General features: G+C 39.4%; 2 protein-coding genes, 2 long non-coding RNA genes and 1 pseudogene across 10 annotated transcripts; 3 read left to right on the top strand and 2 right to left on the bottom strand.

Moving 5' to 3' along the window:
- Positions 1–2,496: 2,496 nt before the first annotated feature.
- idh1 (isocitrate dehydrogenase (NADP(+)) 1) lies at positions 2,497–34,029 on the bottom strand. 4 transcript variants are annotated; one of them, XM_069934462.1, is made up of 9 exons: positions 33,739–34,029; positions 31,132–31,270; positions 25,328–25,619; positions 20,562–20,664; positions 18,975–19,152; positions 18,545–18,696; positions 18,121–18,261; positions 4,381–4,543; positions 2,497–3,474 (listed from the first exon to the last, which is right to left on the bottom strand). In XM_069934462.1, exons 2-9 carry the CDS (start codon positions 31,254–31,256, stop codon positions 3,393–3,395), a joined length of 1,236 nt encoding a protein of 411 aa, XP_069790563.1. In that variant the 5' UTR covers positions 31,257–31,270; positions 33,739–34,029; the 3' UTR covers positions 2,497–3,392. The 4 variants fall into 4 exon arrangements, with proteins under 4 accessions (XP_069790563.1, XP_069790564.1, XP_069790566.1 ...); XM_069934463.1 differs by lacking the exon at positions 33,739–34,029 and adding an exon at positions 33,590–33,732; XM_069934465.1 differs by lacking the exon at positions 33,739–34,029 and adding an exon at positions 33,646–33,718.
- A 31,142-nt stretch (positions 34,030–65,171) lies between these two features.
- pikfyve (phosphoinositide kinase, FYVE finger containing) lies at positions 65,172–198,676 on the top strand. The gene is given in 44 exon segments (XM_069934451.1): positions 65,172–65,369; positions 81,133–81,313; positions 83,655–83,843; positions 90,477–90,551; positions 92,488–92,606; positions 94,263–94,434; positions 97,903–98,110; positions 102,178–102,267; positions 104,189–104,327; positions 105,316–105,473; positions 129,928–130,039; positions 134,733–134,880; positions 137,907–138,074; positions 139,043–139,105; positions 143,266–143,395; positions 148,475–148,655; positions 149,112–149,186; positions 149,333–149,440; positions 149,915–150,055; positions 150,617–150,743; positions 151,445–152,649; positions 154,282–154,382; positions 155,621–155,692; positions 159,881–160,052; positions 160,210–160,388; positions 162,869–162,982; positions 163,074–163,182; positions 163,298–163,452; positions 164,145–164,235; positions 165,909–165,969; positions 173,004–173,159; positions 174,201–174,321; positions 174,910–175,005; positions 175,095–175,178; positions 175,523–175,614; positions 175,828–175,928; positions 175,930–175,993; positions 179,991–180,047; positions 184,555–184,731; positions 191,598–191,701; positions 192,785–192,913; positions 194,972–195,233; positions 195,911–195,985; positions 196,670–198,676. Coding segments are annotated over 43 exon segments (6,468 nt in total). The 5' UTR covers positions 65,172–65,369; positions 81,133–81,141; the 3' UTR covers positions 196,786–198,676.
- LOC138761759 (uncharacterized) lies at positions 86,477–93,202 on the bottom strand. Of its 2 annotated transcripts, XR_011356496.1 has the most exons (3): positions 93,070–93,202; positions 88,921–89,006; positions 86,477–86,584 (listed from the first exon to the last, which is right to left on the bottom strand). It is a non-coding gene; the product is annotated as an uncharacterized lncRNA (long non-coding RNA). The 2 variants fall into 2 exon arrangements; XR_011356495.1 differs by lacking the exon at positions 86,477–86,584 and having other exon boundaries at positions 88,841–89,006.
- Positions 139,384–140,530, top strand: LOC138760248 (large ribosomal subunit protein uL6-like; annotated as a pseudogene).
- A 3,668-nt stretch (positions 198,677–202,344) lies between the features above and the next one.
- On the top strand, positions 202,345–207,175 carry LOC138761757 (uncharacterized). 3 transcript variants are annotated; one of them, XR_011356494.1, is made up of 4 exons: positions 202,345–202,359; positions 202,507–202,530; positions 206,280–206,302; positions 206,927–207,175. It is a non-coding gene; the product is annotated as an uncharacterized lncRNA (long non-coding RNA). The 3 variants fall into 3 exon arrangements; XR_011356493.1 differs by lacking the exon at positions 202,345–202,359 and adding an exon at positions 202,385–202,402; XR_011356492.1 differs by lacking the exon at positions 202,345–202,359 and having other exon boundaries at positions 202,403–202,530.
- The last annotated feature ends 30,433 nt before the right edge of the window (positions 207,176–237,608 follow it).

Below are 237,608 nucleotides of genomic sequence, written 5' to 3'. Positions count from 1 at the left end.
TTACAAAAGATAAATGCAGCACCAAACATACAAAAGATAAATGCAGCACCAAACATGAAAAATTCTCTTCGATGGCTTTATTCACTCTTTCCTCCAGTGTCATCTGCCTCATTAACAATGCCGGGGCCACAGAGGTGACTTCTTCAATGTGGATGGCACCACACTGAATGTTGAGAATGGAGTCGCCAACTCTACCTGCAGACTTGGACTGCTTGGCACCTTCTCAGCCAGAAGCAAAGATTTTGTTTTGTACTACAGCTGTTATTACCAAACTGGTGCCTACAGTGTCAGAGCCCCACATGGGCAAATCAGCTGGTGAATTTTTTCAACTTGTGATGTCATGTTAACATGAAAAAAAAATCAGTTTTTGAATCCTTTTAGTTTTCAGATCTTCAAATGCAGGGTACTCTACCTGTATTAAGATTGTGAACACCAGGGTGCATACCCTTGAATCAACCTACCAGTTCAGAATGACTGAACAGCTTGCAACTTACAAGAAGTTGTAGTACAAGTGTTGTTTTGTAATATAAAAGGAATGTTGCATACTTTCAGTTCTGCTTTTTTTCTGTAGCTCATGCAATTTGTTTTTATTGGGATCATTTCAATTTCTTAGACGTAGTTTGGTCAGTGTACATTTCATTAAAAATTTAATTCGTTTAACCATGCATTGCCCTGGATTTCCATTTTTATTTACCGATACATATTATTACTTTTCTCTGGGGTCCTGATATCTAAGTCAATGTGACCTACACATTTATGCTGACTGATATGAGCCAATCCACATTTGGATTTAATTACCTTCATACATTATTAATGTTGTAGTTGAACAGTTGACCTCACATGCTTGCATTCCATTTTGGCGATGCAGAAATGGTTTTCTAACAAACTACAGAATTAATGTCACAAATTAGATATAGACATACTAATGTTGACTGATTATATACTTGTATTTATAGAGTTTTTGGGACCACTTTTTCAGGTCAAATTTGGGGAGGTGGTTGACTTTTACATGCATCTCATACTTTGACCAAGTTACGTACCTGCGTTAGGAGTGGTGGGTGGTCAGGATGTCAGGATCTCGGATGGGTGGTTAGTTGGAGCCAAAATAGAGGGATATACTTTTACACAGATCATACAGAAAAGTAATTTTTGGACCAAAGTACGAAGGGTCGACTTTTACACGAGCATATACAGTAATCTTGAATTTTTTGTCTCACCTTTAACCACAATTAGCTTGGAATTGCTGTCCTACTTTGTCCTGAATAGTTCCTTACTTTCCAAGGTGCTCTGGAAGGCTTGACAACAGTTCTCATAAATACCCAGATGCTGGGGTATAATTGCTGAAGAAACTCAGCAGGTTATGCAGCATCCAACTGAAGTAAAAGGCATTTGAAATTTTGGGCCTGAGCCCTTCATCAAGTGTCAAAATCAGGCAGGCACCTGAATTTTTTTTAAAAATGGGGAAAAGAGAGGTGGAAGACAGAATTTAATCCAGACAAATGAGAATGCATTTTTGATCATTACTTGTTGGACTAGTACATTAAATGGGGAGCTTAAGTTTATCACTCAGTGAAAAAGGTGGCACAGATGAATTGGGTGGTGAAGGGATTTGCTCATCTTATGAGTATGAAAGTTGGAATATGTCAGAGCTGCACAACATTGCTTAGGCTACATTAGGAATATTGGATGACACTGGGTGTCATTCCAACCACACAATTGAAAAGGTGAGTGCAAGGAATGTGGAAAAGATTACCAGGATGTCTGGAATGAAGGCCTTTAGTTACAAAGAGGGTTGGGATGGTTCTCAGTGGAGCAGGAGGTGGAGTGTGCAGGTTTACAAAACTACTAGGAGTAACAGATAGAGTCATGGTTTGTTTTCAAGGGCAGGGGTGTGTAAAACAAGGTGAAAGTTTAAGTTCTGAAGGACAAATGTTTCCACATGGAAGGTGGTGGGTATATGTAATGTTCCTAAAGGAACTGATAGGTATAGTCAACATTAGAAAAAGATTTGAACAGGAACAACGATAGGAAAGGAAAACGGATATGGACAATGCAAATAGGATTAGCCTGCATAGACACCTGATATAATAGATGAGTCTGGCTGAAGGGTGTATTTCCATGCTGTTCAACGTTCAGTAGTGGTGGGGGTGTTTGTACAACGGTCTGTAGAATAAGTGAATGCAGGTCTTGCTGAATAGCCCAAGTACAGTGCTGTGGCTCCAGTTTGACAAGGTGGAACTGGGGATGCAAAGGCAGAAAACGTGACAGAAATGGTCTCAGTTGTAAAACTGGCTTTTCTTACAGAATACTTTGAAGCAGCATGTGTTTAATTACAAATTTCTTGATTCAATGTTTGATGTAAAGGTGATATTTACTGAATATATAAATGTTTTCTATAAATTGAAGTATTCCAATTCTTCACTGAAATCCCCAAATTGGCAATAGATTCGCTTTGTGAAAGTTCATACCTGTAACAAGATATTCAAGAGGCAAAACTTGCTCAGGAAGAAAATTTATTTTTTAAGTTGAATAGTAAATGATCCAATGTGTTGTACATTAATTCTTTACAACAGATTCAATTGTAACTAAAATTACCCCTGGTCATCGATACAAAAACAAAGCTGACTTTAAACACTCTCACTTTACGATATTAGCCTCTATCTTTACATTGTAATTCGATAAACATTTTAGTTATCAGAGACAAAAGTATTGTCACTTTAGCACTGACACATGAAGTATTCTGTAGCTAAAATTGAAATCTTTGGATTTAAACCATCCTAGAAATATTTTAAAATGTCCCAAGCATTTAAGATCCTGCACCCACCACACACATTCCCTAACAAGTTGCCAAATCACAATTACTTAAGAGCTGCCTCTAAAGTTATGTAGTGACGATGGTTCACACAATTGGTAAAAAATTTTTGTTCAAATTTCCATGGTTAATATTATAAAATGAGAGCCTTGAACAAAGAATGCACTTCACATGTCTTTCCCTTTGTATAGACTCTGGTAGAGTGAACACAAACTGAAAATTTTTACAAGTATTAATTCTCTCCTGGATATGATAAACAATAATTAATGTGCTCGCCACCCATTAGTAATATAGTGGAAATCAATTGGTGTAAACAATATATACTATTTAGTCTGTGAAAACTTGCCTTGATCAAATCCAGAAACTTGTACAATAGCTCAATACTTGTATGCATTATGTTCCAAGTTTTGTTATCTGCCAAATAGATCAGTTCCTAAATGCCATTTTAACATTCAGCTCATTCCTCAAAAGATCTGACCTGAGTCAAGACAAATCAGTGTGTATTAAAGTGACCATGATTAACAATGTAGTATATTTTAATTTTAAAACAGTTCATATGTAGCTTGCTTTAAAGCTTATGTTAACATCCCTGCTTCAGCTTGAGATTTTCTGCCAGTTTGTCCATGAATTCGAAAGTATTCAGATAATCGGAGCGTTGCACACTTGAAAACAAAACAGTGAATTAGATATATCCAAGCTTAGTAAAAGGACAAAAAAGCTAGGCATTTGAATTTAGTGTGTCATGTTTATGCTTTTTTTTTTAATTCGCATGACAAACAACCAAGGTCTTGCAATTTACAAAATTATTTGGGGAGAATGTGAATAAATTACATTTTAGGTTAATGTACCCTCAGTGACTTTCTGGATTGTTGAGTGTCACAGTCGATAACTTGTCCACTCAAGTCAGAATGGTTTGAATGTATCCAATTATCTTAGTTTATGTGTAGCTGCTGGCAGAAATTTTTTAAAAGTTCAATATTATAGTTTGAAAATTTGATTGGAAAGAAATTTAGATTCATTCAGCCAATAAATCACTAGCTCAAATTATAAAAATCTGAAAACAACAAACTAGTGTATCCGTAAGCCTAACAAAATATTATGACTCATTGCAAACTTTAGGAATCAAGGCACCTTGGGAATCCATGCCAAAGTCCTTTGTTTATGTTCAGATCTCAACAGTTTCAGGACAACTAGTCCATTGAACACAATGTTAAGCCATGAATTTCCAAGGCTATCACAGTTGTACAAGGATTAAACACAAAATTCTGGCCAGAGATCCTTCATGGATAAAGCATTTTTACTTTAAAAGTTTTCCAGATATCAATTATACGGAATATCAGAATTAATGATTGCAGCCAATTGATACTTAAATGTCCTTGCTGTTTAGTGCAACCATCTAATCAATCATGGACTATCACAAATTTTAAAACTTAACTAAAAATGAGATAGAACCATAAAACATATGACTTGGCACATAGTACATTTTAAAACTGAATAGACTTTTTAAAATAGATTTCTCAAAGTGAAGATTTCTTACATGAACGAACCCAAGAAATGTTGACACTTACTTTGGCAAACCTTTGATGCATGCAGCCAAATCCTTAGTCATGAACCCAGACTCGATGGTTTCAACGCATACATTTTCTAATATAGTACAGAAGTTCTGCAGTGCAGAGTTGTTATCCAGCTTTGCTCTATAGGATAATCCACGTGTCCAAGCAAAGACTGATGCTTTAACAGAATAGTTGGAGAAGGAAAGGTTTAAGTATAAAGGGCAAGAGAAATTAATTAATATTATAATTAATATAATTTAATACGCTAATTACTGATAAATAATGTATTTCATAGCTTGAATAGGAAAGTTGTAATAGATATGCTTCAAGGGGAAAGGAGAGCTGAGTTTGCTTCTCCATGAATGGGAGATAAGTATAGTGATGACTTGATGGGGAAAAAATGCTCAATGATGAAGCTAGCAGAAACTCAATGGCTATGCTGAAGAGAATATGGGAAGGGACAGGTTTGTAAGAAATTACAATGATAGGGATGCAAATTTAAAGTTAAATCCATAGATATACTGTATCTTGAGTAAATGAACATGGTCAAGCAAGCAAACTGCATGCTTAACTTCAGTGACCAGGAGCTTGAATTCAAGTTTGCACAGATACAAACTGAAAAAGTGTTCTCCAGTCCTTGGTGCCTAAGACACCAACACAACCAAGCACAACACACATACAGACAAACAATACACATGCAGGATAAGTAATACTGTTTTGTAAATATGCGAGTCTTGGATGGTTAGTGTGAACAGTTCCTTTGGCCGTTCAGCATTCTCGATGCCCGTGGGAAGAAGCTGTTATTCAGCAAGGTGGTGCTGGCTCTGATCCTCCTGTATCTCTTTCCTGACAAGCAGCTAAAAGATGCTGTGTGTAGGGTGGAAGGGGTCCTCAATGATTTTGTGCACCCTCTTCAGACAACGATTCCAGTGATCCTCTCTGCCACACTTGGGGTTCTGTGGATTGAGCTCCGATCCATTTCTCTTCAGCCAGCCAAGACGCTCTTGAAGGAGCTCCTGTAGAAGGATGACATAATGGTGACCTGTAGCCTTCCCTGCTTCAGCCTTCTCAGTAAGTGCAGTTGCTGTTGAGCCTTCCTGACAAGTGAGATGTTGTATGTCTATGATAGGTCTATAGTTAAGTGGACTTGGTGCTCTCTACTCTCTATTACAGAGTTATTGATGGGTGGTGGAGTGTGGTTGTTCTTGGTCCTCCTGAAATCCACAATCTGATGCAAAACAAGTTACTCCCTTTTACAATAGATAACCTTTCCTTTAGAGAATGGGAGAAAAAAGGGATCAAAAGAATAGAAAATTGTTTTTCAGGAAATAGATTATTATCCTTTGAACAAATGAAAGATAAATACAATATAACTCAAGATACAGTGCTGGCATATTACCAATTGAGATCCTACTTGAAGGACAAATTAGGAAGCAGTCTGAGGTTACCAGAGGGAAGTAACTTTGAATATGTGATTACAGATACAATGATAATCAAAAGATTTATAACAAATATGTATATTAAACTGCAAGAAAAGGAGAATGAGGAAACAAATGGTAAAACTAAACAAAAATGGGAACAAGATTTAAATATAAAGATAAAAAAGGAAACATGGGAGAAGTTATGTTCTGGAACGATGAGAAATACAATAAATACGAGGTTACGTATGATACAATATAACTGGATACACAGGCTATACATTACACCTCAAAAGTTAAATAAATGGGATCCAACAGTATCTGATAGATGTTTTTGATGTAAAAAAGAAATGGGAACAACAATTCATGCAATCTGGACATGTGAGAAAGTAGAAAAATTTTGGGAAGATCTAAACCAAATATTAAATAAAATTACAGAAAACAATATACCAAAGAATCCAGAGATCTTCCTCCTAAGTAACATAAAAAAACAAAGAATTTGGAATTGATTTGGAGGATGCACAAAAAAAGATTTAAGATAGCCCTAGCCGTAGCAAAAAAATGTATTATGTCAACCTGGAAATCGGAAGATAATTTGAAAATACAACAATGGTATATAGAAATGAATAAATGTATTCCATTAGAAAAAATAACATATAGTTTAAGAAATAATATTGAAATATTTGAACAAATATGGGAGCCTTACATGAAACACAATAGCGAAAACCTACCGGGGACATTCACTACCTAAATTAACGAAAGGAGAAGGAAATGAAAAGAATTGACTCAGTGGAATTTCTTGTTTATTTTTATTGAATGACAACATTGTTTGACTGGTTTAATGTATCCTAGATTTTGTACTTTAAATGGACGGGAGGGGGGAGGTAGGGAGGGTGGGATGGGAGGAGGGGGGGGGGTGGAGAAAATGGCACTGTATATATTTGAAAAGGAAAAAGTATGTATCATGGTTAATGTGGTTTATGGTGTGAAAAATAAAAATTTTTTTTAAAAAAATCCACAATCATCATCTTCTTATCCACTTTGAGACTCAGGTTGTCACTCTCACGCCATATGAAAAGATTTTTCTTTTTTTTTTTCAATATTTTTATTAACATTTCATAATATGTACAGCATAAGGAAAATAGAAATAACACAATTAAAATGGTATGTCCAAGTCTACATGTATAAAACCAAAGATTGAAAATGTGACATATTAGAAATCTCCTAACAACCAAAACAGAGATAAAGAAATAATTATAATTTTATATTTAAAAAAAAACAAATCTACTAAAAAAAAACTGAGCGACCGGTCCCAAGGATCTGTTGCATAGTTTAAAATGTAGCTCCGGTCCATAACTCCAGATAACAAAAATGGCAATAATTATATTACATCTGGAAAGGAAGAGTTAATTCATAAAATAATGCCAGTTATAACTCATGAAAGTAATCAATAAATCATTTCCATGTTTCTTCAAATTTAATAGTTGTATCTGAAGTATGACCTGCTTATTTCTAGATTTAAGAAAGATGTGAGAAAGCCATTGAAATAATGGAGAATCAGAGTCTTCCCATTTAAGTAAAATGGCTCTTCCAGCTAATAGTGTAGAAAAAGCTATAACTCAATACTCTCATTGTAGGTGAACAACCTACATGTGTAATTCCAAAAAGAGCAGTTCAGGGGTTAGGATGTAAATGAATAATCAGTATCATTGAAAAGGTTTTAAAAATATCTTTCCAAAATTTTTCTAACACGGGTCATGACCAAAACATTTGAGTCAATAAAGCCACATCAGTACTGCATCTGTCACAAGTCGCACTCTTATTAGGAAAGATGCGAGCTATTTTATCTTTAGACATACAAGCTCTATTAACTATTTTAAACTATTAAAGAATGATGTGCACAAAGTATTAACTAGTCTAGTGATTCTTCCCCATATTTCAGGAGATAATGTTAGTTGAAGTTCAGATTCCCATGTTTGTCAAATGGGGCCTGATCCAATTAAACCTTTCTGAAAGGGGTTTAACCGGAACAAAGTGTTGAGTAAATCTGGTTGTTGTAATGTTAGATAATTAGACATTACCATATTCAGGAAATTTCTAATCTGTAGATATCTAAAAATAATACAGGGTATTTGGTAGAAAGTTGATCAATAGACATCAAACCACATCAGCTAATAAATCTTCTCTGTAGTGCTACTTATTGTTGTGGCTAATGAGGCCAACTACAGTTATGTTATCTGCAAATTTCCTGACATTGTTGGAGCTAAATCTGGTGATGCATTCATGGGTCAGTAACATGAACAGAAGCAGACTGAGCACGCGGTGCGCCAGTGCTCAGCGTGACGGTGCTCAATGTTCTGCTGCTGACCAGGACAGACAGTGGTCTTTCCATTAGGAAGTCCATATTCCATTTACAGAGAGGGTTGTTGAGTCCCAACGAGGACAACTCCATCTGCCTCTGGGGAATGATCAAATTAAACGCCGAGCTGAAGTTGATGAACAGAAGCCTGCATATGTGGCATTGCTCTCCAGGTGGGTCAGGATGGAGTGAAGGGACAAGGCTATAGCATAGTCAGTGGAATGGTTTCTTCTATCAGTGAATCGAAGCTTGCTTCAGCATCATCTTGTTCTTCTCAACAAACCATGCATAGAAGATGTTCAGTCTGTCAGGAAGGGAGGTGTCTTTAAATTGCAAGGTTGACTTGTGATCTGATATAGTCTTAATCCCCTGCCCATGCACCTTGTGTCACACAGCTGTCTTTGGATCCTCTGTATACCCAAGCTTTGCCTTCCGGATTGCACAGACATGTTCAGACCTGGTTGATCTTGCTGCCTTCCTGTCCCCTGTCCTGAAGGGAGCATCACAAACGATGAGAAGCACCTGGACCTTTGCATCGAACCATGGTTTCTGGTTAGACTTGGTTGTGAAGCGTTTGGTCTCAGTGACATCCACAATGCACTTGTTCATGTCACTAGTCACTGAGCTTGTGCATTCCTCCATGTTTACATGACCATTGTAGGTGGCCGTCTCCCTGAAACAGCTCTATAACAATGTCTCAAAGCAGTCTTGTTATGCTGCTGTCTCTCACCTCCCCCCACCCCCTACCCTGACAGAAACCTGTGAACTGGCTTAGTTTGTTTTGCCAGAGGTCTGTTCTCCAGGGTTAGCAAGACAGATATGTGATCAAAGTAACCAAGGAGGGGGCAGGGGGCAACTTTGTTACATTGGTGCACACCCAATCCAGGGTATTTTTTTCTCTACGAAGTTGACATGCTGTTGAAACAGAGGTAAGACCATTTTAACGCTGGTGTGATTGAAGTCGGCAGCAACAATCATGGCACCATTTCAGTGGGACATTTTGGCTTCACAGATGGCAAAGCTTCTTCATGGCTTCATCCTTATTAGCCGTAGGTGGAATGTAGCCTGCAGTAATCATCGAGGTCGTGAATTCCCTGGGCAGGTATAAAGGTCTGCATTTCACTATGAAGTACTCTGTCTCTGCTGAGCATAAGGTTTTTTTCAACAGAGAAATTTGTGCACTATTTCCTGCTGATGCAAATGCAGTTCTCCTTGAGTCTTACCAGAAGCTGCAGCAGAGATAAGGCCATCAAGCTGGATCGTTGAGTCTGAATGGAGTCCTGGAGCCATATTTCTGTAATCACCAGAGCACAGCAGTCCTACAGTTCTCTCTGGTTCAGATTCAGCCTCAGGTAATCAGCTTTCTCCAGCTATATATTTGAGAGCAAGATCATTGTAAGCACAGGTCTGAAGGTGTTAACTCAGTCGAACCTTGATGCCAACACACTTTCCACAATTCTGTCTTCTCCAGCAGCACTCCAACATCTCCTGTGATCTGCTCCACAGTTTGCAGCTTCTATGTTTCCAGCTTCATTAAGTTAAAATCTCAACAATCTAATCCACTAATTTGAAAGTCCACTTGGTATTTCTTATTTTGTGGGTGTTTCCTAATCATGGATGGTATGTGATGGATTGGGGATTTTACCATTGTGAGGAGCTGAAGTGGTCGCTACAACATTGTGTACTGCCATTTTTATTAATTGAAAGGATGAGGAAACCAAGGAGATAAAAGTTCATGGTGTGTTTGGATAAGCCCACTGGCAGTAATAGTGAATTACAGGTACAAATCAGATAACTGAAAATCCAAGAAAATGAATAACATTGGAAACTCATCTCAAGAAGTAAGGAATTTAAGACATTAATGAAAAACTGTAGAAAACATGTAGGGAGTAACCCTCCAAAAATTCCCAAACCAACCCCCCCTTCCCAAAACCCCCCCACCACAATCCCTCCCCAGCTATTCCCAACTGAAGACCCCAAAACTCAAACCCTGTCATCACCCTATCTACACAACCCCAAACACCTGGGGCACACCCTAACCTTAGCCAAGAGACACCAACTCCAAATACATCACGATATCCAACACAACTCCCAACCCTGAGGCAACCCAGGACCAAGCCACCCCACTACCCAGAAACCAAGGGAGCCTAACCTTATTTTCCCCACCAAGCCTGAATCCCACCACACCCACCAAACTAGCACTCCTTACCATTACCCCCCAACTAACCCAGACCCCTGCTCCCAAAACAAAACCCTCCCACCAACCAACAGCAGAACTCCCAGACCAGGGAACAGGAGGGAGCACAAGCCCACCCTAACCCAAGACCAGCCACACCTGAACCTCCCATATGACCAAAACAGGAAACCCCCACATGCCCTCATACCCCATAGCGTACCCAGAGAGTGGGCAATACAGACTCCCAAGGGTAGGACACAATCACAGATCACAAAGGCATTCTTACACAAAATCAGCCTGAAAGGATCCCACCAAATAACCCAATATTAGTCCCACATGGGTCTGAAGTCCATCAGGCTTACTCCGCCAGGTAAGGACCAAGACTGACCCCCCCATGACAGGAACCACAGAGGCAGCCTTACCCAAACTTAACCTTAACCTAAAAAACCCCAAATAACCAAACATTAATCTAACAGGGACACTAAGGCCTTGCAGGGAGCTACACTGGACACTGCTCAAGGCAGACTCCCCAGTCCAGGACACAATCACAGATTACAGGGGCATTTTCACCCAGATGTAACGCAATGATATCCACCAAAATTAATCCCACGTGGACCTTAAGTCCATCTGGCTAACTCTGCAAGGCACTTTTGAGGACAGACCCCCAGGCCAGGACACAAACAGGAATCACAGAGGCAACCTTGCCCAGACTTCACCTTATCCTAAACACCAAACAACCCAAAATCAATCCCACAAGGGCCTTAAGGCCTGACAGCAAACTCAAACAGGCACTGCCTGATGAGGACTGAAGGCCAACACAACCAGAGAGCATAAAGGCACTCTTACCCTGACTTAACCCTAATCCTAAACCCCCCAAATAACCCAATGTAATCTCACATGGGCCTTAAGTTTATCTGGTTAATTCTGACAAGCAGAATTAAGACAGACCCCCTAAGACAGGACACAATCAGTAATCACAGGGGCAACCTTACCCAGACTTCACCTTATCCTAAACCCCCAGCAACCCAAAATGAATATCATAGGGACCTCAAGGTGTGGCAGCAAACACCACCAGGAACTGCTTAAGGCAGACTCCCTAGGTCAAGACACAACCATAGAGCATAATGGCACCCTTACCCAGACTTACCTTAACATAAAAAAATCCCAAATAACCAAAGATTCATCTAACAGGGACACTAAGGTCTTACAGAAAGCTACACTAGACACTGCTTAAGGCAGTCTCCCCAGTCTAGGACACAATCACAGATCACAGGAGCATTTTTACCGAGATGTAACCCAATGATAACCACCCAAATAACCAAAAATTAATTCCACATGGGCCTTAAGTCCATTCAGTTAAACCTGACAGCCACTGCTTGGGGCAGGGCCCCTAGGCTGGGACACAACCAGAGAGCATAAATGCACCTTTTCCCAGACTTAATCCTAACCCTAACCCCCAAACAACCCAAAATTAATCCCACATGGGCCATTCAGCCAAATCTGCCAGGCACTGTTTAGGCAGACCCCTCATGCCAGGACACAATCAGGAATCACAGAGGCAACCTTACCCAGACTTCACCTTATCCAAAACACCCAACAACCCAAAATCAATCCCACAAGGGCCTTCTAGGCCTGACAGCAAACTCCAACAGGCACTGCCTGATATAGACTCTCTAAGCCAGGACACAACCAGAGAGAATAAAGACACCCTTACCCAGACTCAACCCCATTCAAAGACAACCCAAATAGAAGCCCCACAACATCATCAATTCCCACAACAGACTCCCTGGGTCAGCACACTTATGACAAATTACAAGGACACCCTAACACAGACCCAAGCTTACCAAAAAACACCCCCAATAACCCTAACCTTAACACCATACTAATTGTAAAAACTTTTTAATGAATGATAGAGAAACCTACCGGGGAAGATATGAGGCCAACAGAGGCTAGAAACAGACACAGGGTAATGAAAACATGGGCCAGCACAAAGTGGCAGTTCAGAGTGACACAGAACCCCAGAGAGGGGAAACATGTGAACACAAGGGGGATGATTATCTCGCTGCCCGCATATTGACAGAGTATGTCCAGGTAAGGTGTTAGTGCATCAGTCTTTTTTATTCTGATCAAGAACTTATATAGGATCTTTAACTTGAAATGTTAATTATTGATTTTTACTGATCTTCCTCAGTTTCCAAATTAAATACAAAGAGCCATCAATTTAAAACTATTACAAACACAGGGTAGATTAGGAGAGTGAGTATGTTCACCAGGAAAAGGATCTTAAGTAGGGAGAAGACAGCAAGCATATTTAGCTTTGGACAGCTCCAACAAAGGTGATTCACACACATATGCTCATGGCTTCCAGTTCTGGTAAATTCTATGATCCCAGATGCATATCTGAAGGAGAAATGTTGAAGGTGGATAGACCTCATATTGAAGAAAAAAATAAGGCTGGACAAGTGGATGAGATGTCAGTGGATGGGAACCTTGAGACGAGCGACTATAATTCTGACGCTCATGGAAAAACACTGGTTAAAGTGAGGTGGGTTGGGGAAAGAGGCTAAATTTGATGGATAGGATTTCTCAAATTGATTGACAGAGGTTGTTTGCAGGTGGAGGACAATTTGGCAAGTAGAAGACATAAAATGCAAGATGGGAAAAGTTCAGGGCAAGTTTGGTAAGATTTGGAAACTTTGGTTGATAAGGTATATTGAAGGTCTGGGAGAAAAAAGGAGGGATGTCAAGTTTAGGCAGCTGAAATCAAGTCCCCTAATGTGCAAGGGAAGTAGGTGTACATTTAAGTTAGGAAGGAATAGAGGCACAAGATATTCTTGGCAAGCAAGATAAAGGAGGATCCAAAAAGACTGAGTAAGTGTGTAGCTGGAATGATAGGGAGTTCCCTTACTATCAATGTGGTAATCTATATGTGAAACCAATAAAATGGGAGACAAATTAATATTCATCTTCTGTATTTACCTTGAAGGACATAAAGCCAATGAGTTCAAGGAAAGAAACAATAATAGGAAGCAAAACAACACTTCGAAGGAGGTGTTGTTGAAGGCTGTGAATGTCATTAAATTACCAGGGCTTGACCATGTGTATTTGAATGTTATGGCAAGTTAGGGAGAAGATTAGAGGCCCTAGCAGAGATTTTTTGTTAACAAATTAGCCACAGGTCAGGTATCAGAAGAATGGAGCTTAAATTTATGTTGTGTCTTTGTTTAAAAAGGGCAGCAAAGAAAAGTCAAAGCCAATGAGCTTTATCATTAGTGGAAAAGTTATTGGAGAGGATTCTGGATTTTTTTGCATCAGGAAAGACGAGGACTGATTAGGAATAATCAAAACGATTTGTGCCTCACAAATCATATCAGAAAATTGAAAAGCTTTTTTTTAAAGCAGTGACCAGATGATGGACGAGGGCAGAGGAATAGCTGTTGTCTGCGTGCACTTTAGCAAGGCCTTCAACAAGGTTCCATAGTTAAGCTGATCTGGAAGGCTAAAGCACATGGGATCCAGGAATAGCTGGCAAAATAGAGAGTTGTTTTTCAGATTGGAGGCATAGGAGCAATGGTGTGTCACAAGGATCAATGCTGGAAAAGAAAACTAACAGATATCCAATAACAGCCTCAGTGAAAAACGTTTACCAGTGTTCTTAACTTTAAAACAAGTAACAGTGGACAAGGTCATGAAACTTTGATGAAAGTGCATCCCTAAGTATCAGTATATCCATATAACCATTTACGGAGCGGAAACAGGCCATGTCGGACTTTCAAGTCCACACTGGTTCACTAGAACAACTCCACTAGCTCAAACCTCCCGCTCTCCGCCAATAACCCTCCAACCCCCTCACCTCCACATACAGATCCAACCTTCTCTTAAATGACAGAACGGACCCTGCCGCAAATATCTCATTCGGAAGATCATTCCATTCTGCCACCACTCGCTGAGTGAAAAAGCCACCTCTAATATTTCTCCTAAAGTGTTGCCCCCTTACCCTTAACTCATGGCCTCTTGTTTCAGCCTCCCCTTGCCTCAGGGGAAAGAGTCTGTTTATGTCTAGTCTATCTATTCCTTTCATAATTTTAAATACCTCTATCAAGTCCCCTCTCAGTCATCTACGTTCCAATGAATAAAGTCCCAGTCTCCTTAATCTCTCCCTGTAATCAGGATGTCTCCATTAACAGGAGTCCTCTGTTAGTCATTACATTTAATAAGGTAATGGTTAGTAGGTTTGCAGATGATAATAAAATTGGTGGTAAAATGGACTTAACTGTTGTTTGCCATCTATTTAATAATTAGGACAAGAATGTAGTTGAGATGGGTTAGTAAGTTTGAGGAAGAAAAATTTATGGTAAGGTTGTCAGTGAAGGTCATCTAAGATTTCAGATTTATGATGCATGACATCACATACAATGGAAATTCTTAACACTGCAGTGCAAAAAAAACTGACTCAATGTACACGTGTAAATAAATAAAGAAATTTAAATTGACTGTTCAATACAGAGATAGAAAAAAAAAATCAATAAAGTGCATAAGTGAGAGTTCTTAAACAAGTCCTAATTGAGTTTGTTGTTGACGAGCCTGATGGTGGAGGGGCCGCTGCTATTCCTGAACCTGGTGGTGCAAGTTCTGTGGCACCTCTATCTCTTTCCTGATGGTAGAAGCAAGATTATCTAAGATTACAACATCCAATGATAAAGTGGGAAAAGGAAAAAGAAATGGAATTTAACTGTGAAGTGATGCATTTTTTTGGGAAGTTAAACCAGCGCAGGACATATACATAGAAGAGCCCCTCGGGAGAGTTGTTAAACAGAGAGACTGAGGGATGCAAGTACAGTTTCCTGAAAGTGAGAACACAGGTAGACAAGGTGTTGAAGGTCTATGAGCATGTTTGCCTTCATTTGTTGAAACATTGAGTGCAAGAGTTGCAACTCATGTTCCAGCTGTAAAAAAAAAAGTTGGTTTGGCCACACTTGGGGTACTTTATGCAGTTCTGGTCACCATGCTACAATGAAAGGTGATTAAGCTAACAACAATGCAGAAAAAATTCACAATAATGTTGCCTGGATTAGAGAGGCTGGGTCTGTTTTCCTGGAGCAAGGAGGTCAAGTGGTGACAATCGAGGAATATGAGAGCCATAGATAAAGTATATAATTAATCTCATTTTCCATGGTAGGGTGTGTAAAATTAGAGGGCAGAAGTATGAGGGAGATTTTAAAAGGGATCAGAGGGGTAATTCTTTCACACAGAGTAGTTGTTATCTAGAAATAGTTGGCAGAGATGATGTTGTCAGGAACAGCAACAACATTTTTGGGCAGCATAGCTATTAGTGTAACACCTTTACAGTGCCAACAATTGGAACTAGGCTTTGAATCCCACGCTGTCTGTAAGGAATTTGTATGTTCTCCCCATGTCTGCGTGTGTTTTCCCCATGGGCTCCAGTTTCTTGCACCATTTGAAATTTACCGTGGGTGTAGGTTAATTGGGTGGCTTGGGCTCATGGGCCGAAATGGCCTGTTACTATGCTACATGTCCAAATTTAAAAAATTTTAAAGGCATCTGGACAGGTACATGCATGAGCAAGACATTGAGTGATCAAGTGGGATGAGTGTGATGGTCAGAATAGACACTGTGGGTTGAAGGGCATGTTTCATTCTTTGCTGTGTAATTGACTCAATGATGTCCTTGCATTATAGATTAGTAAAGTACACCCAATTGGCTATTAACTTGAATGTAGGTCTCAATGTTATGCCATTTTCTAAAGTGAAACCAAAACTGAAGATATCTGAACATTTTCATTTGAGAATGTGGACCACAAAATGGTCAGCATTCCAGATCCGTGCCTCATCAGAAATGGAAAATTGAGAAAACCTGGATGTTTAAAGTTGCAGAGGAGACAGTTCAGGAGACACAATTGCTTTTGTGCCACTGAAGAGGAAAAGCGACATGGGCAAATAGACAAATTTAATTATGGTAGCACTTGAACATCGGGGTTGAAATTACAGCAGTTGCATAAATTCTGAAATAAAATGCTGGAAATTTGTAGCAGGAGGCACTGTTGCAGATCTATGATCTTGCTTCAGAACTGGCCAGGTTATGACGTGAGCACGTTTCCAAAGACTTGCTTCTGAACTTGGGAGTATTCTGTCTGCCACGCAAGTGTGCCAACAAGTTTAACCTCGCTGTCCTTTGAGAATCGTGAAACTGAATTAATTTTTCAGGCCAGCTCCAAGAAATGAAGCTGCTCAAGAGGCTGCTACGTTTTTATTCATCAGTCCCCTGAATATACTTTGCTTTCAGAAAAGAGACCAACCAACCCAATCTGGGATAGGTTTGCAAATAACTCCTGTTCCACACACACTATTTAATTATTCATGCCCACACAGCAACAGTTGCACAACACATGCTGCTGCCTTGATGGACTTGAAAACAGGATACCATTCCTGTGGTGTAACCCAGTTATTATCTACACTACTACTAAACAATGTAAAAACTTTGCAAATCCTTGAGACTCCCAAACTTAAAAGAGAGCCAATAACAACCTCAGTGAAAAATTTTTACAAGTGTTCTTAACTCTAAAGCAGGTCACAGGGGACAAGGTAAAGAAACTGGATGAAAGTGCATCCCTAAATAGCAGTATACCCAAAATCTACTTAAATATCTTGTATAGAATAATTTAGAATGATATCAATAAATATTACAGTGCCCTCCATAATGTTTGGGACAAACACTTTTTTTTTCCATTTATTTGATCCTGTGCCCCAGTTTTAAATCTGTAATCAAACAATTCACATGTGATGAAAATGCACATTCTAGATTTTACTCAAGGTTATGTATTTACATTTTGGCTTGACCATGAAGAAATCACAGCACTTTTTAAACACAGTTCCCTAATTTCAGGGGACCACAATATTTGAGACATAGCAATGGGATGTATATTAGTCATGTTTAGTTCTTTGCTGCATATCCCTTGCTTGCAATGACTACTTGTAATTCATAGACATCACCAGGTACTGAGTATCTTCTCTGCTGATGCTGTACCAGGCTTCTTCTGCAGCCATTTTAAGCTCCAACTTCTTCTGTCATCAGCAATAGAGATCTTCTTTATCCTACCATTCCCTTTGCAATTACTGAGCTCTTTCTTCTTAATGATGTTCCAACCTGTTAATTTTGGTAATCCTAAGATTTGGGCGATGTTTCTTCGTGTTTTCTTTAACTTTTATTTGCACATCTCTGGTCCTCATGTTGAAAAATGGCAACTACAGACTCCAAAGGTAATCAAAAGCTGAGAAGCCTAGCTCTCTTATACCTGTAGCAATGAAGCAATTAAACATACCCGAGTACTCACAAACACCTGTGAAGCCAAATGTCCCAAACATTACGCTCCCTATAAATGGGGAAACTATGCATAAAACATGCTATAATTTCTGCATGGTCAAAGCAAAATGTAAACAAATAACTTTGAATAAAATCTGGAATGTGCACTTTCATCACATGTGAATTGTTGGATTACAAATTTAAAACTGTGGAGCACAAGGACAAATAAAGGAAAAATAAAGTCTTTATCCCAAGCGTTAAGGAGGGCACTATAGATCTCTTCCGTCTTGAGAAATATTTTATCAAAACTAAAATGCATGCAGAATTAATATTACAAGTTTTTGTATCGGTCTTGAATAGTACAATCTGAAATATTTTTCAATAATATATATTTTGTCTATCATACAACACATTATCTGTATATCAGATAGCACAATAACACTGTTGTAATTAATCTAAGTAATAAAAGAAAATCAGTTTACCAATTGGATTTGTTGATGTTTCCTTGCCTTGCTGATGCATACGGTAATGACGTGTTACTGTGCCATGGGCAGCTTCAGCTTCTACTGTCTTACCATCAGGACATATTAATACACTTGTCATCATTCCCAATGAGCCATATCCTGCACACAAGTGAAATATCATTTTCTGAACAAAACAAATTAAATCCGTGCTTCCATACATGAAATTATAGTCTGGGGTAGAGAAAATAAAAGTTCTACGCTTCTGCTCAGTGTGTCATCAAAGTAAATGCAATATTTTTTTCAATACTTGAATTCAAGAAAGAAAAGTTTAGCATTTTAATGCAGTTATGTCTCTTCAAACTAAACTATAAATCGAGGAATATTTCATCTTAAATAGCTACTTCCTACACAGACAAATACATTGTTGCTTTGGCAAAATTACCTTGTGCAATAGAGTCAGATTGCACATCACCATCATAATTCTTACAGGCCCAAATGAAACCACCTTCTGACTTTAGGGCTTGAGCTACCATGTCATCAATTAGTCTGTGCTCATACCAGATTCCTTTGGCCTCAAAATGTGCTTTGTATTGGCTGTAACAGAAAGCAATTCTTGGTTAGAGAAAAATATTTTCATCATTCTTAAACCAAGACATGCCATTAGGCATCTTATCTCAACCCCCATTCCGGAAAGTCATGCTTTGCGAACATTTAAAATTACACTGCCCATCTCTTTTGAATACTCAGTTATCAACTTCTGCCACCATATTTTTCTCCTTCAAATTGTATTGTTTCTGGCAGTAAAGTAAAACAAGGGGATAAGGGAGGTCCCAAAAAACATTTTTGAAATGTTTATGTAAAGAGACAGTTACTTTTCATAGATTTCTTGGAATATGTCCTTGAATCTTCCATCGTATCGCTTCAGTATAGTATTCTTTGTGCTCATGTATAATGGCCAACCTTTAGCAAGAGCTTGTTGAAAGGAGCTATGAGCAAAGTTCCTAATAGAGCAGTCAGTGTTGTACATTCCTAGAGCAACGCCTCCACCATCTGTAATAGAAAGGTTAGTGATTTCATTTTAAACAAAGCCTTAATTAATTTACAAGAAGTTGAACTACATTTATGCTAATATCTTTCAATTGCTTTTAAAATAAACAAACTATTTCCTAGGTTCGTCTTTTCTATAATAATAAACTTAATTTTCTTTCAGAATCAAGTCTCAGTTTGTATGGAACTTTTTTTTTTTAAAACCATTTTAAATAAATTCTAACCTACCCTAAAAAGGAATGCAACTATAACTTCCTGTCCAACAGACCACAATTAGGTAATAATAGGCAACAATATCTCAATGATCAAACTCAGCACTGGCACACCTCAAGACTGCGTACTCCATTTACTGTGATCTCTCTCCATACCCTACTATGTATCTATGCCTTAAATACAGTTAATAAGGCAGGTTCTACTGTTTCACTGGGCATCATCTATCTTAAATTTACTCTTGATGAATCTTGAGTCGATGTCCCAATCTCACCTTCCATTTTCAAATTTGCTGACAACACCACAGTAGTGGACTGGGTATCAAATACAGGAAAGAGATTGAAAGTCTTGTGGCATGGTGCCAAAATACCAACCCCTTTCTCAACATCAATAAGGTGAATGAGTTGATAAGTGACTTCCGGAGACAGGGCAAAGTCCACACCCCTGTCCACATTAATGATGCTGAAGTTAAAAGAGAAGATAGTTTCAATTTCTTCAGAATGAATATCCCCAGTGACCAGAGCTTGAATAAGCCATTGATGTGGCATTCAAGGAAGTGCACCAATGCCTCTACTTTCTTTGAAGACAAACAAAGTTTGTCATGTCTCCTCCAACTCAACAACTTCTGCAGGTGTACCATCAAAAGATACTTACTGGATGCATCACTGTGTGGTATGGAAGAAACTACAGAAAGTACTGAATGCAGCTCAGAAAAAAAACTCCCATCCCCTTTATGGACTATATCCCCCCCCTGCCCTGAAAAGGCAACTAACATATTGAAAGACCCACCACACCCCAGACAGACTCTCTTTTTCCACCTCCCATCAGGTAGAAGGCTTAAGAGTGAAAATGCCCACCAACAGGCTTAAAGCAAGTTTCTTCCCTGCAGCCATCAGGTTTGTCAATGAGCCCTGTAACAGTGCTCTCATGCTGCCCTTTCTTGGTGCTAATTGATCTTTCTTTTTCTTTGTAATCCAATACTCTGTAAATTGTGCTTATGTATAACCTGTTGGTCTATTCACAAAAGAACCCTTCTCTCTGTACAAGAGATTTTGTGACAATCTCTCATATTCACTTTGAGGTCGAAGTTATTGGCTGTTTCCAGCAATTAATATAAAGGGAAAGAGTACAGGATATGAAGATATACAGTTGTGGAAATGTACAGACTTTGAAGCATATATTTTACATCAGGTAAACCTTACCTCTGAAGTTATGAACAACATAGGTAACAGGTTCACCATGATCAGGTGTATATTTGATTTCAACAGTACCAGGACCAGGAACAACGAAGTCTGTAGCTCTGTACTGTGGACAAAAAATACAGTCAAATTCTTAATTGTGCAAGTTTGGAATTTCACAGACTAGTGGGTATCATTTTAGTACTCCAAAACGCACTGTTTCCTCCCCATTAATGCTGCCTGACCTGCGAGTTTCTCAAAATATTCTGGTTTTGTTGCACTTTTATTTTAAAGTTGTTATTAGAGCAAAAGTTGAGTTAACCAAGATCTCATACTCCTTTAATCAGGACCAGGTAAGGCTCAAAGGAGATGGCCAACAGAATAGATACGTGAATGTGAACTGGGGCCCTGTGAGTGTCAGAGGGCATCGGAATTGATGCCCCATCATGAAGGAAAGCGAACCTGCCACAGTTGCAGCTGGTAATCAAGAAGACAAATGGAATGTTAGCCTTCATTGCTGGAGGTTTTCTGGAACTGTACAATGTACTGGTCAGGCTGTACTGCATACAGTTCTGGTCTCCTTACTTGAGAAAGGATATATTGGCTTTGGAGGTGGTAAAGAGATTCACCAGGTGATTTCAGAAATTAGGGGGTTAGATGGCGAGGAGAGATTGAGTATCTTGGGACTATACTCAATAGAGTTTAGGATATGGAGGGTACTTGGAGAAAGAAAATAATGAAATTAATAGAAACAGAGGGGTCATTTCTACTGGAAGGTGAGATGATGACATCGACTCAAGATTCAGCAAGAGTACATTTTAGATGAGACTTTTTTCTAAAAGTGAATCAAGAATCCATTGCCCAATGAAAAAGTAGAAGCTGCCTCATTAACTGTACATAGTAGGGGAATTGTTTTGTATTCTTATGAGTAGTTAAGAACAGAAATCCTGTTGAGAAGACAAGGAGCAGGACAACTGGAGCACTCGTGAATGAACAAGAGAATGTAACAACTGTTATCTGGTGGGTCAGATGCTGAACTGTCAAGATTTACAAAGGATTAGACAGCAGATTATCAAAGCTTTACAATTTATTACTTTTGAAGCATAAAGATTAGTTTAAATACAAACATTAGCATAAACATCCCACTAAAATTGGGTTTCTGATCCAGGGTGTAATTTATCATCTGCGTTATCACCAGTTTTCTTGAGACAAGATAACACAATTCTCACCAATTTTACCATTGAGAAATTTATATTCAGGTAAAGGTTCCATTATTGTCACATAATACTACAGGTACACAATCCTTTATCCGAACCCTTGAGAGACAGTGTTCCGAATTTCAGATTCTTCTGGATTTTGGAAAGCCAGATTTAAGCCCACCAGAATTGTGCTGCTGTATCCACCCCCACCCCCTTCCAGTCGCGCTACCAGTCTCTTCCCCCGCCCCCTCACCCACCCGACTCATACTGCCGTCTCTCTCCCCACTTGCCAGATTTTGGAGCTTTCCAGATTTTAGATGTCCGGATAAAGGATTGTGTACCTGTACATTAAGAATGTAACATACATGAAATTCTTTAACTTTTGTCTATCGTAAGGCAGACAGAGAGTTGCCATTTTGTCCAACGCCCCAATAAAACAGAATATCATTGTTATCTATGAAATAAGAAAATACAGGGGCTAGCTTAATATGGTCTGACCTTTGAGTGAAATTGGGTGCAGAACAACTTTTTAAGCAAACTGAGTTGAAAAATAAAATCACTTTACTTGTATACTACACAGTTCAGCCTAAATTCACCTGTGATCATGAGATCACTGGCCATCTTTCAGTTGAATGGCTTTATCAATGATCTTTTAACTCCTCTTTATGACTGCAAATTCTGAAAGGTGATAGAATTTTCATTACAAAGTAAATTCAATTTTCACTGTTCTGCACTTCACACAAGTACCATTAGGCATATTTATGAATTACCTTTTAGAGTCATAGAGAGCGAGAAAAGACCCTTCTAGTTAAAATTCCAACTATGACAATCTTATTTGATCTGCAATCTCTTGGCATATTGGCTCCTCAAATTCCTATTAGGCCTTTTCACACTGCCGTATAAAATGGGGATTCACAGGAAATTTTCTGTGTGAAAATGTCACCCTCTCCCGATAGTGTGAAAAGGCAAATGGCCAAAAAGGGGAAGAGTCGTGATGTCAGCACCTGCGCGCTGCATCACAGAGGCAATAAAATTAAAGATTCATACACCTGACAACAGCGGGGGGGGGGGGGGGGGGGGGGGATTTCGGAGTCGCTTCAGGATGTTGCAATGGCGGCTCAATGCAGGATCAATGGCTGTCCTCGTTACCATTAGGAAATTAATTTAAACTTAAACTAAATAAAATATTATCCAGTATTTGCAAAATCTACCATATTAAAGACATGAAAAATGATGCATGTAACTTTATACAAAAATTAAATCCATCGCCAACTTCTTAACCTTCAGCTTGATTACAAAATACAAAGAACAACTTTGCAGAACAGTTGACACATGGTGTCATATAGATAGGAGGAGTAGGATCGCATGATAATTGACCTAATGTTGCAATATTATTGCTGAGTCATTCAGCCATCTTGCAACAGTATTTTTTGCAACAATTCTGTTTTAATGCAACTTGCTTACTCTTTCTCCCAAAAGGAACAAATGACAGATAAAGATACATCACCAGGCGATTTTGCCCTTTAACCTTAAAAAAAAAATTAAAACATCATTACCTCTACAACAAAATTTCAATTCCCATTATATTAAAAAAAACACTAAAGAATTAAAACCCATTCTACACCATTAAAAATTAAAACAAGAAGAAAAATGTTTGCGCTATAAGTCACCTCCCCCTCCCAGGTTACAGCCGTTTCTATTACAGAAAATCACTACCCAAAAATTTGAGATGCGAAATAAAATTTGCTCAGGGAATTTGTGAAACCAAACCAAACATTTTTCTACAGGCTGGGCCATTGTGGCATCCACTTATCAGATAAGGGAAATCTCAACTTAAGACGAGTAGGAGAAGAGTGTAGAAAATCTTGTATTGAGGTCACAAGAACTATTTAAACATGCATTTGTTTTAAAAACACAAAAAAATAATTGTTTTTTTCTAGCACTTGGGCATTTCTGCTGTTTGACCCTGTAGTGCATGTTTCAGACTAACCTAATTGCCAATTTGAATGGTGAGCAAAAAAAGTACAACGAGGCTCAACATTTACAGTGTGTATGTTCTTGAAAAATAAATCTGATGATCATGTAAAAAAAAAATAAAAGGTTTGACAGAAAGCAACAACTGGAACAATCTATTGGTGATTGTCCTGCAAGATATTAAAGTGAATCCATATCATGTACAAAAAAAAAATCGCAATGTCTGTGCACACGTAAAATAAAGATCTGTCTGTACTTTAAATTGATTTTCTACTGAAACCAAAGTTCCAGCTTTTATGCAAGTCATAATGTTCCCAAAAACTGATTGAGAAAAAAATCTCTATATATAGTTTCCAAATAACAGATTTTTTGTGGTCATGAATACACTCCCTTCTCCAAGTAATTAAGGTGGTTCAAATTGGACAAGCGAGAAGAGGAAGATGAAAGGACAAATAGTTTGTCTCTTTAAATAGATGGTTTCACATTGGATCAAAAGTTAAGTAATTCTGTCAATTGAAAATGGTAATCTTTTTTCATATGGTGAAAATTGTCCCAGAGTGCACAGCTTTAAGGTGAGAGGTAGGAGGTCTAGAGTACACATGTCAAACTCAGGCCTGCGGGCCAAATTTGGCCCGTGATATAATTATATTTGGCCCGCAAGATCATATCAAATATGTATTAGAGCTGGCCCGCTGGCCGCCGCCCCAGTATAGCGCATGCACAGCTAATACTACAAATCCCAGAATGCTTTGCAAATGCGTTGGTGCCGGCCCGTCAGCCCGCTAATCGCCCCCACCTCCTCTCTTTACTTTCATTAACATCTGCGACCTGTCGCCTAACTCACATGTAATAAACCCCTTACAAAAAATGGCCAAACGAAAGACAGAAAACAGGACCTTTCAAGACAGGTGGGAGGCAGACTATATATGTTCATCATTTTAAAAGACAAATCTGTTTGTCATTGAAGCAAGTTATTTTTTTTGACTTGTTGGCTTGTGAAAAAAAAATACATTTAAAAGCTTAAAGGCTATAGAGAAATATTATTTATTGAATATTTTATTTCTCATTTGTTAATGCTTCTTCTGGAAAGAGTTTAACCAAAACTATTATTAAACATTTATTTTAATAAGAAAAAGTTTAACATTACATATGTTGAAAGAAGAGAAAACATGCAGATGTTGTTGAAAATTTTCAATAAATTATTTAGTTTGGCCCACGACTTAGTCCAAGTTTTTAATTTGAGTTTGACACCTCTGGTCTAGAGGATACCTGATGGTGATTATTCCTTGCAGAGCGTGACTATGGCCTGGATTATGCTACCTGAAGCAGTGGTGTAGGCACTAATCTGCAATTAGACAAGATCTTGAATAATCAAAGCACAGAAAGTCACACACCTGACACAAGTAAAGTGTAGTGTAGAGTGCACAATGAGCAGCATGGACATGGTGGGCCAAAAGTCTGCTTCTGTGCTGTAAAACTATGACGATATAATGATTCAAACACACTAAGAGCAACCCAATTAACTGAAGATTAAAAAAAAACTTTTTGTATGTTACTTTTAGGATTCACAAATAAATTATTCAGTACAGATTGAAAAAAATAACAAATTTGGCTTACTTGGTCACCGTATGCATGACGTCCAATAATGATTGGCTTGATCCAACCAGGTACAAGTCTAGGAATGTTCTTACAGATAATTGCTTCTCGAAACACTGTGCCTCCAAGGATGTTGCGGATGGTCCCATTGGGTGATTTCCACATTTTCTTTAGCTTGAATTCCTTCACTCTGCTCTCATCAGGTGTAATGGTGGCACATTTTATTCCTACATTATATTTTTTAATAGCTGCAGCAGCATCAATAGTCACCTGATCATTAGTAGCATCACGGTGCTCAATTCCCAGGTCAAAACTTAAATGGAAAAATAATCCATAGATCAGTCTGAAACTTAAAACTGTTTTCTAAACTTTTCTCTTCAAACTAAAAGCACAAGATATTAATGCTTCAATGAGCTATGCATAGGACAGTTAAATGCTGGAACATTTACAAGTAACTTGCAGGATGAGAGTATTACTGCCAAGACCAGTAATTTTTTCCCCTTCCAAAGAAACCTCCACTGCCATTTCAGAAAACCATCATATTTTTAGAGCTAAACAAGTAAATCTGTAGATGCAATACAGTGCAAGAGACTAAATTCTTATGGATTAATCACAGGCTAGACTAAACAAGGATGGCATATTTCTTTCAGTGGAAGGATACAAATGAAACAGATGATACTTATGATAAACTTGTAATTTTATATCCTCAACCACTAATACTTGTTTTATTCCATTTAGCTTGGATAAGTTGTTGGTTCTGTTTTTTCTTTAAAAATTAATCCTAAAAAAAAAAAAAAAAAAATTAATCCTAAAGTTTAATTTTTTTTTACAAGAGAAATCTGAAAGGAAGAATTTATCACTTTCTGTTCATTTTTTTTAATAGAGAATGTTGCCAAAAAAAAATTGTAGTTATTGTCAGAAATAAAACTTCTCACACATGAGTCTCTTTAAAACTGATGGCACGACAAGCTTTATTTACAAGTCTGCAGAGTTGGACTCAACTGGTTTCTCACCAGTTAAGCCCCGATACATACAGTGCATTGATTTTTATACCCTTATTGTTTGCCCTTCCCCTTCTTATTAATACTGTTTTAATTGGTTAGTATTGCAAAAGCATTCTAAGTATAACTGCATTTTTAATTATCACGTTCGTTACGTACGCTGTGAACTCTACATACACTAAATTCTGTTTCTCACCCTTCTTATCAATCTTTTGTCTCCTGCATGTCTCTCACTATGACCATGAAAAGATAGGTTTAAAAAAACATATTCAGCAGAACCTTTTGTCCTTGGCTGCTAGTAAACTCCCTGTCCGTTCTGGCTTCCCTGTTTATGATTAATCATCACATTTTAACTTAAGTCATTTTAACCTAAATTCTCTATATAACAGTTATAGAGCCACAGAGCATGGAAAAAGGCCCTTTGGTCCAATGTGCCCACACCGCCCAAAATGTACCACCCACACTACATTTTAGTGAACATGAACTTTGGCAAGCATTTTAACAAAATCACACAAGGCAGATGGATCAGAAAACAAAGATTAAGGAGTGAAAATAAAAGATATTACAGATGATAGAAATTTAAAATGGAATATGTTGTAAATAATCAACAGGTTAGGATACATCTGTGATTGGTGGGAAGAAAAACAGCTAATGATTCAAGTTGAATCACTTGGAAGGAGACAAAAGACATTTGTTAATCTGCAGTGAGAATGGGGAGCAGTGATATCTGATATGGTAAAACCATGGTGACCATTGTGAGAAGCTGGTTAAATGGTCAATGAACAAATGGGTGTAGTTAAAGAGCAAGGACATTAGAGAGTTGTAAAATGCAGAGCAAGACACTTTAGGTTGGGCATATCCTCAGTTCCCAGAGATGGTGAAAATGGATAAATCAAACAAGCTGAGCCAATATCAAAGGTGGCCAATAGATTCAGGCTGAGAAATCATAGAAACATAGAAAACCTATAGCACAATACAGGCCCTTTGACCTACAAAGTTGTGCCAAACATGTCCCTACCTAGAAATTACTAGGCCCATCCATAGCCCTCTATTTTTCTCAGCTCCATTTACCTATCCAAAAGTGTCTTAAAAGACCCGATTGTATCTGCCTCTACCACTGTCGCTGGCAGCCCATTCCACACACCCATCACTCTGCATAAAAAACGTATACCCTGACATGTCCTCTTGTGGCAACTATTTCAGCCCTGGGAAAACCCCTCTGACTATCCACATGATCAATACCTCTCATTATTTTAAACATCTCTATTAAGTCATCTCTCATCCTCCATCACTCCAAGAAAAGGCTGAGTTCACTCAACCATTTTTTTTTAGGCATGCTTCCTAAACCAGGTAACATCCTTGTACATCGCTTCTGCATCCTTCTGATAGTAAGGTGACCAGAACAGTGCAGAGTACTCCAAGTGGGGTCTGACCAGGGTCCTATGTATCTGCAATTCTCAGCTCCTTAATTCAGTTCCACGATTCATGAAGGCCAATACATCATCTGCCTTCTTAACCAGAGATCAACCTGTGCAGCTGCTTTGAGCATCCTATGGACTTGAACCCCAAGATCCCTCTGATCCTCCACACTGCCAATAGACTTACAATTAACACTATATTGTCATCATATTTGACCTACAAAATGAACCACTTCACACTTATCTGAGTTGAACTCCATCTGCTACTTCTCAGCCCAGTTTTGCATTCTATCAATGTCCCACTGTAACCTCTAACAGCCCTCCACACTATCCACAACAGGCCAACCTTTGTGTCATCAGCAAACTTATTAACCCATCCCTCCACTTCCTCATCCAGGTCATTTATAAAAATCATGTAGAGTAAGGAACCCCACTGGTCACTGACCTCCATGCAGAATATGACCTATCTATAATTACTCTTTGCCTTCTGTGGGCAAGCCAGTTCTGGATCCACAAAGCAATGTCCACTTGGATCCCATGCCTCATACTTTCTCAATAAGCCTTGCATGGGGTACCTAACAAATGGCTTGCTGAAATCTATATACACTGCATCTACTGCTCTTCCTTTATCAATGTGTTTAGTCACATCCTCTAAAAATTCAATCAGGTTCGTAAGGTATGACCTGCCCTTGACAAAGCCATGTTGATTATTCCTATTATATCTCTCCAAATGTTCATAAATCCTGCCTCTCAGGATCTTCTTCATCAACTTACCAACCACTAAAGTAAGAGTCACTGGTCTACAATGTCTTGGCCTATTTCTACTCCCATTCTTGAATAAAGGAACAACATCCGCAACCTTTGGTACCTCCCAGTCCCCAATGATTATTCAAAGATCATCGCCAGAAGTTCAGCAATCTCTTCCCTCGCCTCCCACAGTACCCTGGGGTACATTTCATCCAGCCCTGGCCACTTTTCTAACTTGATGCTTTTTAAAACTTCCAGCACATTCACTCTCTTAATATAGTATCTATATTCTCAAGCTTTTCAGTTTGCTGCAAGTCTTCACTACATTCACCAAGATCCTCTTCCATAGTGAATACTGTATTAAAGTATTCATTAAAGTACCTCTGCTGTTTTCTCCGGTTCCATACACACTTTCCCAGTAACATTTGAAAGGTCCTATTCTTTCACATCTTATCCTCTTCCTCTTCACATACTTGTCAAATTACCTGAAGTTGCAGAATTCAACATGAAGTCCAGAAGGCTGCAAAGTGCCTATATAGAAGATGAGGTGCTGTTCCTCAAGCTTAGGTTGAGCCTCAAGGAATAACATCTCATCTTTTGTCTTTGCACTTTGCAGCCTTCTGGACTTGATGTTAAATTCTACAACATCAGGTAACTTCATTTCATTGTTTCAGTTGTCACCTCTGAAATGAGAAATTAACCCACTGGTGAGTTTGGAGTCACTGTTCATTCCTGTCAAGACTAGCTTTTTAAAAAAAAACCACAAATCTAAATTATTTAAATTTCCCAAGTGGTTTGGTAGGAATTGAATTTGTGTCTCAGGATACAAATTGTTCATAAATTTGGCCAGATACTAATGTGCCATAAATTTATATGATTTTATATTTTTGTGAAACTTTTTCAAGGCAAGCTATTGCCTCGGAGGAAAACTACATTTTTGTTCTAGTTGCCAGTTAATAATTTGCCACATCAACCAGTTTAATTGACATCATACTGCACCGACCCATGTTTTATCTTTGTACAGTTAAATAACAAGGATACTACAGACACAACCATCATATTTAGCATTACAACATAGCCAAATTAGAAAATGGATGAAGGTAGCCACAGCCTTCTTTGAACAGCTCTCCTGCATCTCATTTGTTCATGTGCTACATAAGCCCCTTTCACACTTGCGTCCCACTAAATTGGCTGTTCAATGTACCAAGATAGAATGGGGGTTCGGTTTTTCACACTCGACCACTCCTAACTGGGATACTAAACACTTTCACACTTGCAAGGAGCCATCCCTGGGGTTAGGACAGTTCTACCAGTGATATCATGACGCATCGAGCGATGGTGGACCTGCCCTAAATCCCGATCAATTTAGTATGATCTTATATTTGAAAAAAATTAATCATGCCTAGTTATAATATAATTCAGCTTTATGTACAGCACAGTATGAGCCCTTCAGCCTGTTGTTGTGCCGACCTATATAAACCTTTATAAGGGACTGAAAAAGTGCTAGCAATAAATAGCAATAGCAATTTTTAAACAGGGTGGGAAAGTTGGTAGCGCTATATGCACAATTTATATAGCATGGGAAAGTTATAGCGCTCAATTTATACAGCATGGGAGAGTTGGCAGCACTATCCCATACAATTTATAAATCCATGGGAAAAAGCAATGGCAGACCTGCCCTCCCAGAATGCCGTGCAGCAGAGAAATGGCTGTATGCACAGAGCATTCATGGAGGGGTTTCTCTGCCGCACGGCATTCTGGGAAGTCAGGTCTGCCATTGCTTTTTCCCCAAAGTCATTATAAATTGTCCAACTTTCCCATGTTGGTTAAAAATTGTCCTCTATTGCTATTTCCTCACTCTCTCTCTCTCCCCCCACTCCCACCCCGCCCCACCACTGCGACTTTCCCACAGCAAAGTTTATACCTTCATTTAAATCTTTTCTTCCTTCACATTCCTGAACTCACATAAAAGCTTTGGGTCATTTCAATCCCACAATGCAATTGGCTTCTTCACACTTGCATAACTGCAATGCCAGCATCTGCAAATGCCGGGGATTGCACTAGAAATCAAGGTCGGCGTGAGATGATGTCACCTGATGCCGGTGTTCACACTAGACACTTTAAAGGCCAATTGCTGGTTAATTCCTAGGATCTCTTGCAAGTGTGAATGGGGCTATAGAGATATCAGTGAAAAACTGAAATGAGCCTCATCTGTAAAGTCCCAAAAGTAATAGCTCCTGAAAATACATCAGGTTTGGCGTGCTTATGAAAGTTTGACAATTATATTTTGTTGTATGTGTGTGTGTTTATACACACATACATATACACACACAAACACACATGAATAAAGTAAGTATTTAATAAAATTTTAAATACTGTTCATTTTATTTTTTAATATCATTGTAAAATACAAAAGGAAAATAAACTGTTTATTTCAGTAAGTCAGTGAAAAAACTGCCAAATCAATCATAATATCCTAGTTCCAACAAGTCAGTGAATCAGGCAGCAATTAGAATTCACAACTTTGTGAGAAAGCCAAGAAAAAAAGTGATAGTGAATATTTTTATTGTTTCAAAATATAGATATTCATAATTATTTTAAATAAAATTGATTTCCTTTGGTTGAACCATTCAAAACAAGATATTTGTTAAATTACAACCTGTGTATATCAATCTCCAAATAGGGAAAAAGGAGCTTCTCTTTAATCAGTTCCCAAATAACTCTGGTCATCTCATCTCCTTTCATTTCCACCACAGAACCAACTTGGATCTTTTTGGTTGACATTGTTTGTTAGGTTCCTGTAGAGAAATATAAAATAGTCATTAATGATAAAATGAACTTATTGACAAATTGTAATACAGGTTGGGTACCCTGTATTCGAAGTTTTGAATACTAAAAAGATCCAAAAACCAGACTTTTTTTAAGCACCGACATAACATCATAAGTTGAAAAAAATCTGCCACCTGACTTGCCCGTGTGGGGCCGACATTCTATTGGCATTGGTTTGATTACAATAACAGTAAAAAAAAATGAAATTTTTGCCCTGGCTGGGAAGATACCAAAAAGAGTTAGGTCCAAGTCTTCAGCATCAGTTGCAGCCAAAGTCGTCGATGGTGACTCCATTCTCAACATTGGGTGCCGTGCCCTTCGCATTGAAGTCACCTCGGGCAGGAACAGGAATTGTTAGGCGGTGGTTAGAAGGTGTCAGGGACTGACGGCAAAAATCAATTTTTTTGGGAACAAATTAAATATTATTTCAGCTTATGCACATGAGCTGATACAAGTATTCTGCTGATGCTATTATGTGGTTTTTGGCTTTTTTCAGTTATGTTCCAAAAGCAAAAAAAAAGAACAACGTCTGGTCCCAAGCATTTCAGATACAGGGTACTGTACTGTTCTTGTTAGTATACACCAAAAATATAATTAACAAATCAGATCTCACATTTCCACAGCACAACTTAATCATTCTGGAACTAAGGGACATAGCTTCGAAACACAGGGATGGTGTCTTCTGACAAAAAATCTGAACTTTGAACTTTTTAGATCTGGGGCAGATAATGAGGAACTGCTTTTCCCAGAGAGTACTAAATCTGTGAAATTCTCTGCCCAAGGGAACAGGAGAGGGCACCTCATTAAATAAATATGAAACAGTTCAATAGATTTTTTCATCAGGAAATTAAGGGTTACGGGCAAAGGCAGGTAGGAAGAGCGGAGACCATGGCAAAATCAGCTGTGAGCTTTTGAATGATGGAGCAGGTTCGACAGCTCTTATTTCTCATGCTCTAATGTTACAAAAAGTTTAAATGGGTAGTTTTTCAGCATGAGTGTAACAAGCTAACCTGATTTCCACAAACTGGTTTTCCAACTTTAGAACACCTCTGTGCAGGAGACCCATGAAATTGCATTAATAATTATAATACAAAAATGCCTTAATGTCTTTTGCTTTAATCACATTGCTCCAGTTCATTTAAAGAATTTTTTTTAAGTTCATCTACATTTTTTTAATAAAACATTGGGAAAATTTTGGAAACCATTCAAGACAAATTTTCATTCAAAAAGCAATCAAGACGAAAATAAATTGTCCAAGTTATCAATTGATAATGAGAATTCTTATGGAGCAAAGTGCCATGGACTAACTCACACCTTCAAAGTTTTCCTTTTGATGCCAAGTGACAATGAAACAATAAAAATTAAAAAGTATTTAAAAAAACAATAAAATCCAAGGATGAATCAAGTTACCAGAAAAGGAGCCACAAACACAACTCGTCTTTCATCTCTGAAAAAAACTCTATATAAAGGGATTCAGTCCCCGCCTTTTATAAGGTCAAGAGACAAAGCTCAAGTAAGCACACCAAAATGCTGGAGGAACTCAGCTGGTCTTTTCAGTATCTGAAGGAGACAAAGATTTATTGTCAATGTTTCAGGCCTGAGCCCTTCTTCCAAGAAAAATCAGAAGCAGGATATATCAGAAAGTCTCAGAATTCAAACAATGGGGGAGGAATTAAAGGTGTGAATTGAATATGATAAGGGACTACTGAAAATTTATCATGTCTGTGTGAAAGGAAACAGAGGAAGGAGAAACAACAGGGAAAGAGGTTGGGGGGCAAAACTGGGAGATCACTTTGTTGAGCACCTGAGCTCTGTCCGCCACAATAACATGAATCTCTCAGTGGGTACCCATTTCAATTCCCCATCCCATTCCCAAGTCTGTCCATGGTCTCATTCACTGCCAGTGTGAGACCACCTGTAAATTGGAGGAACACCACCTCAACTTCCAACTGGGCACCATCTAACCAGATATCAACTTCTGTCTTTCTTTAACCCCCCCCACAACCCTCTTGCTTCCCCTGTCATCTCTCCTTTTTCTCTTTCTCCTTTTGCCCAGATATGATACATTTTCATGTAGTCCCTTATCATATTCAATTCACACCTTTTGTTGGTCTGGATTCCTCCCCCATTGTTTGAATTCTGGGGCTTTCTGATATATCCTGCTTCTGATTTTTTCCCTTAGGGTTCAGGCCCTAAACATTGGCAATATATCTTTGCTTTAGATGCAATGTTCCTGCAGCATTTTGGTGTGTTTGCTACAATCACAGCGTCCGGCGTCTGCAACCTACTCAAGAGTTCAAGGTCCGGGAAAAGAGGGTGGACACACGGCGGGGAACGATCTCACCCGGTTCCTCTGAAGAGACGTTGGCGATCTGCCGTCAATGCTCAAAGAAGTCCATTCACACAGGTCGGCTGCACCCGGGCGAAAAGTCCTCACCTGACGATCCGGAGCGTCCGCTCTCTGCTCGCCCTGCCAACCGCTTCCGATCCGCACTGACACGGTCCGCCCGCAGCCGCGATCATGGGAACGAGGTTCTCCGGTCCTCACGTGAGGAGCGCCGGCCAATCAACGGAGCGTGGGGCCACTCGCCCCAATGGAAGCTCACCACCTCGGGTCGTTCTCGCGTCGCGGGAGTGCGCAGGCGGCTGCCTCGCGGTTGCCGCCCCTTCCCTCCTCTGCTGTGCCGTGCCCTTCCTGTCCGCCTTCCTGGGACTCTGAGGAGGGCTGCGTTTCTGTGCAGAGTTGAGTTTGCTGATGGCTTCGTGTTTGTGCATGCAAATGCTGGTCAGAAAAGGAGGCTGGAAAATTCGCTCATTTTGAAAAAGGAGGGTCGCAAAGCGCTGGCCATGGTCCTGCTGTAAAGATCTCCAGCCTCCAGCAGTATTTCTGGCATTAGGAGGAAATGCAGATTGAATGTTATTGTCACGACTAACAAGATTCTGCGAAAATCCCATATTTAAGTACAACGAGCAATACAAAAGAAAACAAAAGGGGCAGGATGGTGTTAAAAGTAGTTAAAACAGCGCAAGGGGGTGAATCTGAAGGTTTCTGAGGTCAAGAAATCATGTAAATCACGAATCACACAGATACCTCGAGGGTCTTTAACATGTCTTGCATATAATATATCTGTGTTTCCCAGAGTTTTCAATGCTTTTTCAAAAATCTGATTGAGAAAGTGTGTAATGCCTGGTAATGGTTAGTAGTTAAACTAGAAAAACTGCATTCAAAGTCTCTGCACTCTGAGCGTTATCGACCATACATTCTCATCGTTTGTACATTGTTTCTTGTTCTCCCTTTTTGCACCATTGTCATTACTCCCACTCCTTTATTTGACCGGCTTTCTCAGCCCTTCAATGCCCAGTGATGGAAGGGCTCGAGAACGTGGTCTTTCCCCACAGTGATCTCGTGTTGGCAGTGCCAAGTTTCAGATCATCCCTTCTCATGTACTCCAGCAGCCTGGAATGTGCAAGTCAGTAGCATTTCCTCACTAACATTTCCGTGTGCTGGAAGACTAAAAGCGACTTTCACCGAGTTTATGGTCTTCCAGTATTCCTGGATGTCTATCTCTGTGTGTTTCCTCGGTAACAGCCTGTAAATCACTGAGTCCTCTGTCACCTTTCTTGCTGCTGGGGATGGACTGAGACAAGGACCCTTAGATCCTCTAGACACTCTGGGCAACTGTCTTCACTCCACAGCAGTCAGCTTGGGGACTGTGTGGTTGATGATGTTCCTATTGTACAGGAAGGATCTGGTCAGGAGGGCGCCTCTCACTGCCAGGCAGACCAAGTCTTGTGCTGGTTCATGAGCACTAGTGATGAATATTTCAACAGATTAGCAAAGATATGTAACCAACATTTAGGGGCACGCCTTCTGTCAAGGTATGAGCAAAAAGCAGGCAGGTGCCTGAATAAAATGCTGAGAAATGAGCACAGAGTTTAAAAAAGATGTGTATTTTTTCCAGAGTGGAAGTAGATAAGGGATTTGTAAACAGACACATGAATATGCAGGGTATAGAACATATCACCTGAAAGCAGCAGAATTGTAGTTTAACATAACCATCAGGTTCTATGCAGACTGTAATTGCAGTCTCCGCCCTCCAGTTGTGATGATCATAAATTAAATTCTTAATACTTGCCATATTTTCCAAAAATCTTGAAGACTTCATATCTTAAACTCTTGTTGAAGAAAGCCTTCGCATCAAAAATATTCATAATTAACACTTAGAAATGACTGGTAAAGACAAAACTATTTTCTGGAACTCAAGATTAAAGATTCAATTTATTGTCATGTTATTAAGGCAAGGCAATATTACACAAAATGTGTTTTCACCTGCCATCGGCAGAAATTGCCTGAAGCGCATCTTACAGAGAAAAAGAAGCAAAGGGGAGTTCTTCTTTTGAAATATTCAGTTTTTAAACAAGATTACCAAGAAAAAATGCAACAGCAAGTTTTCTAGACTAATAGGACAGTGAGAAAATTAAAAGAATAAAAGCTAAACATTTATACTACTTTGATTCCAAGACACAAAATGAAAATTATTTGTGGGGGGGATATTGTCAAAGTGCAGCAGACAGGCAGTCGAGCTGTGATATAATTAGCTGGAATATAAAAGTGAAGAGGTCTACTGTAGTTCTCCTATACTCCCAAAGTTCACTTCATTCAGTCTGATTTCTTTTGCTTGTAAACAACAGGGAACCCTGAGTGGGAGGACCCGGGGAGGGGGGGGGGGGGAATAAACAAGTTGGTTAGTCGACACACCAGATTTGCCAGATATGTTATCAAATGCACGAACAGTAGAGGGACGCCTCTGCTGCTGAGAAACAATGGGAATAGAGGGGTTGCGCCTCAATCCTAATACTCAGTTATAGATTATGCCGGCTGGCAAACGTACTGTACCTGATAACTTTATTACTTGATTCTGTGCACGTTGGCAAGGAGGGAATGATAAACCTCACTGTAGACTTGGTGGCATCCAAATATTAGTGAAGCAGACGGAAAGAAAAAAAAAGAGCAAAGAACTGCTTTACACCAATAACACAATGTCAGTAAAGGGACACCATGCCAGCAGGGACATACCTCTTACTAGGAGGCCATTTTTCATGTTTATAATTAGTAATTTTTCTTAATTATTCTCAGATTTCATTGAATTATCTTGAGTGTATTGCTTTAAATATTGCTTGTTTTAGTTTTAGTTGATGGATTGAGGCTAACGCAACCACCAACAAAACTGCTTTGACTGTTAGTTAAGATTTTGTTTCACTGATTTGACTATGGATTACTTGAGGGATTGAGTTCAGATAATGGTCTTCACTTTGTAGCAAGATAAATGAAAAATTATATTAACCCCAGGCAGCAGGAATAGTGGAATGTGCACGTTGGCAAGGAGGGAATGATAAACCTCACTTGCAAAATTGCCTGAGGAAATAGGGCTAAAATTGGCTAAAAAGTTTAAAATGCGGATGGCACTGCAGGCTAAATTGGGGCTATCTTCTGCAGAGATGGTCTGTGGAGAGCCAATGCAGGCACCTTGGGGAGCAAAGCCCGCACTGCGAATAGGAGTGGATTTATTATCATTAGGCAATGACATGAGCAAATATTTGAATGATCTAACTAAAATGTTTTGAATGGTGCATTCACAGGTACATCAAGCCCAACAAAAGGAAGGTGATCCAACAGATTGAAGTGGTGAATATCCTAATGTCGAAACTGAAAATTACATCCTCATAAATAATTGGGATTGGAAGACATTGAGAACTTGCTGGAAAGGGCCTTTGCATGTCCTATTAATAAAACTGAATGCAGTAGAACTTGATGGATGCTGATTGCACTGAACAGACAAGGATAAAGCCCCACCGAAAACCTAAAGACTTTTATTATAATGGACTGAGAATGAAAAAAAAGGGTGCATCTAATACGTAAAGAACTTTTATTATAACAGACTAAGAAAAAAAAAGCCCCACCTACAAAATGAGAACTTTATTGTTATGCCTTTTTGTCACCTTGATATTTGAAATGAATGCTGGAGTTGTGACTGAAAAGAAGAATTTTTGGTGACAACAAAATACCTTTTTAAATGTGTCTTACTTATATGTTAATAAGATGAATATTGAGTCCATTCCCATATTCTAACCAACTCAATGGGAGGTATCCTCTCAAGACCCAGCCCTTACCTCATACAGGAAGTGATAGAATGGAATTTTAAAAATGAACAGATCACAAACAAGTGAAAGTAAAGATATAAACATGTGGAGGATAGCAGAGTGTAATTGACATCTTTTATTAAATGGAACCTACAGTTATATAACCATACTAAAGCTGGGAAAAGGTTAATGTAAACTTTTACTGTATACATTGAGACTTATTTTATTTTTGTCATCAGGCATAGCCATGGCTGACTGTTAATTGGATGGGGTCATGCTAATTGGGATATGTGGTTCCCTCTATACATTATGTACAGAAGCTATATCAATACCCTGATTGGCCAGATGTAATTGGGTTCAGGTCAAAGAGAGGTATCTCTAAGGTGGAGCAAGTCTTTAAAATTCTGTTCCCCTTTTACGGAACAGAAAAGGCATCCAAAGAGCTGATTTGCTACCTCAGCATTGGAGCTATTGGCTAATGTCATGGCTAAGGGACTCCACGTAGCTGGGGAGGCAGTTTCTCAACTGTCAGCAGAGATGGTTGCCATCCGTACTGTGATGATCCAGAACCGAATGGACCTTGACTTTATTCTGGCTGGCCATGGGGAGACCTGTAGAATTATAGGTCAAGACTGCTGTACATATAGCCCTGACAACATCACTAAATTAGTGAGCCACATGCAAAAAGAAATACAAGACTATGAGAAATTGATGGGAAATGCCTGAGTATTACACATTGTGGCAGAGCTGGACAGGCAGAAACGCCACCCCAAGCAGCCGGCACAGAATGGTGCAGGCTCCCCTTCTATGCCAGAAGCCGGCATTTGCAGACCAGCGTGGGTTGATGGAGCGTCGTGCTTCCCTGCTGGCATGTTGCCAGAGACAATGACTACAGTGCTCAAACTTCACAACCCTTTATGAGGCACACTGACATCACTCCCCTTTATGAAGTGTACTGTGAGAGATAATGGAATATGGGAAGTTAATCAATTGTTAAATAGGAATGAATTAGTATGGGGTGAAGGGATAATAGAATAAGGGAAGTCAAGTGCTAAATAGGAATGAATTGTGATGGGTTGAATAAGGGTGGGGTAAGAATGGAGTGTGAGGAAGGGTTAAGCAAGTATAATAGAATAGGGGTCTTATAGCAAGTAGATAGATTTAGCAAGTCCTGGGGGTTGAGATTTATGAATAAGAACAAAGACATGACACTTCCTGGTAAACAAGTATACACACAGAAAGGCGCACAAATTGCACGTAGGCAGAATTACCTAATGCCAAACCAATCCAGGAGGCAGAAGAATGTTAAGGGGGGGAGGTACCTCTGTACTGAAATAGAATGTATAAAAAGTTGGGCAAGCCCCAGTACGTGTGTGTATTCCCAGGGTAAGGGGAAGCACCCAATTTTCTTCTTTGGCTTGGCTTCGCGGACGAAGATTTATGGAGGGGTATGTCCACGTCTGCTGCAGGCTCGTTGGTGGCTGACAAGTCCGATGCGGGACAGGCAGACATGGTTGCAGCGGTTGCAAGGGAAAATTGGTTGGTTGGGGTTGGGTGTTGGGTTTTTCCTCCTTTGTCTTTTGTCAGTGAGGTGGGCTCTGCGGTCTTCTTCAAAGGAGGTTGCTACCCACCGAACTGTGAGGCGCCAAGGTGCACGGTTGGAGGCGATTGGAGGCGATATCAGCCCACTGGCGGTGGTCAATGTGGCAGGCACCAAGAGATTTCTTTAAGCAGTCCTTGTACCTCTTCTTTGGTGCACCTCTGTCTCGGTGGCCAGTGGAGAGCTCTCCATAGAACACGATCTTGGGAAGGCGATGGTCCTCCATTCTGGGGATGTGACCCACCCAGCACAGTTGGGTCTTCAGCAGCATGGATTCGATGCTTGCGGACTCTGCCAGCTCGAGTACTTCGATGTTGGTGATGAAGTCGCTCCAATGAATTTTGAGGATGGAGCGGAGACAACGCTGGTGGAAGCGTTCTAGGAGCCGTAGGTGATGCCGGTAGAGGACCCATGATTCGTGGGTATGACAACGGCTCTGTACACGCTGATCTTTATGTGTTTCTTCAGGTGGTTGTTTTTTCAGACTCTTTTGTGTAGTCTTCCAAAGGCGCTATTTGCCTTGGCGAGTCTGTTGTCTATCTCTTTGTTGATCCTTGCATCAAATGAAATGGTGCAGCCGAGCATGAGCTTTTCATGCTCTGCTGGGACCAAGGAAAGCTGCCTCAGGACCTTCGTGATGCCATCATCATCACCCTGTACAAAAATAAAGGCGATAAATCAGACTGCTCAAACTACAGGGGATTCACACTGCTCTCCATTGCAGGCAAAATCTTCGCTAGGATTCTCCTTAATAGACTAATACCTAGCGTCGCCGAAAATGTCCTCCCAGAATCACAGTGTGGCTTTCACGTAAACAGAGGAACTACTGACATGGTCTTTGCCCTTAGACAGCTCCAAGAAAAGGGCAGAGAACAAAACAAAAGACTCTACATCACCTTTGTTGACCTCACCAAAGCCTTTGACACCGTGAGCAGGAAAGGGCTCTGGCAAATACTAGAGCGCCTCGGATGCCCCCCCCCCCCAAGTTCCTCAACATGGTTATCCAATTGCACGAAAACCAACAAGGTCGGGTCAGATACAGCAATGAGCTCTCCAAACCCTTCTCGATTTACAACGGCATGAAGCAAGGCTGCGTCCTCGCACCAACCCTCTTTACTATCTTCTTCAGCATGATGCTGAAACAAGCCATGAAAGACCTCAACAATGTTTACATCCGGTACCGCACGGATGGCAGTCTCTTCAATCTGAGGCGCCTGCAAGCTCACACCAAGACACAAGAGCAACTTGTCCGTGAACTACTCTTTGCAGACGATGCCATTTTAGTTGCCCGTTCAGAGCCAGCTCTCCAGCGCATGACGTCCTGTTTTGCGGAAACTGCCAAAATGTTTGGCCTGGAAGTCAGCCTGAAGAAAACGGAGGTCCTCCATCAGCCAGCTCCCCACCATGACCATCAGCCCCCCCAAATCTCCATCGGGCACACAGAACTCAAAAGGGTCAACCAGTTTACCTACCTCGGCTGCACCAACTTTGCACTGTTGTAAAATAAATGTTCTTTGTTCTCAATTTTTGTCTCGAGTGAAATCTGTGAAGGCACCTCTGCTTCTCACAGTACTGACATCACTCCCCTTTATGAAGCGCACTGACATCACTCCCCTTTATGAAGTGTGCTGACATCACTCCCCTTTATGAAGCACACTGACATCACTCCCCTTTATGAATCGCGCTGACATCACTCCCCTTTATGAAGCGTATTGGCATCATTCCCCTTTATGAAGTGTGCTGACATCACTCCCCTTTATGAAGCGCACTGACATCATTCCCCTTTATGAAGCCCACTGACATCATTCCCCTTTATGAAGCACGCTGACATCACTCCCTCTCCTTTATGAAGTGCGTGATTTTTTTTCAAATACAGAACAGTTGGTAGTTGATTCTTCTCTGGTAAGCTGTGTTTTTTGAGCTCTACAGTTAGTCCCACGATATTGATGACCCCGATGGGTGCTCAACGTCTTTTGAGCCCCAATAGTGAAACATAGTGAGAAAGCCTGCAGAATAGATGCCACTACTGAGCTGCACACAGTGACTGTGAAACTGCCCACCTTCTGGCCTCATAGACCACGTTCACCAAATCACTGTCCACATGGAGGACATCCCTAAAATGGCAATTTTAACTCCATTTTGACTATTTGAGTTTCTGAGGATGCCTTTCGGCCTTAAGAATGCAGCTCAGATGTTCAGACTTTTAATGGATGCTGTCATGAGAGATTTGCTTTCCTTTCCATCTACCTTGATGACATTTTAGTGGCCGGCGAGTCAACACAAGAGCACAGACAACACTTGCGACAATTGTTCCAGAGGCTTTGGGATTTTGGCCTTTCTATCAACTGTGTGAAGTGTACATTTGGCAAACACACAATTGACTTTTTCGGACACAGGATTTCGAATGCAGGCATAAACCCACTTCCAGACAAAATATCAGCCATTTGGACCTTCCCAAGCCCCACTACAGTTAAAGGGCTACAAGAATTCCTGGGAATGGTTAACTTTTATAACAGGTTAATCACAGCAGCTGCCAGTGCATACCCCACTTCACTCATGTCAGATGTAACGGACATCACTGTGGGGGCGGTCCTAGAACAGAAAATCAGCATTCTCTGGCAACCTCTGGCGTTTTTCAGCTGCCACCTACGCCCGCCTGAATTAAAGTACAGTGTTTTCGAACGGGAGTTGTTAGTGCTTTAACTGGCCATCAAACATTTCAGATATTTTCTCGAGATCATACATTTTATTGTGCTTACTGACCATAAGCCTCTAACGTTTGCCCTTGCCAAGATTATGGATCCCTGGTCAGCGCATCAACAGGGGCATCTAACCTATATTTCTGAATTTACGTCTGATGTGCGGCATTTGTCAATGGTAGCTGATGCCTTGTCCAGGACAGAAGTCAATGCGATTACAGGAGGGTTGGATCTCTAGGTTCTCACAATAGCCCAACAAGAGGACCAGGAGGTACAAGCTTTCCATATAGCTATTACAGACCTGCTCTTAGCCGATGTTCCATTGGGCCCCTACCAGGTGAACATACTTTGTGATACTTCAACTGGCCACCCACGATCAATCATACCATTGTCTTGGCATAGGAAACTTTTCAACCACATTCACAGCCTGTCCCATCTATCTGTCTGCATAACCATCAAGCTTATGTCCTCAAAATGTATCTGGCATGGCTTAAGGAACCAGGTTACTCACTGACCATGAACATGCCTCTCCTGCCAGGCACCTAAGATCCAACAGCACACCCGAGAACCGCTTCAACAATTTCCATCTATGTCTCAAAGATTTCAGCATATACACTTAGACATTGTGGCCCCACTGCTTGGTCCAGAGGTCAACGGTATATACTAACAATGGTTAACCATTTCATCCACTGGCTGGAAGCTACACCAATGATGGACATCATGGCTGAACCGTGTGCTCAGACTTTTCTCTTGACTTGGGTTGATCAATTCAGAGTACTAGTCCATCTAATATCTGACAGGAGAACTCAGTTTACTTCAACCTTGCGGGAAAAACTGGCGAGACTTTGCGGTACGCAATTGAACCACACTACAGTGTATCATCTGCAGGCTAATGGGCTAGTGGAACGTTTCCATTGGCTTCTGAAACAAGATTTGTGGGCAAGACTCAGTGGGCAGATGAGTTATCGTGGGTGCTGTTGGGTATTAGAATGATACCTAAGGATGACCTGGAAACCTCTTCAACAGAATTAGTTTACAGAGCTCCACTCCTAGTACTGGTAGACATCACTCCTTCTCCAGCTAAAGATAGATTCTCGCTTACAGAGGAATTACAAGAACTAAGAAACAAGAAGGGTTCCCTGGCTCTGGTTCCAGTAACTTGTCATGGATCACCACCTACACACGTTCCTGCTGCTCTCGACTCTACTTCTTACGTCTTTGTTCAACGTCCATCCCACGCTACACTCCTGCAGCAACCTTACGAGGGGCCTTATAAAGTCCTGCAGCACAATGGATCTATGGTGCTATTGGACATTGGTGGTCGACCAGAACTTTTACGAGACAGACTGAAGCCTGCACACATTAACATTGCTGAACCTATGCATGTCCCACCTCCCAAGTGCCGGGGACGCCCTCCTAAAATACCCAAAGTTGTGACATTGCATCTGTGCAATGATTTGGGTGGTGGGGGTGATGTGGTGGAATGAGTGGCTGTACAGCTGGACAGGCAGAATCACCACACCGAGCGGCTGGCACAGAATGCTGTGGGCTTGCCTTCTTTGACCAGGAGAAGCCCATGTCTGAAGACCTGCGTGGGTCAATGGAGCACGTTGCTTCCCTGCTGGCATGTTGCCAGAGAGAAAATGACTCTGCAGCGCACTAACTTCACTCCCCTTTATGAAGCACACAATTGTTTAAAACAAAAAAACAGTTGGTATTTGACTCTTCTCTACACCTACCCCTTGCACAATGGCTGGAAAAAAAGCTACCCTTGTAGATTTACTGTTTCTATGCTTTCCTTTTTTTTTTGAAACTTTATTTATTAATTTTAACATATAAAGAAAGTAAGTAATACACGTACAAAAAAAAAACAAAATAAAGTAATACAAGTATAATATAACATAGTTAATACAATACCAATCTCGGTATCTCCCCCTAACGACTAAAAACTAAGACTAAGAAAAAAAAACTATTTTTAACCCCTAAACCCCGCCTCCCCACCCCCACGATAAAGAGTGAAGAATTAATACTATTAGTGTAATAATAATTAAAAAAAATAAAAAATATATATCTTAAAAAAAGATCAATATATATATAAAAACAAACAAAAAAAAACCAAAACAAAACAAAAAAAGGTATTAATTAAGTATTAATTATTAATCCAAAAATTTTTATTATATAAAAATATATATAAAAAAACAAAAACAAAAAGAACTTAAATGAAAATAATTATTCAAACTTATTTTGAATAAGGTGGGAGGTGGGACTAGAAAGGGGTGTTTGGTTCGGTGCGGACTAGAAGGGCCTAATGGCCTGTTTCCGTGCTGTAATTGTTATGTTATGTTATGTTATTTAAATTGTATATAATCAATGAATGGGGTCCACTTTAACTCATAAAAAGACATCTTATCTTGTATAGAAAAAGATATTCTTTCCATAACCAAACAAAACTTCATCTCTGAATACCACCTATCTAAAGACAATACATTTCTATTCTTCCAAGTAATTGCTATACATTTCTTGGCCACTGCCAGCGCTAAATAAATAAAAGAAATCTGGTAATTATCTAATTCTAAAGCAATCAACGGTTGCATATTCCCTAATAAAAATATATGAGGGTCTAATACAATATGAAGATTATATAAATTATTAAATACAGATTGAATACCTTTCCAAAATTGTTGTAACCGATCACACAACCAAACAGCATGTAAATTTTACTTTCACTTTCCAACAAAATACGATACAAACCTGATATATAACCCTTTTTTGGAAATGAGAACACGTATTTCTCAAAATCAGTTTCAGACAGTAAATTCATTTGACAACCGCATACCTGTTTTACAAAGGATCTTAACTGATAATACACAAATATAGAATGACCACTTATATCAAATCTCTTTTGCAATTCTACAAAAGAACAAAAATGATCTTCTAGAAAACAGTCAGATAAATTATGTATTCCTTTCTCCTCCCATTGTTTCAAAATAGTATTAGATACCGTGAAAGGAACAAGTTGATTATTATATAATGGTAATCTTCCCAACCACTTATTTTTTAATCCCATTTTGTATAATTTATTTGTCCATAAGTTCATTAAATGTTTCAATATTGGTACATCATAAGTTCGTAACAAATTTTTATTCCATCGAAATAAAAATTCATTCGAAAATTTTTCAGAAATAACTGCCAATTCTATCTGTGCCCAACTAGGCGTATCTTGTGTGGCCATTAATGCACTAAGAAATCTAAATTGAGCTGCTTCATAATAAAATTGAAAATTAGGTAGCCGTAACCCTCCAAATTGAAAATCCCACATCAATTTTTTCAACGCCACCCTAGGAAATTTTCCTTTCCACAAAAAATCCCTAATTACTTTATATAGATCCTTAAAAAATCTTTTTTGTAAACAATAGGGAATTGATTGAAATAAATATTGTATACGAGGAAAAATATTCATTTTTATAGTATTAATTCTTCCTAATAAACCCAAAGGTAAATCTTTCCATTTAACTAAATCTGCCTTAATCTTCTTCATTAAAGGAAGATAATTAAGTGAATATAAATTTTGGTAGTCAGAATTAACATTAATTCCCAAATATTTAATTTGTTTCATCCACTTCAAATTCGTAATATTTCTAAACATTGAATAATCATCTTTACTAATTGATAAAATTTCACTTTTAGTCCAATTAACCTTATAACCAGATTATTGACCATAAATCTCTAAGGAATCTTGAAGTGCTGGCAGAGAAACATCGGGATCCACCAAATACAGCAAAACATCATCCGCAAATAAATTTATTTTATAAACTTCATTCAAGACTCTCATACCTTTGATACTATCATTCTGACGTATTAATTGTGCTAAAGGTTCAATAACTAAAGCAAATAAGGCAGGTGATAATGGACATCCTTGTCTAGTAGATCTTGTTAAATTAAAGGATTCTGAAAGCAAACCATTAGTAACAACTCTAGCTTTCGGACCATTATACAAAACCCTAATCATACCAATAAATGAGAGACCAAATGAAAACTTTTCAAGTACTTTAAATAAAAACTTCCATTCTACTCTATCAAATGCCTTTTCTGCATCCAATGAAACCACCATTGGATAATTCTTCTGAGATTTAGATCTATTTATCAAAGTAATTAATCGTAGAATATTATCCGAAGCATACCTATTTTTTATAAAACCTGTTTGATCACGATGTATTATCTTTGGTAAATACTTAGCCAACCTATTAGCCATAACTTTAGCCACTATTTTATAATCTACATTTAACAAAGATATGGGACGATAAGAAGCTACCTGTAAAGGATCTTTATCTTTTTTTGGTATAACTGTAATTATAGCATTAGAACAAGACTCAGGTAATTGAAAAGTATCATAAAATTGTTGTATTACATTCTTAAATAAAGAAGATATATCAACTTAAAAAGTCTTATAAAACTCAATAGAAAAACCATCTCCACCAGGCGCTTTTCCATTTGGCATATCTTTTATAGCCATTTCAATTTCACTATCCGTAAAAGGTTTATCTAACTCTTGTCTATCTTCTTGAGATAACTGTGGTAAATTAATATTATTCAAAAAAGAGTCTATTGCATCTTCTTTTATCTCTTTACATTCAGTCAAATAAAGTTTTTTGTAAAAATTACAAAATTCATCGTTAATTTCTTTTTGACTAAAAGTAATACCCGATTTATTTCTAATAGCTGGTATAATCCTAGATAACTGTTCTTTTTTTAACTGCCAAGCTAATACTTTATGAGCTTTCTCACCCCATTCATAAAATTTATTTTTTGAACGATTCAACAAACATTCAAATCGATATGACTGTAACTTATTATACTTCAACTTTAAATTAGTTATTTGGATCTTTTGGAATTCAGTAGTTTTCTTTTGAAATTCTTTTTCACAGATTGTTATTTTCTTCTCCAAATCCTCAATTTCTCTAACTCTCCCTTTCTTCAGTTTAGATGCATAACTGATAATTTGACCCCGTAAAAAACCTTTCATTGCATCCCACAAAACAAACTGATCAGAAACAGAGTGAACATTATTAGCAATGAAATCCTCAATTTGTTTTCTCAAATAAACAATAAATTCTGGCTTTTGTAATAACATAGCATTAAATCTCCATCTTAAAGTATGTTGTGTAACTTGAGAACTTTGATATTCCAATAATAACAATGAATGATCCGAAACTAACCTCGCCTTATAATCCACAGATATAACCTTATCCTGTAAATGTGCCGAAATTAAAAAATAATCAAGGCTTGAAAAAGAATTATGTCGAGAAGAATAAAAAGGAAAGTCTTTCTGTGTAGGGTTAAATCTACGCCAAATATCAACTAAATTCAAATCTTTCATCATATTAGCCATATGTATCGCCATCTTAGATTTCTTAATTACCTTTGGATACTTATCCAATAACGGTTCTAATACCATATTTAAATCCCCCCCAATCATCACATTGGAATTAGCTTGTCCCAATAATAAAGATATTTCTGTAATAAAAGCAGTATCTTCAACATTTGGAGCATAAACATCGATCAAAGTCCAGGCTTCATTAGAAATCATACAATTCAACTTAAGTAGTCTTCCTCCATTTTTCTCCTCATCTTGCAATTGAAACGGTAAATTCTTATGTACCAAAACCGCAACTCCTTTTGCCTTTGAATTAAATGAAGAATAGAAGACTTGTCCAACCCAATCCCGCTTAAGCTTCAAGTGTTCTTTATCTGTCAAATGAGTTTCCTGTAAAAAGGCCACATCAACTTTAATTTTTTTTAAAATAAGCAAGTACTTTCTTACGCTTTATAGGATTATTCAAACCCTGAACATTAAGAGAAGCAAATTTAAATTTCGACATGTCTTACAACAATTAGGAAAAAAAACCCAAACTCTTACCCCCTTACCCTCTCTTAATACAATAAAAAAAGAAAAAAAAGAAAGAGAAAAAAAGGAAAAGAGAGAAAAAAAATTTAAAAAACCCCTTCACTCTTTAATCTAATAATACAAAAAAAAAGAAAAAAAATGGGTAGGAGGTTAAAAATACCCCCTCCCGTCTAAACCGCGCAATGCGGTAACTCCCAAGAAAAAATGGGTGTGAGATAACTCACACGTAGCAGATGACTTTCAGAAAATAGTGCCTATCCAGTTCTCTCCCCCAACTCTCACTTCATCTTAAACTAACATCATCATTATTTAATATCCCTTTTTTTTAAAAAAAAAGCATTAGAAAAAAATAAGAACAACTCTTCTTTTAATCAGCTCCAACAGCCGAGTCACCGTTACGACCATTCCTTCTTGGAGCACAGCTCTTTTCTTTCATCTCTTGTCTCCTTGGAGATCGCGGCGGACTATGTCTCTGTTGAAACTGAGTGATTGGTAGCTCTTGAGCAAATGCTATAGCTTCCTTTGGAGAATCAAAGAACTTTGGTTGGTAACCATCTTGAAAAACCTTCAAAACAGCTGGATATCTAAAGGTTGCCTTATAACCTTTCTTCCACAGCAACTTTTTAGCAGGGTTGAATTCCCGTCGTTGGAACATAACTTCTTGACTCAAATCCGCATAGAAGAAAACTCGATTATTTGAATCATCAAGGGTGATTTTCTCTGTTGTGTATTTCTAATAGCCACTCGTAAAATTATTTCTCTGTCGTAATAATTCAAGCAACGAACCAAAACAGGTCTTGGACTTTGACCAGAAATAGGTCTTCTACGCAAGGCTCTGTGAGCACGTTCCAGTATTATACCTTCCGGGAAATGTTCTTGACCTAGCACCTGCGGAATCCATTCAGTAAAAATTTTTCTTGGGTCTGGTCCCTCCATTCCTTCCGGCAAACCAATTATCTTTATATTGTTCCGTCTGGATTGGTTTTCCAAATAATCAATCTTTTTCACCAAATTTTTATTTTGAATTTATAAGTCTTCGACCATTTTGGTCACATCTGAAACTTGATCTCGTATTTCGTCTATATCTTCTTCACACGAATTAAATTTATCTCTCACTTCAAGCTTAAAAGCTCCAAACTCAGCCATCTGTTGAGAATTTATTTCCATCAGAGTATTGAACCTAGTACCAAGTTCAGTCATAATCTTAGATAATCCCTGCATTGTATAAGATAATTTAGATTCAAGATTCACAAGAATCTTTTCAATTGGAAGAAATTCTGGCTCAACAGATTCCTGCTTCTTCTGCATAACCAAAGGGTCTTCTGTTGCTTCCTTCATTCTAGTTGCCTTCCTTGTAGTATAACTGTGTGTGAAAACCCCAGCCACAGACTTTCCAGCAGTGACTGGAGGACGCTGGCCGTGATTTTCCCCAGTCCATATTGTATTAATTTCTCCCGGTACATCAAGTTGTATAGGTTCTTTTATCTCAAAAGGTGCAGTTTGCAGTGCCACCACTACAGTTGACAAATGCCTTTCCCCAGCCGGTACTTCAACTGATGTTACTACAAGTGGTTCATTCATAACATTGCCGTCAGATGCTACTGCACTTGTGCGAACCTGAGTAACTCTTTGTTCTAAAGGCTGTTTGGTGCCCTCTTTAGGGAACTCTACCGATGTAACATTAAACTCTAGATCCGAAAGCTATACCTCTCTTCTGGGATCCATTTCAGGCTGAGACCCGATGTTTTTTCTGTAGGTAGGCTCCAAAACTTGAACTTTTGGAAAATGTAGTTTTTTGATGATCTGTTGTCGTTTTTTTTGCTCTTTCTCACCAATTGTACCATCAGAAGTTAAATTAACAGCACTGAAATTATCTAAACTTTTAAAGAATTTTAACGGGCATTTCTAGACAAAACAATAAGATAGAGTCAGGAGAGGACTGGAAGGCACGTCTGATCCTTACGCCATCTTGCCACGCCCCCCGTTTCTATGCTTTCCAAGCATCCTCCACAGTCTTTTTAGTGGTTATCATTGAATGATAAAAAGGTAAGAATGTGAAAGATTCTATTTCTAAGTCATCCAGAAACAGCAATTATTAAGGAAAAGCACCACTGATTTTGTGTGTATTAAATACAGAATTCCTTAGCCTTAAATCCAATGTTAGAGAAAAAAACAGTTCATATTTACTGAAAGCAGACTCACTGGTTTTTCCAGATAGCTAAATTAGCATTTAAACTAACAGTTCAAAGCCACTTCAAATTGCTCATTGTTAACACCTTAACAATTGGAAAGAAAACTTCCACTTTGGAAGTTGTCAGAAGCCAACATAAGTTTCTTTGAATTGTGTGTGTTAAGGAAAGGCTTCCTTTGATTTGTGTGTCTTAAAGATTTGATTTACTCTCTAGACTAATAATTAGCAATTGATAATTAAATTTTAACCCAAAAGATACACAGAGCATGGATGTTCGATTTGTATTGAAGGCAAAGCCACTAAACATTACCTCAACAGTTTTTAAGACATGAAACTTTAACGGAATTAACTGATACTGCCGTCAGTGATTTACATTTCTTGAGAGAGAACACAATGACAAATGTTAACAAGGAACTGTAACAATATACCTCAAACAAATTCAAAGAGATATGCTTATCAACTTGTTAGAGATACACAGCCAAAATATGCCTTAAATATTGTACGATTTCACTGTGATCTTTGAGTGAGGTTTGATATTGACTAAGGTGACCTCGTCTACCTGAACTTGGTATTGCTCGCTCCCACTAGCATAATTTAATAATTCTGTATTCTATGTTCTGTGGTTCTGCCAAGTATTTTCTATCTTAACAGCGTGGACTGACTATCACACTCTGACCCTCTGCAACTGGATCCTTAACTTTCAGACCTCAATCAATGTGTATTGATATCACCTTCACCTCGCTGACCATCAATGCAGAGAAACCCAATGCTGGGACTCTTACTATAAAACCATCGCTAGTTGTAGTCACAAAGAAAGACTACACCACTCACCTGAGACAACTGTGCATCCAGTTGAATGACTTTGGGCTGACAACCCCGTGAAGTGCCAATTCGGCCTTGACACTATTGACTTCCTGGGGCACAGAAAAAACAAACCTGCAGCAACACCCCTCCCCAAAAAGGTCGAGGCAGTCCAGCACTTTGCCAAGCCACGTGCAGTAAAAGGACTACAGGAATTCACCAGTATGATAAACATTTACCAGATTCATACTGACAGCAGCCCACATCATGCGCTCCTACTTCAAGCTGATTGCGGGCAAATCAAAGGACATTAACTGGGACGATGAGTCTTCGAGGGTGTTCCAGAATGCCAAAGATGTGCTGGCCAAGGCCACCCTCCTGGTACACCCCAGATCAGAGGCACCTACTAATCTGACAGTCGATGTCCTCTGAACAGCAGTAGGAGGCATACTGGAACAGCTCATTTAAGGCCAATGACAACTCCTGGCCTTTTTTAGCAGGCATCTCCACCCCTTAAGAGCTCAAATACAGTGCTTTCAACCAAGAGGCATTGGTGCTGTCCCTGGCGGTAAGACATTTCTGTTACTTTTTGGAAGGTCGGCAATTCAAGGTTTCACTGATCACGTCGCTGACCTTCACTTTCCATAAGATATTGGACCCGTGGTCAGCCCAACAGAGTCACTTGTCCTATGTGTCTGAATTTACCATGGACATACACCACATTGCAAAATCAATGTGGTAGCTGATGCTCCGTTATGCCCTGTGGTCGAATCGGTACATGCCCTGTCCCAGGGAGTTGACTACATGGCCCTCACTAAAGCACAGCAGCAGGACCTGAGATCCTCGTGAATAGGACAGCCATCTCTGGTCTCAGGGTGGACGACATCCCCGACAGCCCAAAAGTGTAGGCTCACACGAAGGCGCCCACACAAACTTTTGAGCCAGTGTTGTGCAGGTTCAGTCACATATACATTGATATAGCGGGGCCACTACCAGTTTCCCATGGGGTGAGATACCTGCTCACCATGGTCAACCACTCCACAAGGTGGCCTGAAGCAATCCTGCTGGCTAATACCAACAACAGGGCACTTATCAACACATGGGTGACCAGATTTGGGGTCCCAGAGCACATAACCTCAGATACAGAGGCACAATTTACCTCTGGGCTCTGGGAAGCGCTGGCTAACTTCCAGTGTCACCCTTAGGCCAATGGGTTGGTGGTGCGGTTTCATAGGCCTGGTTTAAGGGTCCCAACTGGGTGGACGGACTGCCTTTAGTCCTTCTGGGGATTCACACCATGCTAAAAGAAGACTTCAATGCCTTGGCAGTGGAGATGGTCTATGGTGCAACCTTAATCATTCCGAGGGAGTTCCTGGCCCCTGATAAACGCCTGGAAGACCCCGCGGCTACTCTTGAGAACTTGCAGTGAAAACTGGGGTCTCTGGTCCTGCGACAACCCAACACATGGCCAGCCCCAACATAACATTCCCAAGGACTTAAAAGACTTGTAAGTATGTGTTTGTGCAAAGGGATGCTCACTGGCTGCCCCTACAACATACCTACGGGGACCCTACAGGGACATCAGGGACAACAGCTCTTCTTTCATCCTCGGCATTGGCGGTAAGAAGAAGACCTTTATAGTCAACCACCTGAAACCAGCATATCTGAACTGTGATCTGTGGGTCTCCACTCCTCCCCCGCTACACAAGGGCATATTGCCCAAGTCAATGAACAATGGCCCTATTGCCTGTTCTGGATGGGTTATGTAGCGGCCCATGCACGGAGATGTGGACCAGCCCACAAAATGGCCAAAAAATGTGGTGACCACACGGACCTGAGGGTGACATCAGCTGTCATCTCAGATGACCTTCCGCATGGTGGGAAGACAGGAACTGTGGCGGGAATGCCAGCCAATCCCAGGCTGGCACTCCGATGACGTGGGCCTTGAAGTCAGTGCCTGAGGCCCATATAAATGCAACAGCCAGTGCAATAAACCAGTCTCGACTTCAAGTCTTTGGTGTGTGTGTGTTGTTCTTCTTCACACCCATGTAGTGCAAAAGCTACAAGAGTACATATATTACATCACATACAACCCTGAGATTCTTTTTCCTGCAAGGCAGAATTTCTACTTATCAGTCACGTAAAAAACTGCACTCAAGAAATGTATACCAAAGAGAGAAATGTAAGTATAGAAAAGTGCAAATAGACTGACTGTGCAATACAGAAAATAAATATCCAATAATAAATAATCTGCAAAGTAAGAGTCCTTAAATGAGTCTGAGTTTGTTGTTAAGGACCCTGATGGTGAAGGTTATCAACTGTCCCTGTACCTGGCGGTGCAAGTCTTGTGGCACCTATACCTTTTTTCCTGATGGCAGCAGCGACAACAGAGCATGTACTGGGTGGTGTGAATCTTAGATGATTGCTGCTGCTCTCCAATGGCAGCTTTTCAAGTAGATTTTCTTAATGGTGGGAAGAATTTTGTCTGTGATAAACTGAGCTTGTTCGCTACCTTTTGCATGGCCTTCAACTCAGAGGTATTGGTGCCCATACTAGGCCATGATACAGTTATATACACCAAAACTGTTTGATACTCACTTCATGTTATGGGACAGAGCAATCAAAGGTCTGTACTCTGCAAATGGTGAATCTAGGGTCATAATCAAACCACCAAACATGATGGCCAAACTTCTCTTTGCTGCTGCTAGCATACAGTTCATATACCTTATCGGCTTTTCATAACCATCTCCCATTTAATGGGACAACAGAACATCAACATTTAGTGCTGATGAACCACAAGGTGGGATGAAACTCTGTACTTTATGTCAGCCACAACCACATTAACAGACTTCACCATCACTTTGAATTGCACAAAAGCCTTTCCTTATCCACCTCCACATTCTTTCACAACAATTGGTGCAATGGAACAATGAATGTTGCTCAATTTGACAATAATTTATTTTAATAATTCAACCATTCCAGATATGCTTTCAACTGTGTGTGCTCCTTTAGCATTCATATCGGTTTTGAAAGTACTGTACTTCATTGTTCAAAATGTGACACTTCTCTTGACAAGTCAACATTCCTTTCAGATTCCACTGATTTTTTTTCTCAAGGCTCCCGTAAGCAGAATACCATCTCAGAATGCAGTGACCTTAGGTATGACCTGTAGTAACACCTTCTTGGTTTTTTGAAGGTTAGCAGTCACAGGCAAAATGGTGTGGAAAAGGTCTTAATTGTATTAACAGTCAAAAACATTTTCAATTACTTCTCTTACATCCATTGTTTTGCATGACCATTAGCAACTAAATGAATTGTTACTACTCTGACAAAATTGCAAGTCTTCTATTACATCGAACAGTACAGCAGAACAATAGGCCCTTTATCCCATATCTGTGCTGCACGATGCCAAATGAAACTACATCTCTTCTGCCTGCATATTCATTGTGGCTAGGCAGAAGTCTCTTGAAGACTATCATGGCGATTTCCACCACTACCCTTGGCAACTCATTCTGGACATTTACCACTCTGTACAAAAAGAAATGCCACTCTCATCTCCTTTAAACTTTACCCTCTCACCTTAAATACATGTCCTCTACTGCTTGACATGTTTGCTCTGGGATAAAGATTCTGACTGTCTACTATTATGGAATAGGTTAATAAAATTATGATCAAATATATCTTAAAAGGGTAAGATTGTGAGGTTTAGTTATTAGGTCACATTTCACAAACATCTCACTTGCCATGCAAGAGCTATGCAAGGGTCGACTTGGACAGTTGGCTTTGCAGAGACAATGGGAAGTGCTTGTGAAAGTTTTGCAAGTAGGTGTTAATAGACCAGCATGTTTGAACAGTGTCCAGGTTCAAGAACTGAGAAATCTTTTGCTGCTAGTCTAATTGAAGTTTGTTTTCCTAAGAAGGACCATATGGTTTTGGCAAGCACAGAGAAAACATCTATTGTTTGGGGCAGTATTCTGCAGCAGTTTGTGGTGAAGGCTGCAAGTTGGCAGACCTGCTGCAGGTCTCAATTTCAAGATGGGTTTTGCGTTCTGAATTCAGCCTATTCTAAATTTCTGCAGTCAATTGCAGAGGTTGTGGCTGGTTATTGTATTTCTCCTAATCCTAATCCTAACTCTGAAATAGGGGAAAAAGAACTCTTTGTGGTAACCTGGAAGAAGAGGTTATTTTTTTGGAAAAATTCAAGAGGGAGCAAGTTTCTTCAGTAAGACGCTTCAGTTGCTGATTGAAGGAGATCAGTTTGTGTGTCCAACGAACAATGAATGAAGACCTTCCTGAGGGGTAACAACTTAAGTTAAAGCACCAGAGCCTTATGAATATAATAATTGTTTAATTCTGTACACAGTATGGAAGATTACCTGATACCAATGAACTTGGAGAAGTGAAAAGTGAATGGTTAGTGGAAAAGAACTTTCCTGAACCCATAAACATTGCATTCACGTTCACTTAGAATTAGAATGGGGTTAATTTAGGCTATGTTATTAACAATAATAAGTTAAGTATTGATCTTATTGTTATATATTAAGAAAATAAAACCAGTTTTGTTTAAGTAGCCATTGACTTGGTAAATTTTTGTGCTGCTGGTTTTGAGTTGTTACACTGCCTTATCTATAGTTTTCATAATTTTACAAACTTTTATTAGGGTCTCTATGTAGCCTTCAACATATGAGTTTTAGGAATGAGATTAATTAACTGTCATCTTGTAATATTCACAGATTAGATAAATCTAGAAAATGTTCTCAATTGCACGATAGGAGTTGTCTATTCAGATTCAATGAGAAGCATTTCAAATTTCTGTGACCAATATTGTTTTCATTACCATCAGGCACTGGTCTTGGTGGAGCTATGATAGAGCATCAGAATCAACATGTATTTCTACATGGGTGCCTTTCAACATGCTCAGTTAATCTTTGAAAACCTCTTCATGTACACCCCGCACTTCCTGCAATGTTCTAGCCTTATTAACACATGCACGGTGAGCTATTCCCCAAGACTGACCCCTATTGTCCAGTTGGCTCAGTTTAACCTTATCATACAGAACAAAAGTTGTCTTCCTTTGCTAGATCTTTTTGCATAAGGGTTATCACAAGTCATCTCCTGTTTTGCAGATATCTGGGGTGTAGCGCTCCCATCTTAATCCTCCAGGCCAGACTATCCTGTTGTTTTGATCAGAAATTAATTCATCCCCAGATATTTCTAATCACCATTCTGTTCCTGTCTGGCCAATTTCTGCTGTTCTCTTTAACACCTCCTCATGCCTTAATCTTCCTCCTAGACTGGTTTTCCATTAACACAATGAATGTGCCCTCAACCAGGAAATTTCCTTCAACCAACCTCTTCTCAACATTTGGTTGATAGCCTCAACAACAATTACTGGTGACAATGTTTTAATTTGGCTTTGGTGTATAGTTGTCATATCAGCAATTCCATCTTCTTCAATGTATTCACCTGTTTAGGATTTCAGATTTAGCAATATCTACTTAAGTTAAGGTATATAGTTTTCAGATCACCGCACCTCATGTTCAATCTGGTTCATCAAGTGCAACGCTACACTCAAGTCAATAAAATTCAAGTTTTACTGTTATCTGATTGTACAAGTACAACCTGACAAAACAGCGTTCTCCGGTCCTCAGTGCAAAACATGCAGACACACAACCAGACACAACACAAATACCGACAAATAATACATATTTAAAAAATAAATAAATAAAGATTGTTTTGTGAAAATGTGAGTCTCAGATGGTTAGTATGAGGAGTTCCTTTGGTCGTTCAGCATTCTCACTGCTCGTGGGAAGAAGCTGTTCCGCAGCCTGGTGGTTCTGGCTCTGATACTCCTGCATCTCTTCCCCGATGGAAGCAGCTGAAAGATGCTGTGTGCAAGGTGAAGGGGTCTGCAATGATTTTGCACACTCTCTTCAAGTTCAAGTAGACTTTTTTTGTCTTTTTTTTCTCCAAACTTTATTTATTGAAAAATTATTGGTAAACATACAAATACACTTCACAACAAAATTTTTATATATATGAAAATAAAAAGAACTAAAAAGAAATGAAACCCCACCCCCCTCCCACCCCTTCAGCCAGCTCTCTTAAGGAGAGCCAAAGAAATATATATATTTATATGCATTATATTTAATGACCACTTATTACCAAAAAAATAATAATTATCATGCAAAACAGGTAATTTTATCCATAACAATACAAGCTTTCATTTCATTATGTTATCTCATTATACTAATCACTGTATATACTTCTATGTATTTGCTATACATTTTCGAGCTATGGAACCCCAATTATCCAACCCCAATCCCTTTAAAAGAATCACATAACCCAGTAAAAGACCGGGAGAAATAGTGGCGGCGGAGTCAATTGTATTATTTAAGAAAAGGTTGGACAGGTATATGGATGAGAAGAAGATGGAGGGTTATGGGCATTGTGCAGGGAGGTGGGACTAAAAAGGGGTGTTTGGTTCGGTGCGGACTAGAAGGGCCTAATGGCCTGTTTCCGTGCTGTAATTGTTATGTACTTAATCTTATACAATTTTTCCAAAATTGACTTAATTTCTTCCCAAAATAGTTGTACATACATACAAGACCAAACAGCATGTAAAAAAGTTCCAACACATGTACCACATCTAAAACAGGAATCTGAAGCCATATTTTTTCAATTTCTCAGGAGTTAAATATAACTGATGCAAAAAATTATAATTAACTATTCTATATCGTGCATTTGTCGATTTAGTAACACTATCATGACACGTATCCATCCTGTAATCTTCAGGAAAAACAAAAGTTAAAACATTTTCCCATTTAAACAGATTTTTCCCATTCCGACTTGTCCATATTATCTTGTAATACTTGATACATAACAGAAATATAACCCTCTTTAGGCATAGAAGAAATCAAAGACTCAAACTCCGACAATACAGGTAAAATCATCTCTCTACCATACATTTTTTTTAAACCAATGATCGAAGTTGATAATAAACAAATAAAGAATTTTTGGCAATATCAAAACGTTCTTTCAATTGAGTAAAAGAAAGAAATCGACCTTCTACAAAACAATCCTGCAATATTTTTTATACCTTTAAAATCCCAATTCTTTAAATGACTATTAAACAATGAAAAAGGAATAAGCTGATTATTATATAATGGCTTTAAAATAGATAATTTACCCTTTGATCCTATAATCTTATTCTTTTTTGTCCATAACATCAACAGATGTTTTAATATCGGCACATTATACTCCCGTAATAAATCTATATTCCACCGAAATATATATTGATGTACTGCAGTTTCAGAAATACATGCCATCTCAACTTTAGCCCAACTTGGAAATTGATCCAAATCCATCAAACAATAAATTTAAGCCTCATAATAGTTCTGAAAATGAGGTAATTGCATACTTCCAAGTAAGCTTATTTAATGCTACCCTTGGTAATTTACCTTTCCATAGAAATTCCCCAGTAGCTGACTTTTTTGTCTTTTAAAGACCAAATTGCAAATGTAGAACAGTTAAAAAATGAGACAATGTTCCTTCAAATCATGGTGCTACATTAAACGACGCAAGACTACACAAAAACAGTGTCAGATAACATAAGACTACAACACTATTACTACACAAGACAAAGCTACAATAAGTGAATAGAAACAGTGCGACAATACAGTCATTAATAAAAAATATTAAACAATAGGCACAGTAGAGACAAGCTATAATGGAATAAACTTTGGATATTAAAAGTCTGATAGCTTGAGTGAAGAAACCACCACCAGATGTGGAGAGGCTGCTTTGGGCTGCTGCCACGCTGCCATCTTAGACCAGGTTTGCAGGAATCTAATAGACTCTGGATATTAAAAATATGATAGCTTGAGTGAAGAAACCGCAAGTTCACAATCCAGAGGAGCCCAAGAGCCTTGACACCATCCACCACAGGGTCCCACAACCAAGAGGACCTCCAAATGAGGCACACGACACTGCCACTCCGGACACCATGGTACACCTTTCGCAGAACATGCCACGATGTCCCCAGCTCAGCCATAATGGAGGCACCAGATGCAGTGGATGACTCCTCCAGTGGCAAATTCATGGACCCTCAGTGACTCTGGGGGGAGCAGGGGAAGACAGATTATTTTGCTTCTCTTTCTCTGTCTATGAGAAGCGCCAGGCAGTTTCTTCTGATGGTGAATCTGTTTGCCTTACAACAGAATAAAGCAAGTTTTGTATAATAACATCTTTTTTATTGCATGACAATAAAGAAATCTTGAATCTTGCAAATAAAAGGGAAAATACAAGAAATATTCAGCAAGTGACACAGGATTGTAGAGAGAAATCAGTGTTTTTCAGACTGATCACTTCATTATTACTGCATATTATAGATATTAGAAGTCCAACCTGAGGATCTTATAGGAACTGCTGAAGGAGGTATTAATGTTGAAGAAGCTGTCAGATTGTTTGAAAGTGAATTATGGCATTGTGCAGGGAGGTGGACTAGAAAGGGGTGTTTGGTTCGGTGCGGACTAGAAGGGCCTAATGGCCTGTTTCCGTGCTGTAATTGTTATGTTATGTTATGTTATGATTCAATTTTAACTTTACAATGTAGTTCTCATTTGTGATATTTCGATTGTGCAAAAGATTTGTATCTGCTATACAAAAACTAATTATCTGTGAATGCTCACTTATTGGTACTTGGAACACTTAGCAAATTTAAAAATAAATCTTGAATACAGTTATGTTTGAAAAGTAGATCTATAATAGTTACATCTTTGCATCCCTGGAAAACCATTGCAATGCATTTCATGGTACAACTATTATTTACACATCAAAATCTGCACTTTCAGTTGGCTTTCAGACTTAATTAGAAAATTTTAAATTTGCTGTGGTGCATGATCATAAAGAGCAAAATAAAACAGAAAATGTAAGAAACATTCACAGTTCAGGCAACAATGGGGGAGAGAATAACAGAGTCAATATTTCCAACCAATGACACAATCGATCAAAAGCCTGCAACAATCTCTCTCACTTTCTTCACAAATCAAGTTATCATCTGTCTACATATTCTTTTTTCTTTGGCTTGGCTTCGCGGACGAAGATTTATGGAGGGGGTAAAAAGTCCACGTCAGCTGCAGGCTCGTTTGTGGCTGACAAGTCCGATGCGGGACAGGCAGACACGATTGCAGCGGTTGCAGGGGAAAATTGGTTGGTTGGGGTTGGGTGTTGGGTTTTTCCTCCTTTGCCTTTTGTCAGTGAGGTGGGCTCTGCGGTCTTCTTCAAAGGAGGTTGCTGCCCGCCAAACTGTGAGGCGCCAAGATGCACGGTTTGAGGCGTTATCAGCCCACTGGCGGTGGTCAATGTGGCAGGCACCAAGAGATTTCTTTAGGCAGTCCTTGTACCTTTTCTTTGGTGCACCTCTGTCACGGTGGCCAGTGGAGAGCTCGCCATATAACACGATCTTGGGAAGGCGATGGTCCTCCATTCTGGAGACGTGACCCATCCAGCGCAGCTGGATCTTCAGCAGCGTGGACTCGATGCTGTCGACCTCTGCCATCTCGAGTACTTCGACGTTAGGGATAGTTATATGTGTGTCCTCTCTGGATGCATTGCTGTGTGGTATCTAATGTAAAGCAGACCAGAGGTCATTACAGAGGATCATTAAAATGGCAGAGAAGATCATTGGATCACTATTGATGACCTCACCAGGGCATTGCTTAAATAACACTCAATTATTCCACACCCTTTCTATCCATCACACAGTATCTTTGACCAGCTACTATCAGGAAGGAAGTACAGGAGCAACAATGTCAGGAATGCCATGATGGGAAACAGCTTATTCCTGCAGGTTTTAAGATGAATCGACATAGCCGCTCTCAGTGAAGTCCGCCTGGCAGATGTAGGCAGCCTCCAAGAACGCGGCGCGGGCTACACACTCTACTGGTCTGGCAAGCCTTCGGATGAACGACGCCTATCTGGTGTAGGCTTCATGGTCAAGAGCTTCATTGCCTCCAAACTCGAAAACCTTCCGACAGGCCTCTCGGACCGAATCATGTCCATGCGACTCCCCCTTCAAAACAAGCGTCACATCACCCTCATCAGTGTCTATGCTCCAACCCTCCAGGCGGAACCAGCAGAAAAGGACAAGTTCTACACCGACCTGCGCAACCTCATCCAACGCACCCCTACAGCCGACGAGGTTGTCATCCTGGGCGACTTCAACGCTCGTGTCGGCAAAGACTCAGAAACCTGGCTAGGAATCCTGGGCAAGCATGGCGTCGGCAAGTGCAACAACAATGGGCGCCTCCTGTTGGAGCTCTGCGCAGAACAGCGGCTTGTCATTACAAACACCCTTTTTCAGCAGAGGGACAGCCTTAAGACCACCTGGATGCATCCCCGATCCAAACACTGGCACCTCCTGGACTAACGACAAACGAGATGTGCTCCACACCAGGGTCATGCCTAGCGCGGAATGCCACACTGACCACCGGCTGGTTCGCTGCAAGCTCAACCTTCACTTCAAGCCAAAGCCCAGGAACAATAAAGCCCCCAGAAAGAGGTTCAATGTTGGAAACCTGCAGTCAGACGAAGTGAGAGGAAACTTCCAGGCAAACCTCAAAGCAAAGCTCGACGATGCAACCCGCCTCACGGACCCGTCCCCTGAAACCCTCTGGGATCAGTTGAAGACTACCATACTGCAATCCACTGAAGAGGTACTGGGCTTCTCCTCCAGGAAAAACAAGGACTGGTTTGACGAAAACAGCCAGGAAATCCAGGTGCTGCTGGCAAAGAAGCGAGCTGCCCACCAGGCTCACCTTACAAAGCCGTCCTGTCCAGAGAAGAAACAAGCCTTCCGTCTGTCTACATATACAACCAGACGAAACAGCCTTGCTCCAGACCATGTGCACATGTACACATGCAATATGCAACTTATAATAATCGCAATTATACATAAAGATATAATTAAAAATAAATATATTGAAATGATTTACTTGTTACAGGATGCTATTTATTCATCTTAAAGCCTGCAGGAATAAGCTGTTTCCCATCATGGCATTCCTGACATTGTTGCTCCTGTACTTCCTTCCTGATAGTAGCTGGTCAAAGATACTGTGTGATGGATAGAAAGGGTGCTGAATAATTGAGTGTTATTTAAGCAATGCTCTGGTGAGGTCATCAATAGTGATCCAATGATCTTCTCTGCCATTTTAATGATCCTCTGTAATGACCTCTGGTCTGCTTTACATTAGATACCACACAGCAATGCATCCAGAGAGGACACACATATAACTATGCTCCTGTAAAATATTGTCAAGAAAGCATTGTCCTCCTTAACCTCCTTTGGAAGTGTACGCTATGCTGTGCCTTCCTGATTAAGGAGGATGCATTGTGTGTCCACGACGGGTCATCCATTATATGCACACCAAGGAACTTTGTGTTTTCCATGATAGAGCCATTGATATTTAATGGAGCATGGTCAACCTTCATCCTCCTGAAGTCTCCTTTGTGAGATCCGACACTATTTATTGTCAAGTAATAAAACGGAAATGTAATATTACACTAAATTGCTTTAGTCTGCCACAAGGCAAAGATTCACATTAGCATTGCCTGGCACCCCGTAAAGTGAGAAAAAGGGAAACAAAAGAGTGTCCCCTCAGAGACACTGAGTGTCTGTGGATTCACCTCCAGCACTCCATAGCCTCTGCAGCTGTACAAGACTCCAGTTTAGTTCAAATGATTGGCCACACAAGCCCAGATCCAAACCTCCAAAATTATGAAGAAGCCTTCAACACCTCAGGCCCTTCAGGAGCCCTTCTTGTCCTCAGCAGCCTCTCAAATACCGGTTCTGATCAGATTTCTGATTTATTGTCAGAGTACATACATGGCATCACATACAACCCTGAGATTCTTTTTTTCTGTGGGCATGGCAGAATTACCGCTGATTGGTAGTGCAAAAAATAAACTGTATGTAGCGTAAAACTTAAACAAAGGAATGTAAACAAACTGACTGTGCAATACAGAGAGAACTAAAAGAAAATCAATAAAGTGCACAAGAGTCCTTAAGTGAGTCTCTGATTGAGGAGTTTGATGGTACAGGGGTAGCAGCTGTTCCTGAACTTGGTGGTGCAAGTCTTGTGGCACCTATACCTCATTCTTGATGGCAGTAGCGTGTGCTGGGTGGTGAGGATCTTTGATGATTGCTGCTGCTGATGGAAGTACTCCCTGTTGATGTGCTGAATAGAGGGAAGCGTTTTGGTTGTGATATCCTGGATTGTGTCCACATCCTTTTGGAGGGCTTTACATTCGGGGTATTGGTGTTTCCAAACCAGACCATGATGCTGCCGGTCAACACACGTTCTACCACAACCTGAGCTAGTCTCCAGCAGCCCACAGCCTGGTATGAATTATTTGACCTCACGTCACCAGCAGCCTGCAGCCTGTGTGGGTTCCTTGCCTGCAAGATACCAGGAGCTCTTATGTTGTGTGCGTCCAACCCCAGAGCCCCTTGTTGGTCCGCCACCATGGTCACCGTCCTTAGGGTAATCTTCTCTGCTTCTCCTTCTCAACAGGGGGATGATCTCCTCATTACTGGTGCCCTGTGCCTGTTGCCCTTCAACCTCTCGTGGCTGCTGCCATACACAGGTGCAGCCATCTTGGGTTCTAACCCCATGGTCGCAGCATTTTAAATAAAACACCGTAAGTTCTTTAACAAGGCATTTAAGCCTTATGGAGTTGGATGGAGTAGGACGTGGCAGTAGGCCCATATTGAGACTTAGGTTGCTGTACTCACACCATTCTTCTCTCTATAAATAATGATGTCAGCTTACAATGAGTCCAACTACTGTTGTGTCATCTGCAAACTTGATTCTGTTTGAACTGAATGTGGCCTTGCAGTCCAGAGTCAGCAGCGTAAACTGCAGTAGGGTGAGCACACAGCCCCGAGGTCCACCAATGCTCAGCTTGATGGGACTTGAGGCTTTGTTGCCAATCTTCTTTCAGTTAAGAAGTCCAGAATCAGTAGTTGAGATGGTGTTGAGTCCCAGTGAGGAACATTTATCCACCAGGTTCAGAGGAATGATCGCGTTGAATGCCAAATTGAAGTAAATGAACAGTCTGGTGTGTTGAGCCTTGTTTCAGATGAATAATATCTGCAGCTTTTTTGGTTTAATAATTAAAGAGCAGATAATTTCTCATGTCATCAGACATGACGCTGTATACTGTCACCACACCAACTCCATGTAGGCCAGACAGTGAAGTGAGAAATAGAGTTAATGTTTCAATCCTTCATCAGAACTCATGTGTCTCCAGCATTTTATGTTTCTATCCCAGACAAGAAAGTTTAGCAATATTCATTTATTATGAGCCCAAAGGACCCCAAAACCCAGCAGCAATAGATATTCACGACAAATGGTTACTTAAACAAAAGTTGTTTTTAAATTATCTTTAAACATAAAAACAGAATCAAACTTTAATTTATCACTATTAACCCCCTTCTCATTCTAAGCGCATGTGTATGTAATGTGTGTGTACATTTAAGAAAAGTTCTTTGGTTCACAGTTCAATCTCACTTCTCATTCCTCCAAGTTCACTGGTTGCAGGCAATTCTTATACTGTGCACAGAATTTAACATGTATAAAGTTCACCAGGCTTTGGTGCTCAAAAGGTAAATATTTACCGCTCAGGAAGATTCTTGTAGGTTTGCAGAGAGAGATGTGTTGTTCCAGGATTTACCACCATTAGTCACCTCAATGTCTTGCTGATGAAACTTGCCCCATCAGGGTTCTCCAGATGATAACCTCTTTCTTTCAGGCGACAACAGAGTTCCTTTCTGTTCCACTTATTCCAAAAGAAACATTAGATAGATAGCACTTCCAGCCATCTGCCACTCTGGAGCTTCTGTTTCAGTTCCAACAAGCTTCTCCTGGCTTGTTACAGTTTACTGTGTCACACACAGTCCAAGACTTCCTTCTGTCTCTCTCTGAGATTCAAACTGCCAGCAGGATCTCCTTCTCTCTCTCTCACTTGCAAAAACCCCCTCCTTCTCCAGCAAACAACAGGAGTTCCTCTTTTGGTCTATCCAAACAATAATCTCTCAAAGACCTCTGTGTGAGCACTTTGCAGAGAGGTCAAAAGCCTTGCAAAAAGGTCCAAAGCAGACAACCTGGTTGTTCTTCCAAGACAATAGTCCATTCATTTCATGACATCACTTCAATTAGCACCTGCTTGGGAAATGCGCATTGTTTCTGGAAATAAAATGTTTTAAAGTGTGTGTAACCTCTGATTTTCCAATCTATCTCCCCAAAACATTTCCAAATATCCCATCACACATTTCCCCACCCCATATTGTTTCTCTTTCAACAGACGCTGGCTGACCTCTTAGAAACTCCCACCATTTTCTATTAACGCATCCGCACCTTATGGGATTTACCCGAAAACAGAAAGGGCGGGCCAGCAGTTCGCGGTGGTGAACCCTCGTCCCGGGCGGTCCGCGCGCGCGCACTGGGCGCGGGGCGGAGCCTGGTGGAGGCGCGCGTCCACCAGCCCGGGACAGCGGTGGCTGGCGCGCGCGCATGCTGGCGCAGCCCTTGATTGGTCGGAGTGCCTGAGGTGGGTGTGAGCCCGGAGAGGTGGTGACTCAGGAGCAGCAAGACTGGATGTTTGGATCAGCCGTCCCAGATGGCGAGGATAGCGGCCTGTCCATTGCTTGCCGTTGACCTGTCCTGCACTGGTAAGGAATGGGTGCTCCAGTCCCCGGCTGGGGGATGGGCATGGGCTTGGATTTGGGGGGGGGGGGGGGGGGTGGGGATGGCAATGTTCATGCGGCCTGAAGGGCCTTATCCATCTGCCCTTGAACTTTGGCTTCTTGCCAACCCTGTGACGGGTTGGGGTGTGGGCAGAGTCGAACTCGAGCCATCTGAGGATCAAACAACACACTGTATTCCAGGCTTTCCCATAATAGATGCGCGCATCCGGGATGATGTGACTGTGGCCCGACTCGTGATCGCTAACAACGCCTCCCCGCTGCTGGCAATCCGGAATAGAGACTTTTTAGAGTGCAGTTCCTTCCCTCTGCTTACTATCTGTAAGATGTTGTGGGGGCTGAACAAAATGCTCGACTTGAAACGCCAATATTCTTTCTCCTTCATCAGTTCGTTGTTTGATTAACAATTTTGGCTTTTTTTTTGGATCTTGTAGTTAATCCAAGGGATGCAGTAGAAGATTTCTGTAGACTTTTGGCCTTTGTTGGCCACGGTATATGCACCTAAAAATTCCCTTTGGTCTCCAGATTGGAATAGCCCACTTTTTCACGTCAACATCAGCCTTGTGAGAAGGCTCCTTCTAAACAGACACCATAGGAATAACGTGAAATAAATCACTTATTGAACTTTTATACAAGTGAATGCTCATTAATGGCCTGGTAAGAATCACAGCATTAAGTTGGGTCCACAGTTTTAGGGAATATTGCCACACCTGCTACCTCAAATGCAACTGGGAACCGGTGTGAGATATTTCTCTGTTGATTGCAATTATTGCTTATGCTGAAGGGGGTTGGTGTTGTGGATGAAGCACTGTGTTTTCAAAGTTTGGAGAATGTAGAAAAACTAGAGCTACATATGAAATATGGTAAATGCGTTTGTGACTGCTGCACTTATTATTTCAAGAGGCAACGTGTGGCTTTGCGAGGAGCTGTGTTTTATTAAGAATATCAAGTAATAAAATTATTTTCCATTTCCATCCCCAGCCCCCTCAAAAAAAGTTTTAATCAGCATGCAATTTCAAATGTGCTTTGTAATTTCGAAGCTTTTTTAAAACAACCTTTATAAATCAAACTCCTAAAACCTAACTGAAAAAAATAAACAGTCAAAAATAAGCACCCTGTGGACCTTCAAACAACTCAGTCGATGATTGGTATGTCTAGTAGGAGTTTTGAGTGCTGCAGATCTTGCTCTGTTGAAGACTGTAAAAGTTCAGAAAACAGCTAGGGCGCGGAGTTTTGGAAAAGTTTTTATTCTCAAGACTTTGGCTTGAAAACGGCTCATCCGCACGAGTTGATTGTTGATTCATGAGTTCTGATGAATCTTCGTTTTTATTCTGTCATAACATCAGGAAATCTCTCCTGATGTAGGAGCGTCAAGCACTCTTGCCATGGAGTTCAGTCCACATCGAATCATCTCGGCCTTTTATTTTTTTAATACAGCCTCGGTTCTTAGTAATACTTCCAACTTTAGTTCATTCAAATAGGACTACACATTAAATGAGATAGTGTAGAAATGCATGACGTTGATGATTTTAGAAATAAAAAAAAGTAGAAAGGAAAATTGATTTCTAATGAATTCTGAATTGTATATGCCAAAAAGCTTTGTTTTAGTGGGATTAGTAAAATTGCTGAATTGAGTATATTCTTTGTCGTAAATATCTTTCATCAATAAGATGCACTCTGATAATAAATCAGAATTTTGAACAGCTGTCAATAGAGCCTGCAAGTCATTATGGAGCACAGTAACTATTCAAATGCCTACATCAACAGACGTTGGTGGCGTTGTCATTCTGAGTCACAGTTATTGGTGTAAAGTGAGTAGAGCGCAGCCTGTGCACTGTCTGAAATTTGTTAAATGAGATAGATTCAACTTACTGTATATGCCAGAATCAGAATTTATTGTCATGAACAAGTCATGTTAAGTACGCAGCCTGTGAACCTACGGTACTGATGAAGATTGTGGAGGAGATGTTCTTGCCAATCCTCACTGAACGCAATTGCACAGTTGGGTATTAAGGCCCAGGTCTTGGAGTTTGCTAATTAGTTTTAAGGGATGATGGTATTAAATACCAAACTCTAGTCAATAAAGAGCATTCTGAGGAAGGTGTCTTTGCTGTCCAGGTGTTCCAGGGTTTTGTGTAGAGTGTCAGCCGTAGACTTGTTGTTGTGGTAGGCAAATTGGAACAGGTCCATGATGCCACTCAGACAGGAGCTGATGTGCTTCAACACCTCCCTTTCAAAAAATGTGAGTGCCATTGGTCTGTGGTCATTTAGGCAGATTACCACATATTTCTTGGGCACCAGTATGATTGAAGCCTGTTTGTAAAATGTGGGTTCCATGCCCTGTCAGAGTGCGATTTTGAAAATGTCCATGTATAAACTGGTTTTCCATCAGTTTTGCACAATCTTTGGAATTGTAACACTTGCGAAACTGCCTGGAGGTTTAACACCAAATAAACATTATTTTAACAGTGAACTAAATGCAGAATGGTGGTCTAATTGGTTAGAGAGGAATATGCCACATGACCGTAACCTTTAGTGGGTAAAAGTAATGAAGTTGAGAAACATCATGGTTCAGATGAAAATTGCAACATTTTTAAATATGACAACTGTATACAGATTGGCAGAATACAAGTGAATTATTTCATGTAGGTTTTAAATATTTCATTAGAAGTTATTAATGCAGACATTTAATGTTTTCAACAACGATTCCCTTTCTAAATAACTGCATTTATACAAAAATACTGGAGAAACTCAGCAAGTCATGCAGTGTTCTTTCTGTAGTATAGATAAAGATAGATAACTAACGTTTCAGGCCTGAAACATTGGTGACGTACCCCAGACTGAAACCTTGGTTATTTATCTTTATCATGGCTACATAAAGAATACTGCATGGCTTGCTGAGTTTTTCCAGCATTTTTGTGTAAACTATAATCACAGCATTTGCAGATACTGTTACGAGCCCAGATGACCCCAACACCCTGCAGCAATAGATATTCACCAAGACAAATGATTATTTAAACAAAAGTTGCTTTTAATTATCTTTAAACATGAAAACAGGATCACACTTTAACTTATCACTATTAACTAACCTAACTTAACCCCCTTCTAATTCTAAACGCATGTGTATGTAAAATGTGTAAGTTCAGAAAAGTTCTTTAATTCACAGTCCAACCTCACTTCTCGTTCCTCCAAGTTTACTGGTTGCAGGTAATTCTTATACAGAATTTAACATTTATGAAGTTCACCAGGCTTTGGTGCTTGAAAGGTAAATGGTTACCACTCAGGAAAGTTCTTGTTGGTTTTCAGAGAGAGATTTTGTTGTTCCTGGACACAAACTGATCCCTTTTAATCAGCCACATCAGGGTCTTGCTGAAGATAACCACTTCCAGATGATAACCACTTTCTTTCAGGTCACCACAGTGTCCATTTTTTTTCTCTTATTTCAAATGAAACTTTAGGCAGCCAGTCCTCTCTTCTTGCATGAACCACAAGGGCTTTGACCAGACTGAACTAAGCACTCACAACCCATCTTCCAAATGGGTTTTTTTCACAAGCTTTCCAGCTTGTCCTTTTCTAGTCTCTGCTGCTGCTAACTATAAAACTGCAGAACTGATCTCTCTCTCTCTCTCTCTCTCTCTCTCTCTCTCTCTCTCTCTCTCTGAGAAAAAGCCTGTTTAACTCTCTCTGCTTGCAAAAACCACATGACCCTCTTAGAACAGCAAGCTGCACTCCCAGACAGCCTGTGGCTCTGGGCTATTCCTCCGATCTCTTTCATCTGTTGCTTTTCAAAACAATAATCCATTAGTGAAGTCTCTTGGGCACTCCCCAAAGTTTTTGCTAAGGCCCCCGGGAGCTGCCCTGTCTGGCTTGAGAAGAGCTCTGGTATTTTAAATGAAATTTGTTTTGAAGTTTGTATGCAACCTACACTTAAAAAAAAAACCTGCCCCAATTTATCTCCCAAAAACATATCTACATAGAATACAAACACAACATAATCTGTCACAATATTCATATTCAACTCCAATAAATTAAATATTTCCTCTTCACGGACACCAGGGATTGCATTAATTGGGTCAATGATGCTTTAAAGCTAAGGTTAAAGCTGTTGTGGATAGTGTTGAAGGCTGTCATCGGTTACAACAGGATACAGACAGGATGCAGTTGGGTGGAAAAGTGGCAGATGGAATTCAATCTGGATAAGTGCAAGGTGCTGCATTTTGACAGGTCAAACTTAAAAGCAGAGTACATGGTTAATGGTAGAATACTTAACAATGTGGAAGAACAAAGGTAACTGGAGTCCAAATCCATAGATCTCAAGTCACCACATAGGTTGATAGACAGTTGTTGAGGTTTGTGGTATGGTGAGCTTCATTAATTGGGGATTCAGTTCAGGATTTGTGGCGTAACAAAGGAGGAAAAACCCAACACCCAACCCCAACCAACCAATATTCCCTTGCAACCGCTGCAACCGTGCCTGCCTGTCCAGCATCGGACTTGTCAGTCACCAACGAGCCTGCAGCAGACGTGGACATACCCCTCCATAAATCTTCGTCTGCGAAGCCAAGCCAAAGAGAAATCTCAGGTGAGACCACACTTAGAATGTTGTATTCAGTTCTGGTCACCTCATTATGGAAGATTTACCAGGATGTTGCCTGGATTGGAAAATGTCTTGAGGCAAGATTAGTGGAGCTTGGGATTTCCTCTTTGGAATGAAGTATGATAGGTAACTTAATAGAGGTCTACAAGATTGAGAGGCATAGATAAGACAGTCAGCACCTTTGTGAGTAGCAAACACCAGAGGACGTGTACAAAGTGAAGGGCGGAAGGTTTGGGGAGATATCAGGGATAAGTATTTTATTAGAGTTATGGGTGCCTGGATTGCATTGCCAGGGGTGGTGGTGGACACTGGAACAATAGGGGTATTTAAGAGACTCTCAGACAGGATTATAGATTAAAGGAAAAGAGAGGGTTATGAGGTAGGGAGGATTTAGTTTCTCCTGCTGAAGAAACTCAGCAGGTCAAGCAGTGTCCTTTATATAGCAAAGGTAAACATACATAACTGACGTTTCTGGGTTGAGCCTGTCATCAATGTATGGAAAAATGTCGGCAGGTGTCCGAACAAAAGAGTTGGGGGGGGGGGGAGAGAAAATTTGGTCACAAAGGCTGGAGGTGATAGGTGGAGAAGGGAAGAAGGGGACAGCAATGGTCAAAGGGAGGAGGGATGGCCAGGTGAATGGTGGAGTGAGATGTAGGTGGGGGGAGGGAGGGGGAGGAGAACTGGAAAGGAGAAGGGGAGAGGAGATCAGGTTATCAGAAATTGGAAAAGTCTAAATTAATGTCATCTGCTTGGAGAGTGGCCAGTAGGAAAATCAGGTGCTGTTTCTCCAATTTGTGGGTGGTGTTGGTGAGACAGTAAATAAGGCCATGGACAGATGTGTGAGTATTGGAGTGCGACACAGAACTGAAATGGTTGGCTACAGGGAGGTTTCTGTTACTGTCGTGGATGGAGCAAAGGTTCTCAGCAAAACGATCTTCCAATCTGCACCCAGTCTCTACGAGGTGATTTATCAGATGTAGTAAATCAGTCCTGTAGATACACGTGAAGTGTTGCTTCACTTGAAAAGCCTAATTATGACCCTGGACTGTGGTGAGGGAGAAGATGTGGGCACATGTGGCACCTCCTGCATCCATAGAGGAAGGTGCCGGGGGCTGATTAGTGGGGAGGGAAAGGTGCACGAGGAAGTTATGGAGGGAAGAGTCCCTATGGAAGACATGAGAGAAGAGGGGAACATGTGTCTGGTAGTGGGATCCTGTTATAAGTGATGGAAATTTCAGAGGATAATGTGTTGGGGTGGTAGGTGAGGGTAAGGGAAATTCTATGTTGCATCTGGGGGCTGACGGGGACAGGGCAGGTGAGCGGGAAAAGGAGAAGATGCGGGTGAAGGCTGAGTTGGCGGTGATGGGGAAGAAGGCAGATATTTCAGAAGATCTGGACTGGAAGATCATCTTGGGAACATATATGGTGGAAATGGAGAAATTGAGAGAAGGGGGTAGAATCCTTGCAGAGGAGAGGGTGTGAGGAAGTGTAGTCAAGGTAGTTGTAGGAGTTGGTGGGTTTGTAATATATGATGGCGGAAAGCTTCTCTACCTAGACAGAGAGATCCAGGAAGGAGATTATGTTGTCGGCGATGGACCAGGTGAGTTTCAGATCGGGATGGAAGTTGGCCATGAAGTGAATTAAGTTGACAAGCTCATTGCTGGTTAGTGATGCAGCCCCGATATAGTCAATGTACTGGAGAAAGAGTTGAGGGGGTCTTGTCTGTAGAGGCTTGCAGCATGGATTGCTCCACAAAGCCCACAAACAGGCAGGAGTAGCTGGAACCCATGATGACTCCTTTGATATGGAGTTGGTGAGACAAGTTAAAGGAGAAGTTTAAAGTGAGGACAAGTTCTACTAGGTAGAGGAAGGTGGTGGTAGTAGTTGGGCCTCTGGCCCAGAAAGAAGTGAAGTGCTTTAAGACCTTCTGTATGAGGGATGGAGGTATAAAAGGATTGGACATCCGTTGTGAAGATGAGGCAGTCCAGTTTGGGGGATCTGACGTAATTGAAGAGATGTTGGGCATGTGACATATCATCCATGTAGGTGAGGAGGAATTGGAACAGGGGAGAAAAGATAGTCAAGGTAAGATTAAACTAATTTGGTGAGACAAGAGCAATCAGAAACAATGTGTCCACCTGGATGGTTGGGTTTGTGTATCTGGGGTAGAAGGTAGAAACAAGCAGTGTGAGAATGGGGGACGATGAGGTTGGCGACCGTGGGAGGGAGGTGACCAGAGGAGATGGTATTGGAAACAGTGACTTGATGTGCCGTGGTGAGATCCTGCAGGAGGGGTAAGTAGGAGGAGGTATCTGAGAACTGTCTTCTGGCCTCAGCAAGGTAGAGGTCAGTGCTCCAGACCACAACAGCACCACTCTTGTCTGCGGGTTTGATGGTGAGGTTGGTATTGTTGCGGAGAGAGTAGAGAGCAGAGTGTTCTGAGGAAGTAAGATTTGAATACGAGAGGGAAATTATGAAGTTGAGATGGTTGATGTCTCAGCGGCAGTTGGTAATAAAGGGGTTCCGAGCATACAGCTGGCCAGGACGAGATGTCATGGAGGAGGAAGAAGGTTTAAATGGGGAGAAGATGGCGTCATGATTGGCATAGCGGTTAGCACAATGCCTTTACAGTGCCAGTGATTGGGACCAGATCTGGATTTGAATCCTGCGCTGTCTGTAAGGAGTTGGTACATTTTCCCAGTGTCTATGCGGGTTTTCTTGGTGTCTCCAGTTTCCTCCTACCTTCAAAAACATATCAGGGTGTAAGTTAATGGGGTGTAAATTGGGTGGCACAGATTTGTAGGGTCTAAATTTTAAAGGGGTCTTGGGTGGGAGGTGGAGAGTCACTGTCATGGAAGTAAGCATGGAGATGAAGACCATAGATGAAGAGTTCGGCATTGTGGTGTGTGTGGAACTCATTAAGGTGTGGTTGAAGGTGGGGCGAAGGTAAGGCCTCTGCTGAGGACCGAGTGAGGGGAAGGTCAGGGGATAGTAAAGAACAAGCAGGGCTTAGAGTCTTTCACTGATTCTGTTTATTTCAAAATGTGTTTTAATTTGGGGTTCAATAAACTCTCTAAATTCCTGCCTTTTAAGTAGCATGGAGTTTAACCTCCATCTATATGTTCTTGGTGGGATGTCCTCCAGTTCTATTGCTAATAACAGGGGTGAATGATTTGATAGTAGTCTAGCTTTATACTCAGTTTTCCTAACTCTCCTTTGAATATGGGCTCACAGCAAAAACATATCAATCCTTGTTCCTTGCCATTTGTGAAGTCAGTTTATACTCCACAATGTTCAGATCATGATCAGATTGTTTTATTTAGAGATGTTGATATTTTTAAAATGTTCACTCAGGGAATGTGAGCTTTGCAGAGTGAGCCAGCATTTATTTGCCTATTACAAATTTCATTGGAGAAGGTGATGGTGAATTTCTTGAACTGTGCAGATTTATCGATGATGCTTTTTAGGATTTCCAGGATTTTGACCCAGTGGTGGTATAACACCTGCTAATCAGAATTCAAGCAACCAGCAAAAAAAAACATTGAGGAAAATAAATAATAAAATTAATAGGAATAAAGATTTAAATAAAAGTTTAAAATTGTAAATGTTCTCTAAAGTAATGTATAAACCTTTGGTGAAGATGGGAGCAAGTATTCAGCCAGCAGTGCCTTGGTCAAGCTTTGCTCATGGCAGCTGTTTGGATAAAGTTGGAATAAAGTTGTCAACCCTGGATGAAGAGCTGGTTGATGCCACTTGCTGTTGGGCTGACTCTCTTAAAGGGTATCCTTATCCCTGCTTAGTGAGAGTCTTTATTAGTATATTACTAAGTATATTCATAAGACTTTTAACTAAACTTGGGGGGAGGATGGATTAATTAGCTATAATGTTATTGTTGGTCTTTTGGGCAACTCCGTAGAGGGGGAAGAGCTTGCAGATGCAGCGATGGTTAAATGTTTTCAAAGAATATGTCTGAAAATAATGCTCTAAGGTTTAGTACAGTGTAAGCACTGTATAGTATTTTTTGTCCTTTCAACTGTTTATTCTTCAAGCAGGTGTATTAGTTAGGAATGGTAAGAGTGGGTTTCAAGCAACCAGAAAACTTGTTTATCCAGCAGCTATCAATCCCCACAGGTGGCGGATCTCAGGGGTATTATTATATATTTCCAAGTCAACATGGTGTTTGGTGTAGAGGGTAACTTCCAGATGATGGTCCTTCCTTTCTTTTGCCATCCTTGTCCTTCCAGCAGGATGGAGGTTGTGTGTTTGGAAGGTTCTGTCCAAGGAGTCTTGGTGTGCATTGAGTAGATGGTGCAAATTATTGGTACTGGGGAGATGGGATGCTAATCAAGTGGGTTTCTATGTCCTGCTTGTTGAGCGTTACTGCAGTTGTCCAGGCAAGTGGAGAGTATTCCATTACATTGCTAACTTGACCTGTAAATGGTGGCTGCAGGCAATGTTGAGTTCTCATTGACCAGATTAGCCAGGGCTCCTCTAGAGTTCAGATCTTTTATCCATGTTTGGACCAAGGCTGTAATAAGGTCAGGAACTGAGTGGCTTTAACCGATCATAAATTGGGTAAGCATGTTGTTGCTCAGCAAGAACCACTTGATAGCACTATTGATTATGCTTTGTTACTGTTTTTTTTTAAATTTTTTATTTTTCATATAAACCAAATTGATCAAGATACATACATTTTCCTTCTTAAATATATACAGTGTCGTTTTCTCCCCCCCTTCCCTCCTCCCCTCCCTCCCTCCCTACCTCCCCTCCCATTTATTTAAAGTTCAGAATATAAGATACATTAAACCCATCAAACAATGTTGTCACTCAATAAAAATAAACAAGAAATTCCACTGAGTCAGTTCTTTTCATTCTCTTCTCCTTCTGTCATTTTAGGTGGTAGATGTCCACAGTAGGTTTTCTCTATTATGTTTCATGTATGGCTCCCATATTTGTTCAAATATTGTAATGTTATTTCTTAAATTATAGGTTATTTTTTCTAATGGAATACATTTATTCATTTCTATATACCATTGTTGTATTCTCAAGTTATCTTCTAATTTCCATGTTGACATAATACATTTTTTTGCTACAGCTAGGGCTATCATAACAAATCTTTTTTGTGCACCATCCAAATCGAGTCCAAATTATTTGTTTTTTATGTTACTTAGGAGGAAAATCTCTGGGTTTTTTAGTATATTGCTTTTTGTGATTTTATTTAATATCTGGTTTAGATCTTCCCAAAATTTTTTCACTTTCTCACATGTCCAAATTGCATGAATTGTTGTTCCCATTTCCTTTTTACAGCGAAAACATCTGTCAGATACTGTTGGGTCCCATTTATTTAACTTTTGAGGTGTAATGTATAGCCTATGTATCCAGTTATACTGTATCATACGTAACCTCGTGTTTATTGTGTTTCTCATAGTTCCTGAGCATAACTTCTCCCATGTTTCATTCTTTATCTTTATGTTTAGATCTTGTTCCCATTTTTGTTTAGTTTTACCATTTGTTTCCTCATTCTCCTTGTAGTTTAATATACATGTTTGTTACAAATTTTTTGATTATCATTGTGTCTGTAATCACATATTCAAAATTACTTCCCTCTGGTAACCTCAGACTGCTTCCCAATTTGTCCTTCATGTAGGATTTCAGTTGGTAATATGCTAGCACTGTATCGTGAGTTATATTATATTTATCCTTCATTTGTTCAAAGGATAATAATTTATTTCCCGAAAAACAATTTTCTATTCTTTTGATCCCTTTTTTCTCCCATTCTCTAAAGGAAAGGTTATCTATTGTAAAAGGGATTAGCTGATTTTGAGTCAGTATTAGTTTTGGTAGTTGGTAATTTGTTTTATTCCTTTCTACATGAATCTTCTTCCAAATGTTGAGCAGGTGATGCAATACTGGAGAATTCCTACATTGTACCAATTTTTCATCCCATTTATATAATATATGTTCAGGTATCTTCTCCCCTATTTTATCTAGTTCTAATCTAGTTCAATCTGGCTTTTCCCTTGTTTGATAAAAATCTGATAGGTATCTTAATTGTGCGGCTCTATAATAATTTTTAAAGTTTGGTAGTTGTAAGGCTCCTTGTTTGTACCATTCTGTTAATTTATCTAGTGCTATCCTTGGTTTCCCCCCTTTCCATAAAAATTTCCTTATTTTCTATAACTCCTTGAAGAATTTCTCTGTTAAACGTATTGGTAATGCCTGAAATAGGTATTGTATCCTTGGGAAAATGTTCATTTTAATACAGTTTATCCTTCCTATCAGTGTTAGTGGTAAGTCTTTCCAATGCTCTAAGTCGTCTTGTAATTTTTTCATTAGTAGATAATAATTGAGTTTATATAGATGGCCGAGGCTTTTATTTATTTGTATACCGAGGTATCACATTGCTTGCGTTTGCCATCTGAATGGTGATTCTTTCTTAAATTTTGAGAAATCCGCATTATTCATTGGCATTGCTTCACTTTTATTTGCATTAATCTTGTACCCCGACACTTCTCCATATTCCTTCAATTTCCTATGTAATTCCTTTATTGATATTTCTGGTTCTGCTAAGTATACTATAACGTCATCTGCAAATAAACTGATTTTATATTCCTTGTCTTTTATTTTTATCCCTTTTATTTTATTTTCTGTTCTTATCAGTTCTGCTAGTGGTTCTATGGCTAATGCGAACAATAAGGGAGATAGTGGGCATCCCTGTCTTGTTGATCTGCTTAAGTTAAATTGTTTTGATATATATCTATTTACTGTCACTTTTGCCAATGGCCCCTTATATAATGCTTTAATCCAATTAATATGTTTCTCTGGTAAGATGAATTTTTGTAGTACTTTGAATAAATAATTTCATTCTACTCTGTCAAAGGCCTTCTCTGCGTCTAAAGCAACCGCTACTATTGGAGCTTTATTTCCTTCTACTGCATGAATTAAGTTAATAAATTTACAGATATTGTCTGTTGTTCACCTTTTTTTAATAAATCCAGTTTGGTCTAGATTTACTATTTTTGGTACATAGTCGGCTAATCTGTTTGCTAATAGTTTAGCCATTATCTTATAATCTGTGTTAAGTAAAGATATTGGTCTATATGAAGCTGGTGCGAGTGGATCTTTCCCTGTCTTTGGTATTACTGTAATTATTGCTGTTTTGCATGAATCTGGTAAGCTTTGTGTTTTATCAATCTGGTTGATTACTTCCAGAAGGGGAGGAATTAATAAATCTTTAAATGTTTTGTAGAATTCTATTGGGAATCCATCCTCTCCTGGTGTTTTATTATTCGGTAGTTTTTTTTATTATCTCTTGTATTTCTTCTATTTCAAATGGTTCTGTTAATTTATTTTGTTCCTCTGTTTGTAATTTCGGTAGTTCAATTTTAGTTAAAAATTCATCTATTTTGTCTTCTTTCCCTTCGTTTTCAGTTTGATATAATTGTTCGTAGAATTCTCTGAAGTTTTCATTAATCTCCGTTGGATTATATGTGATTTGCTTGTCTTTTTTCCTTAATGCCAATACCATTCGCTTAGTTTGTTCTGTCTTAAGCTGCCACGCTAGAATTTTGTGTTTTTTCTCCTAGTTCATAATATTTTTGTTTTGTCTTCATTATGTTCTTCTCCACCTTATATGTTTGTAGTGTTTCATATTTTATTTTTTTTATCTCCCAATTCTCTTCTTTTAGTTGTCTTCCTTCATTGCTAATTCTTCTATATTTGCTATTTCCCTTTCCAACTGTTCTGTTTCCTGATTGTAGTCCTTCTTCATCTTAGTTACATAACTTATTATTTGCCCTCTGATGAACGCTTTCATTGCGTCCCATAGTATAAACTTATATTTCACTGATTCCGTATTTATTTCAAAGTACATTTTAATTTGCTGTTCAATTAATTCTCTAAAATCCTGCCTTTTAAGTAACATGGAGTTTAATCTCCATCTATACATTCTTGATGGGATGTCCTCTACCTCTATGGTCAATAACAGGGGTGAGTGGTCCGATAATAGTCTAGCTTTATATTCCGTTTTCCTAACTCTATCTTGCATGCGAGCTGATAACAGGAATAGGTCTATTCTTGAGTATGTTTTATGTCTACCCGAATAATATGAATATTCCTTTTCCTTTGGGTGTTGTTTCCTCCATATATCCAAAAGTTGCATTTCTTGCATCGATTTAATTATAAATTTGGTTACTTTGTTCTTTCTGTTAATTTTTTTCCCAGTTTTATCCATGTTTGAATCCAAATTAAGGTTGAAATTGCTTTGTTACTGTTGATGATCAAGGTAGATTAATGAGGTGGTAATTGCTGGTTTAGATTGTGCTTCTTGTGAACAAGACATACATGGGTAAATTTCCACATTGGATAGATTCCAGTGTTGTAACTATTTGAATAGCTTGAACAAGGGTGCAGAAAGTTTTGGAGCATGTCTTCAATATTATTGCTGGAATGTGGTCATTTTCCAAAGCAGTGATTCAGAACCTTTCTTTCCACGCACATAACATTTTAACTATTCCCTATCCCATAGATGTTCTGTGATTAGTAAGGGTTTGCTTAAGCTGGTATGTGCATGGAAAGAAAAAGTTTGAAAACCACTGTTTTAATCATACCTAATTGACTCGTTATGTGCATGGTTTCATCTTTTTTTTTCTTTGGCTTGGCTTCGCGGACGAAGATTTATGGAGGGGGTAAAAAGTCCACGTCAGCTGCAGACTCGTTTGTGGCTGACAAGTCCGATGCGGGACAGGCAGACACGATTGCAGCGGTTGCAGGGGAAAATTGGTTGGTTGGGGATGGGTGTTGGGTTTTTCCTCCTTTGCCTTTTGTCAGTGAGGTAGGCTCTGCGGTCTTCTTCAAAGGAGGTTGCTGCCCGCCAAACTGTGAGGCGCCAAGATGCACGGTTTGAGGCGATATCAGCCCACTGGCGGTGGTCAATGTGGCAGGCACCAAGAGATTTCTTTAGGCAGTCCTTGTACCTTTTCTTTGGTGCACCTCTGTCACGGTGGCCAGTGGAGAGCTCGCCATATAACACGATCTTGGGAAGGCGATGGTCCTCCATTCTGGAGACGTGACCCATCCAGCGCAGCTGGATCTTCAGCAGCGTGGACTCGATGCTGTCGACCTCTGCCATCTCGAGTACTTCGACGTTAGGGATGTAAGCGCTCCAATGGATGTTGAGGATGGAGCGGAGACAACGCTGGTGGAAGCGTTCTAGGAGCCGTAGGTGGTGCCGGTAGAGGACCCATGATTCGGAGCCGAACAGGAGTGTGGGTATGACAACGGCTCTGTATACGCTTATCTTTGTGAGGTTTTTCAGTTGGTTGTTTTTCCAGACTCTTGTGTAGTCTTCCAAAGGCGCTATTTGCCTTGGCGAGTCTGTTGTCTATCTCATTGTCGATCCTTGCATCTGATGAAATGGTGCAGCCGAGATAGGTAAACTGGTTGACCGTTTTGAGTTTTGTGTGCCCGATGGAGATGTGGGGGGGCTGGTAATCATGGTGGGGAGCTGGCTGATGGAGGACCTCAGTTTTCTTCAGGCTGACTTCCAGGCCAAACATTTTGGCAGTTTCTGCAAAGCAGGACGTCAAGCGCTGAAGAGCTCCAAAGGAAATGGACCAATGACAATTTTTCTCAAGTAAAATATTTCAGTAACAATTGGTTCTAGAGCAGTGATTCTCAGCCTTCCCTTCCCACTCACATACCACTAAGCAATCCCTTACTAATCACAGACCACTTATGGCACAGGGATTACTTAAAGTGGTATGTGAGTGGAAAGAATCACTGGCCCAGAGTCTGCTGAGCCAATGCCTTAAGTGGTTTTTTAAAAATATCATGTCGTGCAGTGGTTCTCAACCTTTTTCTTTCCACTCACATACCACCTTGAGTAATCCCCATGATTAGTAAGGGATTGCTTAAAGTGTTATGTGAGTAGGAAGGGGAGGTTGATTGCTCATTTTGAGGTATGCCTGGTGCTACTCCTGGTATGTCCTCTTCTATTCTTCATTGAATCAGGGTTGACCTTCTAGTTGCATGGCGATGGTAGATTGGAAATGTGCTAGACCATGGGATTGCAAATCATTGTTGAGTAAAATTTTGCTACTGCTGACGGCTTGAATTGATTCATGGATGGCTATCCTATCTTGCTAGATCTGTGTGAGGAGGATCTGATTGAGGAGCAAGAATTGGCTGTGAAATTAGGGACGGGGGGGATAAAAAAGAGCCTCACTTTAATGCCTCACCCAAAAGATGTCTTGGTTGATCATGCAACATTCCCTTGTGTTATACTGGGTTGACCACTGAATTTTTTGTATTGAAATATATTATTTTTAAAATATTTTTGAGTTTAAAAAAAAAATCCCTTTTCACAAGGTACATTAAGAATAACAAAGAAAATTATATTCATGACACATATCAATTTAAAATTAGAAGCATAACCATAATTTTTACATTCACTTTTTCAGGACCTCAAATTCTATAATTATAATAATTAAACAATTAAATCATAACTCATTATACAAATAATAATTCCCTTAAGATATTTTATACTTCTCTGATTTGATCATGTTCTGTGATATTGGTAATCTGTAGTTTAATCCCCTTATAAGTCTTAATAATGAAATGGAAAAAAAATTCTCCCTACTAATCTACCCCTTCCCTCTGAAGAAAGTTATCTGTATATATTGTAAATATGAATGAAATAAAGGTCCCCAGACCCCAGATAGGGAATCCCTGGAGCACCCACACCATTTATATCCTCAGATTATGATAATAATCTATGAATGTGCCACACATCTTATCAAATTCAGATTTTGTATCTTTAATATCATTTAAGTTTGGAAAAAAATTAGATAAGACATGATATCATGTAACTATTGAATATGAATGGGCGAAATAATGTCTTCCCACCATCAAAATTGCTCATCTAGCTATCAATGAAGCAAAAGCTAAGATTTTCTTCTGGATTGAGGATAGAGATGTATCCCTTTCTCGAGATAAAGCAATCAAAGGGCATGGTTTGCATTTGAATGTATAAACTGAAATTTGAATTTACAACCCACTGAGGCACAATTGATGTGGCAGTTGAAAGTTAAATCTTTAATTTTATTGGAATTTTAAGTTTTATTTCTATTCTAGGCATGTGAGATGGCTGCAGAAGAAAAGATTACATCTGCTTTGGATCTTGGCAATGAACAGTCTCGCTCTCCTACAAGCCCTTCGCATCTCACCCATTTTAAGCCTTTGACTCCAGATCAAGATGACCCTCCCTTTAAATCAGCCTATAGCTCCTTTGTAAGCCTATTCCGTTTTAGCAAAGGTGAGAAACATACCCACTTCTAAAAAAGCAAACTGAAGCGCTGGCAGCAATATGTTTTTGCATTATAATTTGTGTTAGAGACATGAGGTCAATCTTATATTGTAGATAAAGTCTAACTTTTGTGAAGCTGAACAACGTTGTTTTTCAGTTGTGTAGAAATTATTATTGATATCATCACATAGATTAATCTTAATAGTTCTAATTTGCTCTGAATATTTGCGCCAAGGTGACCTGCCTCATTTACTATACTGCACAACAAAGATTTTGCTTCCTGAACACTTTTGGGTGTATTTATAAGGCTGCAATTCACAAAAATCACCTTAAAATGTTCCTATCTTGTACTGTGCTTTAGATATAACAATTTTTGTGATTTCCTGTCTTGTTTTAAGTCTACTACTATATTGCCAGCAAAGCAAACTATTTTGGTCAATCCAAGTATGCCTGGGCAAGCACTCAGTGCAGGTACTATGTAAATGTTGACTTGTGTTCAATCAGGATAGATGCACAGGCTATAAAAGCAGCTCATATACAGATGCTGTGCATTACAGTTATGTAGAAAGCCTATGAGCTTTTTCTGATTGTAAAATTGGTGGCCAAGACAAACCCTGGGCTCCTCAGATTTGTTGTGCAACATGTGCAGTCAACCTGAGAATTTGAGAATGTGATAAAACATGCTAAACTCAATAAAAATTAATTTAATGTTTCTTCATCTTCCTACGTGATACAGCAAATCTGAAATTATCTTTGTGTTCAGCTTGAAATTGTCTATCATAACCCCCACTTTATTTTCAGGAAGCAAACCTTTTGGAAAAAAATTGCTGTCCGATAATCTGCTGATGGCACTGGTGTCTACTGTGATGAAGTGCTTTGAGAGATTAGTAATGGGGCGCATCTATTCTCATCTCAGAAAACCCTGAAGTTCATTGATAGTCTCATTAAGTCAATGGAAGATGCCAACTCGCTGGCTCTCCACTCTGTGCTAGATTACGTAGACTACAGGAACACATGAATCAGGCTATTGTTCATTGACTGCAGTTCATTCAACACTATCATACCTGGAAAACCTTAACCAAACTAAAGGATTTGGGACTCTCTCTGTCCTTCTGCAACTGGATCCTTGACTTCCTCATCAGTACATCACAATCAGTGAATCAGCCACATTGCCTCTTCCACACAGACCATCAAATCAGGGGCACCCCAAGGCTGCGTGCTTAATCCTAAACTATTCCCACTATACTCATGACTGCACAGTAAATTTTGGCTCCAACTCAATGTACAAATTCCCTGACTACACCACAGATGTTGGTTGAATAACGGGAAATGATAGTTGGAATACAGGATGGAGATCGAGAATTGGTTGATGCCAGAACAACAATCTTGCTCTCAATGTCACCAAGACCTAGAAGCTTATTGTCATTTATGAGAAGGAGAGTCGAAAGGACTGCACATCTGTCTGTATTGATGGGGTGGAGGTGAGAGGATTGGAACTTTCAGGTTCCTGGGCGTTCCTATTTCAGAAGCAACTGTGAGGAAGGCACAATAATGCTGCTACTTTTTAAGGAGTAGAAGGTTTGGCATATCGTCAAATACTCTGTCAAACATCTACAGAGTTTATGAAAATGAGTTGCGGCCTGTTTTGGGAATTTGACTGCCCAGGAACACAGAAGGCAACAAACATTGCCAGGCCCATCACAGATTCCAACCTCACACTCATTGAATGCATTTATGCGAGATGCATCATCAAGAAGGCAGCCAGGATCATGAAGGACCCCCATCACCCTGGTCACAACCTCTTCTCATGCTACCTTTGGGCAGAAGATACATAAGCTTGAAGACTAGCACCTCTAGGTTAACATTCAAGAACATTTCTTTCCAACAGCAATCTGGCTCTTGTTTCCCCCCCCATAGTCACAAAAGGACGGTCTGCTCTTTTACCAAGTCACATTTTATGCATTAGGATAACTGAACATTTATTACCCTTTTTTGTATTTATTGACTCTTTTTAATTCACTTAAGTACACTATTGTAGTTTTTGTAATTTTTTTATTTTACAAAGTACATGTTCAGCTGCAGCAAGTAAGACTTTTTGCATTAGTGCACTGTACAATGTATGTGACAAAAAGAACAATATCAAAAATAAATCGGTTAACAACCAATTTAGGACAGATATTACATAAAGAGGAAAATCAAAACTCAACACCTTGGTGGCATAAACTTAGAAATAGTACCCATGAGTCATTGCATCCATTACAAAATCTGAAGTATTATTCTGGAAGTGTTATTCTATATGATTGTAAAATGAACTCTGTTATCTTGTTTTCCCTATTATATTGAATGTCAGATGATGGGAGACCCAACTCTTCATACAGGACAGGAGTGCCCCAGAGCGAACCGCAAGTTACAGGAATAAATTGGTCCAACCACCAAAATGATGGGCGACCATATTTCAGGACACCACCAACCTCCAAAAAGCAAAGTACAGGAGAAAACAGTCGGAGAGCATCTAGTGCATCAATAGTGAAATCTCAAGGTGCGGGTAAAAAAAAGTTAATAGTTTAATTTTATTATATGATATGAATTGTATATAAAGCATTATACATCTTAATAGAGGTACATAATCTTTTATCCAAAATTCTGAAAACGGAATATTTTTTTTCCATGGATGTCAGATGTGCCGGGAGTCTGACTTTTTTGATGTAGACGGCTTCCAGTCCCCGGCACCTCCCAACTGCCAGATCCAACTACAGTCCCCAACTACGTTCCCTGCTCCTGCCAGGAACTGAGGTCCCCGATCTTGCCCGGACTGCAAAAGACTCCAACCTGATGACGATGGTCACCATACTTCCTGGTGTTTAGCTTAGTTTGAGCCAGTTTATGTTTGGTTTTACTTAAAAATACAAAGTAGGCTAGTAATTTTATGGTCTATCTTTATCTCACTTCATTTATCACCCACCCCCCCCCCCCCTTTAGTTGAAATGTCTTTGAAATCAGTGCAATTACTTAATGTACCGCCTTTCTATTATTCTCATATCTGAAAAATTCCAAATTCTGCAAAGTGTCTGGTCCCAAGGGTGTCAGAAAAAGATTACGTAGCCGTATCAGAGTGCATTTGTACAACTACGAATTATACTTGGTAAATTTATTTTTTTTAAACCTGTAATCTTTTCTGAAGATTCTCTTCAAAAGACTTTGTAAATATTCTAGAAACAAAACACATTGCATTAAGCAACTGTACGTCTGCCTATTTACACATTTGCAAATTGCTGTCAATGCAAGACACTGCAATGCAAGAATCTGAAGCAAATATTATGCTGGATAATTCAAGCATAACCTTCATGAAGGTTTTTGTACCAAAATATAGTTTATTTTTCGGCCAGGTTGACCTGTTGAGTTCCTCCAGCAGATTGGTTTTGCTATAAAGTACTGCAGTGTCATATTTAAATCATCATAGTTCTATCTTTGCTTGTTATTTATACATCACAAAGGTTAGATCTCCTTAATTAAAAAATTCTTGATAGTGTGTTGAGGAAAATTTCTGCTGAATTTCCATTTCTGATTCAGAAATAAACTTTTACAATAACTCTTTCCTTCAGATTTTAATTATTTATTTTATTTAATTTCAACATGATTCCATTTGATTAGTTATGGGTGTGAGGTAGGACAGGATTAGATTGTTGTGGAGTAGGTTTTATTTGGGCAAGGACATTGTGAACTGAAGGGCTTGTACTGTGCTGTAATGTTCTGGTGACAGCAGAAGTTGCAGACATTGTTTTGAAATTTATTTATTGGCATTTCCTGATGGAGGATGCCTTTATTAACAATATAATTCTTTTGGGTTTGGGCTTTATAGAACAGGCAAAGTTGTTCACATTCATTTCAAATGAAAACCATGCATCACACTGCTTTGAATTTCATTACCACAGTGTGTGTATGTGCTATAAATTTCAACAATATTGTAACAATAAAGTCTTTCTTGTGCAGTGTGGAGGAATGGTTAGGATGTGCTCACTGAGATTTGTGAATCCCCATCTTCATCAGTGGAAGAGATGAAATTTTCTTGGCTATAATATGTCATCTTGTCAATTGTGGTTACAGTAGGATTTTTTAAAGTAAAATATAATTCATTACTGCAGGGAGTGAATTATATAATTGATGCAAAGTGGGAGCAAACAAATCCAGAACACCGTTTCAGATTGATAAAACCATGCTGTATATCTGTACTGCAATAATGTGAGTGGAGATGGTGGACTGGTATTAATCTTTGAACTATATCTCTCAATACACAGAATTAAATTATTTGTTATTCATAACATTGCTGGAGTGGTTGCATGCAGAGCATGAATTAACATGATTGAAGCAGGCATGGCATGGGATAACTTTGGGATGAATTGAATCTGCAAAAGTTGCTTTTGCTTTTTTAGTTAACATTTCCAAGTAACCAGGTCAAGAAGTATAAGAAAAATTAAAATGCATTTCTGTTCGCAATTTGTACAGACACATGAAACATTGGATAAAGAAGGTTTTGCTTCAGCACGGATATTTAAAAAGATGAATGTAAAAGAGCAATTCACCTTAATAATTTACCATAGTTCATCGGCTTGGTTGTTTTTAAGCAAATTTCTGTTTTATAAAGGCACAGAGTAATAGAATCATACCACACCAAAAGCAGGCTCTCACACCCATCACATCCATACTAATCCCAGTTACCAGCATTTGGTCTATAGACTTCCAGGTCTTAGCAATTTAAGTGATCATCCTGTTATTTTTGAAAATTGAGAAATATAGAGTGGATAGTGGGAAACCACCATAACTGAGAAATCTAAAACCAGAAGAAAAATTAAGACCTTTCCATCCCCCAAACCATGCACCTACCAGGCCTTTCCAAAGCAACCTTGACCATTGGTTGTCTCTGACTTCCCATGCTTTGCTTGAGCACTCGACACTGCGACCCTGTCCCCTGAACTCCACCTACCTGGGGGATCTAACTACACTTGTTAGCAAGTCCAGGGCCCATCTAGAAGGAACCATCCATTTAGAAAACAGGCAGATGCCCTGGGTTGCAGGTGAAATTGAAACAGCATTATTTCAAATCCTGTCTCCTCCCTGTTGTAATTCTGGTAAACATCCCAAGCTGCATGAAGTTAAAGCAAAACTTGCCTTCCAAAGAGAGCTGAAGGACTGCTGTGTGCTTTTCCTCACTGAGATGTGGCTCATATCTTCCATTCCTGACTGCTGTACAAGAGGACTTCTCAATCCACCAGTTAGGCCACACTGCATCAGAAAAGGCAAAAGGCGGAGATGTCTCTTTCCTCATCCACATTATGATGGCAGACATTGCAGTCCTGGTGAGTTCCTGCACTCTGGTCTTGGAATATTTAGCTATGAAGCACTGCCCCTACCACCTGCTCTGGGAATCCAGCTATCAGTGGATGAAGCAGAGGACAGACATGCCATTGTTGGAATGGTTTGGGTAGGTAAAATATTTGGCTACAAAAAAACCTGAAATTTAGACCACCAACTTCAATTCATTGAATTGGCCACCCAATCTGTATTTGGTCTCACTGATGTAGAGTAGGCCACACCAGGTACACAGAATGCCATGGAGGAAGTTGGGTTATGCCTCACCTGGAAAGTTTCTCCCTCTACTTGTCCCTCCACCTCTTCTGTCTTAGCACCTCTGGGTCCCCTCACTAGCTTAGTTTTACATTCTCATCATAGTCTTGGTAAATGTTTACGAGTTAAAACATTGACCATTTCTAACCATGAATATTGTCTGACTTGAGATTCTTTGCTCAAGATTCCATCTTCTGTGTTTTTTGTTTTTGTTTCTCTTCAAGCATTGGTTCAAATATGAACCAAAATGCTGAATTCAAGAGGTGAAAGCAACTTCCTGGGCAAAGTGGAGATTCCGAAGGAGAATGGAAGCAACAAAGAATATGTGATAGTTGTGGCAGGTCCTAAACGACGTAACCGGTGTAATAGGAGACAGCAAAGTTCACTCTCAGATGAGCTCAATGCCTTCTATGCTCGATTTAACCACCAGAACAAGGAAGAACCACTGTGCACCCCCATGTCCCCTGATGATCCTTTACTGTCAGTATCTGAAGATGACATGCAAGTTGCCTTCAGGTGAGTGAATCCAAGGAAAATGCCCCAGTACTGAAAGTTTGGGCTGACCAACTGATAGCTTCAACATCTCACTCGGCAGGGTGTGGGTCCTACCTGTTTCAAACCGGCTTCAATCCTATTAGTATCCAAGAAGAGTGTGGTAACCTGCCCGAATGACAACTAAACAGTGGCACTCACATTCATGAAGTATTTTGAGCAGCTGGTGTTGAAGCATATCAGCTCCTGTCTGAACGGTGACATGGATCCAAATTTACCTACAACAGCAAAAGGTCCATGCAGATGCCGTCTCACTGGCTCGACACTAAACATGAACAGCAAATGTATACATCTGGATAATTTTTATTGATGACTGTTTGACATTCAACACCACCATCCCTCAAAACTAATCAGCAAATTCCAAGACCTGGGCCTCAATACCCCACTGCAATTGGATACTGGATTTCCTCATCTCCAGACTCCAATCAGTGCAGATTGGCAAGAACATACCCTACTCTATTCGCTGTACAACTCTGATTGTGTGGTTTGATACTACAACCATTTACAAATTTGCTTACGATGCCACTGTAGTGTGCTGTATAAAAAATGGAGATGAGTCATCATACAGGAGGTAGATTGGAAATTTGGCTAAATGGTGCACCAAGGTGCTGATTGTGGATTTTAGGAAAGGTAAACCAGATGTGTATAATCATTTGGAGATCTGAACTGGAGAGGGGAGCAAATTTAAATTCCTGGGAGTTAATACTTCAGAGAACCTCTACTGGACCGATCACACTAATACCATCCTGAAGACAGTACGTCAGTACCTCTACTTGGGAGTTTGTGATGGTTCGATTATGATTTTGGAAATCTTAGCAAACTCTACAGATGTGTAGTGGAAAGTGTGCTGATTGGCTGCATCACGGTCTGGTTTGGGGGCACCAATGTCTCTGAGTCGTCAGCCCTGCAAAAGGTAATAACGTACAGCTAAGTACATCACAGGCAGAATTCTCCCAACCATCGGGAAATCTTCATAGAATGCTTCCATTGAAGAGTAACATCAAGGATCCACACCATCCAGGACGTGCTCTGTTCTTGCTGCTGCCATCAAGAAAGAGCTGTTGGTGCCATAAGACTTCATACCGCCAGGTTCGGGAATAGCTGCTACCCATGAACTTCTGCACAATCGGAGACTCATTCAAGGACTCTTATTTTACTCATTATTTATTTCTGAATATTTGTGCAATCTGTTTGTTTATATTTCTTTCTTACATTCACACTTCTCTGAGTACACTTTGCAGTTATCAAAAATTAAAAGTTCTGCCTGTCTGGCAGGAAAAATGTGATGTCGTGTATACTCTGAAAATAAATTTGAATTTTGAGGTGAAAATTACTATTTTTGATATTGAGACAGCATTTGAATGAGTATGACATTCAGCAGATTTAATAAAAGTAAGCCAGTGGACACACAGGGGAGAATGCTTCAGTGATTGGAATCATACCTTGCACAAAGTAAGATAGTTTTGGTGGTTGGACGTCAATCATCTCAGCCTCAATAATCTTCAGTTGTCTCCCAATGACCTTCCTTCTGTCACAAAATGAGAAGTAGACATGTTTGTGATCTCTCTTTCAATGCTTGCATTTGACAAGATCGAGACAACTTAGGGGCATTTGTTGTGCAAACTATGTGGCTAAGTATCTTGTAAGAAGTAATTCATTTCTGACACTGAAAATCCCTTTCTCCATTTACAAGGAACATCTGGATTGTGAATTCGATACACTTGTCTGGATGCAATTAAGAAGTTTTATATCATTCAGGACAGAATATCTTATTCACAGCCCTAAATATTAATTTCTTCCTCTGCCGATGCACTGAGTATATCAGCTATGAAATGCACTGCTTACAGAACCTTGACCAAGACTCTTCCAACATGAAGCACTAAGGCTCAAAGAGAAAGGGAACACTACTACAATATTTCCTTCCGAGATGTACATCATGGTTGGAAATATATTGCAATCCCTTAATTTTCACTGGAACTAAATCCTGTATCCCAATCAAAAAGATTATCCTATTTGCAACAGAAGGGTTGCCACAGTTCAAAAATGGAACTCGCCACTTAAATAATGGCTTTGCTAACAGGATCCAGATGTTAAAAAGTGAATTTTTTAAAATGTCATTTTCAAATTGTGCATTTTGTAAAGTGCTTTGACTATGTAAATTTAATTTGTAAGAAGTAAAACGAAACTCTGCAGACACAGTGGTTGAAGTAAAAACACAATGCTGGAGAAATTCAGCAGGTCAGACAATGTCCTTTATATAGCAAAGGTAAAAGTGCATAACTGACGATTTGGGCTTGAGCCCTTCATCAGGTATGTAAAAATGTCAGCAGGCATCTGAATAATAGGTAAGGGGGGAGGAGCATGGTCCCATAGGCAGGAGGTAATATGTGGAGAAGGGAGGGAGGGCACAGCAGCGAGCAGGAGAGGAGCGATGGCTGGGTGAATCGAGAGGGAAGGGGGTGAAGAGCTTCCCCTGTCTTCTTTCCCTCCGCTCTCTACCCCCTTCTTCCTCTATTCTCTCCCTTCTTTAAGTGATAATGCATGTAATTTTTCTGACAACTTAGAGTTGAATTTTGAGAGGAAATGCTAGCAATTCATTTTGGGAGTGCCAATTTTTCTTTACACAAGCACTGAATCGTTTGGCATCTGTCTGTATACAAGGAAATTAGAACATGCTGGTTCATCTCCATTTACAGATTCCTAAAATTGCTCTGAAAATGGACCTCGTCGATTCCAGTGGCAGAAATTGAATTTTGAGTCGTTCCCCAGGTCTTGCAATATAAATAAACCAAAAAAAATGTGAAGGGCTAAGTCCAAAATGTTGGTTACATATCTTTGCTACATAAGGATTGCTGCATGACTAGCTGAATTTCTCCAGCACTTTTGTGTGTTGAACTTGTGCTGCTGCAGCAAGGTTGGAGGAGGGGAGATTGAGGGGGTGTCTTTGATTGGTTAATTGTGATTTCATCCCTTCTTGCTGACTATGACATGTTCACAGCTTATCCCCAGGATCACCCTGGTTTAAGCCCATCAGAGACATCCCTGTCCCCCACCATCCCACCAGTGGGACAAGGTGAGTATTAGATGATTTACATTATTGAATTGAATTTAGATAAATGGCACCTTTTTTCTGTTTCAGTTGCAGTGTTTTACAACACTGAAAAGCCCCTTTTGGTCCAACTCGTCTGTCTCGACCTCAACTAGTTCCATTTGCCTGTGTTTGACCAATACTCCTCCAAACCCTCCAAATGCATGTCTAAATGTTTTCTAAACTTTCTAATTGTACCTGGCTCTAGCATCTCATTCCATATACTCATCACCCTCTGTGTTGAAAAAGTTGCTGCTACGGTACCATTTAGAACGTTTATCTTAAACCTTTGCCCTATAGTTTTTGACTAAGAAAAAGACTGACCATTCACTTTATCTATGCCCTGCATGTTTATTTAAATCATTATATTTTTAAAATCCTTTTTAGTTTTGATATAATTTGGCTTACAATATTCAGACATATAATTCTCTGTCATGATCCAATGTAGTTTACAGCTGATGGTGCATTTCCAATATTGATGGAAAGGAATATAAATATTTTCCTGATGCCCAGTGGGTGATCAATCCAATAATGGGATTTTATAATAGTTACTTCCTACTTTAATGCAGGCAGCTTTGATATTGGCAAATTCCTTCTGCTGCAATAAACAAAATACTAATTCTGAACTAAGAGAGGTGAGAGAGAGCGGCTCAGAAAGCTTCCATGAATACAAATGATCAATCAATATTTGGTTCAGAACCCTTCATCAAGATGAAAGTGCAAAGGGGAGATTATTGATTTTGTTAAGTGGGAGGAAAAGGGGTAGTAGGAATGATTGGGTACTGGATAGAAGGATGTGGAAGAGGAGGGAATGCACCCATGGTGGGGGGGACTAGAGGATGAATGTGAGAACAGGAGGTGGTAAAGGACAGATGGAATTGATGAAGGATCTAGGTGGGGGTTACCTAAAATTGTAAAATTCAATGGTCATGCAATTGGCTTTAAGGCTGTACAGGCAGAATATGAGCTGTTGTTCCTCAACTGTATATTTAGATTTATACTGGCAATGGATGAGGCAGAATACAGGTAAGTTTGTGTGAGAATGATGAGGAGAATTAAAATGTCTGGCAACCAGAAGTTCTATCGTGGACGTACGGGCCGACCGTAGATGCTCAGCAAAGTGGTTGTCCAATCTGCGTTTGGTCTCACTGAAGTAGAGAAGTCCACACCGAGTACACTGAATATAGTAGATTAGATGCACGTAATCGATATGCACATTAAACTCTGCCTCACCTGGAAGGTCTGTTTTTAGCCTGGGTGGGGGGGGGGGGGGGGGAAGCGCGATGTAGGGACAAGTTTTGCCTTTTCTGCAGTTACAGTGGGAAATGCCTAAGGGAATGGAAAGGTGGTTGGGGAGGGAAAAACTGGCCAGGGAGTCTCAGAGAGACTTGTCCATATGAAAAACAGGAAGGGCTGGAGATGTGAAAGTATGATTAGTGGGATCGTGCTGAAGTTGGTTGATGTTTTGGAGGATGATGTATACAGAGGCTGGTAGGGTGGAAGTTGAAAATCAAGAGGACTCTTGTTGCATTTTGGATGCCTATGAATGGAAGACTCATCCCAGGAGTGGAGGTGGAGTTTATTCCTATTGAAAGTGATAGTATTCTGATAAGGATTTACTTGTATCTCTGCTTTCCACTTCAGACTCCTCAAAGGGACCCGACCTAGCATGTTTACTGACCATTTCCATCTGTGGATGCCAGCTAGATTCTGAGTACCTTCAGCCTCTTTGATTTCAAGATTCCAGCATCTAGTTTTTGGTGTCGCAAAGGCATTAATTCTAACTGGCTTATGTCTTGATTGTTTGAAATCAAGAAAAAAAACAAAGCATTCAGCTCCTTACAAAATAATAATGATCAAAATATGCTGTTTCCTGTTGTAACATGTTATACTTACGATTGTTTCTGGTTTTGTTAATCAGATGGTCACAGGAAGCCCAGTGTGCCTATGGGTGGCCATGATCCTCGAACAGCAGTACAACTGAGGAGCCTTACTACAGTTTTAAAGCGTTTGAAAGAAATAATGGAGGGCAAAAGCCAGGTATAGTGCATAGTAAACAATGAACTGAGTTACAAATATAACATAGGGCAAAAAGAACAAGCAAGGTCAACAGGCAGGAATAACTGCTGTCAGGTGAGATATGTGGGCAAGCTAAGAAGGATCAAATTGCAATTTTTTAAAGAAGCGCCAAACACAGCAAATGGGTTTGTTTAAAGTAAATGTCATCCCTTTTGAAGATATAAAAGGAAACTATTTCCGAGAAATCATCAAGTGATGATCTGAAATTCATTGCAGGTAACTTAAAGAAAATGGCTACCTGAGGGAGGATACTTTTATGCAGAATTTTTTTTTAAAAAAAAAAGCAAACTAAATTGACATTTAATATTAATAGTGTGAGTTTGAGAAAGAAAGTACACAAAAAATGGACAAGAGGAACCATTATTAAGCTTCCGACCAAAGAAAATCAAAGTAATTGTAACAAACGCTGTGGTTGTCACTATACCTCGATGAATTTGACGAGTAAGTGTCTTTTGCGAAGTATACTTCAGAATCTGTCGTTATTATTTTGATAGCAGGACTGGATACATCTTGGAGAGGAATTAACTTGTTCTGGTTTATCTCTCAGAATGTTAGACCAAGGCTCTCTTGGTGAATATGGAACTGGAACCCAATGAGAATAAAGAGGAACCATAAACAAAACTGTAATGGAACTAACTGGAATCAATTGGAACTAGAGACAAAAGTCCAAAAGATCTGTCACTTCCTTAATGATGCAGAGAAAAATGATCATATAATTAGAGATAAAAATCCATTTTAACTAAAATTTAACCAAATTGCTCAATGTTTAATTTTAATTTTCTTCATGGACCAATGCCTACTTTTCATATAGAAAAGTTGAATAGAGGCTAAATAGAGTGAGCTTTGTACTCTAATATTATCAAAGCAAATCATGAAATTAAAAAGGTAATGGTATTATTTCAACTATGATTTAATCTCTTCCAGTTGAATTTAATAGGTCCACTTATTTTAAAAAAAATCAAATTGTCTGTTTCACACTTATAGATTTGCTCTTGTAAATGCAAGAGATTGATGCAACTATTTCTATTTTCCCCCTTCCTCTCCTTCCGTTCAAATTGGTGAAGCGTACACCTGACTCCATTTTGACAGCATTCTTTTCTGAGGATAATGAACTGATAGTGTTGGGTTTTGACCGTCAGTTGAGATTGGAACTTGTTTCCATCTGTTAATTCGGATGGGAGTGATGGAGGTTTAGAATCATGTAGTGGAGCTGAAAGTTGTCCTATTGTTCTTCCCGCAATAGCATACAAAGGAGAAATTAATAACTTCACGTGCATGTCATGGCAAACGCATGATAAACCGTGAATTTCCACCTCATCTTTCTTAATGTTGGTGGTGTAAAGAAAAGCTGAGACAAAGGGCTTCCAGTGGTGATTAAACATTTTAAAGGACTGAATAAACATCCATTACAGTTTGCTTAAAAGGTAGGAATGAGACTTCTCAAAGGAAAAGACGATACGGTTTTAGAATTAAACTCCACAAAGTAAGGTCAAATTGATTGCGGAGATGACTTATTTTGAACCGAATGTCCATGAATATGTATGTATATACTAATTGCGCTGTGTTTTGGAAGTTAATGATTGTTAAATGTTAGATGGCCTGTGCTTTGTAATGTAGGATACTGACTTGAAGCAGTATTGGATGCCAGACAGTCAGTGCAAGGAGTGTTATGATTGCAGTGAGAAGTTCACCACTTTCAGACGTCGACACCACTGCCGTTTATGTGGACAGATCTTCTGTAGTCGTTGTTGCAATCAAGAAATTCCTGGGAAGTTCATGGGTTATGCCGGTAGGTAAACAGTAAACCTAATTTAAGAAATTAAATCCTCTGGGGGAAAAATGCCAAGATCTGTTAAAGCAGCTGACTAGGATGTAATAGCCAAGTATACATTTGGGTGGTATAAATGAGGGGTATAGCCAGTGGGTCACTTTTGCACTTTAAGAGAGTGAAATGACTGATCATAATTAAAACATTTTAGAATGGACTTTATATGTAACATAATGAATAATATTTGTTTTGGAGGATGGGATGGATGGAGAGTAGCTGAAGAATATATTATCCAGTCACATTGATGCTAAAGCAGCCACTCTTTATTCATTTCAAAATTGTTGGTCAATTCAGATGCTCCAAAATGAGAACTGTTATCTTTCAATCCATGCTACCATTTAATCATCAATTGTACTGTCAACCATATTTGCAATATCAACAATTCTTTTTCTCCCACTGATGAAGCTTGATCTGCTGAGTTCATCCAACGGTGTTTTTTGCTGTAGATTCCAGCACCTGTGTCTTGAATCTGGTATATCGTGCTATATCTTGCGCTGATACTTATTCAAATGCTATTGTAGAAACTAACATTGTTTTGAAAAGGTTGATAAACAATCCATATGAACATAGAACTTTACAGTATAGCACAGGCCCTTTGGCCCATGATGTGCCAACCTGTGGTTAACCTACTCTACAACAGTCTAATCCCTCTCTTCCCTCATCCATAACCCTCTATTTGTCATGCATTAATGCGACTATCTTAGGGTTAATTATCCTATTCGTCAACTTTTATTGAGCAAATTCAAATTTTACATCCATGGTGATTAAACAGGAAAGCTCTTAACTAGCCAATAGGAAGATTATACTGCTAAGGGACTTATTTCAGAAATTCGCAAAGATAATGGGTTTATTACTACAGACCATGTAGAGATAAATGAAGCTTTTTGACAGTTTTATTCTAACCTTTGTACATCAGAATCTCTTAAGGATTCAATTTTTATGGAGGAATTTTTAGATAAGTTCCTTTGCCTTCTTCAGAAGATCAGTTATGGTTGGAAAAAGCTGCCTCCTCTGAGGAGATTATTGCAATAATTGCTGTAACTCTTTACAATTTGGCAAAGTTCCTGACCTCCTTGGTCTTTAAGCTGAGTTTTATAAAACTTTCTTGTAATCATTGGCACCCAATTTAGACTCAGTTCTCTCGGAATCTTTTGCTGTTTGGAAATTACCTGCTACTTTTTATGAAACCTCAATTTCACTTATTCCTAAAAAGAATAAGGATTTATCTGACTATTCCTCTTATAGGCCAATCTCTCTTTTGAATGCTGATGCATTGGCCTTTAGGCTGGAAAACATTATGGCTCTTATTATTTTTGAAGATTAAACTGGGTTTATTAAGGGTCATTACTCATAATTTATTAAATATTCTTTACCCTCCTCTTGTCTTCTGAGTGTATTATCTCATTAGATGCTGAAAAAGCTTTCAATAGGGTAGAATGGGACTATTTATTTAAAGTGTTAAATTTAATTTTGGCCCTAAATTTATCTCCTGTTTCCTCAATTTTTACCAACTCTTTAAAATCCAAACCCTTTAATCTGTTACCGTGGAACTATGGAAGGTTGTCCTCTTAGTCTGTTATTTAGTCTGGCATTAGAACTATTAGCTATGGCCTTTCACCAATCTAATGACATTTCTGGAATCTTGAGGTAGGAGTGTTCATTAAGTTTCTTTATATGCAGATGATCTTCTGTTGTATATTTCAGATCCTGATCGTTTGATTCCATCTATTCTGTCACTGCATCACCAATTTGATCAATTTTCATGTTGTAAACAAAATCTTCAGAAAAGCGAGTTGTTTGTTTTGAACTTTTCTGGCTCTCTAAGTACAGCCCTTTTAAAATAAGTAAAAGTCAATTTAATTACCTCAGTGTTATTATTACTAAAAATTATAATAGTTTGTTTGAAGAGAATTTTCTCACTTTAATGAACTTTGTTTAGAAGTCTTTAGCTCAGAGGTCTCCTCTCTTGATATCCTTAATAGGACAAATTAATGTTAGGATGAATATCTTACCCAAGTTTTTATATATTTTCCAACCTGTTCCAATTAAAAAAAAAAAGTTTATTAAATATCCCTATTGTACCAGCCTCCACCACCACCCCTGGCAGAGCATTCCAGGAACCTACCACTCTTTAAGTTTAAAAATCAGTTCACTCTAGGTCTCCTAAACTTTCCTCCTGTCACCTTAAGCAAGATGTCCTCTGGTACTTGCTATTGTCATCCTCAGAAAAAAACATGTGCTGACCACCCTATCTATGGTTCCTCATGCCTGTGCTGCCAAATTATTAAAAGTCCAAATCCATTTCCTATTGGTCTGAAGTATTCAGTAAAACCACACGGTTCCTTGAATCTGTTCTGTCATTCAGTTAAGACAATGGCTGATCTGAGTGTTGTTAAGAGTCCAGAGGACCCCAAAACCCAGCAGCAATAGATATGCACCACGACAAAGGGTTACTTAAACAAAAGTTGCTTTTAATTATCTTTGAATATAAAAATAGAATCAAACTTTAACTTGTCTATATTAACTCACTTAACCCCCTTCTAATTCTAAACGCACGTGTGTGTTAAGTTCAGCAAAGTTCTTTGGTTCCAATCTCACTGGTTGCAGGCATTGCTTATACTGTGCACAGAAGTTAACATTAATAAAGTTCACCAGGCTTTGGTGCTTAACAGGGAAATGATTACCACTCAGAAGGGTTCTTGTTCCAGGACATCCACAACCGATTCCTTTTTAATTAGCCACTCCAGTGTCTTGCTGAGGAAACTTAACCCCTTCAGGGTTCTCCAGATGATAACCTCTTTCTTTCAGGTCACCACAGAGTTCCTTTCTGTTTCTCCTATTCCAAGGAAAACACCAGACAGCCAACCCCTTCCTTTGACCAGGCCGTCTTCCAAAGCTTGCCAGCTTGTCCCTCTGGAACTGATGTCTGTCTCTCCTCTCTCTCACTCCCTCAAACTCTGAGAGAAAAGCCTCTTTCTTCTCTCTGCCTGCAAAGATCACATGACCTTCCAGAAATAAGTTGTTTTCCAGACAAAGCTGCCACTGCATGTTGTTACATATGTTGCCTTTTGCAAATAACACTCCATTATTGAAGTCTCTGAGCACTCTTGCAAAATCTTGGTTTTAAAGTGTTTGTGACCTGCTCTAACAAACCTTTCCCAATTTATCTCCCAAATACCTCTATATACTCTGTCACAGTGTAAATGTAGCTCTACATTTTTGCCTCTTCCCCTTAAAAATCTTTAAGCCTCTTGTCAAAAATCTGCCAACCTCTACCTATTTTTTTTTAAATCAGAAACCGGTTCTACTGCCCTTTGAGGAAGAGTTCCAAAGACTTGTAATTTTTTTCCACTCAGAATATTACTTCAGATTGTCTAAAAGGGTTTTCTTTATTTGAAGCTATTTAAAATTGATTTGATATTTCACCAGGTGATCTTCGGGCATGTACATACTGCAGGAAAATAGCTCTGAACTATGCACATTCCACAGATAGCAGTTCCATTGGTGAAGATCTCAATGATTTAACAGACTCGACATATTCCGTCTCCGTATTGGATCCTAGTGAACCTAGAACTCCCGTAAGCACAAGGAAAGCCAGTAGCAATATATTTTTGGAAAAGGACCTAGCTTGGCAAAGGTAAGAAGCGTATTTTTGGGGAGACAGTCCTTTAAAATATGTGATGTATGTTTGCATCAAGAGAGCTTGGTGAAAGTTACATTGCTATTCCAGGCCGTAAACAGTTATATGGTTATAATCTGATAAATTTATTTTGCATGCCATCTAGTTAATCTGTGGGTCCACAGCTGAAGCTTTTAATAAAATAACAAACTGGTTATGATCATATTATTAAAAATGTGAAGATTCACATTGGTGCTGCAGCCATTGATCAGATAACTTTTAATTTTTGTTCAGATAGATTTGATTCTGATCAACAAGAGTAAAAATTTGTGACATTTTCTCTGTCATTGGTGATTCTTTAAGTTAGCAAAATAACTCCAAAGTATTTGTATGCAAAGATTTTGAATGTTGCTGCATTACTTTTAAATAGCTGAAGACTTCAGGATTTAAGAATTCATTGCAAATGTATTGCTATATAAAGGATCTGAAGTGACATACAGTAATTATGAAGGAAAAACTGAGCAGCAATGGACTGATCCTTGTATTATCCCAAGAAATGACATGATTGGTACTGATCTATACTGTTCTGTGCATTTTAGAAAGGGGGGAATAAAAACTTCTGCACTGGTCATAAGGGTCAGTTTCTGTGCTATAAAAACTTGGGTCCAACTCTTCCTTGTTGACCAAATGGCATATGTGTTCTAGTCCCATTTATCTGTGATCTTTAACCCTCTAAACCAGGGGTGTCAAACTCAAATTCATGGAGGGCCAAAATTAAAAACTTGGACGAAGTCGAGGGCCGAACTAAATATTTATTGAAAATTTTCAACAACATCTGCATGTTTTCTCTTCTTTCAACATATGTAATGTTAAACTTTTTCTTATTAAAATAAATGTTTACTAATAGTTTTGGATAAGCTCTTTCATTGTCATTGTCCCATTTCCTTTAGCGTCTGAAACCGTGCACATGACGAGTCAATGAGGGATGATTAAAGCAGTGGTCTTCAAACTTTTTCTTTCCACCCACAGACCTCCTTAAGCAATCCCTTACTAATCACAGAGCACCAATGGCACAGGGATGCGAGTGGAAAGAAAAAGGTTGAGAACTGTTGTATTGTGGTAACTCCACATCTGATTAGGTTAATTGTTAGGCAAGTGGTCAGAGAAGGACCCCCCCCCACCCCAAGAAAGGCTTAAATCACAGGAACAAAATAAGCTTCCGTCTCACTGCTCCCAATCTTACACACAGTCCTGATTTGGAATGTGGGGTCGCAGCTCCACGTTCACCCGAGTTCAGGTGCTGTCTGTGTGGAGTTTGTACGCTCTCCTCTTGTCTTGGACCAACAGGTCGGTCGCCTGACAAAGGCACCCGAACCCCCTGTTGAAATGCCGGCGTCCGGGGTGTTGGAGGAATTGGCTGAGAAGAGCGCGTTGTTCCCACCCCCCTCCCATGGTTGGAGAGGGATTAAACTGCGATCTCACGGCGCCGGACTCGTCTCCAACAAAAGGAGCGGGAGGCAGGGTCCGCCGCGCACAGAGCGAGGGGGAAGGCATCGCCAACGTGACGTTCGGTCCGGCGTCGCCGCTGAAGCGCAGACCCAGCGAGGATGGTCCCCAACTCCAGCCGCGTCTGTGTGTCCGGGAGCCGGGCGGGCTGAGTGCGGCGCTCCGATCCACGGGATTCGGGACTCTGAGATCCCTCCACACCTCCGGCGTCTTCATTTTCACCTTCAGTGTGCATGCGCTATACTGGCGCGGCGGCTAGCGGGTCAACTCTAATATATGTTTAATATGATCTTGCGGGCCAAATATAATTATATCGCGGGCCAAAGTTTGACGTGTGCTCTAAACCATTTCTATCCATGTAAATGTACAAATGTCTTTAAATCACTGTACTTTTGCCTGCCTTTAGCACTTCGTCTGCCAACTTGTTTGAATACCCACCACTCTCGTAAAAAGTTGAATTTTAAAGTCTTTCCCCTCTCAACTTAAATTTATACCTTCTAATTTTAGATGTTCCTCCCTTGGGAATAAGACTGACCATTCACTTTATCTATGTCCCTTATGATTGTAGATATCTACAAGGTCACCTAATGGCCTCATACTAGGGAAATAAGGGTCCTATTTATGCTGTCTCTCCTTCAACCCCAGAAATGTTTTTCTTTTTTTTTCCCAGTACTCTCTTGAACTCAATTATATCCTTCCAAAGCTAGGCAACTAGAACTTCCCAGAATAGTACAAGCTTGCTCTCACCAGCTCCTAACTCTTGTACTCTGTGTTCTGAATGTGGAAGTCAAGTATACCAAATGTCTCCCTCACCACCCTATCTACCTTTGTTGCCACTTTCAAGGAAATATGGATTTGCACCACGAGATCAGCCATTTTCAACTTTTTTTTCCAGCTATTTCCCCCCCCAAGGACTCTGATCAAAGTTTATGGGCCCTCATCCCTCTAAAGCAGACAAGTTTTGATTTCTTCCGAATGATTTCTGTGTTACGTGAGGTGAAAAGAAAACCAGGCTTTCATTAAATGTGCTTAGGGCCCCAGTTGATAATTGCCTTCCCTAGATATCTATTCTATAACACATTCCAGGGCCCTACCATTTGCTGTGCAAGTCTTCCTCTGCTTCAACTTAAAATGTAATTATATGCTGGTCCAAGTTGTAGATTTCAGATTTATTGTCAGAGTACATACATCGCATCACATACAACCCTGAGATTCTTTTTCCTGCAGGCCAGACAGAATTACCACTTACTGGTAGTGCAAAAAAAAAGTTAATGCGTATACATGTACACAATGAAGAACTGTAAACAGATAACTAATATAAACAAACTGTGCAATACAGAGAGAATTTTTAAAAATCAATAAAGTGCACATGGAAGAGTCCTTAAATGAGTCTCTGATTGAGTTTGTTGTTGAGGAGCCTGATGGTGACCTATTTCTGAACCTGGTGGTGCAGGTCTTCTACCTATACCTCTTTCCTGATTACAGCAGCGAGAACAGAGCATGTGCTGGATTATGTGAATCCTTGATTGCTGCTGCTCCCTGATGGCAGCGTTCCCTGTAGACATTCTTAATAGTGGTGAAGGTTTTGCCTGTGATGTCCTGAGCTGTGTCCACTACCTTTTGGAGGGGTTGACATTCAAGGGTATTGGCGTCCTCATACCTGACCGTGATGCAGCCAGTCAGCACAATTTCCACCACACATCTATAGAAATTTGCCAGGGTTTCTGATGTCATACCAAATCTCTGCAAACACCTGAATCAGTATAGACGTTGACACGTTTTCTTTACAATGACATTAGTGTGTTGGGTCCAGGAATGGTCCTCCGAGATAAATTCCCAGGAATTTAAATTTGCTTATCTTCTGATCTCTGATTTTCCTTCCCTCCTCCCTTCCCCCCCCCCCCACCCCCACCCCCACCCCAACCCCATGATCACTGGATCAAATACATCTAGTTTACCCTTTTTGAAGTCAACAATCAGCTCCTTGGCTCACCACAATGTGTTTTTCCACAAAAAGTTGTAATAGAAGGCTGTAATTGGATCATGTATTGTTTGGTTAACATTTGTTTAAATGTTTGGGACTTGAGGAAAGGTGACCCAATATATAAAATAAAAATTATTATAATTAATTTGCACACATTTCCAAATTATTGTGGTCCAGTGAATTTAATTGATCAGTTTCTTATGCCTTTCTGAAGGAGGTCAAGTGCAGTGAATGACTTGGATTTGTAGATGATACAGCCACAAATGAAGCCTTCCATTTGCAAGGGCTTCACAGCATCTTTCTAACATAATTGTTGCAGTGAGCATCATTGGGCTGGAAGTGAATAATAACTATAAAGCAGCTGCTTTGATTTTTTTCCCAGCTACATTTGTTTATGATTATGTTTTGACATTCAAATGTGCCTACCTCTAACTTTACTATTTTGTACAAGGACAGGTAAATTGCATTCATAGATTATCTGAACCCTTTGCTTTTGAATTGTAGTATTAAACTTTTGTGATTCATCTGCTAAGTTTTAAATGATTATGAAGAACACTGAATATTTTCCAATTGATTTTAATTTTCTTTTAATTAGCTTGGGTCATCAGGATACACAGAATAATGCGTTGACAACACATCTCTCAGCTGTACAAGAAGATGTAGGAAAGTCACCTGCACGCAAGAGGTACACAAGAAGAACTATAATTTTGATCATGCTTCTTGTAACCTTTATTTGTTTTTTCTGTCTTTGTAGATACTATAATTTTAAAAGAAATAAAATAAAAAACTGTAATTTCACTGAAGATCAGGCAACTTCTGTGGAGAGAGAAACAGTTAAGATTTTGGGTTAGTGACCCTTAATCACATACTCGATACTTTTTTTTAAAAAAGATTTCCAGTATCTGCAGTATATTTCACTTTACCCCACCTCACTGACAAAAGACAAAGGAGGAAAAACCCAACCCCAATCAACCAATTTTCCCTTGCAACCGCTGCAACCGTGCCTGCCTGTCCCGCATCGGACTTGTCAGTCACCAACGAGCCTGCAGCAGACGTGGACATACCCCTCCATAAATCTTCATCCGCGAAGCCAAGCCAAAGAAAGAAAGAAGAAAGTTTTAGATATGTTTGTTTGAAGATTGGCATGATACTTTGTAAAACAAAAAAAGTTCCTCAAAGGTCCATCAAGGATGTTCAATTTTGAGAAAATTGAACATTGACCAAGTTAGAGAAACAAGCATTTGAAATGAAACTGTAGCCCTGCATTAGGCCAGTTCAGTTAACAAAAATTCTCCCATACAGAATTCAGAAATCACAATAGACACAAAGTAAAAGAATTTGAAGAAAAAATAACTGAATACAAAATGGAGAAGTCATTTTTTTGGTCAAGCATTCACATTGTGGAATATGGTGATTCTGATGATCTTCCAGCAATGCAGCCCCTCCTTGTCACAGGATTATATTATAATCTTACTCGTAATTCATGTTGAAAATTGAAAAGATGTAATTTTCTGTCAATTGTAATTCGAAAGTTGCTCTCAAAGTCAATTTAAAGGATGCTTGCCTTCTGATCATGTCTTTAGTGTTTAATAAAGTGTTTTATGCCTTGTTCTGATGGTTTGAGTCCATATTGTAATGTTGCAGACCAGCAGCAATAGAAATTCTCCAGTTATTTAAAAAAAATTATTAATAACTAAAAATTATGCAAGATATTAGTTAACCCCAACTATGAGCGAATATAATTACCCAGACTATTACAGCTTATGCACAATCCTCCAAAGTCTATTCAAAGTTCAGTCCTAGAAATCCTGTGTTGAAACTCAGACTTTTAAGTAATCACGAAGGAAGTGAGACACTGAGAGATCAGACTGCCAAAAACTTATGAATCTTTGTCGAGTTGTTTTCAGAGAAATATCCTTTCATACGAATGGTTGCCACAACTCACCTCTTCCTTGCATTGAGGAAATGAAATGTGTGACTTCCATGAGAAATCCAAAACCCAGTCGAGATGACCATCACAATGGTCACAATCCAATGCAGGAATTCTCCAGTTTCCTTTACCCAGATATGGATCAATCTAAATGACCATTACAATGGTCACGATGGTTCAATAATTCCCCTGACAAGGAGAATCAGCAGAATTGTCCATTTTACACCTCGGTGTTTTATCAGATGGCTGGCTGATCAATACTGAATACTGTTTCTGTGTGTTCCAATCACCATTTGTTTTTCCTGAATAAACAACCATTGTTCTTTTCCTTCTCCAGAGCATCACTTTGTTTATAATCAATACTTGACAATGCCACTCCGTCTCACCACAAGCTGTGAATGGTTGTAGCTTGCACTAATCCTTAAAATTACAGTCACTCTAAATGAAATGTGAGCTTGTAATAATATGGAATTATTGAAGTCTTAGTTTTGAAATACAAAGAAAATTGTCTTTTCTGTCTTCATAGATAATTATATTTTAAAATGTGATTGTGTTAAGAAGGCATACCAGTATTCTTTCTATGATCTTGTGGAGAATGATAAACTGAAAGGTATCTATCAGAAGATGTTTTAAAAGTTGTTACAGTTTTATGGTTATATTTTTCATTTCTTGACAGATCTGCGAGTATCACCAATCTTTCTCTGGATCGATCCACTTCACCCATGATTCCTTCCTATGACAGCTCGATTAGCCCTCGAGCTTCACGGGCTTACATCAAAACTGATACCAATGAAGAAGAAAGGAAAATTCTTCTGGTACTTGTTTAACTTGGGTTTTTGATTTTATTTTGATGAGTGAGGCTTGGTGTGGTGTCATGCCAACTGAATGATGCCTCTGGGATCTGTCTATTCACTGTCATCTACATTTTAATTTCAAGAGACAACATTGTAAAATGCCCTTTCCAGCCCATAAGCACCTACTGCCCAAAAACACTCCTATGATCAATTAATTTTCAAACCCTGTACATCTGAAATGTGGGAGGAAACTGGAGCACCCCGAAAAAATCCATGCGGACACAGGGCAAACATTCAAACACCTCGTAGACAGTGATGGGTTGCTCGTGGTTTAATAGCATTGCACTAATTGCAACACTAACATACCACCCCTTGTGTTTAATTATTTTCTCTTGTTTCGACATCAAAATCACATTCATAATCACTAATCATGCATCTCCCTTGATGAACAGGTTATAATAAGATACTCTGAGGTGGCCATTCTCAGCAGGGGCCACAGTGCATTTAAGTGGGGGTGGGGGGCATGGACTGAAACTGCAAGATTTTTTGTTTTTTATGAAGTCATTAGGAGAGAAGTATGGAAGAAAACAAGTAAACTTGATGGCTTCACAAGGAAGGGGTCTAAAAAACTGAACAGGATCCTAAGGGGGCCATAGGCAAAAAAAGTTGAGAATGGCTGCTCAAAGGCAAAAATAGAAAATGCTGGAAGAAATTCAATCACGCAATATCTGTGGAAAGTAAAAAAAAAACAGTTGATGTTTCAGGTCAAGGTCCCTCCTGAAGAATTAATTGTTTTCTTTTCCCAAAGATGCTGCTTGATTGACCTCATTCTTCCAGCATTTTCTATTTTTGTCTGTCAATTTTATTTGTTTTTCCATTATCTCTAAGGAACTACAGTTCTTAAGGTTGTATTTGACTGCATTGAAATGGTGTTAAGCTATCCATTGTGACATCAAAATGTGAGGATTGGTTTTAAAGTAACTTGATTAGAAATTGTATTTTATTTTAGGATTCTGTGCAACTTAAAGATTTGTGGAAGAAAATATGCCATCATAGCACTGGCATGGAATTCCAGGATCATCGATACTGGTTACGAACGTATCCTAATTGCATCGTGGGAAAGGAACTGGTGAACTGGTTGATTAGAAATGGACACATAACTACACGGTAACTTGTATACTATAACTGATTTTGTACATTTAAAATTTTTACTGGTAGATTTTTATTTATCAATATTGCAACTCCTTGAGCCTTTGAATTAAATTAAGCCGCCACTATTGTAACCACCTAATTCCTTCTCCACTAAACGGGTTTCTTGTAGAAACTCTATATCTTTTTCCATAAATACCAATTTTTTTTTACACTTTATTTGGTTTTGTATCTCATTAACATTAAAACTCATAAAATTAATCTTCCCAATCATTTTCAGTAAATTAACCCCTTACATATCCAACCTTCATCCTCCAAGTCCCCCTTTGACATAATAAAGGCATTATTCTTCATTAGATCTATTGTACCGATAAATGTGTAGAAAAAGGAAAAGTTGCTAAACAAGAAACAATAGTATTCTCCAAAAAAGGTGCATGTAAAAGACATACCCTTTTTATCACCATTATTTATAGGAGTAGTAGACCAACTTACACCTGTACACATGATTCAGTGGCAGCCAGCACATATTTCCTTCCCCCTGTCCCACCCCCCCCGAATCTTACACTGACTAACTTTTCCATATATCAATTACTTATCTACCTATTAATATTATCTTAACTCCATATCCTTATAATTAAAGAAAAGTCAAGTAAACACACAATCTTCCAGTTTTACCATCAAACCAAACAGTATTCCTCCTCACCCCTTACTACCCATATTAACAGGTTACCTCTTACTTCCCATCTTAGCAGGCAAAGATTCAGCAGAAACTTTAGCCTCGTCAGGATCTGAAAAGAAATCTATGCTCATCATCAAGAAAAGTTTTCAGTGCAGCAGGATAACTTAAAACAAATGCATATCTCTTCTTCCACAAAACATTTTTAACTACATTAAATTCCTTTCTCTTTTTCAACAATTCAAAACTTCTATCTGGATAGAAGAAGATCTTGTTTTCATTGTAAATCAATGGGGCTTCTCTTGCCTTCGCTTGCTTTGCTGCTAGTTCCAATACTCACCTCATAGCGAAGGAAATTAACCAATATTGGACGAGGGTTTTGACCTTCTTGTGGTTTTGGTCTTAAAGCTCTATGCGTTCTTTCAATTCCAATGTCTCTTTTCAATTCTTCCATTCCTAGTACTTTCAATATTCAACTTTGTAAAATTTCTTCATGTCCTGACTTTCATCGCCTTCTTTCAGCCCCACAATCTTGATGTTATTTCTTCTACTATAATTTCCAAAGTGTCCATCTTCTGACTAGACTGGTCTTTCATTACTTTTGATTCCGCTTGCAAATTTTTCACCTAGTCTTTTGCTGTTTTCCATTTCATTTCCTTTTATTCTTTCTTCCATAATTCTAATTTCTTGTCCATTTGTTTTATGGTATTCTGCACTTGACCTGTCACAGCTCTGTTTCTGTCACTTTATCAGATATAACTTTGAGTCTGTTGCAGTGATTCTTCCAGAGATCGCTGTAAATTGCCCATGTATATTTTAACCTCTGAATCCTTGTTCTGTGTTTGACTCAACTTCTACCTCTATTAGATCTTCACTAGATTCTACCCTGCAGCTGTCAGGCTCAGAATATTTTTTTTTTTTTTTTTTTTTAAAGTGCCTCTATATTTTTCTTCTCAGTAGATGTTCTTCTTTAGTTGCTAGTGGCCATTGTCAAGGGAGACCCTGATTGAAAGAGCGCAAGGTCTCTCCGACTCCCTGGCGTGGCGTTCACTACGGAGGACCAACCTATGAACAGCTCCAGGCTCCTTCTTTTAGGCCTTGTTTCTTTTTCCTTGTCTTTTTCTTTCTCCAGTTCCAAAACTGTGACAGCAAGTTTTACTTTCTTCGGTGGCATCCTGTTCTTTTACTTTTTTAAACTTTTCTATTTAAAAAAAAAAACTTTTTTAAAAACTCATTTGGGGAGAGTAAGGATCACAATACTAACTCCACATCATCACGTGACCACCCCCCCCCCCCTCGGAACCCTTTATAAACAAAGGAACCACATGTGCAATATGCCAATTCTCTGGCATTATACCCATCTCTAATGACATTTGAAAAATCACTGTCAGAGCCTCTGCTATTTCCTCACTAACTTCTCTCAATGTCCTGGGGAAAATCCCATTGGGACCTAGAGACTTAATCACCTTTTTATGCTTCAAAAGCTCCAGTACTTCCTCTTTTTTAATCACTACAGTTTCTATAATTACCCTCTTTGCTTCCTTTACCCTGCACAATTCAATATCTTTTCCTTGGTGAATACTGAAGAAAAGAAATTGTTCAAGATCTCTCCCATCTCTTTTGGCTCCACACACAGTTGTCTGCTCTGATTCTCTAAAGGACCAATTTTATCCCTCACTCTCCTTTTGCTATTAATATATTTGTAGAAACCCTTTGGATTTATTTTCCACCTTGTACCTTCTTTTAGCTTTACTAATTTCTTTCCCAAGATTCCTTTTACATTCAATGTATACTCTGAACATCTCTTTTTTTCCTTGTTTCTTATTTATTGTAGGTCTCCCTCTTTTTTTTCAAACCAAATTTCCAATATCCTTTGAAAACTATGTTTCTCTCAAACTTTTGACCTAATAGGAACATAAAGATTTTGTACTCTCCATTTCTCGACTACATCCTGCCCATAAAACAAATCGTCCCAAACTACTTGTAAATCCTTTCGCATCTCCTCAAATCTAGCTTTTCCCTAATCAAAAACCTCAATCCTAGGCCCTGACCTATCCCTTTCCATAATTACATTGAAGCTAATGGCACTATGATCACAGACCCGAAGAGCTCTCCAACACATATCTCTGTCACTTGATCTACAACAGTAGATCAAACGCTGTCCCTTCTTTAGTTGGTACCTCTACGTATTGCTGTAAAATAAAAACTATCCTGCGCACATTTTACAAACTCCAATCCATCCAGCCCTTTCACAGAATGGGTTTCCCAATCTCTATTTGGAAAATTAAAATTTCCCACAATCACAACCCTGTGCTTATCTGTATCTCCCTATAAATTTTCTCCTCTAGTTTTTGTTTCCCATTAGTTGGTCTATAATACACCACTGTAAGTTTAACTATCCCATTCCTCAATTCCACCCAACTAGCCTCTCTTGACGAGCCCTCTAATTTATCCTGCCTAAACAACGCTGTAATATTTTCCCTGACAAGCAATACAACACCACCCCGCCCCCCACCCCCCCGATTCTATCACATCTAAAGCAACAAAATCCAGGAATAGTTAGCTGCCAATCACATCCCTCCTGCAATCATGTTTCACTAATTGCTACCACGTTGTACTTCCAAGTGTCAATCCATACTCTCAGCTCATCCACCTTCCTTACAATGCTCCTAGCATTAAAATATATGCTTTTCAGAGATTTCCCACTTCTTATTGTCTTTACAAACAACTCTATTATGTTCTTTTTTTATCATCTCCTGTCATATTTGTACAGAGCATTTCCCTTCTCTATCACCTGCCTTTCCACCCTCAAACAGTGTCTACAAGCTTTATCTGAAATCTAACCTTCTCCTTGCTGTTCTCTTCCATTTGGTTCCCTCTCCTCACCCCCCCTCCCCCACCACCCCAATCATTCTAAAGTCACCTGAGTAGCCTTAGCAAATGTCACCCGGGATTCAAGTGCAACCTGTCTTTTCTGTACAGGTCACACCTACCCCAAAAATGGTCCCAGTATTCCAAAAATTTGAATCCCTGCCCCACCCCTTCAGCCATGCATTTATCCTCCACCTCATTCTTTTCCTGCTCTCACTATCACATGGGACTCCCTTTGTGGTCCTTTTTAACTCTCTACCTAACTCCCTGTACTCACTTTTCAGAACCTCTTCTCTATTCCTCCCTATATCATTGGTACCTACATGTACCACGACTTCTAGCTCATCTCCCTCCCACTTGAGGATATCTTGGAACGAGCAGCAACTTCCCGGACCCTAGAACCAGGGAGGCAAACCACCATCTGGTTCTCCTTACTGCGTCCACAGAATCCCCTGTCTATCCTCCCAACTATCGAGTCCTCCTCTTCCTTTCCCTATCCTTCTGAGCCACAGGGCTGACACTGTGCCATAGTCACAGCCACTGTTGCTTTCCCCAGCTCGGCTGTTTTTATTCCCCCCACCCCCCCCACCGGCAACAGTAATCAAAGAGGAGTACTTATTATTGAGGGTTACAGCCACAGGTCATTGAGCTGCAGCTCTGGTCGGAAAGTGAGGACATCATAGACAGAAGTTACAGCCAGATGGTCACACGAGAGCCACTGGAGGACGTGGGTCACTGTTAGGAGAGTTAGTGCTAGAAGACTCCAGGGCCTCACACATCCGACACAGAACAGCAATCCGCTCTCACACTCGTCCTTTCCTCAAATGCAATAGAAAGAAAAAAAGAATAAAGAAACAGGTAAACAACTAACCACCCTTACCTTAATGCAAACAAGCTCGGCCTCAGCTTTTCCTTGCCAAAGCCTCTAAGTCCCACTCCTTCTTTGTGCCCCTCACTTGCTGGACTGCTTCTCGCTGGCTGCTCCCTGACTTTCTCCTCCTTTTGTATCTTATAATTAAACCATCAAATCCATTCCTCATATGCTAGCCCTTTCATTCTTGGTATAATTCTGGTGAATCTTCTCTGAACCCTCTCCAAAGTCAGAATATCTTTTCTCAAATAAGGCATTCCAAGCTGTACACAGTACTCCAAATAAGGTCTCACCAGCGCCCTGCAGAGTGTCAACATTACATCCCTGCTCTTGTATTCTGTTCCTCTGGAAATGAATGTCAATATTGCATTCTCTTTTGCACCTCTGAATTTTGTACTATCTAAATAATAGTTTGGCCATCTATTTCTTCTACCAAAATGTATGGCCGTAGACTTTGCAACACTGTATTTGGCCATTCTCCAAATCTATCCAAATCTCTCTGCAGCCTTTCCATGTCCTCAGCACCTATTTTGGTATCATCTGCAAATTTAGTTGTAAAGCCATCTATTCCATAATCCAAATAATTTATCTACAACATAAAATGAAGCTGCCCCAACATTGACCCCTGCAGAACACCACTGGTGTTCAACCAGAATAGGATACCTTTATTTCCCAATCTGTTTCCTGCCAAACCGCCAATGCTTTACCCATGTGAGGTTAGCATAATGCTATTACAGGACAACACTGTGACAGTACCAATGACTGGGTTCAAATCCAAAGCTGTCTGTAAGGAATTTTTACATTTTCATCATGTCCTGTGTAGGTTTTCTCTGAGTGCTCCAATTTCTTCCCACCCTCCAAAATATATGGGGCTGGTAAGTTAACTGGGCGTAGTTGGGCAGCACGAGTTTCATCGGCTGATGGGTTCAATTTCAAGTTTATTTGTCATTTCATTGTACCAATACAGTGTTATCCAGTCCATGGTGCAGAGCAATGGTGAACATGCATACAGACATAACACACGCAGACAAATGGTACATGTGCACACTACATTTGTACATTTATTAAAATAAATATTAGTTATTAGCAGTGAGAGTGCTTGTGGAAGAAGCAATTCCTCAGCCTGGCTCTATTTTTTTTTACTAACAGGAATAGCTGGAAGATGTGTGTGCAGTGGTAGAGGTCCTTTAGGAAGTTCAGAATCCATTTACAGAGATGGATGTTGAGTCCAGGCAAGGACAACAACTCCACCATCCTCTGGGGTATCGTTGTATTAAACGCTGAGTGAAGTCAATGAACAGCAGCATGGCGTAAGAAGCATCGTTCTCCAGGTAGGATAGGACATAGTGGAATAACAAGGCTATTATCGTCAGTGGAACGTTTCCATCCCTAGGCGAATTGAAATGTATCCAGTGTCTCTGGGAGGTATGTTCCATCACCAGACACTTGAAGTATTTGGTAATGATAGAGGTCAGTGCCACTGGGCAGTAGTTGTTGAGGCCTGTTACTGTACCCTTCTTTGATATCAGGATTACAGTGGCAGCCTTTTAACCTACAGGAGCAATGAACTGCTGTAGTGATGTATTGAAAATCTCCATAAGGACCTTCATCAGTTGGTCAGCACAGTCCTCCAGTATCCGCCCAGTGTGTTGTTTGGTCTCGCTGCCTTGTGTAGGTTCACCCTGGATAGGATTCTCCTCACCTCAGCCATTGCTACTTAAAGGGCTTGTTCTTCAAGGGGAGAAGGGGCTTTCTTTTTTCTTTGGCATCAGTCTGTTCTTCTCATCGAATAATGCCTTGAAGATGTTCAGACTATCTGGAAGGGAGATATGGTTCTCGTTGACATGCAGGGTTCTCTTGTGGACTGTTATGTTTTAATACCTTGCTACATGCTCTTTGGAGCACAAGTGTTGCACAGCTCTCTATGGATCTCTGTGCACATCCAGTTTGCCTTCCGGTTTGCTCAGAAGAGTTCAGCCCTGGCTGATTTTAGTGCCAACTTGTCTCCTGTCCCGAAGGCAGGGATCTCAAGCTCTGAGAAGAGCAGGGACCTCTACGTCTAATAATGGTTTCTGAATAGCCCTTGTGGTATAGTATTTGATCTCCATAACATCCTCAATGCACTTGGTAATGCAGCCAGTCACTGAGCTTGTGTACTCTTCGACGTTCATGTAGCCGTTGTAGGTGGCCGCCTTCCTGTAGCAGCTCCAGTCTGTGTCTCAAAGCAGTAGCTGTCCTGGAGTGCTTTCAGTTGATTCAAAACTTCTCAGAAAATGGCAATAAAGAAGCAGGAAAGGAAGAGTTAAGAATGACCATGTAAAATGAGGAAAAGTTGATTTGCAATGGTTAATTACATTTTCAGCTTCAAATTGGAAGTGAAGAAAAATTATCATTGAAATTGACAGTAAAGAGGTGAGGTGAACCAAAAGATTAAGACTAGAAAGGAAACTATTCCATACACTGAATCTAAATAAGGGCACAGCCAGAATCAATGTGGGCTTCCTTTGAGGTACCTTTCATTTCAAGAAAGTGAGTTGTTTCATTGGATGCATTATTCATTGAGGGTGAATTCAGCTTAATAGGGTAGGAAGATGGAGGCTGGTCTATATTTTGTTCAAGGAAAATCAGGAACTCTTGGTCTGCCAATAAGATTGGATGCTTGTCTGTGGTATGAGTGAGATGGTTGGGACTAAGACAATGGTAACTTTTTAAAAAATTAAAAAAAAATAAGATGGACGAGTTCAGAAGAATGACAAACATAGGTGGAGAAATACTGAACAAGGCAAGAGAAATGATGAAGAAAAGGAAATAAAGGGTCTGGAAACAATGTAGCCAGGTTTAATAATAGATGGGGAAACCTTGCGGAATAGCCAAGTAGTTTTGTTGGAAGTAGGTTAGAGTAAATAAATGCAGTAGAAGAATAGTGACTGTCAATGTCCTGCTGGCAGTTCCTTACTGACCAGATCTCACAAAGATCAGAGTCCAGATGGAATGAGAGTTCTACAGAATGGAGAAAAGGTGGGAAATTTTCTTTTGGTGAAAGATGTAGTGATGAAAGATCATGCTAAACTTTCAGGTCGTGAGATGAAAATGAGAGAAAAGCTGAGTTGTTAGTGAATAATTGTTATTAAATAGTATAATCAGTTATTCTGGTGATGATGTGGGATTGTATGATTACACTAAGAGTTTGAGTCTTCAGATTCCTCTGAGAATGAAAAATATCTGGCACCTTGGGAGTTTCCTTAAAACTCACAGGCAATTTAAAAAATGGCTTCCAGCATATGGTCTCCTTACACTCTCTACGTTGCTCTACTTTTCCATTTCTTCACTCAAACACTTTCTAGATTCTAGACTCATCCAGAAGATCATGAGGCACAGGATCAGTGGAACCTTGGCTGTGTGGATAAAAAATTAGGCTTGTAGGAAGAAAGGAGAGAATAATAATGGAAGGAAAGTATTCTGGCTGGAGGTCTGTGACTAGGGGAGTGCTGCAAGGATCTGTTTTGGGCCCCCTGCTCTTTGTGATTTTTATAAATGACCTGGATTAAGAGGTGGAAGGATGGGTCGGTAAGTTTGTGGGTGACACAAAAGGTTGGAGGAGTTGTGGATGGAGCTGAAGGTTGTCGAAGGTTACAAGAGGATATTGACAGGATGCAGAGTTGGACATAAAAGTGGCAGATGGATTTCAATCCGGATAAGTGTAAGGTGATGCATTTTGGAAGGACAAATCAAAAGAAGGCTGGGTACAGGGTTAATGGTCATTTAATTAAGAGTGTGGATGCACTTGGGAACCTTGGGGTTCAAATCCATACATCCTTCAAGGTCGCCGAACAGGTTGATGATAGGGTGGTTAAAAAGGCCTATGGGATGCTGGGATTCATTAATGGGGGATTGAATTCAGGAGTAGAGAGGTCATGTTACAACTCTACAAATCTCTGGTAAGACCACACTTGGAGTATTGTGTTCCATTCTGTTCACCTCATTATAGTGCTGTGTGACATCAGACACAGCGTCCTCTCCAGGACATCGGTAGTTTTGTTTTAAATATAGCTAAATAGTACAGTTAAATTGTTAAAAAAGTTGTATAGTTTTAGTTTTTATAGTTATGGCTACCCAACGATATAGCCAAAAGTATTTAATGTTATTTAGAAATGTTTCTACTCAACTCTGGGTAGGATATGCGGGATGAGCTATGCGATCATGGGCTGCTGCAGCGAGCGGACGCGAACATGGGCGGACTAGGCCTAAAGGCCTTGGGAACATGGAGAAAGATGAAGCGGTGCGTGACATGGAGGAGCGCGGTAAGCGAGCAGGGGTATGTGCCAAGCTAAAGGTGAACCCCTGCTGCCCAGCTTTCCCATCCATTCTGCTTGCCAACGTCTGCTCTCAGGGGATCAAAATAGACAACATCTGACTCTGGAAGTCTTTGCAGCATGAGTACAGGGACTGCTGTGCTTTAGTGTTCACAGAAACGTGGCTCAGCGACAGGGTCCCAGAAGCAGCCAACCAGCTGAATGTGCTCACCTTATTTTTGGTGGACAGATATGTTGCTTTGTGTGGTAATGTTTGTGGTGGTGGCCTTTGCATCTACATCAACACGAAATGGTGCAAGGACTCCAAACAAGTCTCCAGTCACTGCTTAAAGCTGATGGAATTTGTGACGGAATTTGTAGACCATTTTATATACCGTGGGAATTCACCACTGTCCTCATTCCCCCCTGCCAACCCAGCGCCAATGCCAAAGAGGCAATCTGTGAACTATATGAGGCTATAAATACACTGCAGACCGCACACCCTGATGGATTGATCATTATCACTGGGGATTTCAACCAGGTGAACCTCAAGTCAAGGCTACCTAAATTTCATCAGTATGTAAACTTTGCTACAAGAGGAACGAACACATTGGACCTTGTGTATGGAAACATTTCCGACGTGTATTGGGGGGAGCCCCGACCCCCACCTTGGATACTCAGAACACATCTCTGTAATGCTGATCCCAGCTCATCAGATGCTCCAGACCAGTCCAGAAGCAGGTTAAAATCTGGCCAGTGGGGGCCACTCATGCACTTCAAAACTGTTTTGATTTTATATAAAAGTGAACTTTTACCTTTTAAAGGGACCTATTTCTATGTATTCTAATTTCCCATTCAAGATAGTTAAGGACCAATTTCAATATTTAGGAATTATAATTACAACAAGTCATAAAAAGCTTATGAGAACATATTGTAACATTATTTAGTCAGATTAAAGTGTTTCTATCTGGATGGTCACCACTTTCGATTATAATAGTTGAACACATTAATTCAATTAAAATGAATATTTTACCTAAATTTCAATACCTTTCTCAGCTTTACCAATTTTTATTCCCAAATTATTTTTCAACTTGTTGGATTTGATTATTCCTTATATGGCAGGGAAAACAACCATGTATGAATAGAAACCAAATGGAGGACTTTCAGTGCCAAACTTTCTCTTTTATTATTGGGTGATTAATATACGTAGTTTACTTTTAACTATTAAAATTTGATCAACTAATTTGTTGCCCTAATTGGATAGAAATGGAATTTTTCTAGGAAAGCATTATTGTTTGCACTTTTAGGTTCTACTTTACCATTATATTTTTCTAAACTGATTCACAATCCGATAATGAGGAATAGACTAAGAATATGGAAGTAATTTAGGAAATATTTTGGTTGTAATAGTTTTTTCCTGGTGAGTCCTATTATAGATAACCACTTTTTTCCACCTTCTGTTTATAGATGCAGGTTGTAAGGAATGGTATAGATCAGGTATTAAAAGTTGCAAAGATTTATTTATCCATAGGAATTTTGCTTCTTTTGAACAATTGTCAGTTAATTTTAAGCTTTCCAATAAACTTTTTTTTAGATATTAGCAAGTTAGACATTTTATCTAATCTAAGCTACAAGATTTTCCTCAAATCACAAACTTAAATATTCTTGATATATTGATTTTCAGTTTGTTCACAGTGGATTAACCATGCATTTATAATTATTTACTGAATTTAAGACTAACCTCAATGGTAAAGTTTAAAAATGATTGGGAATGGGAATCTTAATATAACTTTATTCAGATGAGGACTGGCATTCCACTCTTTGTTTGATTAATGATTTGTCATTTTGTGCTAGACATCGTTTATTACAATTTAAAGAGGAACAGAGAATACATATGCCTAAACTTGAATTATCTCATTTTTATGCACATGTAAATCCATTGTGTGAAAGGTGTAAAATTTTAGAAGTCTCACTAATCCACATGTTTTGGGAATGTCCCAAATTAGGAAGATTTTGGGGAAACATTTTTCAATTTTTAATCAATGATTTTTAAGACTAAAATAGATCCATGCCCTTTAATTGCCTTGTTTGGCTTCATTCATGATCCGATGAATCCTTTATCTGTATCTTGGGAAAGTTTTAGCTTTTTAGTACACTGATAACCAGACAAAGCATTTTAATGAAGTGGAAAGATGAACTTCCACTGACTCATGGGCAGTGGCCATATGATGTAATGACATATTTAAGTTTCGAAAAAAAAATTAGATATAAAATACAAAGTTCCAGTTTGAAAAGATATGGGGTTCATTCATAGAATATTATCATAGTTGACAGTTTTGGGCTGTTGGGGTGCTCCAGAGATTCTCTGTCTGGCTTCTGAAGGTAGCAATCCAATCCAGTTTCTTTGTTCTTTTTTTAAATATATAAGTAACCTTGATTAGAGGGAGGAGTTATTTAGTGTTATTTTTTATGGTTTTTGTTTCATAATTATTGGAGTTGATATATGATGGTCTTAGACTATAATATTAATTGATATTTTAGCAAGTTATGAAGAGATTGCTTATAAAGTAATTCATGTGATTTTAATTTTTAATCTTAATAATATTAATTAACAATTAAATAATGAAAATGGCGAATTGTTAATTAGAACATTTTTACCAGTTATATATTCTGTATACGTTGATATTTCCTTCTATTATGTCAATGCAACATGTATATGAGATTATTATATTGAACTCAATAAAAATATTTTAAAAAGAAAACCAGACTGCTTTGAGCACATTGACTGAAACATGTTCAAGGAAGCAGCTTCTGGTGGCGACTGTATAAATCTGTAGGAGTATACAGCATCAGTGACAAGCTACATCAGTAAGTATTCAGACAACATCCCTGTGCCTGTAACCATCATACCGTGCTCTAATCAGAGGCCGTCGATGACAGCGGAGGTGCATGTGCTGCTCAGGAACCGAGACGTGGCTTTCAGAGCTGACAACAAGGTAACCCTAGCAAGAGCCAATCTGTCCAAGCCCATCAGAGACAAAAAGCTTGTGTGTGCGCCCAGCGCATTCATAGTCATTTCCTGGACAGCACAGACACGCGACACATGTGGAAGGGCATCCAAAACATCAACCACAGGACTACACCATCTGCCTGTGATGATGATGCCTCCCTCCCAGACACACTGAACAACTGCTATGCGCACTTTGAGGTGAAAAAAGACGTTGCAGCGCAGGGGACCACCTCTTCTCCAAATGACCAGGTGCTGTGTCTTGCAGTGGCTGACATGAAAAGAGAGCTAAGCAAGCTGCAGAAAGCTACTGGATCAGATAACATTCCCACAGAATGCTTGGGATCTGCGGCTTAGCTTGCAGATGGTCTTGCCGATGTCTTTAACATCGCCCCGAGAAGTGCTGTGGTCCCAACGTGCTTTAAAGCCGCCACCTTTATCCCCGTGCTGAAGAAATTGGCTGTCCTGACTCACTGACTACTGCCTGTTACACTCATGCTCATCAGACACATGGATGAAAGAAAAATAGAGAGTTATGGGGTAGAGGCAGTTTAGGACCTTTTTTGGAAGGAATGTATAGGACGGCACAACATCAAGTACAATTTTCTGCACCAGCTATACCTTACGCCATGAAAATTGAGCAGATCTAAATCAGAATGATCAGATCAATATTTGAGATGCGGCACTGAGACAGGAACCTTTGTGCACACATCCTGGACATGCGCCAAAGTGAAGCCCTTTTGGGTGGAGCTCAGTCAAGTCCTAAGAAAAATCATAGGTAAAGAATCCCCGCAGGTCCCTGAGTTGTTCCTGTTGGGAAATATAATGGACATGAGACTTACAATGAAGCTGTCTAAATTCAATTTGTGATGATCGCATCGGCAGTGGCCAGGAAGTGCATAGCGGATACCTGGAAATCCAACTCCTGCCTGAGCATTATACGTTGGAGCTGTGTTCCCCTGGAGAAAGTCACTTAAAAACTTGATAAAAATACGATACTTTCAAAAATATTTGGCAACCCTATTAAATTTTGTGAGAGCACGACTATAGGTCTCACCGCCCCGCCTTACCTGGCTACCCTACAGCTGTTTGGGCACGGTGAGGGGGGCAACTTGTCCCGACCAGGTAAAGTCAAGAAAATGAAACGGCCTCGGCTCTGACTGCTGTGCCGTGACAAACCCACAAAATTCTGACATGTGTTGCACCCTTTTGTTGTGAATGTTCTTTGAGGGTTGAGCTTGTGGAGTTGTTCCAGTGAACCGGTGCAGACTCGAAGGGCCGATATGGCCTGTTTCCGCTCCATAAATGGTTATATGGTTAATTGTTCTATAGACTTCTATATTGTGTTGTATTTGCTGTACTGGGTATGGAATGACCAGCAAGACTGGTCGCATAGCAAGCTATCATTGCACTTTGGTACAGGTGTTACGAGCCCAAAGGACCCCAAAACCCAGCAGCAATAGACATTCACCAAGACAAGTAGTTTTTAAAACAAAAGTTGTTTTTAATCAACTTTACATGAAAATAGAATCAAACTTTAACATCTCTATACTTAACTAACCCAAATTAACTCCCTTCTAATTCTAAGTGCACGTGTATGATATGTGTGTAAATTTAAGAAAAGTTATTTGGTTCACAGTTCAATATCACTGCTCCTTCTTCCAAGTTCTCTGGATGCAGGCAATCATTATACTGTGCACAGAATTTAACAAGTATAAAATTCATCAGGCTTTGGTGCAGGTTAATGTTTATCGCTCAGGAAGGTTTTTGTAGGGTTTGAAGAGAGAGATTTGTTGTTCCAGGATTTCCACAACTGAGGTACCACCATTAGTCACCTCAATGTCTCGCTGATGAACCTTGCCCCATCAGGGTTTTCCAGATGGTAACCTCTTTCTTTCAGGCCACCACAGAGTTCCTTTCTGTTCCACTTATTCCAGGAGAAACATCAGATGGATAGCACTTTCAGCCATCAGCCTCTCTGGAGCTTTTCTTCAGTTTCAATAAGCTTTTTCTCGTTTGCACTGTTCAGCTCCTTTCAGTGTCACACATACACTAGCTGAGAGAGCTTGTTGAACTTCTCTTCTTTCTCTCTTCAAGTGCCAACTGCGAGGAAGCCCATGTGACTTTCTCACTTGCAAAAACCCCCATCTTCTTCAGCAAACCAGAGTTCTCTCTTGATCAAGCTGTTGTCTTAGATAAACAAAACCAAGGAGTGACCTTTCTGTGAGCACCCTGTAGGTACTTGAACAGACAGTTTGTCACCTCCAAAACAATGGCTATTCATTTCATTATGTTATTTCATTTAGCACCTACTTGTGAAATGTGCATAAAATTCTCCATAGTTTTTGCAATGTTCCTGAATATGAATTCTTCAGTCTTTCAAATAAGATCTGTTTTAAAATTTATGTATGTAACCTATTAATCTTCCCATATTAATCCATTACACAGGTGACAATAAACTTGAATAAATGTCCAGTTAAAATGTATTGCTACTGTGCTGTCCCACAGCACATGACTTGCTGTATCAACTTCCATAATGTAGAAGTTCTTAGAACTTCCGGGAGTGAAAGGGTTATAATATTAAGTATATTATTAATGCATGGAGTTGAAGATGATGTATTAGCATGGAGGATTGATTAACCAATAGAAAGAAGAGGGTTGGGTACAGGTGTTTTTTTTTGGTTGGCATTTGTTGGGGAGTGGTGTGTCACAGGGGTCGGTGCTGGGACTGCAGGTGTTCACGATATGCATAAACGATCTGGAAGAGGGGACAGAGAGTAGTGTAGCCCCAGGCACATCCTGATGCTTTCCTGATCATTGTGGGAGACTTCAATCAGGCCAATCTGAAGTCTCTGATAAACTACCTCCAACATGTCACATGCAAGACCAAGGGAACTGACACACTCGACCACTGCTATACCACCTTGAAGAATGGATACCAAGCCATACTATGACCACACCGGTCAGTCTCTGGCAAGTTTGATCACCTGGCTGTACTTCTAATCCTAGTGCACAAGCAGAGACTGAAGACCCCAGCACCAGTGGTGTAGATGGCGAAAGTATGTTTGAGGGAGATGGGGGGGGCGTCTGCAGGGCTGCTTTGAATCAGTGGACTGGAACATATTCAAAAACTCATCCATAGACTTGAATGAATATGAAACCGGTGTCACTGACTTCAAGACCTGTGTGGATTCATGTGTGTCCAAGCACAAATTCTGGGTGCTCCCCATCCAGAAACCCTGGATGAATCAGAGAATTCACAACCTGCTAAGGGCAAGAAAAAGGGCGTTTAAGACCGGGATTGGGATCTTTACAATGTCAGGTACAACCTGCAAAAGCCATCTCTGAACCAAAGTGGCAATTCCAGAGGGAGCTAGAGACAGAGACCAATACATGCCAGCTATGGCAGGGAGTGAAGGCCATTACAACCTATACAGTGAGAGAGAAAGCTATAGATGGCTGTGATGCTTCATAACCCGATGAGCTTAATGCCTTCTAGGCCTGTTTTGAGAAGAACCAAACAGTGACTACTAGATATCCATGAAAAGGCTGAGGACCCTGTGATGTCTGTCTCTGAGGGCAACATCATTCAAGAGAGTGAACCCTCACAAGGTGTCAGGCCCTGATGGCAAACTTGGCAGGCTACTGAAAATTTGTGCCAACCAATTAGCCGGCGTGTACTTGGACATTTTTAACCTCTCAGTGTTGCAGTCAGAGGTTCCCACCTGCTTCAAAAGGGCATCAGTCATCCCAGTACCAAAGAAGAGCAGAGTGAGCTGCCTCAACAACAATTGCCCAGTCTGGCAGTAGCGAAAAAATGTATCGTGATTACTTGAAAGTCCGACTCGCCTCTACTTATAGCACGATGGACTGCGGAAATGAACAACTGTATGCATATGGTAAAAATCACATACAACTTGAAGAAAAATGACACTTTTGTAATGGTTTGGCAGCCATACCTGGACCACTTAGGCCCAGATACAGTACTTTAAAGGAACAAAAGATGGTATAAAAGTAACTATATATGTATATATATATATATATATATGTATATATATACACACACACACAAAAATGTAGTTTTCCCAACTGTACTCGATATACTAGAATATACATAAGCTCTGTCAGTGAACGGATCTGTATGTATGGAAGGGAAGTAGGAAGGGAGGGATGGTTTTTTTTGTTTGTTGTGTTTGTGAGAAAAAGTTTAATATATTGTATATTTAAAATGTCACCACAATTTTTGAAAAAAAAAGGAGATTGATCAACTCGTTGAACGTTGTAATGACAAGAACCATGCACTCAACGTCAACAAAACAAAGGAGATGATTGTGGACTTCAGGAGGGAGTCGGGAACACAAAATAGCCTTTATCGAGGGCTTCATAGTGGAGAGGGTCAATAACTTCTGGGTCCTGGGTGTCAGCATCTCTGAGGATCTGTCCTGGAGCCTCCACATTGATGGAATTACAAAGAAGGCTCACCAGTGCTATACTTTGTGAGGTGTCTGAAGAGATTTAGTATGTGGCTGAAGACTCTCAGCATCTTCTACAGGTGTACCGTAGAAAGCATTCTGGCTGGCTGCATCACTGCCTGGTATGGAGGTGCCAACTCTCAGAACTAGAATTAACTTAAGAGGATTGTTCATTTGGCCTGCGACATCACAGGCACCAAACTCTACTCCATTGAGGACATCTACATGAGCCGGTGTCTTAAAAAAGCGACCTCTATCCTCAAACACCCCCACCACCCAGGCCATGCCCTCTTGACTCTGCTACCATCAGTAAAAAAAAAAGTGCAGGAGCCTAAAGTAAGTATTGTTGTTGTGAAAGAAAACACAACAAAATTAAAAAATGCAACCTGCTGTACTCATAAATACAACATGCAAGAGTGCATAAAAACAAGTATAAAAAAAAACATTAAAACAATACAAAAATGCACTAATTGGGGGAGTTTAATTATCAGACGGCTCTGGGATAGAAATTGTTCTTGAGTCTGTTCGCCCGTGATTTAATGGACCTATAATCATCTACCCGAGGGTAATAGGTCAAACAAATGATGGCCCAGGTGAGTAGAGTCCTTCAGGATATTGGCTGCCTTCCCGATCCAGTGAAATTGAAATAAATCCTCCACTGGACAAGGAGCACCCACTGATCTTCTGGGACTCTGAAGATCTGTCTTATCTGCTGCCTTACAGCTGACCAATCACATGGGAATGCAGTAAGTCAGCACAGTTTCAATAGAGTAGCACTGGAAGGACACCCAATAACTTCTGTAGATTGATTTTCCTACGGATTCTCAGGAAATGGAGACATTGACTATAGAAGTGTTATTAATAGTCCATGAAAGATCCTCCACCAAATATGTCCCAGACACTTAAAACTCGTAACCCTTTCCACACAGTCCTCATTAATATCCAATGGAGCTGGGGCCATATTGTTCCTCCTGAAATCTATTATGAGCTCTTTAGTCTTCAGGGAATTCAATGCCAGATTGTTTTCCGAGCACCACAGTGACAGTCTGGACTTGGTCACTATAGGCTGACTTGTTGCCCTTGAAATGAACCCAACCACAGTTGTGTCATCTGCAATTTAATGATGGTATTCAGGGAATACTTGGAGGCACAGTTGTAGATATAAAGAGAGTACAACATTGGGCTCAACACAGCCCTGTGGGGAAGCAATGCTAAGTGTGGAGAGTAGTGGAGTAATGAGTGCCTATTTTTACAGTCGGGGAACAATTTGTTAAAAAATCCTTGATCCATAGACAAATAGATGTGGAAAATCCTAAATCAGTCTGCCTGGAATAACAGTATTAAAAGCAGAACTAAAGTCTAGCAAAAGCATCCTCATATAGCACCCCTGTTCTAAGTGGGTCAATGCTAAGTGTCGTGGCAGTAGCATCCACAGTAGACCTATTAGCCCTGTAAGCAAACTGGTGTGGATCGAAGGTGGGAGGGAGACTGGCTTTAATGTGCTGTAAAACCAGCCTCTCAAAGCACTTCATGATGACCTGTGTTAAAGCAAGCAGACAATAGTCATTGAGGCCCTTGATAACCTTCTTAGGCAGTGGAATGATTGTAACAACCTTTAAGCATGGCAGAATGATAGATTTTGACAGGGGCTTGTTGAAAATCTTCGTAAAGACCTTGGATGGTTTGCACCTGCTTGACACGCCGTCAGGGCTGGCGGCTTTCCTTGGGTTCACCACTCTAAGTACCCATCTCACATCCTGTTTTTGCATAGTGAGGACATGACTAGGGCAGTGAGTGTGTTGTCTATCTTTTCTGCCACCTCAAATCAAAATCAAAGAAATGGTCGAGATCTTCGGCCAGCCTAACATTACCATCAACAGTCATGTCATTGTTTTTATAGGTGAAGTGCTGGATGCCCTTCCATATTCGCCAGTGTTCATTATCATTGAAGTAGTCCTCAATCCTCCTCCTAAAGGCTGCTTTAGCATCCTTGATACCTCTCCTCTAGTTGACTCTAGCCGCACTATACAATACTCTATCACCTGACCTGAAAGCGATATTGCGATCCCTGAGAAGAATTTTTACATCCCTGTTCCTCCAGGGCTTCTGAGTATGATACACCCTGATCTGTTTGTCGATGGTAATGTTGTCAACACAGTTCTATATATATATCTGAATATTGCAGCCATATCCTTCTCCAAATCCTGACTTTTGAAAATGCCCCAGTTGGTCAGTTCAAAGCAATCTTGGAATTCCAAGGAAGCTCCTTTCAGCCATGTCTTCACGATCTTTACAGTGGATGGAGCCTTCCTGCTGGAATTAAAAGTATGGAAAGGTGATCCAACCAGCCTAAATGTGGTAATGAAATTGCTCTAAAACCTTTCCCCCCGCCTAGTCACACAGGTGACATACTGTTCAAATTTCAGGAGGACTTCCTTCAAATCTACATGATTGAAATCTCCAGCAATGATGTGAACTGCTTCAGGGTGATTACTCTGTTAGTTAATAGCTTTGAGAAGGAAACCCAAAACTGTGCTCACATTGGCATTGGTGGAATATAAACAGCTGTAACTATTACAATAGTAAACTCCCATGGGAGGTAAATAGGTCTGTATTCAACTACCAAGTACTCCAAATCTGGAGAATAATGACTATGATTTCTGCATTTGTGCACCAGTTGATAAACACCATATGCATAACCCTTCTTCCCCCCCCCCCCCACCCCCCTTGCTTTTACCAGGGTCCTTATTTCTGTCCCAGCAGAACGCTGTCTGGTCTGTTAGTTCAACAGCAGCATCTGGGATAAATGGTTGTAGCCATGTTGCTGTTATCAGCATAATACAGCAGTCATCAAGGAGCGTATTCTTGGAAATCTGCAGTTTAAATTCATCCATTTTGTTAGTGATCTGGTATTCACAAGACAAATGCTCTAAATGGCTGTCTCCTGAGCCTGTCGAGCACTTCAGACCGACGCCCCCACTTCTTCTTGCACCTATAACTCCACTTCATGCCCGACCTGATGTAGGGCATGATCCACCACTGGCCCAATTTCCTGGTAATCTCTTTCAGCCTGTTGCAGGAGTGCAGAAACACACTCACCATGGCCCTACTACACTGACTCCACAGTAGGTATGTCTCGCCCATCAGAACCTGACATTCGTGCATTCACTCACTCACTCTCTCACACTCACACAAAAGAAGCGCAATCTCACTCACACACACACACACACACACACACAAAATTTGCATTTTGATGCTGCTGCAAAACACCAAATTTCATTGCTTGTTGTTCATGACAATAAATTCCTATTCTGATCTAAGTTTGTTGATACTAAATTGAGTGGAAAAGCAAATTGTGCCGAGAATACAGATGCAGAGAGATTTTGATTAGTTAAGTGAGTAGACAAAAGTCTGCAGATAGAGTACAATGTTGGCAAATGTGGCTTTATCCACTTTTGAAGGGAAAAATGGAAGATCAGAATATTACCTAAATGGCAAGCACACTGCTGTGCAGAAGGATTTGGAAGTGCTTGTGCATGAATCGCAAAAGTTTGGTTTGCAGGTGCAGCAGGCTACCAAGAAGGCAAATTAAATTCTGGTCATTGCTGGAGGGATTTAATTTAAGAGCAGTGAGCTTATGCTGCAACTGTACAAAGTTCTGGTGAGACTGCATCTGGAGTACTACATGTAGTTCGGGTCTTCTTACTTGAAATGAAGGGTTAATGAGAAGAGATTGAGTCATCTGGAATTGCTCCAATTGTGAGGTTTTAGAGGGAATCTTTTAGAAATTTAAAATTATGAAAGGTATAGATAATATAGAGGTAGGTAAGTTGTTTACTTTTGGAGGGGTAGCCAGAACTTGGGGACATAGCTTCAAAATTCAGGGTAGTAAATTTAAGATGGAGATGAGGAGGAACTGCTTTTTTCAAAGGGTTGTAAATCTGTGGAATTTGCTGTTCATTTAAAAAGTGGTGGGGACCTCAGTAAATATATTTAGGACAAGTTTGTATAGATTTTTTGCATAGTAAGGGAATTAAGGGATTTGGGGAAAAGACGGGTGGTGGAGATGAGCCCATCATCCAATCAGCCATGGTCACATTGAATAGCAGAGAGGCCTCCTTGTCCAGATGGCCTACTCCTGCTCCTATTTCTTATCGTATGAGGAGTATTTGACAGCTCTTGGGCTGTATTCATTTGAATTTAGGAGAATGAAGGGGGGAATCTCTGAGTCATGGAGTATACGACCAAGTGGAAAAACTCATAGGAAGACATGAAACAAATGGAAAATAAAGCAGAGAGAAAGCTATAATGAAAATACAGAAGTTACAAGCAGCAAGAGAATGAGAGCATGGAGAGTCTAGGGCAAGAGAACACAACTTCAGGATTCAAGGTGTCTGTTTAGAATAGAAATGCATAGGAATTTCAGCCAGAGGCTGGTAAATCTGTGGAATTTGTTGCCACGGTGGTTGTGGAGGCCAGTTCATTGGATGTATTTACGACAGATTGGTAGGTTCTTGAATAGTCAGGGCATCAATGGTTATGGGGAGAAGGATGGTCAATGGCGCTGAATGGGAAAGTGGATCAATTCATGATTAAATGGTGGGGCAGACTCAATGGGCTGAATGGCTAACCTCTGCTCCTATGGTTTTGTGTATGTTGCTCAATAAGTGTATATATCTTCTCACTGACAGCTTGTGTTACTCAGAATACTTCACACTCTTTATTGCACTTTCTTGGTATTCAGGTTTTTTTTTTTTTTAAATTTTTTTATTTTTCACACCATAAATCACATTAGCCATGATATACACTATTTCTTTTTCACACATATACAGTGACTTTTTCTCCCCCCCCTTTTCCTCCCAAACCACCCCCCCACCCCCCCCTCTCATCCATTTTAGGTTCTTGATGTCCCTTTTCTGTCCTCCAAGCTCTCATTCTCTTGCTGCTTGTAACTTCTGTATTTTCATTATAGCTTTCTCTCTGCTTTATTTTCCATTTGTTTCATGTCTTCCTATGAGTTTTTCCACTTGGTCGTATACTGCTTCTGTTTTCATTTGAAACTTTAATTTTGTCATCTTCTGGTGATTAAAGTGAATTAACAATCCCAATTTCCCTGTCTTTGCCAATGTAGCTTCCTGTTGAATGTTGCAAAAAATCACCACCACATTTAGCTCTATCAAGTCATTGAACTTAAAAGATTTTTTCTACATGAGACATTTCGTGAGATTATTTTTGTGTAAACACAAAATACTACAACTCCAATTATCTGAAATGGTCGGGACTGGGCTTATGTCAGATAAACGTTTTCTTTCTGGATAACTGTGTTCAGGAGTGCAACTCTGTCGTGACGAACTAGCCCTGCTTGTTACATGAGGTCAGTGGGGCAGTCACGACACGTACCAGTCTCTTCTGCCTCAGAACAGAAGTTGACATGTGCGTTTGCGTGAGCGTGACGCAAGCAGTGGGGTGTATGCGCGGTCCCCGACTGCTGGCCTGATAAGCAAGCGCGTGAAGTTTGTATAAACACTCTGCTGTGACACTCGAGCTAACAGCCTGCGTCTCTAGTCTGTTCCACTGCTCTTGGACAGCACAGTACAATTGGTCATTTTTGAAAAAACAGCCCAGTTGCAACAGCAAATCACTCGTAACCGTTTAAACAACAGCAAACAACAAGGGAAGGCTTTTTAAGCATTAAAATAATGTTTAATTCTCACCAAAAAAAAATGCTGGCTGCCGCCGATCACCGACACCTGCCCAGGAACCTGATGATCCCGCTCCTTCCTGGGAGGCTACTCTCCTTGATGACGCTGGGACAAGGGATTCTTCTGACCACTGGGAGATCATGGCATGCCGTTTGAGAAGAGAATTGGAGAGAAAAGTCAATGGGGGAAGGTAAAGAAGAAATAGAAAGAGAGAGGGGAAGGAGATATCTGAAACCAGGATAATTGTTATAATTTCACGTTGAGTGAATTCTTTCAATCTGTGAGGTCAGTTCAACTCAGAAAAAATTTAGATAAATGAGTATTTCTGATTTGTTTTGGATAGCGTCATTTTTCTAAAATTTAAAAAATGTTTTGGATAAATGTGGATTTCGGAGAATCTGATTTTGGATAATCAGTGGTACTGTAGTTCAATTTGTTTTATTTATTTTTCATCTAATTTCCTTTCATAAAGTTTGCAGATGGAAATTAGATTTTCTTTTCACTTCTGAAGTATTTTTTTTAAATTTAATCACAAGTCAACTTCTATGTTATGAAATTCTGAGTTAATATTGGAAATAAGGGCGTATAAATGTTTCCTCTCCAAAGCTTAAATTTCATAACACATTTTAAATGGGTCAAGCAGAATTAATTGTGTGTAGAGCACCTGATGTAATGTCCCAGGATTTACAGGGACCAAAGGAATGTTTGAGAATTATCCTGGAACATTTGTAAGTGGAATATTTGATGCCTCTGAACTTGTATGGCTGCGTTGCCAGAACTGCTGTAACATGGTCTAATCGCCATGTCCACCTGCTGTCAACTCCATATAGGCATTAAATGGCCTGTTAATAAAGCTGACGATGGTATCTAATATGGCGGCGCCTATGATCGGCATCAGCCACAAGGAGTTGTAGAATCTGTGGAAGCGGACTGGCACAGGACACCAGAGAAGCAGAGGAGACTACCCATGAGACGGTGGCCATGGCAATGAACCAGTGAATGGTTCTGCGGTTGATGAAAAATAGGTGGCAGGCTGTTGGTGACTCGAGACAAGGAGCCCATGCAGGCTGTGGGCTGCTGGCAACTACCGTTGAGGCATTAATACCAGGCTGCGGACTGCTGGAGACTGGTTCAAGACTGGCTGAATGGGCACCAGGTATTGGAAATGGGATGTAAGAGGGTGTTGAGGGCAATGAAGGCTTCCTGATCATGTCAGAGGTTTGGGCTGCTGATGGTTTGGACTAGATGCTGTGTATCTGGAGTTGAATCTACAGATACTCAATATCACTGAGGGAACTCTCTTGCTTCTTTGACTATAAGAAGTGCATCTGCTGATGGCAAATTTGTCGATTTGGTCAACCTTATGGTCGATAAAATCAAATATTGTGTCATATTGCATTGTCTTTATTACATGACAATAAATTGATTCTTGAATGTTATCCCTGCTGGAGTTTAGAAGGATGAGGGCAGATCTCATTGAAATTTATGTGGAATGGCCTGAAAAGGGTAAACTTGGAGAAGATAATTCAAGTAGTGAGATAGTTTTGGACCAGTAGTCATAACCTTGAAATAAATGGATGTCCCTTCACTACAGAGATGAAGTCAGATGGTGGTGAATTTATGGTATTCAGTACGGTAAAATCCCCATCATCCCCAACACCTACTGGGATCCCGGGTGCCAGAGAAATGTGAATTTTCTAGTTGACTTAGGCTAACTCTTATAATGCCTAATGAATACATCTGCATTAAGAATACACCTTTTAAAAGACAAAGTGTAAAGTAATTAAAAAAAAAATCAGTACTGTAGTCTTTAATTGTGTAAAGTTCACTTTAATCAAGTAATTCCAGTAACTTACAAAATTTAAATTTAAATCGAACCCCAGTCATTGGCGCCATAACAGTGTTGCACTAGCCACTACAATATCTGTGCTGCCATCATAATTAAAACCCCCTCTCCCAAGTTTACAAATAAAGCCTTGCTGATATACTTAATACTATTAAAGACATAGACTCTTAGTAGGCAGGGATAAAGAGACACTTTGGGAGAGAGGCTGCAGTGGCGAGTGACAATGGCCAGCTCTGCATCCATTTTATTCAAACACTATTCAAACAGCTGTGGGCGGAACGTGACCAGGGCGCTCCGCTGGCTGAATGCTTCCCAAGGGTTGTATGTTACTTTGGAGAGCCTTTACGTTTACAATTTTAAACTTAAAAAATTTTTTTTTTGCCTGTTGTTTGAGTTTCTGGTTGATTGAGTGCAAGATAATGGGGATTTTACTATTTTTAAAGTGGAGGCTAATGGGTTTTTGATTAGTAAGGGCGTCAAAAGTTGCAGTGAGAAATCAGGAGAATGTGGTTGAGTGGAAAAATATATCAGCCTTGATTTGGCCTAATTAGAATGGTCTAATTCTGCTCTGAAATTTTGTGGTCTTGTATCTTGGAATAAGAATTTACACCCACTTGCTGGAGGTTTAATAGCAATGTAGAAATGTGTAATGCTGAGTTTTAAAATGTAATTTTTTTTTCCTTGTTAATCCTTCCTATTAGCATTGCAATGGTATATACTTCACTTCTTTTTCAGAGCACAGGCAATTGCCATTGGTCAAGCATTATTGGATGGAAGATGGCTTGACTGTGTAACTCATCATGACCAACTCTTCAGAGATGAATATGCCTTGTACAAGCCTTTACAGGTAGCTGAATAAAGCATGAACTTGCTTGTTTCTGGTTACACAAAGCAGTCTTTTTTGTTTTGTATTATTTACATATAAAATCAAGGTAAGTCACCTGTACTGCCACAATAATGTGTTACAATCTAATTTTAACATTTTTGGTTTATTTTTGCCATATTAAATGCCTCTTCTTTGTGTACTGAAGAAACAGTAAAAATTAAATGAGGTAAACACAGCAAGAAGGGAAAAATAGTTATCAAATTTTCCAGAGTGGCTGTTACATTATAACCCCTTGCAATCGAAAATCTGTTGTTCACTGTATTCACCTCATTCAATGGTATTACTTTAAGTTTACACAGTATTCTAAATAAATTTGATTTTGCTATCATATAAATGAACTTGTCCACAAATATTCAGACTAGATAGTGAAAGCAGGAAAAAAAAACTCCCAAGTCACTTGACTTCTTATCACCATTTTTTAATAAGTTGTGGGCATTAAAGAGCTAACTTGATCAATTTGCTTCATGTCTTGGCAAAACTGAGGGGAATCCTTAAGAATCTGAAGCTGGAGGAGGTCATCTAGATTCTGTCATTCAATAAGATCGGGACAGATCTGGTTGAGGGCTCAGCTCCACTTACCCGCCCACACTTTATTCCCCTTTTTGTTACAGTGATCCCTAATCAAGGGTGATCTCTACAAGGTGATGCTGAGATGACTTGGGCTTCTGAACCTGCAATCTCAAACCTCCTGTAACGACTGAGACATTTCTGTGCAAGCCCAGTACTTCTGGCAAAGGGTTATTTCCTTCTCTTTCCCTCTTTTCAACTTTACTGGCAGAGAATATATCAACAAAGCAGGCCTCTGTCTTGCAGTAAAAGCATACAGAAACGCTGGAGGAAATGTCTCCTATGGACACTGAGTTCCTCCAACATTTTGGTGTGTTTCAGTGCAATCACAGCATCTGCAGTCCTTTATGTTTTGCTCTTTTTGGAACTTGAGCACCTTTTGATGCTGACGATTGGACTGCTCCACCATTTGTGTGCAGTGGTAATCCTGTGTGGTGGTGATTTGTTATTGCACTTCTGGCCATATGCTCTATGCAGAGAACCTGGTTCCAATCCCTGCCCTCTGCTGGTGTTACCCTGTCAATGTACTGGTGTAAGTGGTGCAGACGCCAAAATGTAGTCCTGTATAATTAACTTTGTTACAATACACTTGAACTTGCACAGATCTGAAAGGTAGATCCTGCACCCTGGCTGACCCATTGCTGAGGAAGAGTAGTTCCTGTTCCACATGCTAACAGACAGCTAGATCTCATCATCCTGCCTATTGAATGCTATGGGAACCATTGTCTCCCCTACATTTTGTTTAGCTGCATGTCTTTGCCCAGCGCGGACACTTCTTTGTGGTACTCGATCCAGGCCAGTGAAGTTTGTTGACATTACCATCAAGGTGTCTCTGGTGAAGTGAGAACTGCTGAGCAAAAATGTGGGGGAATTGCAACAGCTTTCATTACATATAACACGAGTTGCTGCGTTGATTGTAGGATTTCATTACTCCATCAACACCTAGAGCAGATACTGTTAGTTCCCAACATATTGAGCATTTACTCTGCTAGTCCCAATGCTGAGCAGTTGCAACACTCACCCACAACCACTCAATAATGCCATCAAATCCGATACCTAGGTATTAGATTAGATAATAATTTAGGTCACCTATACAAATTAAATTATCAACCATTAATGAAGAAATTACAAGATGACTTAGAACATTGGAAAGAATTGCCACTAACACTGATAGGGAGGGTAAATTGCATTAAAATGAATGTCTTCCCAAGGATACAATACCTATTTCAATCGTTACCAATTCCTTTAACAGAGAAATTCTTCAATGAACTAAAGAGAATAATAATGAAATTCTTATGGAAAGGGGGAAACCGAAGATAGCGCTAGATAAATTAACAGAATGGTACAAACAAGGAGGTTTGCAGCTACCAAACTTTAAAAAATTATGATAGAGCAGCACAATTAAGATATCTATCAGATTTTTATCAAATAAGGGAAAAACCAGATTGGACCAAGATAGAGCTAGATAAAATGGGGGAGAAGGTACCAGAACATATATTTTATAAGTGGGATGAAAAACTGGTGCAATATAGAAGTTCACCAGTACTGCACCATTTACTCAATATATGGAAGAAGATTCACGTAGAAAGGAAAAAAACAAATTACCAACTACCAAAATTATTATTGATGCAAAATCAACTAATCCCCTTCACAATAGATAACCTTTCCTTTAGAGAATGGGAGAGAAAATGAATTAAAAGAATAGAAAATTGTTTTTTGGGAAATAATTTATTAACATTTGAACAAATGAAATACAAATATGGAATAACTCAGGGTACAATGTTTGCATACCACCAAGTGAAAACCTACTTAAAGGACAAACTGGGAAGCAGACTGAGATTACCAGAAGAAAGCAGCTTTGAATATGTGATTACAGAAACAACGATAATAAAAAGATTTATAACAAACATGTACATCAAGCTGCAAGAGAAGGAAAATGATGAAATAAGCTATAAACCCAAACAAAAGTGGGAAAAAGATCTAAACATAAAGAGAAAAAATGAAATATGGGAAAATTTATGCTCTGGAACTATAAGAAATATAAATATGAGGTTACGCATGATACAATATAATTGGTTACACAGGCTATATATCACACCCCATAAGTTAAATAAATGGGATCCAACATTATCGGATAGATGTTTTCACTGTAAGAAGGAAACGGGAACAACAGTACATGCAATTTGGGCATGTGAGAAAGTGGAAAAGTTTTGGGAGGATCTAAATCAGGTATTAAATAAAATCACAAAAAGCAACATACCAAAAAATCCACAGATCTTTCTTCTAAGTAATATAAGAAGTAAAGAATTAGGCCTCAAACTGGATGAAGCGCAAAAAAGATTTATTATGATAGCCTTAGCTGTAGCAAAAAAATGTATAATGTCAACTTGGAAATTAGAAGAGAGCCTGAGAGTACAGCAGTGGTACATAGAAATGAATAAATGTATTCCATTGGAAAAAATAAAACATGATTTAAAAAATAAAGTCACATTATTTGAACAAATTTGGGAAGCGTATATGGAACACAACAGAGAGGGCCTACCGCGGACCTCCACCCCCTAAAATGATAGAATGAGAAGAAGACAAAATGACCTGATCCAGTGTGTAAAAGAAGATGTCACAATTTTCTTGTTTATTTTCATTGTGTGATGACATTGTTTAATGCTTTCATTGTATTGTATATGTTGAACATTTAATGGGTTTGGAGGGGGGGTGGGAAGGAAGAAGGGAGGGAAGGGAGGGGGAAAAAAGGGGAGAAAATGCCACTATGTATATTCAAAAGGGAAATTTTTGTGTGTATTTTGATTAATATGGTACATAGTGTGAAAAATTTTAATTTTTAAAAAAAGGCAGTCTCTTCACACAGCAATGAATAATTCATTGCTAGATTCCGAGCAGATTCCTAGCACAGCGATAATGGGATAAAATGCAATAACAATCCCTTTTTGCACAGTACAGCTCATGTTTCTGAGAATGCATCCCAATTGTCAGGTGCATCTGCTGTATTGAGATTGATGCATCTAAAAAATAAAAATCTGGGACAAAAAACCTTTTTGGAGGCACATCCTGAGGAAAATTTGGATAAAGGGTTAGGGTTAAGACATGCCCTTAAGTGTGGAATCTGAGCCTTCATAACCACCTCTGGAGATCTCCATTCACTTTCCAGATGTAACTCTGGAATAGAGATGTAACAATGCCATAGGGTTGGGAAATTCACCATTTAGGGCAGTTAAACATTTTCCCCATTCTCAACTGTAGTTTTGTGATGTTGTTCTGGCATGCAAGAAAAACAAAATTAAACAAGTTGAACACTGAAGGAGTACCTTTTATTTTTGGAGGGGATTTGTCAATAAAATGACAAAATACTTGATACAGTTAAGTAATTTAAGACTTGTAGATAGAATACATTCATACATTTCTAGCATTTTCATTTAAAAAGTATACATTTTATGCTTCTAGAGTCATTAAACAATAGGCAAGCTTGTTAAATGGAAGTGGTGTAAAAGGAAATTGTTGAATTTAGGAACTACTTTTTTCTGAATGTCAATCAAAGTTTATGATAACAGCATTTCAAAAACAAATTTCAGATACTGGAGTTTTGAACAAGCCTTGAATTTGGAAGGACTCAGTAAGTTGGGCAACATTCATGGAGAAAATGTTTCGAATCAGGACTCTTCTAGGCTATGGTGGATATAACAAGTATAAAAAGATGGAGGAAAAGGGTGAGAGAGGGACAAAGACATTTGAATATTTGACAGGTGAAGGTGGGGGCAGGGAGTAGAAACAAGTATTGAAATAGGCTTAGAAAATGGAACAGGTAAAGGACATGGAAACTGTAGAACCAGAAGAGGGTGGGGGTTACCTAAAATGAGAGAGTTCAATGGTCATAGCCTTGGGTTGTACACTTCTCATTGTGCAGTCATTAGTCTGTGTTATAGTTTTTCCTTATTTTTGAATAGTGACATTTATAATCTACCTGTTACAAAATAATGTTACTTAATAGCGGAATTTGGTTTCAAATAGATAGTTTTTTTTCATTTCTAGTCAATTTTAACTGCTGAGTTGAAAATGAATGTGTACATTTCAGAGTACAGAGTTCTCTGAGACACCATCTCCAGACAGCGACTCAGTAAATTCTGTGGAAGGCAATTCAGAACCATCATGGTTTAAAGACATCAAGTTTGATGACAGCGATACTGAGCAGATGCAGGATGATGGAGAAGAAATCATGCAAAGTATGTAGCTCATTTAACAATGCAGTAATTGAGGCTGCTACTTTAAGGCATGTGGATAAAGTATCCTTTGATAGTATTTGCATATCTGTGTGGCTCTCAATGTGCAACAGTTTTTGTTCTTGTTTATACTGTGGTATAGTTATTCTCCATTCTTCTCAAAAGGAGAGGAAAACCTTTCACTTGTGCCTTTGCAAATATTGAAGGTGAAGAAAAGTGCTGCTCAGGATACATTCTGAGAGGAGTTTCACCTCCGATACTTGTTAAAATATTTTCGTGAAAATAGAGAAAAGTGTTCTTTCTGCCTAATTTGAATGATGAGAACAGAGTTATATCAAGCAGAATGTATTCCTTGTCTTCTTGGCAGCCTATGATCTTGAAGATAGACCATATTAAGGAATGTAGAGTAGTTTCATAAATTGGATTTTTATCTAATACAATTACACATAGATTTTGTGTAATGGTGATTGTTGAAAGGATGAGATAGGCTGCCTGGATTGTTTCCATTGATGCAAATAGAACAGCCATCAGGTTTTGTTTAGTATTTCTGGAGACATAAATTCTTTAAGTTATCTTTTACCTCAAATTTTTTAAAAACTGATAAGCAATTTGTGATTACACCTCTATGGCCTGACAGCTCATTTCAACACAATGGTTTGTATGCGGTAATCCAAAATTGCACTGTAATCTGTAACTTTGGGAAGGTACAAAGACTGAACCATTGTCTAGAGAAAGGAAGAAGGTGAAATGAGCAGCAATGGTCAGTGGTACGATCTGATAAAATCAGCCTTGTGATGTTTTGTGGAGGTAATCAGAGAAGGTCAGCAATTCCCGTCTAGAATTGTGCTTCTGTTGCAAGCTCCAGGGGATAAAAAGGAATCTATAGATAAGGTACTTTCCTCACGGCTGCTAGAGGTATGTGGGTCAAGAAAAGAGAACTAGACAACAAAGAATATTAAGCCTGTACTAAGTTTTCTGTTGAAAATTTGTTGGTTAATATCAATGAGCATAGCAATATTAATTTATGTACTCCATTTCATAGGTGATTTAAAAGTTTGTCTTTTGACATGTAAATAGGGTAACTTTTTTAAAAAAAAAGATAAAATTTGAGTATAACGTTTTTGTGCAATTGAACTTTGACATGCATATGTTTGCTTTCCACAGTTTTAACTTGGAATGGCATTTGTTTTTTTTTAGTTTGTTCGTGTATTATCCTTTTTCCAGCTACCTCTTGTGTATTTGTGGAACATCTATAGATTCTTTCATTCTCTGACAGTTAATGTATTCCATACATTAAAATATGGAGTTAAACTTCATACAACAGTCAGTATCATAATCAGTACATTTTTTACAGGGCGGTTTTCAATGCAGCCAAGAGGTTAATCTGTCCTTTTTTTGCAAAAAATTGTTTAATCTGTAGGCAAGTTTTATTTTAGTGCAGACAATTACATTTTATTTGTTAAATTATTAGACATGTGTATTATGTTGTTAACTATTCAGTTTTGCTATTTGATTGTTTAGTTTACTGAATACATATGCAAAATACAGAGAAAGTTAGAACAGTTCCATGAATATGGTTACACATGAAGAAAGGTTTGGCAGAAAAAAATAATAATAGAAGAGTTTGGCATGCTTGCCTTCATTGGTCAAGGCATTGAGTGCAAGTGCTGGGACTTTGTTCTCACATTTCTGGTCATCAATCTTGTAGGTAAGGGGATTAAGCTGGAAAGATAAAAATAAGATTCACAAAATGTTTACAGGACTGACTGGCTTGAGTTATAGGAATAGGCTGGGACTTTTCTCCCTCAAGCACCTGAGGGGGGAGCATTATTGAGTTATTTCAAGAAAGTTGTTAGGTATATGGAACGAGTTGCTCAAGAAAGTGGTAGAGGTAGACGGATAGCAATGTTTAAAAGACATTTAAACCAATAAATGGAGAGGAAAGGTTTAGAGAGATATGAGCCAAATTCAGACTAATGGGATGGCCTAGACAACTTGCTCAGCATGGACATTGTCTGCATCAAAAGGCCTATGTCCCTGCTGTAAAACTGAATAGCTCCATAACGTGTTTGTATTCTATCTTCAAAAAATAAAACAGGACTTTTGTAACTAATTGTGCAGAGAACCTGGGGTGTATTTTTGTGTGGGTTACATGTGAATTTCACATCATTACTTCATTTAATTTTTAAACTTACTGTGTTTCTTCCCCTCAAAAATTCTTTTGGGTTTGTCAAAGTTTTGTTATTCTTCAAGATTACATTGAACATGAATATGGGTTCTTTGTTGGGACAACTTCCAAATATTTCTAAAGTGTGGGAAAACCTACTAAACAGAACTAAGTAACCAATAACAGATATGAAGCGGCATGAAGTTTTCAAATGGAGGAATGGAAAAAGACCTGGGGAACTGATAAGGAAATTAACAAGAACAGATGTCACATAACATTTTATTCTCAGGCAAATCATTTTTTAAAAAAAAGTTACACGACTACAATTTTTTTTTAAACATTGTGTCATAAACTGGTCTAATCAGGGTGTATATGTGCCAATATCAGTCAGACTTCTCTCTTCCTATTTAATATCTTTTCCCGTTTGGATCACTATCATTCTCATTCTAGTTGGCTGCATTGGAATCAACTACTTGGGAGTATTAGCTAACTAATGGGCAATGTGAGTGTGATTTTTGTAAAATGCAGTGGCGTGCAACAATATTGTATTGTTACCACATACTTTAAGTAAACTATGGTTTTCTTTAAATTTGGTTTTAATTTATTTGGAAACCATAGTTTTGCAAGAATCAACTTTGCTTGCAATTTTACAGCTGTGCTGAAAGTTCACAATGACTGTGATTAAAAGTTTCATTGGGACACAACAAATCGATTCAGAATTGAATATCAAATGGCTTAGTTTTCATTTTCATAAAAGGTAAATACAAGCCATGACACAAGTCATTACACAGACTGCATGTTAATGGCTATGAAGGTGCTTTGGTTGAATTTCCACGAACACAGTCATCGTAATTTTTTACAGGCTTTTCCAGCCCTAGCAAGCGTACGTCAGTAAGCAGCTTTCAGTCAGTCGTGGACAGTGACTCTGCAGCTTCTATCAGCCTAAATGTGGAAATGGACAATGTCAACTTTCATATCAAGAAACATTCCAAGTACCCGTATGTTCCAACACATCCAGCAGATCAGAAAGGTATGGAAGGGAAAATAAATACAATGCAGGAGTCAGTGTAGGAACTAAGTTTAGTTCTTCATCCAAGGTTTTGGATAAAAGTAATGACCAAGGTAAAAGTACACTTTACTGAAAAATTAATTAATTTACTCCAGGTGGTTAGAGTAGAGTTTTGAATCCTAGGTTTTACCTGGAGAAAACCATATTCTTTCTTAAAACAAAAAGTAATTCATCTTATGGAATGGCTACATAATGCCTGAATACTGGGCTGTATTTGCACCTTGGCTTGCCAGTAAAACAGTCCTGATTATTTTCCCCTATTCTGCTCATACCCCTCTTCAGCTTCATCCCTTCTCTCTATATAAAAAAAATAATCAATGCTATTGAATTTTTTTCCTCATATTCCTGCATGGTAACATTACAATTCTTCGATCTGCTTTGCAGCCAATCTTTGCATTGCAACTAATTAGCGTTTTACAGATGCCACAGATTTGATTTCTTGCTACTTTTGATGACGTTCTTTTTTGTTATCATCACTTGTCATTGCTTTGCTGGTTTTATCCATATGCTGTTCTTGTGTCACAACGTCTTTAAGTTAATGTCTTTGCTTTTGTGTGATGCTATCATTTGTTGCACATCAGGTATTGTTTAATTTTGGTTGTATTTACTCTTGACCTGATCTTGTGAAATAACAAGCTTTGTTTACTCTTCTCTGTGTCTAGCTTGTTGATGGCTAACTTCTTCCTTTATTCAGTAATGTGCATTTAGCTAAAATTAAAAATTCAAGTTTTTAAAATTAATGTTTGAATATAGCAAATCTCAGAAATGGCGTACACAAACTTATATTTTATTGACAACCAGATATTATTGTACAAAAAGAAGTGAAATGTTAACTTTATTTCCTGTAGAAAATTGAAAGCAAGTTGACAAATGTACAGCTACTCAACTTTACAGCTTCCTAAAGTCAATTTACTTCATTTGTTTGCCAGAGTTCCTGGTATCTGAAGATGGAGTACAACAAATCATTGGTATAAGTGATGCTTTTATTAAAGGCAAGTAAAAAAAGTTTGTGAAGATATGAATTACAAATGTTTATCTCTAATGTTAATTTCATTACCAAAATAATTTGCTGTCATATTTGTATGCGAGTTTAATCAACAAGTTTAAGCTCATCACAGGAGGTGTGCACTTAACCAATTGGGAAAGTGACTTCATTTAGACAGAAAAGTTGTGACTGTTTTTCCATGACTTTACTCTGGATCAGCATGGATACAGGCCCTTCAGATCCATAAGCCCATGCCATCCAAAAACTCTAATTAGCCTGCAAACCATGTACGTTTTTGGAGAGTGGGAGGAAACTGGTGCACCCAGAGGAAACTTGCATGGTCATAGAGAACGGCACTGGATTCAAACCCAGTTTGCTGGTTATGTAATAAATCAATTCTTGTTTTTATCAGTTGAGATAAGTAGGTTATTCCTGTGTGAACAAACAAAAGAATTCATGAATACTAACAAATACCATTCACTAAATTTGGAATGGCAAAACTCAAAATGAATGTGAAATAGATATGTGACAACAAATAGTTATATCCTACACATGAATGACTTGTTAGAATCAATAGCATTTTTGGATTTGTGCCTCTAAAATGCCATCACATTCCAAAAAGTCAACAAATAGAATTTCTGTGCCTCTGTTTTTAGCCTGTAATTACATTTTCCACTTAAAGTCATGGCTTTAAGAATGTGGAAACAGACTTTTTCATTTTATTGGGCTGATCATACCTTCCATAAATAGGTTGAGTGTCGCTCAATTTCCTTTCCTCCATCTTCAGCGAGAAGGAAGACTATTCTCAGCAACCAGATTGTTGATATCCCTGACAGTTGATGTGACTTTAAAAGGCTGTACTGTCATTGTAAAGGGGCCCCAAGGAATATTATGAAGGCAATTTAATCACATCAACTTGGAGCTCAGCCTTCTTGCCATCAAGAAGAAGAAGCTTCGAGTTGACAAATGGTGGGGTAACAGGAAGGAGCTAGCAACAGTCCAGACAATCTGCAGTCATGTTGAGAATGTGATCAAGGGTGTCACTATAGGTTTCTGTTACACGATGAGGTCTGTGTATGCTCATTTCCCTATCAATGTGGTTGTTCAAGATGCAGGATCTCTGGTAGAGATCCGTAACTTCTTGGGAGAGAAGTATATTCGTAGAGTCCATATGAAGCCAGGTGTTTCATGTATTGTTTCTCGGACCCAGAAAGATGAACTTGTTCTTGAGGGAAATGATATTGAATTAGTATCAAATTCCACTGCCCTGATCCAACAGACCACAACAGTCAAAAACAAGGATATTCAAAAATTCTTGGATGGTATTTACGTCTCTGAGAAGGGTGCAGTTGTTGAGACTACAGCTTAGACATAAAGGATTAAAGCTGCTCTCATTCAGCAAGCATCCACAGTGAAGAAGGATATTCGTAAATTCCTGGATGACATCTATGGGAGCAACAAGGAGACAGTTGTACCACAGACTGGAGAGTAACATTTAATAATGGATATGTTGGGGTAAAAAAAAATGATTATAGCAGTTCAATTAAATTTTAATGACTAAAAAAAATAGGTTGAGTGTCTGAGATTAAAATGAAAATGCTCTGGAAGAGAACCTGCCTTGAATCAGACTCCATCATGTTAGAAACTGGTTTGTGGGAGTTGGTTTGGCCAACTAATTTTTTTAATTGATGCTTTACTTTGTCAGTCATTCTACTTTTAAATTTGCATTGCCATACTCCCCTGGCTTTGGAAGTCCTGACAGCTGAAAGCAGGCAAAGGTTGAATTAAAATGTATTTGAGGACTATTTGTGAGTCAGGAGGCCTAGCAGTATTTCTCCAAACTTTTCTGTAATATCAAATCTTCATAATAATTACTAATATAATTATTTTTCCCCTGAAAATTCCTGTTGGGCACAGCAAGTAAGAATTTCAATGCATATATACATTGTATCCATGGATTCACCTCCAGTACTCCCACAGCAACATGGCCTTCAATCCAAACCACTGGCAACCCGAGCTCCAGATCCAAACCTCTGACACGGAAGCCCTCGGCACCTTCTCTCATCTCAGTTCAGATACCTGGGGCCCCTTCAGCCAGTCTTGAGCTACTCCCCAGTCGTTTGCAGCCTGGTTGGAGTCCCATGATCGCAATCACTAGCACCCTACAGCCTATTTGGGTTCCTCTGCTCATCACTAACAGCTCACTGCCTGTGAGTTCTTCAGCCTCTGTCCGCTACCATGGTCGCTTCGTGTAGGTTGTCTGCTCAGCTTCTAATATGGGGGGGGGGGGTCCCTCCTGTTTTCTGGTGTCCTACACTAGTCCTTCTCCGGAGTCCGCAACCCCTTGAGGCCACTGCCGAACATAGGCCATCTTAGGCCAAGACTCTGTGGTCACAGGATTTTGGAATAAACCACTGTCGGCTCCTTTATCGGGCCATTTAAAGCTTGGATAGAGCCAACATGGAGCAGTCGGACTGGTCATTTGGACTCCACAGGGTGCGCTTTGTCTCTGCTCCCCACTCTCTGAGGGTCTGCACCAGCGGCAGTGCCAGAGCAACAATCTTGGCTGAACATTAACAAGACTAAGGAGCTTATGAATTTTAGGAAGGAGAGGTCAAGAGGCCACATACCTGTCCATATTGATGGGATGGAGGTGAAGAGCATTAATAAGTTGGAATTTCCTGGAAGTCCACATATACGGAGCTATCCTGGAGCCCAGCAAGGCACCCATGAAGAAAACACACCAACACCTTTATTTTCTAAGTCTAAGGAGATTTAGAATGTGGTTAAATTCTTTTCCATGTTTGTAGAAAGTATACTTGTTTGGTTGCATCTTGGCAGGATTTGTAAATTCAAGTGCCCAGGAATGCTGAAGTCTGAAGCAGGTAGCAAATCTAGCCAAATCTGTCACAGACTCTGACTTCCCATCAATTGAAAGATGCTGCCTCATGAAGGGAGCCAACATCATCAAAGACCCTCATCATTCTGGTCACAACCTCTTCTCACGGCTACCTTTGGGAAGAAGATATGGAAACCTGAAGTCCAGCATCTCAAAGATCAGTTTCTTTTCAACAGCTATCAGGCTTTTGAATCTCCCCTTACGACACCAATCACAAACTATTCTGGCACCACAAAAAGACCTGTCAGCACCTTTGAAACATTACTTTTCAGCTTGCTTTACTCTAACTGAATATTTATTACCCATTTATATTTTGTATATTATCACTTTCCACATGGTAGTTTATTGACGTTTTTTTGACAAAGTAATGTTTGGCTGTAGGAAGTAGGAACTTCCGTGCATATGTACATTGTAAGACCATAAGACTTGGCAAAAATAGGCTATTCAGCCCATTGAGATTGCACTACCATTCAGTCATAACCTGATCCATTTTCCCCATTCAGACCACTGCCTGACCTTCTCCCTATAATCAAGAACCTATCAGTCTCTGTTCTAAATATACCCAATGACCTATGGCAATAAATTCCACAGATTTACCCCCGCCTCCAGCTGAAGAAATTCCAACAAATTGTATTTGTGTGTACGACAAGAAACTCCTTATCATTATGATTTCAGGTGCATGGATAGAAAATGTTTAGAGTGGTATGGATGAACACAGGTAACTGGGACTAGGTCAAGTAGGAAACTTGGTCAGTGTGGACAAATTGAATCAAAGAGACTTGTTTGCATGTTATAAATATCTGACTCTTTTTAAATCAATGATGCCCGACTTGCTTGCTTCAGCATTTTCCAATTTTTTTTCATGGCATGATCCTTTATTCATGTTTTGGTATTGTTTGGGCCTCTTGGAGATGTTGCCATTAGCAACAGAGTTCACAGACCAAGAAGTTTAATGTCCTCATAACTCCTCCCATTAAACCATTTTGACTCATTCTATCAGACATTCCCTTTGTTCTACAAATTTCTCCCCTTTTTCCATCCTGCTAAAATCTAACATATCTCTCCCAGTTCTGAAAAAGTTGCATACCTGAAATATTAACAATTTCCCTTTCCACAGATACTGCTTGACCTGCTGTGTTTGCCAGCATTTTCTGTTTTTGTTTCAGTTTTCTAGCATCTGCTTTTTTAAAAAAATTTCCAAAAGAAAGTCTATTTCCTTCTAAGCTGATGAAATTCATCTTTAAATTATTTTTACATTGTTCCTCTAGAATCTCTCTTTGATCGTCGAGTTGAAGAAAAATCAAAAGATCTTCTTTTTACACCACTTGGCTGGCATCATAGCTCCCTAGACCATCTCAGGGAAGAAAATGGAGAGAAACAAGCAATGGAAAGATTACTGTGAGTATACGTATATTCAAGCACGAGTATAATCTGGTGTACTCTTACAATTTTGCCAAATAAACTATAATTGGTTAATATGAAGCTGAAGTTCATCTGCGCTTTCTTTTAATGTTTAAAATGCATAAACTCATACTTGGCATTGTAACTGCACTGATTTACCACAGTTTACAAACAAAGAGTACACTTGTTTCTTTCAGCACACAATGAAGTTGTCTTTCCTTTATTATTCACTATAACACAACTCCCCAAACACCACCCAGCTACACTCCTCTGACCTTCTCATTGGCTCACTGCCACATGGGTGATCCTGACACTCTCTCTCTTCCTGCATCTGAGATTCATCACCCGTATACTAACGCTTAAGACACTCGTGCATGTGTGCTATTACTTCTGTGAGTCACATTGCTTATGTCATCAGTGGCGGCTGGCACTGCTTCCGACGAAGGTAAGCATGCGACCGCAACAATTCTTCACTTTAGTCTTTGAGCCATGCAAGGAGTCGACAGATTGGAACTGTCTTGCTAGGTAATGGTAAAGAGGGCTGACAATTTGGCTCGACCTTTTACTAGAGTGCAAGACAGGCAATGCACGGTCAGACTGGCAAGGGTTCATCTGGTCCTCTGACTCTGGGTCCGACACAGAACATGAACGTTGATATACACTGGCTTCAACCTGTCGATGAAAACTGTCAACTTTTCCATTCCTGTCGATCACAAAAGTCTTCGAGTGTCATTGTAAGACCTGGAAAGGACCATCGTAAACAGGCTGATGTGGTTTGCGAACAGCGGCATGCCAGAGGAACACATGAGTATAACGTTGTAAATCATTTGGCACATTCACTGCAGGTGACGCCTGCTGTGTAGGAGTAGGTTGGAGTAATCTCATGTTTTCCTGAAGACGATCAACATAACTAGCCAGATCATAGAACGACGTGCTTTGACTCGGATTCACAAACTCGCCTGGCAAAGTTAACATAATGCCATATACTAACTAGCTCTGCTGCTGAACATCCATGATCTGCCTTAACGACAGTATGTTCTCCAAGGAGAACCATGGACAAACTTTCGCTCCAAATAGATGCATCACCATCTGCTGTTAATGCTGCCTTCAATTGTCGATGGAAACGCTCAACGAAGTGGATGGTAAGCTGTAGTGTGTATATGGGTAGTGCCTAAAGGAGCAATTAACTGCTGTTTTTGCGACATAAAAAGGCACAGCTAGAATCTGATAGTAAGCACTGACTAGATCTATTTTTGTAAATACATATTTGCCATGGAGGTTTGCTGAAAAGTCTTGTAAATTGGGGTTGTATCGGTCAGGCACGGTAGAATTGATCATGGCACGATAATCACCACAAGGCAATAAAAAGTTTTTTTTTTAAAGTAATAGGGAGAATCCTGGGAATTATAGACTGGTGAGTCTTGCATAAGTGGATGCTTAAGGATAGGATCTATGAGGATTTGGAGAAGTAGTCTACACAAGGATAGCATGGCTTTGTGAATGGAAAGTTGTGCCTCACAAGACTAATTGAGTTTTTTGAAAAGGTAACAAAAGAATTTGAAGAGGGTAGGGCGGTAAATGTGGTCTGCATGGATTTTAGCAAGGCTTTTGACAATGTCTCGCACGAGAGACTCTAGAAAGTCATGAGTCATGGGATCAGTGGAAAATTGGCTGTATGGATAAATAATTGGCTTGGAGAAAGAAAGCAGAGAGAGGTAGTGGAAGGAAAGTATCCTGCCTGGAGGTCGGTGACTAGTGGATCCCTGCTCTTTGTGATTTTTTTTAAATAAATGACCTGGATGAAGAGACAGAAGGATGGGTCACTAAGTTTGTGGTTGACACAAAGGTTGGAGGGATTGTGGATGGAGCTGAAGGTTGTCGAAGGTTACAAGAGGATATAGACAGGATGCAGAGTTGGGCAGAAAAGTGGCAGATGGATTTCAATCCAGAGAAGTGTGAGGTGATGCATTTTGGAAGGACAAATCAGAAGAAGGCTGAGTACAGGGTTAATGGTCATTTAATTAAGAGTATGGATACACTTGGGAACCTTGGGGTTCAAAGCCATACATCCCTCAAGGTCGCTGCACAGGTTGATGGAATAGTTAAGGCCTTTGGGATGCTGAGTCATTAATGGGGGATTGAGTTCAGGAGCAGAGAGGTCATGTAACAACTCAACAATCTTTGGTAAGACCACACTCAGAGTATTGTGTTCAGTTCTGGTCACTTCATTATAGGAAGGGTGAGGAAGCGATGGAGAGGGAGCAGAGGAGATTTACCAGGATGTTGCCTGGATTGGGAAACAAGTCTTGTGAGGCAGGTTAGCAGAGCTGAGACTTTTCTCTTCGGAGCTTAGAAGGTTGAGAGGAGACTTGATAGAGATCTACAATATTATGAGAGGCAAAGATAAGATTGACAGCCAGGGCAGGATCAGCAAACACCAGAGGACGTGTACAAAGTTAAGGGAGGCAAGTTTAGGGGAGACATCAGGGTTAAGTTCTTTTAAACACAGTTGTGGGAGCCTGGACTGCCTTGACGGGAATGGTGGTGGAAGCTGAAACATTGGGGGGGCATTTAAGAGACTCTTTGACAAACACATGGGTGAAAGAAAAACAGGGTTATGGGGTAGTGACTGCTCCCTTCATGACTCCCTTGACCAATCCTCCCTCCCCATCAATCGTCCCCTTGTGACCATAGGAGATGCTCCACATGCGCCCATGCTTCCTCCCTGAGTACCATTCAGGGCCCCAAACAGTCCTTCCAAGTGAAGCAACATACCATTTGTGAATCTGCGGGGGTCATCAACTGCATCCGGTACTCCTGCTATGGACTCTCTACATTGAAGAGACTGGACGCAGATTGGGTGATTGCTTCATTGAGAATTTTAGCTCTGTCCACCAGTGGCCACCCATTTCAATTCCCCATCCAATTTCCTTGCCAACATGTCTGTCCATGGTCTCAAGTACTGCCAGACTGAGATCACCTGTAAATGGGAGGAATAATACCTCATCTTCTGACTGGATATCCTCCAACTGGATGGCATTAATATCGACTTCCTCTGTGGACTCTCCATTCCCCTCCTCCTTTCTCACACACATGATGAATTCTACCTAGTCCCTTATCATATCCAAATTAACCTCTTTTATTGGTCTGGATTCCTCCTCATTATTTGAATTCTGAGACTTTCTAATATATACTGCTCCTGCCCTTTCTGATTTCCCCCCCCCCCCCCACCTTTGAAGGGTTAAGGCCTGAAACGTCGGCAATTCTTTGTTTCCTATAGGTACTGAAAAGAGCAGCTGAATACCTCCAGCATTTTGGTGTTTATTCAAGACTCCCACCAAATGCTCATGAACATGACCTGGTAAACACCAAAAAAACCTCTTTCCAAAAATCTCCTTTGACAGGATCTGTTCCAGCTGGCCTGCGCCCCTCAACATCTGTGATGTTTGCCTGTCGCCTAGGCTGTCATCAGCTAGTAATTGGGCAATATGAGTCTCCCTAGATGGCTGAGTACGCCGCAGAATAGCCGCCTTAAGCATGTTGTATGGAAGATTACCATCTAGATCCACTAAGTCAACCTCCACTTCACAGGCAATCTTACTCCACAAGTAAACCGTTCTTAATCTTCTGTCTCATCACACTGAGGACAGAGAAATGTGCCTCAAGGATCATGAATGCTGGTGGATTTTTAATATCATTAGGTTAATCTCCCCGTCTGCTCCTGTAAGGGGTTTACCCTCATCACTATCCATTTTAAATTAGACGGTACTGTGAACTCACAGGGTCACCATTTGTAACAGCACTGATTTGCCTCAGCTTACAAACAAATAAAGAATACAAAATCACTCATTTCTTTCAGCACATCATGAAGTCAACTTTCTTTTATTTACTAGACATAACATTGTATTCTTCAACTCCCCAAATACCACCCAGCTAAACTCCTCTGACCTTCTCATTGGCTCACTGCCACACAGGTGATCCTGACACTCTCACTCTCCTCCTGCATTTGAAATCCATTGCCCATACATTGATACTTAACGCACCCGTGCATGCGTGCTACTACTCCTGCACGTCACATCGTTTATGTCATCAATGGCGCTCCTGATGAAATTAAGTATGCGACCGCAACAGGATGTTCGACAATTGTTGGAAATGATTGATAAAATAAGGGTCTACCTTCTCAATTTTCCAGTTGCTGACACTAATATAAATTTATATTTTTGAAGGTCTTTTAAAAACTCTAAACCAGATTTCATGGAAATATTTTAAGTTTAGATCAATGGTTCCCAACCTTTTACTTTCTACTCACATACCACTTTAAGTATTCCCTATCTCATAGGTGTTCTGTGATTAATAAGGGATTGCTTAAGGTGGTATTTGGGTGGAAGAAAAAGTTTGAAAACCACTGTTTTAATCATTCCAAATTTATTTGTTATGTGCACGGTTTCATAACTCCAAAGGAAAAGGGCCAATGACAATTTTTCTCAAGCAAAATATTTCAGTAATAATTGGGTCTAGAGCAGTGATTCTCAACCTTCCCTTCATACTCACATAGCACCTTAAGCAGTCCCTTACTAATCACAGAACACTTATGGCATGGGGAATACTTAAAGTGGTATGTGAGTGGAAAGTAAAACCACTGGTTTAGGTTAATGTTAAATTTGATCAGAATTGCATTATACTGGATATCACACTGGTATGAAGAGCTCCAATGTCTAATTTTAATTAATATTAATTCATGCATTCTTTTAAAAGAAAAGGCGAGTAAATTGCAGGGTGTTTCTTACATTCTACAGAAACAGGAACTCAGACTTAGTTTTGGTTTTCAAAAGATTATAAATTGATTATTTTAATAATTGCTAACTTTTAAAATGGAGAATTGAATGGTAATAATTTTGTGCTTAAAATTGTGTAATGTATCCATAAAAATAATCTGCTTTGTACTCAAATTTATTTATTTGCACCAAAAATTAACTGAAAAATAATCCCTCATTCATCTTGCAACAGGCAGCATGTCTGTTAGTTTGAGCAGAAAATGTACAACTGATTTCTATTTTCTCTTGTTTTTGTACACAGTTCAGCTAATCATAGTCACATGATGGCCTTGTTACAGCAACTTCTGTATAGCGAGTCTCTCTCATTATCATGGAGAGATATAATTGTTCCTGTGGTCCGGCAGGTTGTACAGACCGTGCATCCAGATGTCAAGAATAATGATGATGACATGGATGTCCGCCAGTTTGTTCATATTAAAAAGGTACCATCTGCTGTACCTACTGCACTAGGTGCATTAGTTTTCTTTTCTTTGACTTGGCTTCGCGGACGAAGATTTATGGAGGGCTATGTCCACGTCTGCTGCAGGCTCGTTGGTGACTGACAAGTCCAATGCGGGATAGGCAGGCACAGTTGCAAGGGAAAATTGGTTGGGGTTGGGTTTTTCCTCCTTTGTCTTTTGTCAGTGAGGTGGGCTCTGCGGTCTTCTTCAAAGGAGGTTGCTGCCCGCCGAACTGTGAGGCGCCAAGGTGCACTAGTATCATTGTGTAAAATAACAAAGTTTGGCTTGAATTCCAAACAGCTTTGCATTCTTTGTTTTTTTTAAAGCAAAGGTTTTAGAATTAATTTAATGATTAGAATATATTTCCAGCCACAAATATACTTCCTTGCAAAACATGAAATTAATCTAAAAGTTGTTCTTTTATTTTTCCCTTTTTAGATTCCTGGTGGCAAAAAATTTGATTCTGCAGTGGTCAATGGATTTGTTTGTTCCAAAAACATAGCCCACAAGAGGGTGAGAAAAAGTTTAACTTGTGCTAAAAAACATTCTGTATTTTGAAGGAGACCAGTCAGAGCTGATGTTTTTTTAAAAAATTATGTCATCAGTTTTCTACCTGGTAATATTGTTGAAGTATAACTGAGGTTCTGAAATTTTCACAGATGAATGCTTGTATAAAAAATCCAAAGATTTTGCTATTGAAATGCTCCATTCAATATCTCTATCGAGAGGAAACCAAGTTTACGTGCATCGATCCCATTGTTCTGCAGGTTTGTGTTTAAATGTTGCTCATAAATTTTCCACATTTTAAAATTCTGGTGTGCAGTAGGAAATTTTGTGTGTGTGGCGACCCACGTGTTTGCAACGGTGAACCAGCCCCACTTGTCATGCACGGTCAGCAGGGCAGCCGTGGCAAGGATGGTGATGTGAGACCGGCTCTTCCGGTCCACTTAGGAAGGTCACGTACATGCTTGCGTCATCAGGACGCAAACACCAGATGTTAGGGGCAGGACTGAGGACAGGCTTAAAGGCTGCAGCGCAGAATTCAAAATAAAGCAGTTGTAATACTCGAGCTCACAGCCTGTTGTGTCAGTCTATTCACTACGCTCACTCACAACCCACAACATGTAAATAATATTGGTTCCAGTTAATCAGCAAAATAACGTCTGTTTGGTTTTCAATGCTTTCCCTTGTTTTGTTTTATGTAGTTTATGTTTATTAAAGTAAAAGTAACTTTTTTATAGGAAAGAGAATTTCTGAAGAATTATGTGCAGCGAATTGTGGATGTTCGACCAAATTTGGTTCTTGTGGAAAAGACGGTTTCTCGTATTGCTCAAGATATGCTTCTGGAGAATGGCATTACCTTAATTATTAATGTAAAGCCAGTAAGTACTCTTCTCTCTTGACTTCCCACTCTCACCTTTAACCATTATTTTGCTTTCTGACCACTTGTTAATACATTTCTCAAACATCTATTAAGATCATATTGGGTTTGTATCAGAAAAGCCAATGGATGTTTAAATATTTTACGATACTTTTTTAGTTTCCTGTTGATTTTGATTAAATCTGATTTATTTTCAAGAAGTATATTTTCAGAAAGATTTTAATGAACATCATAGCAGTTTATGTCTCAACATGTTTTTGTACATTTTCAAAGTTTGCTTGAAAAAATATTACTAAGGAATCCTGCCTAATTTTCTTCTGCTTATCACAGCACTGATTTGATTTACTTAGTGGGTGAGAAAGTAAATAATCTCATTGAGCAGGATTTAGTGCATGCTACAACTGTCTTTGAAAGTTTGCACTCAGTTGTATTATTATTTTGATTTTTATGTAGATTAAAAATGTTCTCAACATAAAATTGCGTATTGGTGGTGAAGGTATGTTAAAATGTTTGTTAGCTTCTGCAGAAATTTGTGATAATAAATATTAATTTGTTTACACAGAATGTGCTAGACCGAGTGAGTCGTGTTACCCAGGGTGATTTAGTTCAGTCAATGGACCAACTTCTAACAAAACCTCATCTTGGTACATGTCATAAGTTTTTTCTTCAGCCATTCCAGCTTCCTGATGGTAAGCAACTGCAGGTCTTGTATGGCAGTGTTGTTTCTCTGTCCCTGCAGCTGGGTTGTGTTAGTGTTTAACGAGTACAAAAAGTCTCCATTTATGAGATAAGTAGTTGAATATTGGGTTACGACTGTAATGTATTCTCACTTGACATTTCCTCTCACATATTAAATAAATAGCAAAGTTTTTACAGATCTGTGCACTCAGCCATTATTTACTGCACTTGGAATTTGCAAAAATTTAAGTTAAATGGAATGTTGTTTCAGATTGGGTGGTGTTGTGGTTCATTATACAAGTATAAATTGCATTTTAAATCATCTTGGTTGAGAATCAACACAACATTTGAGTTTTATTTGTTATAACTGCTTAACAATTTATAAATACTTGGGAATTGATATGATGCATGGATACCTTTGAGCAATAGTCCAAATCACACTGGAAATAGTACATTTAGGAATTCATGACATAGTACTGATGCACCATTTGCACTGATATTCTTAACTACTGTTTCAAGCGTGATTGGGACTACCATTGCCTTAATTATCGGTAATGCATTTTGCTATAGGAGGCTTAATTTTGGAACCCATTATTTGTATACATTAGTTAGTTTGATAGTCTTGAAAAAAATAAGTGCTTAATGACACATTGTGTATCTGGTTGATGTTTTTTGGGGGGATATTTCTTGAATTTATATTTTCCTCACATAGGTTCCTCAAAGACGCTCATGTTTTTTGAAGGATGTGCCCAACATTTGGGTTGTACAGTGAAGCTAAGAGGTGCATCAGAATACGAGCTAGCAAGGGTGAAAGAAATTCTCATTTTCATGATCTGTGTCGCTTATCATTCTCAACTTGAGCTTTCTTTCTTAATGGATGAGTTTGCAATGCCTCCAAGTTTATCCAAAAGTGGATCAATTAATTCCATCATTGATGGTGAGACCACAGATAATGATGGACAAGATTTATTTAATGATGAAAAGATTGGTTACTTTTCCAAAGACACTGATGCTGCAGTTGAAGGCATTTCTTTGGTTTCCGAATTTTCACCAGCTCCTTATTTTGACTGCGCAACAGAAAATGCACTTTATGAGGAAGATATACTTCAAAGAAAAAGTGTTTCTCAGGACAATGTTTTTGCAAAGCCAGAATGTTCCACATCTAATGGTGCCACTCCAGAATTAGAAGTTCCTTTTTGTGACATTCATTCATCCCTAATAGACTCGATGACAGCTGAAAACAAGGAAGATCAAATGGCTGTTGATAATTATCGTGCATTTTTAAATGAGCACCCCACATCACGAAATGACTCCACAGGGAATGATCAATCAGTGGGAAATGAGCCTAAACTTTTCCGTGACCCCCTTCAAGATGATACAGATCTTTTCATCACTGAACATGTTACTTCCTCTGAAGATAGACTAAAATCCTATTCCATTGCATTCAAGCAAGAATTGAAAGATGTTATTCTTTGCATATCCCCTTTTATTACTTTCAAAGAACCTTTCCTATTGACTGAGAAAGGTATGAAGTGTCCAACAAGAGACTACTTCCCACAGCAAATCTATTGGTCCCCTCTCTTACACAAAGATATTAAGGAAATAGAAAGCAGAAGGAAAAAGCAGCTTCTTAAGGATATTACTAATCTTCAGGGACTAAATGGAAATGTCCAAGCAAAATCTACTAAAATTCTTCCTTCACATGATCTGCTGAGTACGAGAATAACTCATTCCTTGGGAAGTAACCAAAACTTGTCAAAGCTTTTAGCTGATTATAGAGCTCGAGGTGGTCGGTTAAAGAATGAAGAAATAGATCCTTTTGCACAGAATAAAGAAGACTGCAGTAAAACCATGAAAGAAGGAGATGAGGAAATCCAGCGAGTACCAACTCAGAATGAGTTAATATGGGCATCAAAGGTAAGGATGACAATTTCCTTCTGGCTTTCAGCGAAGATGCTTTGGTTTCCCATTATTAGGTCCCTAATTGTGAAGGATGTACATAAAGCATCAAACAATACAGGTCATTAAACACTGGGCTAATAATTATTTATGATTCCCAATGTACCATAATACATATGAGCTAATCTCGAACATTTTAATCTTAAAAAATCAAAATTAAAGTAATATGGTTATTATTGGTTATTAATGGTTTGTTTGACAACTTAAGTTTGTTTTAAGGTAGCAGATGGTAAAACTTGGTGGTAGATGATATTTATCTGTTGTATGGCCTTTAAAAGATACACCATTTTGTTTTGGAAAGTATTTGCATATCCTTTATCTTTTAAAGTGGCCTTTCTTTAGTATTTTGAAACATAGTGAATAAATAAAATAGAGAAAGTTCAAATGAGAAAGGAATGTCTCGGAAAAGTGTGGATATGCATGTAGAGATGAAGTAACCCAAAGTACTGCGAATAAAGTCCTGTTGAAATTTAGGTAACCTATTTGACACATACTATTATTTTTTCTTTATCATGGGTGCTAATGGAAATTTTATTAGAGAATAATTTTGAGATTTTGTGTGGATAAAGTGATCATTGCATTATCTGCTCAAAAATGAGGCCTAAATTAGACTGTTATGTTCATTGTTGTAAGAGGTTAAATCTGACATCAGTGACCACTACTCTTGTATGTAGCAATGCTCAGAAATCTTCCAGCTCTTTTCCCCAAGGTTTTGGTGTCTAGTGACAGATTTGGTGCTAAATAGAATGTGATTGTGGGAACTTGAGATACTTCCACTGGTTCCTCCAATATGTTTGGGTTCTATTTAGTAATAAGTAAAATTTTAACCATATGATTGAAAAGCACTTTTTACTCTGGTATGGCAATGCATATTTGTTAAGAACAAAACTTCTTTCCTTACTTAAAGTGAGGTAGAAAAATTTTTATAGGTTTCTTTGATACACCCAAGCCTGGGGAAAAATTGTATCAAAGGTTAATTATTTAATGCTCCAGCATACTGTTAATTGATTTTTTTTATGATGTTACACAATAATATATATTTTATTACCTGGTAAGATTCAAGGGAATATGGAAAACGAACCCAACAAACAAAAGAAGTTTCAAGTGATGGGAGGAACCAGGTTCTCTCTGATATTCACAGGATTGCAGGAACCTGGTCAGCTAAATGCTGAACTGCCAGGCTTTCCAAGTAATAGAACAGTTGTTAAAATGTCATATTTATATTATGTCAGTTCATTTCTGCTTTCTACAGTGTTTAACCTGAAGCTAAAAGTATTACTTTGTCCCTTGTGATTTAATTCTCAGATCCTCAACTTGTATTAAAAGCATGTGCGCTAGCAACTCTTGTACTTAAGGAAGATCATTGATATGAAATGTTAGAATTCTTTTTCACGTATGCTATTTGAGCAGCTGAATATCCCTTATACTTACTGTCTTTTATTTCGGGTGTTTCACTGCTTGCCAGTGCACCAAAATAAATACTGAATTAATTATGAGCTTGATGTGTTTTGTGTGGTCAGCAGGGAGAGTTGGAGTAATTTTGAAAATAATTGTAAAGTATTGTCAGTTTATTTTTTTCTTTCTTTCTAGGTGGACTGTTTGAGCCCTGCAAACCATCAAAAACTTTGTGTTCTCTTCAGTAGTTCCTCTGACCAGTCGAGCAATGCACCAAATCTATGTGTCAGTCCATGGTGAGTGACTGTTAACTTTTTTTGCAACATTGTCTCCATATAATATTTTTTGTATCCTAAGAAGTTGTAAATTTAAGTTTCTTTTCATTACCTTCAACAAGACCATAATTATTTGGTTTCCACAACCTTTCTTATCATTATCCACTTCCACTACCAGTTGTATTGCATTCTATATTCTAACCATTGTTGTGTTTTTTAAAAAAAAAACCCAAAGTGTTTCTTTGCAATTCTTTAAATTCTTTTGCCATTTACTTTCATTTTATGGTTATTGATCTGTCCACTCATGGAACTAATCTCTACAAGGTGAAGATGAAGAAGGACTCAGGCCCAAAAAATTAATTATACATCTTTACCTCCTATGGATGCTGCAAGACCCGTGAAGTTCCTTCAACATTTCTGTGTTTTTACTATAATCACAGCATCTGCAGACTTTTGTGTTTTGTTCACAGTCTTTTTGTCTTCCAAGCAAAACCAACAGCAGCTGCTTCAATTCATCTGCAAACTATCTCTTTGGATTTGATCTCGTAAATATATTTGTATCCTCATTACTGAAGAGTCCATTGTTCTGGCTGATCTGATTCTCTTGTTCTTCATGAGGAGTTTTGCTTCAGCTTTGACAAAAACCTGGTTGTATAAGTTTGATTACTTAAGTTTTTTTTAAAAAAAACACCTCCCAGAATGCAATAGTTAATCAGTATTCCACTGATGTCCTCAACTAAGTGATGACATTTTTGAAATAGGGCTTGAACCCACTGCTGGGGACTGATTATGTTCACATGAGTTAGATTTAAAGAAGTGTAATTTGTTTGCACTTTCATGTTATTTGTGGTCTGACAAAAAAGTGAAGTAAAACATCTGCAGTCTTCATTGTTTGGCTGAAATAAAGTATGGTGGGTTTTGTACTTTTGCAGGTTTGTGATGCTTCCAATTACCATTAAGCCTCAGTAAATCAGAATTTATAAATAGCAGATGTTGTATGTCAACAGTTTTTGATTTAAGATTCACAATATTATTTGAACTTTTCAAGGCCACATTTTTACTGTATGCTGTAACTATCTCCTAGATATTGATACACTTTAATAGTTTCCATTGTGTCAGAGTTTATACACCAATTTTATAGAATGAGTAAAATAATTTGTTTGGATAAGCAGTATGCAATTGAACAATTGATTTTTAAATGCAAATAATACAGATACTCCTTTGTCAAATATATTTATTAATTGTGGTTTTATGTTTAGGATTGTCACAATGGAATTTTATGGGAAAAATGATCTTACTTTGGGAATCTTTTTGGAGCGATACTGCTTTAGGTGAGTCCAGTTGATCTCTGCAAATTTTGCATTAAAATCTGTGACTTTGATTGTGGTTGAGTGCAGTCATTTAAATCAGATTGTATGTAGATTTAAGTTGCTCCGAAAGGTTGAAGAGCCTGAAACTGATGAAGTCCCAAGGACCTGGGGTAAGCACAGGATTCTGTTGACATCGTGGTTAAGTGAAAAAACGTTGGAGAAATTCAGCAGGTCAAACGGTGCCTTTATGTAGCAAAGGTGACAATACATCACCAACATTTCGGGCTTGTTCCCCCACACCTTGATGAGGGTCTCATGAGAGATGTCCATACAAAAAGGGGAAGGGGGTTGGTGGGGGTGGGAGGATTCTAGGCTAGGTGGAGAGAGAAAGGAAGTAGAAACTGGAAAGACTAGTTAAAGTTGGGGGGGTGGGGGGAAGGCAAGTTGATTAATAGTTGGAGAGTGCCCAGACGAAAAATGAGGTGTTCCTCCTCCAATCTGCAGGTGTTCAGGGTGGGGTAGTGTGGTTGGATGTCTGTCCATGGCCTTTCATGCTACCCCACCCTGACCACCTACAGATTGGAGGAACAACACTTCATTTTTTGTCTGGGCACCCTCCAACCTCAGAGCATGAATATCAAGTTCATTGCATTCCACTAATCAGCTTATCTTTATCCCCCCTTTCTTCCCCCCCCCCCCCCCATCTTGCCAGTTCCTACTTCCTTTCTCTCTCCACCTAACCGAGACTCCTCCAAATCCCACCCCCTGCGGTCCTTCCCCCCTCCCCACCCCCCTCTCCCTTTTGTTCGGGCATCTCTCATGTTCCCCCACACATCAAGCCCAAAATGTTGGTTATGTATCTTCACCTTTGCTACATAAAGGCACTGTTCGACCTGCCAAGATTCTCCAGCATCTGTGTGTTTTTTCTTTCCAGTCCCAAGGGCCTGATGATCAATGTTTCATTAGCATAACAATGGGGAGCGACTGTTCTGTTTATCATCTTTCCAAATTCTATTGATTCTGGAATAATTTCTTAAGATGAGAGGATGAAATGTATTTGAATTTTCTAAAGTCTTTTGATCAGGCTAAGAAAGAGATCAGCTTTGGAATTGGGGTAATACTAATGTTGATTAAGAATTAGTTAAGAAAGTGAAAATAAATGATAAATATTCACAGTGGATTCCTTTTGTATTCAGAAATCTATTTAAAATGAATTCAGACACTGGACCTTTTAACCCCTCCCCCGCTAACCTTTTGATTTTTAATTTAGACGTACAACACTGTAACAGGCCATTTCGGCTCACAAGTGCATACCAGGGTGTAGGTTATTTGGGATGCACGGACTCACTGGTGCTGGCAGAGATCACAAATGTTTGTAGCCTTTTCCTGTCCTGTGCATTGGCACCTCCATACCAGACAGTGATGCAACCAGTCAGAATGCTCTCTATAGTTCTCCTGTTTAAAAAAAAAATTGAAGTCTTTAGTGATATACAGATTCTCTTCAAACTCCAAACAAAATATAGCCACTGGCGAGCCACCTTCGTGATTGCATCAATATGATGACTTCAGGATAGATCTTCAGAGATGTTGACTCCCAAGATGTTTACCCTTTCCACATTTGACCCCTGATGAGGACTGATTTGCGTTCTCCTGGTTTCCCCTTCCTTAAGTCCACAATCAGTTCCTAAGATTTGCTAACATTGAGTGCAAGGTTGCTGTTGTGATTCCACTCAACTAGCTGATCTATCTCACTCCTGTACGCTTCCTCATTGCTGCCTGTGATTTGCTGACAACTGTGATGTCATCAACATATTTATAGATAGCATTTGAATTGTGCTTAGCCACACAGTCATGGGTGTAGAGTGAGATGAGCAGTGGGCTAAGTATGCATCCTTGAGGTGTGCCTGTGACTGTTGGATAGGAGTAGACATTGTTACCAAATCTGTGCTGACTGAGGTCTTCCAATGAGGAAATCAAGAACCCAGTTGCAGAGGAAGGTGCAGAGCCCAGGTTTGAACCTTGCTGACCAGTACTGTGGTCTGGAGCAAATTTAGGTTCTTAAGAGTCACTATCTCGGAGGATCTTTCCTGGACCCAACACACCAAGAAAGCAAGTCAATGCCTCTACTTCCTCAGGAGTTTGCAGATGTTTTCTATGACATCAGAAACCCTGGCAAATTGCTACAGAGCTGTGGTGGAATGTTTGCTGACTGGCTGCATCACGGTCTGGTTTGAGAACACCAATACCCGTAAGAGTAAAGCCCTTCAAAAGGTAGTGGACAGAGCTCAGGACATCACAGGCAAAACCCTCCCAACTCCTCAGTACATCTAGAGGGAATGCTGCTGTCAGAGAGCAGCAGAAATGATCAAAGACCCAGCACACTCTCTGTTCTCGCTGCTACCATCAGGAAAGACTTGCATCACCAGCTGCAATCCCTCTACCATCAGACTTCACAACGACAAACTCACAGGCTCATTTAAGGACTCTTATGCACTTTATTTTCTTTTATTCTCTCCATATTGCAGAATCAGTTTGTTTACATGTATACACTATGTACAGTTTATTTTTTTGCACTACCAATTAGTGGTAATTCTGCCCCGCCTGCAGGAAAAAGGAATCTCAGGGTTGTATGTGATGTCATGTATATACTCTGACAATAAATCTGAAATCGGATGGAGTTGAAGCTGAACTGTAATCAATCAAAAGCAGCCTGATGGAAGTATGGCTGTTGTCCAGGTGATTCAGGGCTGAGTGGAGACCCAGTGAGATTAAATCTGCTGTAGGATGGTTGGAGCAGTCAGCGAATTGCAGTTGGTCCAGATCATTACTAGGATACAAGTTAATTCTGGCCATGACCAACCCCTTAAAGCATTTCACTACAGTAGATGTGTGTGCAACTGGCAATAGTAATTGAGACAGCTCACACTGCTCTTATTAGGCATCAGTATGATTGATGTCCTTTTGAACAGGTGGGATCATCCAATTGCAGCAGTGAGAAATCTAAAATTTCCATGAATGCTCCAGCTAGTTGGTTGGCACAGATTTTCAGTAACCTGGCAGGTATGCCATCAGGGCCTGTTGCCTTGTGAGTGTCCTGACATTGGCTTCTGAGACAGACCTCACAGGGTGTGCCAGCTTCTGCAGTGATTTTCATTGGTGCTGTTGAATTCTCCTTTTCTAAGTGAGCAAAAAAGGTGTTCAACTCATTGAATAGTGATGTATCACAGCCATATCTGATGGAAGGCTTGGCCTTGTAGGATTTAATGGCCTGCAAGCCCTGCCATAGCTGGAAATTATCTGATTCTGTCCTTAGCTTCACTTGGAATTGCTTCTTTACTGTTAAGATAGCCTTCCATAGGTAATACCTGGACTTCTATAGAGATCTGAATCACCATTCTTACATACCATCATCCTTGCTCTCAGCAGGTTGCAAATTCTTTGATCCTTTCATTGTTTCTGGTTGGGATACTCCCAGTCTGTGCGCATGGGTGCACACTCATCCACACAGGTCCTGATGAAGTCAATGACAGCCGTGGCATATTCATTCAAGTTTGAAGATGAATCCTTGAATGTTGTCCAATCCACTGATTCAAAGGAGTTCTGCAGGTGCTCCTCCATCTTCCTTGACCTTACTTTCACTGTCTTCACCACTGGTGCTGTATTCCTAGGTCTCTTCTTGCATGCCAGGAGTAGAAGTAGAGCCAGGCGTACTAGTTGTGAACTAGTTTTTAATCATATACTAACCCACTTTGTTCTCCTGACTCCACATTTCTATCAGTCCTCCAGATTCTATCACTTATCTGCACAGTGGCATATTATCCCAAAACCTGGAGCAAACCCATGCAGTCACAAGGAGAACATTCAAATTTCACACAGACATCTCCAGAGGTCAAGAATGAACTTGGGGGTCACAGAAGCTTCTGGGTAGTGGCTCTACTTTCTTGCACGAAGGACATTCTAATTCTGAGTACTGCAATCATTCAGCGGATGAATCAATACTTCTACATGTGGAACAGTGCTTTGTAGCACTGAGGGCATGTGGAGTAATAGTGAGAGGTGGAGGCCAAGTGAACTTTCCCATATTCAAGAATGATAAAGAATCACACACATAGAGTGCAAGAGACAAGGCTGAAAACATTAATAATATTTGAAATCTTTATGGACTTAAATCTTTAAGCTCTCAGTCATTTCATTTTTTTTTCTTTATAGGCCATCCTATCAGTGTCCCAGCATGTTCTGTGAAACTCCAATGGTGCACCATATACGTCGTTTTGTACATGGCAATGGCTGTGTACAGATTGTACTAAAAGAACTTGATTCTCCGGTTCCTGGCTACCAACACACAATCCTTACCTACTCTTGGTGTAAAATATGTAAACAGGTACCTGAAATGTTCTCACTTTTAGAAAGATGATTTTATACTGTTAAAACATTTTGCATAATGAAGGTTTTAAATGGTGTTTGGTCAGATTTTTCTGTTGGGTGTAGATTTTTGTTTGTTTATTTTAATGTATGTAATATATTGTCTATGATTGTAGGTAACACCAGTGGTTCCACTCTCCAGAGACTCATGGTCTATATCCTTTGCAAAATATCTGGAATTAAGGTTCTATGGTCATCAGTACACGCGAAGAGCAAATGTAGAACCTTGTGGTCACTCTATACATCATGATTATCATCAGTATTTCTCCTACAATCAGATGGTTGCTTCTTTCAGGTAACTTAGATCAGATTGCAATCAACTTTAACTTTCGTCAATTTTCTCTGGACACAAAATGTTTAAGGTGCATGGAACAAGCTGTGAGTTGGGGGAGTATATAAAACTTCACTTTTTAAGCTTGGTTGTTCATAATGTTAGATATTATATTTTTCTGTCCATATCGTATCTATAGATTATAGTAACTTGCCGGTTACATAAATTTGCATGTTGATCCATTATCTGACTGTGTTTTATTGCAGTCTTTTATTTCTTGTATGGTGTTTTCTATCAGTTACTTGGCTTAAATGTACCCTTAAAAATGGCTACTTGTCTAAAGTGGTCTGATATTCATTTCTTTCAACATATTGCTTTATCTTAGTAATAAGCTGATAATGTAGCGGCCTGCTCCGTGGGCTGACACAGCTAACAGCCATCGAACACGACAATTGGGTAGACAGCATGTGAGATGAGACGCCTGCTCCCTTAGGCCACAGGAATAGCAGTTGAATTGACCAATCACTACCAGCAGATCGCAGGGGGTCCAATCTTGGCCCTGCGCATCAGGGACATCCTATCAGCAGCCAGCCTCACTCAAGGCATACCAAAGTGGTGACACGGCCGGCTGCCTATAAAAGGCAGAGCTGCAGCCCAATAAAGCGAGTGTCGATTACACTCCCTTGGTGTGTGAGTCTTCTTTCAACCTTGAGCTATAACCCATTATACCTAGAGCTAGAACTGTAGCGACCCTGCAACAACAATATAATTAACTTTGTGGGTAATGGTGACACAATTAATTTCAGGTCTCTGTACTTGTTCATCATGTGCTATGACTGCAGTAACAGCATCTTAAGGAAAAATAGAGTTGTACTGGTCTGTGTAATAAATCAGATGATCTCCGATTTGTTACTTTGCTCCAAATAGAAATGTCCACATGCTATTTTATTTCACCAAACAAATGTATCTATTTTGACTTTTATCAGCTCAAATTTTTCTGGATTGCATGAAATTTCTGATTGTGACAGACAATAATACAAAATTAAAAGCCAAATTTGATAAATAGATATCAATCATAAGAAATAGGAACAGGAGTAGGCCATCCGATCCGTTGAACCTGGTCTGCCATTCAATATCATGGCTGATCTGATAATCAGCTCATCTCCATCTTCCTACCTTTTCCCCATATCCCTTAATTCCCCTACTATGTAAAAATCTATCCAGTCTTTTAAATATATCTACTGAGGTACCTTCCATTGCTTCAATGGGCAGCGAATTCCATAGATACACTGCCCTCTGGTAAAAGCAGTTCCTTGTCTCCAGAGGGTGTTGAATTGTACAGGCTTAAAATCAGTGATCATTTGGTAATATTGTGGTGCATTATTTCAGTCTTTCAATCCAATTGCACAAGAAAAATAAATTTAGTAAATTCTAATCATTAACAAAATGCAATTATTTTCCTCATCATTCGGTGAGCTTCAGGCAACTTTAAAACTAAAACTCCTGCAGTAAAACGATAAAAATAGAACTGAAGTTGTGTCTATGTTTTAATTCATCATTTTATCAGCATTCTGATCAGAGAATGGGTAAAATTATTTTGGAAATGATGCCAGCTGCTTCGTTTCATTCTTTGCGTATCTGAAGTGTTTTTGCTCGTAGATGAAGAAACAGAGTTGGATAACTAGTGTTAGGTCTGCTTTGTTCATGAATGAGTGAGACAAACACCAGACTGAGTCGAAATCAGGGTTCTTTGTTCTTTATTACCGGATTGTAACACTTGCGACTAACAATGTTAGTCGGAGAATGCATTCTGCCGTTATCAGCAAAATGGTGATTTTTTTATACCCTTGGATACGTGCTTAGAACATCATCATATCATTACTTGTCCAATGACTAAAACTGTTGCTATCCTTTCCCTGCTAGCTTCCTGCCTCTCAATCCATCAATGTCTCTCTTATCTTGTAAGTACAAGGATGCATTCACATCTTGTTACAGCCCTGCACATTCCCATCTCATGATGTTTTACCTAACAGGAGTACAAGGACACCTCCCCTTCTTGTTACAGCCCTGTACAGGGTAACTCCTTACACATTCCCATCTCATGATGTTTTACCTTATACTAGTCTGAGAAAATGCATACTAGGTTGTTGCTCTCTTCATTCAAAATATGTCAACAGTTTTTATGTATGAGGAATTGCTAAATTACCCTGAAAATCTAAGTCAGCCAAACCTTGATTTTAAAAAAAAAAAATTCTTGTCAAACCTTCATAGATTCTGTATCCCTCCACCAACACCCAAATAAATCTACCCACCAACATAAACTAGGACCGAAATTGTGTGGTTTTTGTTCTTTTGCATTACTTTGTGATATAGTTTATTCTGGTTTTTAGTTTACAAGTTAATTTCATCCCATGTTAAATGTGTGTTATTTCTTGGATACTAAATGTAAAAGAAGATTTGCTATTTCTGCTAAATAAGAAATGCTAACCTTTTTATTCCACTAGCTTTGCCTCCATTAGAATGCTTGAAATTTGCCTTCCACCTCTCGAAATATACATTAAACATCAAACACCATCGAAACAGTTGATTATCCAGGATTTGAAAGATTTTTCACAAAAGTAAGCTTGAACTCAATTGGAAAACTAATGATTTCTGCTTGTTGGTGCATAACTTGATTAAGCTGATGGGTAACAAAAGGCTCTTATTTAGGGTGTCACAGATTTATTCAACGGTAGATGATCGCCTCGTCTCTCTGAAAACTGACACATTCAACAAGACAAGAGAGGAAAAGATTGAAGATTTGTTTGCACAGAAAGAAGTAACTTACATTTTCATCCCAGTTTAATGAATGTGTAAAAATACTGTACATTTAAGAACTTTGTCAGTTCCTTCCCTTTGGTCTTCTGGAGACTAAAGTATATTTGTTCATGTAGATGGAAGAGGCAGAGTTTCGAAACTGGTTTGAGAAAACACAAGCAAGATTGCTGTCCTCTCTAATGGACAACTGTCAACAGTTGCTATTTGTGAATGATTGTTTAATTACCAAAAAGCAGAACTTGTGTGAGTTATTACAGGCTTGGAATAACAGGTGAGATTGGGACCACTTTAGTCATTTCACACACTTGGATAGTTCTTAAAGGCTTTTATTAAACAAGTGTATAATGCTTTGGCCATAGAGGATGGTTCTAATTTAAATTGTATTATTGTGCAAATGTATTAACCTGGCAAAACGAAAAGATTAAAAGAAATGTTACGTTATTGTGAAGCAGCCTGTTAGTTGCAAGGCATATCAAACATAGTCTAAGAGTTACAGACAGCACAGAGCACCAGCATTTCACTCAATTGAGCTTGTGTCAACTATCCATTTACACTAATCCAAAGTTAATCCCATTTTTTCTTGTTTCTACATTCTCAACAATTACCTTCAGATTCTACCACTCACCTACACTCGAGGAGAAATTTACAGTAGCCAATTAGCCTGGCAACCAGCATGTCTTTAGGAGGTGGGAGGAAACCAGAGTATCAACAGGAAGCCCATGTTGTCACAGGGAAATGTGTAAACTTCACAACTGCACTTGTGATCAGGATTGAATCAAGGTCACTGGCGCTGCAAGTCAGCAGCTCTACTAGTTATGCTGCCCTGTGTACGCGACAATTAATGGGGATTGTTACATGTATGATTTATTGCAAATACCAAAGAGTTGGTATTTCTAGGAGTCACTTTAGCTATTGAGTTTTATAGCGCTGTGCCATAATTTTGTAAAAATACTCTTATTTTAGACTACAAGATTTATTTCAACAAGATAAAGGACGTAAGCGGCCAACAGTACCTCCAAGTCCTGGTAGATTAAGATCAACTGAAGAAACAAAGGTATTCAACTTGGCTAAATAAATGCAAATAAGTATGACCATCTTTCAGAGTGATTATTCCTCCAATTATCACCATTGCCTACATTTCTCTCAGTGCACAGTTGGCATTTAGGCTTAATTATAGTGTATGGCGGTGTGAGCAGTGGAAGAAACACAGCCACCACGTTGAGGGTTGTTGATGACAATTTTTAATCAAATTCAGCACGCCCCTATAAGGGCAGCATGAGCTCAGTCACCTGGTCCATTGTGACATCATAATCACTGCCCAGGGTGAGCGTGGGAAGGGATGCTGGAGTCAGAGACACCATTTCCCCATGGCTGCCCTGCCACGTGGCAATACAAGTGGGGCCAGTTTGCCATGAGGATGTGTGCCGCCACAATTGCCCTTTTGTTTTACCTCCAAATCTATTCTGAAGTCACAATTTTGTTTGCTAAGAAAGCGATCGAGTTTCATATTTTGTAGGATCATAGATACAGCATAGGAATAGACCCTTTGACCCAGCCACTCCACACCAGCCATCAGCCACCCATTCTGAACCAATTCTACATTCATCCTATTTTTCATTCACCCCACACCAATCCGCCTCCCGCCCCCCTCCCCCCACCAAGATTGTACCATTCACCTGCGGACTCAGAATAATTTAGTGACCCACCCACTCATCTTTCGAATGTGAAAGGAGACCCACGCAGCCACAGGGAAAATGCACTGTCTCCACGTAGATAGCACCCAAGGTCAGGATTAAACCTAGGGGTCCAGCACTGTGAGGTAGCAGGTCTCCCAGCTGTGTCACTCTGCAGCCGGTTATAGAATTGTAAAATCAATGCAGGAGCTGCAGATGCTGGTATCCTGAACCAAAAAAAGTAAAACTAGGGGGACTAAGCAAAGTCAGGCAGCATTCATGGGGAGAAATAGACTGATACACACGAGATCCTAGAATATGAAACTAAACACAATCTATTGCTGAAACTTGGCAAGTCAAGCAACATCAGTGGGCAGAAAAGAATGGTCAGTTTTGAGCCAAAACCTTCATCTTAATAAAAGGTTTTAGCTTAAAATATCAACCATTATTTTTCTCCCCCTGATGCTGATTGACCTGCTGAGTTCCTCCAGAAGGGAGTGTGTTTAGCAGTCAATATTCCAGTTGATTCTCCACTTCTCTTTCTAGATGCTTCTATCTCTTATGATTTTTTATACAAAAATATAGGAAAAATTCTGTTTTTTAAAAAACAAAATATTGCATGCGTACTTCTGGAGTGGTCGTTTACGCAGGAAGCACTTTTACTCTGCCTTCCTGTGTTGTGGAGTTTGTCGGTGGGTGGACGTCTACGCAGATGTGCGACATGCGTCCAATGCACATCGTCACCATGTTGACGTCGTAATTGACGTTACTATCCTGCGACCATTATGGCCATCTGCTGCGCATGTGTCCTCAGTATGCTGCATATTTTAAAGTCCCGCATTGCCTTTGTGAGCTGAACGTGTCAGAGCTCATCACAGAGAGTGAAGTATTCATCAGTCCAGTTTCTTATTAGTCAGTCTAGAGTGCAGCTGCTCAGTAAAAATGTGTGGGGGTCTTGGTGGAAAAATTTTATATTGACTTTTGACCTGACTGTGGATTGCTCGAACATTTTTATGTCCCTTTTGAATGGTGCCATTTCAATGTCTTTCCATAGGGCAATACACTGGATTCTTCTCCACGAAATTCCTCCTCAAGTCTGCAGAATGGAGACAAAGGTTTGATTTTCCTTTTTTTAAATAAGTCTGTTTATGTGATTCCTCATTATGACTGAATTCAAATTCAGGTCCAAAATCAGAAGTTTACCTGTATTAAATTCATAATCATCCCCCTAATTAATAAAGCTACCTCAGTGACCAGCAGATTGCTTCTGAACTGTTTGAACTGATACATTGGATAAATTGTAGTATCTTACAGATGCTGGTTTAAAACTGTCGGACACTGATCATTTGTCCTGGATTGATAGGCTCTGTTATTTTGGCTGATAACCTTTCCAAAATTTGTTTTCTTGACCTTGATCCTGCCCATTAACACCTATTCCCTAGATGTAGGTGAATCAAGATTATTTATAGGGAACCAGAATATATGCTCTAATTTGGCTGGGCAAAATATTACTTTCTGGAGATTCTTGAAGATGGTGTGTGTAAAGTAAAATTATTCTTTTTTTTTTTTTTTAAATTTTTTATTTTTCACACCATAAATCACAATAGCCATGATATACACTTTTTCTTTTCCACACATTTACAGTGACTTTTTTCTCCCTCCCCCTCCCTCCTCCCAAGCCACCCCCCCACCCCCCCCCCCTCTCATCCATTTTAGGTATACAATCTAGGTTGCATTAATTCAGTTAGACAATGTTGTCATTCAACAAAAATACACCAGAAATTCTACTGAGTCCATTCTTTTCTTCTCCTTCCATCAACTTAGGTAATGTTTGTTCCCGGTAGGTTTTCGCTATTGTATTTAATGTAAGGCTCCCATACTTGTTCGAATATTTCAATATTATTTCTTAAACTATATGTTATTTTTTCTAATGGAATACATTTATTCATTTCTATATACCATTGTTGTATTTTCAAATTATCTTCCAATTTCCAGGTTGACATAATACATTTTTTTGCTACGGCTAGGGCTATCTTGACAAATCTTTTTTGTGCATCTTCCAAGTCAATTCCAAATTCTTTATTTTTTATGTTACTTAGGAGAAAGATCTCTGGATTCTTTGGTATATTGTTTTCTGTTATTTTATTTAATATCTGATTGAGATCATCCCAAAATTTTTCTACTCTCTCACATGTCCAGATTGCATGAATTGTTGTTCCCCTTTCTTTTTTACATCGAAAACATCTATCAGATACTGTTGGGTCCCATTTATTTAACTTTTGCGGTGTAATGTATAGTCTGTGTAACCAATTATATTGTATCATACGCAGCCTCGTATTTATTGTATTTCTCATCGTTCCAGAGCATAACTTCTCCCATGTTTCCTTTTTTATCTTTATATTTAAATCTTGTTCCCATTTTTGTTTAGTTTTACCATTTGTTTCCTCATTCTCCTTTTCTTGCAGTTTAATATACATATTTTTTATAAATCTTTTGATTAACATTGTATCTGTAATCACATATTCAAGGTTACTTCCCTCTGGTAAACTCAAGTTGCTTCCTAATTTATCTTTCAAGTAGGATCTCAGTTGGTAATATGCCAGCGCTGTATCTCCAGTTATATTGTACTTATCTCTCATTTGTTCAAAGGATAAGAATCTACTTCCTGAAAAACAATTTTCTATTCTTTTAATCCCTTTTTTTTCCCATTTTCTAAAGGCAAGGTTGTCTATTGTAAAAGGGAGTAGCTTATTTTGCGTCAATATTAGTTTTGGTATTTGGTAATTTATTTTATTTCTTTCTACTTGAATCTTCTTCCATATATTGAGGAGATGGTGTAATACTGGAGAAGTTCTATGTTGTACCAATTTTTCGTCCCATTTATATAATATGTGTTCAGGTATCTTTTCCCCTATTTTATCTAATTCTAGTCTCGTCCAGTCTGGTTTTTCCCTTGTTTGATAAAAATCTGATAGGTACCTTAATTGTGCGGCTCTATAATAATTTTTGAAGTTTGGCAATTGTAAGCCTCCTTGTTTATACCATTCTGTTAATTTATCTAGTGCTATCCTCGGTTTCCCCCCTCTCCATAAAAATCTCCTTATTATTTTCTTTAACTCTTTGAAGAATTTTTCTGTCAGTTGTATTGGCAATGCCTGAAATAAGTATAGTATCCTTGGAAAAATGTTCATTTTAATACAGTTTATCCTTCCTATCAGTGTTAGTGGTAGCTCTTTCCAATGCTCTAAATCGTCCTGTAATTTTTTCATTAGTGGATTGTAATTGAGTTTATATAATTGGCCTAGATTTTTGTTTATTTGCACACCTAGGTATCTTATTGCCTGCGTTTGCCATCTGAATGGGGATTCCTCCTTAAATTTTGAGAAATCCGCGTTATTCATAGGCATTGCTTCACTTTTATTTACGTTTATCTTGTATCCCGACACTTCTCCATATTCCTTCAATTTCTTATATAGTTCTTTTATTGATAGTTCTGGTTCTGTTAAGTACACTATCACATCATCCGCAAACAGACTGATTTTATATTCCCTGTCTTTTATTTTTATTCCTTTTATATTATTATCTCTTCTTATCGATTCTGCTAGTGGTTCTATAGCTAGTGCAAACAATAATGGTGATAGTGGGCATCCCTGCCGCGTTGACCTGCTTAAGTTAAATTGCTTTGATACATGTCCATTTACTGTCACTTTCGCTAACGGTCCCTTATATAATGCTTTAATCCAATTAATATACTTCTCCGGTAAACTGAATTTTTGCAATACTTTGAACAAGTAATTCCATTCTACTCTGTCGAAGGCCTTCTCTGCGTCTAAAGCAACTGCTACTGCCGGTGCTTTATTTCCTTCTACTGCATGAATTAAGTTAATAAATTTACAAATATTGTCTGTTGTGCGTCTTTTTTTGATAAATCCAGTTTGGTCTAAATTTACCATTTTCGGTACCTGTTCTGCTAATCTGTTCGCTAATAGTTTAGCTATTATCTTATAATCTGTGTTTAGCAGAGATATTGGTCTATATGACGCTGGTGAGAGTGGATCTTTCCCTTGTTTTAGTATCACTGTAATTATTGCTGTTTTACATGAATCTGGTAAGTTTTGTGTCTCATCAATCTGGTTGATTACATCCAGGAGGGGCGGTATTATTAGGTCTTTAAATGTTTTGTAGAATTCTATTGGGAGTCCATCCTCTCCTGGTGTCTTATTATTTGGTAAATTTTTTATTATCTCTTGTATTTCTACTGTTCCAAATGGTTCTGTTAATTTATTTTGTTCCTCTATTTGTAGTTTTGGTAGTTCAATTTTAGTCAAAAATTCATCTATTTTCCCTTCTTTCCCTTCGTTTTCGGTTCGGTATAATTGTTCATAGAATTCTCTGAAGTTTTACTTAATTTCTTTTGGATTATATGTAATTTGTTTGTCTTTTTTCCTTGTTGCCAATACCATTTTCTTAGTTTGCTCTGTCTTAAGCTGCCATGCTAAGATTTTGTGTGTTTTTTCACCTAGTTCATAATATTTCTGTTTTGTCTTCATTATATTCTTCTCCACCTTATATGTTTGTAATGTTTCATATTTTATTTTTTTATCCGCCAATTCTCTTCTTTTGGTTGTATCTTCCTTTATTGCTAATTTTTTTTCTATGTTTATTATTTCCCGTTCCAACTGCTCTGTTTCCTGGTTATAGTCCTTCTTCATCTTGGTTGCATAACTTATTATTTGCCCTCTAATGAATGCTTTCATTGCGTCCCATAGTATAAACTTATCTTCCACTGATTCCGTATTTACTTCAAAGTACATTTTTAATTGTTTTTCAATAAATTCTCTAAAATCCTGTCTTTTAAGTAGCATGGGGTTTAATCTCCATCTATACATTCTTGGAGGGATGTCCTCTAGCTCTATTGCCAATAACAGGGGTGAGTGGTCCAATAATAGTCTAGCTTTATATTCCGTTTTCCTAACTCTCCCTTGAATGTGGGCTGATAACAGGAATAGGTCTATCCTTGAGTATGTTTTATGTCTAGTCGAGTAGTATGAGTATTCCTTTTCTTTTGGTTTTTGTTTCCTCCATATGTCCACAAGTTTCATTTCTTGCATTGATTTAATTATAAATTTGGTTACTTTGTTCTTCCTGTTAATTTTTTTCCCCGTTTTATCCATATTTGGATCCAAATTCAGATTGAAATCCCCTCCTATTAGTATGTTCCCTTGCGTATTAGCTACCTTCAAAAAGATATCTTGCATAAACTTTTGATCTTCTTCGTTAGGTGAATATATATTAAGTAGATTCCAAAGCTCTGAATATATCTGACATTTTATCATAACATATCTCCCTGCTGGATCTATTATTTCCTCTTCTATTTTAAATGGCACATTTTTGCTAATTAATATAGCCACTCCTCTTGCTTTTGAATTATACGATGCTGCTGTTACATGTCCTACCCAATCTCTCTTTAATTTCTTGTGCTCCAATTCAGTTAAGTGTGTTTCTTGGACAAATGCTATATCTATTTTTTCCTTTTTCAGTAAATTTAGTAGTTTCTTCCTTTTAATTTGGTTATGTATTCCATTAATATTTAGAGTCATATAGTTCAGCGTAGCCATTTTATATTTTGTTTATCTTCTCTTTCCGTTTTTCCATCATTACCTTTCCTCCTTTTCCATTTCTGTTTTCTTATTTTCAACTCTTTACCAGACAACATTCCTACAACATCCAACATTTTCCTTATTCTCCTATTTCTATCTTCTTTATCCCCAATCTCCCCTTCCCCTCCTGAGTTGCCCTTTATCCCTTGTCGGACAACCACATCTCCCCTCTCCATTTGGATTTGCGAATCCACTCGCAAGCGTCAACTGATTTTGCAGTGACCGCTCTTTTCCCCCACCCAGCCCCCCCAGAAAAGATTTCGCTTTTTATATGTCACAAAGGTCACTCTTTTAATTCCCTCCTTATTCTCTCTATTCCATTACCTTCTCTTATTAATTCTTGTCTATACTCTCTATGTTTTCCTCTAATTACAGATACTTTCACATATGCCCATTGTCTCTATTCACTCTTATACCTCTTTACCCGCATACATATCAATCGTGGTCATTTTTACCCTCCTTACCCTTCTTCATCCCTCAGTCTATTTTTGTCTTTACCCACATACATATCAATCGTGATAATTTTTGCTCTCATTACCCGTCTTCATCCCTCAGTCTATTTTTGTAATTGTTCTGCAAATTTTCGTGCTTCTTCTGGATCCGAGAATAGTCTGTTTTGTTGTCCTGGAATAAATATTTTCAATACCGCAGGATGCTTCAGTGTAAATTTATATCCTTTCTTCCATAAAATCGCTTTTGCTGTATTGAACTCTTTTCTCTTCTTTAGGAGTTCAAAGCTTATATCTGGATAAATGAAGATTTTTTGCCCTTTATACTCCAGTGGTTTGTTGCCCTCTCTTACTTTTTCCATTGTCTTCTCCAGTACCTTTTCTCTTGTAGTATATCTTAGGAATTTTACTACAATAGATCTTGGTTTTTGTTGTGGTTGTGGTTTAGGGGCCAATGCTCTATGTGCCCTTTCTATTTCCATTTCTTGCTGTAGTTCTGGACATCCTAGGGCCTTAGGGATCCACTCTTTTATAAACTCCCTCATATTCTTGCCTTCTTCATCTTCCTTAAGGCCCACTATCTTTATGTTATTTCTTCTGTTATAATTTTCCATTATATCTATTTTTTGGGCTAGTAATTCTTGTGTCTCTTTAGTTTTTTTATTAGATTCCTCCAATTTCTTTTTTAAGTCTTCTACCTCCATTTCTGCTGCTATTGCCCGTTCTTCCATCTTGTCCATTTTTTTCCCCATTTCTGTTAAGGTCATATCCATTTTATTTATTTTCTCTTCTGTGTTGTTTATTCTTCTTCTTAAATCATTGAATTCCTGTGTTTGCCATTCTTTAAATGACTCCATGTATCCTCTAACAAGAGCAAGTATATCCTTTACCTTGCCTTTCCCTTTATCTATTTCACTGTACTCTTCCTCTTCTTCTTCCTCTGGGTTGACCATCTGTTGTTTCTTTGCTGCCCTTTCCTCCTCTTCTTTCTTGTTTCCATTGTCTTCTGTGGTCTCTTCTTGCTGCAGGTGTTCTGCAGCTGTCGTTGCCGGCTGTGGAGATCGACTCCCCAGCTGGTCCCCCCTCCCGTCGGTGTGTTTTTTTGCATGCGCATCGCGCATGCGCGAGGAGTCGCGCATGCGCGGTTGCGCACTTTTACTCAGCTCTGTGAGCCATTGTTGTAGTTCTTTTTCTACCGACCTGAGGTAGTGGGGCCCTCTCTCCACAGCGGGCCTCTTCGGACAGGTAAGGCCTTCACCTTTTTCCTCCGTTGTCTTCTCTTCCTCTCTTCTTTCCGTTGATTTTGATTTTTCTCCTTTTGTCTCCATCTTCTTTCCACCTTTATACTCACTTTTCTTTAACTTGTATTTCTGTGCCTTTGTATTTTCTCTTGTTTTTCCCGACTTTTCTGGAGAGGGCTGGAGTTCACCGTCCGGCCACTACTCCATCACGTGACTCCTCAAGTAAAATTATTCTTAACTGTTAAATTCTCATCACACTTTCAGTTTCTTCACAATTTCTGGAGAATTTAAAATGGAAGGAGATCTCCCTTTATGATCTGCTTTCTCTGGCAGTTTACCCCTGGCTGCAGATAGCCAAGACCACACTCGTTATACAATCCTCACTTATGAGAAGGCCGGGATCTTTTAATTGCCAATAATTCTCTATACCAGTTCTGCACTGGCAATTGAGGATTGAGAATACAAATGCACTACAGCACTGTCAAAAATGTTAAGTGGTCTTTTTATCCATCCCTTTCCAAAACATCTTCAACATAGTCAGAAATTGAAATGATACTCTGTTCACTCACTTGGTTCCTTTTATTATCAATCATTGCCCTTTTATGTGGACAGGTGTACATGTGCTCTTGAATAAAATGAGATTATTTTATAGTTAAAACCATCTATAATCATGTTTAATCTCCGTATTTTGCCTTTTTTCATTTATTCAAAATGGCAGATGCAAAACGTGCTTATAAGACAGCACTATATTATATGACATAAATTATTTCAAATCTTGCTTTGTGAAAATGTTTTTCAGAGGATCGTTTATTGACCAGTATGGGATCTGTCTCCATAAATAATGGGAGCTCTCAGCTACCCTCCATTCCAGATGTGAGCACAGAACAACTATCTGCTGGGTCTGTCATTCCTTCTGTATCAATTACAAATGACCAAGATGCCAATAATCTCGACGGTAGGATAAATTAATTTTCAAACCTTAGGGATTTAGTTAAATTTTGAATATATTAACTGCATTTTGGAGAAATGGGTTATTTGATTAACCTTGAGCTGTTCTTTAAACAAGACTTTCTGTCCTTGAATATAGCATCAACACATTTCTCTGTGATGTTGCTTATCCAATTTGTAATATCAATGCAGCTAAAATACCTCAATTCAGGGGCATACAAGGAGGATGTGGCTGTGATTGTCTGTGCATTAATAAGTAAAATATTTCTAGGCGAATAAGTTGGATAGAACAAGATCTCAAAAAATGGGAACTTGTGTACACGTTCTCTCTTTCATACTCTTAAATGCAAGTTTGCACTGTCAAACAGTAACTTGCACACTCCCAAATGCAGAGTTGGACTGCACATTCACATGCGCTCTCAAAAGCAAATTTACACACTCAAATTTACAGGCTCTCGCTTACTCTCAAACGCAAGCTCCTACTCTCTTGGTTGCAAGCTTGCAAAGACTCAGGTGTGTGCCCTCACCCTTGAACACACACTGGCACACTCATGATCACAAGCTATCACTCAAATATAAACATGCAGTGCAGAATCTGAATGCTGTTGTGGACTGGTTGAGTTGAATTGCTTGTGTTTGATTTGCCAAGGTCTTTTCAATTCAATTCCTGCATGTTGTGGGGGTTACCTGGCTGTGTGCTTCATATCTAGAGTTAGTGTGATGCTTTGTCCCTCGCTACAATGAAAATGATAATGTAAGTTGTTTGATACAGTTTGTAATGAAATGAATCCTCCTCTACAGTCTTGAATTAAACCAGGTTAAAGATTCTAAATCCTTTAATTAAAATATAATGTTAATTTATTTTGTTGAATTTTGAATTGTAACAAGACATAAAATTTATGATGCAAAATTATTTTGGATTTATTGGAGTTCAATTCTTGTGGAAATGACAAGGGGATACAATGGAAGGGCACCCTTTAAATCATTCTGTCATCATGTGAGAGTTTGCAGTCTAATGAATTTGAACAGGTTCTGTTAACCCCTGCAGATGTATATGATGGACACCTGTTGGGTTCCATTGACAGTCAAGTGAAAGAAAAGTCAACAATGAAGGCCATTTTTGCAAACCTCCTTCCAGGAAGCAGCTACAACCCCATTCCTTTCCCATTGTAAGTTTTATTCCTCTCAAAATAAGCTAAGCTCTTTCATTTTTAACTTTAAAAAAAATTGCATCTGTGCTTCATGGTGTTCTGAATTTAATTTTTATGTTTGATTATTCATTTGCAATTAAGGAGCTGAAAATTAGAAAATGTATAGCTGGAGTTTTGAGATTTTTCTGTCTTTTTTTAAAAAAAAAGAAATTCATTCAGTGCATAGTACAGAAGTTAGTTGCCATGTATCCAGTACATCATAAGTGTAATCATGAATCAGATGAAGATTTTATCACAGAGATGCCAAGATCAAGCCTAAAGTATCTATTCACAATGTCCTCTTTCACTTTTGAGCATTGGAGGAAATAATTAAGAGCTTTAATAATCATAGTTGTCAAAATAAAATTTCTCAATTTAACCTTCAGTTTACTAGATATATTATAGCAAACTATATCCTTGAGAAACTGCTAGTAATTTTAAAGCAATTTAAAGTATTGTTATTTAGTGTTCAGAAATTACCTTAAGGCAATACCAGAGTCACGTGCATAAATAACATTTTTTTTTAGCTTAGTGCTGTTACTAATTGTTTATGATGATCTTTATTAGTGATCCAGATAAACACTACCTTATGTGGGAACATGAGCGTGTCCCAATTACCGTGTGTGAGAAGGAGCCGAGTTCAATCATTGCATTTGCACTCAGGTAAAGTTTTAATTTTCAAAATGATGCCTCCCCCTACCTTTGTAATTTCGAGTATGTTCCAGCATTTAATTTCTTAATATTTCTTGTAGCTGTAAGGAATACAAAAATGCTGTCGAAGATCTTGGACGTGAATCTGCGAAGAGTGGAAGTGATGAGAGCATGCAGCAAGCAAAGTAATTGGGTTGGGGATCAAGAAGATGCACTTATTTCTAGTTGTATTTATCAATGTCACTGCTCTATTGCAGAAGCCACACAATAGTATCCGGATTCTTCAATAACATTCACGTCTATTCCTTTAAATGGAAATTTAATATGACTTTTTAGCTTGAATTGCAAAAGCAATTTTTTACCTTGTTTCTGTCATATTCTTTCTGATTTGCATGGCTTGTTTATCTTCAAACTCTTGATTTTAAAGATTATGTGAATGTTTTTAAAAAAGAATATCATTTCCATGTAGCTTGACAGCAATCATTTTCTGCAAATGGAATATCCTACTTTCATCTATTGCTTGTTTCAGTAACACAGAGAGACAGAAGACCAATAGTCCTTCAAGACACTTGGAAAGCAGTGGTAGTCAAGGGAATCGTAGTGCTGACTCTGAACAGACACGTAAGTTCATTTTGTGAGACTTGTTCAGATACAGTGCCTGCTTTTGAGTGCAGTATGGTATTTAAAAAGTTCAGCAACACCACAGTTCCTTTTCTTTGCTACCACTGCCTGGCTTGCTTTTGGTTCTTGGCAAAAATTGATCAAACATAATTTAGAAATTCTCTCTCTATTACATATATTATATATAAAAAAAATGTTCTTGCTCTTTTCTAGCAAGAAAGACTTCTGGAGTTTTATCATTTTTCCGAGGTTCAGGGGGTAGAAGCCCTGATCTGTCCATACAGAGAAAAGAGACATTACAAGGTGCAGATAGTTGCTTATTTCCAGGTCACACAATCAGGGAAAGAAGGGGCAGAGAATCATGCTGCAGAGACACAAGGTACAGTGAAGCCCTGGTCACTGCCACGCTATACCTTTATGCAATTACAATCTGTGTGCCATTTGAATTTCTGCATTGCTGACAGTTGACGTTTTTCACGCCATTGCAAAGTTCTTGTACTAATATCACTGGAAGCAACTTTGATTTCCTATCATGGAGATGACGAGGTTAATTGTGTTGAGCGCTGTTAATAGAGTAATCACTTGACTAATAATGTGCAGAGATTTTCCCTGTTTGGATATTTAGTCCCTAAAACTTGGAAACTTTTCATCTGAACTATCTGCACTATAAATAGTATTTATTGCTGTATACGATAATCTATAGAAAGTTACTTTAAAACATTGTTCATATAGCTTCTTAATTTCTCACTTTGTTTAATTGCCTGATGCTTGATTTCCATTTTTATTCACTTTAAACTTTCACTGTGTTGAATTCCTTTGATAAAAAATTGTATTTTGTTTAATCTCTTGCTAAGAATATAAAATCATTTGTAATAGTAAGCAGGTCTCCATGATTCTGAAAGCAGATTTGCCTCCAATCTCTTTTTTTTTTAAATGACCCAACTCGTCATCAGATTGGCAGTAAGTTGGTTCTTGAGTGTTGGTGATTGGCACTTGCAGATTTCCGAACCAACGTTTTGAATTCAAGCTATGGTTCCACCCTTCTCTGAAAATAAAAGATAATTTTATGAACTCCATATCATAAAATTAATTTATTGGATGTGTACTGAAGAAGTAATTTTCTTAAGTACTTATTTTTTAAATTAATTTCTAAGGAAATGTTTTGAAAGTTGGGAATTGTCCAAACACTGATCAGAGGCGTGCAGTTACAATGCTGGAGTCTGTTAATTTTTGAAATCCTGTAAAAACAAGTCCTACAACATTATATATTTTGTGGTAATGGTAATCACTGATCTTGATGAAATGTGCCTATAGTGATCTCAGGGATATGGAATTCTCTTTTTATTAATCAAACAATTGGCTACCAGTTGCATTCAGGCAGAGCATTCAAGGAATTCTTTAGCAACTGTGACATCAATCAATTAACTGAGTGGTCAGTTTCGGTTAATCCTCCCACTGTTTTCCAATGGTTTACCCAAACTATACTATGTTTAAATTTAGAGAAAATTAGAAACTCTGTCTATGAATCCCCTTCTAAGTTTGAGTTAACCTGGCGACCATTTATTCAATATTTTCATTTGTGGTGAGTTGATCTGGCTCTGATTTCTTTCTATGATTATGTATGATAATTGGGCTGTAAGATGAGATCGGAGTGATCGGCGTGGTTTAGCTATATCTGTAGGTTTTTTTTTTGTTTTTTTAAATTCAGATTTGTTTTTTTCTTCTTTTTTGAGTTTTTTTTTCTCTTTTTTCATATATTGTTATTAATTATATCTTTTTTTTTAGAGATAGTTCACACCCTAAACTGATCTAAATTTTTTTTATGATATATTTTTATTCTGTAATATTATTGTTTAATATCTCTGTATTAATTCATTACTTACTATGTATTTTTTATATCTCTTTGAACTGTATGTGTTTATAAATTATAATAATAATAAAAAGATTGAAAAAGAAAGAAAGAGTGGTCAGTTTCACTGAAGAATTCTGACCGGGAAATTAAAATTTCAGTTTTTGTAGAAATAATAACCAGAGCCCCATTTAAGCTCATTTAATAGGAATGAATTCATACATCTTTAACCATATCACTTTAATGCATTTAGATTTTAATATATACATTCTGTGGCATTTACAAATTGGCCAATGGAACTTTATTAACATTGTCACCAAACTGTTCCAAACAGAAAATTAATATTTTTAGATTTAATTGAAAATGGACAGCTTTGAAAATGGGAAACCTTTTACTAGCATTGTAAGCAGAAAACTACTCATTGTTTCAAACATAAAGCAGAGCCATGCAAAATATATTTCACTAAAATACACAAATAAAAGTGCAGCTTTAAGGAAGATTAGGTACCCAGCTATGCCTGGCTTAGAATTTTAATCTTTGGTCTTCTTAGGACTACTGTATTGAATGTGACTTCCTTATTGTATTAAATATAGTTTGCAATGTGTTGGGGGAAAAAAAACATGGCACCATGTCTGCATAATGACAAATTGGTTGTGAATTTAGACTTGCAGCAAAGCATGAGCCCATGTTGAGTAAGTACTCATTGTAATTTAACTGAGTTTATTCTAATAATCTCTAGTAAAAACCCCTGGAATCTGCAATTCGAGCAATTGGCAAAAGAAAATTGAGGAAAATAAACTAAAAATTAAAATAAGTTAGAATAAAATAGTAGGTAAAAATACATTTAAAATTGTAAAAATTTAGTAAAGGAGGGAGCAAATATTCAGCTAGTGAAGTGACTTGGTCGTGCTTTATTTGTACCAGTTGTTTGAATAAAGTTGTGTGAAACACCAATGGTGTGGCCCAGATTGATATATTTCATATATCACTAGCATACATAAATTGTAAATCATATTCATTATTCATATTCTAAATAATATATTACCTTTTTAATAAAAACACTTGTATATGCAAAAAAAGAAAGGAAAGGAGAAAAACTCAAACCCCTTACCTAACCGCGTTGTCAGATGCTATAGATGATTGGTGTTAAAAGATAAACAAAGGAAAAAATAATGGAAGGAACATGGAAAAGAAACAAGTCAGACAATTTAATTACATTGGAGTAAAATTATAAAGTAAGATAGTGAGTCACTAATTGGCCCCATAACTTCTGGAATTTGTATCTGAATTATTAATTGTATAATGAATCTTTTCCATATTCAAACGGGACATGATGTCATGCAACACTGATCATGAGTAGGCAGGGCAGCATCCTTCCATTTAAGGAAAATTGCTCACCTCGCCAAAAGACGAAAAATAAATAACAAAGATAAAGAAGAATCATTCCCTCCCATTGTACCAAAGAGGGCCACCAAAGGATTCGGTGTTAAATCTATATTTAAAATTTTTTGATAAAGTATGGAAAATCTCTCTCCTGTATTTTTCTAGACTAGGACAAGTGCAGAACATATGAATTAATGATGCTTCTGCGCTCTTACACCTGTCACACCAGGGAGGGTAACTCCCTGTCTTTCCTTATCCTTTCTAAGTCTGTTCCCCCAGTCAAAGGGTTTACCTGTAAACTTTATGTGGGGGGGGTGGTGTTAATTATCTATAATGTTATTGTTTGTCTTTCGGACAGCTCCATGCAGGGGCTGGAACCTGTAAATGCAGGGAAGATTAAATTTTTTCAAAGGATGTGGCATAAAATGCTTTAAGGTTTGTATATTCAAGCAAGTGAAGTTTGTTCAGTGTAAGTACTGTATAGTATTTTTGTTTATTAAACAGTTTATACAATGCAGGTATGTTAGTTGGGCAACGTAAGAGTAAGTCTCAAGCAACTGGAAAATAAACGTATCCAATATCTACCAATCCCCCTAGGTGCCAGATACCAGGGGTTTTACTGTATTTACTAAAGTTGTATTCTAAATCAGTTTAGCTACATAAAATAAGCAGGCTGTTAGTAGTTTGTAATGTTGACTGGATAATACCAGGAACAGAACTAGTATTTTAATAGAATGAGGAAGTCTAGGTTTTTTTTTTACATCAACCCTTTGATCTTGCGTAACAAAAGAAAATACAAACATAAATGTGATGTTACAGTCCTTGCTACTACTAACATTGTTAAACCATTAACTTGAAATATTGTCAGACAATTTATCAGTCTATTTTAACTCTCAAATTTACTTTGGATTTGAATTTTTATCTCCATGTACCATGAAAAGGGAATTAAATAGAAGCATGATTTCAGTTGCAGTTAAACTGATTACATGTTTGTGATATGAATTTAGAAGTGACTGAATGCTGATGTCACATGGGCTACAGTCTGGTTTCTGGCATGAGTCATCCAGACCTGTACACGAGCTGCACACCAAACTATATATTTAAAGTATACCACCATTAAGTGTTCTGCTTTTCTGTATTTTAGATGACTGTGATGGAGATAAACAAAAGAAGCAACTTGGAAACACTCATGTGGAACTACGTAAGTATTTATTGAAAATTTACTGAGCTTTTGTGGAGCTCCCCTCTTCATTTCACGATATGTCAAATGTCCTCGGCTTGTATTTCTAATGGCTGATATTTTTAAATGCATTATTCACATTGAATTTTACAGACAAATGAAATTCAGGTATTGCTCTGTCCATTAAAACAGCAAGGACCTCCCAATGGCCAGCCATTTCATTTCCACTTCCAATTGCCACATTGATATGTCTGTCCATGGCCTCATGTACTGCCATTTTGAACCCACATGTTAAGTGGAGGAACAAAACCTTATATTCTATCTCTGCAGACTTCAACAGACAGTATCCGTTGTGTTGGGAAAAGTATCAAGTTCAGTGGGTTCACATAGATTAGTCTGGACACGTTACAATCAAAGGTAACTTTATTGAATACATGAAAGGTGTCAAATGATAATTAAATACTCTACTACTAAACAACTATATAGGCATTCAAATTGGACCCAGGTTGGACTCCGATACTCCGACACGCTCACGCATGTGTACATACTTAACATTCAGGAACCCAAACACATTCCAGATTCCCTGTACCAATAGGGGTGCGGCTCTCTGTAAATACTGATCTATTATAGTACTATGGCTTAGCTTAAGTGTAGTGCATACTTTATCTGTGACACCTCCAGCGATGTCGACAGTAGTGACCTGGCGTAGAATGATATCTGGGGCTTGGACCACGAGGCAGAGGCAGAGGCAGAGGCAGAGGCAGAGGCAGAGGCAGAGGCAGAGGCAGAGGCAGAGGCAGAGGCAGAGAGAGAGAGAGAGAGAGAGAGAGAGAAATGTGATATGCATGGATGATTTGTATTGTTCTGAGCTGGGCGCTTAGCCAACAATGCCACTAAGTAATTTAAACGAGCCAAAGGCAAGGTGTGCACTAATGGGTGCCCGGAGTCCAATCTTGATTGGCAGGTGATGTGACGTCAGATAAGTTTCAGACAGGGAGGATACGTGACCCTCCACAATCCACAGTGTTCCAGATGGAGATGCCATGTGTTCCTCCACATATAACAGAATTGCCTTCCATTTTCCGGTTTAAATCCCTTTCCACCTCACACATTGCCACACTCTTTCCATCACCCCTCTGACATCTTTCTTTCCCTTTCCCCTCCCCATCACTTATGTCTGGCTTCCTCTAGCTTCTAATCTCCTTCCATTCTCCTATCACAGAGCATCTTTCTCAATGTTCTGCACCACCCCAATCACCACAGCTCATTTCCCTTACATTTCCTACCTGTATCAACCTATTATGTGCAAGCCTGCGCTCCTCCCCTTCCCTCACCTTCTTATTCAGGCATTTGCCTGGTTTTTTTTTAGCATTCCTGGTAAAGTACCTCCCCAGGCCAAGCAATGATTGCCCACTGGTTTCCATGGACCTGCTGCGTTCCCCAGCACTTTGTGTACTCTCCTTTAAAGTTTGGATTCTTGATTTGTGATTAAAATTAATTAACCTTTCTGGGTAATCACAGCAGAAATGCTGCTACTTTTTGGTGTGCCTGAGGATTGCAGCTTTTTTGTTAAAGTGCCTCTTTCTCTTGTGGTTAGGCTTGAACAGTGGCTTCCACGACAGTGTAATTTTTCTGAAGACAAAAGAGATGCTGGAATCTAGAACAAAAATACATAACTGAACACTGGAAGGACTCAGTGTCAAGCAGTAGCTGATGACAATGAGTTTGTCATTTGTACAGATATACCAAAATACTTGCTGCTACCAAACAGCAACGCAAGATACATCAGCTGAAATAGTATTCATGAAGTACTCAAAGTTCAGATTTATTGTCTGAGTATATCTATATGACATCACATATAACCTGGAGATTCTTTTTCCTCTAAGTTAGGCAGATTTTCTGCTTATCGGTAACTGTAAACTGTACTCAAGAAAAATATATGAATACAAAAGAGGGAAATGTAAACAAACAAAGAAATAAATGTAAACAAACTGCAATACAGAATCAAAATACATATTCAGTAATAAATAATGCGCAGAGTAAAATTTCTTAATTAAGTCTCTGATTGAGACTGTTGTTTAGGAGTTTGATGATAGAGGGGTATCAACTGTTCTTGGATCTAGTGATGCAAGTCTTATGACACCTATACCTCTAACCTGATGGCAGCAGTGAGAACAGAGCATGTCCTGGGTGGTATGGATCCTTGATTTCTGCTTTTGCTCTCTGATGGCAGTATTCCATGTAGATTTTCTCGACGGTGGGGAGAGTTTTGCCTGTGACGTACTAGGTAGTGTCTACTATTTTTTGCAGGGCTTTCCACTCATAGGTTTTGGTGCCCCCGTACTAGGCCATGTTAGCACACTTTCCCCTATGATGTTTGCCAAGGTTTCTGATGTTGTATCAAACCTCCACAAACTCGAGGAAGTAGAGGGGCTGAAGTGCTTTCTTCTTGATTACATTAGTATTTCTGGTCCAGGTAAGGTACTCCAAGATGGTGACTTTAAATTTAAATTTTCTCACGCTCTTCACCTCTGATTTCCCCCATTGATCTCTGGATCGTGCACCACTGGTTTTCCTTTCCTAAAGCCCACACTCAGCTATGTGGAATTGAGTATGAGGTTGTTTTTAGAACACCATTCTGCCAAGTTTTCAGTCTCTCTCCTGTATACTGACTCCTCACTCTATTTTATACAGCCCACTACTGTGGTATCGTCAGCAAATTTGTAGATTATGTTGTTATACCAAGCCACACAGTGATGGATGTAAAGCAAATAGAGCAGGGGGATCAGTACACAGCCCTGTGGTTCTCTGGTGCTGATGGAGATTGTGGAGGAGGTGTTCTTGTCATTTTGCTCTCTGGAGTCTGAAGGTGAGGAAATCCTGAACAGTTGGTATTGAGGCCCAGTTCTTGGAGTTTGATCATTAGTTTTGAGTGGAAGATGGTGTTGAATGCCAAACTGTAGTTGATAAAGGGCATCCTGATATATTCATATCTTGTCCAGGTGTTTCAGGGTAATGGCATCTGCCGTAGACCTGTTGTTGTGGTAGTGGGCAAATTGGAACGGCTTGTACTGGAGCTGTTGTTCTTCAACACCAGTTTCTCAAAACACTTTATTGCTGTGGATGTAAGTGCCACTGGTTGGAAGTCATTTAGGCAGGTTATCACATTCTTCTTGGACACTGGTTCAATTGAGGCCTGTTTGTAACAGGTGGATACTATGCCCTGTCAGAGTGAGATGTTGAAGGTATCTGTGAATATATTGGCCAGTTAGTCAGCACAGGCTTTCATTGCTCACCTGGGTACGCCTTCCAGACAGGATGCTTTCCTTGAATTCACTCTCCTGAAGGCAGCCCACACGCCATCATCTGAACCTAACAGGAGGGGATGATCATTATGGGACATGGGGGTGCACTGTTGTCTTCCTTGTGCTGGTGTGCAGAATTTAGTGTGGAGAGATAATAAATATAAAAGTTACATAAATACTCTCAGTTACATTTGGTGCAAGAAATAAAAATTGGTGTTTCAATAGTGCACCCACGTCTTTTTGTGATCCCAGAGAAGCTTATTGTTCATGTAGTAAGGGAAGATTCAAGAGCTTGAAAGCCTTTTGGATTAAAAAAAAATGTTATTGAACCCAGATATGCTAAATTTCAACTTTTGTCAACGTTTGGGTGGAGACCCTGCCTCGGGAGATCAGTGTTGCAGCTTTTTCTCCAAACATGCTGTCTGACTTATTGAATTAATCCTTTTTGTTCTAGATTCTAGCCTTTCTTTTCTGCTTTATCTTCTGAAAAATACCACATTACAATAGTGTGCATTTGTATAGCAACCACATCAATAGAAACAATCTCTGAAATAGTATATTGAGCTTTTCTCCATCTTCATTGAAGACATGTCATGAATGTTTTTGGCATCCTTTCTTCTGTTTGCTTTGCCGCATTCTCCCACATGGCACAAAGTATTAACAGGGATGTTAACATTTTCAAAGATATTTTCTTGTAAAATAGCAGACCATATAGTGATTGCAAACTTCAGTTAATCTCAATTGAGCTAATACTTTGTAATTCAATTCTCTATCATCTTAGCCCTAACTCTAAAGAGCATTAAATTTAAAGTCATTAATTTCAGTAACCTACAACTGTCACCTGTCGTCTGCAAGCACATCTTTATTTATTTGCTTTTGGTATATGAATTGCTCTTTTTTTAAATTTGTCTGTGGAATGTTAACGTCATTCAAGACGTGATTTCCCTTGAGATTGTGGACACCTCTCATATCACTGTAGTTCTTCCCTCATTGCTTGATCAAGGTTTTGTCAGGGTGCTGTGCGATTTGGAGGGTGGTGATGTTGAAGGCCTGCTACCCTTTGTCCTTCTGGGTACAGTGAACCCTGATAGTATTAACTGCAGCCAGAAGTAGATGGGCCATGTGGTCTTTGATCATAACGCAAAGCCAAAAAGAGCACACACTTCATAATTTGGTGCAACGTAACTGTAGATTTCACCCTGTTTTTTAACTGCTTGGCACAGAATTTTCAGATGCCAGTGCCAAGTTTTACTGCCGAATTTATTATGCCGAAGAATTCCATAAAATGCGGGATGTGATTTTGGGAAATAATGAAGATGACTTCATCCGATCTCTGTGTCACTGCTCGCCGTGGCAAGCTCGAGGTGGGAAATCGGGAGCAGCTTTTTATGCGACCAAAGGTAAGAAGAATTTGTTGATCACATGATAAAGATTCAATAAGGCAGCTTTATTAAACTGATTTGTAAGGAGGAACTGTTGAATTTTGTATCTTAAGAGTATAGTTATAGCAGGCAACATAAATATAATGTATAAACATGGGATTAGGTTAACATTTAATTCCATAGGATTGTAAATGTGGAAACTTAATAATAATTGATGATGAGTTTATTGTCATATACATTCTGCAACAGAAAGTACTTTACATTTCTGGAATCTTTGGGATTTTGCCATGAAAATTTGCAAAGTAATAACAAATAAATAGTGGTCTTTGGGATTTCACCATGAAAATTTGCAAAGTAATACAAATAAATAGTGGTCTTTTTAAAAGTAAAGGATGAAATCACCTTGTTTAAATGTGAATGAGTTCCAGCTTGTTCAAAAATGTTGGAAACCAATACAAGTTTAATTGCTGACGATATTATATATGCCTAACCTTTTAACCGCAATTCCAAAAACCAGCAACCTCCAAAACTTGGCACTTCTTCTACAAATAAAGTAATGTTAATTTCCCGTAATAAATGCTCTGTTTTAAGAGGGAAACCACCCACAGTTCCCATTGTCCACGTCCATTTGGGCGCCCTCTCTTTGGTGGAAAGGTGACTCTTGGCCCCAAGCACCCATTTCCAGCTGCAAGGGGATTATGGGTAACGAAGATGGCCATTGCTGCCACATGGAGCTGCTGCTCCAATCTGGTGGGATGTTCCATAAACTCTGAGTTTGGCAGCACTGCATCCTGCTGCTGCGTTGGGAGTTAGTTGGGGGCGGGTGACGGACGGAGCGGTGCTGTCAGGGTGTGTCTGAGAGCTGGCCCGATGAACTGATGGAATGCCTGAAAACTACTGGCACCCGGCCCCAATGGCCCGCTCTTCCTGCAGCTCTGTACCTCTTGGCCACTGGCTCTGAGCAACCGACGCTGGCCATCTTTTTGGCTGAGCTCCTGCCTCACTCTGTCACCTCTGACCTCCACCTGACCAATGTGCTGGTTGAGAGCCTCCTGTATGGTGCATGTCGGACCACCACTCAGCCCAGCCAGCACTCCCCTTGGCCCCACCCCCTCAAACACGCTCAGCCTGGCCTAGGGCGCAATATAGTCTGGCACCGACCCGGCTTGTAGGGGGGGTGGACGACAGCATCTTGGTGCAAGGCATTTGCTTAAAGGGACCGATCAAAATGATTCTGAAATCCAGAAGATTCCGAACCGCAGCAGGTGTCCAGTCCTGACAATTCCGGATAAAAGGTTAAGTATCTGGAATATTATCCAACAACAATTTGCAATTAATCTGGTTATTTTTTTCAAGATCTCGGGATAGTAATATAGAACCCAATTTATACATGGTAAGGTTCCAAATTAGGCAAATAGTCAGTTACTTGTGATCAACGGTAAGTGTAATGGGTTGGATATTAACTTCCAGTTTCAACAAAAAAAACTTGATTCACTTTTGGTAATCTTCGTAGAAGGCACTTAAACTTTGAAGAGTATTTTAAGGGGTGTCCTCGATGTAACAGCATCATATGGGGCATACAAAAATAGGATGCACTTCATAATTATAACCAGAGATGGTCAACTCCATTGTGCACTTGGTCAAAACTCGAATCAAGAGAATCTAAATATGTCTGAAAATAAAAAGTTAAAAGCTATTTTTTTTTTTAAAAACACCCTGAAGCACTAGTTTTTAAAATACCATAACCATATATAACCATATAACCGTTTACAGCACGGAAACAGGCCATGTCACCCCCTTCAAGTCCGTACCGATTCACTTGAACAACTCCACTAGCTCCTCCGCAAACTCCTGAGGAAGTAGAGGCTTTCTTCATGATGCCATTGGTGTGTTGGTTCCAGGAAAGATCTTCCAAGATAATGAACTACAGGAAAGATATACCTTAAAGCATCTTTCTAAAATTTAAATTTCAAAACATTTTTTAAATAATTTGGGTTCTTTTTAAACTTGTGTTTAAAATACTCTTGCATCTTGTATAAAACAATTTTTACCCTGATACTGAAAGCACTCACATTATCTTCTATTCATTTGGAGTCATGGACAAAGGGTCAAACGGCCCTACGAGCTTGTATTTAACTGATTTATTTTTTAAAAAGAGTGCTATGGAGTAGAAACAGGGTTGTGGCTTCAGAATGTCCATGTTGAACAATGTATCCTCATGCTTTAGTCCCACTTGTCTGAATTAGGCCCACATCCTTCCAATTTCCTCTCATCTATGGAGTTATCCAAGTGCTTTTGTAAAAGGAACTTTGTCTGTCAGCTTGTTCCATGTGCCCACCACCCTCTGTGTGAAGAACTGAACCCTTCTGTCCCTCTAAATCCCACCCCTGTCACCTTGTATTTATGCCCTCTCAGATTCTCCTACTCTAGGAAACAGACTGTCATTATTCCTGACTTCAGTGACCTTCGTGATTTTATGGACTTCTGTAAGATCTCCTCTCAACTTCTCCCACTCTCAGGGAAATCTGTCTAAAGAGCTATGTACCTGCATTCCAGGTTCCACATTGAAGGGAAACAGACCATTTGTACCTCTTTATTACCTGGCTCAGGATACATTGTTGAGTCTAGATTGTAAATGTAGGCTACATTAATTAAATTCATACTCTCACACTGAACTCCTGGGGAGGAGAGAGGGTGAATCAGAATAAAAACCAAGATTTCATACATGGAGTACAGAAGTATCATAGAGAAGTATTCATTGAATGGTATCATGATTTTTCTTGTTTGAGTAGATGAAATGATAATGCAATGTTTCGTTTGAAAGAGCAAATGTATTAGGCATACAGATAATAGTAATCATGTACCATAGACGTGGAGCCTTTTTGGCTGGAGAAGTAGGAATTCAAAGTGTTCATGGCACATTAAAAAATTGTTTAACTGTAATATAAAAGGTTACAGAAAAGGAGGCAAGAGACTGTGGATGCAGATTTATCGGGAAAAGGCTGAGTTTTGTTGATTTGAGAGATTTTCCGATGATGCTTCCTCAAAATTGACTCACTTGCATCTCACTAGAGCTGCATGCATTTTAATTCTGTTTTGAAGGGTACCCAAGTTTAAAGGATCATTTTGAACCTCAAAGGAAATCTTGTTTTGACAATACCATGTGATACAGATTGAACAATAAGAGTTAGCTCTCCAAACCTTAGTGAACTGATATTCACTAGTAATGTGTGGTGCTGATGGCTGGCTCTGCCCCCATCTGCTCACTTATAACCTTGGTTTCCTGCATAAACTCAGAACCCTTCCAAAGACTACTGTGAAACCCAACCCATAGTTATAAGCTAATAAAAGCATTTGTTCTCCCTCCAGTCGTGGGAGCCTTTATTCACGCTACAATTTTATTAGTTTATTCTGTAAACGATGGAAGCGCTACTCAAGCCACGTACGCTGCTGATAGACCCTCTGTCCCCCGACGTGGCTGAGGAGTTCACATTCTAGCTAGACTGCTTCCAGGCCTACCTGAAAACGACCAGTGACACCTTCCACACCGATAAACTCAGGAGGTCCACCCTCGTTTCGAGGGTAGGAACGGAAGGGTACTCATTCATCAGGGACTGCACTATGTATGATGCTGCCATCAAGGCGTTGAAGGCTAGGTACCTGAAGTTGAAAATTGAGGTCCTAGCGAGGCATCGACTTGCTCTATGTCGCCAGTGGCTTGGAGAGACCATCAATAACTACCTGCTGGATCTGTGGACACTTGCCAAGAAATGCAGGTATGAAGCGGCTACGGGCCGTGTTCGTGAGGAAGAACAAATCTGGGAGACTCTGGTTGCTCAAGGTAAACGAATCAGCGACTGCTCAAATCAGGAAAGAAGGACCTGGCTAGTCATGTCGAGCTGGCCAAATCGCTGGAACAGGCCAAGCTCAAGAATGACGACCTAGAAGCCAGCAAGCTCGCTCACCCAGGTGACCCCTTCCAAGGATCAGCTGCTCCCGCTACCCCAGCCCTAACGGCTGCCACTTTCCTGTGCTAGGGAGTGCTTTTTCTGCAGCAAGAGCCAGCATCTCTGATTTCATTGCCCAGCTAAAGATTCGGTGCATTCCAGCTATGGCAAGGAAGGGCATTGGGTGAGGGTTTGCCGCGCAAGGGGAAGCCTGGGGAAGTCTGCGGCCTGCACCACTTCTGGATCCGATTCCAGCCCCAAGCCACATGCCCCGAATTCACCTGAACCCACTTGCTGCGCTACACACCGACGGAGGGTGGCAGAGAGGAAAAGGCTCGGCAGGTATCTTGCCATGTCCCAAATTCAAACTCAGTGCCAACATCGTCAGAGAAGGGAGGGCAGCTGTCTTGCCGCGCAACGAAGTCGACACCATCTTACACACGCAGGGCAACCCAGGACGGTGGGGGCCACTCAAGTGAGGAGTATGGAGTCTCTGGGGACCTAGCCTCAATGGTCCAAGATCAGGACAGACCTCACCAGCTCAGAAACTCAAAGGTAAATGGACATTCTACTAATGCTTAATCAACACAGGCTCTACTGAAAGCCTCATAGACTCACGAACTGTGCAAAAATACAACCTAAAGATATAAGCTTCCAATTATCGCTTATTTCTTGCGCCTCATTCGTATGTTCAACAAGAGTATAGTACATCTGTTGTTTGAAGGGGGGTGGGGAATTCTGTAAATTTTGCCTGAATATACATGATGAACTGTGTGCTCAGGTGTTGTTGGGTCTGGACTTCCTGTGTAACCTTAAAGCGTGACCTTGGAGTATTCTGATCCCCTCCCCCCCCATAACAGTTCGGAACGGAGCGCCCCTAAAATCAGAACCCACATGCAGTCTCTCCACACTTCATATCGACCACCTCCTTTCTTCCCGAATCTGTCCTCAGACTGCAAACCTATGCTACCAGAGGAAGCTGTGCCTCTGCACACACCAGCCAAATGCCAGCTCTGCCATCAAGGATTACCCACATGGCTCATTTTGTCAAGGCATGCAATCTGCCCAACTCCGTGGAAGACATCAGGGAAATGACTAGGTCTTGCCAGGTCAGCGCGGAGTCCAAGCCGCACTTCTACCATCCCACGAAGGTGCACCAAGTCATCCAGACCCTTCGAATGGCTCAGTGTCGATTTTAAGGGACCTCTCCCCTCCATGAACGGGAACACCTTCCTCTCTATCATTGATGAGTACTCCCACTTCTCATTAGCTATTCCATGTACTGACACGCCCACTTCGTCAGTCATAAAAGCCCTAGACTCCATTTTCACCCTGTTTGGGTATCCCAGCTATATTCTTAGTGACCAGGGCTCATCCTTTGAGTGACAAGCTACGTCAATATCTGCTGGTGAGGGGCATCACGTCCTGCAGAACTACTAGCTACAACCCCCGGGGAACAGGCAGGTTGAATATGAGAACGCCACGGTCTGGAAGGCTGTCAAACTGGCCCTGAAGTCAGAAGGTCTTCCAGATTCACGCTGGTCGACACTATGTACCTCGACCAACATTACTCCTCACGAACTCCTATTCAATTTCGAATGAAGGTCAGCATCGGGAACTACATTCCTAACTTGGCGCACCACTCCTGGTCCAGTCCTCAGGAAGCACGTGAGGAGAAGCAAGACTGACCCCCTGGTGGAAAGGGTGAAACTGCTCCACGCCAATCCCACGTATGCCTATGTGGAGTACCTGGATGACAGGGAGGACACAGTCTCCATCAGGGACCTAGCACCTGCCAGAACAGAGGCTCCTGCAAGCCATGGAGCTCATTCTCACTACCCCAGTCAGGGCCTTGGGGGATCCGGTTCAGGAGGAAAGTGCATTCCCATCCGCATTTGAGCCGGAGACCCAGCCCACTTCTTCACACTTTAGGCCCCCTGGAGCTAAGGCACTCTACCAGATGTCCAGACCCTCAGACTGCTTAAATCTGTAAATTTTTAATTAATTGAATATTTTTCAGCTTTTTTTTTTCTGAACCCATGTTCTCTGTCTTCATTCACAGACCTAAATTCTACAGGAAGGGGTGAATACAGTGAACTGGGATTCACTAGTAGTGTGTTGTGTTGACGGCTGGCCCTGCCTCCCAGTTCCGCCCCCATCTTCCCACATATAACCCTTGTTTCCCACTTAAACCCAGAACCCTTCTGAAGACTACTGTGAAACCCTACCCATAGTTATAAGCTAATAAAAGCATTTGTTTTCCCTCCAGTTGTGAGATTTTTTTATTCATGCTACACTCTGCTTCCTCCAATTTTATATGAGTAATAAAGGTTAATGAAAACTTTCACTTATCAGCACCAATATCAAGTAAGCTATTTGTAGTTATCTTGAAGTTCAAATCAAAAACGGTTACTCTGGCAAACTAAGTTGATGAGGCCATAGGTCATAGTCGATCAATGTCTTGGGGTCATTTTGGTGATTATTAAGGCAAGATGTTGGATAAAGGTGAAACAAGGCAATTGGATTTGAAATTCTTTAAATTCTGGTTGAATTGTAAAATGCAATCTAGAAAATTACTTATAGAATTGTTGTTGAATGTTTTAACAAGTTTTGTTTATTTTCAAGTAGAATCTACTTAAGTTTGGGTGCCATGGTTAGTGTAGGGGTTATGCCAATGCTGTTACAGCACTAGCGACCTGGGTTTATATCTAGCACTATCTGTAAAGAGTTTGTTCATTCTCCCCTTGTCTGCATGGGTTTCCTCTGGGTGCTCCAGTTTCCTCCCATCCTTCAAGAAACCGTATGGATGTTGTAGGTCAATTGGACGGCATGGGCTTGTGGTCTGGAAGGGCCTGTTACCATGCTGTATGTCTAAATTTAAAATTTAAATTTAAAATTTTCAAGTTCAAATAACTGACAAATTTCTCATTTTTCCAGATGACCGCTTTATTCTGAAGCAGATGCCCCGCCTGGAGGTCCAGTCTTTTCTAGATTTTGCACCTCATTATTTTAGTTATATTATAACTGCCGTTCAGCAAAAGGTAAATGCAGAAGTTGATATGGATAGGTGGAGTAAACAGCTTTCTGCCAGATCTCTGCTTGTGGCATGGCTGTAGACAGTCCAGTTTCTGCAATACCTAGCCCATTTGTGAGTTAATTTATGCTGGTATCTTCTGAGAACATGAGTATTTGTTTTGTTCTGACAATATATTCTTTCTGGGATTTGGTATTTGTACCATGTAAATCAAAGAATTTCCAATGTATATTCTTTGCTGTGGGTAAAATATAGGGTTGTGTTCACTTTTAAGAGGAGTGGCTCAGTTAAGGTATTCGTCGATTTGCAACCAATCGAACAATCTCATTGGTTGTTCATGCTGACGTTCAGAACTTCAAAGTTCCCATTGAACACAGCATCCCATTGGATAACCCCACAGCTTGGACTGGTTTAAGAGCTCAGAATTAGTCATTCAAAAGGAAAACTGTAAGAATCACCACATCCCCACAACCACCCACCATATTACGTGAAAATATTATTTCAGTCTCTACCACTTAGGAAAACAATTGTTAAGTTGGCTTTTGCAAGTGAAAGGACAAGTAAGGAGATTTTGCATCAATTATGTAGAGCTTTGGTTGGAAACTCTTGCATGGTCTCTTCATGGAAAGAGTTTATTATTTAAGGTATGCAAGAGTGATTCATGAGATTTATCTCCAAGAGTGATATAATCATGAGAAATTGACAAGTTTGGGAATATATTCTCTGCTTGGAAGTACAAGAAAATATTTTGATGATGTAGATGTTTGGAAAGTCTAGAATTATGAAACTTTGTCTCAGGACAAAGGTTTATCCGTTGAGGACTGGGATGAGATGTTTATTTTACTCAGAAGGTTTTCTGCTTCTGGAATTATGTAAATTATTGAGCTTTGTTTAATATGTTCAAGGAAGAAATTGATGAATTTTAGAACAGCTATAAAACTGGAATTAGAGCTTTAAGTTCAAGATTTTACTGGCAGAGCAGGTTTGAAGGCATTTAGCCTTTTGGTTCTGCTTGTTCATTGCAACATATTTTAATTCAGCATTAATTGTTTAATTTCTTCCCCTTTCCTCTTCCCAATATGCTATTCAGAGACCTACTGCACTAGCCAAAATTCTGGGAGTATATAGAATAGGTTACAAAAACTCCCAGAATAATACTGAGAAGAAACTTGATCTTTTGGTTATGGAGAATCTTTTCTATGGAAGAAAAATGGCTCAGGTATGTAGCTGCAACAATTGAAAGTGTTTTTGATTTTGACTTCTGGTTTCTAATTTTAAATTGTTTCATAAAATGTATATTGGTTGAAGTTAAAGAATTATGAAATTCAAATAATCGTTGTCTTGATTGTATGCCCAACTAGCGCAGAATAGTGAAAGTTTCTTTAAGCATAAATAAACAAAAATTTACATTTGAAGATGCATCAGTTGTTACTTAATTCTGATCCTTTAATAAAGAGAAGTTGATCTTCCTGAAATATCACCCATGTTGAAACTTTTTTTGAATATTTTATTTAATCAACAGATACAAGATCAAGTAATTGACTATAATATACTATAGTAATATAGAATATTAACAAATATATGCTGAAACTATATATATGAAAAAAAATAAAATCCAAGATCTAAAAACTTTTTTAAAAAAAACTACTTACTACAAATAAAAACTAAACACCCATTAACCCACCCTTCCCCCTAAACTAGTCTAAACCCAAAACTAATTACAAGTAATTAATTCAGATGGCATCAATTGACACTCAAAGACCTCTAGGATATTATTATACCCTCAGGGAAACTATTATACCCTCAGGGAAAACTTCACTGATGAGGAAAAAAAAATCATAATTTTAATTTCATTATTTTAGCATATGGACCCTAAATTTGCAAATATAAGGAATATTTAGTCCTTAAATTGTATGTAATTTTGAATCTCAGCATGCCATCTATCTAATGTTAAACATCAGATTTTCATGTTACAGCATCACATTTCCTTGCTATTACTAAGACCAATTTAACAAATTTTAATTGAGAATCTGACAGTGGTAATTTAGGAGTGACGCTTTGAAAATCTCCTAACTAAAGTAATTCAGGGCTTAAAGGAAAGTTCACCCCCCCCCCCCCCCCATTATCTGTTGCAAAAATGTACTAATAGAAAACCAAAAAAAGGTTGACCTTTGAACAAGACCACCTAGAATGAAGAAAAGTTCCAATTTCTGTTCAACATCTAAAACATTGATCTGATAAATTTGATTTCCATCTACTCAATTTAATCTGAGCTAACTTCTCCTATCTTGTGTTGTAAAAAAATTATAATGAAGTAATCTATATCTTGCATTAATAGAATTTGTCATAATTTCAAGTTTTGCCAGTCTTGTTGATCTATTATCGTGTCTAAATCTCGTTCCCATCTTTCTTTTGAATTAAACAAGCCTACTTTAGGGGTCTGTTCTTGTAATAGTATATATACATTTGAAACAAACTTTTTAATCATTCCATCAAGCATAATTTGTTCCAAATTTGAAGGATCTTTTAAAATCATTTCTGATCCTAGTTTCTCTCTTAAATAAGCTCTCAATTGAAAATAACAAAATAATGTATTCCGAGGTATATCATAATCATTAATTGATCAAAAGACATCAATCTATTATTATCATAACAATCCCCCAATTTAGAATTCCCTTATAGTGCCATATATTTATAGGATTATCTTTTGAAAAAATCAATAAGGGATTAATTAGTGGTGTTTTTAGAGAAAGAGTATTTCCATCAGTTTCTAATTTAACTTTATTCCAAATATTCAACAAATGTTTTAATATTGGAACTTCCTTATCTATTACACTAGATTTAGAATCCCATTTATAAATAAACTCATCTGGACTAACTTCTCCTATCTTATGTAGTTCAATATTCACCCAGGATGGTCTAATTTTAACAAACATGAAAACTAAACCTTAATTGTGCTGCTCTATAATAATTCTTAAAATTGGGAAGTTGTAATCCTCGTTCCTATTTCCATGTTAATTTTTCTAATGAGTTTCTTACCATTTTACCTTTCCAAAGAAATTTCCTAACTTGCATATTTAAATCTTGAAAACATTTTTGAGGTTTAAAACTTTGTATGAAAGCTGAAGTCCAGTACATGGAAATTTTTGATCAATGCTGTTCAACCTCTTGGATGGATCTTAGTAAAGATTTTGAAGACAAGGCCCATATATGTTTTTAAACCCATATGTGTTTTTAAATTATCTTAAAAACAATTGTCAATTGTTTTTCTTTGCAGGTTTTTGATTTAAAAGGTTCCTTAAGAAATCGGAATGTAAAAACAGAAAGTGGAAAGGAGACGTGTGATGTGGTATTACTGGATGAAAACCTTTTAAAAATGATTCGTGATAATCCTCTTTATATTCGATCACACTGCAAAGCTGTGCTGCGAGCATCTATTCACAGTGATGCATATTTTCTATCAAGCCACCTCATCATTGATTATTCGCTCCTTGTGGGCCGAGATGATACGACAAATGAACTAGTTGTGGGAATTATTGGTTAGTCGAACATGGTTTATAATTTTAACCTGTTAGATTAAAGTTGAGATTTAATCCAATGTGGACGATGTTGCCAATAGTTTATAGATATGGGGTGAATCTCAATTGAAGTGGTGCAGAAGGTTAAGGCTTCTTTTTATATTGGGGGAAATCCATTGCACTTTCTCAAAAACCCTTTCTAACCAGTTAGTACAAGAAATAACACAAGACTGGTAGGAATGCAAACTGGAATAATCTCCAGATTTCATTTGGGTTTTACTCTGTAAACTGAGAACAAGCCAGTTTCTATGAAAATCAGAAACATTTTCTATAGCTATCCATTTTGTATTGCTCTAAATGTACTAATTCTTTAATTTCATTGAATAATTACCCTAACACTACTCAAATCAATGAAATCTATTGTATCCAATCATTAATGAATACCATGAAGCATTATTAAGATTATTATTACCAGCTTGAAGAATGCTTCAAAAGTATACGGGAGGATTTGCACAAAGTCAGATTTGTGTGTCAGGACTTTCATAACCCAGAGAGCTCCGTATAATGGTCCTCCAGATGCCATGGTAGAAACAGCTGCTTTTTGTTTAAGTTTAATCCTTGTTGCATGGTCAATGAACATGAAAACAATGACATTTTTGTTTATTTCCATCAAAATAACAATAAATGTTATTCTTTAGATTATATCAGGACATTTACTTGGGATAAAAAGCTTGAAATGGTTGTAAAGTCCACAGGCATCTTAGGTGGGCAAGGTAAGTCTGCCAGTGAGCAAACAGTGGTTGCTCAAGATTCCATTATCTTTAGCTTTCATGTTTCTCGAAGTCTGTAAGTGAATATGCGCTCCCACACAAATAGAACTAGCATTTTTAATAGAAAAAGTTGAATAGTTCTTAGCCTACCTCTTTCTTTCCATCCATATTTTTAGAATTCACAACAATTTCTGCATTCCATCCTTTCACCAGTGCAGCAGGTACTAGTCGTAAAACCTGGCTTTTAGAGCTTGTAATGAACTACTATCTATCTTTAGTGTCCAACAAATTATTCTGTAGTACCATGCCTTTGTTGTAACTACAAGAATATTTTGCTCTTTTGTTCATTTTTTTTTGTTAAATTTGTACTTTTGCTTCTCAATTAATTTGATGTTGCAGTGCCACATACTACCATCAAATTCATACCATTAGATGATTTTCCTGGTTGGAATAAGTATTATGCAGTAAAAAAGTACAGAGAAATATTTTAGTATTTGTGTACTGAAGTATAATAGTGATAGATTCAAGTCTGTAAAATGTATAATTTTACTCTAACTTCACATTGTTTGGTCCAGACTAGCACATTTGTTTCTAGATCTATATATTTTAGTTTATTATGTGTTCTGAATAGAAATCTTGAATCTCTGTGACTGAATAATTAATACTATAGCTAATTTCTTTGCACAGGGAAAATGCCAACTGTGGTTTCCCCAGAACTTTATAGAACACGGTTCTGCGAAGCAATGGACAAGTATTTCTTAAAGGTGCCAGAACACTGGACGGGCCTTGGAGTGAACTGCTGAAAGTATAAGACTGTATTCGGGATAACAATGTTACTGAATGTATGCTATAAACAGGATTATACCCATTTTGAAAGGAAACATTCCAAGAACAGCACTGAGTCAGAAACACTGAACGTTAATGTTTTATTACAATATTGCATCGGAACAGGAAGAAATTACTTACCAGTTTCACTTTCTCAGTCTCACTGAGTAGGTCTTCATTTTGAAGTTTATTTTGAATGGATGAAAATTCATCTTTTGTAAAAAGAAAATTAATACATTTAGCATTTTAAATTGTCCTATTTAAGGAATATAAACAAACCTGCAAAACTTGAATTTTGCTTGTATGTGCTTGAAATGAAGAATTGTATGTAATGGTTCACTTCATTGAGGGTTTATCGTACAAAAGCACAGAACTGCTCTTGGTTAGCATGTGTACACATGTGCATAGCAGTTGCTCTTTATAATTCCCTTTGTGAAATGCATGTAATAAATGGTGTATTTTTAAAAAGATTCTCAGTGCGAGAAGTAAAGTGTGCTATTTCAGTATTTGTATGTAGGCTGTACTGCCTGTAAATAAAGGTTAGATAATTGTCAGTATTGATTGCAGGTCCAGAACAGATGGAGCTCAAAGCAAGTTTTCAAAATTCAAAACTATTTCCATGTTTGTTTTATAGAGAATTTCAAACTGGTATTTATCCAAATGTTGCACTCTTTATTTTGCTTTAGTGGGTACAGAAGTATATTTGTTAATCGTGCTAAAAGTAGCAAATAATGTCCTGGATTTTCCTGTGCTCCAGTTTCATGAAGATCTCTTTGTAGAACTAATTCCTGAAATAATTATACACGGAGTTACTGTAACAGCTCTTAATGGTGCACTTTTCAAAGTAATTTTTGATCATGTTTAGAAACAGATGATCTGCATCTTTGATGTGAAATCAATTACGTCAAATTAATTTTTAAGGCTTGTTCATGAGAAATATTACTCCAGAAATCTGGAGTAGCTATGTATAATTATTCAGTAAATTCTATGAGGGTTTTATGGTGTGCAAAATTGATTAACTTATTCAAATCCTTATGATTACTTTTGGGGGCTAACACTTACAATGGATATTACAGTAAAATATGAAAGCCTATTTATGCCAATTCACTCAACATTTTCATTGTTGGAAGCTTTAATTGATTTTGGACCATTTTAAATTGTCAGGTATTTCAGAGAAATAAAAGGGCATTAGCAGAATTTCTTCCACCATTTAAATTGCATTTGTAATATAAAGACTTCAAACTCATTATGTTCGTGAGCTGTTATGCTTGTTTGCATTACTGATCCCCTGTGTCATTAATGATTTCTGTAAATGGGCTTCATATTCCATTAACTAGAGTGCCTCTTTCTCTGTCCAATGTCATGAGAAACACAGCAAGAAGAGGTGAGGCAGAGCCCTTTTTCACTATTATTGGAATATATCACATGCTAAAATAGTTTAGAAATTGAATGAAGCCAGAAATAGCAACCTCGACGTTTGGAGCCTAAATGCCTTCACAGCTCCATTAATGAACGTATTCACTGATACCGAGGGTGTGTAAAATGCCACATTTATTAAAAGGGTATGTAATGATTGAATATAAAATGTGCATTATCATTTTAGTGTTTTCTATTCTAAATATGAACAGATTAAGATATTTTGATAATTCTCAACAAAACCTTGATAATTGAGACATTTTTCTTCTTGCTAGATGGATGAAGCTAAATCTATTACAAGTCTTACTGCAGGCTTTCGATTACTGGCATAAGATCAGACATGGAAAGTGCAATTCAAAATCTTTTGAACTTTGGACCTTAAATTTGTAGAAACTTGCCGCTATAGTTGTGATGCATTTAAAATTAAATTAAATATGCTATTTGTTGCATTTATGCATATTTTGTGGTACATTTGTAGCCAGTAAATTTTCAGTTATCACTCAACCCATCAATGCAAAAAAGTGCTGGCAGCAAAATGTACTTGTAACCCTGCACCTTACTCCCTCTACAGCTCCTAGCCATGCCCACAATATTTATGCCACATGAATACTTTGAACTCAGTGTCATTTGTGAATTGAGAAGTACAGTCTGTAAGCAAGCAGAGAGCTTGGAAAAATCACCTGTTGTACAAGAGTGATGATGTCCAAAATCAATAAACAAAAAGGCAGGAGAAATTCAGCAGGTCATGCAGCTTCTATAGGAAGTGCAGGGTAATCAATGAGGAAAAAAAAGCAGGCAGGTACCTCAATTAAAAGGTGGGGAGAGAAGACGGGGAAGGAAGTACCAGCTAACAGGGAAGCGGTCTTGGGTGACTATGGGTGGAAGAGAAAAAGGTGAGGAGTGATGGGGGGAGGGTAAATCTCTGGAGAAGTAACAAAGTGTGGAAGCATAAATAAACTGCCCAAGATCCAAAGCATATTACCTCATCTATGAAACATGCTGGAGGTGTTATGGCCTGGGCACATATGGCTGGCACACTTTGATGGCAGTAGCAGAATGAATTCTGAGGTGTACAAAAACATATGCTCAAGTTTGAGCAAATGCCTCAACTCATTGGACGCCGCTTCATCCTATGGGATGACAATGGTCCCGAATATACTACTAAAGCAACAAATTAGTTTTTCAAAGGTAAACATTAGAAAATCCTTGAATGGACAAGTCAATCGCCTGATCCAAATCCAATTGAGCTGAAGAGAAAAAGGGACAACTCCCTAAAACAGGCAGGAGCTGAAGATGGCTGTACCAGAGACCTGGCAGAGCATCATCAGAGAAAATACGCAGCTCCTGGTGATGTCTCTGAATCACAAACTTCAAGCAGTCATTGCATGCAAGGGATATGCAACAAATCACTAAATATAACTATTGCTCGTCCCAAACATTATGGTGCCCTAAAATGAGGGGACTATTTACAAAAAGTACATAAATGCATTTGAATAAAATCTGGAATGTGCACTTTAATTACAAGAATTGTTTGATTACAAAATTAAAACTGGAGCACAGGGGCAAATAAAGGAAAAATGTATTTGTCCGAAACATTATGGATGACAGTGGACAACCAGCTGAAACAATGTTTCTCCGAACCATGGCGTGTGCGTATACATGCACATGTGCACACAAATGTGCAGAGAGGCATGCAGACACGCTATATAATTACAAATCTACAATAAAAAATTTAAAATAAATATTTTGGGATGATTTCCTTTGTTACAGTATTTGTTCATCAATCCCAGTTTGTGGAAAGAAGCTATTTTCCCAATCTGGTAGTCCTGATTTTGATGCTCCTTTATCTCCTTGATGGTAGATTGTCAAAGATACAGTGTGCTGGATGGAAAGAGTCTTCTATACTTTGAACCTATTTAACCATAAGTCCTGGTAAATATCATAACGGGAGAAAAGGGAGATCCTGGTGATCTGAGCATCGGGGCAAATGAAGGAAAAATGTATTTTTCCAATTATCTTCTATTTATTTCCTCTCTGTTGCTTTACTATTCCACTCAATGATGCAGCCAGAAAGGGGTCTCAATTGTGCTCCTGTAAAAGACTGGCATGATGGAGGCTGGTAACCTTGCCCTCCTCAAGCTTAGGTTTAGGTGCTTCTGCACTTTCTGACTTGTGAGGCATTGTGGGTCCAGGATAGGTCATCTGGCAGTGCACCGATGAATCAGCAGCATGAAAAATATCAATGCTCAGTGGCAGTGCACAAGTCCATGGATAGTCATGTCGTGGGAATGGTGTGTGGAATTAAAATGGTTGGCCACTGAGAGGTTCCTGTTATTGAAAAGGACAGAGAGAAGATGCTCAAAGAAACAATCTCCCAGTCTGCGTCCAATCTCCACCAGGAGCACCAGATGCAGTAGATGATCCCTGCACATTCACAAATGATTATTGACTCATTCGGAAGGACTATTTGGGTCCCCAAATGGTGGTGATGGAGTAAGTGTGGGCACAAGTGTAGCATTTCTTGCTACAGGAGTCTGAATGGATCCCAATCCATTTTTTCATGTCCATTGTTACACTTGAGCTTTACTGAGTTGCAATGATCCCTGCCATCCATGTCCACATTTTCTGGATTAAGGTATCAAGCCTCTGGTTAAGTTCAATTGGCACTGGAAGTAGTATTGCTACCACACAGCTCCGGTGATCTGGCTTGCTGTGCTTTCAGTATATATATTTTCTCTGTGACCATGTGAGTTTTCCCCAGCTGGTTTGATGTCCCACATTTTGAAGACTTGCAGGTTGTAAATTCAGTTGATTAATCTGAATTACCTCAAGTGTTGGTAGGTGGATGGGGATGAAGGAATAGGAGGAATTGCTATCGGAGAGAAAATAATTTGCAGAGAAATGTTGGAGAAGGGTACGCATGGAATTTCTCTCAGAGTCAACAGTTTGAATGGATGGAATTGGCCTTCCATGAAAAATAAATATTGAGTATCATTATGCATACTATGTCTTCTGTATGCCTGACATCATGGAAGTTTGGACAAGAGATTCTAGGACCAAATTCCTCCAGGACATTTGCAGTCATCTTGCAAGTAGTAATATTCTTCACCATGGGAATCTCAGTCCCTGTCACCTTTCCCATTGAAGGGGAGCAATGAAACATTTCAAATCACTGTGGTGCTCAAGACCCAGAGGTCATGCACAAACAGCATCCCAAGTCAATCACTAGCCTACTCCATCAATGGCCAACTACCCCTCCTGAGACAGCACTCTATGATCTCCCAAAGGACCCTACAGTCATTTCATAACCAGAATAAAAACTCCATCTTGGGGAAGAGCACTTCCTGTGATTTGCAGTACAATTTAAATTTTAACCTTCATTATGAAAGACGACTGCCTCATTCCAGCAATCTTGAGAGGGGAGTTAATAGAGTATTCCTGCCCTCCTGCCCAGGGGTTGAACCCCGCCCTGCCCTCCTGCCCAGAGGTTGAACCCTGCCCTGCCCTCCTGCCCAGGGGTTGAACCCCACCCTGCCCTCCTGCCCAGGGGTTGAACCCCGCCCTGCCCTCCTGCCCAGGGGTTGAACCCCGCCCTGCCCTCCTGCCCAGGGGTTGAACCCCGCCCTGCCCTCCTGCCCAGGGGTTGAACCCCGCCCTGCCCTCCTGCCCAGGGGTTGAACCCCGCCCTGCCCTCCTGCCCAGGGGTTGAACCCCGCCCTGCCCTCCTGCCCAGGGGTTGAACCCCGCCCTGCCCTCCTGCCCAGGGGTTGAACCCCGCCCTGCCCTCCTGCCCAGGGGTTGAACCCCGCCCTGCCCTCCTGCCCAGGGGTTGAACCCCGCCCTGCCCTCCTGCCCAGGGGTTGAACCCCGCCCTGCCCTCCTGCCCAGGGGTTGAACCCCGCCCTGCCCTCCTGCCCAGGGGTTGAACCCCGCCCTGCCCTCCTGCCCAGGGGTTGAACCCCGCCCTGCCCTCCTGCCCAGGGGTTGAACCCCGCCCTGCCCTCCTGCCCAGGGGTTGAACCCCGCCCTGCCCTCCTGCCCAGGGGTTGAACCCCGCCCTGCCCTCCTGCCCAGGGGTTGAGTGCGCTGGGGCCGGGAGGCGGCGTGGTGCGCCTGCGCCGAGCGTCTATATCCGGGTGAGTGGCGCGCGCCTCTGTCTTTCGGTCCTGAGACTGCGAGGTGAGCGGCTGCAAAGGGGTTTCGCGGCCCGTTGTCATCCGACTGAATCCGCCCTCCGATTCTGCCATCCGCCCTCACTAACTTCTCCATCCTTTCTCCCGCAGGTCCCTGGCGACATGCGAGCCAAGGTAAGGAGCGGTAGTGAGTTAAAACGTGACTTTAAAGTCTCGGGCCTTGTGGAGCGGGGCGGCGCAGCGGCGCCAAGGCCCGCAAATCCCCACCTTTTCCTCCCATTTAGTTGGGTCGTTGGCAGGTTTGGGGGGTGGGGAAGGAAGGTGGCGGTTGGTGACAGGGTTTATGAAGATTTCCGTGTGGATTTCCAGGCCGTGGCTACTCCTCTATTTGTACCGTTGACTTTTGTTTGGTAAAGAATCGCCAAAACTAGAATATTAACCCAAGAAATCACTATAAGACACAGCGAATATGACATCTGCTCCCGTTCATACACAGTAGGTCCTGCAGCCTCCATTGGAGGCAAAGTCCTTAGCCCGAAGCGTGCTTGTTGGATTTCTCCGCCTCTTTTGTGCATCTATGGGCAGAAATGGTCACTCAACGTTGAGTGACTTCCTACCCTTGCATGTTATCTAACTTTACAACTTCTGCTCTCGATGTGGTGCCAATCTGTATATTCCTATTACAAAATACTAAGCCCTTCCTACCTTGTAACCATCTATTTTTCCTTGCATCTTTTTAAATTGTTTCATAAAATGTATATTGGTTGAAGTTAAAGAATTATGAAATTCAAATATAACGCCCTTAATGTTTCAGCCTCCACCACCTTTAGTATTCCAGGCTCCCACAATTCTTTTTAATTAAAATAAGCATCCTCGACGTCTCCCCTAAACTTTCCTTCCTTCCTTCCTTCCTTCACTTTGTTGAGATGTCCTCTGGTGTTTGCCATTCTTGCCCTGGGGAAAAGGAGCTGACTTCACCATAGGCCTCTCAGAATCTTGGAGAGTCTTCTCATCCTTTTTTTGCTCCAAAAATAAAAGTCCAAGCTCTGCCAACCTTTGCCTCATAAAGACTTATTTTTCAAGTCCTGGCAACAATCTTTACCCTCTCAATTGCAGCAGAACTGAATTCTGAGGGGAGGGGGTAAAGTGGGCAAAATATTGTTTTATTTCTCTTTTATTAACTGCATACTAAATGTTTCATCCATAGAAAATAGGTGCAGGAGAAGACCACTTGGCCCTTCAGGCCTACATCGTCATTCATTTTGATCATGGCTGATCATCTAATCAGTACCCAGTATCTGCCTTCTCCCCATACCCCCTGATCCCCTTAGCCACAAGGGCCAAATCGAACTCCCTCTTAAATACATTTAAGGAACTTGCTTCAACTACCTGTAGCAAAGAATTCCACAGATTCACCACTCAGATAGAAAAAAAATTCTCATCTCAGTCCTAAAAGACTTCCCCCTTTATCCGTAAACTGCGACCCTCTGGTTCTGGTCTTCTCCAACAACATTCCTACATCCTTTAAGAATTTTATGTTTCTATAAGATCCCCCTCTCGATCTTCTAAATTCCTGTGAGCATAAGCCTAGTCGATCCAACCTTACTTCATATGCAAGTCTTACCATCCCTGGTATCAATGCAGTGAACCTTCTTTGCACTCCATCTATGGCACTTCCTCAGATAAGGAGACCAAAACTACATAATACTTCAGGTGTGGTCTCACCAAGGCTCTGTACAGCTGCAGTAGAGCATCTGCTCCTGTACTTGAATCGTCTTGCTATGAATGCCAATATCCCATTCGCTTTCCTTTCTGCCTCCTGTACCTGCAGGCCTACTTTCAATGACTGGTGTACAGTGACACCCAGGTCTTGTTGCATCTCTCCTTTTCCTAATCGGACACCATTAAGGTTATAATGTTCTCTCCTTGCCTCCAAAATGGATAACCACATTTATCCACATTATATTGCATCTGCCATGCATTGGCCCACTCACCTAACATCCTCTACACAACTAACCCTGCCACCTAGCTTCGTGTCGTCTGCAAACTTGGAGATGCTGCTTTCTATTCCCTCATGGTCCTAGCACTGAGCCTTGTGGTCCCCCCCACTAGTCACTGCCTTGCCATTCTGAAAAGAACCTGTTTATTCCCATTCTTTGCTTCTTGTCTGTCAACCAATTCTCTATCCACCTCAATACCATACCTCCTATACTGTGTGTTTTAAGTTTGTACACTAATCTGAACGGGACCATATCAAAAGCCTTCTGAAAGTCCAGATATATCACATCCACTGGTTCTCTTTTATACACTACTAGTTAGATGCTCAAAAAATTCTATAAAAGATTCATCAGACATGATTTTCGCTTCATAAAACCATGCTGACTGTCTGATGATGTCACACCTTTCCAAATGTCCTGCAATCACATCTTTAATAATTGATTTCCCACTACCAATGTCAGGCTAACTGGTCTATAATTTCTTGTTTCCTCTCCCTCCCTTCTTAAAAAGTGGGGGATTATGTTAGCCACCCTCCAATCCTCAGGAGCTAATCCAGAATCTAAAGAATTTTGATAAATTATCACTAATGCACCCACTATTTCTTGGGCTACTTCCTTAAGCACTCTAGGATGCAGACTATCTGGCCCTGGGGATTTATCTGCTTTTAATCCCTTCAATTTACCTAACATAACCTCTCAATTTATATTTATTTCCTTCAGTCCTTCCCTCACATTTTATCCTTGGTCCTCTACTATTTCCTGAAGATTATTGATGTTTTTCATAGTGAAGACAAAACTAAAGTAGTTATTCAATTGGTTTGCCATGTCCTTGTTCCCCATGATCAGTTCACCTGTTTCTGATTGTAACGGACCCACATTTGTCACATCTCTTTCTCTTTACATTTCTATAAAAGCTTTTACAGCCATTTTTTATGTTCCCTGCTAGCTTTCTCTCATAGTCACTTTTTACCTTTCCTAATTAATCCCTTTGTCCTCTGTCTCTCAGTCCTCAGGATACTTTTTTTCTGTCTAGCTTATAAGCTGCTTCTTTGGACTTGATGCTCTCCCTGATTTCCCTCATTAGCCACGGATGTATTACCTTCCATCATTTATTCCTTTTCCAAACTGGGATGACCTTCCTTGATTTATTCTTTTTCCAAACTGAGATATTTCCACTGTTAGTCCTTTCAGTATCATTTGCCAATCTAGCCAATTCATGTTTCATATCATCAAAGTTACCCTTATTTAAGTTCAGAACCTTTGTATCTGAATTAACTCTGTCACTCTCCATCTTAATGAAGAATTCCACCATATTGTGGTCACTTGCCCAAGGAGCTTCAAACAAGATTTGCTAACTAACCCTTCCTCATACTCAATACCCAGTCTAGAATGGCCTGTTCCCTCATTGATTCCTCAACATGCTGGTTTAGAAAACAATCCCGCATATATCCTAAGAAATCTTCTTCCTCATTACCCTTAGCAATTTGGTTCGCCCAATGTACATGTAGATTGAAGTCACCCATTATAAATGCTGTACCTTTGTTGCAAGCATTTCCAATTTCCTGTTTAATGCCATCCCTAATTTCCCTGCTACTGTGTGGCCGGTACACAGCCCCCACTAGTACCTTTTGCCCCTTAGTGTTTTGCAGCTCCACCCATATAGATTCCACATCCTCCAAGCTAATGTCCTTCCTTTCTATTGCATTTACCTCCTCTAACCAACAATGCTACCCTAAAGTAAACTGGCAGGATGTGGTTCTTCCCCCCACCCCCCAAAAAAAACTGAACTGTAAAGTGGTGAATTGTCACTCCTTGGCATCAGTAAAGTTTTCCCCACTCCATCATAGGGGTTCTTCCCTTTGTTTCTTATTCCTGTTATGTTATTCCTCTTTGCATTTTTAACCTGTTAAAACTTTTGTTTTTCAGTGGCGGAAGAAGCGTATGCGCAGGTATGTGGTGTGAATTTGTATGGAAATTTCTGTGAAACGTGGGGAAATGTTAGAAATGAATTTTCATTTGTAGCCAAAGGTTTCATAGTTTGGGTGGTTTAAAAAAAGTCACCTTTTGTATAGACATTAGATTGTACATGATGGGTAGATTGGAAAAGTGTAGCCAATTGTATGGTAAGCATATGGGTCAAACTTGTTGCCGGAGACCTAACCCAGGAGTTTGCTTTTCTTGGACAATATGGAGCAGATATAGGAAAGTTGACATTTGTTCTTGTACAAAATTGTGATGCCGTCTGCATATTTCCAATCTCAAACATTCGGTGTTCTGCCAGTAAGTGGTATTTGACCAGAGGTCTGCCTTATCTGACATTGATGTTTGTAACACTCGTACTCTAGCTAATTTGGTTTGCATTGTTCAGTTATGCTTGAGACTGAGGAATTAATGAGCAACTCAACTTAATTTGTGAAGAAAGAAAGAAACCCACAAAAAACTGTAAACAAAAAATGAACAGGAGGAACTGTCCACGGATAGAATGGTCAGTCAATGTTTTGGGTCAGGACTTTAAGTTTGGTGTTTGATTCAGCAGTATTCTGTTGTAATGCAATTTTTAAAATCCTTTTCAGACTGAAGCGTAAAAGACGAAAGATGAGGCAGAGGTCCAGGTGATCTGCTTCTGCTGATGCAGTACTGATCAGACATTGTTGAATCTTGCATGCCAAATGGACTCTGGACATTTCTACTTGTAATTGTTCCACTCAGACCAACAATTTGTATTGACGTCTCGGATGGTAGTCATGAAAGATCCAGAACATTAGTCTGTTACAGTACTGTACCATGATGTATAATAGTTACAAAATAAAATGTAAACTTGGTCTGTTTCTTTATTTTTTTTTGCCGCAAAGGAAACAAATGTGTACCATTCCTAAGTACTCACCCTTTTTGCAGCCAATTGGACATTTAATGTCCCATTAACTTGATGGGAACGTGGTAAATAGGAAGCCAAGTGGGTTTTTTAAAGTACTCAGCGCCTTGGATGATAAATGATAGTATTTTAAATATGCAAGCACTGTTAATGTGTGTGTATATACAGTGCTTTACTGAATGCTTGTGGCTAGTTAGATTTCTGTTGGGCAATCGTGGTGATCTGAAATACCACTGTAATGTAATTTTAAGTTTGCCTGTAGTGTTGTAAACTTTAATTCTAAATTAAGTGTGAGAAATGTATTTGTGCACTGTTAGGCTGCATATTTGAAAATCTTGTCAGCATTAGTTTACTGATGAGATTGAAGGGAAGTTGCTAAGAAACCAGATCAGCATAGTTGTGAGCTAGTTGGTCCTTATAGCGAGCTTGGAAAATATTGGCAAGCCATTGGGTAAGGTGAGCATTTTTCACTTTTAATGTAATAAATAGTTCAGATTAGCATTGGTCACCTAAAAAGATTATTTTTAAAAATATTCTTACTGATATTCTCATCTGAATATTCAAGGGCTTGAAACCAAAATTAAAATAATTTTAGTCTAGTCTACACAGGATAAGGTATTAATTACACAGGACAATGAAGATTTTGTTTCTGAATACTTGGGTGTATATACATTTTGGGCTGCTTTGAAATTTTCCTGTCATTTACCTTTTATATGTAACCTATTTTGTGATTTCCTGTCATTTTAAGCCTACTTCAGGCATACAAAACTGAAGTGTGGCGTGATTGAAAATTCATTTTCTGCATTTGCACTCAAACTTCACAGCTGATCTTGGTGCAGTCAGGAATTAACATGGTGAAAGATTTCACCAGGACATTTAGACCATGGAAAAGTATCTGCAACTGGAATCTCTCAATACAGGGGAATCCTGGTTGACACTGGCATAAGGAATCAGATGCCGAGTACAAACGAAAATCAGCGGCAAAACATTTTTAGGTCAGTTGAACTAACAACGTGTCAGCATCATTGTGCGATTAAGCACTAAATTGAAGAAAAATTAATGTTTATCTGGCATTCTACGTGATACAGCCAATCTGAAATTATCTCTGTTCAGCTTGAAGTTGTCTATCATAATACCCACTTCTATGGATGCAAACTTTTTGAAAAAATATTGTATTTATTTAATAGCCTTTCTAGTCAATGGGTAATTGTAGCCATGTAGTGGCTCAGGCAATTTGTACTGAGTTCAGTAAGCAAATATAAGGCAACTAACTTTCTGCTGTAGAATCTTCACATCAATTGTCCAAATAATCTTGGTTTTCATCCCCAGAATGATGATGTATGGGTGTGGCCTCTGTTGGTCATAGTCAACCATGGATACTGTGCCTCTGGTAGTCAATGGTTTGTTAAACAGTGTCGACTGGCTATTGAGGCTGATCCTGGAATGGCAGGCTCTACCACAGTTACTGGATGTATAGGGCATCGTTGAATTGTTTGTCGTCTGCTGTGCTCTCCATTTAGCCCTGCTCAAACTCAAGATCACTCTTGCCTTGCTCTAGGTGTTGAAGAGTACCTTGCTGTTCATCTGTTGGATCCTCCCAGCACTTATAATTTTTTTCATGTCATGGTTACAGAGGTTCTTGAAGCTGGGGTCTACCATTTGCCATGTGATGAAGCAGAGGCCTGAGAATGTGCAAACTTGGATATTTGAAGGCTATAACAAGTTGATAAAATGTCACAGGAAGGCTTTATACCACACATGTCAAACTCAGGCCCGCGGGTCAAATTTGGCCGGTGATATAATTTGGCCCGCAAGATCATATCAAATATGTATTAGAACTGGCCCTCTGACTGCCGTGCCAGTATAACGCATGCACAGCTAATACTACAAATCCCAGAATGCTTTGCAAATGTGTTGGTGCCGGCCTGTCAGCCCGCTAATCGCCCCCACCTCCTCTCTACTTTCATTAGCATCTGCGACCTGTCGCCCAACTCGCATGTAATAAACCCCTTACGAAAAATGGCCAAACGAAAGACAGAAAACAGGACCTTTCAAGACAGGTGGGAGGTGAACTCTGACCCCAGAGTTTGATGAACTTCTAAGAAGAGATGCCAAGTATCTGGTTTAAATCCAAGTGCATCAGAGTAAATCACAGTGTAGCAAGCTAAGCTTGGATTCATATTTTCTTTGATTAACTTTGGACTGTTCATAGTTAAGATTGGATTTTCATTGAAGCAAGTTGTTATTTTTTTGACTTGTTGGCTTGTGAAAAAAAATACATTTAAAAGCTTAAAGGTTATAGAGAAATATTTATTGAATATTTTCTCATTTGTTAATGCTTCTGGAAAGAGTTTAACCAAAACTATTATTAAACATTTATTTTAATAAGAAAAAGTTTAACGTTACATATGTTGAAAGAAGAGAACATGCAGATGTTGAACATTTTCAATAAATATTTAGTTTGGCCCACGACTTAGTCCAAGTTTTTAATTTTGGCCCTCTGAATTTGAGTTTGACACCCCTGCTTTATACAGTATATAAAACAGAACATTTGGTTAACTTGATCAGTTGTCCCCTTTTAGTATGGATCATTCAGAGCAAAGTGGGTGATGGATTTGGTTTTAGATGGTTTAGCGTGGTACCCTTTGGCCCACTGTGCTGACCTAAAAAAGCTTATTTCATGATCTTACCTCAGTCTGTATCCATGTATTGCTATTATATTAATGACTATCAATGTCATGTATCGTCTCATGCACTATCCCCAGCAGTAGATTTCAGGCATAAATGCCTTTGATATTCCCAAATTCTCCACCCACCTTAAATTTATGTCCTCTGGTATTGGCCATTGCTACCCTTGGGAAAAGATCTATGTTTCTTATACATGTCTTAAAATTGCTTCATCCTCTGTCACTCGAAAAGCCCCAGCGCACACAACCTTTCCTCATATGGGTATGTGAAGTTTCTGCCGATTTCCTTTTTTAAAACCACTATTGCATTTTATCAAAGCCTTCTCTGACCCCCCGCCCATTCAATGCAGTGCTGGGATCTTGCTCTGCCAACTTTGGCAGCCATGTTTTCTGCAGTAATAGTAATGGTGGTGTATCCCCATGAACTGCTCCTCCCCACCCAGTTGCAAAGCATTTTTGATTTGTTGTGATGCCGTTTGTGCCAGCGGGGCTCCCTTGTGTTTTAGCCCATATCTTGAAAACCATGTGTGAAGAAATGATTGAGAAAGACTAATTGCTTTTAAGGATAGCTGAACAAAAACTCCAATAATAGATGAATATCAGTGCAAAGAAATAGTTACATATTTAGGAAATAACATTCTGGGGAGAATAATATTTTGTGAAAATAGCTTTGCTGAACTACTACATGTACTAAAACAATTTTATGATTCTGTTCCAAATGGAATAACAAAAATGATGTCCAATGAAAACTGCAGTTGTGCATTGAGTAATTGATCTTTAGTTATACAGGCATGTGAATTTTCCACATTTCCAATATGTACTGGACAAAGCGTGTAAAGCTGCTTGTAAACGACTAGTCGTGCATCACCATTTTCGCATAGCAACATCTGCAGTGCAGCAGGACCTTCGCATGCACTTTTGTGAAATTTTACTTGCATGTTTGTGCATGCTAGCTTTGCTTAGATTCTTGAAAGAAAGTCCTGATAGATATAGCTGCCAGATATAATTTTGTAAAGATGTTCAAGTTTAGACACGAAATCAATCATAACAGACAGAAGTGACCCACTCATGAAAAATTGGCATGATTTCATCTGCTGAGGAACTGGACAGAAATTATTGGACGGTATAAGGTTATTTTTATTTAAAGGCTGGCTTTGCTATATGTATACTGTCCGACAAAGAAATTAAGTATGGAGATCGGGGACATGTAGCATTGGTTGACCATGTTGGAAAAGAGGCAGACAAGAAGATACTCCAGCTCTGAAAAACAAACACATTGCTCCCAGGTAAGTTAAGGCTAAGCTTGCATACCTTTCTGTAGTATGATTATTTTCAAAGTCCAAGAAAAGGGAACTGGAATTTAATAGGCATTTTTTTCCCCCACTTGATATTTCCTTCAGGTCAGAAACCTCCATTGTCTAGTCAGAGTACCACATATGGTATATACCCTTCAAATCAAAGCAGAAAAAGCGCCACCAAAAAGTACTGTTCTAGAACCAATAGTCAAGTGCAGAGAGATGCAACAGCTGAAGCTACAATTTTGACATTTAGTGGTTTAATTTCACAATGGTTCCAAAAATCAGTTAACCAAGCAGCTATCTAAAGACAAAGATGCCTTAGATGTATTATTTATTGATCACACATCAGCCTGATAAAAAAGAAATCAAGTTGCAAAATACCAAGGAGTGAAACGATGACGTTAAGTCAAAACACTTTACAATGAACATAAGCTGTGTTTATACTAAGGACACCTTGCATCACCCCACATCACCTTGAATCACTGCAATTTTTTGTCGCTCGCATCACTGCGCATTTTTGAACTACCTGAACTGTTTCCTCCGAGCGATTGAATACGCGGTGATGTAGGGCGATGCGAGGTGACCAGGAAGTCCGATGAGCAATTGAAAACCGCGGGTGAAAAATCACGACTTCCGGTGAGTCACCCGCGGTGTTTCCACTGCGAGGTCGTCCCTCGCATCACCCCGCATCGACCACCTCAAAAGTAGGACGCCGGAGCACCTCAAATTGCCGCACATCGGCCACAACCGGATGTGTTTTCAGTGCGACCAGATTCGAGGTGTCACCGCGCATTACCTCGCATCACTGCGCTTTTCCCGGCTCAGTAGAAACACCCCCATAGATGAGGCTACCAGTGAAACAAACAAAGAGATGTCTCAATTTTAGTTTGCTTTTGTCAAAGACAGCAGGAAGTAATCGTGAAACACTTGCTCCTTTATCAGTTATAGAAGTGGATAGTGAAACTTTGTACAATGAAATTGTTGCTCTTTTTAAGAAATATCAGATTCCATAGCAAAATCTTGTCCATCCTAATGGATTCATGCAATATCATCTGAGGACCAAAGAGTGGATTAAAGACGTATCCATCCAAAGAAAGCTCTGCGTCTTCTAGAAGTTAATGGGGAAAGCATTCCTGTGATCCTTTTGATGAGTATCTTGAAAAATCTTGCAACAGATTTATCCATGGATTTTAAGTTGTCAGCAGACTTGTGTGAAAACTTGCAGTGGATTTTCCAGACATTAGGTATTAAGTACTCAAGACCCGAGAAGTATGTAAGCCACAGATGGCTGTCCATGTATGATGTAAGCTGTGACATTTGTATTTTGGATGCATTGCTGTTATTTTATTACTCATTTCTGCCACCTTCAGATAAGGATGCCTGCAAAGATGTTGAATGTGAGATATATTTGCAGAATAAAGTTTATTTTGCATATTTTACTTTTGATTTTCAAAAGACTCGTGTAAATCCAATAAACAAAATATTACAGTCTCCATGTAATATGATTCACAGAGTCCTAATTTCCCCCTAGCAATATTTTATTTTTCTTTGGCTTGGCTTCGCGGACGAAGATTTATGGAGGGGGTAAAAGTCCACGTCAGCTGCAGGCTCGTTTGTGGCTGACAAGTCCGATGCGGGACAGGCAGACACGCTTGCAGTGGCTGCAGGGGAAAATTGGTTGGTTGGGGTTGGGTGTTGGGTTTTTCCTCCTTTGCCTTTTGTCAGTGAGGTGGGCTCTGCGGTCTTCTTCAAAGGAGGTTGCTGCCCGCCAAACTGTGAGGCGCCAAGATGCACGGTTTGAGGCGATATCAGCCCACTGGCGGTGGTCAATGTGGCAGGCACCAAGAGATTTCTTTAGGCAGTCCTTGTACCTCTTCTTTGGTGCACCTCTGTCACGGTGGCCAGTGGAGAGCTCGCCATATAACACGATCTTGGGAAGGCGATGGTCCTCCATTCTGGAGACGTGACCCACCCAGCGCAGCTGGATCTTCAGCAGCGTGGACTCGATGCTGTCGACCTCTGCCATCTCGAGTACTTCGACGTTAGGGATGAGAGCGCTCCAATGGATGTTGAGGATGGAGCGGATACAACGCTGGTGGAAGCGTTCTAGGAGCCGTAGGTGATGCCGGTAGAGGACCCATGATTCGGAGCCAAACAGGAGTGTGGGTATGACAACGGCTCTGTATACGCTTATCTTTGTGAGGTTTTTCAGTTGGTTGTTTTTCCAGACTCTTTTGTGTAGTCTTCCAAAGGCGCTATTTGCCTTGGCGAGTCTGTTTTCTATCTCATTGTCGATCCTTGCATCTGATGAAATGGTGCAGCCGAGATAGGTAAACTGGTTGACCGTTTTGAGTTTTGTGTGCCCGATGGAGATGTGGGGGGGCTGGTAGTCATGGTGGGGAGCTGGCTGATGGAGGACCTCAGTTTTCTTCAGGCTGACTTCCAGGCCAAACATTTTGGCAGTTTCCGCAAAGCAGGACGTCAAGCGCTGAAGAGCTGGCTCTGAATGGGCAACTAAAGCGGCATCGTCTGCAATATACAGCTGATGAAAATGAAGAAATGGACTAGAGAAACTACAAAAGAAATGGCAGCATAAATGGTGACTACGGATGGAACAAACTAAAAGAAGAGAATATATCAGAAATTGTTCTTCACTAGTTAGAAGACTGAACTACAGCTGAAGATATATGGATCAGTTTTACCAATGCTGAAGAAATATGTCCTGCTCTTTCAGACAAGCCAAGGATTCACAAACAGAAGGATTTACTTCTTGACTTTCTGACATGCCTCATGGAACCAGAAATTCTAAAGGATGCTTCACATATCAAGCTGGACCTTGGTGATTTTTTTTAAAAAACTCATCATTTGCCAGACAAAGACATTCACTTTGTGAGTCAGATTGTGGAAGATCTACTTCCAATATATCCAGCAAAGGCAGCTAAAAGGATACATAAAATGTGCAAAAAAGCTTCAAGCCAAATACCTGTAAATAACAAGCTTCTTAGATGCATTTCGGCCATTGACCCCATATTCATAGGTCAAATTACAACATTGCAACACCTTTTGCAGCTACCAAGGCGAGTTTGCTAATGGTCACAGAATATGATCTTGAGGTTTGCAAGTTCCAACTTCAAACTCATCTCATTCCAAAGGAGAGAGTTGGGGCAGATGCTTTCTGGGCAAATATTAGTAAAATGAGGGACTATCCTCACCAAGATGACACTATCTATATTTTCCTGTTTCCATGGCCAAGAAGTGGAATGTTCATTTAGTGTCATGGGAGTTATTTTGGGAAAAAAAGAGACAGATGCATATCTCAACATTCTCATCCATACAAACCAAGTATCGTCTGAAGAGTGAGAAAAAAAAACCTGCCTGTCAGTACTTTGCACAGAAAGATTCCTTCCATGACCTAGTAGATCAAAGATTGTAGCAACACGAAATGGGTATGTAAAGAATACCAAGCAGAGAATGAAAAGGAAAAAAACTATAGTAGAGAAAAAAGAAGTGGTTGGGATTACAAAGCCTCTAAATTCAACCCCCATCTCTAAAGTCCAATCCAAGAAGGACTTGTTATCAGCAGGCAACCAAAGCAAAACACAAAGACACCATTAAGTTAACAAAAAGCCATAGAGAAGGAAAAGAATAAATTGATAAATCACTGTAATGATACACATTTTCAGTCAATAAAAGTGTTATTAGTAAATAGTGACATTCACATTATTCTAATGACTGTTTTTACTTATAAATGCAATAAAAGTGTTGAAATTTTGTGTGTAAATTTTCAAAACATTTACAAATGGGGGCTATCTTCTTGACCCCCCACTGTGCAAAAATGCTCAGATCTTTTCCTTTTTGTTTTGACCTCACTCACATGCCTGCTCATAAGATGTTCTCTAATCCAGACACCAACCTGGTAAATTGCACCCTCTAAAGATTCTGCACTAAATTTTGAAATTTTTAAATAAAATTCCAGTGTAAATCTGTCCACCAGATTTCCCATTCGACGTAGATATAAGGGCTTCTATAATTTCTAAATGTGGATGGAAAATCCAATTCCTCACATTCTTGATTATTCAGAAAGTGTAATTGAAGTTGAGCTAAGAAGATATTAATGTTAGCATCATAATTTTCAACTTCAAATATATATAATTTCTTATAAAACTCTTTAAAAGCTTCATTTATATCGAGAGTTGTATGCAATGTTATTGGTCTAGAAACCTGTTGTATTTTTAATTGCCCTAATTCATAATCTTTTTGCTAGTTCTTTGCAACAATTTCTCCATTTTATAAGTCTCCAACAAATAATGCCTTTTTTATTAATTAATTGTATCTTTTTATTCTCTTGATTTCTTCTGCATATCTTTCTCTTAATTCTCTATCTCCTAGTTTTTCAATTTCCATAGAATATTGTTTCTTAATTTTAGTCAAGAAACAAATAATTTGACCTCCTAAATATGCCTTTAAAGCTTCCCACAAAATAAATTTACTGTTAACTGAATCAACATTTATTCTAAAATAGTGCTGTATTTGATCTCTTATAAAATTACAAAACACAACATTTCTCAACAATGAAAAATTGAATCTCCATCGATATGTAGTATTTATTTATTTTTTCAAAACTTTCAGGATGATCTGACAATATTCTACTCTTGTATTGAACAGATGTTATATGACCCTGCAGTTGAGCTGATAATAAAAAGTCTAGAATATTAATCAAATTGAAAAGAATAAAATGAATAATCTTTCTCCTTAGGATTTAATCTTCTCCAAATATCAACAAAGTTCATTTCTTTCATTAATGATAAAATTTGTTTTGCTATTTTAGTTTTAGTCACCATTTTTGTAGATTTATCTAATAATGGATCCAAACAACAATTAAAATCTCCACCAACCATTACATTTTTGTATGTCTGTGCCAAATTAAGAAAAGAATCTTGAATAAACTTCATTATCAACATTTGGAGCATAAACATTCATGAGAGTCCAAAATTCTGAATAAATTGACAATTTATAACAAGAAATCTACCTGCTGAATCATTAATAACTGTTTCTAATTTAAAAGGCAATTTCTTATTAATCAAAATAGCAACACATCTTGCTTTTGAATGAAAAGCTATAACCTGACCAACCCAATCTCTTTTTAACTTGTATTATGTAAGCCAAAACCCTCTCTCTTATTATTGAACCCATTAACATTAAATGTCACAAAATTTAAAATAGCCATTTATTTAGTACTATTAGTGTCTAATTCCTGTCCACAATGGTGGGACTTTGATCCACAGTTACTTTTCAAAACAAAATACATCAATAAAGAAAATAAACCCTTAAGAAAATTTAAAAAAAAACAAAGGAAAAAAGCACTTGAACAGTATTAGCCCCTCTCTATTTTGCAGGAAGTGATCAATGCCACCAAGTGGCCAATGGCTTCAGAATGAGAAATAGACAAATCCACCTCCCCCGAACAGAACAGATTAAAAAAAACAACTTCAATATATCAAGTATGATAAGCTGCCTCCAAGTTTCTATTAACTTGATCATTATCAATATCAATTTCAGCTAGTTCATGGCATTCCACCTTCTGTAAACAATGTTTACTCTTCTCTTGAGTTGACTTGTTGAGAGAATTGATCCTGACTCTCTTGTCTATTATCAGGAAATGAATTAGCAAATAGCAGAGCATCATCTTCATCAGTAAAGAATTGTGATTGAAATTCTCTATAAAAATCTTAAGTGTAGCTGAGTATCTGAAGGTGAATTTATATCCCTTTTTCCATAACACAGCTTTAGCAGGATTAAACTCCTTACAACATTTAATAATAGTTTGATTCAGATCAGCATAAAAGAATATTATTATTCCCGACCCAGTTTGCACTGCAACTCTCAAAATCATCTCTTTATCTTGATAATGCAAACACCTTATCAAAATAGAACATGGTGGTTGACCAGGAAAAGATTTCTTCCTGATAGCTCTATGAGCTTTATCCAACTCCAAACCATTCGGAAAGTATTCTTTTCCTAAAGCTTCAGGAATCCATTTCTGAAAAAAAAAATTGTACTGAGCCTTCAAAATTTTCAGGCAAGCCTTTCTATCTATGGCTTTGATTTTACAAGACATCAATTTTTTTCAGTAAATTATTTCTTTGAACTTCCCAGGCAGTAAAAGAACCTTCAACCGTGCCAACCATTTCTTTACGTTGCTCTACGTCACACATGTCAAACTGGCCGCGGGCCAAATTTGGCCCGCGATATAATTATATTTGGCCCGCAAGATCATTTCAAAAATATATTAGAGGTGGCCCACCCTGCAGCGAGAGCCGATGCTGTTTTTTGGTAATGTCACCCCCACCATCCTCCCCCTTCATTGCACATCCTTCCCCACCCCCTAACTATCCCATCTCCCCTAAAACCACCCCCCTTAAAAGATGGCCAGAATATTCTCAAAAAGGAATCCAGAATGGAAAAGTTCCACAAACCTTCTGCTGGGAATCCTAACAACACCCGGGCATCAGATCCACGGGATGCGGAGGGAGCAAGAGTGTTACAGGTTGACCGTGCAAACTTTGAGAACGGGGAAAACAAAATTGTAACATGAGAAGTCTGTCGATGTCATCAGCCGGCAAGCCAGTTGGAAGGCTCCCTGCACAACCAGTCACTTCTCCCACCTGTTGAGCGGTGCAGCAGATTGGCGAGCGCCTGTGATTTCCTGTCAGCGCGACGGACATGGCAGGCTTCGCATGGCCCCCGCTGTTCTGCAAAGGCTGATCAGCAGCGCGCTGGGCCTGAGTGGGTGGGTAAGCAGGGGTGGGCAGAGGGTGTAGGTGAGGAGTAATGGGCAGGGGAAGTTATGGTGGTGCGAGGGGTAGTTGGAGGGAGGGATGAGTAGAAGGAGGGGTGGATAGGGAAGAGGTAAAAGGAGAGGGGCAGGGCGAGTAGGGGAGGGGTGATTAGAGGGTGAGAGACGGGTAGAGGGAGGAACAGGTTGAGGGGAGAGGCAGTAGAGGGGCGTGTATAGGATGGGGTGGGTAGAGGCAGAGTGAGTGGAGTGAGAGGTGAGTAGAGGTTGGGTAAAGGACTGGTCAGATAGAGGGATGGTGAGTCGAGGGTAAATAGAGGCCTAAAGCCTGAGGAGTGAGCAGGAAATGCTGAATCCTGATGCAGGCCAAAATGGGCACAGCCTGTGAATGCTGACTACATCTCCACAGGGACCAAATATGTTTCCCTCAGGTCAAGCAAATGGTGAACTTGAGCTACCTACTCCAGACCTATAACATTATCCTCCTAAAGTTATATCTTAAAGTTTAGCATTACATATGTTGAAAGAAGAGAAAACATACAGATGTTGAAAATTTTCAAAAAATATTTAGTTCAGCCCTCGACTTAGTCCAAGTTTTTAATTTTGGCCCTCCGTGAATTTGAGTTTGACACCCCTGCTCTACATCATTGTGACAATCTTTAAAATATTCCTCAATTCTCTGAAATTTAATCTGCATTTTATCCACTGTCTTCACACACTTTAAAAGATCAGTCTTAATAGTAAGCATTTCTTCTTTCATGCTAGTAAATTTTGTTTTAAACTGATTCATAATAGATGTAAAACCTTGACTCATCTGAGATGACAAAGTTTAAATTTGTTTTGATAAAGCATCAAATTGACTTGCTGGATTCGCGTAATGAGGAACTACAGAAGTCTTAACAGATGGTCCAGCTTTAACTTCAGCATAATAAGATGAGGGCCTACCCTGAATCAACACTGTTTCCTTCTCTTCTGTTATCAGTTGAGTATCTTCCTCTTCAGTCCCAACTATTTCAGCCTCCTCCTTTGTCAACAGTCCAGCAGTACTGGGTTGTGGATGCTCGGTCCCCCCGGCATGTAGAATCGCAGACTGTGCCCCGCGCATGCATGATTGATCCTGCTTGGGAGGCTGGAGCTACCATTTCTGAGCTCCAGTGCCATCTTCCTCGGCTCCCCGGGGAGGTGGCGCTGCCGTTACCTGGATCTTAGCTGCGATGATCTTGAAGGATGAGGAATCGATTCTCCAGGCTCCATTTCCAAGGTAGGCCCTAACTCCTCTGTTCTTGTTACTTGTTTAGAAGTCGTTTTCTTCACAGTCTGAACTAATTCTCATTAGTATTGGCAGTAATTCAAAAAGATACTGATGTTATTTTACAAAATTATTTTTTGAAAAATCAGGTTTTAGTTCTGCCAGGAGAGGTCTCTTCCCACATCTCCCACCTACGCCCTCATGCCACGCTCTCCCCCTCGCCCCCCTCCCCCGTCAATAGGATTCTCAAGGGTCCATCTCACTGACGTCAAAGTGAATGTATTGCCCAAGAACTTAACACACAGGGACAATGCGCTGTCCACTTGTGCAACATTTAACCAATGTACAATATACGGTTTCAGTTACAATGAAGCTTGGTTTTGAAGTATCATTGAGTGAACTCTCACTTATTCTGAAACATTAAAAGGGAGAATTACATCAAAAATTGTTCCTTTTCAGCATGACATTATGACAAAAATAAATGGAGCTTTCAAAAAATGCAGAATAACATAAACTTTTGCCTGTGATCATTTAATTTGAGGCACTGCTTAATAGTTCAATTTCTAAGACCCTGTCCTAAAGCTGTGCAGATCAATAAATCTGAAACATCTGACACTCAGCTTTTCAGTCTTCCTGCAAGGGAATTCAGTGGTTTAGGTAACATCTACAGTGAGGTTCTGGATTTGTCCAAGATGAGAGGCACATTACTGAAATTTGAACTTGTGGCTGGTCAAATTTTGTCTGCTGCCCACAACTCCCACTCTACCTACAAAGTGTCCTACTCTTAAAAATACAGCATCCTCCATAATGTTTGGGACAGACACTAATTTTTCCTTTATATGCCCCTGTGCTCCACAGTTTTAAATTTGTAATCAAACAATTCACATGTAATTAAAGTACACATTCCAGATTTTATTCAAGGTTATTTCTATACATTTTGGTTTGACCATGTGGAAATTACAGCACTTTTTATAGCCTCTATTTTGTTTCATGAAGCCTTCTGAAATACAGAGGTTATACTATACCATGGCAAAGGTGATTATGCTTTGGATCTTGGGCAGTTCCTTTATGCCTCCACTCTTTGCTCTTCCCATCATTCGGATACAGGTTCATTTTGCCCACAAGACCTTTTTCCAGAATTCTTCAGGCTCTTTTAAATACTTGCCATAATATGGCCATCCTTTCTGTGCCTAATTAATTGTTTGTATCCTGCAGTGTAGCCTCTGTAATTCTTTTCATGAAGTTTTCTGCGAACAGTAGTCATTGACATATCCACACCTGCCTCCTGAAGAGTGTTTCTGACCTGTCAGACATACATTTGTGGATTTTTCTTCATTATGATGAGAATTGTCCTGTCATCAGCGGTGGAGGTCTTCGTTGGAACACCAGTTCCTTTGTGATTACTGAGCTCACCAGCATGCTCTTTCTTCTTAATGATGTTGATTTTGGTCATCCTAAAGTTTGGATGATGTCCCTGACTGTTTTATTCTTGTTTTACAGCCTCATAATGGTTTCTTTGACTTTAATTAGGACAATTCTGATCCTATGTTGGCAACTACAGACTCCAAAGGCAATCAAAAGCTTAGAAGCAATTAAACATAGCTGAGTACTCACAAACATCTGGAAGCCAAATATCCTAAACATTACAGTGAACTGAAGTGAGGGGACTATGTATAAAAAGTGCTGTAATTTCTCCATGGTCAAATCAAAATATTTTCATAAAATTTAGAGTGTGCACTTTAATTACATGTGAATTGTTTGAAATGGTCCATACTGTACATATGTCTAAAATTAAATTATCTAATTTTTATTCAGATATAAATCCTCTACGTGACAAATGCAAATTTTTTGATGCTTCATTGATTAATATGTTCTGGACTTGCCCTTGTCTAGAAAAATTTTGGAAAGACATCTTTCAAACTTTATGAGTGATTCTTTTTTTAAAATTTTTAAAATTTTTCACACTATGAACCTCTCTTCTCTCTTTGGCTTGGCTTCGCGGACGAATATTTATGGAGGGGTAAATGTCCACGTCAGCTGCAGGCTCGTTTGTGGCTGACAAGTCTGATGCGGGACAGGCAGACACGGTTGCAGCGGTTGCAAGGGAAAATTGGTTGGTTGGGGTTGGGTGTTGGGTTTTTCCCCCTTTGTCTTTTGTCAGTGAGGTGGGCTCTGCGGCCTTCTTCAAAGGAGGTTGCTGCCCGCCAAACTGTGAGGCGCCAAGATGCACGGTTTGAGGCGATATCAGCCCACTGGCGGTGGTCAATGTGGCAGGCACCAAGAGATTTCTTTAGGCAGTCCTTGTACCTCTTCTTTGGTGCACCTCTGTCACGGTGGCCAGTGGAGAGCTCGCCATATAACACGATCTTGGGAAGGCGATGGTCCTCCATTCTGGAGACGTGACCTACCCAGCGCAGTTGGATCTTCAGCAGCGTGGATTCGATGCTGTCGGCCTCTGCCATCTCGAGTACTTCGATGTTGGAGATGAAGTTGCTCCAATGAATGTTGAGGATGGAGCAGAGACAACGCTGGTGGAAGCGTTCTAGGAGCCGTAGGTGATGCCGGTAGAGGACCCATGATTCGGAGCCGAACAGTAGTGTGGGTATGACAACGGCTCTGTGAGGTTTTTCAGTTGGTTGTTTTTCCAGACTCTCTTGTGTAGTCTTCCAAAGGCGCTACTTGCCTTGGCGAGTCTGTTGTCTATCTCGTTGTCGATCCTTGCATCCGATGAAATGGTGCAGCCAAGATAGGTAAACTGGTTGACCGTTTTGAGTTTTGTGTGCCCGATGGAGATGTGGAGGCGCTGGTAGTCATGGTGGGGAGCTGGCTGATGGAGGACCTCCGTTTTCTTCAGGCTGACTTCCAGGCCAAACATTTTGGCAGTTTCCGCAAAACAGGACGTCAAGCGCTGAAGAGCTGGCTCTGAATGGGCAACTAAAGCGGCATCGTCTGCAAAGAGTAGTTCACGGACAAGTTGCTCTTGTGTCTTGGTGTGAGCTTGCAGGCGCCTCAGATTGAAGAGACTGCCATCCGTGCGGTACCGGATGTAAACAGCGTCTTCATTGTTGAGGTCTTTCATGGCTTGTTTCAGCATCATGCTGAAGAAGATTGAAAAGAGGGTTGGTGTGAGAATGCAGCCTTGCTTCACGCCATTGTTAATGGAGAAGGGTTCAGAGAGCTTATTGCTGTATCTGACCCAACCTTGTTGGTTTTCGTGCAGTTGGATAACCATGTTGAGGAACCTTGGGGGGCATCCGAGGCGCTCTAGTATTTGCCAAAGCCCTTTCCTGCTCACGGTGTCGAAGGCTTTGGTGAGGTCAACAAAGGTGATGTAGAGTCCTTTGTTTTGTTCTCTGCACTTTTCTTGGAGCTGTCTGAGGGCAAAAACCCTTGTCAGTAGTTCCTCTGTTTGCGCGAAAGCCGCACTGTGATTCTGGGAGAACATTTTCGGCGACACTAGGTATTCTATTTAGGAGAATCCTAGCTATGAACCATATTGACCAAAATACACTCAAACATTTCCCTCTTGAATATACACAGTATCATTTTCTCCCCTTTTCCCCCCTCCCTTCCCTCCCTCCTTCCCACCCCCCTCCCCACCCACTAAACGTTCAACATATACAATACATTAAACCCATTAAACAATGTCATCACAAAATGAAAATAAACAAGAAAATTGTGTCATCTACTTTTACACACTAGGTCAGTTCATTTCGTCTTCTCATTCTGTCATTTTAGGGGGTGGAGGTCTGCGGTAGGCTCTCTCTGTTGTGTTCCATATACGGTTCCCAAATTTGTTTGAATACTGTGATGTTATTTCTTAAGGTCAAATTAAAACCTTGTCCTTTAATTGCTTTATTCAGATAATTTCAGGAAGATGATGTTTTATTGACTCCAACTCAAAACCAGATTTTATCTTTTACTTCATTGTTAGCCAGACATGCAATTTTGATTAAATAGAAAGAAAATACTCCACCAACACACACATAATAGTTAAGTGATATCAGGTCTTACCTAAGTTAGAAAAAAAAATCAGATACAATATTAAAGATTCAAATGTTAACTTCCAAAAGACAAGTGGCCCATTTAATGGACTATTATCATAGCCTAAAGAATTAGGGTGTTTAGATGTTCTGGTGTTGTGCTGTCTAGTTCCAGGTTGATGTCACCTGATTCCCTTTTTTTTGAACTTTGTTTTGTGGTCGGGGTTTTGATTTATAAGATTTTTTTCTCTTTTTGTTTGGGATTTTCTTTTTTTCTTTTGATTTTTGAAAATATAGATAACTTTTGTTCAACTGTGATAATGTTAACATTGATACAATTATTATAGAAGGAAAGAGAATTGTAAACTTTTTAAAAACTATAACTTGAAAAAGTTTTTTTAATGTTATGCTTTGATATACTATTACCAATGTGCTGTGGACTTTTGAATTGTGCTCATATTTGAGAAAAAATTATATTAATTATGTTGCACATTGTATAATTGTATTGTTTATACTTTAAATATTAATAAAATATTTTTTTTAAGTGAATTGTTTGAATATAAATTTAAAGCTGTGGAGCACAGGGGCAAATAAAGGAAAAAAGTATCTTTGTTCCAAACATTATGGAGGCACTGTAGTTACTTTTTCAACGTGATTACTTTCTGTGATTAAAAATCAGTGTAAAGGAAATGTGGGCATTATGGTCTGGTAGGGGTACACCAATACCCCTGATCATAAAACCCTCCAAAAGGTAGTGTTCACAGCCCAGGACATCACAGGCAAAACCCTCCCCACTATTGAGAATATCTACAAGAATCGCTGCCTTTAAGTCTAAGTTATGTGTGTTATAATCTCCATATTAGAGATTGATAAACCTGTCTGGTCTTTCAGTGCTTAAATATTGACATGTTTTCATCTAAATCTTCCAATTTATTATCATGGTCCCTTCAACTCTTGCTCTGCCACTAGGTGGTGCTTTGGGGTAATGTTTTAAATTAAACAAAGTTCTTAGATAAGATTAGCTTTTTCCCCGGGAGGGATTGAGAAAGGATTCCATTTTCAAATTTAGAATGATTAACTACAGACTTTCAGTTACTCTCATATTGCAAGGTAAAAACGAAATTTGGTTTCCCAGCTTTCTTCATTGGAGAATGCATCGGTTCACCTGAAACTGAATGAAGAAGTTGCTCATCTCAGTCCACATGTTTTTCCCTATGTTCTCAGATGAACACCTGGTTCTGGTCTCCCCTTTATGGGAAAATGATTCTTTTTGACTAGGGTGCCAGTGAAAGTTGATCATTCTAAATGTTGGTGCTAGGTTTTGCCCTATGATATTTGAAAAGGGGAAGAATGTGCTCTTCCCCAATCAGTTGAAATTGTCCACTGACGATGGCACTCAGGGCACAGTGGAAAAAAATGAAAAGGTGATAGAATCCTTGAGTGTAAATTGAAAATGTATGGCATCTGTGGGGACTTTTCAAAGTACAGCTCAACTTAAGCAATATATTTAAAATTCCTGGATGCATTTCTTTCAACTGCACTTCAATTGTGATTACTCAAACATATCTCCTTCACTGCAATTCACTTTGGGGCATCCTATACAAAAATGTGGAAGGCAATTAATAAATGGAAGTCTTTTTGTTTTTTTTTAATGAGAATATATTCTAGGCTTCACCTGACCCTGGCTCAACCATTCTCAAGTGCTTCATCGGAATCAGAATTTATTGTCATGAACAAGTCATGAAATTTGGTGTTTGCGACAGCATCATAGGGTAAACATTCATATAATAACCATCTTACAACATTACTATTTAAAAAAAAATAACAGTGAATGAAAAGTAAGGCAGTGTTTTTGGTTCATTGATCACTCAGATGTCCTTGTGCCGTTGTGTGCTTATCGTTAGGCTCCTGTACATTTTTCCTCATGGTAGCAGAGTGAAGAGGGCATGGCCTGGGTGGTGGGGGTCTTTGAGGATAGAGGCTGCTTTTTTACTGCCTCAGGTAGATGTCCTCGACGGAGTGAAGTCTGGTGCCTGTTATCTCGCAGGCTGAATTAACAACCTTCTGGAGTTTATTCTTGTCCTGAGAGTTGGTGCCTCCATACCAGGCAGTGATGCAACCAGCCAGAATGCTCTCCACAGTACACTTGCAAAACTTTATGAGAGTCTTCAATGACACACCGAATCTCCTCAGACACCTCACAAAGTCTAGTTGCTGGCAAACCTTCTTCGTGATTACATCAACATGGAGGCTAGAGGACAAATCCTCTGAGATGTTGACACCCAGGAATTTGAAGTTCGTGACCCTCTCCATTACTGAACCTTCAATGAAGATTGGGTCATGTTCCACTGACTTCCTCCTGAAGTCCACAATCATCTCCTTGGTTTTGCTGATGTTGAATGCAAGTTTGTTGTTGATACACCATTCAATGAGCTGATCTATCTCCCTGTACACTTCCTCATTCCCATTTGTGATCTTGCTGACAAATGTGTTGTTAGCAAACTTGTAGATAGCATTGGAATTGTGCTTATTCACACTGTCACGGGTGTATAATGAGCATCCTTGGGGTGCTCCTGTGTTGATCATCAGTGAGAAGGAGATGTTATTTCCAATTCATACTGACTGTGGTCTTTCAATGAGAAAGTCAAGGATCCAATTACAGAGGGGTGTATAGAGGCCTAGAGTTTGTAGCTTCTTGACCAGCACTGAGGGAATAATAGTGTTGAAGGCTGAGCTGTAGTCAATGAAGAGCAACCATATGTGTGAATTGCTGTTTTCGAGGTGATCCAGAGCTGAGTGGAGAACCAGCATCTGCTGTGGAGTGATTGTGACAAGAGGTGAATTGTAGCAGGTAATGTAAAATTTCATAATGTAAGGCTTCCTGCTCTCATGTGAACAAGGATATTCTGGCACACGACTATTGGACCAGTTCTCAACATTTTTTCGTATGAAGCAGCAAGACATGGACAACATTATGGTGGGCTGATAAATGATAAGTCAGCTTTAATTAACATTAATGCCAATGACCATCCCCAACAAGAGTGTAAGTACTTCTGTTTGATGTTTAACGGTGTTCCTTCATCAATTAGTCCAATACTGAAATCCTAGCTTCACCACTGTCTGGAACAGTGGTTCTCAACTTTTTTCTTTCCATTCACATACCACTTTAAGTATTCCCTCTGCCAAAAGTACTCTGTGATTAGTAAGGGATTGCTTAAAGTGGTATGTGGGTGGAAAGAAAAAGTTTGAAAACCACGGTTTTAATTGTACTTAATTGACTCGTTATGTGCAGTTTCATAACTCCAAAGGAAATGGGCCATTGACAATTTTTCTCAAGCAAAATATTTTAGTAACAGTTGGATCTAGAGCAGTGATTCTCAACCTTCCCTTCCCACTTACATTCCACAGTAAACAATCCCTATCTAATCACAGAGTACCGATGGCACAGGGATTACTTAACGTGGTATGTGAGTGGAAAGGAAAAGGTTGAGAACCTCTGGTCTAGAAACTTTACTAGAATGGCCACATAAATAAAGTAACCACAAGAACTGATTAGAGACTGGTTATTTTGCTGAAAATAGCACATCTCCTCACCCTCAAACACTTTTCCACTATCTCCAGAGCACATATGGATTCAATGCAAAACTCTTCTTTGTCTGAATGAATGCATCTCCAACAATTTTTCCACTCTTAATGTCAGACAAAGCAGCTTGGTTGCTGGGAATTCCATCCACTCCCTCCACCACCAGTACTCTAATTACAAGATTCATGGTAGCAATTTGTTAAGGCATCTTGTCATCTATCACCTGGAAGAAGATGGACAGCAGACAAATAGATACATGGGCACCACAGGAAACACAACAATCAGACTTGGAGACCTATTTGGGTGCTTCCAGTGCGGCTCGGTCCAAATCCTGGAGTTTACTCATCAACTGTACCTCACTTTGTGGAATACAAACACTTAAGAAGCCAGCTTGTCATCACCTCATGCAAGTAATTAATGATGGACAACAAATGGAGGCCTTGCCATAGCCTTTGAAAAACAATTATTGCAGTTTCTTCCAAATAAGGTTACCAATAGATACATATTAAAATGAGTTAATATGCCAAGTATTCAAACCCAGTTGTCAGCATCGAGGTGTTATATTCAGCTCCAATACAAAGTCCATCAATTGAGGATAAATTTTCAATTCTTAATTTTTGTATTATTTACAGAAATTTGGATGAATTTAAAGCTAATTTGCATTCTCAGCTTTATATATATATATATATATATAAAATATACTTAGAGCTGAAGCTGATTGCCACTGGTTGGGGTGGCACAGCTGTTGTCTCACAGTGCCAGAGTCTCAAGTTCAGTCCTGGAGTGCCCTTATTCTTCCTGTGGCTAGGTGGCTTGTCTGTCACACCCCCAGAGAGTGCTGGTTGGGGGCTTAATTGACTGCTGCCCATTATCTCTATGATGTAAGTGAATGAATGTGGGAAGAGTTGATGAAAATCTGTGGAGAACAGAGAAAACAGGATTACTTTAAATGGATGGTTGGTGGTCGATGCAGACTTGAATCAAGGGACCTATTTCCATACCATATCTCTCCATTATTCAGGAACTGATTTTTTTATAAGTTCTTGGTGTGCTCAGAATGATTGCATCAGATCCTCATATAATATAAATGCAAACTTTCCTCATTCATGTGTTCCACATTTTCAATTCTGTATCACTTACATTCATGACTATACGTCTATCTTCAAAGCCTTATGATCTTAGGCAGATGGATTTCACATTTGGTGTAGGTGGAATTTCTCAAAGCTCCAAGAGTTAGCTTGGTGACAGTTATGAATAGCTGAGAAATAATTATAACAGGAATGTAGGTGATATGGATCATCTTTGTAACAAATGCTTGAGAGAAGAAAGCTATGAGATAAACTGGCCCATCATTTCAATCAAGCAATTTCAGCATCCTATAATGGTCTGATACTCAATAGCTGTAGGGAGCAAATGTTTATTACAAATTTAAAGCAAGGCTCCAATGCACAATGCCGGTGCCATCCCATTGGCTCCTGGTATTAACCTGTTCATTTTAAAACAATGACAGCATGGTTGCAGATGTAGAGGAAAGAATCAGCCATTCATTACCTCAGACCTATTGCTGACATTCAGTGGCTTGATCCTCAACTTATTTTTTGCCTTTAATGTGCATATCAGGTCAAATCAGGAGAACATGAACTAGTCCTCATCGAGGGGTCAGCCATGGAGAGGGTCAAGAACATCAAACTATTGGGAGTCAACATCTCTGAAGATCTGTCCTGGAACCTCCATGTTGATGCAATCATGAAGAAGGCTCACCAGTGGCTATAATTTGTGAGGCATTTGATGAGATTCGATTTGTCACCAAAGACTCTCAGAAATATCTGCAGGTGGGCCATGGAGAGCATTCTGGCTGGTTACATAACTGTCTGGTATGGAAGTGCCAATGCTCAGGACAAGAAAAAACTCAAGCGTTGTTCATTTGGCCTGCAACATCACAGGCTCCAGATTTCACTCCATTGAGGACATTTAAAGGGGTGGTGTCTCAAGAAAGCAGCCTCTATCCTCAAGGACCCCCACCACTCAGTCCATGCCCTCTTCACTCTTCTACTATCAAGGAAAAGTACAGGAGTCTAAAGGCAAGCATTCAATGGCACAAGGGCATCATCTTCCCTGCTGCCATCAGATTCCTGAATAAACAACCTTACTTTGTCTTTTTCTTTTTTTCTTGCACTATTTTTATTTATTTTGTAAGCTGGTTTATATATTTTCCCTGTCTTGCTGCCGCAAAGCAATGAATTTTGTGACGCGTTCATGACAATAAATTCTAATGCTGTTTCTGAAAGGTCCCATAATAGTATAAGCATCTGATTGGCAATTTAGTCGGACACTTGAGTGGATGCTGTGAGGATGGTCAGAAGATACCAAAGACATCAGGTCGCTTCCTCCCTAATTCATTGTATTCCCACTTCAGTACCTCCTGACCTATGTCATTGGTACCAACATGCATGTACCAAGACTTCTGGCTGTTCGCCCTCTCTCCTAAGAATGTTCTGGACCTAATTTGAGACATCCCAACCTTGGCACCAGGGAGGCAACACACCATCCTGGTGTCTTTATTGGGCTCACAGAATCTCTTATCTGTTCTCACAATGGAATCACCTATCAGTATTGCATGGCTCTTCACTCTCTCCACTACAGACCCATGCTCAATGCTAGAGACCTGGTCCCTATGGTCATCCTCTGTCAGATCATCCTCTCCAATACTATCCAGAATGATAAACCAGTTGCTGAGGGGGATGGCCTCTGAGGGGTTCTCTATATACTGTCTGTAGCTTCACTCTATCACTTCCTCACTCTTCCTAATGAGCTGTAGGTCAGCTCCAGATCCTTAATATGGCCTCTTAGGAGATGCACCTCGGTGTACCTGCCACAGATGTGGGCATCAGGGAGGCTTGGTGTCTCCCAGGAGCCCCTCATCTGACACTCAACACAGAGGACTAACCCAACAGTCATATTGCCTAATCTAACACTAAGAAGTGTTAAACAATAACACCCACTTTTACTTGCCTTTTTTCACCAAAGCCCCTTGAGCCAAAGTCTTATCACTCTGCATCAGACAACTCCAACGACAACTGCTCCACTACACAGTTCCTCACTTTTATGGTATTTATAATGGGTCACCTGCTCACACCTCTACCAATCACCTGCCTGCTTGCTCCATCTGATTTTTAAACATTTTCAGGCTATTGCATTTGGACAATCTGCAGTCTAGTGGTATGAACATAGAATTTTCTAATGTGAAATACCTTTAGAAAGTAAGACCATATATTTTGGGTATATACTTCAGGAATGGTTGAAAAGAGATAAATATTTTAATGAATATACTGCTGGTTGCTAGTTAAAAAAAGACCCTTAACAGGAAATGGTTATCATAGGGAGCCAACTTTAAATGCATGGAAGGAAATTATAATAGGTGTTTATAAAATGGAGGAGATAACAGCATCTGTTCATCATGTTGGAACAATTTGATTCATACTTTGAATACCTCATTGACCTGACCTTATTCTTACAAATCAATGATTATGTTGTAAAAAAAATTATTCCTTACTTGAACATAGTTTTCCCATTTTTCTTGTCCTGCCTTTCCTCTTCTCTCTATAAGTGTATACCTCAGATAAATATGAAGTGGAAAATCATGGCAAATATGAATATATGATATATATGTATATTATCTGAGATAAATTTTATGGAAATGTTTGTTTAAATGTCAAAATAAAATTTAAAAATATAAAGAATTTTCTAATTTCTGATTTCCTTTCTCTCTTCTGTACCCCTTCTACCACCTTTATTTTTTGTCTCCTTCCTCATCCGCCCCCAATCATTCTCATCCCTCTTCTGCTTAGGTTCCATCTTACCACACCCCCATCTTCCCCCTGGATTCTTGCACTCTGTTCCCAACCTTCGCCCACCCCCAACCCCACCACCCCCACCCATTTCGATTCCATTTATATATCTTCTCTACCTTCTCTTTATCAAGTTCCAGCACTTGCAACCTCTGCATTCTGATCACCCACCCCCATCCTGAACAACTTGCTTCCTCCACATGACCCCTTGGTTTCCCCTGCCTCTCTCCCTTTGTCTGTCATCTGCCAATCTTCTGCCTCTGTTTGCAAGGCACCATCACTCACTGATTCACCAGTCCCACTCAGTCCTCTTTATACTAGCTTTTCATCTCTAAATTCCCAGTCTTGACATTTCTTTTTTTCCAAGTTGACCTGCTGAGTTCCTCCAGCAGATTGCGTTTAGTACTTCATAGTGAACTTCAGGGACATGTGTTGTGGGTTGAGAATATAATGCCCATACCCTGCCTGTGTATTTTGACACCAACCAATTTAATTCACCATCGTTACAAGGGATTTTCTTTGGTTCAGCCCAACATTTAATTCTTTTTTTTAAGCATTCCCTTCATCAAGTCTGCATATGTACAATCATTAAAAGGAATATTTGCAATCAATGAAAACAGTTGGCAAACTAATCAGGATGTGAGCTAACAACAACAATGACCCATCAGTTGACTGGTGTAGTCTTGTGCAGGTTGCATAATGCTAATTCATCATTTGAATAGACTGCATGCTATATAAAACTTTAGAAAATAACTTTGCTTCCTGTCTCAATGTTATTATCCAGGAAATCATATATTTTTGTTAACTGAAGCACCGTTGTCCTCTTAATATTTTCCATAAATGCCTGCCGAAAGATTACATTCCTCTCAACCATGTAAATGGCAAATTTTACATCAGATAATGTTGCGGGGTAGAAGTAACATCCCTGTTTTCTGATCAGAGGTAGTTGTATGAGCATGTGAGCTTCACACTGATTTTTATCATGATTAAGTGGCCGACATTGTGTGTATTGAAGCTGACAATGGTGACAGGTGTCTTGATGCTTGCAGCTGTGACAGTGAAAGCTCTAAGTAAAATTATCTGATGTTATTTCTGGTACCCTGGCTCAGTAATGATGATGAGCTCAGTGGAACAGAACGTAAGGGGCAACAACCAGGTGTTTAATGCCTTCAATCCTTATGATGTGCTCAGATTTTCAGGTTCTTTTGCAGTTAGTTAAAAAAAATATATATTTTTTTGTGTAGGGTTATGAATGGTATATCATCCAGTTTAAATCGAAAAGTCTGCAGACTCTGTGATTGTAAGAACAATACACAAAAGTGCTGGAGAAACTAAGCAGGTCATGCAGAACCTACAGCAAGTAAAGGGTAACCCACATTTCAGGCCTGAGCTCTTTTTCAACCTTGATGAAGGGCTCAGGCCTGAAATGTTGATTATCCTTTGCTTCCTTCAGATACCGTTGAGTTTCTCCAGCACTTTTAAATGTGCTTAATTCAAATTGAAATGGGGAAGACCATACCACTCTGATATCATTTAAAATTGAAAAATTGAATTGAATATAAAAAATACTTCATAAAAAATAAAGAATATTCAATCTGTTACTTGGACCTATTAGGTGTATTGAGTATCAAAGTTCAAGTTATTGTCAGAGTACATATTTGACATCACATACAGCCCTGAGATTCTTTTTCAGGAGATGGGCACTCAGTCTGCATCACAGATTTCTTCTAGTTACATTAATTAGGCTCCCTCCCACAATCCTACCAACCATAGGTGTGGACTTCAGGAGGACGAAGGTTGACCACTCTGCTACACATCAATGGTTCTGTTGTGGAGAGCGTGGAGACCACAAAGTTGTTTGGTGTGCACATAAAGGATAACCTGTCCTGGACCCACACCACCTCGCCATTAGTCAGAAAGATATAGCAGTGCCTATACATCCTCAGGAGGTTCAGGAAGGCAAGGCTACTGTCCCCATCTTGATAACTTTTTACAGGAACACAAATGAGCGATTCGTACCTGGCTGCATCATTGCACAGTTCAGCAGTTGCCAACCATACGAACGGAAGTCGATACAAAGGATTATCACAATGGTGGAGTGAATCACTGGGGTCTTCCTTTCCTCTGTTGATAATATTTATTAAGACTATTGCTTAAATAAGGCTCAAAGAATTATAGAAGACCCTTTCCATCCATCACATAGTATCTTTGACCCACTACCATCAAGAAGGAGGTACAGGACCATCAAAATCTGGACTGCCAGGCTGGGAAATAGCTTCTTCCGCAGGCTGTGAGATTGATAAACAGTATCCTGTAACCAAGTCAATCATCCCAAAATATTTGCATGTAATTATTTTAAATTATATCTTTATGTGTATCTGTTCATTATGATGTTCTGTGTATTGCATGCGAATGTGTGTTCACCGTGATCTGTAGAAACACTGTTTGGACAGGTTTAAAATGTACAGTCAGATGATAATAAACTTGAACTTTCAAATGATAATAAACTTGAACTTGACTTGACATTCAGGTTGACCATCTGAAGTATTGGTAAGCCTTTTGCTCTTGCGGGTTTCTATCAACTTCCTTAGAGTGCAGAAGTTAGATCATTAATAAAGGTGAAAGTGGAAGCCAAAACTCAAAAAGAAACTTTAATTATTTTCAGTTTAAATGAGGCCCAAAAATAAGCCATTTTTACCTCCTGAATGTTTCTTACTGTGAAATTGAAAATCAGAATCAGAATTTATTGTCATGAACGTGTCATGAAATTTGTTGTTTTGAGGCAGTATTACAGGCGAAAAATTGCTATAAATTACATTTAAAAATAAATTAGTCCAAAATAAGAGAGTGCGGAATTGTCTATGGGTCATTGTCCATTCATAAATCTGGTGGCAGAGAGGAAGAAGCAGTTTTTGTACCATTGGGTGTTCATCTTCAGGCTCCTGTAACTCCTTCTTAATGGTAGCAGTGTGAAGAGGGCATGACCTGAGTAGTGAGGATCCTTGAGGATAGATGCTGCTTTCTTGAGACACTGCCTCTTGTAAATGTCCTTAATGGAGTGAAGGCTAATGCCCCTGATGGCACTGGCTGAATTCACAACTCTCATCTCTTCCTGTCCTGTGCATTGGCATTATATCAGACACTAATGCAACCAGTCAGAATGCTCTCCACGGTGCACCTGTAGAAATTTGCAAGAGTCTTTGGTGACATACCAAATCTCCCAAATTCCTCACGAGGTACAGTCACTCACAAGCCTTCTTCATGATTGCATTGACGTGGAGACCCCAGGATAGATCTTCAGAGTTGCTGACTTCCAGGAATTTGAAATTCTTGAACCTTTCCATTGTTGCTCCTTGATAAAACTGGTTTGTGGTTTCATGATTTCCCCCTTCTGAAGACCACAATCAGTTCTTCAGTTATGGTAGCACTGTTACATCACGCATTCCTGAGGTCAGACCAGGGTGAAGATCCTCTACACTGTCCCATCACACATTCCTTGGGTCAGACCAGGGTGAAGCTCCCTCTGTACCGTCCCATCACACACTTCTGGGGTCAGACACAGGATGAAGCTTCCTCTGCATCATCTCATCATATATTCCTGGGTCAGACACAAGGTGAGTTCCCTTTACATTGTTCCATCAAACACTCCTGAGGTCAGGCATTTGGGTGAAGCTTCTCCTGCACCATTCTATCACTCATTCCTGGGGTCAGACACAGGGTGAAGCTCCCCACGCACTGCTCCATCAGACACTTTGGCTGCTTAGTTTATGATGCTAACTGACATCCTGATTTTACATCCCTTCAACAGGCTATGAGATCCCAGATCCCAGCATCTTATAGGGTATCCCACTGGACAACAAACTCGAGCCTTTCAGATGGGAACCAGACATAAAATACCATTGTGATATGTGACCGTTCAAATGTCCAGCTGAGTCTGGGGCAACCACAGTATCCAGTGGGGATCCAGAAACATGGCATTAGATACATATTTGCCAAGATTCAGAAGGATCATTATCGTACACCTCATTTAACACAGACTCTTTATTTATTGACATTTCAAGAGAAAATCCATAATTGAATGCAGAAATAAATGTTTCTCAGAGAAAGAAAGCTGGAAACCTGAAGTTGAATTCTCACTTCTATTTGGACTTTAAGGCCTTTGGGTTGATGCTTCACATTACCATTAAAATGGGATGATAACTGTAAATCAGTTTAATAGCAGACCTCTTTTCAATTCAACTTCCTTTCTTTTAGCAAAGAAAATATCAGAAGGTTAAGGCCAAACATGTTTTTTGCTGTACTGCTTTCGAAGTCCATTGCTATAATGTGTGTAAAATGCCAAGCCACCAAGAGTTGAGGGAGAATTTTACTGCCTAGATTTTTGCATTGGTCCTTTCTGTTTTGAAGTTCAGATTCCATCGTCAAAGTGACAGTTGTGGAGTTTATTTGTGATGAGAAGGGGGGGGGGGGGGGAAGATCAAACTGAAACCAAGTTTCATTGTGTCCCAAAAGCAATGAGAATTTTTACATAATCCTGAAACTGCTGCGTGACTTCACATAATAAAATACAAATCTGAAACCACTTGCAGGGAACTGCTTCTGCAGGTCTTTTGACAAATTATTTGACAGCTGCTTTTAGCTGTTTTTGTATGAAAGTCGTAATGTAAAATGAAACTTCAGTCAGGCAAAAGTCACTATGGCAACCCTCTTCCACTGTCATATTTGCCCATCATGACACTAACTTGACCAGGTCTTGAAAATCATTGAGATCTCAGTTTCTTTGCTCAGTATTTCAACAGATCAGCAGTTCTATGTTACTTGTTGATATGAGAGTGGACATGTTGTGAGACCCCACCCGCAAATTGGAGACCAAGCCAAGGCTACTTGCAAATTGGAGGAACACCTAATATTCCGTCTGGGCATTCTCCAACTACACAGTTTTAATATCGATTTCTCCAGTTTCTGTTAGGACTCTCTCCTGTCTGTCTCTCTCTCTTTCCTTAGCCCTCCATCTTCCCATCCCTTTCCCTTCACATTTGGAGAGCTACCCTTCTGCCCATCATCTCAGATTTTTTCTCTCTGCCCTGCACCTATATTCTCCTATGACTTTTTGCCTGTTGACCTGTAATCCTTCCCCTGCCTCTTCTTTCCTCCACCCTACATTTTTATTCAGGCACCCACCTCCTTTTTGGTCATACCTTGATAAAGGGCTCAGGCCTTAAACATTGGTTATATCCATTTGCTTCCTATAGATAGTACATGACCTGCTGAATTTCTCCACCAGTTTTGTGTAGTGCATGCTATAAGGATTGTTGCTTATTTCTGCTAATATTGTTTCAGGAGTATTTTGGCAATAGTTTGCACTAGACAGCAGCACTGCTTGTTATTAAAATACAAAAAAGTGGGCCCTCTCAGGTTACTTCAATCCCAGATACAAAGGTGATTGTGTTAATGTGTTCAGAGTTTCAATGTTGTATATGTACAGAGAGATGACAATAAACTTGAACGTAAAAGATTATTTTACCTTCCTGTTCTGGGGGTTTCTCCACTATTTGTCCTTGTCTTCTGTCAAAAATGACATATTTCAGAGATTGGATTCAATAGGTTTTTATTGTATCCACCCAGGTTCCATGGTGGTTGCATTTGTGCATTTCTATTATCTGTGATGTGAACCCTTTTTACAACATCCCTGCTCCCCCACTGCGGTGTTCAAGCCGACGCTCCAGGTGGCTAGCGCAACCAAAGGTCAGCAGCCTGCCTCACTGCACTGGCCCCAACAAGTGAACCGGCAGGTGAACGACAAGGGCAGCATAAAGGCCAGTGACCCCAAAATGGTGCTGGCCTTGCAGCATAACCAACAGACAGGGATAACACACAAGGAAGAAGGACATTGTTATGCAGGAAAGTACCCACGCATGGAAAACCCACTTTTGTTATGCATGTTGTGGCGTCAACCAAGGGGGGCAACGGCAGGAACAGTGCAAGTATAAAAGTTGGGCCTGAGCCCTAATAAAACTCAGAGCTTAACCTGACTACACTACGTGTGTGTGTTTTCTATCGAGTAGCACGCATCTACAATTGGTGATCCCAACAGTTTAGACGGCATCTAAACCTAGCAATGAGCAAACAGGCAGCATTCAACATGGTTGCTCTCAAGCTGCCAACCTTCTGGACGCATCAACCATGATTGTGGTTTGACCAGGCTGAGGCACAGTTCCAAATCCGACAGATCACAGCAGAATACACCCGGTACTAGCACACGGTGAGCAATGGACCAGGACACAGCAGGCCGGGTGGGCAACTTCATCCAGGAGCCCCCATACCACGCCTTCAAGAACTTGTTGATCCATACCTTTGGGCTCTCATGGCATGAGAGAGGAGCATGTATGCTCCACCTAGAAGGGCTAAGGGACAGGCCCATGTCAGCCCTCATGAACGAGGTGCTGGCCCTCCTGGGCAAGCAGGAGGCCTGCATCATGTATGAGCAGGCATTCCTGGAGCAGCTGCCTGAAGACGTGGATTTCAGCTACCCTGGAAATTCACAGCACAAGCAGACATTCTATGGAAACAGAAGTGAGAGAGTGCTTGGTTTCCATGGGGCTCATGCAGAGCCGCCGAGAGAACAGCAGCACCCCAGAGGAGGTGATCCAGAAGACCAGTGGTGTTTCTACCACCAGAGATGAAGTGCTAGAGCCCACTGGTATAGGCCGCCAACTGTTTCAGGGAAACACCGGGGCCAACTGTCACTAATGACCATGACGGCTGGTCACCAAGACAGCCTCCTGTACATTTGGAACTGCCAGTCTGGATGACGCTTCCTCATGGACTCAGGAACAGAAGTCGGCATCCTGCCCCCGTCGGGTCAGGCCACAAAGAACAGACAGTCAGGTCCCACGCTGAGAGCTGCCAATAACAGCACAATTCAGACCTTCGGTACCT

This window comes from Narcine bancroftii, chromosome 4 (assembly GCF_036971445.1).
Source record: "Narcine bancroftii isolate sNarBan1 chromosome 4, sNarBan1.hap1, whole genome shotgun sequence".
Taxonomy (NCBI): domain Eukaryota; kingdom Metazoa; phylum Chordata; class Chondrichthyes; order Torpediniformes; family Narcinidae; genus Narcine; species Narcine bancroftii.
This window is presented reverse-complemented; position numbering and strand designations above follow the sequence as displayed.

What these genes read in the sequence shown, in the direction of transcription:
- idh1 (XM_069934462.1), bottom strand. Translation starts at nt 31,256, where the DNA reads ATGTCAACCAAAAAGATCCAAGTTGGTTCTGTGGTGGAAATGAAAGGA. An exon ending in TGTTGTTCATAACTTCAGAG is followed by an intron (nt 19,153 to 20,561) that starts GTAAGGTTTACC and finishes TTTCTATTACAG; the next exon opens with ATGGTGGAGGCGTTGCTCTA. An exon ending in ATCTGACTCTATTGCACAAG is followed by an intron (nt 18,262 to 18,544) that starts GTAATTTTGCCA and finishes ACTTGTGTGCAG; the next exon opens with GATATGGCTCATTGGGAATG.